Here is a 287,222-nt window from a genome sequence, read left to right as displayed (position 1 = left end):
ATTCTAAATACTGATTCTTGGGCTGTATCCCCAGAAAAGTATCCAGGATATCAAAGGTTGGATGCAGGAATCTGTGTCTAAAGCACTGTGTGTCAGTTCATTCCACACCCGGAACTGAATTCTCAGGAAGAGTCAAGATGCAAAGGATATTTGGAAGCATAAACTTTAAATGCATTTTATCAGGAAAATAAGTAAGAAGATCTCTAAGGGATTATGAAGCCACATTTGGGGACCCACTGATTTTGTTTGACCTCTGCTTTTTTTTTTTTCGGATGAGGATAGAGAGGGAGAGTGAGTTGCCTAAAGCTGCATACCCACACACCCACTCAGAGTCACAGGCCAGTGCCCCAGGATTTCTTTCTTCTTTCTTTTTTTGAGATGGAGTCTCACTCTATCACCCAGGTTGGGGTAGAGTGGCGCCATCTGAGCTCTCCGCATCTCTGCTTCCCCAGTTCAAGTGATTCTTGTTCCTCAGCCACCTGGGTAGCTGGGATTACAAGCGCCCGCTACCACCCCTGCCTAATTTTTGTATTTTTAGTAGAGACAGGGTTTCATCATGTTGGCCAGGCTGGTCTCAAACTCCTGACCTCAGGTGATCTGCCCACTTCAGCCTTCAAAAGTGTTGGGATTACAGGCATGAGTCACCGTGCCTGGCCACCCCAGGAATATTTGATAGCATCAACATCAAATCATTCCTGCCTGCCCTCATGCAGGGACTTCTCACTTAGAAAGTTCTACAGACCCAACGGGCAGGACAGGAAGATAGAGAAGAAAACACCATCTTTAATCAACCCACCTGCACAGAAACCAGGAGAGCACTCCCCTCCTTGCAAGGTCCCAGTGAAAACAGAACCTGGTCCCCTTGCAAAAACCATCTTATAAAAACAAAAGGCTTCAAAGCACCAGTGGCTGCACCCGTTGAGTAGAAAGGGGCCTGGGAGAGTGGGGTTGAGAGAAGTGGGGGCTGGAGGCAGGGCTGGCCCAGTGAACGGCAGCAGCTTAGCCTGAGGGAGCTGCTCCCCTCTTGAGCTGTACCCAGGAGCTAGGAGCTCCATGCCTGTGGGGGCCAGAGGAACTCCTGGGGCTGGCTGCTTGCAGTTGGGATGGTGGGGTGGGGTTGTCAGCCTTGCTCAGGATATTTTGGCCATAGAGAGTAGGGAATGATAGATTGGAGGGTAGTGGGCGAGGAGCGAAGTGGTCACCAGACAGGCTCAGGTGTGCAAACCATACGCGCCATCTGGGTGTCCCCCCAGTTCCTCCATGCCTCCTGCCCTCCTTTCTAACCCAGGGCCACACCTCTTTCACAGATGAAATGCTGAGGCCTGATCCTCTCATCTATGGACACACCAGGCAGTGTGTGGGATGCAGGGTTCTCAGGAGTGTCTGTGGAGGGAGGTGGGGAAAGTGTTCTCGCCTCTACTTGCCCCCAAGGAAGGGTGAGGGTGCTGGCAATCCTGACTCCCCCACTACTCACACCCCCATCTGCCCCTTCAGAACTCCTTGTGGGCTTGTTAGAGGAGGCTTCTGGCCATTGAATTGGTTGTACACGCTGGTGATCTGTAAACACTGGAGTCTGGGCAGCGCTGACCAGCACTGCTCCCCTCTGGAACCACAAGCCTTCCAACTGGTGAGGTGGATGGAGCCATCAGGGGTGAGTGGAGTTGTGGAGGGGATGGGGATACAGTAGAACCAGCCTCAGGGACCTGGAAGGGGGCAGGGTGACTGAGTTGGGGCCCCACTTTCCTGGAGGAGAGAGCTTGAAAGATTTGCCAAGGGTGGACAGAGGCTGAGCGTAGGAAGGCTTCTCTGTGGGTGGGGCTGAATTTAGGGCTCTGTCCATCCGGTTCCCAATAAGAGAACGAATGGGTATATTGCTTTAAGAGAGGCATTGGCAAGTGGTGGCGGTGGTGTGTGAATATGGTGGAGACCACATGGGTCCAAGCTGGAGGGGGGCTTGAAATTGAACTCAGAGAGCAGACGTGGGTTTTACAGTCAGAAACTGCAGAAAGTACACTGTGTTCAAGGCCCACTTCCACCAAAAATCTAGCTGTGTGGCCTCAAGCAAATTGCATCTCTGGGCCTCAGTTTTAATGTACTGCAAAATGGGGATTTTAATCCCAGTCTAGCTCAGGGAATTGAGTTAAATGAGAAGTCTAAAAGAGTCCATTTGCTAAGGGATTAATTACTTGAGGAGGGGAAACCGAGGCCCAGAGAGGGCAAGGGCTTAGCCAGACATCACAGTCAGTGTTGGACCTACGATTAGAACCCAGGACTCCCGCTCCTAGTTCAGAGTAGCTTTCCCCAGAGCTGGTGAGTGAGTGTGGTGGGATGGGATGGGTGTGATGTCCTGCTGTTTTTGGACAGGGGGGCAGGATGCTGGGTGAAGGGTGAAAGAGAGGCTGGAGAAGAGAGGAAGGCCCCAGCTCACGCCAAGGCTGAGATTAAAAACAAATAAACAAACAAACAAAAAACCCGCGGTGCCCCTCCCCCGCCCCGCCCCACTCCTCCGAAGTCCGGGCTGCGAAGAGCCAAGGCCAAGTCCAAGTCCAAGTCCAAATCCCCGTCTCTGGCTGCAGACCCGGGGGCGGGCGCAGGCTGCAGTGAGCGCGCGGGCCACCAGGGGGCGCGCCTGCGTCTTGGCCTGAGCTCAAGGCAGCTGCGGTCAGTCCAGGGGCCCAAGGCGAGGCGCCGAGGTGGGCGCGGGGCAGAGGCTACCCCGACCTGCGGGAAACAAAGGCAGGTTAGGGACAGTGGACCTCAAAAGTATGGGGTCGGAGAGACCCGGTTGCCCTGCCCACTCCTCCGTCCCCTCCTTTTCGCAACCCCGACGCCCGGGCCTCCCCAAGCCAGCAGGGCGCCGTGACCCACGTGTACAGAGGCTGCAGCTGTAAATGCGACGTCTTCTGGGGCGCCTGGTATCCGTAGGAGTCAAAGCCGCCGATGAAGTCAACTGCGGAAGAGGGGCGGCGCGTGTTAGAGTTCAGTGGCGGGGTGAGGAGAGGGAGACTGGGTCCTGAAGGGGGGGAATCTGAGGGCAGGACCCCCACCCGAGGAAGCGGAGCCAGAGAAGCCGTGAGGAGGGGAGGAGCGAGGGTCAGACCCCGTGCAGGGCCTGGGGCGGGGCTTCGGCTGGACCCTGAGGGATGGGCGTCTGGGGGTCTGGAGGCCGCGGGGCCGGGCCAGCGGAGGGTCAGGCCCCAATCCTTAAGGCTTGGGCCTGGGAGGCCGGGCGGTCCTATGGGAGAGAAGGCTCTTGGGGGCGGGGCTAGAGCCTCTAAAGGGGACAAGACCTCTGATGAGGTCCACGTGGAGCGAGATTGGGGAAAGGCGGTGCTGGGGCCAGGGACTGGGCACCTGGACGTGTGGACCACAACCCGGAACGGGCTGGTATTCAGAGCCTTCCACACCAGCCGCCTCTTCCCCTTGGAAGGGGCCAGTGACTTGGGCTTCCTCCCGCCACGGCCCGTCACAGGCCTCTGTCCAGGGTGCTGAAGATGCGGGGCAAGATTCCCCTCTTCCCTAGGGGCGCCTTACTCACAACTGTCCTCCTCCTCCAGGAACACTTTGCTCACGTAGCAGGCGAACACGAAGCCGAACAGCTGGGAGTGGAGGTGACACGTCAGGGAGGGAAGGAGGAGTGGGAACCTCTTCCTCCACCCCCTGCAGGGCCCTGTACGCCCTGACTGGCAAGGGAGGAGGCATGCCAGGATGAAGGCAAACCCGTAACAACTTCCAGTTAAATGTTTTCACCTTTAAGTCAAACATACATGGTTTAACTCTTCTGAAAGTGTGACTTGAGGCAAATAATCATTTTACCTCTTTGAGCCTCAGTTTTCCCAGTTGGACTTACGATGTGTTAAGAAGAAAGAGGATTATGAGACTTTGTGGGTACAAAGTGCCTAGGACAGGGCTGGCCCTTCTAGAAACAGGAACTACTCCTATCTTGGAGTTTCTCTTTTTCTTTCTTTCTTTCTTCTTTCTCTTTCTTTCTTTCTTTCTTTCTTTCTTTCTTTCTTTCTTTCTTTCTTTCTTTCTTTCTTTCTTTCTTTCTTTTTCTTTTCTTTTTCTTTCTTTCTCTTTCTTTTTGTTTCTTCCTTCCCTCCCTCCCTCCCTCCCTCCCTCCCTTCCTCCCTTCCTTCCTTCCTTCCTGCCTTCCTTCCTTCCTTCCTTCCTTCCTTCCTTCTTTCAGACAGGGTCTCACTCTATCACCCAGGTTGGAGTGCAGTGATGCAATCATGGGTCACTTCAGCTTCAACCTCCTGGGCTCAAGCCATCCTCCTGCCTCAGCCTCTCAAGCAGCTGGCTTTGTAGGCATGAGGCACCATGCCCAGTGGGGTCACTTTTTTATTCTCACAACTCTGAGGCTGGTATTGTCATTCCTTTTTGTGAATAAGGAAACAAGCTCCGAGAAGGCAGATGACTTGTCCAAAGTCACGCAGTGGGTATATTGAGCATTGAAACCCAGGATTGATTCATAGTCTGATGCCTCATCCTATTCACTAAACCTGTTCACTCCCTGCATAGGCACTGGGGCAGGGGTGAGGGAAGGTGGTACAGGATATGGAAACAGATGCAGACAAAAGGACAGACAGGTGGAAAACCTAGGTTTATCCCCCCCCCCCCTTTTTTTTTTAAGGAGTTTTGCTCTTGTTGCCCAGGCTGGAGTGCAATGGTGCAATCTTGGCTCACCGCAACCTCCACCTCCCGGGTTCAAGCGATTCTCCTGCCTCAGCCTCCCGAGTAAGTGGGATTACAGGCATGTGCCACCACACCTGGCTAATTTTGTATTTTTAGTAGAGACGGGGTTTCTCCATGTTGGTCAGGCTGGTCTCGAACTCCTGACCTTAGGTGATCCACCCACCTCGGCCTCCCAAAGTGCTGGGATTGCAGGTGTGAGCCACCGTGCCCGACCCATCATCCCCGCTTAACTAGAGCTAAAGAAAGGGATCGGGAAGTGTGTGTAGGTGGGGGACAGAAGGACTCACTGCCAGGAAGATCTGCAGGGCGCTGCTGAGGGCTTCAATGTAGGGATAGTCAAGCAGGCAGCCAGTGACAGAGATGACATGGTGGTCCTCCAGAGCCAGGCGGGAGTTCAGAACAGGCGTCACCAGGCAGCCTGGTCCATTCTCCATCCACCAGGAGCGGTGCAGGGATGTGTTGAAGGTCATGATGAAGTCCCGGTCCTGGGGGCAAAAGGGGCCTGGGATACTGAGTGTGAGGGAGAGGGAGGGGGGAGCTACTCCCCCAGCCCAGGGAGACTTCATATTGATCGGTGAAGGGATTCAGGGAGTCTGCACCTGCAAGTCCATATTTGGCCAACAGGTGGCACTTAATGACCACACAGGCCTCACTCTTTTCTCATTGAGATGGGAAGGGGTTTGTGTGGACTCACAGGGGCCTCAGAATTTTCAGAGCTGGAAGGAACATTAACAATTTCCCAGCCACTGGTGAAATCCTCAGTACAGGCCCCTTCACAGCCCATTCAGTCTCTCCACTGCTCCCGCTGTGTGCGACCCTGGGCGAACCTCTCCTTTGGGGCCTTGGTCTCCGCATTTGTTAAATGGAGAAGGGCTGGCCTAGATGGGAAGTTCTTACCCAGGGTGTGCACCCAGGTGCCCATCCATGCAGTCACTCATTCAGCAGGTAAATACTCACTGCCTGCCGACCAGGGGCCAAGCACTCAGATGTGCGATCTTATTTTATCCCCTCAGCAACCACATGAAGTTGCAGTTGCTTTATGTCCACTTACTAGATGAGGAAACTGGGGCTCAGACAGGATTGGCCCCTTGCCCAGGGTAATATAGCTAGAAGCTTTCAGAGCTGGGATTTGAACCTAGCAGGGTCAAACTACAAAGCCAATGCTCTTAAATTCACATATTTTGTCTCCTTTATATCTAAAAATAGAAGTCGTGTCTCTCTGGGCTTGCTCTTATTCAAGCGAAACAGTCCTACTTTCTTCAGCAGTTCTTCGTGTGACATGGTCTGCTCAATCTTCCCTGAACAAACTCTAGTCTCTTTCCCTTCTGAAAAATATTGATCAGAATTAGAGCCAAATCTTTGTGATCTAAGCAGTACAAAGCACATGGCATTTTCACCTCCCTTGCTCTGAATACTCTACCTCTATTAGTGGGGCCTAAGAGTAGCTTTCTGGGCTACCACATACTGTTGGTTTTTACTGAGCTTGTGATCAACTGGGACCCCTGGCTCATCTTCACATGGGCTTATCTGCTCCATCATTGTGTTTGAGGTAGCCAGAAATGGATTGTGTAGGTGGAAAATGGGGCACACAGATTATTTGGGCGTGTAAGGAGAGGGAGGCTTCTTCAAGACATGATGCTCTGGTCCTATAACACAATACCCTTGGGGCAGGGGATGGGAATGGTCAGGTTCTGCCCTATGGCACTGCCAGGCCTGAGGCTTACCTGGGACAGCTGTCCAACCTCCAAGTAGAAGCAGATGATAAACGCATTCCAGCCAACCCAGAGCACCAGCCAGGCTGCATACTGGGGAAAGCAGAGGTGGGATCAGGGTGGGGCCTGGAGAGTGGGGGATGGGGAGTGTCAATGGAGACAGAGCTCAGGGATGAGGAGATCTGGGCAGGGGAAATTATGAGAATACCTCACTCAGAGAGCACAGTGTAGCCTACAAATCATTTACACACCCATCAGGCCTTACAACAGCCCTGCATGGTTAGCACTGCCCTCTCGTTAGAGAAAACTAATTTAATGCTGAAAGGAAGTTTAAGCTTTCCAAGATCACACAGCTAGGAAGAGGTAGGGCTGCCACTCAAATCCAAGTTCTCTGCTAGCTAATCCCATCCACTCTGCTAACAACATCCTCTAGACCAGCTGTCTCTAGAATACTGGAATCATTCAAGGATGTTTGTAAAAAATGCAGATTCTGGGGTCCTACCTCTAGACCTACTGATTCCGAATTTCTATGGATGCTGTTTAAAAGCTGTTTAAGCAATCCCTAGGGGATTGTAACTCGGATGACCCTTTCAGAAACAGGTTCCAGATGGTAAGCCACTAGGGGGCGAGGACTTTGCCTGCCTGGCTCACCACTGCAATGCCAATGCCTAGCACAGAATAGCTGGATGAACCCATTAAGACTATAGGAAATGGGCCAGGTGCAGTGGTTCATACCTGTAATCCCAGCACTTTGGGAGGCTGAGGTGGGCAGATCACTTGAGCCCAGGAGTTCAAGACCAGCCTGGGCAACATGGAGAAAACCCATCTCTTAAAAAAAAAAAAAAGAGGCCAGGCACAGTGGCTCATGCTTGTAATCCCAGCACTTTGGAAGCCCGAGGTAGGCAGGTCATCTGAGTTCGGGAGTCTGAGACCAGCCTGACCAACATGGAGAAACCCTGTCTCTACTAAAAATACAAAATTAGCCAGGCGTGGTGGCGCATGCCTGTAGTCCCAACTACTCAGGAGGCTGAGGCAGGAGAATCGCTTGAACCTGGGAGGTGGAGGTTGTGGTGAGCCGAGATCACACCACTGGACTCCAGCCTGGGCAACAAGAGTGAAACTCCATCTCAAAAAAAAAAAAAGTCTTAATTATTATTATTTTTAGACAAAATCTCAGTCTGTCACCCAGGCTGGAGGGCAGTGGATGCTGGGACCTTTAGACCAAAAGAGACAGGAGGTTATCCTGCAGCCTTTTTCCTGAGTATGAGTGTGACATCTTCTCACATGGCTGTGGCTGGAGTCTGGGTATAAGGGAACCAGGGGAGGTGGAGGCAGGATCATGGATGGGGCCTGGAGAAAGGCTGGGGTGAGCAGACCACAATGAGGCCCCAAGCATAGAAAGGGTGTCCAGCCTGGGCCCTGGATGCCCTCACTCTGTCACTTTCCTCCCTCCCCTCCTTGCTCTGTAAATTGTACCTGAACAACACAGGTCAATGTGCCCCACTCCAGCAATCTTTCCATCTGTCTGGAGGGAGAGGGCTGGGATGGGAGGGACTGGGAGCAGCACTGCTAGGGCAACACCGAGACCCCTGGGCCCCTCAGTTCTCCCACATCCCGAATGTGGCCACCTCTGGGGAGAACAGCATTCCACCCACGGCAGTGAGCTGGAAAGGAGGTTAGGGTCGATTTGAGAGCTGGATGCTGCTACCCAGGTCCTGTGCCTGCAATTCTAGTGGCTGGCAGCTGGCAGACAGTGTCGTTGACAGTGGTGCCTGGGGCTTCCCTGAGAACTGGAGAGAAGTGTTCTCTTATGTCAGATGAGAGAGAGCCTTGTTAGTGTCCTGTTCACCTGGCTTCTGGGAGCTGAGCCTGTGGAGGTGGGGAAAGAAGTCCTCGAATGAGTGTGCGTGGGCTCTGGAGGCAGCATGACATTGCATGTCATTGTGATTGTAGGTGTCAAGCATGTATGTAGCAAATCTAGTGAAAAGCCTTTTCGCTCAAGAGAGCCATGTGAAGAGGTCACTGAGGAACAGCAGGCGATAGGGGTGAATCTAGCTGAAAGCAGGAGTTTGACAGCGACCATGAGGGACCAGGACTTGGGAAGAGGCTGTCAGGGAGGAGGAGAGAGACCCAGACTCCTGAGACTGGAGCGCAGGGAGGCACTGACCTCAAAGCCACACTAGCTGCTCCAGACCACATCCTTGATGTACACTGGGCAGGACAGACAAATGCCAAGCCTTCCTGAAACTTCCTGAGAAACTAAATAAGATGAAACCTACCCCTCCTGTGTCCCTGTGCCCGTCCCTCGGCTTACTGAGGCCGTGTGGTGCCGTGGCAGGAGCCTTCACTGTAGATGTGATGTTCTAATCCTGCCTTGCTTTCATTAGCTGTGTGACCTTAGGAAGACTCGCAACCTTTCTGAGCTTCAGTTTCCTCATCTGGAAAATGGAGCTGGTAAGGTCTGCCTCACAGGGCTACTGCAGACATGAGATGAAGCACGTGAAATTTAGCAGCGTGCCTGACACATGCCAGGCACTCACTACATGATCCATTTTGTTTATATTTGGATTATTTCCCTAAAAAATTCTTCAGGAAAAAAAAAAAAACCCTGTCTCCTCTGAGCAAAGAAGCACTGGGCTGTGCACATTCACCCCATCTTGCTTTGGGTGGAGCCAAGACCAGTGCCCCAGTGTTGGGAGGCAGTTCTGGTTTTGAGGAGCAGGGAGGGGTGGAGTGGGCAGGGGTGAGGAGAGGAGTTGGCTTGGGAAGGGGCAAGGTGAGCCGTACCAGGATGAGGTACCGGGATCGGTACTGCACGGTGCCAAAGATGCCCAGGATGACTGCCATGATGTGCAGGAAGTTGGCTAGGATGGGAGCCCACTGGTAGCCCAGGAAGTCAAAGATCTGCCGCTCCAGCGCAGCCACCTGTGGAAGAGACAGGCTGAGGCCACTGTCATCCCCTGAAAGGGAAGGACAGGGATTCCTGCTTGACCTTGGGGAGCAGGTGGCACCAGTTACCATGGTGATGAGGCGTAAGTCTCAGAACCATCCAGTCCTTCACTACCAAAGCGATGCTGGGGGTCCTTAAGCCTGGTCATTACTTTGGGATGGGCTGAAAGGTGATAGGAGCCAGGACGCAGAACACCTTCCTCCCCACCAAGAGGCCCTTCCCTCTAGCAGCTCAAGCTCCTGCATCTATTCCGTGTGGGGAAGACAGTGGGGTCAGAATCCAGACTGTCACTCCAAGCCTTGGAGGGCAGGGAAGTCCTGGAGCCACAGTTACCTCTTCCAAGGATCCCTATCTGGAGCTTGCCCTGGCCCATGACATCCATGGGCTACAGAGAAGAGAATGCTTTCCACTCCCCTTCCCTGAGGGAGTTGGAATAGATTGCAAAATTGGCCTCAAATCCTCCTCTTCCTGTTTCCATGCTCTTCCGTAGTGCCCTTCTACACTAATGCTGTGCTTGGCCACGCGACTCGCTTTGCCTAAAGGGACTTTGTCAAACATGATGCAAACGTGTTTGAAAGAGGCTTGAAAAATGCATGCATCCAGTCTGGGCATCATGGTGAAACCCCGTTTCGACAAAAAATACAAACCATTGCCAGGTGTGGTGGTGCGTGCCTGTAGTCCCAGCTACTCGGGAGGCTTAGGTGAGAGAATTGCTTGAGCCCAGAAGGCAGAGGTTGCAGTGAGCCAAGATCATGTCACTGCACTCCAGCCTGGGCGACAGAGTGAGACCCTGTCTCAAAAAAAAAAAAAAAAAAAAAAAAAAAAAAAAAAAAAGGGTGTGCTTTGGAGCTTGCCCACTTGCTTCACTTGTAACAAGACCACCTTGTGAACAAGCCCCAGCTGACCTGCTGGAGGATGAGAGGCCGCGAGGAGGAGAGCGAAGGCACCCCAGCTGACAGCCCATCAGCCATCAGCCATGTGAGCAAGGCCATGCTAGATCACCCTGGATCACTAGCTGACCAGAGACACATAGCCCAGACCAGAAGAATCTCCCAGCTGACCCACAGAATCATGAACTAAATAAAATGGTCGTTTATTTTTTATTTCTAAATATTTATTATCATTATTTTTAAACAGAGTCTTGCTCTGTCACCCAGGCTGCAGTGCAGTGGGGCTATCTCAGTTCACTGCAACCTCCGCCTCATGGGTTCAAGCAATTCTCCTGCCTCAGCCTCCTGAGTATCTGGGACCACAGGCACCTGCCCCCATACTCAGCTAATTTTTGTATTTTTAGTAGAGGCAGAGTTTCACCATGTTGGCCAGGCTGGTCTCGAGCTCCTGACCTCAAATGATCCACCCACCTCAGCCTCCTAAAGTGCTGGGATTATAGGCGTCAGCCACCAGGCCCAGCCAAATTTTGCTTTAAAGAACCACCTCCTACCATTCTGTCCACATGGCTTGAGTGGGGCTGACTCATTTCTAGTTTCTGGGGTGGGCAGGTGAGCCAAGTCTAGCCAAATAATCAAAGACAATGATAAATTTAGGGATAGGCGCTCACCTTGTGCTCTGCCCCTGAGAATCACCCTGAATATTTGCTAGAACAATCGGGAAGAGCTGCTCTCCTGCCAGGATACCTGAATGGGTGTGGTGTGAGCTTGGAGCTGTTGGTGGCTGCCTTGGCCACCTCAGGTGGATGGCCTGCCTGAGGACAAAGCCATAGCTAAGGTACAGAGAGAGTGTGTGTGGGAGGAAGACTGAACACACACAAGGGAATGTCCTGTGCCATCTTTCAGGCCTCTGAATACAGCCATGCCTAAAGCTAGTTCTCCCTCCTTGTCCTGCCGATTTTTGTCATTTGCAACGAAGAGTCCTAACTACAACAGAAGAGGAGAGAAGAGGGTCTGGCTGGGGAGGGGGAGGGAAGATTCAGATAAAGTGAGAAGATATAAGAAGCCTTTTTCCAGGCAGGGAGGCAGGAGGAGGTGAAGCTGATGCTACCACACAGATGGCAAGGCTTGGGCAGAGACCAAGGAAGCTGCAGGCTTGGGCAAGGTGGTGAGGGAAGCCTGGTGGTGCCAGGCCCAACCTTGGCATTTACCCACCTGGCACCAGCCTGCCTCTTGATGGTGACTCCCCTCCCAGGGATCTGCAGATTGTAAAGCTCATCTCTCACTGGATGCTCCTTGGCAGAATGGCAGAGCTGGAATCATTATTTCATTTTGAGGAAAGGGAAGATGAGGTTCAGAGAGGGGAAGTGACTTGTCCAAGGTCACACAGCAGGTTGGTGGCAGAATAGGCCTTTCTCAGCCACCTGTCCTATCTTGGCACCACCTTTCCCATCTTGGCATGGGTAAGGGAGTCAAGAAGTGTAAATTGTGGTGGGAAGTCTGCCTCTGACTCCTGGGTGACTTTGGGCAGCCCACTTTCCCCGCTGGGTTTGGGGCTCCTCTTCCATGCATGGAAGTCACTGGACTAGGTAATCTCCAAGGGCCCTTCCAGCCTTGACTTCCATCATCTGCTGGCCTTGGGGGAGAAACTCCCCAAGCTTGTTCAGGGGCCTCTGTCACGGTCATGGTCTCTGTCTGCTGCTCCTATGCCACTCTTCCTCCAGTCCACTCTTCCTCTTTCCACCCTGACTCTGCCTGGCCTTGGGAGCCTTGGTGGTCTGGGGTCCAGCTCGATGTTCTTGACTCAGCTGTTACCTGGCCCTAAGGGAGAACATCTCTGTCAGAGGACGGAGGAGGAGGCTGCGACAGAGTTATCCAGGCTCACGGTGCAGCTGAGGCACCCTGCCAAATACGTCCACCTAAGGCTGGGCGCAGTGACTCACGCCTGTAATCCCAGCACTTTGGGAGGCCAAGGTGGGTGGATCACTTGAGGTCAGGAGTTTGAGGCCAGCCTGGCCAACATGGTGAAACTCCATCTCTACTGAAAATACGAAAGTTAGCTGGGTGTGGAGGTTAGGGGAGGAGAATTGCTTGAACCTGGGAGGCAGAGGCTGCAGTGAGTTGAGTTTGCGCCACTGTACTCCAGCCTGGGTGACAGAGTGAGACTCTGTCTCAAAAAGAAGGAAAAAAAAAAAAGTCCACCTAAAATATGATATCATCTCCACCCAAACTGGCACCTACTCAAAACCCCTCTGTTCTCTGTGACCTTATTGATAGAAAACAGAGAAGGATAGTTTGTTTTGTTTGTTTGTTTTGTTTTTTAAAGCAGTAGCAGATTTGTAGTCACTTAAACTCAGATTCAAATTCCGGCTCTGCTGTGTGACTTAGAGCCAGTCACTTTCCCTCTCTGAATCTATTTCTTCAACTATAAATAGAGAAGATAATCCCTCTCTTGAGAAGTTGTTGTGGGGATATAGAGATATTGCATAAACTAACAGACAATTAGACTTAATACATAGCAGCTAATTAATAGAAGGCTTAACAGTCTAAGCTTCTTAGTTTGGCACTGAGGGCCCACTAGGATCTGGCTCAATCCTGTATTTCCCATCAGCTCCTGCCCCCAAGAGGCTGTAACAACAGTTGAAGTCCTACCTTCATTTGTCTTTGCCTTATTTTTTATTTTACATTTTATTTTGAGAAAGAGTCTTGCACTTTTGCCCAGGTTGGGGTGCAATGTGGTGATTACAGCCCACTGCAACCTCAATTTCCTGGGCTCAAGGCATCCTCCTGCCTCAGCCTCCTTAGTAGCTGGGACTACAGGCAGGTGCCACTGCATCTGGGTAATTTTAAAATATTTTGTAGAGATTGGGTCTCACCATGTTGCCTGGGGTAGTCTTGAACTCCTGGCCTCAAGTGATCTTCCTGCCTTGGCCTCCCAAAATGCTGGGATTACAGACATAAGCCACTGCTCCAGGCCTCCCTTTGCCTTTATCCAAGTCCTCCTTAGTTTTCACAGTGTAGCTCAGTTCCCTCTTTTGGTAGGAAGGCCTCCCTGACTGGCCCACAGGGACTGCTCTCTTCACTTGACATGGAGTGGAGGCTGTTCTTCCCACTCTCAGCATGGCTCTGGCCTTCCTTCATCCTCATGCCCAGCAACCATTCACTCATTTATCTACAACCAGCCAGACCCATTTATCCATCCATCCGACATCTGACATGCCCTCACCCAGCTAGGGTTCATCACTTATTTATTCACAGAACGTTTAGTCTATGTCAGGCTTTGTGCTAACTCCCGGATGTAGGAGTGAAGAAGTTATGGTCCCTGCCCCTTTGAAACTCAGGACCCACTTAGTAGAGGAGGGAGACAGGAAATCAGTACAAACCGGGGAGTCAGGGCTATGACCCAGGCCTGAAAAAGGCCATCTCTTCCTCCAATGGTGAGTGCAGATTTAATTAAACAAATCTTTTTTTTTTTTTTGAGATGGAATCTCGCTTTGTCGCCCAGGCTGGAGTGCAGTAGCATGATATCAGCTCACTGCAAGCTCCGCTTCCTGGGTTCACACCATTCTCCTGCCTCAGCCTCCCAAGTAGCTGGGACTACAGGCGCATCCCACCATACCTAGTTTATTTTATTTTATTTTATTTTTTTGATGCGGAGTCTCGCCCTGTCACCCAGGCTGGAGTGCAGTGGCTCGATCTGGGCTCACTGCAAGCTCCACCGCCTGGGTTCAGGCCATTCTCCTGCCTCAGCCTCCCCAGTAGCTGGGACTACAGGCGCCCGCCACCACGCCCGGCTAATATTTTGTATTTTTAGTACAGGCAGGGTTTCACTGTGTTAGTCAGGATGGTCTCTATCTCCTGACCTCGTGATTCGCCCGCCTCGGCCTTCCAAAGTGCTGGAATTACAGGCGTGAGCCACCGCGCCCGGCCCCAGTTGATTTTTGTATTTTTTGTAGAGAACAGGATCTCGCCCTGTTGCCCAGCCTAGTCTCGTACTCTTCTGGGCTCATGTGATCCACCCACCTTGGCCTCCCAAAGTGCTGGGATTACAGGCATGAGCCACCATGCCTGGCCTAAATATATATTTTTAAAAATTTAGATGTAGCCTGGGTATAGTCACTCACACCTATAATCTCAACACTTTGGGAGGTCAAGGCCAGAGGATGGCTTGAGGCCAGGAGTTCTGGACCAGCCTTGGCAACATAGTGAGATCCCATCTCTATTAAAAAAAAAAAAAAAAAAAAATTAGATTCAGTGTCTTATAAACAATCTTAAAGTTATTATTTTTTATTAGAAAACCAAGTCAAGGCCGGCGCGGTGGCTCACACTTGTAATACTAGCACTTTGGGAGGCCAAGGTGGGTGGATTACAAGGTCAGGAGTTCGAGACCAGCCTGGCCAACACGGTGAAACTCTGCCTCTACTAAAAATACAAAAATTAGCTGGGTATGGGGGCAGGTGCCTGTAGTCCCAGCTACTCAGGAGGCTGAAGCAGAAGAATTACTTGAACCTGGGAGGTGGAGGTTGCAGTGAGCCGAGATCGCACCCTTGCACTCCAGCCCAGGTGACAGTGCGAAATTCGGTCCCCCCCCCAAAAAAAATAATAAAAAATAAAAAAAAGAAAAGAGAAAGAAAACCAAGTCAAATATTCCAGAACTTCTGCTTGTGTAGCAGTTACATGCAGCTAATTAACAAATAATAATAGGAACAAAATAAGAGGAACACCTTTCCCACCTGGTTGCATCAGCTCTGAAACACTAATCTGAGGGCTGCAGTGATTGTAAATCATAACTGGCTTTGCTGTGTCTTTGTTACTTAGAAGGGAGGAACTGTGCAGACGCAACAGCAATCTACTCCTTTGCAAAAATTGCAAATGCATGTGCGCTGGGGGGAAAATTGACTTTGGAGAGATTTTTACCTGGTCAGCTGCAAGCCAAGCCAAGGTAGCTTCTTGAATCCCTCTCCTAAGTGAGCTGGGGTGAACGTTCCTGGGGGCAGCGGATACAGACTTCTCCCTGATCTCCTGCCAGGGGGAGGCTGGCCACCACCCCACTCAGTTACTGTTTCTAAAATACAAATCTCATCCCAGCCACACAGAAAGAGCCCCCTGACTGCAGTCCCAGAGTGACAGATGAGAACGTGTCACCCAGGCCTCACATCCCTGTCTTCCCCTGCCAGTGCTCACAGAGGAAGCCCCACGTTCCTGCCCATCAGTCCCCTCTGCCTTTGATCTCTGTTCTCCCCTGACCCAGCTCTCTTTTTCTTTTCTTTCCCTTCCCTTCCCTTTTTCTTTCCTTCATTCTTTCTTTTCTCTTTCTTTCTTTTTCTCTTTCTTTCTTCCCTTCCTTCCCTCCCTCCCTACTTCCCTCCCTCCCTCCTTCCTTCCTTCCTTCCTTTTTTTTTTTCATGGAGTTTCGCTCGTCACCCAGGGTGGAGTGCAATGGCGCAATCTCGGCTCACTGCAACCCCCACCTCCTGGGTTCAAGCGATTCTCCTGCCTCAGCCTCCCAAGTAGCTGGGATTACAAGTGCATGCCACCATGCTCTGCTAATTCTTGTACTTTTAGTAGAGGCGGGGTTTCTCCACATTGGTCAGGCTGGTCTCAAACTCCCGACCTCAGGTGATCTGCCCGCCTCGGCCTCCCAAAGTGCTGGGATTATAGGCCTGAGCCCCTGCACCTGGCCTGCTTTCTTTTCTTTCTTTTTTCTTTTCCTTTCTTTTCTTTTCTTTTCTTTTCCTTTCCTTTCTTTTCTTTTTTCCTTTCCTTTCCTTTCCTTTTCCTTCCTTTTCTCTCTCTCTCTCTCTTTTTTTTTTGAGTCAGAGTCCCATTCTGTCACCCAGGCTGGGGTGCAGTGGCGCAATCTCAGCTCACCACAACCCCTGCCTCCCAGGTTCAAGCGATTCTCCTGCCTCAGCCTCCCAAGTAGTTGGGATTCCAAGCCCCTGCCACCATGCCTGGCTAACTCTTGTATTTTTAGTAGAGATGGGGTTTCACCATGTTAGTCAAGGCTTGTCTCGAACTCCTGACCTCATGAGCTGCCCACCTCAGCCTCCCAAAGTGCTGGGATTACAGGTGTGAGCCACCGCACTGCCTAGCTCTCTTCTTTTCTTTCTCTCTCTCTCTATTCCTTCCTTCCTCCTTTTTTGAGTCTCTGTCGCCCAGGCTGGAGTGCAGTGGTGCGATCTAGGCCAACTTGCAACCTCCGCCTCCTGGGTTCAAGCTATTCTCCTGCTTCAGCCTTTCCAGTAGCTGCAATTACAGGCACCCACCACCACGCCCGGCTTAATTTTTTGTATTTTTTAGTAGAGACGGGGTTTCGCCATGTTGGCTAGGCTGGTCTTGAACTCCTGACCTCAGGTAATCCACCTGCCTCAGCCTCCCAAAGTGCTGGGATTACAGACATGAGCCACTGCACCTGGCTTTTCTTTCCTTCCACCTTGCCTTGCCCTGCCCTGCCCTGCCACGGCACCCAGCCCAGCCACCTGCACTCTGGATCCAGCTCCTCTTGTCTTCTCAGGAGCCCACACCATCCACAGTCCCTTCTCTCTTGTAAACATAGCTTCTCCCTCTCCCCAGATCCTTCTCACTGGCTCTTAAACAAGCTCAAAGCCTCTCATTAAAAAAAAATAGTGTCTGGGTATAATAGCTCACACCTATAATCCCAGCACTTTGGGAGGCCCAAGGGGGTAGACTACTTGAGCTCAGGAGTTTGAGACCAGCCTGGGCAACATGGCAAAAGCCCCACCTGTATTAAAAAAATACAAAAAAACAGCCGGGCATGGTGGTGCACATCTGTGGTCCCAGCTACTTGAGAGGCTGAGGTGGGAGGATCGCTTGAGCCCAGCAGGCTGAGGCTAGAGTGAGCTGTGATAGCCCACCTGTCTCAAAAAAGAAAAAAAGAAAAAAGCTCCTTACCACGTTCCAGCTGACATCAGCCTTATCTATCTCAACACTCTCACATCCAAAACTACCTAAAAGGTCTCCACGGCCTTCCCTGCCACTCAATCTGCCACAGTGACTTTCTGCTTGGCCACTGAAAGAGGTCTTACTGAGGTCACTGGTGACCTCCTTGTTATTAAATTCAGCAGATAAGGCGGGGTGCCTGTAATCCCAGCACTTTGGAAAGCCAAGGTGGGTGGATCACTTGAGGTCAGGAGTTTGAGACCAGCCTGGCCAACATGGTGAAACCCTGTCTCTACTAAAAATACAACAATTAGCCAGGCTTGGTGGTGGGAGCCTGTAATCCCAGCTACTCAGGAGGCTGAGGCAGGAGAATCACTTGAACCCGGGAGGTGGAGGTAGCAGTGAGCCAAGATCGCACCCTTGCACTCCAGCCTGGATGACAGAGTGAGACTCTGTCTCAAAAATTAAAAATAAATAAATAAATAAATAAATAAAAAATTCAGCACATGAAAATAAATAAATAATAAATTCAGCAGATGAATTTCAGTCCTCATCTTACCTGACCTCAGTTGCCCTCTCTCCTGCCAGCAGCACTCTTCTCTGGCTTTTGCCCCATGGCACTGTCCCAGAGGCAGGATGACCTAGTGGTTAGGTGCAAAGCCTAGGTCAGAATCCTGGTGCTCTGGTTATTATACAACTCTTGGCATGGCACTAACCAACCTCTGCCTGTTTTTTGGTCAACAAAATGGGTATGATTTACAGTATCTTCCGCATAGGGCTGCGAGAAAAGTCAGTATTATTTAAAATTATATTTTTCGCAAAACTCCCTACCTCCCTCCTTCCTTAATTTTTTCCACAGTGCTTATGATTGGATTTTTACTTTTTTTTTTTTTTTTTTTTTTTTGAGACAGTCTCACTCTGCCACCCAAGCTGGAGTACAGTGGCACAATCTCAGCTCACTACAAGCTCCACCTCCCGGGTTCATGCTATTCTCCTGCCTCAGCTTCCTGAGTAGTTGGGACTACAGGTGCCCACCACCACACCCAGCTAATTTTTTGTATTTTTAGTAGAGATGGGGTTTCATCATGTTAGCCAGGATGGTCTCGATCTCCTGACCTCGTGATCTGCCCGCCTCGGCCTCCCAAAGTGCTGGGATTACAGGTGTGAGCCACCGTGCCTGGCCTTTTTTTTTTTTTCTTTCTGAGATGGAGTCTAGCTTTGTCGCCCAGGCTGGAGTGCAGTGACGCGACCTCGGCTCACTGCAACCTCTGCCTCCCGGGTTCAAGCGATTTTCCTGCCTCAGTCTCCGGAGTAGCTGGGATTACAGGTGCCTGCCACCAAGCCTGGCTAATTTTTATATTTTTAGTAGACATGGGGTTTCACTATGTTGGCCAAGCTGGTCTTGACCTCCTGACCTCAAATGATCTGCCCACCTTGGCCTCCCAAAGTGGTGGGATTACAGGTGTGAGCCACTGTGCCCCGGTGGTTTTTTACTTTCTATTTTTATTTTTTTGAGATGGGATTCTCGCTTCATCACCCAGCTGGAGTGCAGTGGTATGATCACGGCTCACTGCAGCCTTGAACTCCTTGGCTCAAGCGATCCTCCCACCTCAGCCCCCTGAGTAGCTAGGACTGCAAGCACGCGCCATCACGCTGGCCTGTGCTTATCGTTGGCAAACACACTATTTATATACTATTTAGTTATGGTCCGTCTCCTGCAGTGGATGGCAAGCTCTGTGAAGGCAGGAATTTCTGCTTGTGTGCTTTACTGCCACATTTTCAGTGGTGAGAGCAGTGCTTGGCACACTCCAGGTGCTAAAACCAAATTCTCCACCTTCCTCGGCTACTACCCCGTTCTAGAGCAGCCAAGCCCCTAACTATTAGAGTGCCCCAGGGCTATATCCCAGGCCTTCTTCATGCCACACTTACCCAGGAAATGCACGCCCACCCAAGCTCCGGTGACCACCTGCTTGCATGCAGCCCCCAGCTGCATTCTAACCAGTGACTCAGTGAACAGCTCACTGTGAACTCCACATGCCCAAACCTGGTCCATGTCCAGTGTTTTGGGCTCCACGAGGTGTCCAGCTGCTTGAGCTAGGAACCTAAACTTTAGGTTTCAGTCTCCCTCATGCTCCCCATTTGTTCCACGTCCCCCACCCCCCCTCCCCGCAGCCTGTCCTCAAGCCCTGGATCTCGGATCTTCCAAATCTCTCACATCTGGCCACTTTTTTCCATCCACTTTCTCTCACCTGGCCATGCCAACCCCCCTGCCCTCCAGCTTACTTCAAACCTAACTGGCCCCTCTGCTCTCCAGAGTGGGGCCTCCCCGAGGCTCCCTGCTGCCCCTCCCCCTGCCCTTCGCTCCCCACCCCCACCCCTAATTATTTATTTATCAGGTAGCTGCCAGCCGAAGGGGGATGCTGTTGCCATGGGAACCTTCAGCCCCGAGTCAGGGCTGCCTCTGTTCTCAGTAGGATGCTCTTGTCTGTCTAGACGCCAACCCCAGGAGCCCACATGAGGTTGGGGGTGAGGGATAAGGGCTGAATAATGCAGATGGGCCCACCCTAGCCCCAGGAAGCTGGCTGGGAGAGAAGGTAGGGTAGGGCCCAGGCTCAGGGCCACTGAACCCATCAGAAGTCTCTCGTGCCCAACCCTTGCCAGCCAATTCTGCAAGTCAACTACTTTCCTGGCCAAAATTCCAGCCATGTCACCACAGGCCTGAGACACAGAAGTCAGCCTGTCTGGGGAAAGATGAGGGATGGGCCCTTGAAGTTTCTAGAGAAAACTTTGTTCCAGTCTGGTTCTGTCTCTCTCACTGACTTCAGTCCACTGAGGGACGAGCTCTCCATTTAAGGACATGGAGGCCTGAGTTCCAGCCCTAGTTCTCATCCACTCACTGTGTGACCTTGGGCAAGTTATCCCCCTCTCTGAGCCTCAGTTTTCTCATTAGTGAAATGTCCTGAGGATTCAGACAGGGCCCATAAAGCTCGCAGCCAGCCGGGTGTCTGGCACACAGTTGGTGCTGAGTATATGGCAACAGCTTTTGTTGCATCCCCAACCTCAGGCCCCCCTTTTCCCAGTGGATTTCTGAGGCAGCTGACAAAATTAAACTCGACTCAACCCCTCATCCATGAAATGAGGGAGTGGGACGAAAGTCGCAGACAACAGAGCTGGAAGGACCCCTGAGATCTGCTGGCCCAACCCCCTAATTAAGGAGGTTAGCAAACCGACAGCAGAGGGGGCAGGGATGTGCCTGAGGGGAGGGGCTCCTCTCTCTCCCGGAGCTCTGCCCCCACCTCCCCATCTCCGGGGGTCCATCTGGGGACACTGCCATCTGAGCACGAGTTGAAATGAGATTCAACTCAACATAAGATTAAAAGGAACAGTCACAGAGACCAAGTGGTTTTTGACCCTGCCAAAGAAGATGGGCCCAGTAGGGACTCAATTCATTGAGCAAATATTTCTTGAGCACCTACTATGTGCTGGGCCCTAGGCATATGGCAGTGAACAAGACGGTGTGGATCCTGCCTCAGAGAGCTCATCTGGAGAGAGAAACCACCGTCCTCTGGGAGCTGATGAACTGATGATGGGGGCTTCTCTGACAGGTTCCCTTCCACTGTGCCTAGGGACCTGTGAAGATGCCTCCCTCATCCCCCAACACACGCACACACATGCACGCACACGCATGCATACACACGCGCACACATGCACGCGCACACACGCGCACAGACGCACACGCACGCACACACACCCCTCTCTTCTCTTTCTTCCAGGGCTTTTGCAGCCTTTCTGCCTCTCTATCCCAGCCCGGATCCCACTGGGAAATGGCCAAGGCCATCACTGTTAGGTGAAAAAAGCAAGCTGCAGAGCAACATGATTCCATTTGTGTAAACACCTCCCCCAAAAGGCACCAAACACGTGGGACTGTAAAGGCAGGACCAAGAGCCAAGGAGAGACCCAATAAACAGTTATGAGACGTTATTTCTAGGGAGTGGGGAGATGGGGAGACTTTGAATCTTAACTATATGCACTTCTATAGTAGTTCTGGAATTTCTTACAACAGAGTTGGACCAGAAGTCTCCTTCTCTCTCTCTCTTTTTTGTTGTTGAGACAGGGTTTCGCTGTTGTTCATGCTGGAGTGCAGTGGCAAGATCAGGGCCCACTGTAGCCTCAGCCTCCTGGGCTCAAGTGATCTTCCCGCCTCAGCCTCCTGAGTAGTTGGGACTATAGGCATCCGCCACCCACACTTAGCTATTTTTAAAATTTTTTTGTAGAGACAAGGGTCTCACTATATTGCCCAGGATGGTCTCGAAATCCTGAGTTCAAGTGATCCTCCCCTGCCTTGGCCTCTCAAGATGTTGGGATTACAGGTGTGAGCCACTGCGCCCCGCCACATTTATTTATCTCCTATTTGATCTAGACAGTATTCTGAGTACATAACATGTATTCGTCTTTTCTTTTTTTGACAGAGTCTCGCTCTGTCGCCCAGGCTAGAGTGCAGTGGTGCGATCTCAGCTCACTGCAACCTTCGCCTCCCTGGTTCAAGCAATTCTCTGCCTCAGCCTCCCAAGTAGCTGGGATTACAGGTGCCCGCCACCACTCCCGGCTAATTTTTGTATTTTTAGTAGAGACAGGGTTTTGCCATCTTGGCCAGGCCGGTCGCGGTGGCTCACGCCTGTAATCCCAGCAATTTGGAAGGCTGATGCAGGTGGATCACGAAGTCAGGAGTTCGAGTGCCTCTTGCGTGCTAAATCCTGAGAACACAATGGTGAATGCAGTGCACTCAGTTCCTGTCCTCCTGGGGATGACAGTCCTGCCCTTTCCCTCCTCAGAGCAGACACCAGCCACATCTGTCCCATTAGGAAACAAAACAAACCGAATCTCCCAGAATATCAGCAACCTCTCTCAAGGGGTCTACCTTAGGATACTTTATGGAACATTCACTGTCTATAAACCTCATGCTCATGTCACACCTTTTAATCCTACCCCTTTTTATAAATGAGGAAACAGAGGCCCAGAGCAGTGGAAGGCTTGCCTAAGGGGACGCAAAAGAGCTGACTCCAACCAGTCTGGGTCTAAGCCCTTCCTCTTTTCTACCACTTCTTACCATGGTGCTCTTTGAGATTTGGCTGCCCAGCCTGTTTGCACGTCCCAGCATTTGGGAATCTCACCCCTTATGGCGCTGCTGGAGGTGCCTTCCACCCTGGAGGGGTAATCTTCCTCCTCCTCGGGACAGGTCCTGGACCCCCAATCCCCTGACTGCCATCTGCCTGTCTGCACGCCCTCCTGCTGCGACCCAGCCCTCTACCTCCGCTGGGCCTGGGGAGCCAGGGAGCATCTGCTCACCTTCTGCATCATTAGCCCTCAGAGACAGCTTGGAGCTGCTAGGGAGGCCCAGTATGCGACTGATTGGGCCAGCCCTGGTCTTGTCAGGAGGCAGCAGCAGGGGCCTGGCCTCTGTCTCCATGGTAACCCCATCCCCTCATCTCAGTGACCGCTGACCCATCCCCACCCCTTCCCCAGCTGAGGGGCTCTCTACAAGCCCCTTCTGGGCAGATCCAACCCAGTATACCTCTGAGCTGGCAGTTCCATTAGAACAAAGTGCCTGGCAGTGGCCTAATTAGCATATATCTACATTAATTTGCATAAATCTGGGGCCAAGCGGCCCAGGGTGCTACCAAGGGGAAGTCTTAAAAAAAAAGTCAGGCCAGGGACCAGGCAGGGTGGCTCACACCTGTAATCCCAGCACTTTGGGAGGCCGAGGCGGGCAGATCACGAGGTCAGGAGATCGAGACCATCCTGGCTAACACAGTGAAACCCTGTCTCTACTAAAAATACAAAAAATTAGCCAGGTGTGGTGGTGGGCACCTGTAGTCCCAGCTACTTGGGAGGCTGAGGCAGGAGGATGGTGTGAACCCGGGAGGCGGAGCTTGCAGTGAGCCGAGATTGTGGCACTGCACTCCAGCCCAGGCAACAGAGCGAGACTCCGTCAAAAAAAAAAAAAGAAAAAAAAAATCAGGCTGGGCACAATGGCTCACCCCTGTAATCCCAGCACTTTGGGAGGCCAAGGTGGGTGGATCACGAGGTCAAGAGATGGAGACCATCCTGGCCAACATGGTAAAACCCCGTCTCTACTAAAAATATAAAAATTAGCTGGGCGTGGTGGTGTGTGCCTGTAGTCGCAGCTACGTAGGAGGCTAAGGCAAGAGAATCACTTGAACCTGGGAGGCGGAGGTTGCAGTGAGCCAAGATCACACCACTGCACTCTAGCCTGGCGACAGAGCAAGATTCCGTCTAAAAAAAAAAAAAGAAAAAAGAAAAAAGGCTGGGGACGGTGGCTCATACCTGTAATCCCCGCACTTTGGGAAGCCAAGGTGGGCGGACTCCTGAGGTCAGGAGTTCAAGACCAGCCTGGCCAACATGGTGAAACCCCATCTCTACAAAAAATACAAAAATTAGCCAGGCGTGGTGGCACTTGCCTGTAATCCCAGCTACTTGGGAGGCTGAGGCAGGAGAATCGATTGTACCTGGAAGGCAGAGGTTGCAGTGAGCCGAGATTGCCCTACTGCACTCCAGCCCGGTGACAGAGTGAGATTCCATCTCAAGAAAGTAAAAAATAAAATAAAATAAATAAAAAATAATGAAAACACTGTGGCTGTCCCTCAGAAGGGGTCACAGTCAATGATGGTGCCTCTACACGATGGAACACAATGCAGCCATTACGATGGAGTGTGGGAAGAGGGCCAAGCTGCCACGTGTGAAACGGAGCTGCAGAGCCACTTGAGTAGAACAACTCTGTTTTTGTGCATAACAACAAAACAAAGAATCATCAAATTGTTAATTTGTTAACTCTAGGGAATGGGATTATGGGGGTCTTTGAGATTCACCCAGATATATTTCTGCAAGGTTTTTACATCGAGGAGTAATTTTTTTTTTTTTTTTCAGACGGAGTCTCACTCTGTCGCCCAGGCTGGAGCACAGTGGCGCGATCTCAGCTCACCGCAACCTCTACCTCCCGGGTTCAAGCAATTCTCCTGCCTCAGCCTCCAGAGTAGCTGGGATTACAGGCACCCACCACCACGCCCGGCTAATTTTTGTGTTTTTAGTAGAGATGGGGTTTCACTCTGCTGGCTAGGCTAGTCTTGAATTTCTGACCTCAGGTGATCACCCCGCCTCGGCCCCCCAAAGTGCTGGGATTACAGGCGTGAGCCACTGCGCCCGGCCAAGGAGTAATATTTTTATAAGAAAACAAAGACATTCAAAGACAAAACTGATGGGGACAAATGAGCATGTCCTCACGAGTCTGCCTGAGACTGTGGGTGACCCTGAGCTGTGGGTGACCAACCATCCCAGTGTTCCTGAGACCATGGGGTTTCTCAGAGCACAGCACTTTCAGGGACAAGTTCTAAAAGTCCGGGGCAAACTGGGACAAGCTGGCCACATAATATGGAGAGGGTATGGACAGCTTGGAGGCCTGGGGTGGCTCTAGATGAATGAAATGAGGGGTAGCAGGGTAGGGAAGAGACGAGGCTGGACCTTGGACCCTGGGCTTTATTCTGTTGGTTCCTTGGAGGCAGGGAAGGTCTGAGCATAGAGACATGGAAGCTGGGTGCTCTGGGTGCAGTGCTGTCTGGCTACAGGAGGAGGATGGACTGGAAGTGGGAGACCAGGTGGAGATGCTGAAGCCTTTCTTGGCAAGCTGAGGACAGGGCCCGGAATCCTCCATGCCTGAGGCCCCACTCTCCCAGGACTCCCATCTTCTTGTCAATTCTTACTCTATTTCTGCCCATGTTCCCACGTCTGAACTACTGAGGCATCCCCAGTCCCATCTCCCAGATGCCAGGACACCTGCAGACTCTGGAGTGGGCAGCCAAGGCCTGGAAAGAAGGTGCCCTCCAAAGAGGAGCACTTAAGACAGGGGTGAAGGGAAAGACAATCCAGGCAGGGCAAGCTCAGCAAAAACAAGGCTCTCCCAGGAGATGCCGGCTGCAGATAAATGAACATTTGGATAAATAAAATGGTGATTAATCAGATTCCCCGACTAAGTACAATGAACAACACCACATAATTAAGCCAAAAACTCATGGCAGAAAGCACCTTAATGAAGCGGGCACTTAGGTAGAGAGAATTAATTAAGGCAGTGTTCGGAATTTCAGGAGTGGCTAGAGGGATGGAAGTGATGGGGGGAAGGCCAGGATGAAAACAAGCAGGAGGTAACATCCGCCCAGCACGGGACTGAGGCTGCTGGAGAGCCCGGTAATGATCAGCTCAGGCTCTGGGCTCAGGTAGGCCTGGAAGTGAGTCCCAGCTCTCACAAGTTGTAGGATCTGGGAAAGTCACCTCCCGGTGCCTCAGTTTCCTCAACTGTAAAATAGGAACAATAATAATATCTACCTCCTGGATTTGTGGGAGGATTCAATGAGGTAATGTGAATGAATGACTTTGCATGTAAGTGCTCAATGAATTATCATGGATTGGACAAGCAATTTTTTTTTTTTTTTTTTTGAGACGGAGTCTCACCCGGGCTGGGGTACAATGGCTTGATCTCGACTCACTGCAACCTCTGTCTCCCGGGTTCATGCGATTCTCCTGCCCCAGCCTCCCAAGTTGCGGGGATTACAGGCACCCGCCACCACACCCAGCTAATTTTTTGTTTGTTTGTTTTTTGAGACGGAGTCTGGCTGTGTTGCCTAGGCTGGAGTGCAGAGTCACAATCTCGGCTCCTCAGCCTCACCTGGCCTAAACTGGAGAGTTTAAAATGCTTGTCCGGGCCAGGTGTGGTGGCTCATGCCTTTAATCCTAGCACTTTGGGAGGCCAAGGCGGGTGGATCACCTGAGGTCAGGAGTTCGAGATCAGCCTGACCAATATGATTAAACCCTATCTCTACTAAAAATACAAAAATTAGCTGGGCGTGGTGGTCTGCGCCTGTAATCCCAGCTACTTGGGAGGCTGAGGCAGGAGAATCACTTGAACCCGGGATGGGGAGGTTGCAGTGAGCCGAGATCGTGCCACTGCACTCCAGCCTGGGCAATGAGAGCAAAACTCCGTCTCAAAAATAAATAAATAAATAAAAAATAAATAAACTCTGGTTTAAATGAGAAATAAACATTTTCAAAAAGGAGCCAATAAAGTCCTATCTTCTTCATAGAGAAGTTAGAGAATCGAGTAAATCACAACCATGAAAGCAAGTTATATAGTAGTATGTGGTTTTTATTTTTATTTCATTTTTAAAATTTTTATTTATTTTATGTATTTAGTTTTTTGAGACAGGGTCTCACTGTGTAGCCCAAGCTGGAGTGCAGTGGCGTGATCTCGGCTCACTGCAACCTCTGCCTCCTGGGCTCAAGCGATCCTCCCGCCTCAGCCTCCTGAGGAGCTAGGACCACAGGTGCACACCACTACACCTGGCTAATTTTTTGTATTTTTGGTGGAGACGGGGTTTCACCATGTTTCTCAGGTTGGTCTCAAAGTCTTGTGCTCAAGTGATTTGCCCATCTGAGCCTTCCAAAGTGCAGGGATTATGGGCTTGAGCCACTGCGCCTGGCCTATTGTTATTTTTCTGACACAGGGTCTCACTCTGTTGCTCAGGCTGGAGTGCAGTGGCCTGATCTCCCCTCACTGCAGCCCCAGCCTCTGAGCCTCACGAGATCCTCCTACCTCAGCCTCCTGGGTAGCTGGGACTACAGGCATGCACCGCCACGCTCAGCTAATTTTCGTATTTTTGTAGAGATGGGGTTTCGCCATGTTGGCCAGGCTGATCTTGAACTCCTGATCTCAAGAGATCCGCCCACCTCAGACTCCCAGAGTGCTGGGATTACAGGTGTGAGCCACTGCACCCAGCTGTATATGCTTTTTTTTTTTTTTTTTTTTTTTTTTTGTGAGACGGAGTCTTGCTCAGTCGCCCAGGCTGGAGTGCAGTGGCCGGATCTCAGCTCACTGCAAGCTCCGCCTCCCAGGTTTATGCCATTCTCCTGCCTCAGCCTCCCGAGTAGCTGGGACTACAGGCGCCTGCCACCACGCCCGGCTAGTTTTTTGTATTTTTTAGTAGAGACGGGGTTTCACCGTGTTAGGCAGGATGGTCTCGATCTCCTGACCTCGTGATCCACCCGTCTCGGCCTCCCAAAGTGCTGGGATTATAGGCTTGAGCCACCGCGCCCGGCCTGTATATGCTTTCTAAACTGTAAAGTGCTGTGCCCACATGTGCCATTATTAGGATAATTTTTAAATACTTGGTTTCATACCAAGGTCAGATTCTTGCTGCTTGTTCCCCAAGAAGCTGTACACCGTAGAGGTTAAAAGTGTGTGGCCTAGGAGCCAAACTATCTGGGTTTGAATCCTATCTTTAACACTTACTAACTGTGTGACCTTCAGTAAGTCACTTAACCTCTCTGTTCTTTAATTTCAAATACCGGCTCTGTCATGTACTAGCCATCTGTAAAATGGGGATGATGACAACAGTACTTATTTCAAGCGGATGTTCTGAGGCTTAAGTAGGGAATATGTGTCAAATGTTCAGAACACTGCCTGGTTCATAGCCGTAGAAGTGTTAGCTACCACGATTGTTCCCTGTACTGCAGACTGTGCGCCTGGGTTGCTCACACAGAGGACTCATGTACTAAAGGAGAAGGGATCACAGTTGTCCTAATGTGCAAGTCGCTTTGAGGTCAGGTGGTATTTTCCCCCACTCATCCCCAAGCAGCTCAGCAGCTGCCTGACCCCCCTGCCCCACTCTTGTTCTCCTTTGCCCATGAAGCATTCATGGGCACTGACCCTGGGTGCAAAGAGGAACAGCCCCTGCCCTGGCTGCGAGCTGTGCCAAGTCTATGGTGACACAGATAAACTTCAAGTGCCAAATTACACAAGCCCAAGGAAGAGGGCAAGGACTGAAAATGAAGCTTCCCCCCTTCTGCGGACATGCACTGAGCCCGCCCTGTACACGCTGCTTGATGTCCACATCATGTGCTCCTCTCAACCCTTGGGGAATTGTCATTTTACACACATGGATACTGAGGCCCAGAGAGGTGAAGTAACAGATCCCAGGTTACACAGTCAGGAAGCGGTAGAGGAAGGAACACAGATCTGCAGGCTCTAGAGCCCGTGTGCCACCACCCCAGGTTTCCCCACTAGGTCTCCTGGTCCAGATGGCCACTGGGCCCCCAAAGCATCACCGCTGTGGCCTGATGCCCTGCACTACTGGAACTGGAAACCCTCCCAATGGATCCGCTCATGCCACCGAGGATGGCTGAGATGTGTTCTGTTCAAACCCCACTCCATCATTTACTAGCCGTGTGACCTCTGGCAAGTGTTTAAATCTCCCTAAGCCCGTTTCCTCATCTATAAAAAGGAAAAGAATAAAACCTCAGAGTCACTGTGACATTAAAGGACGCAAAGCATAATGCCTGGTACAGAAGCAGCACCCAACCAATGCCATTCTTTTGTCTCCTCTGAGTCCAATTCTTTCTTCCACCCCCCACTTACGGAAACTTGTGTTCTGAAGGAGCTCTGCCTCTGCTGCAGCTTTCTCGTTCCCGGCTTCCTTTCGTGAAGGTTTCTTTCATTCTTTCCAGAAACCTTTCTTCCTTGCTAATAAGAGAAAATGCAGAAGTCCTACCCACAGGCCTTTGCTATCCTATCAAGCAGGGAAGCCCACCTGCCTTCACAGCACCCCTTGGGGGTGGGTATCCCAGACACAAAGACACCAAAGTTCACAGGACCCTGCAATTAATCCAAGGTCTGTGTGGCCCCAACACAGTGGCGGGAGGGGGGCGGGGGCTGGAAACCTCTGATGTAAGTGCACAGTTTGCTAGGCCACAAGGCTCCCTCAAAATGCTCCCTTGAAGCTGCCCCCACCTTTGAGAGCGGTCAGCCCTTGTCTACAGCAGAGGCGTTACACAAACCTCCTGACCTTCAGGAACTCTGGCTCTTCCTGTTCCGTGCCACACTCTGGGGTGGGTATATAACATGCTGTTGGACTCTGCCAGTTATGATACTGAGGCCTTGGGCAAATCACACTTGATGTTCCAGGGCCTCAGTTTCCTCACCTGTAAAATGGGTAATATAACTCCCATCCTTCTCACCTCCCGGGGGTGGGAGTGGATCCAGTGGGGTAACTGACATCTTGGGAGCCATCAAGCTCTCCCCTCACAGGGAAGATGCCCTCTGTGGCTTTAACAGGAAGACCATCCCACTGGGCCAAGACTGGGCCAAGAAAAGCAGCCCAGGCCTGGAGCAGTGGCTCACACCTGTAATTCCAGCACTTTGGGAGGCCGAGGCAGGTGGATCACCTGAAGTCAGGAGATCGTGACAAGCCTGACCAACATGGTGAAACCCGGTCTCTACTAACAACACAAAAATTAGCTGGGTGTTGTGGTGGGCACCTGTAGTCCCAGCTACTTGGGAGGCTGAGGCACGAGAATCGCTTGAACCTGGGAGACGGAGGTTGCAGTGAGCCGAGATCGTGCCTTTGCATTCCAGCCTGGGTAACAAGAGCGAAACTCCGTCTCCAGCAAAACAAAACAAAACAAAACAAAAAAACAACCAGCATCCCAGCAGAGTGCAGCCTCCAGCCCTCTCCCAGTTGAGAACCCCAACAGCAGAGTCCACCTCCAGGGAGCCTCCCGCAAAAAGGGAGTCTCCTGGAACTCTGTTTTATCCTAAAAGAATATGTATAGCCAGCCATGATGGCTCACGCCTGTAATCCCAATATTTTAGGAAGCTGATGCAGCACGGCTTGAGCCCAGGAGTTTGAGACCAGCCTGGGCAATACAGTGAGACCCCTTTCTCTACAAAAAATTTTTAAAAAGTAGCCAGACATAGTGGTGTGTGCCTGTAGTCCCAGCTACTCTGGAGGCTGAGGTGGGAAGACCACTTGAGCCTAAGAGGTCAAGGCTGCAGTGAGCTGTGATCACATCACTCCCCTCCAGTCTAGGTGACAGAGTGAGACCCTGTCTCTTAAAAGAAAAAAAAAAACAAAGTTAGCCAGGTGTGGTGGCGCTCCCAGCTACTCAGGAGGCTGAGGTGGGAGGATCCCTTGAGCCCAGGAGGTCGAGGCTGCAGTGAGATACTGTTGGGCCACGCATGACCCCATCTTATTAAAAAACAAACAAAAAAAAAGAGATAAGAATGAAGAGGACTCACAATGGCTGATCCAGCATCATCCAGCATTCTACTCTGAAATAGAGCCTCCTTCTTAGTTCTTGCCCACCAAATTCAGGGTAGAATGATGCTTTGCAAAAAAGCATTATGTCTTAGTAATATATCTCTTAGGGCTTAGCGCCCTCCTTCTCCCAAGCCAGCAGGTACAAGAACTGCAACCTGAGAAGCCAGCCATACCCACAGGCCACACAGATATTAGGTTTGGTGCAAAAGTAATTGTGGTTTTTGCCATTTCTTTTTTTTTTTTGAGATGGAGTCTCACTTTGTCGCCCAGGTTGAAGTGCAGTGGCACCATGTTAGCTCACTGCAACCTCCATCTCCTGGGTTCAGGCAATTCTCCTGCCTCAGCCTCCCGAGCAGCTGGGATTATAGGTGCCCACCACCATGCCCAGCTAATTTTTATATTTTTAGTAGAGACGGGATTTCGCCATGTTGGCCAGGCTGGTCTCGACTCCTGATCTCAGGGGATCCACCCGCCTTGGCCTCCCAAAGTGCTGGGATTACAGGCGTCAGCCCCCACTCCCGGCTTGCCATTACTTCCAATGGCAGAAAACGCAATTGCTTTTGCACCAAACCTAACAGTAGGTCACTCAACACAGCTGAGCCTGTTTCCTCATCTGAAATGGAGATCATTTCTAATAGAACCCACGTCTGTGTGTCAGGCCAGGGAAAGGTTGACAGGGTTGAGTAAGGAGAAAGGGTCCAACCTTGAAGTTAGGGACATGGACATTTAGAATCCTGAAGGAAGGGCCTGGGGAGGCTGGGCTCCATCAGCTGTTGTGAGTGCTCTTCATTCTCATGTGATTTGTTCAACCAATAAGTATTTATCGGATGTCAGTCATAACACTAGACAGTGGAGACAAAGCAGTGGACAAAGGCAAAAGCAGACATAGCCCCTGTCTTGACAGAAACAATAAAATAGAAAGAGAAGGGAACTTCCTCAACTTGGTGCAGGGCATCTACAGAAAAGCCACAGCTGACATCATACATAATGGTAAAAGACTGAGAGCTTTCCCCTAAGATCAGGAACAAGACAAGGGTGTCCGCTCTCATCACTTCTATTCAACACTGTGCTGGAGGTTCTAGCCAGGACAATTAGGCAAGAAAAAGTAATCAAAGGCATCCACATTGGAAAAGAAGAAGTAAAACTATTTGCTAATTGCAGATGATATGATCTTATATGTAGAATAACCTAAAGAATCCCCAAAAAACTACTAGAGCTACTAATTTAGATCAGCAAGGCTGCAGAGTCCAAGATCAACATACAAAAATCACTTGAACTTCTACACATTAGCAATGAACAATCTAAATATAAAATCAACAAAACAATTTCATTTACAATAACATCAAAAGGAAGAAAATGTTTAGCATAATTTTTTTTTTTTTTTTTTTGAGACAGAGTCTCGCTGTGTCTCCCAGGCTGGAGTGCAATGGCGCGATCTTGGCTCACTGCAAGCTCCGCCTCCCGGGTTCACGCCATTCTCCTGCCTCAGTCTCCCGAGTAGCCGGGACTACAGGCGCCTGCCACCACGCCCAGCTAATTTTTTGCATAGAGACAGGGTTTCACCGTGTTAGCCAGGATGGTCTCGATCTCCTGACCTCGTGATCCACCCGCCTTGGCCTCCCAAAGTGCTAGGATTACAGGCGTGAGCCACCACTCCCAGCCAACGTAAATTTAACCAAGGAAGTGCAAGATCTGTACGCTGAAAACAAAACATTATTGAAGAAATTAAAGAAGACCCAAATTTATGGATTGGGAGCCTTGATATTGTTAAAATGGTAACACTCCCCAAACTGGTCTACAGATTCAATGCACTCTATCAAAATTCCAAACTACCATTTTTTTTTTTTCCCAGGAATGTGTAAGTTGGCCTTAAAATTCATATGGAAATATGTGGAATCTTGGCTGGGCATGGGTTCATGCCTGTAATCCCAGCACTTTGGGAGGCTGAGGGGGGGCGGATTGCTTGAGGTCAGGAGTTCGAGACCAGCCTCGCTAACATGGTGAAATCTCACCTCTATGAAAAATACAAAACATTAGCCAGGCGTGGTGATGCATGTCTGTAGTCTTAGCTACTCAGGAGGCTGAGGTAGGAGAATCGCTTGAACTGAGGAGGCGGAGGTTGCAGTGAGCCGAGATTGAGCCACTGCACTCAAGTCTGGGCAACAGAGCGAGACTCTGTCTCAAAAAAAAAAAAGAAAAAAAAATATGGAGTTCAAATAACAAAATAATCTTGAAAAAGAACAAAGTTTGAGGACTCACACTTCCTGATTTCAAAACTTACAATGACAAAGTTACAGTTATCAAAACAGTGTGGTACTAGCATAAGGACAGACATATAGATAAATAGAACAGACTAGTCCCAAACCAAATCCATATACCTATTGTCAATTGATTTTCAACAAGGATGCCAAGACCATTCAATGGAGAAAGCATAGTTTTTTCAACAAAGGGTGCTGGGACAACTGGATACTCACATGCAAAATAATAAAAGTGCACTCCTTCCTCGCACCATATAAAAAATTAACTGAAAATGGGTCAAAAACCTAAATGTAAGAGCTAAAACTATAAGATCCTTGGGAGGAACCATAGGTATAAATCTGTATTACTTTGAATTAGGTAACAGTTTCTTTTTTCTTTTTTTTTTTTTTGAGACAAGGTCTCATTCTGTCATCCAGGCTGGAGTGCAGTGCCACAATCCCGGCTCACTGCAACCTCCACCTTCTAGGCTCAAGCGATCCTCCCACCTCAGCCTGTAGAGTGGCTGGGACCACAGGCACGCACCACCAAACCTGGCTACTTTTTGGATTTTTGGTAGAGACGGGGTCTCGCCATGTTGCCTACGCTGGTCTTGAGCTCCTGAGCTCAAGCAATCTGCCCACCTCGGCCTCCCAAAGCTTTGGAATTACAGACGTGAGTCACTGCACGCAGCCATAAAAATAAAAAGCTTGGCCGGGTGCGGTGGCTCATGCCTGTAGTCCCAGCACTTTCAGAGGCTGAGGCGGGCAGATCACGAGTCAGGAGATCAAGACCATCCTGGCTACGGTGAAACCTCGTCTCTACTAAAAATATAAAAAATGAGCGGGGCGTGGTGGCGGGCGCCTGTAGTCCCAGCTACTCGGGAGGCTGAGGCAGGAGAATGGCATGAAGTCGGGAAGTGGAGCTCGCGGTGAGCCGAGATTGCACCACTGCACTCCAGCCTGGGTGACAGAGAGAGACTCTGTCTCAAAAAATAAATAAATACACAAAATAAAAAGCTTTCTTTCTCTTTTCTTTTCTTTTTTTTGAAAAACATTAGTATATCAAAGGGTACTATCAAGAAAGTGAAAATTTGTACAGATAAAGTTGTTGAGGTTAAAAAAAAAAAGTGAGAAGTCAACCCCTACAATGTGAGACAGTGTTTGCAAATCATACACCTAACAAGTGTCCAAAATCCAGGATATATAAAGAACTTTTGCAATTCACCAGTAAATAGAGAAATAACCCAACTAAAAATGGAAAAAGGATTTGAATAGAATTTCTCCAAAGAAGGTATACAAGTGGCTAAAAAGCACATAAAAATATGCTCAAAATAGTCATTTGGGAAATGCAAATCAAAAGCGTGACATACTTCACACCCACTAGGGTGGCTCTAATAAAAAGGCAGATAACAACAAGTGTTGATGATGATGCAGAGAAACTGGAACTCTCATGCATTGCTGGTGAAAATGTAAAATGGTGCGACTGCTGTGGAGAATGGGCTAGTTCTTCAAACGGTTGGACACAGAGTTATGCAGCCCTGCATTTCTACTCCTAGGTATATACACCTGAGAAGTGAAAACAAAGTTAACACAAAGCTTGTACGCAAATGCTCATAGCAGCATTATTCATGGCAGCCAAAAAGTGGAACAACCCAATGTCCATCATCTGATGAATGGATAAAAAATTGCAACACAAGTTGGGTGCAGTGGCTCACACCTGTAATCCCAGCACTTTGGGAGGGTGAGGTGGGAGGACCCTTTGAGCCCGGGAATTTAAAACCAGCCTGGGCAATACAGGGAGATACTGTCTCTACAAAAAATTTAAAAATTAGCTGGGTGTGGTGGTGCCCACCTGTAGTCCCAGCTACTTGGGAGGCTGAGGCATGGGGATTGCTTGAGCCCAGGAGATTGAGGCTGCAGTGAGCAGTGATCACGCCACTGCACTCCAGCCTGGACCACAGAGTGACCCCTGTCTCAAAACAAAACAAAACAAAACAAAATAAATAAAATAAATTAATAAACCAAAATAAAAATTTAAGAAGTATTATATCCATACAATGGAATATTATTAAGCCATAAGAAGGAATGAAGTATTGATACCTGGTACAACACGGATGGCCCTTGAAAACATTATGCTAGGCGAAGGATACCAGTCACAAAGGATCACCTATTGTATGATTCCACTTATACAAAATGTCCAGAATAGGCAAATCCAGAAAGATAGAAAGTGGATTAGTGGTTGCCAGTGGCTAGTGGCAAGGGGGAATGGGGGTGACTGATAATGGGTTTCGGGGTCTCTTTTTAGGGTGATGAAAATATTCAGGAATCAGAGAGTGGTGATGGCTGCACAACTTTATGAATACACTGAAAGCCACTGAATTGTATACTTTAAAATGGCACAATTTTATGGTATGTGAATTATATCTCAATAAAATTTTAAAAAAAGAAAAAACCAGAAGCAGATCTTGGCCTCATAGAGCTTAGATTCAGTATATGTGTGCATGTGTATGTGTGCATGTGCATGCGTGTGTGTGCTCGTTTGTGCATGAGTGTGTGCGTGCACACCTGTGCAGTGCAAAATCCCTGTTGCGCTCACTGCTCTGAAGGAAGGGCGCCAAGGACGAGAGCTATGATGAGAGTGGTCAAGGAAGACTTCCGCGAGGAAGTGACCTGAAGGAAGAAATAATAGGATAAGGAGGAAAGGGAGGGACAATCAGGCAGAGGTGAGCCTGTGCAAAGGTCCTGTGGAGGGAGGGAGGTGGGCATAATAGGAGGGGCTGGAAAGGATCCAGGTGGCTAGAGTTGGGGGAATGAGAGGGAGCGACACCAAAGGGAAGGGCTGGAGGGGCCGTTGTGCCTGTAGCCTGAACAGAGAAAGCAGCCTGGGGCTGGGGAGGGGACACTAAGCCCCCCGGGTGCCCCCTAGGGTCAAACAACATGCTGGGGGCGTTAAGCACCTATGGTGGGGAGTCAGGGAACCTGTCAGCATCTGGAGGGAGCCGGGAGGTCATTTGCCCTGGCTGAGGCCACTTTTCATGTAATCTCATGGGAGGAGAAAAAAAAAATCCAATTCCCTGACTTATTTAGTGGCAGCTCCTTGTACTGATTCTCCCAGGAAGGAAATTCTGATGAAAGCCAGTCTCACTGCTATGGCAACAGCAACCACTTCTGACTTCTCCTTCCGACTAAAAGCCAGGTGGGGAAGCCTGCCTAGCAACAGCAGTGGGTGTCAGGAGTCCCTCGGGCAAAGTTGCAGAGCAGTCCCCTGCCAACCCAGGGCTTCAGGATCCCCCTTACCTACTTTCTGTCCCAGTCTTGGCTCGGATCCCAGCTTCCCACTTCTCTTTCCAGTGGAGAGTCACAGCAGGCACCAACATCTGGACAGCGCTTCACCGCTCAGATTGTGATTTATGCTGCCCGTGATGTGGGACTGTTATCCCCATCTGACCACCCGGGACGCTGAGGCTCAGACAGGTGGAGGGGGTCTGCCAGGCTGGTGTCCTTCTCTGGTGCCGCACTACTCATCCCTATGCTGAGGCTCTGCTTATCAGCACAGGCCTCCTGCTCTGATTCCTGCAGCATGAAGGAATAAATGACACCTCCTTCACCCGTCCCCTCAGTCCCTTTCCTGGTAATCCATCATATATGAGGGATGGGGGTGTCTGGCCCAACTGAAGGCCCTGGGAGGGATCACCTGGGGCCTCTTAGCGCTGGAGCAGTAAGAAGGAATCACGGCGGAGGCCATGAGTGGTGCCTCTCTGACAGGTTACCCCCAGTGACTGGGTTAGAAGGGTTTCCCTTCAGAATACCTGGCTCTGACCTGTAATACAAGCATTAATAACAATGGCTAAGATGTGCACATGGACTCTGGGCCAGCACTTTTTGTGCCCCCTGTCATTCAGCTCTCACAACTACAAATGAGGGATGGGCCACCGTCCCCTTGTTCTATGAAGGGGACACGATCTCAGAGCTGGAGATGGGGCGCAGCTGCAGTAAACCCAGGTGGTCTGGTCCCAGAGCCTGAGCTCTTAAGCAGATACCTGCAGGCCCCACTGCAGCTTTGGGAGGAGACTTTCTCCCCCTCTATCTCGCAGGCAGGCTGGGAAGATTAAAGAGGAGGGCAGAGGAGAACGGGGGAATGGAATGGAACAATTATTTCCTGGCCCTGGGCCAGAGGCGGCTGGTTGGACCTGCTGGAGGAAGCGGTTGCTCTCTGCACGTGGGAGCAGGAGTGGAGGGAGGAGGGCAAGGAAGGCCTGGTTCTCACGGCCCAGTCTGAATGTGCATATGCCAAGCGCTGCTCTTCACAAGTGGCATTTCCTTTCATCCCCAGAATGATACTGCAAGGGAATCACAGCTAATGCTTACCCTATGTCAAGCGTCTCTCCAAGCTTAGAACGCTTTGATTCATTTAATCTTCAAAGAAACACGCCAGGTAGAGCCTAAGGTCAAGCCCGCTTTGCATATGAAAGCACTGAAGCACACCAAAAAGTAACTTGCCCAAGGTCACCCGGCAGATTAAGATTTGGACCAGGTCCCCTGGCTCATGCTCATGAGTTTAACAGACTGGCTGCCCTGCCAGGAGAGCTGGAGGACTTTTCTTCCAGAGGACAGGCGAGGCCATCATCAGTGGGGTTTGATCTCCTGGGAACGCCTGTGGCATTGACTTTTATTTATTTATTGAGATGGCTGGAGTCCAGTGGCACGATCTCGGCTCACTGCAACCTCCACCTCCCGGGTTCAAGTGATTCTCCTCCCTCAGAGTCCCGAGTAGCTGGGATTACAGGTGCCTGCCACCACATCTAGCGAATTTTTGTTTTCTCTCTCTTTTTTTTCTTTTTTTTGAGATGGAGTGTATCTGTGTTGCCCAGGCTGGAGTGCAATGGTGCAATCTTGACTCACTGCAACCTCTGCCTCCTGGGTTCAAGCAATTCTCCTGCCTCAGCCTCCTGAGTAGCTGGGACTACAGGCACGTGCCACCACGCCTGGGTAATTTATGTATTTTTAGTAGAGACAGGGTTTTACCATGCTGACAGGCTGGTCTCGAACTCCTGGCCTCAAGTGATCTGCCCACTTCGGCCTCCCAGAGTTCTGGGATTACAGGCAAGAGCCACTTCACCGTGGCACTGACTTTTTTTTTTTTTTTAGAGACAGGGTCTTTGTTGCCCAGGTTGGAGTGTGGCAGCACAGTCACAGCTTACTGTAGCCTCCAACTCCTGGACTCAAGTGATCCTCTCGCTTCAGCCTCCCAAGTAGCTAGGGCTACAAGTGTGTGCCAACACATCCAGCTAATTTTTGTATTTTTTGTAGAGATGGGGGTCTCACTATGTTGCCCAAACTAGTCTCAAACTCCTGGCCTCAAGAGACCCTCCTACCCTTGGCCTCCCAAAATGCTGAAATTACAGGTGTGAGCCACCATGTAATCTTGCATTATGATTTATTCAGTGGCACCTCCTAGACTGATGGGCACCCTCGCCACTGCTCCCCACCAACCCCCACCCGGAAACATCGAGACCACGGGGAAGGGCTCTGGCAGCAGACTCTTGCCCAGAACTGGGCAGAGAGTAGCTGACTGCTTCCACCCACTGGGGGATCTTATTCTTGTTCTGGGTATTTTTGTCTGGAATTACACACCCAGTCTCCATCCCTCCCAGAAGTGGCATCAGCCCGCTTCCTGGAACAGCACACGAAGGGCCTCAATGCCAGGCTCCCTGTCTTCTCCTGGGGCAGTAAGGAAAGGAGACAGGAGTTGGACCTAACAGGCTCCACTGTGTCTCTGGGGTTCTGTGTGCCCATCTGTATAAACAAAGGGCTGCAGGAATGTTCTCTGGGGACCCCCTTGGCTCCTGGATTCCAGGATTCTGTGCCTGGCAGGACTCCATTCAGCAAACAATCATGATTTATGCTTCATAGACACACCTGTCCTCTAAGCACCTAATAATGATTCGTATTGGCCATAATTACAGCAGCTACCATTTCCTTCCTTCCTTCCTTCCTAGCAGCTACCATTTCCTTCCTTCCTTCCTTCCTTCCTTCCTTCCTTCCTTCCTTCCTTCCTTCCTTCCTTCTTTCCTTCCTTCCTTCCTTTTCTTCCTGATGGAGTCTCGCTCTGTCACCTAGGCTAGAGTGCAGTGGCACAATCTTGGCTCACTGCAGCCTCCGCCTCCCAGGTTCAAGCAATTCTGCCTCAGTCTCCCGGGTAGCTGGGACTACAGGTGCACACTGTCAGGCCTGGCTAATTTTTGTATTTTTAGTACAGATGAGGTTTCACCATGTTGGCCAGGATGGTCTCGATCTCCTGACCTCGTGATCCTCCCGCCTCAGCCTTCCAAAATGCTGGGATTACTGGCGTGAGCCACTGCACCTGGCCGCAGCTACCATTTTCTAAGCCTTAACTAAGTGCCAGGTGCTGTGCTGAGTGCATTTCATGGATTCTCTCACTGAATTTGCTGGGTGGCTCTAAGAGGCAGGTACACTCATCTCTGCTTCACTGATGAAGAAACTTGAAACTGAGCTCAGAGAGGCTGGGCAACTTGCCTCTGTTCACACTTTTAGGAAGTAACAGATGCAGGATTTCCACCCCCTCAGCTTCCTCTTCTGCAAAATGGGAGGAAATTGTACCATCACCTCGTGCTGCTGGGAGAGTGAGAGTTGATCAGGTGCATCAAGCATTTGGCCATAGCAGGCCTTGATAAACTGTGCCCCTGTACTCTCCTTCCCGTGCCCCCACTTCCTGTCCTATTTGTACCTGATACCAACCAGCCCAGTCTGTCATAATCGACAACCACAGTGTGATTCCCAGGCTGGGCCCCAGACAGCCTCTCAGTTCGGTGGATGATCCCTGTCTCTGGTGGCCTGTCTTGAGGATGACAGCTAGTGGCAGCCTGGGGACGGCAGTGCACTCAGATGACTCGTGAGGCTGCTGACCAGCAGACAGGCAGTGACAGGCTGAGCAGCTGGCGTCACCCGAGGCTGATGAGACACCCAGGGGAGCCCTGGCCTGCATTCCACCCTCAAGTCCAGACCCTTCTCTAACATTTGGGGGCCTTGTGGACCAGGGCAGGAGCACCAATGCGGGTCGACACCTCACATGCCTAAATATCTAAGTTACAAACCAAACTAACAAACTCCTAAATATACGTTCTGTCTTCTAATAGACTTAATGGTCTGCAAGGCCAGGCTGTGAATTTCAATTCCTCTGATTTCTTGGAGTTCTGAGCCAGAAGGCAGTAGCATGTTTCAGCACATGGGAAAGCCAGCCCCAGCTAGCATTCCCGTTTCTGGCTGGGGTCTCATACACAGGTCTGGATCCTAGGACACATGCGTAAGCTACGTCCACACCCGCCCCTCCTTCCAAGCAGCTGGCCCTGTCTATGGGTGGAGATACACACACTGGCAGCACAGGCTGTCCTCTGGAGAAACCCCGGCAGGCCCTGACAGGGGGTTGGGGCTGACTGGATGGGGGACTCTGGGTCCTGAGGATCTGGGGTGGAGCCTAGGGTGGGAGCGCAGGCATAGGTTTCCAGTGAGCGTGTCCCCCTGATCTTGTGGACTCCCTGCCCTGGGGCAAGGGGCGTGGCCAGAGGAGGGCCACAGAAGGCCCTCTAATGCCTCCAGCACCACCCAGGTCCCCAGTAGTGGGGCTGTGGTGTCTGTTGTGAGCAAACTCGTAAATCATCACTGGAGACACATTCCCACAGGAGGGTCTCAGGCCACACAGGTGCCTGGACTCCAGGGGTAGCCCAGTGGTTTAGAGAGCTTGGGATCAGGAAATTCAGGTTCAAGTCCTAGCTCTGCTATGTGCTGGCTGTGACTGTGGCCCAGCAAATTCCCCTCTTGGGTCCCATTTGCTCATCTGTAAAACAGGGATGACAGTTTCTGCCTAGCAGGGTTGTAGGAAGGAGCAAATGAGTGCAGTAAGATCTGTGAAATGTTCGTACCTTGCTTGCACAGGCAACTCCACCCTGGCCACTGCTGCTAAACCCGCTCCAGAACACTCAGATTTTTTTTTTTTTTTTTTTGAGATGGAGTTTTGCTCTTGTTGCTGGAATACAGTGGTGCAATTTTGGCTCACTGCAACCTCTGCCTCCTGGGTTCAAGCAATTCTCATGCCTCAGCCTCCTGAGTAGCTGGGATTACAGACATGTGCCACCACACCCGGCTAATTTTGTATTTTTTTTTTTTAGTAGAGACGGGGTTTCTCCATGTTGGTCAGGCTAGTCTCAAACTCCTGACCTCAGGTGATCTGCCCACCTCAGGCTCCCAACATGCTGGGATTACAGGCGTGAGGCATCGCACCTGGTAACATTCAGATCTTTTACGATCTTCTTTTCCTGTATAACGCTCACCATCTGTGTCCCGACATGATCACTGATAGCATCTGAGTCCACATGGGCAGGGACATTGCCTCCCATACTACTGTATCCCTAGCACCTCCCTAGCGCAGAATAAGCACACAGTGGCCGGGCGTGGTGGCTCGCGCCTGTAATCCTAGCACTTTGGGAAGCCGAGGCTGATGGACCACCTGAGGTCAGGAGTTTGAGACCAACCTGGCCAACACGGCAAAACCCTGTCTCCACTAAAAATATAAAAATTAGCCAGGGGTGGTGGCATGCACCTATAATCCAAGCTACTTGGGAGGCTGAGGCAGGAGAGTCACTTGAACCTGGGAGACAGAGGTTGCAGTTAGCCAAGATAGTGCCACTGCACTCCAGCCTTGTGACAGAGTGAGACTCCGTCTCCAAAAAAAAAAAAAGGCATCCAGTGAATATCTGACTGCCTGGATAAACTATGAAACTTTGTGATTTGTGATTATTCACCTGGGCCTTCCATCTGCTCTTGGGGTTCATTCAAGCATCACACATTCACTGTGGGCCACACTCCATGTCCACACTCAATGGACACTTCCAGGCCTCAAGGAGCTCCCAGTCTAGGGAGAGGGATTTGATGTGGAAATAGAGCAGAATTACAACAGCGTAGTACCTGCTGTGATGGAGGCAGGGGGCAAGGTGTCAGGGCCCAGAGGAAGAAGTCAGTGTGGTGAGGATGCGGGAGTACAGAGATGCTCCGAGGAGGAAATGATGGTTTAGCAGGCCTAGGAGATAAAGAAGGAAAGAGCCTCCAGAGAGGCAGGCACAGCAAATGGCAAAGACTCTGAGGTGTGAAACAACCCAGGGTGTTTAGGTCCATGTGATCTGAGTTTAGGGACACGGAAGTGGTGAGTTTTGGTTAGCAGGCAAGCCTGGGCAGGCTTTCAGTGTCTCTCTGGTCTAGATTAATAATTCTTATTGTGTGGTCCCTGGACTAGCAGCATCAGCATCACGTTGGAACTTGTTAGAGATGCACATTCTTGGCCCCCATCCCAGACCTCCAAATCAGAAACTCTGGGGGTGAAGCCTGGAACTCCATATATATATATATATATATATATATATATATATATATATACACGTATTTTGGGACGGAGTCTCGCTCTGTCGCCAGGCTGGAGTGCAGTGGTGCAGTCTTGGCTCACTGCAACATCCGACTCCTGGATTCAAGCGATTCTCCTGCCTCAGCCTCCCAAGTAGCTGGGACTACAGGCATGCGCCACCAAGCCCAGCTAATTTTTGTATTTTTAGTAGAGACAGGGTTTCACCATGTTGGCCAAGATGGTTTCAATCTCTTGACCTCATGATCCACCCACCTCGGCCTCCCAAAGTGCTGGGATTATAGGCATGAGCCACCACTCCCGGCCTAGAAATCCATATTTCAACAAACCCTCCAAGTGCTTCTGATGTCCGCTAAAGTTTGAGAAACACAGCTTTAGACTTTATCCTGAAGGCAGTGAGGGCCCAGGGTAGGCTTTAAACAGAGGCAAGGCAGTATCAGAACTGCTCGTTTTTTTGTTTTTGAGACAGAGTCTCTCTCTGTCACCCAGACTGGAGTGCAGTGGTGCGATCTTGGCTCACTGCAACTTTTACCTCCCGGGTTCAAGCGATCCTCCTGCCTCAGGCCCCTGAGAAGCTGGAATTACAGGCACCCACCACCACGCCTGGCTAATTTTTGTATTTTTAGTAGAGATAGGGTTTCGCCATATTGGCCAGGCTAGTCTTGAACTCCTGACTTTAGGTGATCCACCCGCCTCAGCCTCCCAAAGTGTTGGGATTACAGGCGTCAGCCACTGTGCCTGGCAGAACTGCACTTTATTAAGATCGCTTGCACAGGCTGGGTCCAGGGCAGTCTGGTGAGGGGCTGGTAAAAACCCACATCCGAAAGCTGGCCTGACATGGAGCCTCCCTCCAGCTGGACAGAGCTGCTGCGGTTGCAGAACAATGTATCTTCACACGTGAAAGGGAAGTGGCTACTGGGAAGTCAAGGACCCCTGCTGGGCACAGGGCCTGTTGCCAGGGTGACCACCTGTCACTCAGATAAAGGGGGCACAGTCCTACAGAGGTTCAAGTTGGGGAGCTGGTTGTCATGGCAACCCCCCCTCAGGTAGGGAGAGAAGGAAGTCTGGATGTCCCCAGGTACCTCACCCCCATTCCCTGGAGGGACCACCATTGATCCAACCCTTAAGTTCCTTCCTGACCCCATCTAGCCCATCCTCCCCTCCTCTGTCCATTTGGGCCCCAGGAGGCAGTTTCTTCCCCTTCCCATCATGAAGCTACACCCTCCTTGTCACAGCCTAAGGGCTGGGGGGGGCTGTCTCCTTGGCTACAGCCCAGGCTTCTGCATCCATGGGGACCTTCACTCAAGAGGCCAGAGACTGTCATCTGCCAGACCTTCACTTTCCTTTGCCAAGGCAGGGTATGGACCCATCTGGGGGTGGTAACCCGTCACCAGTGGTGGGGCTCTCCCATTCTTTCTTCAGCTGGTGCAGGGTGAGAGGAAGAGGAAGAGGAAGAGGAGGACTCAGTGCATCCCCTTCAACCAGGAGATGGATGCAGAGGACCATATTAAACAGCTTTTCAAGGCTCCCCAATAAGGAAGCTCAGAACAACTGAGGCCCAAACTGAAGCTCAGGAGAGGGGCAAGGAGGAGAGAGCAAACTGCACCCTCAAACCTGGTAGAGTGCAAAGTTCAAGGAGTCTGGAATCCAAAAGGCCTGGGTTACAGTCCTGAACCAATACTGTGTGATGTTGGGCAGGTTCTGTCACTCCCTGAGCCTCAGTTTCCTCATCTGTACATGGGAGGTAGTATCCATATAATAGTGTCTACCTCTTAGGGTTACTGCAGGACCAACTGAGGAAATGCATCTGAAGTGAGACGCATAGTGCCTGGCACCTCCCTGTGTCTTGTCCTCCTTTCCTCAGGGAGGGAGGAACACCTGCTCTCAGGCGGCTACTTCTTGATGCTGGGACACTTGCTGGGGAAAAGCAGTGGCTGTGGAATCAGAAATGCTCCATAAACAGCCAGGCACGGTGGCTAACGCCTGTAATCCCAGCACTTTGGGAGGCCAAGGCGGACGGATCACCTGAGGTCAGGAGTTCAAGACCTGCCTGGCCAACATGGCAAAATCCCATCTCTACTAAAATACAAAAATTAGCTGGGCATGGTGACGGGTGCTTCTAATCCCAACTGCTCGGGAGGCTGAGGTTGCCATGAACTGAGATTGCTCCACTACACTCAAGCCTGGGAGACAGAGCAAGACTCCATTTCAAAAAAAAGAAATGCTCCATAAATATTTGACTGCTGGTACTTTTTTTTTTTGAGACGGAGTCTCCCTCTGTTGCCCAGGCTGGATGGAGTGCAGTGGTGCGATCTCAGCTCACTGCAAGCTCCACCTCCTGGGTTCACGCCATTCTCCTGCCTCAGCCTCCCGAGTCGCTGGGACTACAGGCGCCTGCCATCACGCCTGGCTAATTTTTCGTATTTTTAGTAGAGACGGGGTTTCACCATGTTAGCCAGGATGGTCTCGATCTCCTGACCTCGTGATCCGCCTGCCTCGGCCTCCCACAGTGCTGGGATTACAGGCATGAGCCACCGTGCGCGGCCGACTGCTGGTACTGTTATTATTACTATTAATCACCTGGCAATGAACGGAACCCTGCCTGGTAAATTGCTTCCTCCAGGTAATTTGCATTTCCCATTGTCCTTGTAGTCTTAATTCACTACAATCTGCTGAACGAATGTTTTCTAGAAAGCAAGAGCCATGTTGTACTTTTTAGTTTTCCTGCAATGCCTGTCCCAGTCCCTGGCAGGGAGCACCCAAGAATCTCAGCAAGGAAGGGACTTGGAGATCATCTACTCTAACTCAGTATGTAAGACAGACAGCTCTTCTCCCTAGCCTTATCAATTGCTTGAATGCCTCCAGGGATGAGGCATCTCCCTGTAGAGCGGTTTCCAGTGTCCAGGACTCTGGGGAGGCTGAGCTCCACAGGGTAAGTAGGAGCTGAATGGGCAGCTACAGAGGTTGGGGACTTCCCCCGATGCCCCAGCAGCCTCCCTTCCCTCCCTCTGAGAGCCGATGATAGGAGTGGTTCTAATTATGCTCTAATTGCTTTCTTCCAGGCAGTTTCTCTGTAGCCAAGGAGTTCAGAGTTCATGAATAAATGAAGAGGGAGGAAGCGGGAAGGGATGTTTATTGATCCACAAATCTCTACGTGCCAGTGTCCACCCCCACAAATGCTGGGGCATGCAGCAGTGTGCAGTTTCAAACACAGATGCTCCTTGACTTGCGACGGGGCCACGTCCCAATCAACCCATCCTAAATCGAAAATGCATTCCACACTCCAATAAACCCATTGTACATCAAAAAACTATGTTGAACCACTGTAAGTTGGGGACCAGCTAGCTGTACATACAAACACAGAAACATACCACAGCCCCCAAAGGTCCCTCTCCAACAGACTGGTGGGGGATAAAAGGAAGTTAACAAGAAGTTTCCTAATAGATGAAGCAACTTGAGGCTCATGAAGCATAAGTGCCCTGCCCAGGGCCTCGGAGCCAGTGAGTGGCAGAGAAGGCACCTGGATCCAGAGCCCTTGCTCTTCCCCACCTGGTGTCCCACCAGCATGGAGGTGACAGTCACCCAAATGTGGATTCCTCCTGCCTCTTCCCTAGTGCCTCCTCTCTTGGAGGGTGGCCAGCTTTTCTTGGAGTATGAGGCATTTGGATGGAGGGGCAACCTGAGGGGGGCAGTGCCCACCTGATAAGGGTAGAGTTGAGAGTGGGATCCGAAGCCAGCAGACACTGCACGTAGAGATGTGTGGATCAAATACCCTTGACTTAGACTGTGGTCTTGAGCAAGCCATAGCCCATTTCTTTTTTTTTTTGGAGACGGAGTCTCACTTCGTTGCCAGGTTGGAGTGCAGTGGTGTGATCTCGGCTCACTGCAACCTCCGCCTCCTGGCTTCAAGCGATCCTCCTGCCTCAGTCTCCCGAGTAGCTGGGACTACAGGCACCTGCCACCACGCCTGGCTAATTTTTGTATTTTTAGTACAGACGGGGTTTCACCATGTTGGCCAGGATGATCTTGATCTTCTGACCTGGTGATCTGCCTGCCTCAGCCTCCCAAAGTGTTGGGATTACGGGCGTGAACCACCGCGCCCAGCCTTTTTTTTTTTCTAAGACAGAATCTTACTCTGTTGCCCAGGCTGGAGTGCAGTGCTGCAATCTCGGCTCACTGCAACCTCTGCCTCCTGGGTTCAAGTGATTCTCATGTCTCACCCACCCAAGTAGCTACAGATACCCATCAACATGCCTGGCTAATTTCTGTATTTTCAGTAGAGATGGGGTTTGCACTCTTGGCCAGGCTGGTCTTGAACTCCTGGCCTCAAGTGATCCACCCACCTTGGCCTCCCAAAATGTTGAGATTACAGGTGTGAGCCACCATGGTCCATTTTTGGGCTTCAGTTTCCCCAGCTACATAGTGTGAAGGTGGAGGTGATGTGTGAGAGCCCCTTCTCAGAAAACCTAGAATTTCAGATGTCCAGTGGGGGACTCATCCAGCTAGACAGAGTCTTGGGCTATGCCCCTCTCAGGTGGCCACTGCCCCCCTCAGATGATCCCTCCATTCAAATACCTCACTCCTCCAGGAGAAGCTGGCTGGAGGCGCTAGGGAAGAGGCGGGAGAAATTCACATTTGGGTGACTGCCACCTCCATGCTGGTGGGACACCGGGTGGGGAAGAGCAAGGGCTCTGGACTCAGGTGCCTGCTCTGCCACTTACCTCACTCAACTTATGCATCTTGAGCCTCAAGTTGCTTCATCTGTTAAATGGGAATGACCGATTATATTATAAAGTTTCATCCAGGGAATATAAGAGGTTTAGCTGACTGCCTGGCACATAGTGTTTGATAAGTGGTAGTTGTTACTGCTAACATTGCCAACAACCCTGCAAGGAACAGGCTGTTGCCTTCATTACAGATGAAGAAACCAAGGTATAGAGAGGTCAAGCAACTTGTGCAGCATCCCAAGTTAAGCGCCAGGATTTGAACCCACTGTCTGATCCATCTGCGTTCCCAGGGGCTGGCACATAGTAGGTATCCCTAAATAATGTGCTGAATCATCAAAAAGCTTATCCACCATGATCAAGTGGGCTTCATCCCTGGGATGCAAGGCTGGTTCAACATACGCAAATCAATAAACGTAATCCAGCATATAAACAGAACCAAAGACAAAAACCACATGATTATCTCAATAGATGCAGAAAAGGCCTTTGACAAAATTCAACAGCCCTTCATGCTAAAAACGCTCAATAAAATCGGTATTGATGGAACGTATTTCAAAATAATAAGAGCTATTTATGACAAACCCACAGCCAATATCATACTGAATGGGCAAAAACTGGAAAAATTCCCTTTAAAAACTGGCACAAGACAGGGATACCCTCTCTCACTACTCTTATTCAACATAGTGTTGGAAGTTCTGGCTAGGGCAATCAGGCAAGAGAAAGAAATAAAGGGGATTCAGTTAGGAAAAGAAAAAGTCAAATTGTCCCTGTTTGCAGATGACATGATTGTATATTTAGAAAACCCCATTGTCTCAGCCCAAAATCTCCTTAAGCTGATGATAAACTTCACCAAAGTCTCAGGATACAAAGTAAATGTGCAAAAATCACAAGCATTCTTATACACCAGTAACAGACAAACAGAGAGCCAAATCATGAATGAACTTCCATTCACAATTGCTTCAAAGAGAATGAAATACCTAGGAATCCAACTTACAAGGGATGTAAAGGACCTCTTCAAGGAGAACTACAAACCACTGCTCAGTGAAATAAAAGAGGACACAAACAAATGGAAGAACATACCATGCTCATGGATAGGAAGAATCAATATCATGAAAATGGCCATACTGCCCAAGGTAATTTATAGATTCAATGCCATCCCCATCAAGCTACCAATGAGTTTCTTCACAGAATTGGAAAAAACTGCTTTAAAGTTCATATGGAACCAAAAAAGAGCCCGCATTGCCAAGACAATCTTAAGTCAAAAGAACAAAGCTGGAGGCATCACGCTACCTGACTTCAAACTATACTACAAGGCCACAGTAACCAAAACAGCATGGTACTGGTACTAAAACAGAGATATAGACCAATGGAACAGAACAGAGGCCTCAGAAATAATACCACAAATCTACAGCCATCTGATCTTTGACAAACCTGAGAAAAACGAGAAATGAGGAAAGGATTCCCTATTTAATAAATGGTGCTGGGAAAATTGGCTAGCCATAAGTAGAAAGCTGAAACTGGATCCTTTCCTTACTCCTTATACAAAAATTAATTCAAGATGGATTAGAGACTTAAATGTTAGACCTAATACCATAAAAACCCTACAAGAAAACCTAGGTAATACCATTCAGGACATAGGCATGGGCAAGGACTTCATGTCTAAAACACCAAAAGCAACGGTAACAAAAGCCAAAATTGACAAATGGGATCTAATTAAACTAAAGAGCTTCTGCACAGCAAAAGAAACTACCATCGGAGTGAACAGGCAACCTACAGAATGGGAGAAAATTTTTGCAATCTACTCATCTGACAAAGGGCTAATATCCAGAACCTACAAAGAACTCAAACAAATTTACAAGAAAAAAACAAACAACCCCATCAAAAAGTGGGCAAAGGATATGAACAGACATTTCTCAAAAGAAGACACTCATACAGCCAACAGACACATGAAAAAATGCTCATCATCACTGGCCATCAGAGAAATGCAAATCAAAACCACAATGAGATACCATCTCACACCAGTTAGAATGGCAATCATTAAAAAGTCAGGAAACAACAGGTGCTGGAGAGGGTGTGGAGAAATAGGAACACTTTTACACTGTTGGCGGGATTGTAAACTAGTTCAACCATTATGGAAAACAGTATGGCGATTCCTCAAGGATCTAGAACTAGAAGTACCAGAAGACCCAGCCATCCCATTACTGGGTATATACCCAAAGGATTATAAATCATGCTGCTATAAAGACACATGCACACGTATGTTTATTGCAGCACTATTCACAATAGCAAAGACTTGGAATCAACCCTAATGTCCATCAGTGATAGACTGGATTAAGCAAATGTGGCACATATACACCATGGAATACTATGCAGCCATAAAAAAGGACGAGTTTGTGTCCTTTGTAGGGACATGGATGCAGCTGGAAACCATCATTCTCAGCAAACTATTGCAAGAACAGAAAACCAAATACCGCATGTTCTCACTCATAGGTGGGAACTGAACAATGAGATCACTTGGACTCGAGAAGAGGAACATCACACACTGGGGCCTATCATGGGGAGGGGGGAGTGGGGAGGGATTGCATTGGGAGTTATACCTGATGTAAATGACGACTTGATGGGTGCTGACGAGTTGATGGGTGCAGCACACCAACATGGCACAAGTATACATATGTAACAAACCTGCATGTTATGCACATGTACCCTAGAACTTAAAGTATAATAATAAAAAAAATAAAATAAATAAAAAAATAAAACATACCATTACTTGAAAAAAAAAATAATAATGTGCTGAATTACAGAGAAATGGAGCAAAAAAAAAAAAAAAAAATCGTGTAAAACCAGGCCCTGCTTCTAGTGACCAAGGTGGGGGTGAACTGATAGAGGAAGAACTAGACCAAAATTTCCTTCAAGATCAAAGTGAAGTGCCGGGTCTGAGGGACCCTGGGACCCTTGACTCCTTGGTGGCTGGGGCCAGGCTGGATGGGGATATCCGGGCTCCATGGCATATGCTTGTTGAAGAAAATCTTTTTTTTTGAGATATGGTCTTGCTCTGTTGCCCAGGCTGGAGTGCAGTGGTGCAATCTCAACTCACTGCAACCACCGCCTCGCGGGTTCAAGTGATTCCTGTGCCTCAGCCTCCCAAATAGCTGGGATTACAGGTGCACACCACCACACCCAGCTAATTTTTGTATTTTTAGTAGAGATGGGATTTCATCATGTTGGCCAGGCTGTCCTCAAACTCCTGGCCTCAAGTGATCTGCCCACCCTGGCCTCCCAAATTGCTAGGATTACAGGTGTGAACCATGGTGCCCAGCCAAAGGAAATCTTTTTACCCCTTTATGAGTTCCACTAAGAAGCCAAAGGTAGGAACCCTGGCTGTCAGCATCGACCAGACTCTGCTCTGCTGCTGCCTCATTGCGTGACTTTGGCCAAGTGACTTCAGTTCTTTGAGCCTCAGAGTCCTCATCTAGGAAACAGAAATGAGTGTGACAAAGTTCCACCTCTAGGGCTGTTGTGAGGATGACCTCAGGTGGCACGTGTGAAGCCATGTGGCACTGGGGTTAAGGGCGAGACCTGGGTTTGTATCCCAGCTCTGCACTGCTGGATGTGACTGCTCTCCACCTCAGATTCTGCTTCGGTGAAATAGAGGTAGTAGCTGTGCCCACCCCACAGGGTGTCTTGAGGATGAATGAGCCACTCCAAGTAAAGCAGTTACAGCAGAATGAGGTGGGTCATAAGTGCTCAGTAAATCTTCTCTATTAGACTATGCCATGTGCAGAGACCCTGCAGTCCATTTTATATATGGGGAAGCAGAGCCCCCAAGAGGGCCAAGGACTTGTCCAAGGTCACAGAGCCAGTTCACAGCAGAGCCAGGCCTATCTACAAACCTGGTGTAGGCAGTACCCCCTGCCCAGACCTTTGATTCCATGATAGTGTGAGATGTGTGAATGGATAAGCATAAGACCTTTCATGGCCCCGGGCCATCCTGCTCATGGCTTGAGGACTCTGGGGGTGAGAAGTGGCTGATGCTTTCCTCCCCTGTCTTCCCTGGTGGCTCCAAGACTGGCCTGAATCAGCGGGGTGTGTCAGAGACCAGGGAGGGCTGCCCCCCACCTTCCTGCCCCCCGGCCAGCCCCTCCACTCCAGTGCTGGTTGTTAGAAGCCTCAGAAACAATCCAAAGGCCCAGGACCAGAACACCATTTGTCAGCTTTGCATGGTGGTGGCGGGCTTGTCTCCATGGCAACAGTGCAGTGTGAAGGCATCCTGGCATCATTAGGGAGCGCGCTGAGTAGTATAAACAGAGGCTGCAGTAGATTACACGCCTATTATGAGCAGTCTCGGGCTCTGAGCACTGGTAATTATGCCTAATTGTGCATTTAATTGTGTAATTGAAAACCCACATCTCTGGTTCAGGTTGGGGCTGCAGAACATGCCCACCTCCCCCCAAAAAACAGGCTTAGGAACCAATCCTTACCTTGAAAATCTCAGAATTTTTGCCCTTCTAGGGCAAGGGGTGGCCAGGGCAGGCCAAGGGATAAAATGCCTATAGATTTCCATTTCCCCTACTGCCTGTACCAGGAGCTTACCAGGCCCTGTGATTAGAGGTAGGGGGTGGGAAGGAGTATGCTAAGGAGAGGGGACATGGTAAGCTCACAGAAATATTCATAATTATAGATATCATTGTGTGCTGTTAGCACTGTCCTCTCAGGACCTAGAACCAGCATCGAGTGGTTCCAAGGGATCTGGGTCATCACTAGATCCATTACATGTCCAAGCTGTCATCCAACCTACACATAAATTCTTTCCCTCCCTCCCTCCCTCCCTTCCTTCCTTCCTTCCTTCCTTTCTTCCTTCCAGACAGGTCTTGCTCACTTGCCCAGGTTGGAGTGCAGCGGTATGATCTCGGCTCACTGCACACTTGACCTCCTGGGCTCAAGTGATCGTCCTACCACAGCCACCTCGTAGCTAGGGCCACAGGCAAGCAGCACCATGCTCAGCTAATTAAAAAAAAAAAAAATTATTGTAGAGATGGGATCTTACTATGTTGCCCAGGCTGGTCTTGAACTCCTGGCCTGAAGTCATCCTTCGGTCTCAGCCTCCCAAAGTGCTGGGATTATAGGTGTGAACCACCACGCCTGGCCACACATAAATTCTACTGCCTGGGACAGGAAACTCACCACCTGGTTATCAGCCCCCACCCTTGCAGAGCCTCTGGAGAGTCTGAAAGCTGCTAACAGAGTTCAGTCCTCTCCTCTCATTTCCCACTTCATAGGCTGTGATAAATGAGGCCCAGAGAAGGCCAGGCCCAACTCACAGTTGCACAGCAGTGAGTACCAGAACCCAGGGATTCTGTCTTGCAGTTGAGGGCATCTTTCATACCCTAAGGTGACTCAGCACCTAGAATCATGCCTGGCAGTTTGTGTGTGCTTGATAAATATTTGCTGGACTCAACTCCAGGTAGTTAGCTGGAGGCAGTTCTCACTCTCTAACCCAAGAGTATCAGTCTTTCTGTAGTTCAAGAAGCTCACCTGCAGTGAGCTGGAGGTGAGTGATGGGCCGCAAGCCTGCCAGCTCTGCATCTCTGTAGTCTGAGACTTGTTCTTACAACCAAAATATGCTACATGGGCATTTGGGGTGGGAGCAGTGCAGACATCCAGACAGACAGACAGAAGAAAGATGAGGTCACCAGAATCCTTGACAACCTGACACCCAGGTGTAAAGTTTTAAGCAAGCCATCAGAGGCAGACGTCTCCTCCTGCCCCCAGGCCCTGATACCCCTCTCCTCCTGCCCCAGGCCCTGATACCCCGTCAGTCACCACCCTCCTGCAACAAGGTGGGCCAGGCAGCACCTCTGACCTCCACCTGCGAAGAGAGGGAGCTCACTGCTGACTCAGAGCTGGAAGGGTCCTTTAAGATGATGAGTCCAACCTTTTCCCCATACAGAGCGGGAGAGAGGCCCAGAGAGGCCACACCTTCGTCTTGGAATCCTTCTTAGTGAGTGGCAGCCTGTGCCCACGGCTCTCCCTACATTATCTCAGGTTGTCCTCTTTACAGTCCTGTGAGGGGGGTGCTATTATGATGCCCATTTTACAGAAGAGAAGTCCACAGTCCAGCAATGCCAAGACCACACAGATGGAGAAGAACCACGGCTCCAGCTTGAGCCTTTCACTCGTTGAGAAAGGGGAGTCATCTCATTTCCTACCCCACAGTACTCAGATTTGCAGAACCTGCAGCCTCATTTCCTGGGTATTCAAGAGTGTGCCCTCTTTGTGAGCTCCCACTCTGCACATTTTATTTCAAAGGAGCTTCCCAACAACTCTCTGAAGCAGATGATTATTATCCTGATTTAGAGAAGTGCAAGTGGAAGCTCAGACAGGTTAGGTGTCTTCCTGCCCAAGGTCATCCAGCTACAAAGAGGCAAAGCTGGAACTCACATCCCAGCCTGACCCCAAAGCCCGGGTTCTTCCCAGTTCCCAGTCCACCTCCTTGTCTCTGGATTTGTCAGCTGCTTTGAGAGGGGCCAGGAGGCCAATGTAAATCAGGAAAACCTGCAGCCACACTTAACAGCTCTTCTGAAACCTTAGTGCTCATTCAGCACCTCTGGGGGAAGTTTGCTTTGCTATCTGAAGCTCTCCCTTGTCTCGGAATCAGTCAACATCCCTCTCCAGGCCAGGGCAGGGAAAGGCAGACAAAGCACTGGGACATGGCTTCCTGGGCCTAAAGCCAGCTCCACCCCCATGGCCTGGATCTAGTGTTTAATTTTTAATTTTTGTGGGTATATAGTAGGTATATATATTTATGGGGCATATGAGATATTTTGATACAGGCATCCACTGTGCAATAGTCACATCAGGGTAAATCAAGCGTTTATCCTTTCTTTGTGTTACAAATAATCCAATCATACTCTTTGGGTTATTTTTATTTTTATTTATTTATTTATTTATTTATTATTATTATTTTTTATTTTTTTTTTTTTTTGAGACGGAGTCTCGCTCTGTCGCCCAGGCTGGAGTGCAGTGGCCGGATCTCAGCTCACTGCAAGCTCCGCCTCCTGGGTTTACGCCATTCTCCTGCCTCAGCCTCCCGAGTAGCTGGGACTACAGGCGCCCGCCACCTCGCCCGGCTAGTTTTTTTTTGTATTTTTTAGTAGAGATGGGGTTTCACCGTGTTAGCCAGGGTGGTCTCGATCTCCTGACCTTGTGATCCACCCGTCTCAGCCTCCCAAAGTGCTGGGATTACAGGCTTGAGCCACCGCGCCCGGCCTTATTTATTTATTATTATTATTTTTTTTGAGACAGAGTTTTGTTCTTGTTGCCCAGGCTGGAGTATAGTGGCACGATCTCGGCTCACTGCCACCTCCGCCTCCTGGGTTCCAATGATTCTCCTGTCTCAGCCTCTTGAGTAGCTGGGATTACAGGTGCCCGCCACCATGCCCAGCTAATTTTTTGTATTTTTAGTAGAGATGGGGTTTCACCATGTTGGCCAGGCTGGTCTCAAACCCCTGACCTCAAGTGATCCACCCACCTCGGCCTCCCAGAGTGCTGGGATTACAGGTGTGAGCCACTGCGCCCGTCCAGTTATTTTTAAATGTACAATAAATTTCATTGACTGTAGTCACACTGTTGTGCTATCAAATACTAGATTTATTCATCCTATCTAACTATGTTTTTAGACAACCTCCCCACTCCCCCACTACTTTTCCCAGCCTCTGGTAATCCTTATTCTACTTTTTTCCTTTTTTTTTAAGATTTTTTTTTTTATTTAAATAGAGGTAGGGTCTTGCCATGTTACCCACGCTGATCTCCAACCCCTGAGCTCAAGCAATCCACCCACCTTGGCCTCCCAAAATGCTGGGATTATAGGCATGACCCACCGTGCCAGCCTCCTCATTCTACTCTCTACTTCCATGAGTTCAATTGTTTTAACGTTCAGCTCGCACAAATAAGTAAGAATATCTGAAGTTTGTCTCTCTGTGCCTGGCTGGAACTAGCTTATTTTTTTTTATTATTATTTTTATTACTTTTTTTGAGACGGGTCTCACTGTGTTGCCCAGGCTATAGTGCAGTGGTACAATCATGGCTCACTGCAGCCTCAACTTCTGGGGCAAAAGCAATCCTCCCCTCTGCTTCGGTAGCTGGGATGGCAGGTGCACGCTACCATGCCCAGCTCATTTTTTACTTTTTTTTTTTTTTCTTTTTTTGCCAGGCTGGAGTGCCATGGCATGATCTCAGCTCACCACAACCTCTGCCTCCTGGGTTCAAGCAATTCTCCTGCTTCAGCCTCCTGAGTAGCTGGGATTACAGGTATGAGCTACCATCCATGCCTGGCTAGTTTTGTATTTTTAGTGTGACAGGGTTTCACCATGTGGGTCAGGCTGGTCTCGAACTCCCGACCTCAGGTGATCCACCCTCCTCAGCCTCCCGGAGTGCTGGGATTACAGGTGTGAGCCACCGCACCCAGCCATGCATCACAGCTCTTTTAAGTCCGGCACAGAGCTTGGGGATGGGTAGAATGGGGAGAGGGGGCATCTGTGTAAGCAGTTAGATCTGGCATCTGGTAACAAGCCCTGTGGCTGAGGAAAGGTTTGGATTTCTCCACCTGCTTCCACTCCAGCATCCCACAATACTAGCAGGGGGCAATGGGGCATGCAGGAAGAAGCTGTGGAGTCCCAGATCTGAGTCTGAATACTCATTCTGTACCTACCATTTATGCGGCCACGGATAAGCCACACAGTAGCAAGAGACATATATAAAATGCCTAGTACAATGCCTGGCTCATAACAGACACCAAACAAAAAGAAATTCTCATCATTTTAATTTCCCACTCAGCCCCGTATTTTCCATATAAAGAAGAGCTGGAGTGTTTGCGGGAGTGACCCTGCTCACGAAATCCTCTAATACAGGCAGAGATGGGGCTGATGTGACTTGTCCAAGTCTCAAGGCAAATAATAGCTAGCCCTGGAGAGCACTTTCCTAGGCCAGGGACCGTACTTGGTTATCCTGGCAACAGCTTGCAAATTCCCCAAACTGCCATAGGCTCATGGGGTAGAAGCTGTTGTTCGGACTACTTTGTAAGTAAGAAGGCAGAGGCTCAGAGAGGGTGCGAGACTTCCTGGGAGTCACAAAGCAAGGCCTGATCCCAGATGTAGTGCTCCTAGCCCCTGTGCCAGATCTCAGAGAAGCTGCCAATTACGGGTTGCTTATTTAAAAAACATCCACTCACCTACCCTTACAAAGGAGCAGAACCAGGCCCATCCCCAGGTCCCCTGGAGGCCCTCTTCTCCATTCTACCTTGCTCCGCCCATCTTATAAGGGCCTTGAGGGCAGTCTGGCCTCATTGTGTTCATTCACAAAAGGGAGTTGATCACCCCTGCCAACTCTGTACAAAGGGGTTTGAGGAACAGAAGGGGCCAGTGGCCTGCATAATTTCATGCTCCTGACTCTGATACCTGGCCCAAGGACCTCAGGCACCCAAAGCAGAGCCAGACCCTCCCAAGGAAGCCATGAGCTTGCAGCTGCAGCTGCTCCAGAGCGCAGGCCCCTGGTGGAGCCCATCTCCCTCTGGTCTTCGCCATCACTATTGCTAATAACTACATCAATCAGGTTGACCATGTTTCACACCATTACTCGCAGCTCAGCTGGAAGCTACATCCCGCTCCCCGCCCCCACCTTCCAGAAAGCAAAGAGCTTTCTAGAAGGGAAAAGAATGAAACCAACATTTTTCTGAGTACCTACTATGTGTCTGGCACCCAGCCAAGGAAGCCCCTTCTACACCTCTGTGAGGTAGGGACGACTCTTCCTCTTTTACAAAGGAAGAAACTGCAGCCAGAGGAGTGAATGCATGTGTCCAAGGTCACACAGAGCTGGCACAGAAGCAACCATGGCAGTGATCTATTATTGGGTACTCACTGGCTCACAGTGCAGGCACTACGCATGAGCTTACTGAAATATGATCATTTTCATCTTCAGATGAGGAAACTGAGGCTTGGACCTGTCTGGTCCAAGTGTCTGCACTGGTTAAACGTGAGCAGCAGAGTAGCACGGGACTGAGAGGATGGCTCTCTGTTCAGGCAGAAGAGTCCTCATATCTTGGTTCTGTCACTGACTAGCTTAGTGAGCTTGGGCAAATGTCACACCCCTTCGAACCTCAATTTCCTCACCTGAAAAACGGGATAATAAACACATCTATCGCACTGTGTGGAACTGCAATAAGAAGGATGAAAACAGTAAAAGAGCTAACGTTTATTGACCGTTTAACATGTCCCAGGCACTTCGCCAAGCACTTTACATATGTATGCTCATTTGGTTAAACGAGGTAATGCATATAAAGTGCTTAGCACAGGACTCCTGACATGGGAACGATAATGATGATGATGAAGAAATTGATGGTGATTCCCTGGGCAAATCTCACTAGTTCATCCCCTTCCAGGAAGAACAGAGTGGCCTGTAAGGTTTCAGGAAGGAGGTGAACTAGGAAGAGCTGGGTTTGGACAGGAGAGAGAAAAGGCACAAGATTAAAAATTAAAGGGTGAATATGTTAATAATGTTGTCAAGGTGATACACCAAAAATAATTCTGGAAAGCAAGGGACCCAAGATGTACAGAAAGGAACCAGACCAAGATGCAACAAAGCTGCCATGCCAAAGCCGGGTGTGGTGACATGCATTGTAGTCCCAGCTATCTGAGAGGCTGAGGTGGGAGGATCACTTAAGCTGAGGAATTTGAGGCTGCAGCTATTTGAGAGGCTGAGGTGGGAGGATCACTTAAGCTCAGGAATTTGAGGCTGCAGTGGGTTATGATTGCCACTGCACTCCAGCCTGGGCAACACAGCGAGACTCCTATCTCTAAAAAATAAAAAAATAATAAACAAAACATGACAATCCAGGCATCACCCTGAGTTCCTGACAAGTAGAGCTGGCAGGATCCCAGCGAGCCAGACCAATAATTCCTCCCATTTTACAGATGGATAAACCAAAGCCTAGAGTGGGGAAGAGACTTGCACAAAACCGCAGGATGTCAGAAGCAGAGCCGGGCTTGAATCCAGGTCTTTTGCCTCTCAGCTCAGTGTCCAACTACCTGCTACTTCCCACAAAGGATAGTCCACAAAGGACAGTGCAGGGGGCCACCTGGATACGTTTGGGCTACAATACCACAGACACATCCCATGATACGAATCATTAAGATAATAACAATAAGCTACAGTTTAATGAGTACTCACTCTGTACCTGGCACAGTACTAAATTCATTACGTAGATTGAATCCTCACAACAACCCTAAGGATTAGGAATTGTTTTATATTCTCTCTTTTTAACAGATGACAAAACTATGGCTCAGAAAGGGTAAGTAACTTGCCCAAAATTGCACAGCCAGGAAGTGACAGAACCAGGTCTAAAAGCCAGGTCTGTCCTGTCAAACTACAGAGCCTTAACTACTATCCTACACTTACCCATCTGAAAGGCAGAGTCCCTACCTGCTCCAAATCACATCTATCCCAACTGAGGAAGAGTGTTTCAGATTGGCCTGATTCATTGTAACGATTAAACTCCATTTGAAAAAGAAAAATGACACAGTTCCTCGAAAGTTTTCAGCTGAAAGATATTTAACAGCCTCTATGTTTTCCTCAGTCCCTCCGATGAGAAAACCAAGATTCCCTTCTCCCCTCAGGCTGGTGAATTCCAACTTCCTGGGGTACATTATGGAAGCTGTCAGGCAGTTAGGGGCTCCTGGGGGTTAGTGACAACCGGAGGGCCCACTCTGCAATCAGCCCAGATAGTGCAACAGAGCTAAGAGAGCAATTTTCAAGTCCCTCCCGCAAATGATCTTGTGCAACCTTCACAAGCTGCCCAACGCCACCCAGCCGGGACATGGGAGAACCGGAATTCCACCCAGGTCTCATCTAACTCAAGCCTCTAGTGCTGGTGAGATCCTCTAAGTGGAAGAGTGGGGTTAGCTTAGCAAGGGAGAACCACGGAGGAAGGGAAGTGGGAGGGAGAGACTGTCTACCACCTTCATTTCTCTCTAGAGCCATGAGCTCCTCCCATGGGGCCCCAGACTTACCAGGGCCAGACTACTTATTTTATAATTAAGAAGGCAACAGAGGACCTGGCCAACTGCCTAGATTCAAAGCCTGGATCCTGGCTGGATGTGGTGGCTCATGCCTATGATCCCAGCACTTGAGAGGCTGAGGTGGGAGGATGGCTTACCCACAGGAGTTCGAGACCAGCCTGGGCAACAGAGGGAGACCTGTCTCTAAAAAACAAAAAAATTAGCTAGGCATGGTGGTATGCGCCTGTAGTCCCAGGTACTCGGGAGGCTGAGGTGGGAGGATTGTTTGAGACTGGGAGGTCGAGGCTGTAGTGAGCTATCATTGCACTCTGGCCTGGATGACAGAGCGAGCCCATGTCTTGAACAAAAACAAAAACAAAACCCCCAAAACAAAGCCTGGATCCTAGTTCCTGTAAATTCTGGACAAGTTACTTCATAGGGCTGTTATGATTAAATGAGTTAATACATGGAAAAGTGCTTCCAAGAGTACCTGACACTTAGTCAAGGGCTCTCCAAAGCTAACCATTGTTACCATCGCTAACAGAGAATGAGCACGGGACAAACTGTTAACAGGTTCACCTTTGGGGAGGGGTCTGGTTACAGAGAGAAGAAAACTTTTTTTTTTGAGACACAGTTTCACTCTGTTGTCCGGGCTGGAGTGCAGTGGCGTGATCTCATCTCACTGTAACCTCCGCCTCCCGGGTTCAAGTGATTCTTGTGTCTCAGCCTCTCAAGTAGCTGGCATTACAGATGCATGCCACCATACCCGACTAATTTTTGTATTTTTAGCAGAGATGGGGTTTCGTCATGTTGGCCAGGCTGGTCTCAAACTCCTGACCTCAGGTGATCTGCCCACCTCACCCTCCCAAAGTGCTGGGGTTACAGGCATGAGCCACGGTGCCTGGCCTAGAAAACTTACTTTTATCTTCTGTTCTGTTTATGTATTTATTTATTTATGTTTACAATATATGTATATTACTTTTCTAATTTAAAAAACCCTAGTTTAAAATTTAAAAATTAACAGACACAGAAGAATCCTCTGAGAGGTTTAAACATTTCTTGGCATTTCATGTTCCTCAAAGTAGATAAAGAAAGACAATCTCTGCCCTTCTGGAGTTTCCATTCCACCTGATCTTAATTAATCCCCTCTGCAATCCTCAGGGATAAACATTTTACAGATAGGAAGACTGAGGCCCGCCAGTGTGGGGAAGTCACTTGTCCAGTCTCCCACAGCTGGGAGCAGGGCTACAATCTCCAGAGCTAGGGCTGTTTCTACCACTGCCCAGGCCAGGTCTGTAGATGGCATGTTTGAAGCTGGTGTCCCCAGGAGGAGAGAAGCAAGACGAATGAGGAGGTCTGCATGTCTAGGCTCAAAGCTTCACTCTACATCATCATTGGCTCCTGTGGTGGGGAGGGTGTGATGGATGCAGGCAAGAGTGGAAACCCAGAACAAGGAGTCCGGCATGAAGGGGGGCTCAGGCTGCTGGATGCTCACTCTCAGACCTGGGTTCGGCGATGGAGGTCCCCATGCACCTCTGCCTAGAGAAGAAGCACAGCTTCAACCTCCCTAGTTGTTCAACCTCAGCTCTAGGGTAGGTGGGAGACCCCTGCCTCTCCTTAACCACCCTCCCAAATTCCCCTGCCAGGGCCTGATTTGAAGGGCAAGGCTGTTTCTTCTAGTCTGCTACAGTCACTGCTCCCTGAGACAAGAACCCAAGTTCCCTATGCTGGGGCTAGGCACAGTATCCTCCGATACTGTGGTCCTCCCTGGAGCACCCAAGTGCCCCCACCCCCCGATGCTGTCCCCGGCAGAGGAGTTGCTCTGGTGGGTGGAACTGATGACTGATGGAACCTCCATGGCCACAGTGGCCAGACCAAAGCAGGAAGTGTGGTCCAGGCTGGGTCAGGCTGGCCCAGGATCTGACAGCTCCTGGTGACCCTCTCCAGGGAGGTGGCTCTCCATTCCCAGGACCGCCCGGTCAGGAAGGTGAAGGGAGGCAGAAACAGCACAAAGGATTGGAGAGTTCTTGGAGTCTAAGATCCCAGAACACAGATGAACATGGACCAGAAATGGTCAGCTATCTAGAGACACACCAAAGAGAAGCCCAGAGAGACACACGCGAGCAGAGACTTTGTGAGAAACGCTCACATAGGGTTGATGATCAGAGGCAGAGACCCAGAGGAAGGGAGAGACCCCTGCAAACGAGGGATCTAGAGGGAAACACACAGCAGGACTTCAACGGATCCACAGACCAGCCTCAGACACACCCCCAGTCCCAGCGAGCCACAGTCCCACAGTGCATCCCCCAACAGGAGGCCACTTGTACAGTGCGGGCGGGCCGGGGACTCGCGCACAGGACGCACTTAGGGACCCAAGGAGAGCCGGGCACAGCAGCGAGAAGCGCACACAAAGAGACAGCCCGGCCAGCGGGAGCAGGCTCCACCCGACCGCTCCGAGACTCCAGACCACCCCCCGCCCGGGCACACGCACCAGACACACACACACAGAGAGACACGCAACCCCACCCGCACGCCCTGGGACCGCGCCCCGCCGCGCCCCACCCTGCCCCGACTGCCTGGGCGCGCGGCGCTTACCAGCTGCAGGCAGCAGAAGGCGACCAGCGTGCAGCGCCCGCTGCACTTGCCCATGGCTCCGGGGGCTGCGCGGGCCGCCCGCCGCGGCGCCCCTCTTGCTCCGCGGCCGCCGCCTGCTCGCGCCGCGCGGGCTCCGCGTCCTCCCAGCTGGGCGCGCCGGGCGGCGGGGCCGGGCGCCTAGGGCCGGGCCCGGGAGTGTCGGGTCCCCAGGGCTGGGGCCGGTCGCCCGAGCTCCGAGTCCATGGTCCGTCCGCCCGCGCGCTGGCTCCGCCGAGCCGCGCCTCCTTTGTCTGGCGGGCAGTCTGTCAGGCGCGCCTCCTGCCCCGGGGCGGCTGGCGGGGAGCGCGGAGAAAGGAGAGCGGGCCCCGAGCGCGGCGCAGCGCAGAGCAGCACTGCCCAGCTGGGGCAGCCGCCCGGGCTCTCGTCGGCCGCGGCTTCCCTGCCCCACCACGTGGCTCCGCCGCCGCCACGGACTGGGAGGGGGTGGGGGTGGTGGGGGACGGCACTGGAGGGGTGGGGCGGGGCAGCCGCGGGAGGGGAGGGGAGGGGAGAGGGATAGGGAGGTGGAGGGTTGGAGAGGCAGGGAGTGAAGTGGAAGAGTGCGTGCGGGCTTAGGGGAGGAAAGTCCTGAGTCAAATCCAGAGGTTGCTGCTCACTCGCTGTGTGACCTTGGGCAAATCACGTCACCTCTCTGGACCTGTTTTCTCATGAACAAAGTAGGATAGGAATAATTATGCCTCCTTAGTGTAGATATGAGGAGGAAATGCAGTCCTGTGAATGAAGCGCTTAGCCCTGTGCCTGGCCTGCTGGCTTGGAGCACTTTTCTGTCCACCCTGTCTCTAGGGCTCCAGGGTTCCAACTTGGACTTCCAGTTCTATTTCCGTTCCCAGATCTGCTCCTCACCCCTGCCTCTCCCCTGAGTGCCTGGCCACATTTTCCACCTTCCCTCTTTCCTTCTACTGGCATTTATTGAGCCCTGACTGCATACACACTCCTGGGGGCCCTGCGAGCCAGAGATGAGACCTGCACCACTGTTCCAGATCCCGTAGAGCTTCACTGCCTAGGGAACAGATAAGCTCCCAAGAGCACGCCAGTGATGGCACAGATCTGCCCAGGAGGAGGTAGGGAGCCCCTACCCTGGGCTGCAGTAAGGAGAGAGTCAGAAGTTTCCCAGCAGAATATTGCCTTCTCCAAGCCACCCCCAAAAGCCATCGAACTGGACACATCTCAAATCCACATAATCATTCCTGTCCCACTCCTAACTTCCTATATTCACCTTGGCAATTAGCATCACCCAAGTGGAATTTCCTAGGTCATCCTCCAGGCTTCCCTACAATTTCATCTGATCTGTCATTACATTCTATAAACTGTACTTTCCAACTAACATTTATGAAATACCCACTATGTGCCAGGTTCTCCGCTGGGGTAAGGGAACAAAACCCAACAAAATTTCTGCCCTCATTGAGCACACAGTTTAGTGAGGGATTGTCATTAAAACAAGGAAATATACAAATAAGTACACAAAGTTCTGATGAATACTCTAAAGAATGTGAAAGAAGAGACGGGCACGGTGGCTCACACCTGTAATTTCAGCACTTTGGGAGGCCGAATCAGCTCACTGCAACCTCTACCTGAATGGAGATCGGCCTCCCAAAAGTGAGTGGATCACCTGAAGTCAGGAGTTCGAGACCAGCCTGGCCAACGTGGTAAAACTCCGTCTCTACTAGAATACAAAAATTATCCAGGCACCTGTAATCCCAGCTACTCAGGAGGTTGAGGCAGGAGAATCGCTTGAACCTGGGAGGCGGAGGTTGCAGTGAGCCAAGACCTTGCTATTGCACTCTAGCCTGGGCAACAAAAGCGAAACTCTCTAAAAAAATAATAAATACATAAATAAATAAAATACTAAGGGAGAAAAGAGAGAACGAGAGAGGCATAATTTAGGTTTGGGGACCAGGAAACATCTCTTTGAGGAAATGACACTGATACTGACAGGACAATAGGAAGGAAGGCGAGGCAGGGGCGTGGAGAGTGTTCTGGTGGGAGAAACAGAAGGTTCTTATTCTTTCCCTTCCTCTCCACTCTCACCAGTCCTCTTGATTCAAGAGACAGGAAGTATGGTAAGATGTAGGTTAGGACCCATGGTTTTGGACCCAAATGGCCTGGGTCCCAGTTCCAGTTGTCACTTGTTTGCTGCTCACATAGTAAGCATGCAAATAAGTGTGTCACTGTTTTCTTCCAGGACTGGCTATATAGTTTGGGGGGCCCAGTGCAAAATGAAGATGCAGGACTTCTTGTTTAAAAATTAAGAATTTCGGCCAGACGCAGTGGCTCATGCCTGTAATCCCAGCACTTTGGGAGGCTGAGACAGGCGGATCACAAGGTCAGGTGTTTGAGACCAGCCTGACCAACATGGAAAAACCCTGTCTCTATTAAACATACAAAAAAAAAATTAGCCAGGCCTGGTGGCATATGCCTGTAATTGCCAGTTACTCGGGAGGCTGAAGTGGGAGATATGCTTGAACCCAGGAGGCAGAGGCTGCGGTAAGCAGAGATTGCGCCACTGCACTCCAGCCTGGGCAACAAGGGCAAAACTTCATCTAAATAAATACATAAATAAAAAAGAATTTCAAGATGGCAACACAGCAGAGCATGAAATCAAGAACATGCAGGGCGCCAGGTGCTGTGGCTTACCCTATAATCTCAGGACTTTGGGAGGCCGAGGTGGGCAGATCACTTAATGTCAGGAGTTCAAGATCAACCAAGCCAACATGGCAAAACCCCATCTCTACTAAAAATACAAAAATTAGGCCAGGCGCGGTGGTTTACACCTGTAATTCCAGCACTTTGGGAGGCCAAGCGGGCAGATCATGAGGTCAAGAGATCGAGATCATCCTGTCCAACATGGTGAAACCTCGTCTGTACTAAAATACAAAAAATTAGCCAGGCGTGGTGGTGCATGCCAGTAATCCCAACTATTGGGGAGGTTGAGGCAGGGGAATCACTTGAACCCAGGACACGGAGATTGCAGTGAGCTGAGATCACCCCATTGCACTCAAGCCTGGTGACAGAGTGAGACTCCATCTCAAAAAATAAAAATTAGGCAGGGCACGGTGGCTCAAGCCTGTAATTCCAGCATTTTGGGAGGCCGAGACAGGCGGATCACAAGGTCAGGAGATCGAGACCATCCTGGCTAATAAGGTGAAACCCCGTCTCTACTAAAAAATACAAAAAACTAGCCAGGCGAGGTGGCGAGCGCCTGTAGTCCCAGCTACACGGGAGGCTGAGGCAGGAGAATGGCGTGAACCCAGGAGGCGGAGCTTGCAGTGAGCTGAGATCTGGCGACTGTATTCCTGCCTGGGCAACAGAGCGAGACTCCGTCTCAAAAAAATAAATAAAATAAAACAAAAAATAAAAAATAAAAATTAAAAAAAATACAAAAATTAGCTGGGCATGGTGGCATGCACCTGCAATCCCAGCTACTCAGGAGGTTGAGGCATGAGAATTGCTTGAACCCAGGAGGTGGAGGTTGCAGTGAGCTGACATTGTGCCACTACACTCCAGCCTGGGTGACAGAGTGAAACTTTCAAAAAAACAAAGAACAAAAAACAAAACAGGCAGGGTCCTGTATGACTGCAGAGGTAGCATGCCCATGAAGCCAGTGTGTCTTTTCCCTGGACTTTAAGATGGGTCTCTTTGGCCGGGTGTGGTGGCTCACACCTGCAATCCCTGCACTTTGGGAGGCTGAGTCGGGTGTATCACCTGAGGTCAGGAGTTTGAGACCAGCCTGGTCAACATGATGAAACCCTGTCTCTACCAAAAATACAAAAAATTAGCTGGATGTGGTGGCAGGCACCTGTAGTCCCAGCAACTCAGGAGACTGAGGCAGAAGAAATCACTTGAACACAGGAGGTGGAGGTTGCACTGAGCCAAGATCACGCCACTGCATTCCAGCTTGGGTGACAACAGCAAAACTCTGCTTCAAAAAAAAAAAAAAAAAAAAAAAGATGGGTCTCTTCACAGGTCTCCCTCTTCCACCCATTCTGCAGGATACCACTTTGTATTTTAAAAGACACAGGATATTCCCACAGTTGAATATACTATGTGTGCTGAGGTTTTCACTTGCATCAGTAAGCTAAGATAACGGTGGGAACTTTCTTTTTCTTTTTTTGAGACAGGGTCTCGCTCTGTCGCCCAGGTTGGAGTGCAATGGCTGGATCACAACTCAGTGCAGCCTTGACTTCCCAGGCTCATTTGATCTTCCCATCTCAGCCTCACGAGAAGCTGGGACTACAGGCGTGTACCACCATGCCTGGCTCATTTTTGTATTTTTTGTAGAGACAGGGTTTCACCATGTTGCCCAGGCTGGTCTCAAACTCCTGGGCTCAAGCGATCCCCCTGCCTTGGCCTCCCAAAGTGCTGGGATTACAGGTGTGAGCCACAGTGCCCGGCAGAACAGCAGGAAATTTTCTCAGCCATGCCTGGCAAATAACAGCTGTGTCCAACCAGGTTCCGTGACTAGACAGGCTTCCAGGAGTCTGTGAAGTCCCTGAAATAATATGCAAAGCATCATGTGAGCAGCTGTGTCTTTTTCTGGGGAGAGGCACAGCTTTCGTCAGGTTCTCCAAAGAGTCCATTTCCCACAAAAGAATAGAACCACCTCCACAAAGGCTCAGTCCAGATGTAATGTTCTCTACCAGATCCTCTGCTGGGCCTCTTCCAGATATAATCTCTGCCACTTGCCTCTGTGAGGCTAACAATGCAACGGGAGGCCGAAGCGGGCGGATCACAAGGTCAGGAGATCAAGACCATCCTGGCTAACACGGTGAAACCCCATCTCTACTGAAAATACAAAAAATTAGCCTGGCGTGGTGGCGGGCACCTGTAGTTCCAGCTACTCGGGAGGCTGAGGCAGGAGAATGGCGTGACCCTGGGAGGTGGAGCTTGCAGTGAGCCAAGATCGCGCCACTGTACTCCAGCCTGGGCGACATAGGGAGACTCCGTCTGAAAACAAAACAAAACAAAACAAAAAAACCTCAATAACAAAAAACAATAATAGCTACCATTTATTGAGTGCTTACTCTGAGCCAAGTTTCTACATACATTATCTCATTTAATCCCTATAGTACCAATGGATTCCACTGGGGGCTCTGACCACCCTTGTTGGCTCTTGACTATATCATGTCATGCCTGTAACCCTCTATTCCAAGGCCTCGTTGACTCACTCATAAGTCTGTCCTATGGGACAGGGGATGGCCTGTCTGAACTCAGTAGAACTAACCTCTGCCCCTGGCTCATTCCTGCAAGTGCTGCCCTGATAAATTCACGCACACAGGATGCCCTCTCATACTTCTACTCTTAAACAACTACATCATAAATTATCTCTACATCCTACAGGGCTAGGATCAGGGCAGGAATCAGCAAATGTGCAGCGAATGACTGATGGCACACCCAGCACTCGTGTCATTCCTGCTTCAGTGTCCAGCATATCTTGTGCCCTCTTTACCACCTGGAAGTCAAGGTTCTACGGAGGAAGGCAGCCTAACTGTAGGAACAGAAACATCTTTGGCAAGAAGTTGGAGGGGCTAGGAGCTGGGGATGACATCAATATTCACCTTGAAGGATGTCTAACCCTTGGGCCAAGGAAATGCTGTGGGGATAATGAAGCAGGATTTGGAAATAAAGGGGAGAGATGAGTCAGAATATACCCTCACTTTCTGAGCGAGAAGACAGAGGCATGGTCAGTCCCGAGAGAAGCATGGTAGGTTCTGCTGAGGTGATAAGATTTCTAGGGGGTTAAGAAGTTTCTCCCCTGCCCTAAACCAAGCCTTGTCAGTGTTTCAGTCTTCCACCATTAGTCTCTCTGTGGGTTAAAACACTAAAGGCTTCTGAGAAAGTTCACTTATAAGATAGCTGAGTTGTTAAACCTAATAATTTCCCCTGCTTTCAAGTTAGAGGACTGAACATGCTCACTAATTACAGCCTCTGGGATGTTTTCTGACATCAGCCAAATTCTTCACATCAACTGGGTGGCCAGCAATCCAGTTCAATTCTGACTTGGTTGGTGTAGACCCCACAGGTTAAGGACTTAGTTCTTCAAGACTGCTCCTACTTCAGATGCCAGTCACAAGTCTCGGGCCACCCACCTATACTGCTGATAAACTGGGTATAAATTGGGGGTCCCCACGATCTCCTTCTCAGTTCTAATAGTTTGCTAGAATGGCTCACAGGATTCAGGAAGGCATTTTATTTACGTTTGTGGTTTTATTATAAAGGATTCTAATGAGCAGCCAGATGAAGAAGTACACAGGGTGAGGTCCAGAAGAGTCCCAAGTGCAGGAGTTTCTGTCCCTGCAGAGTCCGTGAGCGCCACCCTCCTGGCCTGTGGTTGCATTCACCAACCCAGGAGCTCTCTGAATCTCACTGTTCAAGAGTTTTCATATAGCTCAATCTTCACCACCACCCCCCATTCCCAGAGGTCACTCGGTAGGACTGAAATTTCCAACCTTCTCATCACTTGGTCTTTCTGGTGACTAGTCCCTGGTGACTAGTCCCATCCCTAGATCTAGTGGCTCTCCCTAAGTCATCTCATTAGGGTAAACTCAAGTGTGATAGAAAGGGACTTATGAATAACAAAAAACACTCCTATTGCTCAGGGAATTCCCAGAGTTTTAGGAATTCTGTGCCAAGATCCGGGGACAAAGACCAAATATGTTTTTGTATTATACCTCTGTAGCCAACACTTATCAAGAACTATGTGCCAGGCCATGCCTGTAATCTCAACATTTTGGGAGGCTGAGGTGGGAGGACTGCTTGAGCCCAGGAGTTCGAGATCAGCCTGGGCAATGTAGCAAGACCCTATCTCTACAAAAAAATCATTTAAAAAATTAGTCAGATGTGGTGGTGCATGCTTGTAGTTCAGCTACTTGGGAGGCTAAGGTGGGAGGATCACTTGAACCCAGGGGTTTGAGGCTGCAGTGAGCCATGACTGTGGCACTATACTCCAGCCTGGGTGACAGAGCAAGACACTGCCTTAAAAAACCCCAAAAAACAAAAACGATGTGCCAGGCACAATTTCCATGTATTAACTCATTAAATCTCACTACAATCCTTTGAGGGAGGTGGTATTATCATCATCTCCATTTTCTAGACAAGGAAACTGAGGTTAGATCACTTGCCCAGGGTCATATAACAAGGAAATTATATAATAGGATTTGATCCCAGGCAGAACTACTTTGCCTATACCATTCCTTATGTTTTCAAACTTTTTTAACAGTAGACCCTTTTCTTTAAAAGAAAGCATACATTTCTAAAACAGAAAAAGTAGAACTTGCCTGATTGTATAGGGAAAGAGGACTAGCAACCTGTTCTCTCAATGTGCCCTCGCCTCCAGTGAAGGCCTCCAAAATCAGCTCCTCAGTCCAAGGTCTCTAATGAACAAAGAGAAAACCCATTGGCCTAGATGATCTTCAAGGTGCCTTTTTTTGAAGAGGGGAGAGAGAAAGAAAGGGAGAACCTGAAGGGCAGAGATGCTGAGTGAGTGCTTTACAGTTACATAGCACCTTAGGGGCAGAGCTGGATTTCAACACTTCTGGGTCACTTAAGTTTGGTTACTGTGCCAGGTATTGTGTTAGGAGCTTCGGAAGCAAAGATGAATAGCACAGGTGTGCCCAAGAAAACCCTGGGAAGAAAACCTGAGGTTAGTACAGTGGCCAACAGTGTGGCATTGCCCACCGATCACTGTCTTAAACTCAGCAGCTTCACCAGTTGTTTTTCCTCTCTGGCCCCTACTAGCATCTGAGTTTGTGACTCTTAGGCCTGTTGGAGAGGCAAAACATATAAACAGAGTTATAAGCAATACATAGATTGTAATAGTGTCTATGAGGTACATAAACAGAATAGTGGAAGAAATGATTAACTTTGCTTGGGATTAGGCAGTAATGAAAAATTTCAGAGAAAAGATGATGCCTGAAATATAGGTTGACAAACAGGAAAAGATGTGCAGACACACAAGTGTCTAACTTCTTCGTCGTCTTCTCCTCCTCCTCCTCCTTCTTCTTCTTCTTTCTTCTTCTTTTTTTTTTTTTTAATAGATACAGGGTCTTACCATGTTGCCCAGGCTGGTCTCAGAACTCTTGGGGTCAAGCCATCCATCTGCATCGGCCTCGCAAAGTGCTGGGATTACTGATGTGAGCCACCTTGCATGGCAGAAGTGTCTAACTTCTGCCCATACTTTTTCAGGAACTATGACCCCTCTTTTCTTCAACTTCTGCCCACACTTTTTACTTCTTCTTGCCTCCTTACTGCCATTACTGTAAGTTACTTTCTATTATCTTCCAAATCTCACCTCCAGAGCAAATACTAAAAGGAGAAACAGGCCAGGCGTGGAGGTTCACGCCTGTAATCCCAGCACTTTGGGAGGCCTAGGCAGGTGGATCACAAGGTCAAGAGTTTGAGACCAGCCTGTCCAATATGGTGAAACCCCATCTCTACTAAAAAATATAAAAATTAGCTGGGCGTGGTCGTGCATGCCTGTAATCCCAGCTACTCGGGAGGCTACACAGCAGGAGAATCACTTGAACCCAGGAGGTGGAGTTGTGGTGAGCCAAGATAGCACCAGCCTGGGTGACAGAGTGAGACTCTGCCTCAAAAAAAAAAAAAAAAAAAAAAAAAAGGAGAAACAAAATATCTAATCAAAAAGCATGGTCAAGATAAAGGGAAGAGGTTAGGGGTTAGGACAGGGTGTACATGAATGGGCAGCATCTAGGGATCTAGGGCAGGAAATCCTAAACAGTTCTGAAGGCAGTAAAGCTTGTAGAAAATTTACTCTTTTTTTTGTTTGTTTGTTTTTTTGAGATGGAGTTTTGCTCGTCGCCCAGGCTGGAGTGCCATGGTGTGATCTCGGCTCACCGCAACCTCCACCTCCCGGGTTCAAGCGATTCTCCTGCCTCAGCCTCCCGAGTAACTGGGATTACAGGCATCAGCCACCACTCCAAGCTAATTTTTGTATATATATATTTTGAGATGGAGTCTCGCATGTTGCCCAGGCTGGAGTACAGTGGAGCAATCTCGGCTCACCGCAACCTCCACCTCCCGGGTTCAAGCGATTCTCCTGCCTCAGCCTCAGCCTCAGCCTCCCAAATAGCTGGGACTACAGGTGAGCGCCCAGCTAATTCTTTGGAGTTTTAGTAGAGATGGGGTTTCACCATGTTGTCCAGGCTGGTCTTGAACTCTTGACCTTGTGATCCGCCCGCCTAGGCCTCCCAAAGTGCTGGGATTACAGACGTGAGCCACTGCACCCGGCCTAATTTTTGTATTTTTAGTAGAGGCAGAGTTTCTCCATGTTGGTCAGGCTGGTCTCGAACTCCTGACCTCAGGTGATCCACCCACCTCGGCCTCCCAAAGTGCTGGGATTACAGGCATGAGCTACCGTGCCCAGTGAAAATTTACTCTTCTTGTCTGGGCTGTGGGGTCCAGTCTTTAGCATAGAATCTCTTGACAGCCAAGATAAATCTCCCTTTCCACCAGCCTTTGGAAACCATGTGGGTTTTCAGTACAAGTCTGCCCTCAGGCCAGTTGAGCTGGGGACAAGGAGAGATGGCTAGAGGCCTTCTCTCTGATTGGCCCCTTACTGTGTTGAGTCATTATGCTGCACTGGGGTTGTCTAGGGACCAACTAGGATAGGAAGACAGATGGAGTCAGCTCAAGCCTGGCCCCTCTAGCACATCCCAAATGCCCTGATGAAATTCTCAACTCCCTGCTGCTCCCTACTCCTTGTCATTTTCCATAGGGCCTCATCCTGTCTCTTCTCAGCCAACAGTTCTTAGGATCCTAAGATTACCATCTTTGTGTCTGAGGAAAATTGTCATCTTAAAATCACAGAACAGTAGAGCTGGAGGGACTTTTTTTTTTTTTTTTTTTTTTTTTTTTTTTTTTTTTTTTTTGAGACAGGGTCTCACTCTGTTGCCCAGGCTGGAGTGCAGTGTGCAGTGGCGTGATCTCGGCTCACTGCAACCTCTGCCTCCTGGGTTCGAGCGATTCTTGTGCTTCAGCCCCCCGAGTGGCTAGGATTACAGGCATGTACCACCACACCCGGCTGATTTTTTTTGAATTTTTAGTGGAGATGGGGTTTTGTCATGTTGGCCAGGCTGGTCACGAACTTCTGGCTTCAAGTGATCTGCCTGCCTCAATCTCCCAGAGTGCTGGAATTACATGCATGAGCCACCGTGCCTGGCTAAACTGGAAGGACTTCTAAATGGAGCAGTTTCCAAATGTTAGTGTACAGACCACCTGCATCTGAATCAGGGCTCCACACCAGCCCACCTCAAACAAAATCTGTGGAGGTGGGACCTGCTTATGGGTGTTTTTAATATACTCCCCAGGGATTCTGATGAGTCACTCTAATCCTCTGAATCGATCTGACAGGAATTCCTGTCTAATGGTCACCCAGCTTCTGCTTGCATACCTCCAGACATCAGGAACTCCCTACCATTATGGGAACAGCTCTGATGGTTGCTCCTTCTTTTTTTTGGTTGTTATTTTTGAGACAATCTCATTCTGTCACCCAGCCTGGAGTGCAGTGGCCCGATCTTGGCTCACTGCAACCTCTGCCTCCTGAGTTTAAGCGATTTTCCTGCCTCAGCCTCTTGAGTAGCTGGGATTACAGGCATGTGCCACCATGCCCGGCTAATTTTTGTATTTTTAGTAGAGATGGGGTTTTACCATGTTGGTCAGGCTGGTCTTGAACTCCTGACCTCAGGTGATCCGCCTGCCTAGGCCTCCCAAAGTGTTGGGATTACAGGCGTGAGCCACCATTCCTGGCCTCTTGCTCTTTCTTTGTTCAGTATAAGTCTGCCTTCTTATGATTCACTTTGTCTTGGCTCTGCACTTTGAGGCATCCCAGAATAAGTGTTTCCTCTCTTTTCTAAGGCAGCTTTTGCTGTTTAAGGCAGTGATCTTACCTGTCTTCTTCCCTAGTTCCTACAACTGTTCCCCACAATGACTTCCTAAGAGCGCACCCAGAACCAAAGGCATCCTCAGGTGTGGTTGACTTCTTGTGCAGAATACCAAGAAGCCTCTGGTGGCTCCCTTTTGATAGGACGAAGGCAAAGCTGCCAACTTGGCTTTCCAGGCCTTTCGTAATTTGGCTCCATCACTGTCCAAGGCTCCTACTCATCTGTTACTCCCCCAACATGCTGTCACCACATACGCTTTTTTTTGAACACACCAGATTTGTAAATCTGTGGTGTTGTCCATGTTTATTCCACTATCTAGATGGCCCCTACCCACACTCCCAGCTCCCTCCCTTCTCCAGTTTCTGATCCTCCTTTACGATTCACCTAGGCTGGACGCAGTGGCTCATACCTGTAATCCCAGCACCTTGGGAGGCTGAGGTGGGAGGATCATTTGAGGTCAGGAGTTCGAGATCAGCCCAGGCAACATGGCAAAACTCTGTTTTTACTAAAAATACAAAAATTACCTGGGTGTGGTGATGCACACCTGTAGTCCCAGCTACTCAGGAGGCTGAGGCGGGAGGATTGCTCCTAACTCCTCCCTATGCATTGCCTCCTTTGCAGGTATGCCTTTGACCACATGTATTAGATTGTATTTGAATTGATAACTGGTCTAAAACAAGTACGTGAGAAGACACAAAGCATAGGGTAAATGTAGATAGTAAATCTTCCTGAGTATCCGTTTTAGTTGGTGTTAAGTCATTTAAAATATTTATTGGCTGGGCATGGTGGCTCATGCCTGTAATGCCAGCACTTTGGGAGGCTGGGGTGGGTGGATTGCTTGAGCCCCGGGGTTTGAGGCCAACCTGGGCAACATCCGGAGACCCTGTTACTACAAAAAATAAATTAAAAATTGGCCAGGTGTCATGGCATGTGCCTGTAGTCCTAGCTGCTCGGGAGGCTGAGGTGGGAGGATCACTTGAGCCCAAGATGTAGAGGCTGCAGTGAGCCACGATCCCACTACTGCACTACAGCCTGGGCAACACAGCAAGACTGTCTCAGAAAAATAAAATTATCAACATAAAACAAGCACAACAATATTATGAAGCAACATACAAAACCACATACATTTTAAATTTTATTTATATTTTGAGACAGAGTCTTACTCTCTCCCCCACCAGAGTGCAGTGGCATGATCTTGGCTCACGGCAACGTCTGCCTTCCAGGTGCAAGTGATTCTCCTGCCTCAGCCTCCCGAGTAGCTGGGATTACAGGTGCACGCCATCACGCCTGTCTAATTTTTGTATTTTTAGTAGAGACGGGGTTTCACCATGTTGGCCAGGCTGGTCACGAACTCCTGACCTCAAATGATCCACCTGCCTTGGCCTCCCAAAGTGCTAGGATTACAGGCGTGAGCCACCACACCCAGCCCACAAAAAAAAAAGAAAAGAAAATAATTATGGAGGACCTTTAAATAGTCAATTTCACTGGGAAAAAGGATAAGACTGTTCTAGATTGAGACACTAGAAAGAATAGCCAAAATATAAAACTTGATTATCCTTGATTGAAAAATAGCTAAAAGACATTTTTGGTGCTGGTATGATCATTAGATGGTATTAGGAAATTGTTTTTAATCTTCTGAGGTATGGTAATGGAGAACATTCCTAGGAGATGATTACTGGAATATATATATATAAAATATATAATATATATTAATTTAAGAATATTTGGGAGTAAAGAATTATGATGTTTGAGCTCAGTGTGGTGGTGTTCACCTGTAGCCTCAGGTACTAAGGAGGTTGAGACGGGAGACTTGCTTGATCTCAAGAGGTCAAGTCCAGTCTGGGCAACAAAGCAAGACCCCATCTTTAAAAAAACAAAAATTAGGGTCGGGCACGGTGGCTTACACCTGTAATCCCAGCACTTTGGGAGGCTGAGGTGGGCGGATCACGATATCGGAAGATCAAGACTGTTCTGGCCAACATGGTGAAACTCCATCTCTACTAAAATACAAAAAATTAGCTGGGCATGGTGGCACATGCCTGTAGTCCCATCTACTTGGGAGGCTGAGGCAGGGAAATCGCTTGAACCTGGGAGGCGGAGGTTGCAATGAGCCAAGATTGTGCCACTGCACTCCAGCCTGGCGACAGAGAAAGACTCTGTCTCAAAGAAAAAAAATAAATAAATAAAATAAATAAAAAAGAAAAGAAAATAATTATGGAGGACGTCTGCATCTTACTTTCAATGGCCAGTGAAAGTCAAATATGTATGTGTGTATGTACATGTGTGTGACAGTGCAAAGATTTTGAATTATTGAATCTAGATGGCATACAGATGTTCAGTACATTAATCTTTCAATTTTTATGTTTGAAAAAAAATTTTTTTTGAGACGGAGTCTCGCTCTGTCACCCAGGCTGGAGTGCAGTGGCCGGATCTCAGCTCACTGCAAGCTCCACCTCCTGGGTTCATGCCATTCTCCTGCCTCAGCCTCCCGAGTAGCTGGGACTATAGGCGCCTGCCACCACGCCCGGCTAATTTTTGTATTTTTAGGGAGACAGGGTTTCACTGTGGTCTCGATCTCCTGACCTCGTGATCCGCCCGCCTCAGTCTCCCAAAGTGCTGGGATTACAGGCGTGAGTCACCAAGCCTGGCCTGTATTTGAAAAATTTTAAAGTAAAAAGTTGGAGGATCACAGATTCAAGGTAAAATTTATTAAAAAACATTTTTTTTTTTTGAGACAGGGTCTCGTTCTGTCATCCAGGCTGGAGTGCAGTAGCGCAAAACATGGGTCACTGCAATCTCAACCTCCTGGGCTCAAGTGATTCTCCCACCTCAGCTCCCAAGCACCTGGGGCTACAGGTGCATGCCACCACATTCAGCTAATTTAAAAAAAAATTTTTTTGTAGAGATAGGTGGCGGGGGGGCGGTCTCGCTTTGTTGCCCAGGCTGGTCTTGAACTCCTGGGCTCACGAGATCCTCCCACGTTGGCCTTGCAAAGTAGTAGGATTACAGGTGTGAGCCACCAGGCCTGGCCAAGGACAATTTTTTTTTTTTTTTTTGACAGAGTTTCACTTTTGTTGCCCAGGCTGGAATGCAATGGCACGATCTCGGTTCACCGCAACCTTTGCCTCCCAGTTCAAGCAATTCTCCTGCCTCAGCCTCTCAAGTAGCTGGGATTACAGGCATCTGCCACCATGCCTGGCTAATTTTGTATTTTTAGTTAAGATGGGGTTTCTCCATGTTGGTCAGGGTGGTCTCAAACTCCCGACCTCAGGTGATCTGCCCACCTCAGCTTCCTAAAGTGCTGGGATTATAGGCGTGAGCCACCATGCCCGGCCAAGGACAACTATTAGTAAGTAAACAGGGCAAGGCTCTGGCACTCCACTAGGAAAGATTAAAACTTTCCGAGCCTGTAGAACAGTGGTTCTCAAACTTGCACCAGAATCAACCCAGATGGCTTGCTAAAACACAGACTACTGAACACTTTACTCCCCCAAAATTTCTTGAAGGAGAAGTTAACTTGGCTTTATGCTGCCCTCCTGACTCTAGTTCTAGCCATGGCCAGCACCAGTGTTCTCAGCCTTGACTGCACACTGGAATCACCTAAGGAAGCTTTAAAACTTGATTCTGATTTATTTATTTAAATTTTTTTTTTTGAGACGGAGTCTCACTCTGTTGGCCAGGCTGGAGTGCAGTGGCGTGATCTCGGCTCACTGCAAGCTCCACTCCTGGGTTCACACCATTCTCCTGCCTCAGCCTCCCCAGTAGCTGGGATTACAGGCATCAGCCACCACACTCTGATAATTTTTTTGCATTTTTAGTAGAGACAGGGTTTCACCGTGTTAGCCAGGATGGTCTTGATCTCCTGACCTTGTGATCCGCCCACCTCGGCCTCCCAAAGTGCTGGGATTACAGGCGTGAGAAACTGTGCCCGGCCAGAGATTCTGATTTAATTGGCAGGCCTTGGTGGGGCACTAGAAACTGTACTTCCAAGAAGTTCTCAAGTTGCGGATGCTGTTGGTCCAGGAATCCCACTTTGAGAATCACTGCTCTAGAGCAGGATTTCTCAAAAGTATCACTCATGACATTCTAAAGTGGTTAATTCTTTGAGCATCTCTGGTCTCTACCCATTATATGTCTGTAGCACCCCTCTAGATAGCTCCAGACATTGTCAAATTGTTCCCTGGGAGGCAAAATTGCCTAAAGTTGAGCAGCACTGCTCTAGAAGATCTAAGTTAAAAAATAATGCAAGAATCTAGGTGGATTGCAGTGTCAATTGAACAAAATAAGTTGAAGCCTAGAAGAAAGAGTTTGGGACAACCCAGGGCTTAATGCAGAGGATGGGAATCCATGCAGGCTTCTTTCAGAGAAGCATCACTATGTATCTGGGGTTCAGAGACAACTGATCAAAGGGCAGGCTAAGAGCTCAGACCTGGCATCAATTGGTTCCACAGGAATAGGGCTGTCCATTTTAAGTCAGGTCCCTCCCTCTGTCCTGGGACATCAGCTGTCCAGCCCCAAAGACTCTAGGAAAAAGCAATCCTGTCCTAACCCAAATGGCCTGACAACCTTTCTTTAAGGCTCAATTGCCTACAGCTCCAAATTGCTCAGAGCTCTTTTACCTCAGTTTCCCATTCTTCCACTTTGAGATGTTAATAAGCGGCAGATTAGTCTATTAGTAAGAAGCAAATACTCTAGTTTTATTGTGAAGAAGCAACTCTGATAAGCCTTTAGACCTGTTCTTTCTAGCTACTAACTAGATCCAATCCCTGAAAAAGATTGTTCTTGTCTTTGAAACCAGCAACTCTGCCTATTATCTATTTACTTGAAATAGAAGACAACGTCTGGAGGCTTGGATCTGCTTCCCTACAGGATTCATCCTTGCATAACTTCACTAGGCCCATGAAGGTCTCCAGGGATTAGCTTCTATAACCTGAAAAGGGATCGACCATCCCTGAACAACCAGGGGAAGTAGGTGAGGGAAGACAGGACCAATTTTTGTTTTGATGGGCTGGCTTGTAAATAAACTGTTTAAGGGGTTAGGACTGAATGGGATTAGGGCTACTGACTAGGAGAAAAAGTAATTATATCAGGGAGGCCAAAAAAAAAGGAAAAATAACCCGAAAACCCACCTCCCTGAAAATTCAACCCACAAAACTCAGCCACGCAGCAAAAAAGAAATTTGGCTCTTTAAGTGCCAACAGGATTAAGTGCTAGAGATTATAGAAGTCATAAAGGGAAATTAACTGAAAACCAGAGATGCCATTACTCAATCGGGAGCAATCTATCTCTCCCAAAGTGAGAATACAATCTGCACCCTCTGGGGATCTTTTATACTCAAATCTTTATTCCCCAGGCTGGGGCTTCTATTTTCTTCAAATTCTAAATGGTGCTGCTATTTCCTGCTAATGGCTTCTACCCAGTCTCTTGAGGAAGGCACCTGGGAGGGGACTGAAGGTGAGGTTAGAGGAAAGCCCTTGCAGTCTCCAGGGTCTTGGCTCTTCCCAATCACTGCCAACTTCTCAAGGGATTGGTAGGCTTTTAAAAGGGCAGTGTCCAGGTCGAAGCCCTGTTTTATTCCAACCCAAGAAAAGATGAGGGTGGGTGGAAGGGACTGGACCAGTTTTCAAGTACAGGTTGAATATCCCTTATCCAAAATACTTGAGACCAGAAGTGTTACAGATTTTGGATTTTATTACTTTTTTTGAGACAGGATCTTACTCTCACCCAGGCTGGAGTGCAATGGCAGGATCTTGGGTCACTGCAGCCTCCACCCACTGGGCTCAAACGATCTTCCCACCTCAGCCTCCCAGGTAGCTGAGACTATAGATGCATGCCACCACGCCTGGCTAACTTTTGTATTTTTTTTTAAAGACAGGGTTTTGCCATGTTGTCCAGGCTGATCTCAAGCAATCCTGGGCTCAAGGAATCTTCTCACTTTGGCATCCCAAAGTGCTAGGATTATAGGCATGACCCAATTTCTGAATACCTGCATATATATAATGAGGTATCTTGGGACCCAAGTCTAAATACAAAATCCTTTTGTTGTATATACACCTTATACACATAGCCTGATAATTTTGTAAAATATTTTAAATAGTTTGTGCATGAAACAGTTATTATTATTATCACTTTTTGGAGATGGGGTCTCACTCTGTCACCCATGCTGGAGTGTTTTGGCATGGACATAGCTCACTGCAGCCTTGACCCCCTGGGGTCAAGCGATTCTCACCCCAATCTTCCAAGTAGCTGGGACCACAGGTATGCACCACCACACCCGGATAACTTTTAAATTATTTGTAGAGATGAGGTCTTGCTATATTGCCCAGGCTGGTCTTGAACTCCTGGGCTCAAGTGAACCTCCCATCTCAGCCTTCCAAAGTGTTGGGATTACAGGTGTGAGCCAGTGTCCAGCTGGAATAAACTTTTGACTGCGACCTGTCAAATCAGACCAGAGATTAAGTGTGGGATATTCCACTTGTGGCATCATATAGGCCCTCAAAGTTTAAATTTTGGAGCATTTAGGATTTTGGATTAGGAATGCTGATATAGTTTGGATAGCTGTTCCCTCCAAATCTCATGCTGAAATTTGATGCCCAATGTTGGCGGCAGGGCCTAGGTGGAGGTATTTGGGTCAAGGGGGTGTATTCCTCATGAATGGCTTGGTGCCCTCTTTGTGGTAGAGTTTTCATGGGCTATAAACAGATGGTATGCTAGTGCCACCCTTCTTGTTCAACCTGCAGAACTGTGAGCTCAATAAACTTATCTTTATAAGTTACTCAGCCTCAGGTGTTTCCTTGTAGCAATGCAAAATGGACCAAGACAGATGTTCTACCTGTATGTGGACCTGGTGCTTAAAAGGGATTATTAGGGAGTGTTTGGTGATACTGCTGGAGGTGTGAAAATCAGCTTGCATACTATCTTTGTCCAAATCTCTCCTGGTTAAAGGTGTAACCATATATATATATAGCTCAGACCAGAAATCTGAAAGTCACTATTCCCTTTGGAGATTCTACCATACTATGTATATTAAAGGCTCTAAACAGTCCTGCAGTAAATAAACTGGCTTCACTTTATTTAACCTGGTCTTGAGCATGGGATTTTTACGCACCAAAATATCTAACAAACTATCTGAAAAACAGTGTTCTGTGCAATGCACTTTAGGAAACCTCAACCTATGGATCACATACATGAAGTACAAGCCTTCTAGGATTTGGCTTTTAATTCTGTAACTTTACTGTTTGCTGCTCCCCAACTCTAACCATTCTCAAGTTCTTTTTGGTTTATAAAATGTGCCACACCTTCAAGCTTGTGCCTGTTTTTTCCTGAAACGCACATGTTCTTTGTCCATCTGGCAAGCCCTACTCATCCTCCAAGTCCCAATCTAAGCATAATCACATAATCTGTGAAACTTCCTAAATGCTCCAAGGCAAAATAAGTTGTTTCCTCCTGTGTTTCCAGTGTACTTCATTCAAACTTTATTCACTGTATTAAAAGTAATTGGTTTGAAAGCTTTACCATCCTGCTGGTTCCTTCATTAATGAGTTGTATAAATCTTTGGCATGTGCTCACTTAAAAGAGTAAGTGATGGTTTTTTCTGAGATAGTTTTTTCTACTGGTGTGTGCACTTCTCAAGATGGTAAGGACAGTACCTTATCTATCTCTGTCTTCAGCAACAATGATCATGCCTGCCATATAACAGGGGTTGTTTGTTGAATGATGATGCCCCAAACCCAGGGCAGACAGCCTCTCTCTAACTTAAGATAAATAGATGATTCAGGTTTGTGAGCCAAAAGTATAAAACCAAACAGGCTCAGAACAGGTTAGAACTGTGAAGATCTCTTTGTTCTGAGATAAGAGATTCAGAAAAAACACACTCTACTCCCCAGTGCCAGATGAGACTCACTAGTGTCTATCTGTGTGCTGGGTGTAGTCACCCAGTGATCCAGGGAGATGGTAACCTTAGTGGTAGAAGGCAAGTAACAGAATTTCTTAGCATCTTGTCTGTTTATGCAAAGCCAGAAAAGTAAACAGAATCATAAAGGTGTCTCAGATAATGTCATGGTTAAGTTGCACTCAAACATTCTCATATTCCATTTGAGTTGAGTTTGATGCAGAATTCTGACCAATGTCATTTCTACCAGCTGAGACTGCCCCAAATCTGCCCACTTTCAAGAGCCTGAGTATAGAGAATGCTGCTCAGAAAAGTTCATTTGGCAGGAGGCAGAGTAAACACAGGCTCTGCTCATTAAAGATCAGGCGCAAGTACACAAAACCAAGTTCTTTTTTTTTTTTTTTGAGACAAAGTCTTGCTCTGTCACCCAGGCTGGAGTGCAATGGCACAATCTCGGCTCACTGCAACCTCCGCCTCCCAGGTTCAAGAGATTCTCTTGCCTCAGCTTCCCGAGTAGCTGCGATTACAGATATGCGTCACCACACCTGGCTAATTGTTGTATTTTTAATAGAGATCAGGTTTCACCATGTTAGCCAGGCTGGTCTAAAACTCTCGACCTCAGGTGATTGACCCGCCTTGGCCTCCCCAAGTGTTGGGATTACAGGCGTGAGCCACCGTGTCTGGCAAAACCAGGTTCTTTTGGAACTTATTTATCACATCTTGGCTGCTCTGCTTCTAGTAGGAAAAAAGTACTGTTACTGATAAATAATTATTCTCTGTCATTTTCATGGAAGTGAGTAAACCCAGAAACACAGAAAAGGTGGCGGGGGGGGGAACAAGTGAACAGCTTCTTGGAAGTTTAAATGAACTGTATTCCGTGGCCACATCAAGCTCTACTCTGATTTATCGCAATCAAGCCTCAAAAAAAAAAAAAAAAAAAGACAACAATAATTCCAATCCACATGGCTCTTGTATAAAGGCATCTATTTGGCTTTTAATACAAAAGGACTTAGAGAAATACAGAAAGAAAATATCATACAAGCCAGTCTCACAAAAAAAAAAAAAAAAAAAATCCCAACCAACACATTTGTCACATTGGGCCTGCATTAGAAAACAGGAAAAAAGAAAAAGAAAAAAAATAAAACAGTCCCTGAAATCTGGCAGGTGGTTTTTAGAGGCCACGGGGAGCTTGGGGAGCTTGCCTTAGTCATCCCGGTGAAATCGGACAGAAGTGGTTTTTGGAATATGGCCACCGCCTCCTGTTTCTTGCTAGCAATGGTCATCTGAAGGGAGGGTGCTAGCCTGGGCATCCAACATTTGATGTCAGTTATGCAGTCTGAGGTCTCAAAGACAAGCGGCCTTGGAGTCTTCCATTCCATATCTTCACTGAATCTCTCCCATATACAGTCTCTTGTCACTCGATGCTGAGATAACTGAGGTAAAAAGAACAGAGAAGATACCTAGAAATAATGAAGGCTCAAGGAGACTTGGTACTCAAGGGCTCTTGTGTCAAGAGCCAATTTTGGTATAAAAGAGCAGTTGGACTTAGCTTAAATTCCCCTCCTAAACACTATTCACAGGAAATTGTAGCCTGGTTTTTCAATCCAAGTCCTCTAATATCATGAGGATGACTGTACTATGGGAAATACATTATCAGACACTAAATACTGATGTCTCTTGTCAGTCAAACCCCAAGAAAAAGACTTTCCCAATCATTGTAGAAAAGAGGAATCTATGGCTGTGCCAGTCATTTTGTAAATGTGCTTCTGCTTGTTATACTTAGTCCTGGAGAAAGTTACAATTTCTCCTTTAATTCAAGTCTTAAATTATTTGGTTTAGCCAGCCACAAAATTTTAAGCTGAAATGTATATCCAAATTTTTTTTTTTTTTTTTTTTTGAGATGGAGTCTCGCTCTGTCGCCCAGGCTGGAGTGCAGTGGCCGGATCTCGGCTCACTGCAAGCGCCGCCTCCCGGCTTCATGCCATTCTCCTGCCTCAGCCTCCCAAGTAGCTGGGACTACAGGTGCCCGCCACCTCGCCCGGCTAGTTTTTTGTATTTTTTAGTAGAGACGGGGTTTCACTGTGTTAACTAGGATGGTCTCGATCTCCTGACCTCGTGATCCACCCGTCTCGGCCTCTCAAAGTGCTGGGATTACAGGCTTGAGCCACTGCGCCCGGCCTATATCCAAATATTAAGAAGAATCATTCTTGGTTGGGCATGGTGGCTCACACCTGTAATCCCAGCACTTTGGGAGGCCGAGGCAGGCGGATCACCAGAGGTCAGGAGTTTGAGACCAGCCTGGCCAACATGGTGAAACCTTGTCTCTACTAAAAATACAAAAATTAGGCAGGTGTGATGGTGGGTGCCTGTAGTCCCAGCTACTTGGGAGGCTAAGGCAGGAGAATCGCTTGAACCTGGGAAGGCGGAGGTTGCAGTGAGCCGAGATCTTGCCACTGCATTCTAGCCTGGGCGACAAGAGTGAGACTCTGTCTTAAAAAAAAAGAAAAAAAAAGTATCGTTCTTTTATCCAAATACATCATTGAAACAGACTTGATGGAAGTAAATTTAAAAAAAAAAAAATTAGACTTACCAACTTCCTTTTGAAATCAAGAAGAAAATAGAGCATTGCTCTTACCCTTATCACTTATGATGTGGTGAGACTGTCATTGATACCCACATAAAGACTGTTTGCAGCTGGGCACAGTGGCTCATGCCTGTAATCCCAGCACTTTGGGAGGCTGAGGTGGGTGGATTACTTGAGGTCAGGAGTTCGTGACCAGCCTGACCAATATGGTGAAACCCTGTCTCTACTAAAAATACCAAAAAAAAAAAAAAAAAAGACAAAAAAAAACCAAATTAGCTGGGCATGGTGGTGGGTGCCTGTAATGCCAGCTACTTGGGAGGCTGAGGCAGGAGAACTGCTTGAACCCAGGAGGCAGAGGTTGCGGTGAGCTGAGATTGCACCATTGCTCCAACCTGGGCGAAACAGCGAGACTCTGTCTCAAAAAAAACACAAAAGAACAAAAAAAAAACCACACAAAACACCAAAGGCTGTTTGCGTGGAAATTCGCATAAAACAGATACCCACTTTTGCCTCTGTATTCCCAGGATCCCTACGGGGAGATTTCCAGTTTCCCTTTCCCCCTTGTTGGGAAAGACTTACTGATGGGCTCGTCAGGGTGGAAAGCAACTTCATTGATGGAGCCAGCATGGCCGGGCAGCTTATATAATATTCTCCTGCTTGTGGTATCCCACACATACACAAACCTGTAAGGTATCATGAAAAGCAAGGGTAAGGCCTCCTAGAGCTGGGAGTAAGGCAGAGGCATGCTTTTTAAAGGAAATGGAAGCAACAATTATTTACTTACCTTACATTTACTGAACCGTGTGCTGGCTTTTAGAAACTAGGAATACAGAGTTTGAATAAGACATGAACTCAGCTCTTGAGCAATGGGGTGGAGAAATAAGAATAACTAAAAATATAAGCATTACTGGCATGTTTGAATACAAGCTTCTGAAATGGGAAACACCACAGGGAAGAAAAGAAAGGTTTTCCTGCAGACATCACACAAAAACCTTTTTCAGAGTGTCTAGTATAATTAGGCTACAGTTAACTTCATACTCATCCAGGAAGTCTAAAAGGTAACACAACTCATGGCAGGGTGGGAGCCTAGGCTGCAGATCCGGGTGAACTTTTTCGTACTGTATTCAAACAGAGCTCCGAGAAAGGACAGGAAGTGTCTGGTATATAAAATATTTATACTATTTGCTAACCTAATACTCACTTGAGTCAAATTTTTCATTGAATTATCAGGCAGAAGGAATACTGAATTCTAGAATGGGAAGGGGCCAACAGAAATCAGCTTGTCTAGGTTGGGTATGGTGGCTCATGCCTATAATCCCAGCACTTTGGGAGGCTGAGGTGGGTGGATTGTCTGAGGTCAGGAGTTTCAGACCAGCCTGGCCAACAAGGTGAAACCCAGTTTCTACTAAAAATACAAAAAATTAGCCAGGTGTGGTAGCGTGTGCCTGTAATCCCAACTACTCGGGAGGCTGAAGTAGGAGAATTGCTTGAACCTGGGAGGCAGAGGTTGTAGTGAGCCAAGACCGTGGCACTCTCCTCCAGCCTGGGTAACAGAGTAAGACTCCGTCTCAAAAAAAAAAAAAAAGGAGAAAAAAGATATCAGCTTTTCTAAACTCCCTATTTTAGAGATAAGAAAACTGGGGCACAGTGACGTTTCCAAGGCAATACAGTTCATCAATGGCAAAACTAAAATTAGAACTCTTAAAAAAAAAAAAAAAAGTTTATTAGAGAATGTTCTTAGGAAGACAAAATTTTTATTTGTCATTAAAAAAAATTATGAGGCTGGGCATGGTGGCTCACGTCTGTAATCCTAGCACTTTGGGGGGCCAAGGCTGATAGACTGCTTGAACTCAGGTGCTTGAGACCAGCTTAGACAACATGGTAAAACCCCGTCTCTACAAAAAAATTAGCCAGGTGTGGTGGTGCATGCCTGTGGTCCCAGCTACTCGGGAGGCCAAAGTGGGAGGACTGATTGAGTCCAGCAGGTAGAGGCTGCAGTGAGCTGAGATGGCACTATTGCACTCCAGCCTGGGTGACAGAGTGAGATCCTGTCTCATGTTTTTTTCATGCTGTATAATAAAGGTAATATAAGAGGCTATAGAGTTTTAAACTTCTTTCTAATGAAATACTCTGAATACTACAGAAAACTACCGAAATACCAAAATAACACAATGTAATTTCTGCAATGCTAGAATAAAAAAATTTTTACATTTCTCTTCAAAAGTGATGAATAGTAACAGAAGATGTCATAAAAACGTGATTTTTTTCCTATTCATTTGGTAGTATTACAGCCAGTATTTTTATCATCACAGGCCATAATTTTCACTTTATCCACTTTAATAAGTTCTATCACCTTTTGTAATTCAATATCATTGAATATAAAAGTCTACATATTATCACAGAATCTTTTTGTTTTTCTAAATTAATGTTTTATTTTTATTTTTATTTTTTTTTGTAGAGACAGTGTCTTCCTATGTTGTCGAGGCTGGTGTTGAACTCCTCGCCTCAAGCGATCCTCCCGCCTTCACCTCCCAAAGTGCTGGGATGACAGGCATGAGCCACCATGCATGGCATATGGCAGAATCTGTATGTATTTAGAGAGCCACTGAAATCAACTCTGTTCCTAACCCTCTGAGCCAAAATGATGCGTTTATAGCCTTATCAAACTGAAGTAAAACTTGAAGGGCAAGTTGAGTGAACTGCTGAGATTGTATGAGCTCATCTAGGCTCTCCTGAAGACTGTTTCCCAAAGTAGTACTTCTGTATAACTGATATGACATGGCTTAGGAAGAAGAAATTGTTTTTCTTATTCAAGCTTGCCTTGATGTCTTGTGCTGAAGGCTTCCTGCCATGGAGCAGACAGAAGTGACCAGGAGCCCAGCAGGGGGTTCCTATATTCCTGACCACCTCTTCAGCAGCCACAGAAACTACAGAGCTGAACCCAAGACTCTGGAGCTCTTAATATACTCCCGTATTTTACTTTCACTTAACCATCTATAAAATATACTGGCTAAAAATAAAGGGTCTATTATCTTAATCTGATGAAGTAAAATTCATCTGTTGGTAAATATAAAGGGCTGGTGGTTTTGAAGCAGGTATTTAAAATTATTTACATATTTTGTTTTGTGCAATCAACAACTCACCAGTACTTGATCATAAAAATGGTACATTCACCAGTACTGGATTATAAAATGCCTAGTTCTAATCCAACATTACACTTTTGGTCTAAAATGCAAATAAACAAGAGCTTCTTAATTATACTATTTAGCTGTCATCAGCTAGGCTCCATAGAAACTAAGCTCTGAGCAAGATGGAGGAGAAGCAGGAACTCCATCAGTCTAGACTCTTTGGCTCTGATACTCATACCCTTCCTACTGTCTTTTTTCCTGTCACACACAAAAAGGTGGTCCTCATTAATTCAATTATTGGCAGCGTGGCACAGTAAAAGAGTATGAGCTCTGGAGTCAGAAAGACTGGGGTTCAAGTCTCAGTGCAGCGATTTACTAGCTAAGTAAGCTTAGCTCAGAGAAGTTAAATAATTGCAGATCATTTAACTTCTCTAAGCTTCTTAGTTATAATGATGGAGAAAATATTGATCTCATAATTTTGTTGAGAAAAATAATGAGGTAATATACACAAAGTGCCTGGCACACATAATTAATTATAGCTATTGTTATTACAAGTATACTCATCATCAAAACAGAATCTCATGAAGTCAATGGGCTGAATAAATCACTCTTGGCCAAGAGACTGGCCAGCCTTCCTGTAGTCTACAGGACTATATATAGTTACAAGTTTGAATAAGAGGAGGTGATCTGTAAGTTATTAGTTAGTAGAAAGGAGAGATTTGCCAAATTCAGGCCAAGCTGAAAAGCAGTTTTCTGAAGATACATTTCCCAGGCACATAAAAGACAGAATCTCAGATCTCCAAGGGTTTACACTTCAAGGCCTCACTCTTGATGGCTGCCAATTAGATGCTAAACTTAGAGGGGTTCCTTGCCCTCTCCTTACTCTGGCATGGCAACATTTGGCAGGAACTAGGAGCCTTATGTAACAGAGCTGCTTGTTGACTTGGGGCTAATTGGCGAGGTGGCCTGTCAAATCTGGCCAACACCCAGCAGGTAGAAAGGGTAGGCTTTCCTCAGACCACGCTTCCACATGTGAAGTTTTTTTTTTTTTTTTTTAAAAAGAGATGGTGTCTTGCTCTGTTGCCCAGGCTGGAGAGCAGTGGTATGATTGCAGCTCACTATATCCTCAAACTACTGGGCTCAAGGGATCCTTCTGCCTCAGCCTACTAAGTATCTGGGACTACAGGTGCACACTACTATGTCTGGCTAATTTTTAAGATTTTTTTTTATAGAGACAGGATCCTGCCATCTTGCCCAGGCTCGTCTTGAACTCTTGGGTTCAAGCCATCCTTCCACCTTGGCCTCTCAGAGTGTTGGGATTAAAGGTGTGCATCATCGACCACATGTAAAGTTTAAAAGTACAGTGGAGAGGGAAAGAGGAAAAAGAGGATACTGCAATTCAGAAAGGGCCAATGCCAGAAATAAACTGCTCATCAGAGAAAAAAAAAGTATGTATATATAATTTAAAAATTTAATTACAGCCGGGTGCGGTGGTTCACGCCTATAATCCCAGCACTTTGGGAGGCTGAGGCAGGCGGATCACGAGGTCAGGAGATCGAGATCATCCTGGTTAACCCAGTGAAACCCCGCCTCTACTAAAAATACAAAAAATTAGCTGGGCGTGGTGGCGGGTGCCTGTAGTCCCAGCTACTCGGAAGGATGAGGCAGGAGAATGGCGTGAACCCGGGAGGCAGAGCTTGCAGTGAGTGGAGATTGCACCACTGTACTCTAGTCTGGGCGACAGAGCAAGACTATGTCTCAAAAACAAAAAAATTTAATTACAAAAGAAAGATACACTCTTTCTCCTGAAAATTATGTAAAAATATTAGGATAGTTCTTACTATATCAGAATATGAGACACCTTAGTCTGTTTCTTAAAGTCTTCTCTAGTAACTTGACAACTTAAAATTCTTTAGCTTTCCCCCTCTAGGCAGCTCTCTAAACCACTTGCAATCAAATAATCAATGTGATACTTTCACCTGGACTCTTTCTTTTTCCTCTAGAAAATACCTGAATACTTGTCCATTTTTCTTGGCATTAAACTTGTCAGGAGAAAAAAAAAAAGCAGACTCTGGAATTTAAATATGTTCAGTATGATTCATTAATAGAAAGGTATGGGACAGACCACAGTGCAGCTTCTGTGTGGCAGTGTTAGGGCCCCAAATAGAGGAAAATCCTAGAATATGCTGAAAGCCCTGGCTAGCCCAAGAAAGACTTCCTATTTATAGGATGGTGCTTGTTTCAGTAGGGTTGGAAGAGAAACTCTAAAGGGGAGGATAGGATTAAGCTAAAAAGGGTCAAGACACTGCCCAATGGGAGCTAAACACAGGATTTGCTGTCAGAGGGTCTTATCATTCTTTACCAGGCCTCATTTGCAGCCCATCAGACTTGACACCTGGACATCCCTGTTCAACCTCTGATTCTCCCCCAAACACGGGTTACCACAGACATGCCAAATACAACAGCATCTGACAGAAAAATTCTCTCCCTTCTGTTTCTCATTCAGCACATAATGCCTGAGCCAGTTTAGATTCATATTTCATAGAGCTTTAGCTGATTAATTCAGCATGGGGTGGAAAATACCTAGTCCGCATTTTGTTACACCCTGCACCTAGCAATCATTGCACTTCCCACTAACCCAGACACCACTCTGAATCATCTCCAACACAGACAGGCATTACCAATAGCTGAGCTGCTATGCAGGGTAAAACTGGACTGCCATTCTTCAGCTAGGAATTCATTCACGTAATATAAACGAATTGCTTAAGCACTGACAAAAAAAACCTCAAGCACTGACAACAGTGCCATGGGTTCACAGAAATGACTAAGATTCATTCCCTAATCTCTATGAGAAAGTAACTCAGTGAGGGTACCTCACTTTGTCTGTCTGATTGTAAGATGTAATAAATGCTAATAAAGGTTAGATGTATGAAATGGGATTACAGCACAAAGAACAATTAGTTATGTCCAAGAGGTAATAGAGAGAGGGCGCCAGGGACAGTTTACGGATGTAACATAGAGGAGGTTCCTAGAGAGATATAGGAGTTTGCAAAATGAAGAGGGAATGTGAGAGAGAACCTGGAGGCGAGAACACAAAAGGACGTTAGAATATGAAAATTCCATGTGAGCAGCATTGTGATGGTGGGCGAGGTGGGTACTTAATATGTATTCAAATGAACTGAAGCATGGAAGAAGGAGGTGGTGAGGGAGACTAGAGACAGATTATGAGACTGAAATTTATTTTGATGGCAAAGGGAACCCAACAGAATCAAACAAATCGTTGATCCTGTAGGTCTAAAATGTCTCCAAAGTGGGCAGAAATTATGTTTGTCCAACACGGTTTTGAAACCCTTCATACTGCACAGAGTTTCATCTTCAAGTACAGTCATAACTCTATGTCTGCTCTAGCTCCATATCCACGCTTTATGTATCAAACACAAGAAGACATCCTGCATAGCTACATCATTCTTTTTTTTTTTGGAGATGGAGTCTCGCTCTTGCTGCCAGGGCTGGAGTAGTGCAATGGCGCGATCTCGGCTCACCACAACCTCTGCCTCCCGGGTTCAAGTGATTCTCCTGCCTGAGCCTCCCAAGTAGCTGGGATTACAGGCATGTGCCACCACGCCCAGGTAATTTTGTATTTTTAGTAGAGATGGGGTTTCTCCATGTTGGTCAGGCTGGTCTTGAACTCCTAACCTCAGGAGATCCGCCCGCCTCGGCCTCCCAAAGTGCTGGAATTGCAGGCACGAGCCACCACATCTGGCCAGCTACATCATTCTTTACTTTGCACCCAGTAATCCTTACCTGTCGGCTGAGCCAGCTGCTATTTTGCTTCCATCAGGTGACCAAGAACATCTCAGAAGGTTCTATAATAAATAAGAATCCACTGAATTGTAATATACCAAACTCCTCTTTGCAAGGCTGCAGAATCACTGAGAGGCTTTACATTTCCTAAGTAGAGTTTTAATTATTCTTCTCAGGAAGATGGTCAGTAATTATCTTATATTCTATGCCCAAAACAGCATACTTTGTTATTTTACACCATATAAAAACTGTAGAAAATGCTTAACTTACAGTTAATTAGATTGAACCTGACAACAAAATTTTGTTCTACTTATAAATGGAGGTTCCCTTTGCTCCATTTATCTTGATACTCATTATTCTTTTTTTTTTCCCTAACTATCTTTAAGAAAAATACACACAAACCCAACAAATAATAAATTTTGGTTTTTTTTTTTTTTTTTTTTGAGACAGAGTCTTGCTCTGTTGTCCAAGCTGGAGTACAGTGGCACAATCATAGCTCACTGTAGTTTTGACCTCCTGGGCCCAAGTGATCCTCCCATTTCAGCCTCCCAAGCAGCTGAGACTGCAGGCACACGCCACCACAACCAGATTTTTTATATTTTGTAGAGACAGGGTCTCACTATGTCGCCCTGACTGGTCTCTAACTCCTGACCTCCCACCTTGACTTCACAAAGTGCTGGGATTATAGCTGTGAGCCACCGTGCCAGGTCTAAAAAATAAAATTTGATTTATACAGTGAAACTGAATCTCAATGAGCTCTAAAAAAAAAAAAAAAATTAATCTCTATTAACAAATTCTCTCAGGGGAAAAGCTTCTTTCAATACAGCTGACCTTGAAATTTGAGGGTTTGAAAAAAATTTTCTCTCTCAGAACTTGGGCCGTAGTAGTTACTGAGGGGAGAGATGTATTCTTAGGATTCTAAAACACGTGGTCACAGGATGGGGGGGCAGGTAGGGAGACCATCCGGGTAACAGCTATGGGAGCTTGGGTTCCATATGGAAAACTGATTTACGAGGGTAAAATTTACAAGTAATTAAAAGGCCAGGAGTGTCCTGTTGAGGGTGGTGTCAAGTCAGATGCCCTCAGTTTGAGGGCTGGCTCCATTCCTTTTGGGCTATGTGACTGGCTTCTCCCCAGTCACTATTATTTCTATTAGCTTTATTTTTGGCAACAAGTTTTGATTAAGAGCAGTGTTATAGGAATGAAGTCCATTCTTAGCAGAGCTACTGCTATCCTTAGTACCACCTTAAATGTTTCTCTGAAGTAAATGAACAGTAAAACTCCTCTGCCAAGCAGAACTCACCTTTTCAAAGTTGTGCACATTTCCTTGAAATATCTTTACACACCTCTCTTTGGGGGCAAATGGCCGGACATCCCAGACACGAACTGCAAAACAAATCCAAATAAACAAACCAACCAAAATAACTACCAGTCAGAGGCCTCGTGGGCACCCAGCTGAAATTAGTATCATGTCAATCAATGACAGATGCTGTTTCCTGGACAGGCGAAGTCCAACACGACACACTGCTACCTGTTAAGGCTCTTCTCTTTTTCAAGCAGGAAAATACATCTAAATTCTAATAACTGGGGCTAGCTGAGGAGGCAGGAAGGAAAAATGTCACACTCAATGTTGGTAATTTACAACAGAATGCAGTTGGGTGTGATACTAATTTCAAAAAGATACTTTGCAAGATTTCTCTGCCAGCTTAGAGTCACATCCAGCAAAGCTTCAATGTGACAAACTAAATACCATGAACTACTGTGACAATGAACTTAATAAAAACCAACCTTACATTGCCCTTTCCTAATTTCCCTCATATAGGCACCTGAGAGTCTAAAACTGAACAAGGTCAGATATATATATAAAATATATAAAAGGTTAAATAAATCAAAAGAGCACTGTACCATACCAAAAATCAGAAAAAGTAAACATTGATTCTAATTCTAGCTCTGTTGCATATTTGGGTGATGTCAGGTAAACAGTGAGATTGTTTGTGTCTTGGTTTTCCTGTTCTGTAAAATGAAGAGAAAATTATCTGTCTTCTTTTTTAAATAATACTATTGACTGACTGATTGAGATGGAGTTTCGCTCTTCTTGCTCAGCCTGGAGTACAGTGGCGCAATCTTGGCTCACTGTAACCTCCACCTCCTGGATTCAAGTGATTCTCCTGCCTCAGCCTCCCAAGTAGCTGGGATTACAGGCGCCCACCACCACACCTGGCTAATTTTTGTATTTTTAGTAGAGACGGGGTTTCACTACGTTGGCCAGGCTGGTCTCGAACTCCTGACCTCAGGTGATCTCCCCCGCCCAGCCAATAACACTAATTTAAAGAAAATTTGTAGGCAACAAACAAAAATAAAGAATTTATAATTTTATTACGCAGCCATAAGAAATTATTCTATTATTTTTTCCTTATTTTAATATCAATTTAGGAAACCTCATTGTTCCTCATTATAAATAATGCTAGAATTAGCCAGGCATGGTACTTGGGAGGCTTGCTTGGGCCTAGGAGTTTGAGACCAGCCTGGGCAACACAGCAAGATCCTGTCTTATAAAAAAAATTAAGGGAAAAAAAAATTTTTAATGCTAGATTATATGTGTATAAACATCTATTGTAAGCAGTAGCTATAGCCGTTGTAACTGACACTATACCTGTAGTGGAATTTCAGTGATGTCATTTTATTTGAGTATGAAAAAAGTATTATCAATCCTTAGAGTCAGACAGGCATAAAAAGGCAAAGCTATGAATGAACGTTTGTTATTAAGAATACAGTCAAAAGATAAAGATTTCCATTCATTCAACAAATATTTATTAAGTAGCCAATGAATGTCAGGTATTGTTTTTGTTACAAAATATCAGGGAATACATTTTAGTTCCTGACAAGTCTATAAATTTGTATACCAGGGCCATTTCCAAGTCTATAAATTTGTATACCAGGGCCATTTCCAAACTCCCTCAACATTAAGCATATAATCCAGCAAGTCACCTTACTTTTTTTCTATAGTAACCCATCCTCCCACCCTACAACTCAAAAACAAGTAAAGAGAAAGAGCAAGAGTGTGTTTGTGTAAATCCAGAATGTTTTAATGAAGACTTCTTCCCACACCAATGCTTTCAGAGTGGGGAGGGAAGACAGACTGTCAGGAAAGAGCAAAAGAGATCATCCAAGCTTGGTGCTCTCTGAAAACGCACAAGAACTGCCTTGAATAGATCTCTAGATTCACGTCTTTTTCATTAAACTCATCACCTAGAGTTTCTAATATTCTGTTGGATACACAGAATACCAGAGCTGAGATGGGTCTTAAAGGTTAAGTCCAGTCCTCTTATCAATGTTAAAAACTGATGCCCAGAGAGAAGAAATGCTGTGTGCAAAGTCGTTCAGGGACAAGACAGAGATCTGAGACTACAGTCCTAGATTCTTAACTATCTCACCTAAAGCTTTCACCATTACAACACATTCTAATCGTCTGATGGAATCTGTGAGCAATCTTTGACTTTCCTTGGATCCTGGGAGAGATTTCCTCTACAAAGTTACCTGTATTGTCCATTGCATTGGACAAAAGATAAGAGCCTTCAGAACTTAAACTCAGGCCAGTCACTGAATCTGCATGGCCTCTCATGGTGTAGGTTAGCTTGTTCTGGCGCAGGTCCCAGACCTGCAAAAACAAAAAGGTGCCCCCAGAAATCAAATTAATAAAAGCAGAGAAAGAGAATGACAAGAGACAAGAGTCAATTGCCCAGAGACATTGATATTACTCTACTATAAAACACAGGATTTCTGTCAAAGAGAAAAACACCCTTTTTTTTTTTTGAGTCAGGTCTCACTCTGTTGCCCAGTGCAGTAGCATTATCATGGCTCACTGTAGCCTTGACTTCCCAGGCTCAGGTGATTCTCCCATCTAAGCCTCCCCAGTAGCTGGGACTACAGGAGCATGCTACTATACCCAGCTAATTTTTTTTGAAGAGACAGGGTTTCACCATGTTGCCCAGGCTAGTCTTGAACTCCCAGGCTCAAGCGATCCTCCCACCTCGTCCTCTCAGTGTTTGGATTACAGACATGAGCCACTATGCCTGGCTAACCTCTGTCTTTCTAAAAAGGTAGTTAAGGTTACCATGTCTGACTCGATAAATATAAATGAATGCATATCAAATGTTAAGATGAAGTATTAAACAACAAAAAAAATAGAATTCAGAAAGGTTATTTTCAAATCATAGCAAAATAAAGAAAAACTACTATAGAAAAAAACTAAAGAGTGCTTAAAATGCTTAAACTATGATTCTTAGCCATTACAAATTATTATAAATACATAAAACGAGTAAGTTTATCATTTAAAAAGGCATTATGATTACATGTTTAATTTGTGTTAACAATATGAAAAATATAGATACTTAAAATTTTTCATTTAATGTAACAATATGTGACAATAAATGTATATATATGTACAAGTATGGGTTATGTACATGAACACACACTATGGATAAGCACATTTATTAAAAGAAAAATAAATAACAGATTCATTATTGCTTGTATAGGAAAGGTAAGACACAGAAAATAACCTAAATGTCAAGCAGGAAAAACAGGTGGTTTACTAAATTATGTCTCATAAGCACGTTGCAAAACTGAATTCTCATATAGGAGACAGCATGACAGAGTAGAAAGAGTGGTGACTTAGGGTAGGAATAAACTGGTCCTTGCCACTTAAGAGTTATGTATCATTGGGTCACTAACTCTTTCTGGGCCTGTTTCCTGGTCTGTAAGATTAGCTACTTCTTAAGGCTGTTGTAAGGATTATAAGAATGCTTGCATATGCCTGGCACATGGCAGGTCCTCAATAATGTGTAGCTATTATTAAGCAGTTCCTAAAAATAACTCAGAAGACCAAATGTAAAAATATTTACATAATAAGCTGTTAAGCAAAAAAGGAAAATACAAAACAGTATTTATCCTTACACAGACATACATTATTTTCAAGCTAACAGAAATAGTCTGGAAAGTCACATGGCAAAAAGAACAGTAATTTTGTTACGGTCACTGGTATTACATAAAATACAAATTTTCCCCCAATTTTATTTCATATTGCAATGTAGTTTTTTTCTAAGTAAATAAAACTTTTGCTGTTCCTTAAATCAAGACACTTTTCCTTATCTAGAAATGAGTTAGGTGTTACATAGCAGAGCAATACATAGGGCAGACAACTCCACTTTCTCCATCAGTAACTCACTATGTGTGGAGCCCAACACAATTTCCATACGATCTTTTATATATCAAGATGTTTGCTGCTTCAGTAATCAGGAAAGCCTGAAATGTCTGACATTTTGTTCAAGCTGTTGTTCCTTCTCTTCTGAGAAGGCACTGTTGAAATCTAGCTTTGTAACAACTAGGAGAGAATGCACTTTGCCAACCCCTCACAGAACCTGTGTGTTATTTCCAAACTTCCTCTTTGAGGCCTGTACACCTTGTTTGTGCAGGGCCAAAAAGTATCCAGGATTTGCCACAAAAAAAAATCTACAGCAGGGGTGGCTCACTCCTGTAATCCCAGCACTTTGGGAGGCCAAGGTGGGTGGATCACCTGAGGTCATGAGTTCAAGACCAGCCTGGCCATGGTGAAACCCCTTCTCTACTAAAAATACAAAAAATTAGCCGGGCATTGTGGTGCACACCTGTAATCCCAGCTACTTGGGAGGATGAGGCAGAAGAATCACTTGAACCGGGAGGCGGAGGCTGCAGTGACCTGAGATTGCACAACTGCACTCCAGCCTGGGCAACAAGAACAAAGCTCTGTCTCAAAAAAAAAAAAAAAAAAAATCTACGGCAAGAATTTAAGCAAAACATTTTGCAAGTATCCTAATCAGCTGTTCAATGAAAATCTGTGCATCTGATTAGTGGCAGGTACTGCTGGAGATTACAAAAAAAGACATGGCCCCTGCTCTCAAGGAGTGTTCAGTATAACAAGGAAAACTTAAGACGTTTAAGCAAGTAACGAGAGGCCTATGCAAGGTACAGTTGCAAAGTGGGCAGAGGGGTTAACCCTGGTGGAACAGAGATGAGAGTGAGAAAGGGAAGCTTTCACAGAAAATGAAGTGCCTGAGCAGGGTCTGAAAGTTTTTTTTTTTTTAAACTTAGACAAAGTGGAAGGGTATTTACTAGGAGAAGATAATTTGTGGAAGTAGAGGGGCATGAAAAAAACTGCTGGATTGTAGGAAATTAGGCACCCAGAGGCAGCAGATGATGAGGTAGACAAGCAGAGGCCAGCTCATGAAAGGTTTTGAATGCCTGGCTTGCACTTTATTTCCTTCACTGGGGAGTCACAGAAGGGTTCAAAATAGAAAAATGAGTCATTCAGATGTATATCCTGGAAAGATCCTTCTGGCCCACTGATTGATTGAGACCGAATCTCCCTCTGTCGCCAGGTTGGAATGCAGCGGTGCAATCTTGGCTCACTGCAACCTCTGCCTCCTGGGTTCAAATGATTCTCCTGCCTCAGCCTCCCGAGTAGCTGGAACTACAGGTGCGCACTGCCACACCCAGCTAATTTTTGTGTTTTCAGGAGAGACGGGTTTCACCATGTTGGCCATGGCCAGGATGGTCTCGATCTACTGACCTTGTGATCCGTCCACCTCAGCCTCCCAAAGTGCTGGGATTACAGGCGTGAGTCACTGCGCCTGGCCTGGCCCATATATTTAATAACTGAAGGGATGAAACCTCATAAAGTGCAGGGATTACAAACATGAGCCACTATGCCTGGCCTAATCTATCCTTTTAACCATTACATTAAAAAAAAAAAAATTATAAACTGAACTCCCATCCTAACTAGAGCTCAGGGTTATAAGAAATGCCAGATTGCCAGCCAGACCATCAGGCTCTCAAGTGACACATTTTCTTCTTTCTTCATTTTCCTCTGACTCCCCAATCCTATCACCAGGTAGGAAGTTCCAAGAGATTGGTGGGAACAGTCTATCTGCTCATAAATATACACAGAATTTGTTCACCTCAGATTTTAAAAAGGGTTTCCATTCCTTATGTGTTTCTCTTTCTTAGAACAGGCAGTGCTACCTAAGATAGACTGAGAAACAAACAAAAACCAGGCTCTCTGAGGAGCATCTCCTAATGTAGTGAGGCAGTGTGGTCATTTGTCGTGCTAGGGCTTAAGACCGGTAAGCCTCTAGGTGCTTAAAAGGTACTTGTTAATCGACTACAGGTAACAAGACAGAGTGGTAAGACTATTAGCCCTATAGAGATAGAGCTCTGGTCCTGTCTCTACCACTGACTGAGTGATGACTATTTGATCTTGGCCAGATCACTTAATCTCTTAGGGACTCACTTCAGTCACCTATAAAGTGAGGGATGGAGGTGATGTCTAAGGTTCTTCTCAGGTTTGATATTTCCTGAGTCCTTCTGATTGAAAAGGAGCCTCTCTTTTGCACGTTTAAAGAAATGTATGAGGTCTTTAGGACAACTAAGAATCTTCCTGAGTTTGAGAGAGCAATTACTCTCCCCTCTGCATGTAACAAAAGGGTTTTTTTTGTTTGTTTGTTTGTTTTTAAATCAGGATAGAGTCTCACTCTGTCGTCCAGGCTGGAGTGCAGTGGTGCTATCTTGGCTAGCTGCAACCTCCCCCTCCCAGGTTCAAGCGATTCTCGTGCCTCAGGTTCCCGAGTAGCTGGGACTACAGGCACGTGCCACCACGCCCGGCTAATTTTTGTATTTTTAGTAGAGACAGGGTTTTGCCATGTTGGCCAGGCTGGTCTGCAACTCCTGGCCTCAAGTGATCTGCCCGCTTTGGCCTCCCAAAGTGCTGGGATTACAGGCATGACCCACCGTGCCTGGCCATCGGCAGGGTATTTTTAATAGGGAGAAGACTACCTTCTAACTAAATTCTAACACACACACAACTCTCTCCAGTCCATCTCTGTTATACAAGAGCAAAAATAAAGAAATAATTCTAGCAACTTGGTTTCAAATATTGTACTAACTGCTGCTGCCCGAAAACAATATGGCAGCCTGTATCCCAAATATGAAACATCCTTATACTTGTTAAAACACATTAATTTTTCACCTGGAAATCTATTCTAAGAAAACAAATACAGAAAAACTTTCACGCACAAATATGTCCATAGCAGCATAATCTGTGATAGTGATTCACATGACACAGCCTAAATGTCCAATGACATGGTTGTCACTAAATTATTTAATACTGTAATAATAAAAATAAAAATGATGATGATAATGGCAACTGACATATACTGAACACACTATGTCCCTGCCATGGTGCTAGGAATATCATATCCTTACTTCATTTAATTAATGTAACAATTATATGAGGTGAGCTGACAATTCCCACTCAGAGATAAGTAATGGAGATGATGAGGTTAAAACAACTTTAAGATCACAAAGCTAGCAATTAAGTGGCAAATCAAAAAATGATCCCAAGTTCGCTTAAGCACAGGAATTCAAGGTTACAGTGAGCTATGATTCTACCACCACATTGCAGCCTGGGCAACATGAGTGAGACCTCAAAATAAAACAAAAAAATGGAAAGGAAAATGATTCTAACTACAATTCCAAGAAAATAAGAATGATTTGATAGACAGCAACTAGAGGCGGGCTTAGTTTAGGAAATACTTTCTAGAAGAGATATCTATGCTGTGATCTGAAGGTAAGAGAGCAAGTCACAGCAATGCATCAAAGATAGGGGTGGGGAATTCCTTACAAAGGATCAGCTATGTGATAATAAGTGAAAAGAGATCATGGTTGGGCACAGTGGCTCATGCCTGTAATCCCAACACTTTGGGAGGCCAAGGAGGGAGGACTGTTTGAGGCCAGGAGTTCGAGACCAGCCTGGGCAATGTGTTGAGATCCCATTTCTAAAAAAACAAAAAAGAAAACAAACCAAGCTGGCCAGGCATGGTGGCTCATGCCTGTAATCTCAGCACTTTGGGAGGCCGAGGCAGGCGGATCACCTGGGGTCAGGAGTTCTAGAACAGGCTGGTCAACATGGTGAAACCACGTCTCTACTAAAAATACAAAATATTAGCTGGATGTGGTGGCGGGTGCCTGTAATTCCACCTACTCGGGAGGCTGAGGCAGGAGAATTACTTGAGTCCAGGAGGTGGAGGTTGCAGTGAGCTATCGTGCCATTGCACTCCAGCCTGGGCAACAAGAGTGAAACTCTGTCTCAAAAAAAAAAAAAAAAAAAAAAAATTTAGCTGGGCATAGTGGCATGCACATTTAGTCCCAGCTACTTGGGAGGCTGAGGTGAGAGAATTGCTTGAGCCCAGAAGGTCATGGCAGCAGTGAGCCATGACTGCACCACTGCACTCCAGCCGTGGCAGAGCAAGACTCTCTCTCGGGGGAAAAAAAAAAAAAGCATTATCTAAAGAGTGAACATCATGATGTTTACACACAAAACATTGTGTTACAGAAAAGACTTGAAGGAAGTACACTGTGAAATAGTAACAGTGACTGAATTTGGATGATGGCACTAGTGACTTATCTATTTTTACAATTTTTCTTTTTACATTTTCTGCACTTTAATATACAAAGTATTACTTTTATTACTAAATCTATTATACTTGTAATTAATTTTTAATAATGTTATTCCCAATAAAGTTGATTTGTTAAACATATATTTGAATGCAATTTTTGTATCTCCATAAAACATTTAAGGTAAATAAGAAGACAAATTAGGAAAAGTCTATAATGATTTTTTGTTTAGAAAAGAGAATACAGGCCAGGCGCGGTGGCTCACGCCTGTAAGCCCAGCACTTTGGGAGGCTGAGGTGGATGGATCACGAGGTTAGGAGATGGAGACCATCCTGGCTAAAACTGTGAAACCCCGTCTTCACTAAAAAATACAAAAAAATTAGCCAGGTGTGATGGCGCAGCTTGTGGTCCCAGCTACTCGGGAGGCCGAGGCAGGAGAATGGCGTAAACCCGGGAGGCAGAGTTTGCAGTGAGCCGAGATCGTCCCACTGCACTCCAGCCTGGGTGACAGAGTGAGACTCCGCCTCAAAAAAAAAAAAAAAAAAAAAAAGAGAATACAATATATGCAGTACACAAACAAGGGGACTCTCAGTGCTAGGTGCACTTCTAATTTAAAAATTTTCCCAAAAATGAAGCATTGGCAGAAAAATTTGAATGTTTGTGGACAGATTAAATGCTTTTTAGCTTTTTAAAAAATTTTTATTTTTTGAGACAGGGTCTCTCTCTGTCGCCCAGGCTGCAGTGCAGTGGTGCAATCTTGGCTCATCACAACCCCTGCCTCCCTGGTTCAAGCCAGTCTCGTCCCTCAGCCTCTTGAGTAGCTGGGATTACAGGCGTATGCCACCATGCCTGGCTAATGTTTGTATTTTTAGTAGAGACGGGGTGTCGCCATGTTAGCCAGGCTGGTCTAGAACTCCTGACCTTAAGTGATCCGCCTGCCTTGGCCTCTCAAAATGTTGGGATTACAGGCGTGAGCCAGCACGCCCAGCAAACACTTTTTAGTTTACTATCACCAACTGAGTACCAAACAATTTTCATCACCCCAAGAATTTCCTAACTATTCTCCTTTGTGTCAAACCTCTTCATCCCTAACACTTGCTGATTACTGATCTCTTCTTTGACCTGTAATTTTTTTTGAGAATATCATACAAGAAATCCTATATATATATAACCTTTTGAGGCTAGCTTCTTTTATTTAAGCTGCGATAATTTGTGCTATATAGCACTATTGTCTTCAGAAGGTCCAGGAACAGTCCAGATAAAGAGTCCAAAGTATGCCATACTATTGGTAGCAGGAAGACTTTACTAGCACAAGAGTATTATTGTTAGGTTAGTGTATCAATCAAATTTGGTACTCTGTTGGTGATAGTGAATCTATGCAAACATTAAAATTCTTATAACTGTACACCAAAAATGTTTATTTCACTGTATGTAAATTTACATATCTTGAAAAGTATAGAAGTTATCATAGCTTGATGACACTAACCTATTTTCATGTGCACAAGAAGCCTTCTTCTAGTGATTCTGATGCCAATGAGCTCCCATCTCCATTCTGGGAAATATTGTGCATAGCTACTAAAGTTGATCTAAGTTTCCATGTTCTGATTCTTTATTCTCCAAATATTTATATGATGGAAAAGGGATGGGAAGTTCAATTTTGGAAAACCTAAATTCTTAGGTACCTGAGACATTCAAGTGGGGGATACTGAACAGCTAGTTGTACACAGGGACCTGAAGCTTAAGATCTGGGGTGGGAAAACTGTCATCGGCAGAGGGATGGAGTCATGGAAGTAGACGAGATTTGTCTTGGGGAATGTACACAGTGAGAAAAGCAAAGGGCCCTTGGCGAATAATGATGTTTCAAGACTCCACAGACAGAGTGCTCATAATGATATGTAGAGAAGGAGAAGGACCTACCAGATGGATAGGACAGTTTGTTGTCACAGAACTCAGGGAAGAGAGAAGACCAGGTCTATGGTACAGAGCGATTATGTTAAAAAACAAACACACACACACACAAACAAAAAAACCCAGACTATTAGGAATGAAGAATGAATGGTATGTGAGGAACTGAAGACAGTGAGTGCAGAAACATCTCCAGGGGATTCCTCTAAGTATTAAGAGTATAACTCTAGAAAGAAACTCTGGAATTTGAACTGAGGTTCCATCACTTACTAGCTGTGTAACCTGGGGTTAAGCTGTTGTGCCTCTTTTAGCTTAGTTTCCTCATCTGTACAATTGCATCAGTAGGATTTATTTCATGAGGTTGTAAGGTCAAAGTCTTTAAGATCCGTGAGGAGGCCAATAGTGAAGCTTAAATGAATTAATGATGTAAAGCTCTGAGAACAACAACTGGCAGAAAGTAAGCACTATGTGTTAGATGATGGTGATAGCAATATTATCACCACCACCATCATCATCCTTTTTAAGAAGTTTTGGGCCAGGCAGGGTGGCTCACGCCTGTAATCCCAGCATTTCGGGAAGCTGAGATGGGTGGATCACCTGAGGTCAGGAGTTCCAGACCAGCCTGACCAACACGGAGAAACCCTGTCTCTACCAAAAATACAAAATTAGCCAGGCATGGTGGCGCATGCCTGTAATCCCAACTACAGGAGGCTAAGGCAGGATAATCACTTGAACCCAGGAGGCGGAGGATGCGGTAAGCCGAGATCGTGCCATCGCACTTCAGCCTGGGCAACAAGAGTGAAACTCTATCTTAAATAAATAAATAAAATAGTTTGGTTGTGAAGGGAAAGATTCACAGGGCAATATGAGGAGGGGATGTGGGATCAAAGGAAGAATTTTTTTTTTTTTGCCACCCAGAAGACACCTAAGCATGATGAAATACTCATAAGAAAGTAGAAAAGTAGAAAAGAAAGGCCAGATGCAATAGCTCATGCCTGTAATCCCAGCACTTTGGGAAGCCGAGGCAGGTAGATCACGAGGTCAGGAGATCGAGACGATCCTGGCTAACTTGGTGAAACCACGTCTCTACTAAAAATACAAAAAATTAGCCAGGCGTGGTAGCACATGCCTGTAGTCCCAGCTACTCAGGAGGCTGAGGCAAGAGAACTGCTTGAACCCAGGAGGCGGAAGTTGCAGTGAGCTGAGATTACACCACTGCATTCAAGCCTGGGTGACAAGAGTGAGACTCCATCTCAAAAAAAAGAAAAGTAGAAAAGAAGAGGTTGAAAGAAGGGACGAATTATTGAAACCCTCACATTTAAAGGACTACCTTTAGGCCGGGAGCAGTGGCTCACACCTGTAATTCCAGCACTTTGGGAGGCTGAGGCAGGTGGATCACGAGGTCAGGAGTTCAAGATAAGCCTGGCCAACATGGTAAAACCCTGTCTCTACTAAAAATACAAAAATTAGCTGGACATGGTGGCACGTGCCTGTAATCCCAGCTACTCAGGAGGCTGAGGAAGGAGAATTGCTTGAACTGGGACACAGGAGGCAGAGGTTGCAGCGAACTGAGATAGCCCCACTGCACTCCAGCCTGGCCTACAGACTCAAAAAAAAAAAAAAAAAAATACAAACAACTATCTTTATTTTTGGAGATGGAGTCTTGCTCCGTGGCCAGGCTGGAGTGCAGTGGCGTGATCTCTGCTCACTGCAACCTCCGACTCCCAGGTTCAAGTAATTCTCCTGCCTCAGCCTCCCGAGTAGCTGGGATTACAGGCACACACCACCACACTTGGCTAATTTTTGTATTTTTAGTAGAGACGGGGTTTCACCATGTTGACCAGGATGGTCTTGGTCTCCTGACCCTGTGATCCTCCTGCCTCAGCCTCCCAAAGTGTTGGGATTACAGGCGTGAGCCACCGCACCTGGCCAAAACTAAGGATATTTCATCCAAAGTAACAGCAAAGGAAATAACGAGGGATGGAAATACAGTACAACTTCTAGGAAAGGACAACACAGAAAGTTGAGTATTTATCTGACAGTTACTATTCTCACTATAAAGCAGAAGGTAAGGTCAAAGTTGTTAAGATCCCCAAGGAAGCCAATAAGAAAGGAAGACAGAAGCCGTGCAGGACCGAAATAACACATTTCCTGGCACTTGTTATGTCCAGGAATTCTGCTAAGTGCTCTAATCAATCAGGCTCATTTAATCCCCACAATGGTATGTGGTAGATGCCACTGTTTTTGTTATCACTACCCCCTCAGCATTCACACAAGAAAAAGAGGCTTAAAGAAGGTGCTTGAAGTCACAAAACTAGAAAATGGTGAAACTGGGATTAGAACTCAAGTCAATACTTGAAAGTTTGAGCTACACTGTACTGCCATATGGTCTACTGCCTCTTTAATATCATTACCTTCTCTCATTCTTAGAGAAACTTAGAAAACTCCCTTTCCATAGTGTCAAAAAGAAAAACACAGTGAGAGATGAGGATACAGAATCACAAACTGATTCACTGCTCCCATTAAACTAAGATGGTTAAAAAAAGATTCTGAATGTCTTTAAAAGGAAATGCACTCTTTATTTTTTTATTTTTTTACTTTTATTTTATTTGATTTTATTGTTTTGAGACGGAGTCTCGCTTTGTCGCCCAGGCTGGAGTGCAGTGGCGCAATCTCAGCTCACTGCAAGCTCCGCCTCCCGGGTTCCCGCCATTCTCCTGCCTCAGCCTCCCGAGTAGCTGGGACTACAGGCGCCCGCCACCACGCCCGGCTAATTTTTTGTATTTTTAGTAGAGACGGGGTTTCACTGGGTTAGCCAGGATGGTCTCGATCTCCTGACCTCGTGATCCGCCCATCTCGGCCTCCCAAAGTGCTGGGATTACAGGCTTGAGCCACCGCGCCCGGCCAACACTCTTTATTTTTTACATAGTCCCTCTACAGAGACTTCACACTTCACATTAAGTGCCTGGTCCCTGACAGCATTTATAAGATCTGCAATGCAACCTTTAATTTAGGAAGTCAATGAAGACAGGAGAAAAAGAAAATAAGTTCCAAATTACTATTTTCCTTTCAGTTGGTACTAAGTGCAAAGCTACCACAATTTCAGAAGTTTGAAAAAATTTGTTTCTAAGTGCAGATGGGTGAAATGGAAATATATCATAAACATCAAACATACCTTGATATCATTGTCTATTCCACCAGAAATAATCTGATCACTTGTGTCATTGAAGGTCACAGCTAACACCTGGTACGTGTTCTGAAATGTCTGGATGGCTGCTTTCTTCCGGATGTCCCAAAGCTGAAGCAAAGGACAACAGGGTCTATCATTAATATCATTCTAAGAAGTAACTGCACAGTACAAATATCCCTAAGTACAAGGACTTTGTGAACATGAACACATCTATAATTGGGATCTCATTTCACTAACTCCTGGATATTCTAATAACACACATGGTAAGCAGTGTCCTCAATTTTGCCAAGACATTTGAAGGCTGGTGAAACAAAACTTCAGTTATATTTTCAGACTTCTTTGTTAAAGTGAATAAACAGAGTTAAATCAACATACTCTTAGAATGGAATTCCACTAATTACTTGGTTCATATATTTTTTAGGACAACAAGGATATCAGACAATTTTTTCAAACTGTAGATACTAATTCATTAGTGGGCTGCAACCCACATTTAAAAAAATAGAGAGCGGGTACGTCAGTGAAAATAGTATAATAAACAATGACAAAAGCTTGTCCTTCCACAAAACAACAAATGAACCAGCAAAAACCTGCCAGAATCAACTGTTGGAACTCTCCTAACTAATCAAAAGTTTATAGTAACCAGGCAAACCCTTAATGAGGAAAAAGGAAACAAAAAACCCCTAAGTCCCAGTAAAAGAGCTTTGTAGTGTTTTAACTTGTGCTGGCTCTGTCTCCCGCCCAGCAACAGCTTTGAAGATAACCCATATTCCCAGTATGGTTTCCTAGTACTGAGGAAGCAAAGGGGGGCCTATTTCTTATTGTCAAAGAATAAACAATAAAAATTGTTTATTTTTACCTGTCTGGTGGCTCCCTGAAGGATAAGCTCAAAGGACTTACATTTATTTTGTCTAACTTGGAACTTTCCTTGAAAACATTTAAAGGAAAGGATATTATTAGCCTCTGGTGCCTGGGGGCAAGGAAAAACAGTTGGGGCAAAAATACAAACCAAAAACCTTGGGAGGAAGGGCTGGGGAAGGAGACAATTTGGGGAGTAAGAGCTTTGAAAAGCACCGACATATTCCTGGCTCTCTATCTTTATCTATCTATCTATCTATCTATCTATCTATCTATCTATCTACCTACCTACCTACCTATCTAATCTATCCTATCTAACTACAGAGTATCTATCTATCTATCTATCTATCTATCTATCTATCTATCTATCTATCTATCTATCTATCTATCTATCTATCTATCTAATCTATCCTATCTAACTACAGAGTATCTATCTATCTATCTATCTATCTATCTATCTATCTATCTATCTATCTATCTATCTATCTAATCTATCCTATCTAACTACAGAGTATCTATCTATCTATCTATCTATCTATCTATCTATCTATCTATCTATCTATCTATCTATCTATCTATCTATCTACAGAGTCTCCCTCTGTCGCCCAGGCCGGAGTGCAGTGGTGCGAGAGTGCAGTGGTGCGATCTCGGCTCACTGCAACCTCCACCTCACGGGCTCAAGCAATTCTCCTGTCTCAGCCTCCCGAATAGGTGGGATTACAGGCGCGTGCCACTATACCCAGCTAATTTTTGTATTTTTAGTAGAGACAGGGTTTCGCCACGTTGACCAGGCTGGTCTCACACTCCTGGCCTCAAGTAATCTGTCTGCCTCGCCCTCCCAAAGTGCTAAGATTATAGGCATGAGCCACCATGCCTGGCCCATCCCTGGCAATCTAGACCACTTGCATGTCCACGGTTGGGCACATACTTAGAAAAGATCTGAGAAGGCCATAAGCTCTCTGGTTGACCTTCAGGCTCTGCACAAGCAGGAAGTGAAAGCTAAGGAGAGATGTAAACTGCACAGCAAGGAGTTGAAGGCAGGCTCCAACATACCAAAAGACAATCTGCAAAGACTGGGAGAGCTTTTGTTCTTGTTGTTGTAGGTAATTTAGGAAACTTCTGTCATTTACTAGCTGACCACTAAGCTAACAAAAAAAGAATTCAGTGGTAACACAGGACAAAGAATACAAACTTTACAAAATTAGTTCAAAAATTCACTGAACAGGCCAGGTGTGACAGCTCACACCTGTAATCCCAGCATTTTGGGAGGCCGAGGTGGATGGATCACTTGAGGTCAGGAGTTCAAGACCAGCATGGCCAACATGATAAAACCCTATTTCTACTAAAAATACAAAAATTAGCTGGTCATGGTGGTGTGCCCCTGTAATCCCAGTTACTCAGGAAGCTGAGGCACAAGAATCACTTGAACCCAGAGAGTGGAGGCTGCAGTGAGCTGAGATCACACCACTGCACTCAGAGCTACAGAGCGAGACTTTGTCTCAAAAACCAACCAACCAACCAACCAACCAACCAACCAACCAACCAACCACCCTCACCCTGCCCCAACCCACAGAAAGTCACTAAACAAACAACTACAACAAGCAGCTCTGGGGACCTAATTTCCAGAGTTGCCATGCTATAATACTTAAATACCTAGTTTTCAAAAAATATAAGGCATGCAAAGCAGCAAGTAACTATGGTCCACATAGAAGGAAAAAGTAGTCTTCTCAACAAATTGTGCTAAGACAACTGGCTAACCAAAGAATGGTTATGCCAAAGAATGAAGGTAAGCCCCTGCCTAACATAATACACAAAAATTAATTCAACATGGATCAAGGACCTAAATGTAAGAGCTAAAACTGTAAAATTCTTAGAGGGCCAGGTGTGGTGGCTCATGCCTGTAACCCCAGCACTTTCGGAGGCCAAGACAGGAGGATGGCTTTAGCCCAGGAGTTAGTGACCAGCCTGAGCAACATGGTGATTCCTCGTCTCTACACAATAAAAACAAAAAGTTGCGTGTGGTTGTATATGCCTGTAGTCACAGCTACTTGGGAGGCTGAGATGGGAGGATCACTTGGGCCAGGGAGGTTGAGGCTGCAGTGAGCCGTGATTGCGGCTCTGTACTCCAGCTTGGGTAAGACTGGCGGGATCTTGGCTCACTGAAACCTCTGCTTCCGTGTTCCAGCAATTCTCCTGCTTCAGCCTCCTGGGTAGCTGGGATTACAGGTATGCGCCACCACGCCCAGCTAATTTTTGTATTTTTAGTAGAGACGGGTTTCACCATGTCGGCCAGGCTGGTCTCAAACTCCTGACCTCAGGTGATATGCCTGACCCGGCCTCCCAAAGTGGTGGGATTACAGGCGTGAGCCACTGCACCCGGCCAAGACCCCATCTTTTAAACAAACAAACCCTTATAGCTCTACATTTTTAAGGCGTGGATAACACAGAGAGGGCTCAGAGATGTTTCAATAAATGAATGACACACTTCTGAAGATGAACCACAAATAAATGTTTTAAGAGTATGGGTCATTTCATTCAGCAGAAAGAGACTTTGGGGTGACTGTTCCAAGTTTTAAAGGGCTGGCACCAAAAACAAGGGAATCAGCCATGGAACCTTAGTGAAGGTCACAGGCTTAAATTCAATCCTGTAGTCAACAAGGACAGTCTTGAGTAGGATCTGTGCCAAGATGCCTCTTCCTCCCAATTTTCATGGTTTAGGATGGAAAGTAGTTTCTTCTTTGTTCACGTAAATATGAACTAAAAATCAGTTCATTACTCAGATAAATGGTCCAAAAACAATGCTTTACTCCTGTCCTACATGCCCAACATCTCCCCCTCCCCCAACTCCTGTGGTCCAAGTCCAAACTTCTTAACTCAGAATTCAGGGCCTTAATAATTTAGATCCTATATATTTTATAAACTGTACTATAATCTTTGTCTCAATAGATCTTTCACTCAAGTCAAGTCTATCTTAGTCTTTCTCCTAAAAGTCATGGTAGTCAGTTTGTCTAAAATAATTTAGAATTTTACTTCCAGATAACTAGCACTTTTAATATTTTACTTTGAAACAATCATAAATTTATAGAAAACTTGGGAGTAAAGAAAGCACTTTTTTTGGTTTAAATCATTTGAGAGTAAGTTGCTTACCCAATGCCTTATCACCTTTTTTTTTTTTTTTTTGGAGATGGAGTCTCGCTCTGTTGCCCAGGCTGGAGAGCAGTGGCGTGATCTCCAATCACTGCAACCTCCACCTCCCGGGTTCAAGCAGTTCTCCTGCCTCAGCCTCCCAAGTAGCTGGTATTACAGGCATCTGACACCACGCCCGGCTTTTTTGTATTTTTAGTAGAGACAGGGTTTCATCATGTTGGCCAGGCTGGTTTCGAACTCCTGACCTCAAGTGATCCACCTGCCTAGGCCTCCCAAAGTGCTAGGATTACAGGCATGAGCCACTGCGCCTGGCCCCTTATCACTCCTAAATAGTGTTTGTCCTACAAAGATGTTCTCCTACATCATCTCAACATAACCATCAAAATCAAAAAATACAGATACACTATCACCATTTTATCCTCAAATCCCACTCAAGTTTTATCCCAGATATCCCAAATGTCTTATTGCACAAGGATTCAGTCTGGAATCATGTGTTAAATTTAGACTCCAGCCTGGAAGACTCTCTCAAACTTTTCTTGAGTTTTATGAACTCAACACTTCTGAAAGTTACAGGATAGTTATCATCCCCGATTTAGGTTTATCTTGTTTCCTCTTGATTAGACTTAAGTTATACATCTTTGGTAGGAATATCACAGAAATGATGCTGTATCTTTGTTGTATCCTAGCAAATGGCTCATGATTTTGACTTGCCCCATTACTAATTAGGTCGATTTGATAATTTAGTTAGAATGTTCTTTTGACAAGATAAGCCTTGACAAGCACAGGGCTTATCTTGTACTTTCACTGCCTCGGGGCTGAAATAGAAGCCCTGGTTCCTTTTAGTGGAAAATAGTTTTTAAAGGCCAAGACCTGTGCAATAAGGGGTGCTCATGCTATTGGGGTCTTGTTGCTCCTAAACCTTTTCAGTGGACAGTCAGGCAATATATATTTAGGTACACACACACCTACACACTCACACATTTATGTCTATTTTTTTCTATATGTATCTGTTTCTATATTGAATGCTGTGAGTTCATACTTATACCTCACACAAGATTCAGTTTAGTCTTCTCTTTCGTACTGGTAACTCCATTCTTGGACAGAGAAATCAGCCTCCCATTAAACTCAATATATTCACTTATTTGATTACGCTTCCTGCATGCAACCAATTTCTCATATTCTCTTCCACCCTTCTCCTGCATAATTATCCTCCTTTCCCTACTTGAATTGTGATTCCAATTCTTGGTTGAACCCATGTGGGACCCTTCTTTACCCAACTTGGGTCATTCCTCTGTGTGAACACCCTCATCACTCTGCTACGGTTCCTTTCCAGTCTGCACTTCTCCAGGCATGCTGTCGTCATCTTGCTCAGTCTCAGACACCCTACACCAAATCGTTTCTACCCTGTGTGGATGCCCTCAATTCAGGCTTTGACATCCACACTCTCCCTGTACTGCCTGATGTACTGACGACCCTTTCACCCAGTTAGGGCACTGACTCTCCATGTTGGGCTGCTGTCCCTCCCTCACCCTCAAATTCTCCACACTGGTTACCTACCCTGTGTTGTATGGATGCCTTCCTCACTCTCTGACTACTCCCTACAATGTACTGCCCTGCCCTGTGTGGATGCTCTCCTTACCACACTTGTGCTCTGACACTCCACTCTGAGCTACCTTGGCCAATCTCTAACCAGAGCACCTTCCCTGCTTTGGCCTACATAACTGGCTTTAGGACTGAACTGCTCATGAAAGGGAAATTTATATATATATATATGAGTACATACACACATACACGCAGTATTTCACTTAATTTTATTAGAAGAATGCGCTTGATAAGAAGTTTGAAAACAATCTGTATGAATAATGCCCAGACTGCTACTTTTAGACTAAAAATGCAAGTGCTGTTGGAAACCTTTGCTTTCTGTTAAGCACTCTGACATGTAAAAAGCAACATGACTTTTCTTTCTCTTAAACTGAAGTTATTCAATTCCTGTATTTGCAACCTAGTAACAAAAAAGACAGTAACACAAAGCATTCCAACTTCACAAGTAACTGAAAAGTACATTGCAAAAAGCTGTTAAATGATGTCTTAAATATACTGACATTAAAAATAGGAGCTGCCTAAAAAGCAGTCATCTTTAGGTGATGTGACATATTGCTCATTAAAAAAAGTATTAACTTGAGTAACACGGTAAAAATAACTATTCCAAATCATGTTTAATTAAGGCAGAAGAGAAGCAAAAAACCAAAAGAAGGAAGACAGGAAGGACATACACTCTTTTTCTACTCCCTAAATAGTTCCTAGATGTTTATTATAGCAGGCCCTCAATAATAATGTTAACAAAATTCACTCGGGCATTTCCACCTCTTACTATCTTCTGAAATGACAATTAGCAAATCAGCTACTGTTAAGACTCTCCAACTACAGTGACATCTAGGTAAGAGCTCTGGTTTAGAAACCAATCTTAAACCACAGACTCTCCTCCCATGCAACCATCAAGGGGCCCAAGTGATTAGGTATAAGAAAATCACTCAGTATAAAAACATGTTGGCCAAGTGTCGTAGCTCACACCTGTAATCCCAGCACTTTGGGAGGCTGGGGAGAGGGTGGGGCAGCGGATCACAAGGTGAGGAGTTCGAGACCAGCCTGGCCAATATGGTGAACCCATCCCTACTAAAAATACAAAAATTAGCCGGGCGTGGTGTGGTGCCTGTAGTTCCAGCTACTAGGGAGGCTGAGGAAGGGGAACTGCTTGAACCCGGGAAGCAGAAGTTGCAGTGAGCTGAGATCGCGCCACTGTATTGGTCGACAGAGCAAGACTCCATCTCCAAAGAAAAAAAAAGCAATTTGGCTGGGTGTGGTGGCTTACACCTGTAATCTCAGCACTTTGGGAGACCTAGGCAGGTGATTGCTCTGACTCAGGAGTTCGAGATCAGCCTGGGCAATATGGTGAAACCCTATCTCTACTGAAAATACAAAAATTAGGCAGGTATGGTGGTGCACACCTGTAATCCCAGCTACTCAAGAGGCTGAGGCTGGGGAATCACTTGAACCTGGGAGGTAGACGCTACAGTGAGCCAAGATTGTGCCACTGTACTCCAGCCTGGGCGACAGAGTGAGACCCTGTCTCAAAGAAAAAAAAAAAGCAAATTCATTAATTCATTTAAAAAGCAATAAGAAGTATGGGGCTGTAGCCTCCCAGATGTACTCTTTTGAAGTCCCTCACTGTTTAATAATTAAAATGTCAACCAGAGTCCAAAATTCGTGTCAAAGAAATAATCAAATGGTTGGTACTATGATGTACTGTGTCCTTGTGTGCCTCTGAGATAAGTTATTATTTCTAGGTCTCAATTTCCTTATTTATAAAATGAGGATGCTCAATGAGATCAGTGGCTCCCAGAATGTCAGACTGGCTACACTGAATCACTTAAAGGACACATTAAAATATCTGATTCCCGGCCGGGCGCGGTGGCTCAAGCCTGTAATCCCAGCACTTTGGGAGGCCGAGATGGGCGGATCACGAGGTCAGGAGATCGAGACCATCCTGGCTAACACGGTGAAACCCCGTCTCTACTAAAAATACAAAAAAAACTAGCCGGGCGAGGTGGCGGGCGCCTGTAGTCCCAGCTACTCCGGAGGCTGAGGCAGGAGAATGGCGTAAACCCGGGAGGCGGAGCTTGCAGTGAGCTGAGATCCGGCCACTACAGTCCAGCCCGGGCTACAGAGCAAGACTCCGTCTCAAAAAAAAAAAAAAAAAAAAAATCTGATTCCCATTGCAGATCCACTGAACTAGATTCTTTGGGTATTTTTAACAGGTTCTTCAGGTGATGACCATACAAAGATAGGCTGGAAACCATCTGACTAAATGATGCTTAAGTTCCCATCTTGTGCTATACTAAAACCATTCACTGAAATTTTTATATATTGTCTGTAATCTCACAACAGCTTTTTTTTTTTTTTTTTTTTTTTGCTGCCTCCCTGTTGGTGGGGATACTCACAACAGCCTTGAAAAGACACGCATATTACTGTCGCTGTTCTTTTTTTTTTGAGACGGAGTCTCGCTCTGTCGCTCAGGCTGGAATGCAGTGGTGCAATCTCGGCTCACTGCAAGTTCTGCCTCCTGGGTTCACACCATTCTTCTGCCTCAGTCTCCCGAGTAGCTGGGACTACAGGCGCCCGCCATCGCGCCTGGCTTATTTTTTGTATTTTTAGTAGAGACGGGGTTTCACCATGTTAGCCAGGATGGTCTCGACCTCCTGACCTCATGATTCGCCTGTCTCGGCCTCCTGAAGTGCTGGGATTACAGGTGTGAGACACCGCGCCAGGCCTATTTCGAGTAACAATTTATTCTATGGGTCTATTATTATTCTGTAGGGTAATTAAAACACGTATTAAATGTTTTATTTTAAATGGGGAAAAATTTCAAGTATCTGTTATGGGAAACGACTGCTAAAATTAAGTTTTGTAGAGGAAGGTAGAGTATAAGTGGAAAGGCAAGATAAGGTTCACACTACATCACCTCATCACCTCAGAAACTGGAACAGAGAGACAATACCCACCTTAACTGTGCCATCGTCACTGCCAGTGCAGACAAGTTGAGGGCCTCTCCTGGCTGGATAACAGGAATTCACAAAGGAGGTATGTCCCTTTAGCCTTTTAACCCTCTCGCCTGTTTCACTATCCCACACAGCCACAGTTTTATCTGTGGATGCTGAGAAGAGCATACTACAAAGTAAGAGAAAGAACAAAAAAGAAGTGAAGATAAACAGTAACAATCTATCTTTCCTACTTGCCAAAAGGTGCCAAATTTTTCAAGATTTGCCAGTTTGCCCATGATGCTGAAATGCCTCACCCTACCAAAATCCTATTTGTGCTTCAGGTCCAGATATAAGATCTGACCCTGTGAAGTTAAAAAAGGGGGACCCTTCTTTGAGTCCCCATGACATACAGCTAATGTAGCAGTTCGCTCTGTCTTTTCCACTTTTGTGATAGGTAACATTTTAAACACAAGACACCCTCTCACTTGGAAATGTTTAATAACTCCCTGGTGCTGCAGAGATCAGAGAGACTGTGGTACTCTGGACCCGACAGCTGAGTTACTCCAATCTTCTCTCTTTACCAAACTTTTTCTTTTGTCTCTGAGGACAATTTCTTTCTTTCTTTTTTTTTTTTTTATTTTGAGATGAGATCTTGCTCTGTCACCCAGGCTGGAATCATGGCTCACTGCAGCCTCGACCTCCTGGGCTCAAGTGATCCTCCCAACTCAGCCTCCTGAGTAGCTGGGACCACAGGTCGGTGCCACTATGCCCAGCTAATTTTAAAAAATCATTTGTAGAGGCAAGGTCTCACTATGTTGCCCAGGCTGCTCTTCAACTGGGCTCAAGCAATCTTCCTGTCTCAGCCTCCTACAGTGATAGGGTTACAGGTGTAAGCAACCACGCCCAGCCTCTGAGGATGATTTCTAAGTTATAACTGATCTTGTAATGCTTTCTTTTTTCATTTTTTTTGAGATGGAGTCTCTCTGTGTTGCCCAGGCTGGTTTTGAACTCTTGGGCTCCAGGAATCCTCCTGCCTTAGGATCCCAAATAGCTGGGATTATAAGCACATGCCACTGGGCCCAGCTTTCTAATGCTTTATTTAAAATGTATACAATGCTATGGAGCACCCTAAGATTTTAGAGGTCAGAAATGTAAAACAATGAATGTTTACCAGACTATCTAACAATGGAATTAAATCTGCATAGCCAGATTTCCATATTATCTATATTATAAAATAATATAGTCATTAAAATAATGTTTATGACATCAGATGTTGGCTGAGCAATGTTAAGAGAAAAAAGCAGCAAATAAGATTGCACACATAGTTCTGGCCGGGTGCGGTGGCTCATGCCTGTAATCCCAGCACTTTGGGAGGCCGAGGCAGGCAGATGACAAGGTCAGGAGATCGAGACCGTCCTGGCTAACACAGTGAAACCCCATCTCTACTAAAAATACAAAAAAATTAGCCAGTTGTGGTGGCAGGCACCTGTAATCCCAGCTACTCAGGAAGCTGAGGCAGGAGAATGGTGTGAACCCAGGAGACGGAGTTTGCAATGAGCCAAGATTGCGCCACTGCACTCCAGCCTGGGCAACAGAGCGAGACTCTGTCTCAGATTAAAAAAAAAAAAAAAATTAAGTGATTATCTTTGGAGTGGCAGAAATATAGACTATTTTTTCATCTTTCTGCTTTTTTTGGTTTCTCAAAAGAAATGATTTTTATAATAAAAATAGCTGATTTCAGGCCAGGCATGGTGGTTAATGCTTATAATCACAGCATTTCTGGCAGACTGAGGCAGGTGGACTGCTTGAGCTCAGGAGTAATATAGCAAGAATGATTTTTAAAAATTATCTGGGCATGGAGGCATGGGCTTGTGGCCCCAGCTATTTGGGAGGCTGAAGTGGGAGGATCCCTCGAGCAGGAGGTTGAGGCTGCAGTGAGCTATGTTTGTGTCACTGCACTCCAGCCTACATACAAAAATCACATTCACTTTATGTCTTAAAAAGAGAAAACAAATATGTCTGGGTTGTTGAAATGACAGATATAACATCTTTATATTCGCATACACAGACAATAAACACCTCACTTGGGGTGACAGTGATAAATCAGATACTAAAGTAGCTACCCAAAATTAGTACTTTTTGATGGCAGGGTCTCCTGAGAAAAGATGAAAGGTGAAAGGACACCAAGAAGAATTAGTATGAGAAGCTGTCATTCCATTATGCAGAATACTCACCTGCCATCTGTGTTGTAATGCAATTCCATCACTGCTCCACTGTGTCCTTTCAGTGTGGCATAGTTATCACAGTCACCATAGACATTCCACAACACTGTTAGGGAGACGGGGGTTCTGTGAGCATTACCAGGCAAAGGGTACTTATAAATTTATCAAAACAACAGATCTCAGGCTGGGCATGGTGGCTTACGCTTGTAATCCCAGCACTTTGGGAGACCAAGGCGGGTGGATCACTTGAGGTCAGGAGTTCGAGACCAGGGAAACCCCGTCTCTACTAAAAATACAAAAATTAGCCAGGTGTGGTGGCAGACGCCTATAATCCCAGCTCTCGGGATGCTGAGGCAGGAGAATCACTTGAACCTGGGAGACGGAGGATACAGTGAGCTGAGATTGCATCACCGCACTCCAACCTGGGTGACAGAGTGAGACTCTGTTTCTAAAAAACCAACCGACCAACCAAACAAAAAAAAACTATGTAGTTTGTCTGATGAAATTAAGCATATCAATAATTCGTATATGTTCTGCAAAGATCCCTAAGCCACCCGGACGTTTGGCCACCAGTAAGCTTAAGGATCACAGAGCCAGAACATCCAAATCAAAATGGGTAGTGAAGATGGGTATCATCCACTTGCCACCGAGGCAAAGAGTTAACAGAAAAGAGCCAAAGAACTCATTTCATCTCATAATCTGGCAAGACAGTAGCTAACAGAAGCATCTAATTTTTTTTTGCCTTTTGGCTTCCTTTGCTAGAGTATAAATAAAATGACTTTTTCTAAATGGGTATGAGAAATTCTACTTATTTCTCAAAAACGGAAATCTGGTCGTAGATCCTAATGATGTACGTAGATTATTTAAGGGAGTTACCACTTTAGGATTCCTTCTTTTCCATATGCTAGCTAGGATTCTGGGTGTGAATTAAGAGGACCTTATACCTTTGGGAAAATAAAAGTTATTTCTCTCTTCATTACTGCCATTAACCTGTTATGTCTAGATTGCTAAGTGTCTTGGTAAATTAGCTGGAGATTTGCCTCTATGAGGAAGATATTCTCAAACCAGAACTCGCTTTCAAACTAGTAAAATAATGGCTTATGTATTTACCCCATGGACTCCAAGTTCTACACCCAAGATCATTCAGCATGTTCATGCCCCAATTTTAGCATATTAGCCATGCGGCCTGTTATGTTGCCAACATAGAGTGATACCTTCTGTGGCACTCAAGATTAAAAAAAAAATATCACTCTCTGGCAGGAACAATTATTCCAGATTCAAAAACTATGCCTCACATATCAGTCGGTCAAATCCTGCAGATGCTAAGGTGGATCCGTTGGGGTGGAACTTGCAGCAGTATACTTCCCCTTCATGTCCAGAGAGCAGCATGATTGGGGCTTGAAGGGAGGAACACCTTGGAGGTCCCTAAACAAAAGAGAAGCACAAGGTAACTACTGCATACAGGCAAAGGAGACTACAAAATTAGGGGGTGGGGAGTGGAGGGAAAAGACCAGGAAAACAATGATTAGGTGGGTTTCATCTGACTCAGAGAATGGCTCCTCTTCTCACATGAATGCCTCTAACTTGATACTCCCTGAAACTTTCCATCATCTACCTGTTATAATGACTCTCTTGTTCACTCTCTCGGCTCTTGTTGTATGACTAACTATTTTTTGGAGATAGGGTCTCATTCTGTCACCTAGGCTGGACTGCATTGGTGTGATCATGGTTCACTGCAGCTTCAAACTCCTTGGCTCAAGTGATCCTCCTGCCTCAGCCTCCTGAGGAGCCAGGACTACAGGCATGCACTAGCATAATGTGCTAATTTTTTTAGTTTTTGTGGAGATGAGGTCTTGCTACATTGCCCAGGCTGGTCTCAAACTCCTGGCCTCCCTCCTTGGCCTCCCAAAGCACTAAGATTATAGGAATGAGCCACCACATTTGGCCGGGCTCATTTAATGAATGACAGAACTGACTTTCCCAACAACCCTGCATGGTATGGAGTACTGGGTGAAATAGTTTTGTTTTATTTTTTGTGTGTGTGTTTTGAGACACAGTCTTGCTCTGTCACCCAGATTGGCATGCAGTGGCGTGATCTCGGCTCACTGCAACCTCTGCTTTCTGGGTTCAAGGGATCTGGTGCCTCAGCCTCCCGAGCAGCCAAGATTACAGGCATGCACAACCATGCCCGGCTAATTTTTGCATTTTTAGTAGAGATGGGGTTTCACCATGTTGGCCAGGCTGGTCTCAAACTCCCAGCCTCAAGTGATCTGACTGCCTTGGCCTCCCAGAGTGCTGGGATTACAGGCATGAGCCACTGCGCACGGCCTATTTTTATTTCTTATTTTTTTCATAGCAAAGGGATCCTCAGCACGGGTGAAGTGGTTTTGATTATGGTCTTGGACACTAAGATGACACTTGGGCAATTCATCTAAACATGGGCTGATATGCTCACTTGTCAAATGGGAGAAGTATACTACCCATAATCCCCAAATCTCTTCAGCACCTTCCAGCACATTCTTACTTATTTATTTATTGGGAAGGAGTCTTGCTCTGTTGCCCAGGCTGGAGTACAATGGCATGATCTCATCTCATCGCAAACTCCGCCTCCTGGGTTCAGGCGATTCTCCTGCATCAGCCTCCCGAGTGGCTGGGATTACAGGTGCCCACCACCAAGCCCCGCCACATTAATTTAGTTTTAAAAAATGTTAGGTGCAGGCTGGGCACGGTGGCTCACACCTGTAATCCCAGCACTTGGGGAGGCTGAGGTGGGCAGATCACTTGAGGTCAAGAGTTTGAGACCAGCCTGACCAACATGGTGAAACCCCACCTGTACTTAAAAAAAACACAAAAACTAGCCAGGCGTGGTGGTGGGCGCCTGTAATTCCAGCCACTCGGGAGGCTGAGGCAGGAGAATCACTTGAACCCGGGAGGTGGAGGTTGTAATGCGCTGAGATCGCACCATTCCACTCCAGCCTGGGTGACAAGAGCAAAATCCCATCTTAAAAATAAAAAGTTATGTGCTAGGCACGGGGCAAACAGCTATGAACAAAATAAACAATGGAGCTTGCTGTTCCAGTGGGAAAGGGGGAAGGGAGGAGAGAAGGTGAGAGAAAACAAGCAAAATATATACTTGGTGTCATGTGCTATAGAAAAAAGAAGGGATGGGCAAGGTGGCTCATGCCTGTAATCTCAGCACTTTGGGAGGCCAAGGTGTGCAGATTGCTTGAGCTCAGGAGTAAAATCCTGTCTCTACACAAAAATACAATACAATTAGGTGTGGTGGTATGTGTCTGTGGTCCCAGCTATTCAGGAGGCTGAGGCAGAAGGATTACTTGATCCCTGGTGGCGGAGGATGCAGCGAGCCAGTGGTCAACACAGAGAGATTCTGTCTCAAAAGAAAAAACAGAGAGAGAGAGAGAGAGAGAGAGAGAGAGAGAGAGAGAGAGAGAGAAGCAATGTAGGTTCCACAGTATGTGGTACTGCAATTTAAAATAGGGTGGTCAGGAAAACTCTCACTGAAAAAATTACATTTGGGCAAATATTCGCAGGAGCTGAATAATAAACCAGGTGAACATTTGGGAAGAGCAATCCCACAGGGAGGACAGCAAATGCAAAGGTCCTGAGGCAGAGGTTTGGAAGAGAGTGTAACTGAAGCCAGGTGAGCAATGAGAAATTGGTCAGAGAGGTAAAGGGAAAGAGGACAAATAATTATAAGAATTTTGGTTTTTACTCTGGATGAAGTAGAAAGCCACCAGAAAGTTTTCTGCAGAGTGTAATGTGATCCGTTGTTTAGAAGGATTCCTTTGGTTATTGGCTTGGTAACAGGTGCTGCTACAAAGGCAGAAAGTGGAAGACCAGTTAGGGTCCCACTACAAAAATGCCAGATGAGATAATAACGGCTTAGGCCACGAGGCAGTGATGGAGATGGTAGAAGTAGCAATTCTAGATCTATTTTGAGAACGGTGCCAGCAGGATTTATTGAGGAGATGAGAGGACACTCGTATTTCCTCGTCTGAGCCTAAACAGGGCATTAGAAGTGTGATCACTATTTCTATCCTACAAAAAATATAGTTAGGAGCATGGTTTCTCAGTTCAACATCTGTTTCTATCACGTGCTTGATAAGTCTGTTTTTCCATCTGCAAAATGGGTTAATAACGTTCCTAACAGGCTGCTACCAAGATCAATGGAAATTTCATATACGAAACACCTTAGTACAAGAGTCAATGAATGTTAGCTGCTATTCAGTTGTTAATAATACTAGCGCAGGGAAATAAAGGGAAAAGCAACTTGCCCAAAGTCCCCAAACGAGCCAACACCAATCATTTCCCTTTTTTCCTCCCTCCCTCATTCATTCATTCTACAAACTCTTCGGAATTTCTGTTCTATGCTAGATCCACGTTAGAGTCAGGATGCTTAAGCCCGGGTCCGGGTTGTGAGCCCAAGGTTCTCAACTCTAATTCTAACGCTACCTCACAGGGCAGTCGAGAGGCTGAAAACCAGCGCCAAACGGGGGAACAAGTACAGAGCATCCGCAGGCTATGAGGCGCTTTTACAGTGTTGGTGTGCTTTAACTCTAGGTAGAAACTCTCGTTCTGCCCCCTGCAATGCGGGAAAGGGTCGGTGCCGGGTCACCAGATACAGCGCTCTGAGGGGAGGAAGATGAGCTGAGGGCCAAAGGCCGCCTGTTTCTTCACTTACCGCTTGCAGCAAAGCTCCCGGCGTCGCCTGCTGCTGCCCGGCTCCTGGGCCCGACCCCGCTCCCAGCAGCAACTCATGCCGCTGCCGCTTGACTGGAACCAGCGGCAACTCCGGGCCCTTACGCTTCTGTTGTTCTATCATGGCGGCAACCGGTCTCTTCAGTGCCGCCACTAACCGCGCTGCGCCCCTCAGGCGCCACGCAATTGGCTCCAGCTTAGTCCTTCCTCCACAACTTCCAGCTTGGAAGAACCAATCGGTTTTCAATATACCCATTTGCACCGCCCTCGGATAGTCTCTTGTTATTGGGCATATCTTTCTGACGTCATGAGAGTGCGATTCCAGGATTGGTGGACGGAGCTGGCGACCTCCCTAGGCGCGCTGGGTCTTGTGGGTGGAAACGCGCTGGCTGACTGGGGTCGGCGTTTAGTTCAGCGCCGGGACTCGGGGACCTGGAGCTGACGCCTAGTACGTATGAGGAAGAGCTGGGTGGGTGGCAGCCTGAGTCTGAAGGCGACGCCTCGGTTGTGCAGTCTGAAGCTGCCCTTTTCAGCTGAGGGTGCTGATAGCAAGGGGTGGGAGGCGGGCCGCGAGTCCCCAGCTGTGATAAGTAGTAGCATGGGCTCTCTTTCCGGGCGGGAGCGGAGCCTTGGGGGCCTCTGGCGGCAAGACCCAGCCCCTGCGGCTCCCTTCTTCAAGAGCGCCCGTCGTGGCCAATCCTGTGCCGGGCATTCCCAGGGAGAAAGGCCTGTGTCCCAACTTCCTCTGGTGCCCCGTTTGGCCAAGGAGGCTGACTTGTTTCTGCCACTGATTTTGCAGTTTTTGATTAGGGCCTAGTCTCTGTCCCCCTGAGAGAGACAGTGATGAGGGAAATGTCCGACTCCTTCTCCAGAGCACAGTCTTGTTGAGAAATTTGAGACTCATGCTCATGAACGTGGTCATTGCGTCAGTCGTCCAGCTGATATTTAGCAGCGCGTTGGGGGTACGTGGTGAACCAGACACGGTCCCTACTCTCAGGGCGTTTAAGTCTGGTGGGGAAAACGTTAAACAGTGACCTCACTAATACATGGAAATGCCTCCTAGTGCTGTTTGATGCTATGAGAAATAAGCAGGAAGGTTTTTCACAGGAAAAGATGCCTGCTCTGGTAGCTGCAGGAAGAATTGTAATTAATTAAGTGAAGAGGTAAAGGCAGAACCTTCCGTAGAGAACTACTTGTTCAGAGCCCTGAGGCACTTGGAGGAAAAATGACTAAAAGCACAAAGAGCCAGTGTGACTGATACAAAGAGAATGAAGGGGAGTATGGTACAAGATGAAGCTGTACGTGATAGCGGTCAGACCTTGCAGGAATTTGTAGCTTTTATTTTAAAACGGATGAGATACCACTGAGCCGTCTTCCCCCGGTGGGGTGTGGTGGAGGAGGGGGCTTGATCTCTCAGGCTCAGTGGTGTGAACAGATTGGGGCTGGGGAAGCCCTAGTCGATACATGTGGACCACTTAGGATATACAGTAATCCTGGTCAGAGATGTCAGTGAGGACTGAGATATGGGTGGAACTGCAGAGAATTGGACAGATTCTAGAGGTATGTAGGAGGTAAAATGGGCGGAACTTGGTGAAGGGTTGATTTTAGTGAGTGAAGACAGGAATCAAAGGTAACTCATAGGTTTCTGGCTTATGTAGTTGAATAGATGGTGGTATCATTCAGTCACTATCACGGAATCCCCCAAGCTGGATAGGGAACACTAGAAGACGACTAGAGACCAGGTTTTTTGTTTTTTTTGTGTGTTTTTTTTTTTTTTGCGGGGGCAGGTTCTTGCTCTGTCGCCCAGGCTGGAGTGCGGTGGCACAATCTCCACTCACTGCAACCTCCACCTCCCAGGTTCAAGCAATTCTGCCTTAGCCTCCCCAGTAGCTGGGATTACAGTCGCTACCCGCTGTGCCTGGCCAATTTTTGTATTTTTATTGGAGATGGGGTTCCACCGTATTGGCCAGGCTGGTCTCCAACTCCTGGCCTCAAGTATCCACATGCCTCGGCCTCCCAAAATTCTGGGATTACAGGCTTGAGCCACTGCTCCCAGCTGAGACCAGTTTTGACTCATTGATTGATTGTGTGGGGTCATTCATGACATCCAGGAGGCAGTTTGAAACACAGCTTTGTGCTCAGAAGAGAGATTTGTGTTGGCAATATAAAATTGGGGATAATTTGTATATACGTGAATTGAGCCATAGGTGTGGATAAGGTCACCTAAGTCAGAACCTTGACTAGTTCCGACATTTAATGGTGAAGAACAGGTGGATCAACCTACAGGAGATACAGAAGGAAGGAAGGAAGACTGGAGGAATGTTTCAGAAGCAAAAGAATGATTTGTGATAGAAACTTCTAGAATTTAAATAACATGAAGATTGAAAAATATATTTTGGCTTTTATCATCATGGAGGTCATGGTAATGTTAGCAAGAGTTATTTTGTTGGTGTGATTGGGCAAAAAGTCAGATATGAGGCAAGGATTTGGACAAGAAAATGTAGGTAGTGAACCTACACAGTATTTTTCATAGATATGATTGTAAAGAGGAGGAGAGGATGCGCTAACCGATGGGGATAAGGATTATCCAGGATCCAATTGAGGATACAATTGTGAGAAATTTGAGAATATTGTAGAAGATTTGAAAGTCATTGTGGAGTGTGAGAGAATGAGGTTACTAGAGAAATGTAGGATGCAAGGAAAAAAAAATTAAAAACTTTTTTCCAGCATATTCAGTGGTTTAGTGCATACATGGAGAAAACCTGTCTGGGTATGGCAAGGACATCGCTTGCTCAAGACACATTCTAACCTCTAATATGTCTTCTCTTACTGAAAAATCTGGAAAACTAAAAACCATTTTCTAGACTCCTTTGCATCTAAGGTGAAAATTGAATTTGGAACTGAGTTAAATGTGGAGAGAAGGAGGGTATGAGTCATCCAGTTTTGCTGCCAGTCATGGCAGTAAGTTCTCCAGTCAATAGCTCCCTGGTTGGGTGACTTGCTGCAGTAATAGCCATAACTTTCTTGGATTGTGGCAAAGGTGGTGTTATTTTGTGGGTTAGGTGTTGTTCCTGGAAGTTCTGCCAAAGTCTTTTATTGCAGTACATCCCTTTCTGCTTAAATGGGTTCTGTTGTCTGCAACTGTCCCTGACCAGGTTAGAGGTACTGCCAGACAGTTAACTATAAAGACAGAGTTAAAGGGAGTTTAGGGTGTTGTTGGAATGATGGGCTATGGAATCTAAGCTGGTCTGGAAGAAAACTGAAGAAAAAGGGGAGGGCTGATAGATTGGAAGAAAATAGAGGCCAATAAATCAGGTTCTAATGAGGTCAAAGAACAGTATTCTCTGCTAGAGGATTTCTGTTTATCCTAAAAGGCTTACTCAGTTATCTGTTTAACTTCCCTATTTCCCCCAGACCCTCTTTCTCTTCCTAGCTACTACTTTTGTTTGTTTGTTTTGAGACAGGGTCTCACTCTGTTGTCCAGGCTGATTGCAGTGGCGTGATTATGGCTCACTGTAGCCTTGACCTCCCAGGCTCCAGTGATCCTCCCACCTCAGCCTCTCCAGTAGGTGGGACTACAGGTATGCACCACCATGCCTGGCTAATTGTGGTATTTTTTGTAGAGATAAGGTCTTGCCATGTTGTCCAGGCCAGTCTCAAACTCCTGGCCTCAAGCGATCTTGCCGCCTTGGTCTCCCAATAGTGCTATGATTATAGGCATAAGCCACCATGCCTGGCCGCCGAGCTTCTGCTTTAGCACTTACCACATTGCAGTATAATTGGTCACCATTATCCCTATCAGACTAAGGTCTTTGAGAACAGGGACGGTGTTGAAAAGGGTGGTTTAGGCCGGGTGCGGTGGCTCACTTCTGTAATCCCAGAACTTTGGGAGGCCGAGGCAGGTGGATCACCTGAGGTCAGAAGTTTAAGACATCCTGACCAACATGGTGAAACCCTGTCTCTACTAAAAATACAAAAATTAGCTGAGCATGGTGGTGTGTGCCTATAATCCCAGCTACTTGGGAGGCTGAAGCAGGAGAATTGCTTGAACCTGGGAGGAGGTTGCAGTGAGCTAAGATCATGCCATTGCACTCCAGCCTGGGTGACAAGAGTGAAACTCCGTCTCAAAAAAAAAAAAAAAAAAGAAAAGGGTGGTTTAGTGGCAAGTGTGTGTGGCTCTTGGAATGGCCTAAGATTTGTCTCTTTCTTGCTATGTGGTTTTGGACAAGTTATTTCCTTCCTGTAAAGTAGGATTACTTGCTTTGTAGAGGAGTTTTAAGGATTGAAAGCAGGTTTATAAAGTATCTTATATATAAATAGCAATCAGTAGCATACTGAATTCATCAATTAACAATTTAAATGGGGTAAAATTAAATACTTCACTATTTCAGTAGACAATTTCCATATCTTACACTGTGCTAGGCACTGGAGATTTGGGGAGGAAGGATATGGTGTGCAAGACAAGGGCATGCTTACAAGAATTCCACATTCTACAAAGGGAGGAAAAAAAGTCCCCAAAAATGATTTGAATCCCATCTCCATCATTCATATTTTGCAATCTTGAACAAGTTTACTTAGCTTCTCTTGTGTCCTCATTTTTAAAATGGCAATGATAATTGCCTATTTTATGGGATAGTCAAGAAGAGAATTATTGAATGTCATGAAGATAAAATTTTAAAAAGAAAATTAAGAGAAGTAAAGCTCTTAGATTAATACATGGCAGATATGACGCACTCAAATATTAGCTATTATAAGGCTTTGAAGAGATCTTAGGAATAATTGACTGAAAGAGTGGTGTTGGGTGGTAGAATAAGTGCTGATCCTGGGGTCTTGTACCAATGTTGCTAACTGTGAGCAGCCTTTGTCACATCACTTGGCTTCATTTTCAGTTGCATAAGAGTAATAGATTTAATTATTTCCATAATTCCTTTAAGCTTTTACATTTTCTGAGTTCATCTTTTGTGTATTTCCTAGCATTTTACTATTCCTCTTTCCTGCTTTTGGCTATTTTCTCAACAGGTCCATAACTGGAATTTGAAAGGAAGAAGCATCTATCTTACATGGTCACTCTAGAGTTTGGTGGGAGGGAGAAAACTTGGACCACCAGTTTGACATTTGGAAGTGTCCCAGCCGGGCGCGGTGGCTCACACCTGTAATCCTAACACTTTGGGAGGCTGAGGCTAGCGGATCACTTGAGGTCAGGAGTTTGAGACCAGCCTGGCCAACATGGTGAAACCCCGTCTCTACGAAAAGTACTCAAATTAGCCGGGCATGGTGTTGCATGCCTGTAGTCCCTGCTATTCGGGAGGCAGGGGTGAGAGAATCACTTGAACCCGGGAGGCGGAGGTTGCAGTGAGTCGAGATTGCACCACTGCACTCCAGCCTGGGCAACAGAGCAAGACTCTGTCTTAAAAAAATAAAAATAAAAAAGAAAGTGTTCCATCTGTTGATCTGTCCAACATATTAAATGGGACCTAGCTCCTCCTTCTATATCCTTTAGACCATAAAGTGTTCCCCCCTCTTTCTCTACCTGTGCTTGGCATATAGTAAGGCTCATTTCATTCATTTAGAAAAACTGAGTACTTGTAGTATATCAGGAACACAAAATCAAATAAGAAATGGTCCTTGGTTTCGTGTTTGAATGAATGGATCCGGACCTTGCTCATCCTAGCCTCTTCCATGAATGATATCCACATTCATTCCTCTAATGTTGGGACCTAGTTAGTGTTAGAGCTATACTCTACAAAATTTAGATTTAGACTGAGTATTAGCCCATTTTCACACTGCTCTAAAGAACTCCCTGAGACTGGGTAATTATAAAGGAAATTTATAATTTATAATTTATAATTTCGACTCACTGCAACCTCCACCTCCCATGTTCAAGCGGTTCTCCTGCCTCAGCCTCCTGAGTGGCTGGGATTACAGGTGCCCACCACAATGCCCGACTAATTTTTGTATTTTTAATAGAGATGGGGTTTTATCGTGTTGCCCAGGCTGTTCTTGAGCTCCTGGGCTCTAGTGATCTACCCGCCTTGGCCTCCCAAAGTGTACTGGTATTAACAGGTGTGAGCCACCATGCCTGACTTAATGTTATATACTCTTTTTTTTTTTTTTTCGAAACGGAGTCTCGCTCTGTCGCCCAGGCTGGAGTGCAGTGGTGCCATCTCAGCTCACTGCAAGCTCCGCCTCCTGGGTTCATGCCATTCTCCTGCCTCAGCCTCCCGAGTAGCTGGGATTACAGGCGCCTGTCACAACGCCCGGCTAATTTTTTGTATTTTTAGTAGAGACAAGGTTTCACTATGTTAGTCAGGATGGTCTCGATCTCCTGACCTCGTGATCCACCCGCCTTGGCCTCCCAAAGTGCTAGGATTACAGGCGTGATCCACCGTGCCCAGCTGTATACTCTTTTTAAAAAGTAGCAGAACTCTTTTTTTTTCCAAGTGAAATCTTACACAGCATTTTAATGTGTAAACTGGATCAAAGCAGAATACATCGTTACAGCAGGCAACCTTCCAGTAATTCTCACTCACTCCCCCTTTCACTGTCGCCCACCAAAAGGCTGGGATATTAACTGTGAATCAGTAATAATAGGCCTTTGCCTAATTACTGAGGAGAAGCTTCTACCCAACTGCTCTGAGTGGGACTTCCCCCAGCTCTAGTTTCTTTAGGAGTTCTACTCCCCCAGCCTTTGGTATGGAGGCTCACCTCTGGTTGGTTGACTTAGAGGCAGCCTCATTGGTCTCGGACCTTGTGGTTACCTAGATACTTCAGAGTTGACTTTTTTTTTTTTTAAATCTTTTTGAGACAGGGTTTCATTTTGTCGTCTAGGCTGGAGTACAGTGGTATGATCACTGCTCAGTGCACCCTCCATCTCTTGGGCTCAAGTGATCCTCCTGCCTCAGCCTCCTGAGTAGCTGGGACTATAGGCACGTGCCACCATGCCGAGCTAATTTATTTTATTTTTTGTATTTTTAGTAGAGATGGGGTTTCACCGTGTTGTCCAGGCTGGTCTTGAACTCATGACCTCAAGTGATCCACCCACTTTGGCCTTCCAAAGTGCTGGAATACAGGCGTGAGCCACCATGCCCTGCCATAATTTTTTTTTTTTTTTTAATATTTGTGTAGATGGGGTGTAGCTATGTTGACCAGGCTAGCCTCGAACTTCTGGGCTCAAGCATTCCTTCCACCTTGGCCTTCCAAAGTGCTGGGATTATAGGCGTGAGTTACTGTGCCTAGCCTGGAAGTTGACTTTTTTAGAATAAATTTAGATTAACTAAGGAGCCTCTGGGTAACCACGGTAGAACTCTAGGTTTCTACAGAATTTGAAAAAAAGTTTTATATTCCATGTTTAAAAAATGACAACCATTTACTTTCCTGAAATTGTAAACCTGTTATAGTTATACCCCCTTGTTCATGGGGGATACATTCTAAGACCCCCATTGGATCCCTGAAATTGTGGCCACTGCTGAACCCAGTTGCTATCAATTGGAAGACGTTTCTGTTTGTATTTTCTACCCACAAATTTAATGCCTCTCCATCTTAACTAAGCATTTATCATACACTGTGGCTGTAACTTTAGCAGTCTGAGGTGTAACAGCAAAACTAACACGAATGTGTTTTTCTTCCTCACAATTTCAGACATTGAGGATTCATTGTTACTATAGATCTTAGCAACCTTAGCATACAATTTTTTTCTCCTTGAGAACTTTCACTTTTTCACTTAAAGGAAGCACTTTACAGCTTCTCTTTGGCATACCGAAATTGCCAGCATTACTACTCTGCTTTGTGGCCATTATTAAGTAAAGAAAGGATTCTTTGAACACAAGCAGAGATACTTCAACAGTCAGTCTGATAACCAAGATGGCTACTATGTGACTAATGGGCACTTAATATACACTAAGTGACTAGTGTATGCAGCATGGATACGCTGGACAAAGGGGATGATTCATATCCCAGATGGAACAGAGTGGGATGGCACAAGATTTCATCACACTAATAAGAACAACATAATAGTATTAAACTTATGAATTGTTTATTTCTGGAATTTTTCATTTGGTGTTTTTGGAGCGTGGTAGACTGTGAGTAACGGCAACTGTGGAAAGTACAGCTGTGGATGGGGGGGGGTACTGTACTGTTATATTTCAGGCTTTCTCTCAAAAATGCATGCCAGTTTTTATGAGATAAGGTCTCACTGTGTTGCCCAGGCTGGATTGCATTGGCATAATCGTACCTCACTGCAGCCTTGATCTCCTTGGCTCAAGTGATCCTCTTGCTTCAGCTTCCAAAGTAGCTGGGATTTTAGGCTGATGTCACCACACCTGGCTGATTTTTTTCTTTTTTTTCTTTTTGGAGACGGAGTCTCACTTTGTCGCCAGGCCAGACTGTAGTGGCACGATCTTGGCTCATTGCAGTCTCTGCCTCCTGGGTTCAAGCAATTCTCCTGCCTCAGCTTCCCAAGTACCTGAGACTACAGGTGCGTGCCACTACACCCAGCTAATTTTTGTATTTTTAGTAGAGACGGGGTTTCACCATGTTGGCCAGGATGGTCTTGATCTCTTGACCTTGTGATCCGCCCGCCTTGGCCTCCCAAAGTACTGGGATTACAGGCGTGAGCCACCCTGCCTGGCTGATTTTTTCTTTTTTAAAGTGGAGATAAAATCTCGCCATGTTGTCCAGGCTGGTCTTGAACTCCTGGCCTCAAGTGATCCTCCTGCCTTAGCCTCCCAAAGTGCTGGGATTACAGTCCTGAGCCACTGCACCTGGCCCCAGTTTGCTTCTTGAAGAATTGCACGGGGTTTCTTAGGCCACCGTCCTACAGGAGGTGCAAATCTGGGAGCACTAAACCTAGCTTTTTATATGCTGATCACAGCAGAAGTCTGTAAGCAACAATGTAAATTCATTTCTGCTTTTGACCTTTTTTTTTTTTTTTTTGAGACGGAATCTTGCTCTGTTGCCTAGGCTGGAGTGCAGTGGCCCAATCTTGGCTCACTGCAGCGTCTGCCTCCCCGGTTCAAGCGATTCTCCTGCCTCAGCCTCCAGCGTAGCTGGGATTACAGGTGCCCGCCATCATGCCTGGCTAATTTTTATTCTTTTTTTTTTTTTTGAGATGGAGTCTCACTGTGTCACCAGGCTGGAGTGCAGTGGCGCAATCTCGGCTCACTGCAACGTCTGCCACCCAGGTTCAAGCAATTCCCCTGCCTCAGCCTCCCAGGTAGCTGGGACCACAGGTGTGCACCACCATACCTGGCTCATTTTTTGTGTTTTAGTAGAGATGGGGTTTCACCATGTTGGCCAGGCTGGTCTCGAACTCCTGACCTCAGATGATCCACTTGCCTTGGCCTCCCAAAGTGCTGGGATTACAGGCGTGAGCCACTGCATCTGGCCTATGACCTTTGTGTGCAGAGGAACAGATGATAGATTAAGATGTTTGAAGTTAATTTAGATGTTTCAGCTGCTGGTGCCCCTGTGGATTCTGTATGTTTCAAGTATTGGAGGGATAATAAAAGTCTCCTAATAGAACCTGATAGATTAATAACTCCTATTCTAGCATGTGAGATAAGGGATACTGGACAGAGGGAAGGGACAGGCTAGAGATGAGACTGTATTGCTATGAAATGGAAGAGGCAGGATTTAACCAGAATGTAAAACTTGGAATTAACCTGTTTATGAGCTATTTCTCAAGAACTGACGAATCTGCCTGTATTATCTCTGTGTACTTTAGTAAAGTAATAAAAAGACACTTTGGCTGACCTAAGCAGAAAAGGGCAAGTTTATTATAAGGATGTAAGATTGTCTTATGGAACTTGAGGACAAGGGTGTTCCTGAGCTATGGGATAATACTAGAACAAGGGTTTGGATGTCCTGACAGGATTTTCTTTCATTTCTGTTTCAAGTGAAGCTGTCTACTTAATGGATGGTCATTGTCAATCAGGAATACTTACCAAAAGCAGGACATCAAGTCATCCTCTGAAAGTGAAAGGAAGCAGTGAGGGTTGAGGAGAGAAGAAAGTATTTACCTGTGAAAACACAAGAAAAATAATTTCAGGTTTTACTGGTGTCAGGTGTAATTGGGAGGAAAGAGAACTGAGGATAGTACCATTAGATTTATCTTGGCAGTGATTTATCCAACAGAGTAAAGAGGCATGTTTAAGAGCTGCTAGATTGCTGGTTTCCTCTCTGTTTAAAATCAGGAGACTGAGCAAGATTATCTCTAAGGTAAGTATCCAAAGCTGTAAGTTTTGCTACTTAGGCAGCATCAGCGTCACCTAGTAGCTGGTTGAAAATGCATTATCTCAGGTAACACCTCAGACTGACTGAACTGCGATCTGCATTTTCACATAATTTAGATATAGTTAAATAAATTTGGTACATCCAACAATGGATTATTAGGTAGGTGTTAACAAAAAGTTGTGGATGTATATGAATTGCTATAAGAAAATGTTAATGATTTCATGATTCCATTAAAAAACCACTTCTACATATAAAAAAAAACTAAGAATATAAATCAAATTGAATTACAGATGATTTAATTTTCTTTCATTTTCTTTATTATTAATGTATTAGCTGAATTTTTTTTATTATCTGAACTTTTACAGTGTGTATGTGTGTTTTAATTTTATCAAGAAAAAAAATGTAAGACCTTTTCTCTTTGAAGTCATTTCAGATTTAACACCTAGCATAGTAGGTAAGAGAATGGACTCTGGTGTCAGCCAGTTTGACTCCCCATTTCCTGGCTTTTTGACATGCTTAGTAATTTGACTTTTGGAGCCTTTGTTCTCTCATCTGTATAATATAATAGTAACATAACCTACATTTTAAGAGTTTTGAGAATTTTTTTTGTTTTGTTTTGTTTTGTTTTTGAGATGGGGTTCACTCTATTCCCCGGGCTGGAGTGCCGTGGTGTGATCTCAGCTCACTGCAGCCTCTGCCTCCCCAGTTTAAGTGATTCTCCTGTTTCAGCCTCCCAAGTAGCTGGGACTACAGGCACCCACCACCATGCCTGGCTAATTTTTGTATTTTTAGTAGAGATGGGATTTCGCCATGTTGGCCAGGCTGGTCTGGAACTGCTGACCTCAGGGGATCCTCCCACCTCAGCTCCCACAGTGCTGGGATTACAGATGTGAGCCACCATACCCAGCCTGAGTTTTGAGAATTAAATGAGATTGCTTGTCTAGTGCTTAGCACAGTGCCTGGACATAGTAAGTGCTCCATTAATGTTTTTATTTCTGTTATTCCATTTTTTTGAGATCTGGTCAAACATACTTACCTTCTTTTCCCACCCTCCCCCAAAATTCTTCCCCTGGCAAAAAAATAGCAAAAATAGCAATTTAAAAAACCAAACACAACAAAATTAGTAGCCTAATAGCCTTGGGTAACTAATAAATTGTTAAGAAATAGGATCAAGGTTTCCAAAATTCCCCACAATTAGAATAAACAAAAGAGATTTGGATAAAAGTGTATGGTATTAAACCTAGTGGTATTATTCTGTAGAGAATAGCTGTGGATTATGTGCATATTCATTTCTTTAACGCAGATATCTAATTGGTGTCTAATTTCTTTATGACAGGACACTTGTGTTAGCTTTAATAGAAGAGAAATGGAGGAGCCATAGAATATTAAGGATGAATTCGGGAAGGCCTGAGACCATGGAAAACTTGCCTGCTCTCTACACTATTTTCCAAGGAGAGGTATATTCTTTTGTGCTTTGAAAACTCTCCATTTATGTTAAGAATAGATTGAGGGTGACAACTGGGTTTGATGTTCCTGTCCACTTAAGTCTATCTTGAGCGTTACAGCTTAAATGGGAAGGGCCAACGGAACGTGTGGCAATCACATGTGCCTTCTCTAAGCTCCAGATATTTAAGTGTGTAGTTGACATCGTCAGTGGAATACCAGCATGTCTAATTTATGTTTTAAAATTAATTTATTTTTTCACCGCTGTGGTTTGAATGTGTACCCTAAAAAGCATGTTTCAGAAACTTAATCTCCAGTGCATCAACGTTGGGAGGTAGGGCCTAGTAGGAGGTATTTAGGTCATGAGGGCTCCACCTCCTGAATGGATTAATGCCAATTATTGAAAGACTTGAGGCTGTGAGTTTGATCTCTTTCTCTCCTTTTTTTTTTTTTTGAGATGGAGTCTCGCTCTGTCGCCCAGGCTGGAGTGCAGTGGCCGGATGTCAGCTCACTGCAAGCTCCGCCTCCTGGGTTCACGCCATTCTCCTGCCTCAGCCTCACGAGTAGCTGGGACTACAGGTGCCCGCCACCTTGCCTGGCTAGTTTTTTGTATTTTTTAGTAGAGACGGGGTTTCACCGTGTTAGCCAGGATGGTCTCGATCTCCTGACCTCGTGATCCACCCTTCTCGGCCTCCCAAAGTGCTGGGATTTCTTTCTCTCCTTACCCTCTTACCTTCCACCATAGGATGACACAACAAGAAGATTCTTGCCAGATGCTGGCACCTTGCTCTTGGACTTTCCAACCTTCAGAACTATGAGCCAAATAAATTTCAGTTCTTTATAAATTATCAAGTCCCTGGTATTCTGTTAAAGTAACACAGAACATACCAAGACACTCAACAAATTGTTTCTCTTCTAGACGTTTTCACTTCAACAAATAGAACCACTATCCTGCAGGTTCCCAGACTACACATCTGGCCATCATCCTTGAGCTCTCTTCTTGATTTGATTTTGATTTTCCCTCCCACTCTAGTCTGTTTGCAAGTCCTAATTATATCTGTAGTCTGTGTACTTCTTTATCCCCTTGGCACCCTATTAGTTAAAACTCTCCATCTTTTGCCTCGTCTTTACTAGGATCCCTGCTTCATTGTAGCTCCTCTCCAATCTATTCTTCACATTGCAGCTAGCATAAGATTTTTTTTTTTTTCAATTCTTTTTAAAAAATTGAGATGGGGCCGGGCACGGTGGCTCACGCCTGTAATCCCAGCACTTTGGGAGGCCGAGGTGGGAGGATCACGAGGTCAGGAGATCGAGACCATCCTGGCTAACATGGTGAAACCCCGTCTCTACTAAATATACAAAAAAATTAGCCGAGCGAGGTGGTGGGCGCCTGTAGTCCCAGCTACTCGGGAGGCTGAGGCAGGAGAATGGCGTGAACCTGGGAGGCGGAGCTTGCCGTGAGCCGAGATTGCGCCCCTGCACTCCAGCCTGGGCGACACAGTGAGACTCTGTCTCAAAAAAGAAAAAATTGAGATGGGGTCTCACTATGTTGCCCAGGCTGGTCTCAAATTCCTGGGCTTAAGTGATACTCCCACTTCAGCCTCCCAAAGTCCTGGGGTTATACGCATGAGCCACTGTGCTTGGCCTAGAATAAGATTTTTAAAGTAGGTTGGACATTTTTCTTTCTCACAGCCCTTCAGAAGCTTCTCATTACAATTGAATACAGACATGGACCTTCCACAGCTTACCACTGCGTGCTCTCAGAATGTTGTCTGTGCTACCCTGCTCATAGTCAAGGCACACTGGCCTCCTTAATAGCTTTGAACAGTCTCAGTTCTTGCTGTCTCTTTAGGATTTTTGCACATGCGGTTTTTTGTTTTTTTGTTTTTTTTAGTCTGTGCTGCTGTAACAAAATACCTGAGATTGGGTAATTTATAAAGAACAGAAATTTATTTCTCACGGTTCTGGAGGCTGGGAAATCTAAGATCAAGTTCTCAGCAGATTTGGTGTCTGATGAAGACTACTCTCTGTTTCCAAAATGGCATCTTTCTGCTGCATCCTCTGGAGGAAAGAAATGCTGCGTCCTCACATGACGGAAGGGACAGAAGGAGTGAACTCACCCTTTTGAGCCCTTTTATGAGGCATTCATCCATTCATGAGGGCAGAGCCTAAAGGCCCCACCTCTTGATACCATTGAATTTGGGGATTAGGCTTCAAAGTGAATATTGGAGAAATACCAAAGTTCATGTTGAACTTTAGTCCCCAACGTGAGGGTATTAAGAGGTGGTATTAAGAAGTATTAATCACTTGGGAAGTGGTTAAGTCATGAAGGCTCTGCCCTTGTAAATGTGATTAATGCCCTTATGGAAGAGGCTACAGAGAGTTGCCTGGCCCCTCCATTCCTTCTACTGTGGGAAGACACAGCATTTATCACCTCCAAAGGACACAGGGATATAAGGTGCCATCTTGGAAGCAGACAGTGAGCCCTTATCAAACACAGAGTCTGCTGGCACCTTGATCTTAAACTTCCCAGCCTCCAGAACTGTGAGAAATAAATTTCTATGGTATTTTGTTATAGCAGCACAAACAGACTAAGACATTCTTCCTTTTAACTACCCACTTTTCCATCATCTTGTATTCATCCTTTAGGTCTCAGCCCTAATATTGTCTCCTCAGAAATTTTTTTACTCATCGTCAATAAATAGGTTCACACTGTATTTAATTATATACTTGTTTAATGTCTATCTTCCTCACAAGACGCTAAGCTCCATGAGGGCAGAGTTCTGTCTGTTTTGTTGTATATCTCAATCTTAGGTGGATGGGTAGAAAATGCTAAGTGTTTGATACATCTTTGATGACTGAATGAATTATCAACCTTTGGTAGAGAAGGCATTATATTTGTTTCAAGAGCAGAGGCTTTGAAACCAGACAAAATCAGGATTCTAGTCCCAGCTCTTTTGCTTACTATGTGAGCCTTTAAGGTGTCACTTAATGTCTTTGAGCCTCAGTTTTCTTGTTTGTTAAATGGAGATTCCATTTATTCACAGTAATTCTCTTCCATAGAATTACTGTGATGGTTAAATAAGCTATCATCTATAAAAATACAATGCCTGAGACATAGTAGGAATTAATTAATGTTGGCTCCCTCCTCTTGAAGTGAAAGTAAAGCCAAAAAATTGTTTTCAGTGTCTTGTAAGAGCATGTAGTTTTTTTTTTTTTTTGAGAGGGAGTTTTGCTCTTGTTGCCCAGGTTGGAGTGCAATGGTGCAATCTTGGCTCACTGCAACTGCTCACTGCAGCCTCTGCCTCCCGGGTTCAAGCAGTTCTCCTGCCTCAGCCTCCTAAGTAGCTGGGATTACAGGCGCCCGCCACCACACCCAGCTAAATTTTGTACTTTTAGTAGAGATAGGGTTTCACCATGTTGGCCAGGCTAGTCTCCTGAGCTCAGGTGATCCACCCGCCTCGGCCTCCCAAAGTGCTGGGATTACAGATGTGAGCCACTGGGCCTCTTTTTTTTTTTTTTTTTTTTTTTTTTTTTTTTTTTTTTTTAAGACAAGGTCTCACTTTGTTGCCCAGACTGAACTGCAGTGGTGTGATTTGGCTCACTGCAACCTCCACCTCCTGGGTTTTAAGTGATCCTCCCACTCAGCCCCTGAGGTAGCTGGGACTACAGGTACACACCACCACACCTGGCTAATTTTTCTGTAGAGACAAGGTCTCACTATGTTGTCCAGGCTGGTCTTAAACTCCTGAGCTCAAGCGATCTGCCCGCCTCAGCCTCCCAAAGTGCTGGGATCAGGCATAAGCCATCACAACTGGCCTGAGCCGGTAGTATTTTAATGGTATCATTTGTGCTTGATATTCATAGTTGGCATTCAGACTTGCTTTGTATGGTTGACAGAAGTTTTACTTCCTAATAATGTGAGGTCTTGGAGGATAGACTTTGTGACTGTCAGTCAGTTATAGATAATTGTGGCTCTTGACTTCTGTTAAGTTGATCCCAACTTGTAATATAATAGTCAAGATACAAAGGATAATACCATTTTAACAAATAGCAAACAACTCTGCTCTTTAAAGCCTCTGTCCTTTTTCTTTATGGCTCATGGTATCCTCAGAGGTTAGTAAGGTACCAGAGCTCAGAAGAAGGAAGTGTAGCACTGGAGGTGAAACTGATTTTTCTGATCATGAAGCCCTCACTCATCAGGTGCTGCACAAAAGAAGGGGAAGAACACTCTGCTTTCCACAGAATAACTCAGATTTCTAAAGTGGATCCTAACATACAGCTGGCCCTTCCTTCCTCCCCTCCCCTCCCCTCCCTTCCCTACCTTTCTTCCTTCCTTTCCTCTCCTCCCTCCCTTCCTTTTTTTTTTTGATAGAGTCTCGCTCTGTCGCCCAGTGCAATGGCGTGATGCAATCTTGGCTCACTGCAACCTCCACCTCCCGGGTTCAAGTGATTCTCCTGCATCAGCCTCCAGAGTAGCTGGGACTACAGGCATCAGCCACCACGCCCAGCTAATTTTTTGTATTGTAGAGTTTTGCCATGTTGGCCAGGCTGATTTCAAACTCCTGACCTCAGGTGATCCGCCCACCTCAGCCTTCCAAAGTGCTGGGATTACAGGCGTGAGCCACTGTGCCCGACCACTTACAGCTTTTTCTTATATGAGATGGAGCTTGAATTAGTGTAGGTTTTGTATATTACTATCAAGGATGGATGGTCTTTAGGAATGTTCAGAGAGAACTTTATAGTTCTAACTTACTATTTCAGTAGCATATTTTGAAAAGGGATGGTTTAGAAGTGACTTGGAGTTAGGGAAAGAGAAATATGATAAATTGGAACGAAGAAACTTTTCAGAATATTCATCCAATGAACATTTAATGAGTATCCAATATTTACAAAGAAGAGGAGTTACCTTAAAATTGAAAAAAAAAATGTGTAAGCCTAATCTATGCTAGCACTTTCACACATTCTGTGTTATTGAATCTCCCTAAAGAAATTGTTAACTCTGATAGATCAAGAGACTCTTCTCAGAAGTTAAGTAATCGTCCATTGATTAATAAATGGCAAAGCTAGGATTCTAAATCAGATCCTCTTTCCAAGTTTACTTTCTGCTAAACTGCAGCTGGGGTTGTCCAATTTTACATAAATGTACGGAGGAACCAAAAAGACCCATAAGAGAATTCTTTTTTTTTTTTTTTGAGACGAGTCTCGCTCAGTCGCCCAGGCTGGAGTGCAGTGGTGCGATCTCAGCTCCCTGCAAGCTCCGCCTCCCGGGTTCACGCCATTCTCCTGCCTCAGCCTCTCAAGTAGCTGGGACTACAGGCGCCCGCCGCCATGTCCAGCTAATTTTTTGCATTTTTTAGTAGAGACGGGGTTTCACCGTGTTAGCCAGGATGGTCTCAATCTCCTGACCTCGTGATCCGCCCACCTCGGCCTCTCAAAGTGCTGAAATTACAGGCGCATGCCACCACATCTAGCTAATTTTTGTATTTTTAGTAGAGATGGGTTTTCACCATGTTGACCAGGCTGGTCTCGAACTCCTGACCTCAAGTGATCCATCTGCCTTGGCCTCCCAGAGTGCTGGGATTATAGGCATGAGGCACCGCACCCAATCAAGAGAATTATTTTGACTGAATTGAGTTATAGGAGGAATATAGATAAATTTGGTGGTTCTACGGTCATTTGTTTGTACACTTCTGTTACAGCATTTATCCTAGTCTGTCTTGTATTTTTATTACTTGTATGTGTCTCTCACCACTACTATATTGTGAGTTACTGTAGAGCAGAGGCCATGATTGTCTCATATGTCTTGGTAACTACTTCAAATTCATTTAAAATGACTGGGCATCCCTTTTTTAAAGTTGTCTTTATTTCACAGTACCTGACGTGGTGTCTTGTACATAGTAGGTAAGTGCTTAAAGTGGAGCCCAAGCCTCATAGGACTAGTTGTCTTTGAAGAAGGTGGTGTTTCAGCCCATGTCCCAGCACTTCTCTTGGTGAACTCAGCAGGGATTTGGGACCTAGTAATTAAGTAGCTGAGAAGCCAATATTCATCCTCTCATTCTCTGAGAAGCATGTTGGTAGCAGAGTGCATTATATTAATACATGGTAGGGGGTACAAGCATAACAGTGAGACTTGGGATTTGGCTTAGGCTTCCCATAGCCAAAGAAATGCTGAGGGGAGATTCATGTTGGTAGGGTCGAAGTAGCATTGGACTACAAGTAAAAAAAAAAAAGTCTGTGTTGTACTTGACTGTGCTACTATTTAACTTAGTGACTTTTGACAAGTAACTTATGCCCCTGAGCCTCAAATTCTTCATTTAGATTATGGTGATAACAAGTTTCAGGGCCTTTTGCCACCTATAATCTGAAGATGGGAAATTTATTTTACCCAAGCTCTGATGAGTTCAGTTGAGAGAGTTGTTGAATTTTTTCCCCTGAGCTATTTGACTAATTATTGTTGGGACACCAGGCAGACTGCATGATCATCTATGGCAGGTGTGACTGCACTCTAGGAGAGACAGTGATGAAAACACCTGACGCTAGAAATCTGAAACAATGCCTAAACAGTTGAGTGCATCCATTCTGGAGCATATTAACCTTTCCTTTTGGGAGAGGCCAAATTAAGGTCTGTTACATTACCTCTAAAGACCGTAATGTGACACTGGAGCTTCAGGATTGAAAAGTGAGATTGTCTTAATTTACAGCAACGAGGGGATTTTGGCTCTAACTTCCAGATTTGTTTATTTATTTATTCACTTATTTATTTATTGACAGAGTCTTGCTCTGTCACCCAGGCTGAAGTGCAGTCGCATGATCTTGGCTCACTGCAACCGTGACCTCCTGGGTTCAAACAATTCTTGTGCCTCAACTACCCAAGTAGCTGGGATTACAGGCATGTGCCACCATGCCCAGCTAAATTTTGTATTTTTAGTAGAGATGGGGTTTTGCCATGTTGGCCAGGCTGGTCTTGAACTCCTTGCATCAAGTGATCCACCTGCCTCAGCCTCTCACAGTGCTGGGATTATAGGTGTGAGCCACTGTGCCTGACCCAGATGCTACTTTTAAGTTTGTTGGATGATTATGCTCTTTAATAATGTTGTTACACAGTATGAGACTTTTCAGTCCGCTTTCTAGAACTGTGGAACAAAAACCAAAATGCCTTCAGTTGGTCCAGAAAGAAGGGATTTGCTTTTATTTCAATTAAAAATTGGGAGACTTATCTTTATTATGTGGCCCTCTCTTACAAAGAACAAATTGCTTTGTAAACTCAGGTAAGCACTTTGTATCTCTGATCTCTACATTCCTCATTTGAAACATGGTAGAACTGGACCAGCTAATCTCTAAAGTCATTTCATTGGCTCTACCTTGCCTTGATTTTAAGTGTCTGTGTGATTGTACTGTTTCTTTGGGACTCTCTGGTTCTTAACCCAGCATAGCATGTTCATCAGTATAAAACATGAGTTTAGAACTTTTGGTTTGTAACCCATTCTTCATGTTGTGTCTTGGAGAGTTAATTCAAGTGCTCAGTCCCAATGTCTCCATTAAAAAATGAGAATGAAAGTTTTTATCTATTTCCATCCTAACATTGAAGTGGGTAATGATGATATTTGGTGAAGTATAAGGCACTGTACTAGGTAGTCAAGGGACCGAGGTTCTAGGTTCTATTCCTAACTTTTTTTTTTTTTTTTTTTTTTTTGAGACGAAGTATTGTTCTTGTTGCCCAGGCTGGAGTACAGTGGCGCCATCTTGGCTCACTGCAACCTCTGCTTCCCAGGTTCAAGTGATTCTTCTGCCTCAGCCTCCCAAGTAGCTGGGATTACAGACACCCACCAACTGACCCAGCTAATTTTTGTATTTTTTTAGTAAAGACGGGGTTTCACCATGTTGGCCAGGCTGGTCTCGAACTCCTGACCTCAGGTGATCCACCTGCCTCACCCTTTCAAAGTGCTACGATTACAGGCATGAGCCACCACGCCTGGCCTCCCTAACTCTTAAGTAGTTGTGTGCCTTCCTACCAGTCACTAATCTTTTTGTGCTTCAGTGTCTTAGACTGTAAATTATTGAAAAGCTACACGAATGTCCATTATGTGCCATATACCTATGTCAATCACTTTATGTACATCATTTGTTATCTGCAGCAGCAAAGTGAGAACAAATGGGAACTTAGGCCCTGAAAGGCAAGTCGTGTGCAAGATCCCACAGGTAGGAAATGGCAGAGCTAGGATTAGAAGCCACATCTTTCACTCCAAAGCCTGTTCACTTTCTTTACCTATACTGTTATTTTTTCTTTTATTTTTTTAAATGCTTTTTTGGAGATGGGGTCTTGCTATGTTATCCAGGCTGGACTCAACTGGGCTCAGGCCACCCTCCAGCCTCAGCCCCTGGAGTAGCTGGGACTATAGGCACATGGCATAGCACCCAGATACACCTATACTATTCCACTTCATTTGCAGCATAAGATCTACTGTATATGCTTTCTAGGATTGTTGCTAGGAACAGATTGGATATCGGATACCACATTGCTTTTGGCCATTAGAATTTTATAGTTAGAACCCGTGAGCAACTCTAGTGTATTTAAGATTCCGGATTCAAATCTCAGCTCTGCTACTTATTTAGCTTTGGATCTCCGATAAGTTACTTAATCTCTTCATACATCTTTTTGTCATCTATTGAATGGGAATAATAGTACCAACTCCATACAGTGACATGAGGACCATGCAAAGCATTTTTAATATTATTTTGCATATAGTGAGTATTCAGTATATATTAGTAAATAGCAGTGTAGTTGGGATTGTTTTATTTACTCCCCTTGTTTTAGTTATGGTGAAGCTGAAACAGTGCTCAAGATGAAGCAGCTAATTAAAGCCACTGAAAAGAATAAAGTTTATATATGTAAGATTATATTGAATATTTTACAAATAAACATTTAGTGTTAAATTCAGTATATAGTGACAACATTACCCTCAATCCACAGGTTGGGGGGATGGGGTAGGCTACAGAGGGAAGAGAGAGCTAGAGCTTGGGTTAATGATTTATCTGGCAAGGGTTCTGGGCCTTTCATCACGAGCATTTATTGGTTGCCTGTTACATCGACCCATCAAGCCTCTAACTTCTTCATCTTAGACAACTCTGCAGAAGACTGGGGGGACAACTCTTTCTCTCTGATTAGATCAGGTTCTGTCAGATGTGTATGTATTGACTTTTTATCTAGTTGTCTTGATGAAACCCAAGACTCAGACTTGGAGTTAAATGTAACAGATTGTATGCTGTGGTTTGATTTGAAGTTCAGGTATGAGGGGAGGAATGCCCTGCATGATCCATCCCAAATTTATTAAAGTTCTCTGTATTGGGTTTGGAGGCCTCAGTCCTAGCTAATATAAAACGTAACTTTATTACCTGGTTTTTTGCTTTTTGTTCCTTTTGTTCATGAAACTCCTTTGGTAATATCAATATGTTCCCTTTGTTCATGAAACTCCGTTGTTGATTTTACTGGGTATAGGATTTGAGTATTCCTCAGTATCATCACACCATGTGACAACACTCTAATCTCACCAGTGTTTTTAATGTGTACACACATACCTGTCAGTCTAAATTTCAAAAAAACCCAGAAAGAATGTTTGACAGAGCATCATTTTTAGGCAGTTTTATAGCATACAGAGGCAGTCAATATGAAGTACAAATTTGGGGAGACTAGGTTAAATGCTACAAAAGAAAGATTCTTATTTATGTGACATTGATTTTTTCCCCCATCTTTATAGGTTGCTATGGTGACAGACTATGGGGCCTTTATCAAAATCCCAGGCTGTCGGAAGCAAGGTAGGAGCCTATAACTTGAAATTCAGCCCTCTGATTCTACTCTCTGCTAACACCCCACCACCTCCTAATTATAAGCTGTACATTTTTCAGACAGTAGTTTTTCATTCATTTGTTTTCTTTTTAATATAGATATGAATACAAGATGACAGTTCATTTTTAGCGAGCAGAAGAATGGTGGTCTCTGACTCAGGAGGAAGGCTGAGGTATAGCTAATTGGGTTTACTTCTGAAACCAGCTCCTCTTTAGACCTCACCTGTGACCCTAGGCAAATCACTTGACTTCTTTTTTTTTTTTTTTTTTTTTTTTTTTTTTTGAGACGGAGTCTCGCTCTGTCGCCCAGGCTGGAGTGCAGTGGCCGGATCTCAGCTCACTGCAAGCTCCGCCTCCCGGGTTTATGCCGTTCTCCTGCCTCAGCCTCCCTAGTAGCTGGGACTACAGGCGCCCGCCACCTTGCCCGGCTAGTTTTTTGTATTTTTTAGTAGAGACGGGGTTTCACCAGGTTAGCCAGGATGCTCTCAATCTCCTGACCTCGTGATCCACCCATCTCGGCCTCCCAAAGTGCTGGGATTACAGGCTTGAGCCACCGTGCCCGGCCCACTTGACTTCTTTAGACACAGGATTTGCGGGAGGGCAAGCTACCGCTGTCTGAGGCTGACAGTGTGAGTTTTCTAGTAGATAGCGCATGAAATGAGAATAGTATTGTAAGTGATACAAGCATATATATATATATATAATGTTTTAAGTTTTTTTCATAAAGAGGCATCTGTTGAACATTTTTTGAGAATCCTGTTATAAGTCTATAATCTTATTTATTTACCAAAACTATGTTAAGCATAAAAGGCAGGTTCCACAGACTGGTTGTCTGCCCAGAGTGGGCTAGGTAGTGGCATAGCCAAGACTAGAACCCAGTCCTTCTGATTCCTAGCCCCTGGATCTTTCTACTATATCACACTGCTGGTGGATCCAAAGATTCTACTTGCTAACTTCTTATGCTAAAATAAGTTAAGATTTAATTAAAGATTTTAATTTTTTTAAAAGCCATTAAGAGTACTAGAAGAAAATCTAGAAGAATATTTCACTACATAAAAATTAAAAATTTAATTGCAAAAATCATTGTAAGCAGAGTTAAGTTGGGAAAAAGAATTTGTAGTACATATGATAAAGAACTAATACAAAGGGGGTATTAGGAAAAGGTGCCAAGGATGTGAAAAAACAACTCACAGGAGAAAAGAATATTACTTGGTACTATAGTAAAAGATACTCATTCTCAGTATGATTAAAAAGTAACTTAGACTAGTAGATTCATATAATGCGATATTACTCAATAATACAAAGGAATGAGAATAAAATATTCATACATGCAACAACCTGAATCAATCTCCAGAAATTATACTGAGTGAAAAAAGCTAATCTCAAAAGGTTATACACTTTATGATTCCATTTATATAGCATTCTTATGTTTTACTTGAGATATGATTCACATACCACACATTTCACCTGCTTAAAGTGTACAATTCAGTGGTTTTTTGGTATATTCAGAGTTTTGTGACCATCACCACGATCTACTTTGAGAACATTGTTGTCACCATAAAAAGAAACCCTGTACCCATTAGCCATCACTCCAGATTCTCTGTATGCCCCCAGCTTTAGGCAACCATTATTCTATTTTATCTCTATATTTGCTTATTTTGTACATTTGTTATAAATGGAATAATGCAGTATATAGTCTTTCGTGACTGACTTCTTTTACTTAGCGTGTTTTCAAGGTTCATCTGTTTTATAATATGTACTTCATTCTTTTTTATTGCCATTACAAATTAATTTGTTGCAATTCCATCAGTTGATGGATATTTGGGTTGTTTCCACTTCTTTAGTATTATGAATAATGTTGCTATAAATATTTGTGTACAACTTTTTGTGTGGATATTTGCTTTCATTGGGTATATTCCTAGGAGTAGAAATACTGGGTCATATGGTAACTCTGTGTTCAACTTTTTGAGAAACTGCCAAACTGTTTTTCCAAAGTGAGCACGCCATTTTACATTCCTACCAGCAATGTATGAGAGTTCTGCTTTCTTTACATCTTTGTTAACACTTGTTATTATCTTTTTGGGTATGGCCATCCTAATGGATGTGCAGGGACATCTCATTGTGGTTTGAATTTCCCTAATGGCTAATGATGTTAAGTCTCTTTTCTTGGGTTTATTGGCCATTTGTATATCTTTTCTGGGAAAATGTCTATTCAAATCTGATACATTTTGACTGTGTCCCCACCCAAATCTCATCTTGAATTGTAGTTCCCGTAATCCCCATGTGTTGTGGGAGGGACCAGGTGGAGAGAATTGAATCATGGGGGTGGTTTGCCCCATCCTGTTCGCATCATAGTGACATAAGATCTGATGGTTTTATAAGGGGTTTCCCTTTTTATAAGGGAAACCCCTTATAAAACCATCATTCGCTGGGCACTTATTCTCCTTCCTGCTGCCCTGTGAAGAAGGACGTGTTTGCTTCCCCTTTCCCCGTGGTCATTAAGTTTCTTGAGACTTCCCTAGCCATGCTGAACTGTGAGTCAGTTAAATCTCTTTCCTTGATAAATTACCCAGTCTCGTATGTCTTTATTAGCAGTGTAAGAACAGACTAATACAAAATCCTTTTCTCTTTTTGAGACAGAGTCTCGCTCTATTGCCCAGGCTAGAGTGTAATGGTGCAGTCTTGGCTCACTGCAACCTCTGCCTCCTGAGTTCAAGTGATTTTCATGCCTCAGCTTCCTGAGTAGCTGGGATTACAAGCATGTGCCACCACTCCCCGCTACATTTTAGTAGAGACAGGGTTTTGCCATGTTGGCCAGACTGGTCTTGAACTCCTGTCCTCCGGTGATCTGCTCTCCTCAGCCTCCCAGAGTGCTGGGATTAAAGGTGTGAGCCACCACACCTGCCTGGTTATTTTTGTTTTTATTGTTGAGTTAGGTGTTTCTCATATATTCTGGATACTAGTCCCATATCAAATATATGATTTGCAAAGATTTTTATGTAACATACTTGAAATGACAAAATTAAGTGGAGAACAAATTATTTAATGGTTGACAAGGATTAAGGAGGGGAAGGAAGTAGCAATAGGACGGATCCTTGTGGTGAGGGACCTGTTCTGTATCTTAACTGTGGCAGTGTATACATGAATCTGCACATGTGGTAAAATTACGTGGAACTAAGTACATACACATACACAAACACAAATGAGTGCAGGTAAAACTGGGGAAATCTGAACAAGAGCCAGTCGATTTTATCTGAGATGTTTTTTCCTACACCAACCAATTCTCCGGTTCTCTGATTCTCTAACATCAACTGGATGTCCAACAATTCAATTCAATTCTGACACTAATTACCTGGGAGTTAGTGTCAGATTCCACATGGTTAAGGCCTCAGTCCCACATGACTGTCCTCACTTCAGATGCCAACCCCAATATTGGATCCTCAGATTACCTACACTTTTGTCTCGCTTGGCTACAATTTTTGGGATTCCCAGCACTTTGCCCCAAAGTTAGTAATTTGCTAGAGTGACTCACAGAACTAAAAAAAAAGCTATAGTTACTATTAGTTTATTTTAAAGGATAAAAATGAACAGTCAGATGAGGAAGTACACAGGGTGAGACCCAAAGCGTTCCGAGTACAAAGCTTTTGTCCCCATGGAGTTGGGGTGTGTCACCCTCTTGGTGACATGTGGTAACTCTGTGACCCCACAGGGATGTATTCACCAACTCTCCAAACTCCATTGCTTAGGGGTTTATATGGAGGATCTGTTACATAGACATGGTTGATTAAATTATTGGCCTTCAGTGATAGCTCAGTCTCCAGCCCCTCTCCCCTTCCCAGAAGTCAGAGGGTAGGGCTGAAATTTCTTTTTTTCTTTTGAGAGGAAATCTAGCTCTGTTGCCCAGGCTGGAATGCAGTGGTGCGATACTGGCTCACCACAATGTCTGCCTCCTGGGTTCCAGCGTTTCTCCTGCCTCAGCCTCCCAAGTAGCTGGGATAACCCTATCTAATCACATCCTTGATTTCTCTGTTTCTGAAGCTATCTAGGGACCCACCAATAGTCACCTCATTAAGGGACTTAATGAATAACAAAAGACACTTCTATCACTCAGAGTAGTCCAAGGGTTTTAGGAACTCTGCCAGGAACTAGGGACAAAGATCGTATATGTATTTCTTATACCACAGTATCAATGCCAGCATCTTGGTTGTGATAGTGTACTATAGTTTTCCAAAATGTCACCATTAGAGAAAACTGGATAAAGTGTACATAAAACCTCTGTATTATTTCTTTTTTTTTTTTTTTTTGAGACGGAGTCTTGCTCTGTTGCCCAGGCTGCAGTGTGCAGTGGCACAATCTCGGCTCACTGCAAGCCCCACCTCCCGGGTTCACGCCATTCTCCTGCCTCAGCCTCCCTAGTAACTGGGACTACAGGCACCTACCACCACGCCCGGCTAATTTTTTGTATTTTTAGTAGAGACGGGGTTTCACCATGTTAGCCAGGATGGTCTCAATCTTCTGACCTCGTGATCCACCTGCCTCGGTCTCCCAAAGTCAGCTGGGATTACATGCCTGAGCCACTGAGCCCGGCCTCACCTCTGTATTATTTCTTTTGAGTGCAGGTGAATGTACAATTATCTCAAAAAATTTTTTTCACATAGGGCAGCAAAGTTATCAAATGCTTTTTAAAAATTATTTAAAACACTCCTAAAATCTTTGAGATTAACAAATATTTTAAAAGATTGCTGTTAATACCCAGTGTTAGACATGGGCACTTTTACTCACTATCAGGAGCATAATTTCACAGACTTTGGCAATGCCTATTAACATTTTTTTTTTTTTTTTTGAGACGAAGTATCGCTCTGTCGCCCAGGCTGGAGTGCAGTGGCCCGATCTCGGCTCACTACAAGCTCCGCCTCCCGGGTTCACGCCCTTTTCCTGCCTCAGCCTCCCGAGTAGCTGGGACTACAGGCGCCCGCCACCTCGCCCGGCTAGTTTTTTGTATTTTTTTAGTAGAGACGGGGTTTCACCATGTTAGCCAGGATGTTCTCGATCTCCTGACCTCGTGATCCGCCCGTCTCAGCCTCCCAAAGTGCTGGGATTACAGGCTTGAGCCACCGCGCCTGGCTGCCTATTAACATTTTTAGTGTGCTTATTACCCTTTAATCCAGAAATTCTTTAGAGAATTTAGTGTAAGTGGAGAATTACATAAATTATGTGCTTCTGTTTTGTAGACTATGCAGATGATTAAAAGAATGACTATTTCTAAGACACCCTTATGCTTCATCTTACCAGAAAGATGCTATGGAAGGTTTTCACACAATTCCATCACACTGCATAACAGTTGTAAAACATCATTGATTATAAGAAGCACTCCAATTTCAGAGATATTAAAGTGAGAGGAAAAGAAAGTGCCTCTTAGAATCAATGAAACAGAATAGATGTCAGTTTACTGACATGAGCCGGGAGTGGTGGCATGCACCTGTAATCCCAGCTACTTGGGAGGCTGAAGCAGTAAGATCACTTGAGGCCAAGAGTTCAAGGCCAGACTGGGCAACACAGCAAGACCTCATTGATGGCAGTGGAGGCCTGTCTAGAGCAGCTGCTTCAAAAATGCCAGCCATAGTGGGGGCCGTGCAGCCAGGGCTGCATGTTCCATGGAGCTGGCAGGAACCAGGAACAGCGGGATCCCTGCCGCCTTATGAGTTAGTGGAGTGGGAGTCCACCCTCACGGGTGCATCTGCAATCACTCAGCCCTAGCTGCAGACCCAGGCATCCCTGCGCTCTTGGAGGTCTGGGAAGACCCCTTTCCCCCACAGGCTCAGAAGTGCCTGCTCCCACTGCCTGACCTCTTCCAGTTCCTGGCTCCTGCTCTGATTTTGGAGCAAAGTTGAAGCCTAGCGTGGGCACTATTGCAGCCTGGCTGGGTTTGCGCGCCTTGGGGTGGTGCTGACATGCCAGCTTCCTACCACCTCGACCCCCTCCAGACTTTGGGTGCCAGTGAGCACAAGAGGGAGGCCAAAGGAGTGCTGAGGGTGACTCATCATGGGCCTGCAGGTGCCCCTGGCAGACAGGCTCCTGGGTGGAAAGGGGCAAGTCTCTTTCTGTGAAGCCCCACCTTCAAGCCAGGGATGGCCTGAAGCATAGGGGCCAGGCTCTCAGTTCCAGGTGGAGTCTGTGGCCCAGAGTGAGAACTTAAGGTGCTTTTTCTGGGCCTGCCCATGGACCAGTCAGCATACACTTCTGAAGACTGTAAAAACCCTGGACTTAGCCAGACTTGGGCAGACACTGGGAGGAACTGCCTGTGGAAATGGGTTACCCACACTGGGTCTCCTCTCTGTCGAGGGCTGCAGATGTTGGGATGACCTGCCTGCAGATAAGAGCTGCCCATTCTGGGTCTCCTCTCTGCTGAGAGCTGCACTCAACAGGTTGACCTGCCTGTGGAAAGGAGCTACCTACTTTGGGTCTCCTGAGAGCTGTACTATCACTTAATAAAGCAACTCTTTGCCTTGCTCACCCTCCAGTTGTCTGCATACCTCATTCTTCCTGGATGCAAGACAAGAACTTGGGACTCGCTGAATGGCGGGACTGAAAGAGCTATAACAGACCCAAGGGCTCCCTGAGCCAGAGCTGTGACACCCTCTTTGGGGCTTTGCGGTTCCTGGCATCTCCACACTTCTGGACACCACCATGTTCCCCATAGTCCACAGTGGAAGCCGCTTGTGGTATGCCTGGTCCAGCCACAGCCTCACATGGAGCTGGTGCCTGTGCCAGCATCTGGAGCTGCCTGCCCAGCCACAGCAGCCAGTGTGCCTGGCTGTGCACAGTGGCTGGACCCCATGCTCACTCACTCATGCACCCCTTGCCACTCCGAGCCTGGCTCGCCCTTGGCAGGAGTGGGATCTGGGACAGTAGCATGAACAGAGTGCAGCCCGCTAGACCAAGTGGATGGAACAGGCCTAGTGGCCCCAAGCAAAACTGAGTGCAGCCTGCTGGGCCAAGTGGGCCGAACGAGCCCGGCAGGCCCAAGCAAAACTCGGGCAAAGGTGCTGCTGGCCACAGCAGCTTCTGGCTGGAAAAATGACACCTGAAGAATCTTGTGACACTATCTTTACAAAAAAGTTAGCTGGGTGTGGCAGCAGGAGGATCACTTGGGCCCAGAAGTTAGAGGCTGCAGTGAGCTATGATTGTGCCACTGCACCCAAGCCCTGGGTAACAGAGTGAGACCCTGTCCCTTTAAAAAAAAAAAAAAAAAAATTACATGGAATGAAGTCCAAGATAATAAAATTTGAAAACGTGTTCCAGAAGACTTTGTATAGCATCTCCCTTCCCTACCCTTTTAAAGCAAGTGTACATATACCTTTATATATCTTTTTTTCTTTATATATTTTAAATTATTGCCTATGTTTAGAAGAAAGGCAGGAGGAATATTTAATAGATTAACACTGGTCACCTCTGGGGAGTTGGTTTTGCTAAGGAAGGGATGTACATGGAAGAAGGACTTTGAGTTTTGGAATTTTTTTTTTAAAGTGTTTTCTATTAAAATCCAAGAGGTGATCTTTGGATAATAAATCCTTGCTTCTAACCTTGTAGACTACTCTTCTGCAAATTGCATCTTTGCTTTAGAAATGGTTTACCAGCAGTTTTCAAGCTGGCAGTCAGCAGTCTGTAATTAAGTTTCTCGTTTTATGTTGGTTCAGATTGAATGACATTGAACTCTTCCTCACCCCATAGGACATTCACCTCTTTCTGTCTGAGCACAGGTTTTCTTGTTAATATACTTACCATAGCTGCCAGTGCCTGAAAGTCCCATTCTAACTTGGCCGTATGTGACACTTTGGGGACTGTGTGGAATTAAAGGCCTGTGACCTTCCAGCAGTCAATCTTTAACTCACTTTATCCATACCCTGTCAGGTGATGCCTCTGATTGTGACTGACAGCTTACAAGTGAATCTGTCAGTCTGACAGCTGGGCTGAGACAAGCCTCAGAGGGAAAGCTCAGGGAGCCAAACAATTAGGTGGAAACTGTGAGTTTTAATCCTGAGATCTATAGGTTTATTGTATAACTTGAGCAATTGACTTCCTTACAGTGTATCTTAGTTTCTTTGCCCATAAAGAGGGAAGATCATTAAGTCTCAGCCTGAAAGGACTGAGTTAGAAAATAACTCTGGTCTGATCAGATCTTAACATCTTTGGCTCAGGTAGGTAGATTCTAATTTGAGCTAGTTTCCCAGATGTCCTGTTCTCAGAATTCTTCAGCCACCACTGAGTTGAAGAGCCCTTCCTAATATTCAAACCTAAGCTAGATTTTCTTTCCCCTCTCATTCCAATATGACTTTCTGTGATGATGAAAATATTCTTTATGTTCTCTGATTTGTTTTCTGACACCAACCAACTCCCCAATTCTCTGGACACCAACTGGGTATCCAACGACTCAGTTCAATTCTGACATTATTTATCTGGAGCTTGTGTTAGATCTCTCAAATTAAAGGGACTCAGTCCCACAAAATTGCCCCTCTTCAGATGCCAGCTGCAAGTCCTGGGCCACTTGTACTTCTGACCAATCAGCTGTAAACAGGGGTTCCATGACCACCTCCTTAGGTTTGAGACTTTGCCAGAATGGCTTACAGAAGTCAGGAAAACACTTTACAGTAGTCCCCCTTCATCTGTGCCTTTACTTTCCACGGTTTCAGTTACCCTAGGTCAACTGAGGTTTGAAAATATTGAAGAGAGAATTCTAGAAACAATTCATAAGCTTTAAGTTGCAGTTGCAGTGTGATGAAATCTTGCGCTGTCCTGCCCCATTCCATCTGGTACATGAATCGTCCCTTTGTTCATCCACACTGTGTTATGCTACCTGCCCATTAGTCACTTAGTAGCTTTCTCAGTGATCAGATCAACTGTCTGCTATTGCAGTGCTTGTGTTCCAGGTAACCCTTATTTTACTTAATGGCCCCAAAGTGTAATAGTGACGCTGGCAATTTTGATATGCCTGAGAGAAGCCATAAAGTGCTTCCTTTAAGTCAAAAAGTAAAAGTTCTCCACTTAATAAGGAAAAAACGGGGACCCCTAGAGGGGAAACTGAGGGAAAGGGGAGTACAACAGTTGAAAAATTTAACTTTGAGTACTATGCTCAGTACTTCTGTAATGTGATGATTCATATCCCAAACCTCAGCATCATGTAGTATACACAGATAACAAACTTGAATATGTACCCCTGGAATCTAAAATTAAGGAAAGAAAACGTAATCCTATCCTGTGGTTGCTAAGATCTATCCTAAGAATGAATCTTCTATGTGTGAAATTGGGAAGAAGGAAAAATTCATACTAGTTTTGCTGTCGAATTTCTAACTGCAGAAGTTACAGCAACAGTGTGTGATAACTGTTATTACATTATGCTGTTATTATTATTGTTAATCTATTTCTGTGCTTAATTTATAAATTAAACTTCACAGCCAGGCATGGTGGCTCACACATGTAATTTCAGCACTTTGGGAGGCAAGGTGGGCAGATCGCTTGAGCTCAGGAGTTCAAGACCAGCCTGGGTAACATGGTGAAACCCCATCTCTACAAAAATACAAAAATGTACTGGTCATGGTGGTGTGTGCCTATAGTCCAGGCGACTTGAGGGGATAGGATTGTTTGAGCCTGGGAGGCAGAGGTTACAGTGAGCCAAGATCATGCCACTACACTCCAACCTGGGTGACAGAACAAACCCTGTCTCAAGAAAAAGAAAAAAAAAATTAAACTTTATCTTAGTTGTGTATGTATAGGAAAACCATAGTATATATAGGATTCGATACTATTCTTTGCCAGTTTATTATAAAGGATACAACTTAGGAACAGCCAAATAATTGAAGAGATACATAGGGCAGGGTATGGCTGGAGTGGAGTGGGGTCAGGTAAGGTGTGGTGGGGAGCTTTCATGCTCTCTGGTATGCCACCCTCCCAGCACTAGGATGTGTTTACCAACCCAGAAACTCTACAAATCTCATGTATGGGAGTTTTTATAGAACTCAGTCTCTAGCTCCCAACCCTCCTCTTCCTAGAAGTAAAACATTGGTGGGTGGGACTGAAAATTCCAGTCCTCTAAGCCAGCGTGGTGGTGAGCACCTATAGTTCCAGCTGCTCGGGAGACTGAGACAGGGGGAAAGTTGAGCCCTCCAGGAGTTTGAGTCTAGCCTGGGCAACATAGCAAGATCCTGTCTCAAAACAGAAAAAGAAAGTTCCAGCCGTCTAATCACTTGGTCTTTCTGGTGACTAGTCCATCCTGAGGCTATCTAGGGATCCCACTCTGTCACCTCATTTACGTAAACGCAGGTGTAATCAAAGGGGCTTATTATGAATAACAGAATACACTCCTATCACTTAGTAAATCCCAGGAGTTTTAGAAGTTCTTTGCCAGGAAGGGGGACAAATGTATTTTTGTATTATACTACATCTGTGCTGATAAATGACTTTTTCATTTTATTTATTTCAACTAATTGAAGTTGAAAGTTAAAACAGCTACATGACTAGTGACTATCTTATTAGGCAGTGCAACCCTATACAATTATAAAGTTCTTTTTTTTTTTCCTACTATCTTCTACCCTCCAGCACTAAACTGTGAAATTTTGAGAATAGAAATTTTTCAACATTATACTTTCAGAGTTTCTTGCTTATGATAGACGTTCAAATATATTTAGCAGTGGATTCAGTTTAGCAAATAATTATTGAGTTCTATTTTCTGATTAGCTTTTTTGGTGGGAACACAGAGGTAAGAGAAACATAATCCCTTGCTGCCCTCAGATTGCTTACAGTCTAGTGATGTAAATGAATTAGAGTGGCGTGTAATAAAAATGAGTGTTGTTGCACTTAGTCCATGGAATTGTGGAATGGTTAGGCTGTTTGGATGAGTCAGGGGATAGTACAATACCTGAGGTATAGTGGGTGGGTGTTCAGTAAATCTCACTGAATGAATGAATGAATGAATTATAGCCTCAGCTCTACCATTAACTGGCTTCTTGGCAAGTCACCTAGTCTTTGAGCCTTAATTTCCTTATCTCTGAAATGGGAATGATGTGCATATTTTAGGGTCTTGAGTTTTTCAACTGGGAGAACCATGTTTCATTAACCCTTGGATATATATTTGCCTATAATATAGTAAGCGTTTAGTAAATGTTTTAGTGACTCCTTAATCCCAACAAGATAAAGGATGTTAAAACACTTTCACTAATGTGCTTATATTATTGTCATATACCATTGATTGGGAGATGAATTGACTTGAAAAATGTGGAGAGGGAATTAAGATTCCCCAAAGGTAACAATGACCTTTTGTTTTGACATTGTTCTGGCTGTAGCTGTCCTCTAATGATTTGAGATTTTCACTTCTTTCCTTTATTGCCAGTGGAAGTTGTGAAAGAAATTAATGTTGAACCTAACGCAGTTGGGGCAGCAGTTTTAAGGGGACTATAATGGGCTCTCTCTGTTACTCTCATATGGTGATTGAGGAGCTAGCCCTTTCCAAGTTGTCAGGTTTGGGTTTTTTTCTGTTTTTACCAGTAGGCATTCAGATGGGACTCATTGTCTTTAAGTGTCATGTTGGGTTTATTGAACTTGATGATGGACTTGATATGCCTCTTGGGCATTTATTTATGGCTTGATGTGAGAAATCCAAGCACAGATTGCTCTGAAGAGCTCCCTTTGGTGTGGCGTGGCAAGCAAAGCATTTTTGTTTGTTTCTGTTTGATTTTGGAGCATATGCTGGCATAGAATTAGATGTGCTTTCCTCTATTTGTAGGTAAGTTCATCTTTCTCCTTTTTTTAATTGAAAGGACAATACAGATTAATAATAAAGAAAAAATGGGGAAAATATTGGTATGATGTAGGAGACCTGATAAACTCATATTTGAATTGCAGTTCTGTTATCAGCCTTGTGATCCTGGATAATTTATATGATTTCTAGACTATTTTTTCCTATGAACCTTTGTCAAAGAGGATTAAATGAATGGATAGATGTAGTATATATAGTGAGGTACTCGGCACAAAGGGAAGGGGCCTCAAATATTTTATATGGTGTCCTCTACCACATACACATCATCTGACTTTTGGTGGTGTGTCCATGTTAACAATGAAGTCTCTCCCAAGAATTCAGACTGCTTTCTGAGAATGAATCTAGTCATGAATCCCCCCATACAGAGTATAGTTTCAGCCATAGATAGAAATAAACCAGGTAATTGCCTATAAAACTGACTGAAGAGATGGAAGCACTCAAGACTTAAGACAATCTGGGTGTAATTCCAGGGAAAAGGGATTGGAACGAAATTGTAATTTAGGAGACTGAAATCTAGTTGATTGTATCATAATATTCTTTTTTTTTTTTTTCCTCGTTCTGTCGCCCTGGCTGGGGTGCAATTGCACGATCTCAGCCCACTGCAATCTCCGTCTCCTGGGTTCAAGTGATTCTCGTGCCTCAGCCTCCTGAGTAGCTGGGACTACAGACAAGTGCCACCAACACCTGGCTAATTTTTGTATTTTTTTAGTAGAGACGGGGTTTCACCATGTTGGTCAGACTGGTCTTGAACTCCTGACTTTAAGTGATTCACCCACCTCAACCTCCCAAAGTGCTGGGATTACAGGTGTGAGCCACCGTGCCCGTTCTGTATCATAATATTCTACTGAGGGAGAGATTATAGGAATAAGCAGGGGGTTGTCAGCTTAAAATGTAGTAAACATAGTAAAAGAAAGACTGAGTGCTTGAAGTTGGCAGAGTTTATCTTGCCTTACTGAGGGCAGAAATGAATCTGATGATATGAACTGTACAGATGGATTTTTTTTTTTTTCTTTGAGACGGAGTCTCGCTCTGTCACCAGGCTGGAGTGCAATGGCTCGATCTCGGCTCACTGCAACCTCTGCCTCCCGGGTTCAGGCAATTCTCCTGCCTCAGCCTCCCAAATAGCTGGGACTACAGGTGCACGCCACCATGCCCAGCTAATTTTTGTATTCTTAGTAGAGATGGGGTTTCACCATGTTGGGCAGGATGGTCTCGATCTCTTGACCTCGTGATCTGCCTGCCTCAGCCTCCCAAAGTGCTGGGATTACAAGCGTGAGCCACGACGCCCAGCTGAGATGGATATATATATATATATTTTTTGTTTTGTTTTGTTTTTTGTTTTTTTTTTTTTTTGAGGAAGTGAGAGTCCACTAAACCTTCATGGACAAAAAAAGTATCTCAAGATAGTTGTCTCCCTTTTGTTCTGATTCCATGTGGAAGCGATTTCTGATCACTAATGTAATTGTTCAGGTATTTAATACTGAAGGCAGCAGCTGGTTTACCTAGATGAGAACTGAGAACCTTCCAGGTATAAGGAAACTATATCTTGTATTGTAAATTAATAAGCTGGTATGTGTCTCTCTCTGAACCAGTTACTAAACTGACAATCTGGTTAGTGTATTTTAGTATATAAGCATCTGCATACCTAAAGACTCCTGCACTTATATCTACAGTTCATACCCTTCCCCTGAGCTACAGACTTGGATATGCAACTGCCTACCTGACATTTGCATTCAAGATCGAGGGCGAGGGCTAGACCATGTCTTTTGTTTAATTCTGTATAAAGCTGTATAAGCTAAGGCCTTTTGGTAATAAGCCGTTAATGTCTCATGTTTAATAATCCTGTACCCTGTTGTAACTATTTTTATGTTTCCTTTTGGTCTATGTCCATATGAGACATAGTTTCACATTATTTCATAGTGTATATATTATTTAATTATAATTTTTATGATCAGAAATAATGCATGCTCATCATAGAAAAATAGAGGGAAAAAAATACAACAGAAAATGATCATTATGTGCTATTACTACCGTATGGAGATAGGCACTGTTAACATTTTGGTGTATTTCTCTTTTTTTTTTTTTTGAGATGGAATCTTGCTTTGTCACCCACGCTGGAGTGTAGTAGCACGATCCTGGGTTCAGGTTATTCTCCTGCCTTAGCCTCCTAAGTAGCTGAGACTACAGGTGCCTGCCACCACACCTGGCTAATTTTTGTATTTTTAGTAGAGATGGGGTTTCACCATGTTGCCCATGCTGGTCACTCCTGACCTCAAGTGATCTGCCCGGCTCAGCCTCCGAAAGTGCTGGGATCACAAGCATGAGCCACCATGCCTGGCTAACATTTTGGTGTATTTCTGTGTATTTACATATGTGTACACAATTTAATATGTTGAGATTAAGATTATACTGTATATTTAAAATTTGTAGTTTTTTGCACGTAATGGACCTTAAACATTTCCCCATTAAAAAAATATTTTCTATAAACATTTAATAGCTTTATTCTGTCATTCAGATGTACCACATAATCGTTTTAAGTTGTTTCCAGTTTTTCACTGTTAGTGCTTCTAGACTTGTCATGTTTATCCAGGAGATAGCTACCAGTACCAAAAATAAAATAAGTAAAATAAAATAAAAAATAAAATAATAAAGTAGAATAAAACATAAAATGCCGGGCGCAGTGGCTGGATCATGAGATCAGGAATACAAGACCAGCCTGACCAACATAGTGAAACCCCATCTCTACTAAAAATACAAAAAATTAACCAGGTGTGGTTATCCCAGCTACTCGGGAGGCTGTAATCCCAGGTACTCAGGAGGCAGAGGCAGGAGAATCACTTGAACCCGGGGGGTGGAGGTTGCAGTAAGCAGAGATTGCGCCGTTGCACTCCAGCCTGGGCGACAGAGTGAGACTCCATCTCAAAAAGATAAATAATAAAATAAAATACATATGTATGTGTGTATGTGTGTGTATATATATAGTTTACTCTCACTAACTTACATGTACTCTGAACACCCATAAAAATTCAGTTGTAGCATAAAACACATTTATAGCATAAAAGAGCAAAATATTTCAAATTAACTTGCTTAAACTACTTAAAGACAAAGTTCATTTGAAATATTTTGTCATTTTTTCACTGGTTATGTGAAAAACCACATAACATACATACACATACATACACACTTTGGAATCAAGTGAGAGAAGGACAAGTTTTGATGCCATTATTTCTGTGTGGTACTCCAGTAAATAGACTTTCTGTTTTAGGGAAGAAGGATAGTGTTCCCTCAAGTATATTAGGTTCAACATTAATTTGCTTCATAACTTTCATCAGCAATAGAGGAAAAAGATGAATTTTAACCAGTAGAGGACCGTTGCAGCCCAAAACAAGTCGAGGTGAAGGGTTTCCCCTTTATGGGATCTGAATTTCCTCTTCAAACTTTTTAGGCTAGTCGGCTCATTACATCGTAGGGGAAAAAAAGTAAAAACCCCATTTGCATGAATTTCACCCAATTTGGAGATTATGTATTGATCTAAAATTAAAAACATAATGTATATAAAACGTTTTAGAGGCCCCAGAATTGTTTAGATAGGTAGGCTATCAACCTCCAGAATCAGCTTATGTAGGTATGAGAGATGTAGTGATGATGGATAGAGAAAGTAGTGGCTCCCAGGAGGAGCTCTAAACAGAAAGGGCAGGTACTTTGAGTTGCAGGCATGTGCAGGCATCCATGTGCATCTCCGTCTTTCTTTCTCTCTCCTGTCTCTCTCTCTCTCTCTCTCTCTCTCTCTCTCTCTGTGTGTGTGTGTGTGTGTGTGTGTGTGTGAAAGAGAGAGTGGGAGAATGAGAATGGAGGTGGGTAAATTTCCCAAGGAACTTTAGGGAGGGCAGTTATTTCAGACAGGATGACTGATTTGTATTCATTCAGAGTAATTATTTATGTTAATTTTCTCCAGAATTGAAGTAATCCTCTTTATTATTTATTATCAAAAATAAATGAAAAGATTAACTTATAATACTATAACCATTGTTAGCATTTCAAGCCATTTCTTTCTAATTTTTAAAATGTTTTTAAAGCATTTGTAATCATACTGTATAATTCTGCATTATACTTTTGTTATTTAGCATGGGAAAATGCTAGATATCTACAGTACTTGATACATAATAGGCACTCAATAAATATTTACTAAAGAAGGGATTATTGACTTGTTTAAATATCTTTTGAATGGACCATCAAGCGACTATACCATAATTGACCTAATTGTTACCTTTTTGTTGGAAATTAGGTTGTTTCTAAATTTTCCTGTCTTAAAAATACTTTGCATATTTTGATGTAGATCACTTTTCCTGAAGCATATAGTTTTTCCTATGTATAAAGTTATTTTCTTAGGACAGGTTCCCAGAAGCAATTAGGGGTCAAATAAAGTATTAGAACTCTTGGTTGCAAGGGGCAGAAACTTAATTGGGAAACATTTTGGCCAATCTTGTCAGAGACTTCCAGGATAAATCTCAGTTAGGTTTCTCAATTATGTTTCTGCCCCTTGCATCTCTTTCCTTTATTACTGAGACTTCAGCCTTTGCTGTATTGGTTGCTCAGTTTACACTCCCAGGGCTTTGTTTCTTGTTTACCAGTGCTCTTCTTTGCTTTTCTCTGGCAGACTCTTGCCATCTGGTGGTAAAGATTGGCATTGGCAATTTTTTGTAGTTTATAATGCTGATTTGTATATGTAAAATGTAATAAGCAAGGTGGTTCTCCCAAGCAAAGGATTTTAGACAGACAGGAAAAGGATATCTGCTATAAGTGTTTTATTAAATGTTTTTAAATTATTATTTGATTTGATTTATTTTTGAGACAGAGTCTCGCCCTGTCACCTAGGCTGGAGTGCAATGGCATCATCACAGCTTACTGTAGCCTTGACTTCCTGGGCTCAAGCCATCCTCCCACCTCAGCCTCCTGAGTATCTAGAACTACAAGCATGCACCACCACATCCTATTAATTTTTCTGTAATTTTTGTAGAGATGGGGTCTCACTATATTGCCCAGCCTAGTCTTGAATACCTGGGCTCAAGCAATCCTCCCAAAGTGCTGGGATTACAGGCCTGAGCTTCCATGCCCAGCAATTATTTGATTTTAAATTATTTTTATTAAATGTGTAATAGTTTATGAGTATTTTATCATTCTTGATAGCCATTGATAGTGACTTCCAAAAGTTTATTCTAGCCTTAGTAATAGTTCTAATTTTACTATCCTTTCAGCACATTGAATATTATTTTCTAAATATTTTGCTAATTTAATGGATTAAAAATAGTAGCATGCTTATATTTCCTTTTTTAACTTAATGTCTATCATAATTATTTTTTGTAATTAATTTAAATGGCTGTTTACTCTTTTATTCAACAGATTTACCATGTTTGCCATGCTATTTTCCACTTATTATTCATTAGGGTTTTTTTATGGTTCTTATATATTTTTTAACCTCTGTAGGTAATAATACTGCAAGGTAGGTAGGTAGGTAGGTAGGTATGTATGTATGTATTTATTTGTGAGACGGGGGTCTTGCTCTGTCACCCAGGCTGGAGTGCAGTGGCGCAATCTCAGCTCACTGCAACCTCTGCCTCCTGGGCTCAAGCAGTCCTCCCACCTCAGCCTCTTGAGTAGCTGGGATCACAGGTTCGCACCACCACGCCCAGGTAATTTTTGTATTTTGGGTAAAAATGGGGCTTTACCATGTTGCCCAGGCTAGACTGCAAGTTATTTCAGCTCTGTCAATTTTTTGGCTCTTTTGAGTTTTTCCTTTGGAGAAAAATTCTATTGATGATATTCTTGCATCAAAGATGTAAACATCTTTATCTTTTTACTTTCAAATAATTTTACCAGCTTACATTTCTATCAGTATTGTGTAACTACAGTTATTTTATCACATCTTTACTAATATGGAGCATTAAAATTTTTTAATTTTTTGTTTAATTTTAAAATAAGATTTATAATATTTAAAAAATAGAGATAGGGTCTCGTTATGTTGACCAGGCTGGTCTCAAACTCTTTACCTCAAGGTATTCTCCCATCTTGGCCTCACAAAGTGTTGGGATTACAGGCATGAGCCACTGCGCCCAGCCTATTTTATTTACTTATTTTTTTGAGCCAAAGTCTTGCTCTGTCACCTGGGCTGGAGTGCAGTGGCGCAGTTGCAGCTCACTGCAGTTTCAACCTCCTGGGCTCATGCGATCCTCCCATCTCAGCCTCCTGAGTAGCTGGAGCTACAGGCATGTGCCACCATACCCAGCCAGGTTTTTTTTTTTTTTTTTTTTTTTTTGTATTTTTTGTAGAGACTGGGTTTTGCCATGTTGCCCAGGCTGGTCTTGAACTCCTGAGCTCAGGCAATCTGCCTGTCTCAGCCTCCCAAAGTGCTGTGATTACAGGCATGAGCCACTGTGCCCAGCCACTTTGAGCATTATCTTAAGAATGTTTGTTGGTTGATTGGGTTTTATAAAAAGCAGTCTCAATTTGCAGTTTTAAGTTTCACACTTTTCTGTGAAAAATTTCATTTTCCACTTGCATTCCCCAACTCTTACCTCTTATCTAGTTTAGAGTATAAATACCAGATGTGCCCTCTGCTTTATGTTATTTCTTCTTCTTGTGCCCAGGTCTGGTCCATCGAACTCACATGTCATCCTGTCGGGTGGATAAGCCCTCTGAGATAGTAGATGTCGGAGATAAAGTGTGGGTGAAGCTTATTGGCCGAGAGGTAAAGTTCTGTGCGGCTCCCATGTGGTTAGAAAGGTTTAGGAAGAGCTGGGATTTTTGTATTTTATGATAGTGAGTGTGTAAATTTTGTTAATTGTGGCTGATAATCTTATATTTAAATCCTGCCACTAGAATCTATTTGGAATTCAAACCTTCTGGCAGACTGTCCTGCAAACTCAGAAGGAATGATATGAGCTATAAAAGTGTGGTGCAATAAGTGCATGTTTGTAAAACTTCCCTCCCTGAAGTTTACCCAGAGGGTGGGCAGGAGGAGAAAAAAAAGAACCAAAAAGAGAGAAGGAAACTTGATCTATGGGACAAGTGTTTATCACAAACTTCAAAGAATACCTGCCAGATACACTTCAATTTGGGACAAAACAAAAAGAACGCAGATAGTTTACAGTCATTTTCCCTAATATCTGGCATCATTCAATGTGCAGAAAGTGAAAAAAATCTGAAGGACCCTGTTACTTACTTGAGGGTATGAGCGCTGTGGGTGTGGGCAGACCACAGGAGAAGTAAGAGTATACACTGAGTCCTGTTCTTCTACCAGAGCAAGGCATGGGAGATAGGCATGAAAGAGCTATTATTCAATAATAATTAAGTGCTTAATATGTGCTAGGTTTGGGAGATATAAGAGCAAACCAGACATAAATGATCCCAGCTATTATGGAGCTTATATAGAATATAAGTAGAAGACACAATTTTTCTTTCTTTTTTGAGACAGGGTCTCTCTTTGTCACCCAGGCTGGAGTACAGTGGCGCCATCATGGCTCACTGCAACCTCAGCCTCCTGGGCTCAACTGATCCTCCCACCTCAGCCTCCTGAGTATCTGGGACTACAGGCACACACCACTAAACCTGGCTTTTTTTTTTTTTTTTTTTTTTTTTTTTCCAAATTTTTTTTTCAAGACGGGATCTCACTGTGTTACTACCCAGGCTGGTTCAAACTCCTGGGCTTAAGTGATCCTCCTGCCTTTGCCTCCCAAAGTGCTGGAATTGCAGGCATGAATTTCCATGCCTGGCCCAGACAAATATACATAAAATAATTGTAAGTTATATTAAGTGCTATATTGGGTTCAAACACTATTGGAGGAAGATTTACTAGTTGTCAGGAAAGGACTCTTTGAGGAGATAGTATATGAGCTGAGACCTTAAAGAAAAGGTACTAGTCATGGAAGACTTGGGATAGGAACATTTCAGGCAGAGAGAATAACTGATGCAAAGACCCTGAAGTGAAGAAATGCTTCATTTGCTGTGGGAAGCAAAAGAAGACCAATGTGACAAATGTCTTCATGCTTAAAGAAGCTCTAGACCAAGTCCAGAAGAAGATCTAGTCTCCTGAAATGTTCAAAAACCTATTCTGGACGTAGGGATCTCTGAACAAATCACTATGCTGAACTTACCTGGAGGAAAAGCTTTTATTTTCTGCCTGGTTACTTCCACGGGCCTTGGATTTTTTGAGCTACCATTTTTGTCTTTCCCCAGAGGGAGAGGAATGAGATTAAGACTGTTTCCTAAAATAATTCTGCCATAGGGTCTACCTGTTATGCTTATTTGTATCCGCAATGTTCCTCGCACAGTACCTGGTCCATTAAAGAAGCTCAATATTATGATGATGAAAACATTGACTCTTAATTTTAGACTGGCCATCTAAATGATGTATCTGAAGTTTTTGGTGACTTTTTTGGTCTCTTTCAGATGAAAAATGATAGGATAAAAGTATCCCTCTCCATGAAAGTTGTCAACCAAGGGACTGGGAAAGACCTTGATCCCAACAATGTTATCATTGAGTAAGTAAAAGGTTTGGAAAGGTGAAAATTCTTCTGCCTCCCAAAGCATAAAATGCTTTAGTAAATCAGACTGAATTGGTAACTCTACCATTTATGGACTTTGTGATATTGATGAGTTACATAACCTTTGCAATCTTTGGGTTTTAGAAATGTAAAATGAAGTTAGACCAGGCACAGTGGCTCACGCCTGTCATCCCAACACTTTGGGAAGCTGAGGCAGGTGGATCACCTGAGAGGTCAGGAGTTTGAGACCAGCCTGGCCAACATGGCAAAACCCCGTCTCTACTAAAAATACAAAATTAGAAATTTGCTGGGTGTGGTAGTGCGCACCTCTAGTCCCAGCTACTTGGGAGACTGAGGCATGCATGAGAATCTCTTGAACCCGGGAGGCAGAGGTTGCAGTGAGCTGAGATCGTGCCACTGCACTCCAGCCTGGGTGACAGAGCGAGACTCGGTCTCAAAAAATAAAATAAAGTAATAAAATAAAAATAAAATAGTTAACACCTTGCTGCATAGCGTTCTAAGATGAAATGCTAACATACCAAACTCCTGGCATTGGAGTGCTCCATTAATGGTTTTGTTTCCTTTCCCTTAATCTCTTTCTGTTTCTGCCGTTTAACAAGTTAGCTAATAAGCATTCATGAAGAACTATTCTTTACCTGTCTCCCAGTGATTTCTGCATTGGGGTTACGTGGGTCTCTTCCACATAGAGACCATGTGTAAGGGTAGAGTAATCCAGGAGCAACTCCAGCAAGGTTTAGACTCCCATATCTTGGGATACACTGTGCTCTGAAAACATCTTACTTTCATTGGCTCTTCTTACCTTTTATTTAGGAATGGGAAATTATCTACGTAGGATAACATCTGGCAATACAAGGAATTTTCTGTCTGTCTCAAGTCTTTCGTGAATTTCTTTTCTTTTCTTTTTTTTTTTTTTTGTTTGAGACGGGGTCGCCCAGGTTGGAATGCGGTGCCGTGATCACAGCTCACTGCAGCCTTGACCTCCCGAGCCTAAGCTATCCTCCCACCTCAGCCTACTGAGTAGCTGGGACTACAGGCACGTGCCACCACACCTAATTTTTATTTTGTAGAGACAGGGTCTCCCTATGTTGCCCAGGTTGTTCTTGGACACCTAGATTCAAACGATCCTCCCACCTTGGTCTCCAAAGTGCTGGGATTACAAGTGTGAGCCACAATGCCCAGGCTTCTTTCTTAAATTTCTCGTTGGAGGTTCTTGGATCACTAAAGTCCCTTAGAGGGGGATCTTGGAGGTGTTTTTTTTTTTTTTTTTTGAGACGAGTTTTACTCTTATTGCCTAGGTTGGAGTGCAATGGCACAATCTCAGCTCACTGCAACCTCCGCCTCCCAGATTCAAGTGATTCACCTACCTCAGCTTCCATAGTAGCTGGGATTACAGACATGTGCAACCACGCCTGGCTAATTTTGTATTTTTAGTAGAGACAGGGTTTCTCCACATTGGTCAGACTGGTCTTGAACTCCTCACCTTAGGTGATCTGCCCGTCTCAGCCTCCAAAGTGCTGGGATTACAGGCGGGAGCCACCACCACCGTTGGAGGGTTTATTAACTGTTTTTAGTGTTTTAGAAAGCCATCCAAAATTGTGTGTGTATCCTCAGGTTAACCATGCTGTTATTTTGTTGCTTTTGATGATAAAATATCACATTGTTTGTCTTATGTTAATTAGGTACTCTCAATGGCAATTATGTCATTGATGAATTTAAAAGACAAGAAAAATGATAGAATGCTATTTGAGTGGGATCTTATTGGTGAAAAGTTTGGAAAGTCTTATGTTTACAGTTCTGAGCAAAATCACTTTGAATTTGAAGGAATCTTATCTGGAAGTAAGGGAAATGATATTGAATATATATGGCAGTGCCAGGCATTTTATGTACATTCTTGTGTACATAACAACCTGCAAAGTGGACATTATCTCCATTTTACCTTGTATTCCTACTTTATAGCTTGGTGCTTGGTGATAAGTAACTTACCTGTGGTTGCATAGCAAATTATCAGGGACTCTCTGACCTTAAAGCTAATGCCCTTTTCACCACATAATGCTTCTCACTCTTGCGTGTGACAGAACTTTTCATATTTCTGTAGGTTGCTAAATACTAACATGTTTGTAAGGCTGATTACTGACACAACACTGTCAGTAATAGTAGAAATCTTTTATAACTCAGAGTGCAGAAGTGTTTAAATCTGGCTGTGGTTCAAGTTAGTGTTTGGAAAAGAAAAAAGAAAAAATTCTGATGATTGCATTGTAATAAATTGCTTCTGCTCGAAAGAATCCGATGCTATACGGACTCATTAAAGAGTAGTGAAATTTCCCAAAGCCACCCTTACAATGATAAAATATAGAACATGTAAGATAAAAGAGCTAACCCTGTTTCTCAGAAAAAGAGTAGGGAAGGGAAAGGGCTCCCTAGTTTTGGGCTGTCTCTGTGTAAAACTATTTTTAGTAACAATCAAGTGGCTGAAATAGTAACTTTTGTTGTAAATTATGTCTATAGCTGCATCCAGGAAAGAAGCATGGCATAATGGAATGATTAGAGGATTTAGAGCTAGACTTGAATCAGAAAGAGTACTAGTTCTGCTCCAAACTAGTATGTGACTTGGAGCAGATTAGTCTCTCTGAATCTTAGCTTCTTTACTATAAAAAGGAGATAGTAACATATATCTCAGGAATGCTTGAGTGATTTAAGTAAAATCTTATTTGTAAGGAGCCAGCTTCATGTCTAGTCTATGGTAGACATTTATGTAGCTACTTGTAGTTATTTTAAATGCCGCTTTGTTTTTTCCTCTAATATCTGAGATTATAGCACCTTTTCTTTTTTCCTCATACTATGGTGTGCAGAACTACACCTTTGCTTTTGAAAGAATGTGTAAGACCCACAAAAACAGAGACCATGACTTGTCTGCCGTCATGCCTGATGTATAGCATTCGTAGTATTCATTTAGTTTTTTTGAGATGGAGCTTGCCCTGTCACCCAGGCTGGAACATAGTGGTACAGTCTTGGCTCACTGGAACCTCTACCTCCTGGGTTCAAGCAATTCTCATGCCTCAGCCTCCAGAGTAGCTGGGATTACAGGCATTGACCACCATGCCTGGCTAATTTTTGTATTTTTAGTAGAGACGGGGTTTCACCATGTTGACCAGGCAGTTGTCAAACTCCTGACCTCAAGCCTCGGCCTCCCAAAGTTCCGGGATTACAGGCATGAGCCACTGCTGCCTGGCCCTAGTTAGTACTTTCATTTACTCATTTATTCAACAAATATAAGGCAACATGTAATAAATACTAAAAGAGTAGTTTAAAGCAGTGGTCCCCAACCTTTTTGTCACCAAGGACTAGTTTTGTAGAAGACAATTTTTCCATGGATTGGGGGCTGGAATGGTTTTGGGATGAAACTGTTCCACCTTAGATCATCAGGCATTAAATTCTCATAGGGAGTTCACAACCTGGATCCCTCACGTGTGCAGGTCACAATAGGGTTTGCAATCCTATGAGAATCTAATGCTGCCGCTGAGCTGATAGGAGGCGGAGCTCGGGTGGTAATGCTCCTTCACCTGCTGCTCATCTCCTGCTGTGCAGCTTGGTTCCTAACAGGCTGTGGACAAATAGCAGTCTATGGCCTGGGGATTAGGGACTCCCTGTTTAAAGAAAGGGTTCTAGGAATTCACTTGAAGAGGAATAGTTTACTTCAGGCCTTCATGGTCAGAGAATAGGTGGTATTTGAGCTAGGTTTTGAAGAACAGATAAGATCTTGTCAGACAGCAGGGGAAGGAATTGTATTTCAGGCGAAAGAAATGGTTTGAGGAAAGGAATGAGGCAGGAAAGCACATAGTACATTTGGGAACCTTGTTTAAGGAAAGAAGAGGATATGGTCAAGTACTAGAATGGAAGACTTGAAAGATAAGTTAGGGTCACATTGTGGAGAGCCATGAATATCAGTTAAAGAATATGAATTTTTATTTATTTATTTTTTGAGATGGACTCTCGCTCTGTCACCCAGGCTGGAGTGCAGTGGCATGATCTCTGCTCACTGCAACCTCCACCTCCCAGGTTCAAGCAATTCTCCTGCCTCAGTCTCCTGAGTAGCTGGGATTACAGGCACCCACCACCGCGCCCAGCTAATTTTTGTATTTTTAGTAGAGATGGGGTTTCACCATGTTGGCCAGGCTGGTCTTGAACTCCTGGCCTTAAGTGATCCGACTGCCTTGGCCTCCCAAAGTGCTGGGATTACAGACATGAGCCAAAGCACCCAGCCCATGAATTTTTTAAAAAAAGCCTTTGAACAGGAGAGGCTTGTGGTCAGATTAATTAATCTCCCCAGGAATCCCATTGTCTGGCCTTGCCCTATTATGCTCAGTATTCTCATCCTGTCTTCAGCCACACACAGTTTGTTAGCCACCTTTCATTTTTCATAAAAATCTAACTCTTATAGTCATCCCCTCAGGTCCCAAAGTGTTAATGAAATAATCTAATAAGTGACTCTGTAAATGGAAAGGGGCTAAAAGCAGTTTCCAATTAGGCATAGCCCGCAAAGTATAGTCTTTTTCTTTTTTATTATGATCAAGATCAGAATTGAGAGTAGTATAGAATTTTTATTTTTATTTTTATTTTTCAGACAGGGTCTTTCTTTCCCAGGATGGAGTATAATGATCATAGCTCACTGCAACCTCAAATTCCTGGGCTCAAGTGATCCTCCTCCCTCAGCCTCCCAAGTAGCTAAGACTATAGGTCTGTGCCACCATGCCCTACTAATTTTTTTTTTTTTTTTTTTTTTTTTTTTTTTTTTTTTTTTTTTTTTGAGACAGAGTTTCACTCTTGTTGCCCAGGCTGGAGGTGGTGGCACGATCTCGGCTCACTGCAACCTCCAGCTCCCGGGTTCAAGCAATTCTCCTGCCTCAGCCTCCCGAGTAGCTGGGATTACAGGCATGTACCACCATGCCCGGCTAATTTTTGTATTTTTAGTAGAGACAGGGTTTCTCCGTGTTGGTCAGGTTGGTCTTGAACTCCTGACTTCAGGTGATCTGCATGTCTTGGCCTCCCAAAGTGCTGGGATTACAGACGTGAGCCACCACGCCTGGCCTAATTTTTAAATTTTTTGTAGAGATGACATCTTGCTGTGTTGCCCAGGCTGATCTTGAACTCCTGGTCTCAAGTGATACTCCCACCTTGGCCTTCCAAATTGCTGAGAGATTATAGGTGTGAGCCACAACTCCCGACCCATAGGGTAGTCTTTAGAAAAAGCACATATGATTTAACTATGTTAAAATTATTCATTTGTATATCTCCCTCCATTGCCAGAGTATTAGTTCATTCCAGACAAGAATCATGTTTTGTTCTTTTTGGTGTACATACTTACTACTATCACTAGTATTAGCACTGGCACTATCCACTTACTAGCTGTACTGAAAAAATGAGATTAATCTAAGAATCTGTGCTGGGATGGATTGGAGGAAGAAAATTGGAGGCAGGGAGTTATTACTCTGGATGGAACATGATGGGAGCCTAACTAAACTAGAATGATGGCAATGAGGACAAAAAGAGACGTGGGTGAGTGGCACATTTGTTGAATTGAGTGTTAAGTGGGAAGTATGATTTGGTTTGTAGTGTGTTAGAAGCCACAGAGTACTGGAATTGATTGTAATGGGGGTTGCTTAAGCTGCAACTCACAGCCACTTGAAACTCATCTCTACAAATAAAGATACGTGAAAGCGAAAACCACATTTGTGAGTTGCTTGAGTTATGTTCTCAAGTTTCTGCCTTGGTTTTTGTTACTCAAGCTTCATAATGGTTTTTGTTGTTGTTGTTTGTTTGCTTGTTTTTGGAGACAGGGTCTCTTGCTCTGTCACCCAGGCTGGAGTACAGTGGTGCAATCCGCTCACTGCAACCTCGATCTGCAGGCTCAAGTGATCCTCCTGCCTCAACCTCTTGGGTTGCTGGGGCTACAAACACAAGCCACCATGCCTGGCTAATTTTTTTTTTTTTTTTAAGTGAAAGGAATCTGTACTGTTAGAAATTAGAATAGTGATTACCCTTGGGGGAGGCAGGTGACTAGAAAGGAGCATAAGATGGGCTTCTGAGATGCTGGCAATGTTCTGGGGTTTTTTTGTTTTTTGTTTTTTTTTGAGACAGAGTCTCGCTCTGTTGCCCAGGCTGGAGTGCAGTGGTGTGATCTCGGCTCACTACTAGCTCTGCTTCCTGGGTTCATGCCATTCTCCTGCCTCAGCTTCCCAAGTAGCTGGGACTAAAGGCAGTTATGTGAAATAGCCCTAAATTAACAATTATAAATGAGACTAACCCTCATCTCACTAATGCACAGAGGGTGAAAATATATAATTACTCACTATGCTAAACACCCTACAACCTTTACCAGGTCACTCATAGCTTTAAAAGACCTTCAAAGGCTTTCTAGAAAAGACCTTCTACCGGCTACCTCACCTGGCTAATTTTTTGTCTTTTTAGTAGAGACAGGGTTTCACCGTGTTAGCCAGTAGGGTCTCAATCTCCTGACCTCGTGATCCACCCACCTCGGCCTTGCAAAGTGCTGGGATTACAGGCGTGGCCTCCGTGCCCGGCCTTAATGTTCTGTTTTTTTATCTGAGTACTGGGTACTTTGGTATGTTCAAATTGTGAAAAATCAAGTGAGCTGTATATTTATGATAAACATTTTTCTATATATATATATATATATAAGTTTGTTCTCACACTGCTATAAAGAACTACCTGAGACTGGGTAATTTATAAAGAAAAGAGGTTTAATTGACTTATAGTTCCACTGGCTGTATAGGAGGCATGGCTGGGGAGGCCTCAGGAAACTTACAATCATGGCAGAAGGGTGAAGGGGAAGCAAGTATATCTTCATATGGCAGCAGGAGAGAAAGAGAGAGCAAGGGGGAAAGTGCTACACACTTTTTTTTTTTTTTTTTTTTTTTTTTTTAGTGCTACACACTTTTAAACCATCAGATCTCGTGAGAACTCCCTCACTATCACATGGGGGAAATCCGACCCCATTATCCAATCACCTCCCACAAGTCCCTCCCCTAACATTGGAAATTACAATTTAACATGAGATTTTTGTGTGTGGGGGAACACAGAGCCAAACCATATCAACACATATATTATGTTTTGGTAAGAAGTTTAAATAATTTTTAAAAGGCTATGAGAAAGGCAACAAAGAGATTAATTCTGTTTGGGGGTCTCAGAGGAAAAGACTTGATAGAAGGAGAGCTAGTAACAACTGAGCTGTGAAATGTCTAGGTATAGTGAAGTGGTGAGGTGGGAGTCAAGTGGGGAAACAGCGTTTCAGAGAGAGAGAGAACTGCTTGAGCAAAAGCGCTGAACCATATGGAGAAGAGAAAATAGACTTCTTTGGCCAGAGCATATTGTGTAAGTAAAGATAAGGCTGGAAAAGTAGTTTAGAGACAGACTCCAAAAGGCCTTGAATGCCAAGGTAAAGAATTTGTAGCTGATTTTCTAGAAAGCCTTTGAAGGTCTTTTAAAGCTATGAGTGACCTGGTAAAGGTTGTAGGGTGTTTAGCATAGTGAGTAATTATATATTTTCACCCTCTGTGCATTAGTGAGATGAGGGTTAGTCTCATTTATAATTGTTAATTTAGGGCTATTTCACATAACTGCATTTACTGCCTGCCTTGTTCTGCCAAAAACTTTCTTTCTTTCTCCACTTTCCCTGCCAAAAACAAAAAACCAACATACAACCTACCTTGTAGTGTCTCTGGCCATATCTCTTAAGGAGGCCAGCAGTCAGTATCTTTTTCATTATAGGCAAGAAGAGAGGCGGAGGCGATCCTTCCAGGATTACACTGGGCAGAAGATCACCCTTGAGGCTGTCTTGAACACTACCTGCAAGAAGTGTGGCTGTAAAGGTAGGGTGAAGCCTCTGCCTTTTCCACGTTTCTCTCCTTGTGGATGGACCCTTTTCTGGAAGAAGGAGGCAGCTCATTGTGAGTTTAGTTCATCCCGTTTTTTAGCCAAGTGATGGCCTTTGCTGTTATTTCCATCAGACTCACATCAGAGTTCATGGGGTGATGCATTTCCTGTTTTCTTTTCTGAGCGCTGGCCCTATCAGATGCTATACCACTACCACCACTCCTCCCATCCCACCCACAGCTTATGCCTTGTCTGGGCAAGACCCCCATGAACTATGCCAGGAGGGGTAAGAGTGTTGGATTATGAGTAACATTCTAATTTTATCTCCAAGGATGATGATTCTGTAAAAATTAAGCAACTTGGAAATATATAACTTAAAGAACCACGTCAGACTTTTATCTTTTTATCTCTTTAATGTCAGAGTTCTGAATACAATACCCTTTTACAGAATATTGAATAGGGAATACAGGATACTCACTTCTTTTTAGCTCTGTTTCCTCAGGTTTCCTCTACTCTTACTCAAATATTAAAAGGTCTTCTAGCCTGATTTCCCTAGTTGGAGCTATAATGAGAGAGATTGCCAGCTTCTCATTTTCAGGGTGACCTCAGTTGTCACCCCTTCTCCCTAGACTTCCATGTATCCTGCTGTGTTGATTTTTCTACAATAACTGGTTGCAGATTTGTGCCCTGGTTGAAGTTGTGGGGTTTTAAACCCCTGCTTATCATTAGCGTAGGGGGAGAAGGAAAAAATAAAATTGAGAGAAAGAATACCTCCTCAGGAAAACTGTGGGAACATTCCACGTATTTGGAAAACTCTGCTATATTTCCCTTCCAGGTGCCACCCAGCTGCTGGACCCAGAGGTACAGAGTACTTTACACATAGCTTTTCTTTTCTTTCTTTCTTTTCGTTTTTTTTTTTAAAGATAGGGTGACCCAGGCTAAAGTGTAGTGGTATGATCATGGCTCACTGCATCTTTGACCTCCTGGGCTCAAGCAGTCCTATCTCAGCCTCCTGAGTAGCTGGGACCACAGGTGTATACCACCATGTCCAGCTAATTTTTAAAAAATTTTTTGTAGAGACAGGGTTTCCCTGTGTTGCCCAGGCTTATCTCCCTGGGCTCCAATGATCCTCCTGTCTCAGCCTGCCAAAGTACTGAGATTACAGGCATAAGCCACTGTGCCCAGCCCACACATAGCTTTTTGATTATCTCATACAATTCCTCTGTGCCCCTAAGACAGGATCTACCACAAACTCAGACACAACTAGCAGTGTAGAGCATAGTGTCTGTTAAAGGGCCCCTCAATACCACTATAAGCTCAGGGAAGGTGAGGGTCCTTTAACCTTAACCATATCCAACAGGCATTACATAAAGAAGAGAAGAATAATGAGAGGTGGAATTCGTCCCAGTTAGTAAAGGTCAGGTCAAAGGTAGTTGGTTTTGGTGCAACAGAAAGCACAGGGCAGGGAGGCATGAGACCCAAGGTAAGTTTGAACTCTGCTTCTGTCTATGGGACCTTGAGCTACTTCTCAACTCTGGGCTTTCATCTTCCACAAAATGTAGGATGGATTTGATGATCTCTAAGGTGCTTGCCAGACCTGACAGTCTGTAAATGTTCAGTGCCCGTAGGTGACTGCCTATTTCTCTGTGTGTTAGCTTAGATGTGAGTGCCCACTTGCTGCCAGCTACCTACAAGCTATCTTCCTTTAGGGCTTGGCCTGCCACTCAGCTCCCTCTGCTAAGCATCCTGCTCTCTGGAGCAGTCTTTGATTGTCAGGAATATGTTCCAAAATAGATCTTAGAAAATCAATAAGCCCCATTGCCAATGGAGGGCAGTACAAACCTGCATCCTCTGCCATTTGAATGCCAAAGTAAGGCCTTTCAGAGTCTGTCTCTAAACTACTTTTCCAGCCTTATCTTTACTTACACAATATGCTCTGGCCAAAGAAGTCTATTTTCTCTTCTCCATATGGTTCAGTGCTTTTGCTCAAGCAGTACAAACCATATCCCCTGCCATTTTGAGAACAGTACCAGTGTTCCCCACAGCCCTAAGAACAGCTGCTAGTGTGACTGTGGTTGAGTGAGCAGTGCCATGTTGAGGTAGTGGAAAGTCTACTCTGAATCAAACAGCTGCTTTGAATGAACCCAACAATATTTCCTGAGCCAGCTAGCGCATTTCAGGAGCCTTGGGGGAAGATTCACTTGCTGAGAGGAGAGACTACTTACTTCTTCTATACCTTTTCTACTTCTCTGCTGCAGGCCACTTTGCAAAAGATTGTTTCATGCAACCAGGTGGGACCAAATACTCTCTGATACCTGATGAGGAAGAGGAAAAGGAAGAGGCAAAGTCAGCAGAATTTGAGAAGCCTGACCCCACAAGGAATCCTTCTAGAAAAAGGAAGAAGGTGAATTCTACTTTGCTTTTATTTTATCTTGTCTTTTTCAGGTTTTAAGAGGAAAATCTGAAAAGCCTCATGTAGCAGTACACACCTCTAGTCCCAGCTACTTGGGAGGATAAGGTGGGAGGATTGCTGGAGGCCAGAAGTTTAAGGCTGCAGTGAGCTATGATTATGCCTGTAAATAGCCACTGCGTTCCACTCTGAGCAGCATAGTGAGACCTAATCTCTAAGAATAATTTTTTTTAATTAAAAAAAAATGAAAAATGAAAATGTGCTTTTTGCAGAAATTTTAGAAATACTGAAAAACATGATGAAGCAAACCAAGATCTTCTTTAATCTTTCCACCCAAAGAAACTCTTATAGCATTTTGTGGTATATTCTAATCTTTTTTCTTTTTTTGAGACAGGGTATCTTGCAGTGGCACGATCTTGGCTCACTGTAACCTCTGCCTCCCAGGTTCAAGTGATTTTCATGCCTCAGCCACCTGAGTAGCTGGACTACAGGCATGCGCCACCATGCCCGGCTAATTTTTGTATTTTTAGTAGAGATGAGAGTTTTGCCTTGTGGGCCAGGCTGATCTCAAACTCCTGGCCTCAAGTGACCCACCCGCCTTGGCCTCTGAAAGTGCTGGGATTACAGGCATGAGCCACGACACCCATCCACTTTTTTCTAGGTAATAATAAATGCAGATATATATAGCTACACATACATGTAAATACAAAATTGTGGTCATACTAGGTATAGTTTATACCTTTTTTTCATTTCACTTATCAAAAGAATTTCCTAGTATCCTTAAGTATTCAAAAACTTGATTTAAGAGCAACATAATATTCTACCCTATGGCTGTGTGATGATATTTTAAATTATTTTCCTATTACTGGATATTTTTTATTACTTCCAACCTAAAGTTTTGGCCACATCTCTTATTGTTTTCTTGGATAAATTCCTAAGTAAGATTACTGAGTTAGGGCTTTAAGGCTCTTGATACATTTTATCAGATTGCCTTCCCAGAAGATACTTATCTGTCCCCAGCAGTGTATCACAGCACCTGTCTCACTGAATTCCATCTCCTATATCTATTACTTTTGGCAGACCAATTCATAAAACAGATACTATTGTGTCCAGAAAGAAACAGTGCATTTGTAACATGCTACACAGGAAATAAAAACTATTCTGTAGGTTGATCAGGAAATATTTCTTCTATCACGCAGGATTTTTCTAACTATGGCCAGTATATTGACTTGTTTCGTTTTTAAACCTTTGGCAAACTTTTGTTGAGGGGTCATTTTGTACCAGGCATTGTAACTCTAGGAATACAAAAACTGTGATGAGGTTCTTGCCCTCAGTGGTTATTATCTATAGATTAAGTATTATCTTAATTTTCTGGGTGAGGAAAAGGTCTCATTATACCATTACAAGAATTAGCCAAGTGCATGAATAATAATTTCCCAATCTATATATTCTCTTTCTGGGTGACCCTCTCCTTACTGAGACTTTAGCTACGTTACTGACTTCCACATCCTTAACTAGGATGCCATGGGTACCTCAAACTTTGGCTGGAGTCAGTCAAATCCAGACTTGAGGCTCTTCTGTGCTATTTACTAGCTATTAATTTGGGCCTTTATTTTTGATTTTTTTTTCTTTTTTGAGATGGAGTGTCACTCTGTCTCCCAGGTTGGAGTGCAGTGGTGTGATCTCAGCTCACTGCAGCTTCCGCCTCCCAGGTTCCAGCAATTCTCCTGCCTCAGCCTCCTGAGTAGCTGGGACTACAGGCGCAAGCCACTGTGCCTGGCTAATTTTTGTATTTTTTTTAGTAGAGACAGGGTTTCACCATGTTGGCCAGGCTGGTCTCAAAATCCTGACCTCAAGTGATCCGCCTGCCTTGACTTCCCAAGGTGTTGAGATTACAGGCATGAGCCACCGTGCCCAGCAAACCCGTTTTTTCATTTTCAAAGTGGGATTGTTGTGATCTTTGATGACAATGTTCTTGCAGAGGGATGCCCGGCTCCCAAAAATAGATATAAAGCACTGACAAGTAAGTACCTAATTAGCGTTGGCTGTTGTGACAGCCCTAATTATCTTTTTTAGTCCTCCTTCCTAATACACACACACACTACCACCATCACCACTACCACCAAAACCCTTGTTTCTATCTTTCTATCATATATTACCTATTAATGGCAGAAATACTCTTCCAGTCTCCCAAAAAAGAAACCAATATCATTTATTTTCTTCTCCTTTTCCATCCCACATCTAGTCAGTCACCAAGTCCTGGCAGTGGTGCCTTTTTAGTACATATCTCAAAATTCTTTATCCCATTCACATTCCCAGTGCTGCTGTACAGTTTATCCCCTCACTTCTCTTACATTCAGACTATTGAATGCTGTAGCCTAGGGAGTTTAAAAAAATACATATTTGTATTTTTTTTACAAATACATATTTGTGTTTGTAAATATTTATTTAAAATATGTATTTTAGAACATTTTAAATATTCTAAATATTTTAAAATATGTATTTAAAATACATATTTGTATTTTACCTCTACCTCTTAGGTACCATGTTTACAGGGCCTAGGTCTGGGCTTTTTTTTTTTTTTTTTGAAGCACCTATTTTGGCTGGGCATGGTGGCTCATGCCTGTAATCCCAGCTGAGGCTGGAGGATAGCCCGAGTCCAGGAGTTTGAGACCAACCTAGGCAACATAGGGAGACCATGTCTCTATAAAACATAGAGAAAATTAGCTGGGCATGGTGGGGCATGGCCTGTGGTCTCAGCTACTCAGGAGGCTGAGAGGGGAGGATCGCTTGGACCCAGGGGATAAGGCAGCAGTGAGCTGTGATTATGCCACTGTACTCTGCCTGGGCAATAGAGCGAGACTCTGCCTCAAAACAACAACAACAAAACCACCTACTTTATGTCACTGCCCACCTCCATTCATTGTTGATTTCTCACCTTATGCTTTACCCCTGAATGTTGGAGTGTTCCAAGGTAATCTCATCCTATCCTATGGTTTTAAATATCATCCCTATACTCATAACCCCCAAATTAAGTGCTTATATCTGTATTTTATCCAAATCTGCATTGCTATTCTTGACTTTTTCTCTGGAACTCCAAATTTAGTTAATAGACTGCCTACTTGATGTCTACATCTGGTTGTCTAGTTAGCATTAAGCTTAACACACCCGCAAAACTTAGTTTTCCTAGCCAAAGCTGCTCTTTCCACATTTGGCCCTGTCTCAGTGATTGGAACTCATTGACCCATTTGATAAGCCAAAATCTGCAGCCTTTTTGTATAGAGTTTTTTGTTTGTTTTTGTGGTAAAATATATACAACATAAAATTTGCCATTATAGAAGTGTACTGTTCATTGGCATTAAATACATTCATATTCTTGTACAGCCATCACTGTCTTTCATCTCAAGACCTCTCTATACTCATTAAACAGTAATGCCCCCCATTCACCCCTCCTCCCTGCACCTGCAACCACTGTTCTACTTTCTGTCTCGGAACCATATGGTATTTGTCTTTTTGTGACTGGAATATTTTACTTAGCGTAATGTCCTTAAAGTTCATTTGCGTCGTAGCGTATGTCAGAATTTTCTTCCTTTTTAAGCCCAAATAATATTCTGCTCTGTGTATTTATTTTTTGAAGCAGGATCTTGTGCTGTTGCCCAGGCTGGAGTGCAGTGGCACAATCATGTCTCACTGCAGCCTCAACTTCCTGGGCTCAAGTGATCCAGGAGTGTGCCACCACACCCAGCTAATTTAGTTTTTGTAGAGATGGGGTCTTGCTGTATTGCTCAAGCTGATCTTCAACTCCTGGCCTCAAGCAGTCTTCCCACCTTGGCCTCCCAAAGTGCGAGGATTACAGGCATGAGCCACCACATCTGGCCACATTTTATGTATATACCACGTTTTGCTTATCCATTTATTTGTGGTGAACACTTGGGCTGCTTCCATATTCTGGCTATTGTAAATAATGCTGCTGTGAACATGGATATATAAATATCTCTGAGACCCGACTCTTCTTTCTTTTTGGTATATACCCAGTAGTAGAATTACTGGATCATATATTCTGTTTTTAATATTTTGAGGAACCCCTCTATTTCCCATTGTACATTCCCATCAATAATGCACAAGGGTTCCAGTGTCTCTACATCCTTGCCAACACTTATTTTCTGGGTTTCGTGTTTTGGAGAGTAGCCATCCTAATGCGTGTAAAGTGACATCTCATTATCGTTTTTATTTGCATTTCCCTAATGATTAGTGATATTGAATATCTTTTCATGTGCTTATTGGCCATATGTTTATTTTCTTTGGAAAAATGGCTATTTAAGTTCTTTGCCTATTTTGCATGAGGTTGTTTATTTTGTTGTTGTTGATATGTAGGAATTTTTATATGTTCTGGATATCAATCCCATCAAAGATATGTGGTTTGCAAATATTTTCTCCTAATCTGTGGATTGTCTTTTTACTCAGTTGATAGTGTCCCTTTTTACCCCATCAAATTTAGATTTTTTAAAATAGTGGTAAAGAACATATAACATTTACCATCTTAACTATTTTTAAGTGTGCGGTTCAGTAATGTTGAGTATATTCATGATAGTATTCATTGCACAAAAAAAATTTAATCTTGGTTAAGTTAAACTTACCTTTTTTCCCTCTTTGCTGATGCTTTTAGTGTCATATTCAAGAATTCATTGCCAAATCCAATGTCATGAAGCTTTTCCCTTGTATTTTTTCTAAGAGTTTTGTAGCTTTAGCTCTTATGTTTAGGCCTTTGATCCATTTTGAGTTTATTTTTGTATGTATGTACAGAAACACTTTGCACGTAGATCTCTAGTTTTTAAAGCATCATAGGTTGAAAAGACTGTCCTTTTCCCCACTGAATGTTCTTGGCACCCTGTTGAAAATCATTTAACCAAATAAGTGAGGATTTCTTCTATCACTAGTCTATATGTCTGTCTTTATGTCAGTACCACACTGTTTTGATTACTGTAGCTTTTTAGTACACTTTGAAGTTGGGAATTGTGGATCCTCCAGCTTTGTTCTTTTTCAAGATTGTTTAGGCTACTTGGGGTCCTTTGAAAGATTTCATATGAATTTTAAGATAGATTTTTATATTTTTGCAAATTTTGATAGTGATTGCATTTAATCTGTAGATTGCTTTGGATAGTATGGACATTTCAACTGTACTAAATCTTCCAATCCATGAAAATTGGATATCTTTCTGTTGATTTGTATCTTCTTTAATTTCAGCAACATTTTGTAATTTTCTGTATACATGTCTTTCATCTCCTTGGTTAAGTTTCTTCCTAAGCATTTTATTCTTTTTGATGCTACTGCGTGAATTGTTTTCTTAATTTTTTTTCTGATTGCTCCTTGTTACTGTAAGAAACAACTGATTTTAGCATGTTGGTTTTGTATTCTGCAACTTTGCTAAATTCATTTATTCGTTCTAACAGGATTTTTTTGTGGAATCTTTAGGGTTTTCTACATAGAAGATCATGTCATCTGTAAACGGAGACAATTTTCTTGCAGATTTAGTTTTTTTTTTTTCTTTTGAGGCAGAGTCTTGCTGTATCACCCAGGCTGGAGTACAGTCACATGATCGTGGCTCACTGCTGCCTTGATGTCCTAGGCTCAAGCCAGATCTAGATTTTTTTTTTTTTTTTTTTTTTTTTTTTTTTTGAGGCGGAGTCTCGCTCTGTCACCCAGGTTGGAGTGCAGTGGTGGGATCTTGGCTCACTGCAAGCTCTGCCTCCTGGATTCACACCATTCTCCTGCCTCAGCCTCCCACGTAGCTGGGACTACAGGCACCCACCACCACACCCGGCTAATTTTTTGTATTTTTAGTAGAGACCGGGTTTCACCGTGTTAGCCAGGATGGTCTCAATCTCCTGACCTTGTGATCCGCCTACCTCAGCCTCCCAAAGTGCTAAGATTACAGATGTGAGCCACCGCGCCCAGCCCAGATCTAGATTTTTAACTGTGATTCTATTTGTATGTTCTAAGCATTATTCTTTCTCTTTTAACCTTTTAGAGGTTCCAAGCATTATTCTTTCTCTTTTAACCTTTTAGAGGTAAATGGTACTTGTTACATTCCTAAAGTGGTTATATGGATATCTCACTTCTGTGGGTCTTTGGTTGAGTTCTTTTTGCTGAATATATTGAGTACAATTTTTTATTCCTTTGTTTCTAAAGCTGCTTTGAAATATGTATTTCAGTTCACCAAGCCAATTATTGAGGATCTGCTAGGTATGAGGCTCTTTACGACCTGCTTAGTCAATCTACTACCCAGCCCTCCATTGCCTTTCACTTAGTAGAGGAATTGTCTGATGAACGATGACAGTAATAATCATTATACATTATTATTTTGTAAAAGTATCTTTGGCTGGGCACGGTGGCTCATGCCTGTAATCCCAGCACTTTGGGAGGCCAAGGTGATGGATCACTTGAGGTCAGGAGTTTGAGACCAGCCTGACCAACATGGCAAAACCCCGTCTCTACTAAAAATACAGAAATTAGCTAGGCGTGGTGGCGAGGGTCTGTAATCCTAGCTACTTGGGAGGCTGAAGCAGGAGAATTGCTTGAACCCAGGAGGCGGAGGTTGCAGTGAGCCGGGATTGCGCCACTGTACTCCAGCCTGGGCGACAGAGTGAGACTCCATCTCAAAAAAAAAAGTATCTTTGTGTATATGAACTTCTAACTCATGAGTCCTCTTTGTTTAAAAAGTTTCCTAGGGAGTTTAGAAGGGTATAATTTTCCTCTTGATGCCCCCTATTTCTACCAAGATAGCATCTAGCATCATTGTCCTTTCACCTCATTGTTAATCCTGTCATTATCTTTTATGCCTCATATTTGTTTAGTACTTATAGTTTATAAAATACCTTCCTTTTTTGTTTCTTTTTATCATTATACAATCCTATGAGATAGCCAGAACAGGTATTATTGTTGGCCATGTTGGCCACCATTTTACACATGAGTAAAATGGAGCTTCAGAGAAATTGACGTAACTCACCGGAAGTCACACAAATATAAGAGATAATGCTGTAAAAAGAACCATGTCTTCAGATTACTAACAATATTCTTTTCTGTGTATCACACTTCAGCCATTTATTTAACTCTTCAATTATTCATTTACTGAACAAATATGTATTATCTGCTTCATAGGTATCTAGCATTATGTTAGGTACTTGACATATCAGGATTCATCAGGTCAGTTTTTGGTGCATTTTTGTTTGTTCCCAGCTACCGTTAGCAGCCATGTGATGTTATCTATTGATTTGTTTCTGTTCACAACTGTAAATCAAGATTCCAGCCCTCCTGACTGTTTCCTTTTACCTTCTAAATATTGGATTCCAGTAGGAGGTTGGTTTTCCCTACCAGTAAAATCTTCTGCCTGAGATAGCTTTTTTGGTGTGTAAGTGGCAGATTTGTACACTTGTTTCAGGGCTAGTCAGCTCTGGGAGCCAAATACGGAACTGAGTAGATTTGTGAAGGAACATGCCTTTAGCAGTCCATGATTCTGAGTTGGACAGTGGAGAGGAGGAATGCCTGGCATGTGGAAGAGCATATATAATAGTAACTCGTGAAGTTCAGTTAATGCATTTCTAACAGTCAAAAAAGTAACTCATGAAATAAAAATCATATAGTACCTACACTCAAGCAGCTAATCAATCACATAAGGAGAAAGATAAGCAGCCAAGTTATGTGTGGTGGTAAAGGATAGAAACACATTCCAAGGAGGTTATTTGATCTTATGGACATCCAAGGACAGGAAATGCAGTGTAGTCAGGCCACCTAGGACTAGACCTGGAAAGTCTTATTAGGTTCTCATCTCTGTTTCTTCACAAGTCTGTTTCATTGCCTCACTTTTTGTAGTCTGGTGGAAGACAATGCAAAGCCTCTAAGACAGAAAATGGTAGACCTGTTGAGGAACCACCAGAAATAGCCGAGGATAAGGAAAGGATGTCACCTTTTACAAATAATGCCTGGTACTTAATAGGAGTACATGCACTAACTACCTGTGAATAGATAGACTTCATAATCTGTGCTCTCTGTCATTCCTTGGGTGTCTTCACTCAGTGAGACCTGCCCTCAGATTGCAGAGTCAATTAGGTATTGACTCCTGCTGCTGGCAGTGAGCGATAGTGAAGGGAGCAGGGGCAGGAGTAAGAATAGCACATCTTCCTAACCTTGAGCCTTCCCACCTGTTTTCATTAAAACGTACATGTATTGAATGCCTTTTCCCACAAGTCCAGGATGCATTGGTTTAGTTGTGTGCATCTGGCATCATGAACAATTTTTGTCCCAGGGACTGAATGTTATAAGTAATTTTTCTTGGGCATAATTAGAATAAAAGGAAACTGTGTGTTGCAATTGGAAATGGGCTATGAAGTGGTTGGTAAAATAGAAATGGAGATTTTGTAGTAAATCCCTGGATAATCTTCCGATGAACTTGTGGTCTGTGCTTTACTGGCATCTTTCATTAATCATATGCCATCGTAGGTCTTTCTGAATCAGTGTTATGTTATGAGGAAGTATATGCCTTGGGGACCAAGCTGCCCACTGATTATAGTAAACTTTAGATATATTTGATTCAGAATATAATTTTCTTTTGATTTTACTATATGGTTTTCTGCTGTATCATATATAGAAGAACAAGAAATAGGAATGTCATTCTTTGGCTGCAGTGTTTTCTCTGTCCTGCTGTCCAGAGAACTTCTTCTGGTGCCTATACAGAGAAAGGTTGCCAGTCCTGAGCCCACTCAGGGACACGTTCTCTGCCTATTCAGATAGAGCAGAGAGTGTTGCCCAGTGTTGCCTACTTAGAAGCCTTCAGTGGTTCCCTTTCTTCTATGGCATAAAGTCTAAGTTCCTTTAAGACTCTTCACAGTCTGCCCAGCTTCCTAGCATTGTTTCCCACCAGTTTCTTCCCACACACTATACTCCAGCTTCATTCATTAATAGAGCTTCTACTGTGTGCTAAGCTCTGTTCTGGCCACTGCAGGTAAAGTACTGAGCAAAACAGGTAAAATCCCTATCTTCATGGCACTTAGATTCTAATGGATGGAGTCGACTGATACAGATAATAAACTGGTAAGCAAATACAAAATAGTAAAAATAATGTATCAAGTAGTGATAAGTGCTATAGAGAAAAATTAATTTGATTATGGGAGATAGGGAGTCCTAGAATGAGGATGTGGGGAGCAGGTGACTTTCATTTTCGATAGGATGGTAAGGCCAGGCCTTTCTTTCTTTTTTTTTTTCTTTTTTCCTTTGAGATGGAGTTTTGCTCTCGTTGCCCAGGCTGGAGTGCAATAATGGTGCGATCTCGGCTCACCGCAACCTCTGCCTCCTGGATTCAAGTGATTCTCCTGCCTCAGCCTCCCGAGTAGCTGGGATTACAGGCATGCGCCACTGTGCCCAGCTAATTTTGTATTTTTAGTAGAGACAGGGTTTCTCCATGTTGTTCAGGCTGGTCTTGAACTCCCGACTTCAGGTGATCCGCCTGCCTCGGCCTCCCAAAGTGCTGGGATTACAGGCGTGAGCCACTGTGCCCGGCCTAGGCCAGGTCTTTCTCATGAAGTGTTGTTTGAGTGGATATCAGAAGGAAGTGAGGACACAGGCTATTCAGGTAAGTAGAGAGAGAGCATTTCAGCAAATGTAACAACTGATGTTGGGAAAGAGTATGGCATGATTAAGGAACATTAAGGATGCCAGTGTGGCTACAGTGTAATGAATGAAAAGAGAGTGGTAGGAGAGGAAGTTAGATCAGAAGGAACCCAGGTCATTGGGGTCTTATAGGTGATTGGGAGGATTTCATCTTTCACTTGAGTGAGATGGATATTATTAGAGGTTTCGAGCAGAGGAATGACATGATCTGACTTCTTTTTAAGAGAATTATTCTGGCTGCTATGTGGAAACTTAGATGGTCAGAAAGCAAGAGTAGAAGCAGTGAGTTGATAATAATCCAGGTGAGAGATGATGGTGACTTGGACTAGAATGACAGTGGTAAAAATGATCAGAAAGGAGTTGAAGTGTGTATATATTTTGAAGATACAAGAGCGAGTGAGGATGGCATCAAAATTTTTGGGCTGAGTAACTGGAAGATTTGAGTTAAGAGAAGAAATGCAGGAGAAGTAAGTGTCGGAGTAGGGAGCAGTCAGGAGTTTAGTTGAGTTGCTATCTACACAGATGGAAAGAAAGCTGGGAGAGTCTAGGTTTGGGAGGGGGTGGGGCATAGAAATTGAGATGCCTATCAGATATTCAAGTAGACCGTAGAGTAGACAATGGATATATAGTTTGGAGTTCAAGGGAGAGGCCCAGGTAAGATATATAAATTTGGGAGTCATCTACATATAGATGGTATTTATGGTCATGAGATCACCTGCAGAGTAAATATAGGGAAGAGAAGGGATTAAAGGACCGAGCCCCAGAGTGCTCAACACTTAGAGGTTATTGAGATGAGGATGAACTAGCAAAGAACTAGCAAAGAAGACTGGAAAGGAATAGCCAAGGAAGTTTGTAGAAAAGTAAGAGAATGTGGTAGAAATAACATGAGGAATGTGTTCTAGGTAAGATGGTCTATATCCATCTTGACTGACCAAGTAAATAAGACCCAATAATTGACCACTAGATTTAGCCACGTGGAGGTTATTGATCATTTTGTTTGTTTGTTTGTTTTTGTAGAGACAGGGTCTCACTATGTTTTCCAGGCTGGTCTCAAACTCCTGGACTCAGGAGATCCACGTGCCTTTAGAAAATTAAGTACTGGCTGGGTGTGATGGCTCATGCCTGTAATCCCAGCACTTTGGGAGGCTGAGGCAGTGGATCACTGAGGTCAGGAGTTTGAGACAAGCCTGGCTAACATGGTGAAACCCCAACTGTATTTGAAAAAAAAAAATACAAAACTTAGCTGGGTGTGGTGGCATGCGCCTATAGTCCGAGCTACTTGGGACGACAAGTGATTCAAGGAGAATTGCCTGAACCCAGGAGCCAGATGCTGCAGTGAGCCGAGATCACACTACTGCACTCCAGCTTGAGTGACAAAGCAAGACTCCATCCTAAAAATAAGTAAATAAATAAAATAGAAAATTAAGTACTCAGTAAATGTTCGCTGCTATATTCTTTTTTTAGTTTTTGCTTTTATTTTTGTTTTTCTCTCACACTGAGCTGCTGCTATCCTGTTTTAGAAATATAGTGAAAATGGGTAGATTAGCTGCCCTAGCAAGGGATATATGCTTTTCCTAGAGAGCAGTCTTTGAGATGTTTGAGCAGTGGCTTCTTCCCAGTGACCCTCTTGACCTGCACCATGGGCTCATACCCCTATGCCATTTAAAAATTTTTTTATTTTTAATTTTCTATTTCCATCTGATACTTGAATCCATGTCATTTTTTTTTTACCCATTGTCTTCTGTTTCCCTTCTCACTTGAATGAAGTTGAGAGAGCAGAAGCTTGGTTCATCTTCTGGCTCTGTCTTCCACCACCCCAACTCCCAACTTTGCTTTTGAACTATAACTTTTTGGGTTTTTTTTTTTTTTTTTGAGACGGAGTTTCAATCTTGTTGCCCAGGCTGGAGTGCAATGGCACAATCTCAGCTCACCCCAACCTCTGCCTCCTGGGTTCAAGCGATTCTCGTGCCTCAGCCTCCCGAGTAGCTGGGATTACAGGCATGCGCCACCACGCCCGGCTAATTTTGTTTGTGTGTGTGTGTGTGTGTGTTTTGTTTTTTGTTTTGAGACAGAGTTTTGCTCTTCTTGCCCAGGCTGGAGTGCAGTGGCGTGATCTCGGCTCACTGCAGCCTCCGCCTCCGAGGCTCAAGCGATTCTCCTGCCTCAGCCTCCCGAGTAGCTGGAATTACAGGCATGCGCCACCACACCCAGCTAATTTTGTATTTTTAGTAGAGACAGGGTTTCTCTATATTGGTCAGGCTGGTCTCGACCTCCTGACCTCAGGTGATCCGCCCACCTTGGCCTCCCAAAGTGGTGGGATTACAGGCATGAGCCACGGCAACTAGCCGAATTATAATTTCGGATGTGATTGTTCTTTTGTTCTGTAGCTCAAGGCTAGACACACAGGGAGAATGACACCATTTGCTGGAGGATTGGATTGTCTTTGTTCAGGCTGCAAACCAGCTTTTGCATCAAAGTTGAGGTCTAGAGAAGGCCATCTCCTTGAGCCCTTCGTGCTAGCTAGAGTACATGTTCCAGCAAGCCAGGACTCTGTAGTGATTTGTTTTTATCTTCCCTCCTCCTGAGCCTTCCTCGTTGAGAAAGAACAAAGTGGAAATAGTGCCAAACTCTTGTGTTAGAAAGTATGGTGGTTTTGCTGCTTTAACCTTGGTCGACTCACTTTACATTTCTGAGTTGCAGTTTTTCCATCTGTAAAATGAGAATAATAACTCATGAATTTTGACTCTACAGACTATTAGTGTAAGATAAGGATGCAAAAAGCTTGATAAACTAAAGCACTGTTTAGGTGTAAGGCAGTATTATTACTCTCCTCACTTCTTTATCCAGACTGGACCAGGCTTGCAGGGAACTGGTGCCAGACTCTGTATTTTCATTTTTACTTTCCCAGTATCTTCCCCTATGTAAGGGGCAGAACCCAGTGAGGCTCCTGACCCCATAATATCCAAGACCATGGACTTCCATGGTCTTGCCATCCAGGGAGGTTCAGCAACATAGCTAAACTTGATTTGCCAACTCTCAGCTCCCCCCAGCCATGGTTGGTTATAGCTTGGTAATGTGGGTCTGAGAAGCTTTGTTCCCTTCTCTCTACTCCATTGGAGATGCCAAGGAAGAATTGTTATTTCATCTCCTCTTAAAACGTTGACTTATCTCCTGTAGATGCTTGGCCAGGCTGTCAGAACATCCTGGGAGTTAATGAGAGAAGAATACATATAGCTCCCACTAAGTGACTATAATGTGTCAGGCACTATAGTTAGTGCTTATCATGTTTAAACGTGATAGCATCCTTTGAAATAGGTACTTACTATTTCCAGTTTACTGAAAAGAAAACTGAGGTTCAAAAAAGTTAAATCTCTTGTTCTAGGTCACATAGTGAGTTAAGTTGCAGAGCTAGAATTTGAACTTAATTCTATCTTATTCCAAAATTTGTTGTTCTAATGACCATACCATGAGGCCTCCTGTTGCTATACAGAAAGAGGGGCCATGTACTACATAGGAAAACTCAGATTTCCATTCATATGATCTACATGAAGATCCCAACTGTACCTATGCGATCTGGGACAAGTGGCTTTCAACTTTTCCAAGCCTTAGATACTATCTCATTAACTTGTCACCATAGGTGGTTTGTTTTTTTTTTTTTTTTTTTTTTTTTGCTTGTTTTTTTTTTTTTTTTTTTTTGGCAGGGGGTTATTTATTTATTTGAGGTAGGGTCTTGCTCAGTTGCCCAAGCTGGAGTGCAGTGGTGGGATTATGGCTCACTGCAACTTCCAGCTCTCGGGCTCAAGCGATCCTTCCACCTCAGCTTCCTGAGTAGCTGGGACTACAGGCTTGCGGGACCACACCCGGCCAATTTTTGTATTTTTAGTAGAGACAGGGTTTCACCATGTTGGCCAGGATCGTCTCAATCTCCTGACCTCATGATCCACCTGCCTTGGCCTCCCAAAGTGCTGGGATTACAGGCATGAGCCACTGCGCCTGACCAGTAGATGTTATTCTTATCTCCAGTTTACATTTGAAGGGAACAGGCCTCAGTGAGTTGAGATGACTTGCCCACGGATGCAGAATAGTAAATGGCAGAGCCAGAACTCAGGTCCAGGTCTGTCTGACATCTGCTTCAGTGTTCTTTCCACCATTTTTCACAGCCAGCTCCTAAGACCTGGTGTATCATTCAGCTAGATTTATAGCTCTGAGTGTGCTGGTTGGAAGCTGGCATCCTTTTCTGCTCTTTCTCCTCCCATACTTTCTCCCTCTTCTTAGAAACCTTACAAAGGCAATATAGGTATTTGAAATTCAAAGAAGAGATTTATGCTGTGCTTAAAATCTGCTCATGCTGCCCCATTAGACACCTGGGAATCTGCCTCTCGTCTTTTGTATGGGTTTGTACTGTTACTTTGGTAGCATGGTGTGGTGGGTATAGTTTTGGGAAAGTTCTTTCTCAGCTCTTTTCTTTATGAATATAATCTTGCGAGGTGGCTGTAAAGTTAGAGATGATGAATATTCAAGGGTAGAAAGTACAGGCTTATTATTTGATGGCAGTTATTTCCCCTGGCACCAGGATCTAATAGAAACCAGAATAGGAGTCAGGAGTTCTAAATCTTTTACTCCTATTCTTTGACCTTGGATATGTGAGTCACTGTTTCTAGATAGACTGGCTAGTCTTTAGGGACCCCTTTCAGCTTTAATATCCTGCACTTTAAAAAATAAAAGTAATAAGATGCTTGTTTTAAAAAAAATCAAATTTGACAGAAGTATTTGAAGGAAAAAGTGAAAGACCCATATCCTTTCCCCCATTCAATTCATTCCCAATGTGTAACTCTTATTACCAGTTTGATGTATCCTTTTCAGTGTTCTCTGTGTACACTAAATATACACAAGTATGTGTAACATACACACTTTATATCATATGCATGTATATATAAATACACATGTATGTGTTACACACACTGGAACCTACAATACATATTATGTCTTGGTTCTTTTACTTAACATGTTTTAGCTATTTTTTTCTTGTTGGTACTTAAAGATTTACTTTATTGTTTTCAATGTCTTATACTTTATTAAGTGTTGGCTGGGCGTGGTATCTCACACCTGTAATCCCAGCACTTTGGGAGGCCAAGGTGGGCAGATTGCTTGAGTTTAGGAGTTTGAGGCCAGCCTGGGCAACATGGAGAAACCCCATCTCCATAAAAATTAGCAGGGTGTGGTGATGCACACCTGTGGTCCCTCCCAGCTACTTGGGAGGCTGAGGTGGGAGGATTGCTTGAGCCCAAGAGATTGAGGTTGCAGTGAGCTGTGATTGTGCCACTGCACTGCACTCCAGCCTGGGCAACAGAGCGAGACTGTCTAAAAGAAAATCAAGTGGTCCCCTATTGATTATGTGCTATAATTTTTCCTTTTTTAGAGATGAGATCTCACTATGTTAGCCAGGTTGATCTTGAACTCCTGGCCTCAGGCATTCCTCCCACCTCGGCCTCCCAAAGTGCTAGGATTGCAGGTGTGAGCCATTGCACCTGACCAATTATGTGCTATGATTGTTTAAAGCAAATATACACTACAATGTTGATTTTTAAAATTTTCTTTTCAGGAGAAGAAGAAAAAGAAACATAGAGATAGGAAGTCATCTGACTCTGACAGCTCAGACTCTGAGAGTGATACAGGCAAGAGGGCAAGGCACACATCAAAAGACAGCAAGGCAGCAAAGAAGAAGAAAAAGAAGAAGAAGCACAAGAAGAAGCACAAGGAGTGAGAGCAGAAAGAGTGTAGGGGGTGGTTGAGAGTAAGGAACCAGGAGCTTTGTTCCTTGAGACTCCTGGAAAGACTCAATAGTGAGAATATAGCCTCCCACCCCCTTAACTTTGCTTCCATGGGAGATGGCTTTCCCCTTCCATGGGAGATGCAACAGGCAGGTTTGGGAGTTAGAGGTCAAAAGCAGCTGCCTGAATGAGTTGTTGTTTCCTTGTCACTCCTGGTCCCTTTGCAAGTGAACCCTGCAGCTCACCCATTCATTTGCCCAACTTCTTCATTCAGCAGGAGGTCCTATTACCCTCTCCAGCTGCCACTGCCAGAGCTGGATTCCTGTAAAGGAGTCCAGGCTAGAGCCACAGAGACTGTTGTGGAGGTGAGTTCGACTGTAGTTAGAGAAGAGTGATTGGACCCTTCCTATTGGTATGTCCTGGGCCGATTGGTGGGTGATCTCTCCTGCATCCAACATGGGAGCAGAGAGAGACTGGCAGCAGGAGGGGGAACATGGTGAGAAGTGGTGCTCACTTTTCCCATTCCTCCTAACATAGTTCTATGCTAGAAGTGGCATCCAGCGGCCACAGCTAGAAAAGTCTGCAGTGTGACTTAACTTGTGTATTGCATTCCAGCAGATGACTGAACCAGACAGCGAAGCCAAGATCATTGTTCTACTTTGTATTTACTACTGTGTGAATCAGTTGATTCTACTTCAGGTCCTTGCTTAAATTCCTGTCACTAAATGGAAATGTGTTTGGTTTTAAGCTTACCGAAAGTTATTTTTCCTATAATCCTTCTTCCTGGGTAACTTACAGACTTAAAGTCACTGAGCCTGCATTAGCTGACAAAAACATTTAATATGTTACCTTAGACCTTGGAGAGATGCCCAGCAGAGGTACAGAGCCAAAGGCACTAGCCTTCTTGGGAGATCACTTATAAGCCCTCCCTTTTGTAATGATCAGATGCCCTCTTCCCTCAGAGTTGATTAGAGAAGCAGTAAGAATTTGTAGTCATGAGTACTAGCCTGGTGCAGAGGTCAGCATTCCTCTTGGCCAGTGGTCATTTTCTCCCACCACCATGGTACAAGCCTGGGTTCTGTGCCCTGAAACTGAATTCTGGAAAGGGAGAGACTACAGCGTTTCACAGAGAACAGCCAGACCCAGGAGCTTTCAGTGTAGGATGGGCCTGAAGTGACAGTTCAGTAGCCAAACCTGGGGAAGCCCCATCACTGACTGAACTAGGTCATTTGACCATGTTGGGGGGGGGGGGCACTATAAAGGCAAAGTGTAGGTACAGCTGTTTTATTATTGAATGTGTAAGGTGATCAGCTGATTAACAGGCTCCAAGATTGTCCATTGCAGTCTCCCATCCAGTGCTTCTTCCTGAGTAACCTTCAGGCAGTTATTTCTGCCCACTATCTGACACACAGGATAAACCAAGACTCTCAGAGTTAAGTTACCAAAGGCAAAAAGGCAACCAGGTGGTCTTGGCTCTGCTTTATTGACCTCAGAGCACCCTGTGAGTGCAGTTAAAAAAAAACACACACACACACGTACACAATGGGAACTGGATCCCGGCCAGTGGCACCTGACCTCAGAAGAATTCGTGGATTTGTACAAAATGCACAGGAAGAAATGAGGCAATGTGGTGCTGAGTCGAGGGGTAGCCGATTGGCAGAGTAGTAGTCAGCAACAGTGCAGTCAGGTCATGCCTCTTTCTCATAAGTGCGAGTGCAAACTGCAGTGCCGTGGGTGAGTGTCTGGAAGGAAAGACAGAGTGAGATGGGGGGTGGAGCCAGGAAGGCCATTGCCAGCATTCTACCCTCCCTTCCTCCTGATAATTGTCACTTGAGTACCTACTATGTGCCCATTGTACGTGTGTGTGTGTGTGTGTGTATAAATTTTTTTTCTGATAATGTACAGCAAATCCTTAAGACAGGCATTGTAATTGTTATTTTAGAGACTTGGAAAACACGAGCCTTTAGAGAGGAAGTAATTTGGTCAAGATCCTGAGTGTTTCTCCTTTCCTTATACCATTTGGCTTCCTTCATCCTTAGTGTCTAAGATGGTGCCTGGCTTATAGTCGACAAATAGGAAAAATATCCAGAGACTCAGGAAAGGACCGTATTTGGCTACCAACTCCAATCCTTCCCTAACTTAGAGTAGTGCCAGGGCCAGAGCCCTGTACCTCCCACTGTCCTGTCTGGCATCATAGAGCCAGACCCATGGCCTCACCATAGTTCAGTTGCCCCCTGAGAATTTGGTCCTGCGTATCACATCCCCACCAAAACTAGGCACCTCATTCCAAACTTCAAGGGGACCCCTGTCCCACGTGAGTGCAAGAATGCAGTTAAGAGGTTATGCTGACCCAAGAAGGTGTGCAGTGAAGATGCCTAGGTGAAAAACCTGAGGCCCTGCAGTTAGGCAGAATCTACAGTTGGCTGTTCTCCCTGGGTCTGGGGGGAATTCAGTCAAGGCTTGAACAGATCTGCCAGCCTGGCTGTGGTACTTCCTACCCAGGCAGTAGTGAAGTAGTTGCAGTAGGCCAGACATAGAAAGCATGAAAATGGGGTAGGACTAGAATGGGGAAGAAAGGACTGTACTGTCATTCAGTTTCCCCACCAGTCACGAGCCTGTCCCTGCAAGTGACAATGCAGTCCTAGGGAGGAGAGGAAAGGGAATGCTGAGATAGGCAATGGGAGTCCCTCCTAGAGGGCCTGGGATCAGATTTGGCCCTGTTTTCTACTTCTTCCTGAGGCGAGTCAAGGTAGAAACACAGGAAGAGCAAACAAAGGACATGGAGCACGTGCTGTGTTCCTCAATCAGTGATGCTTTGTGCTGTGCATACACTGTCTCTTACAGGCTTCCAGCAGCCCTACAAGGTTGGTATTATACCCATTTTACAGTTGCACTTGGAGAAGGTGATTTGCCCACAGTCATGTGGCCTATAAGGTAAGATTTGAGTCCCAGCCTGTGTGAGTCCAAAACCACTACACAGAAAATTCCCACCTTACACCACCCTGACCCTGCAACCACTCTCTTGTCCCAGCTTCTATGGCTCTCAGGGGAGGACTTGGCTTTTTAGAACAGGCTTGGCTGAAAGAGCAGTAGTAATAATCAATCAGATATGGCTCCAAAGTTGCCCATCTTACCAGGATGAGTTTTCCATCAATTAGCTCCCGCACAAGTGTCGTCTCTTGCCCGTCCCATTTCTGCAGGTGAATGAGTTTCCCTCCATCCAGTGTCACAATGGACTGTGGAAAGAGAGTATAGGCCTGAGCTGTGATCTTAGTCAGGATTGAGGGGCAGGGTGCGATCTGGATACTGGGGCCCCAGAGGACACAGCCTTTGACCCAAACTAGTGATGGTGTGAGGACGAGAGCTCAGGCAATCCACCTCCCAGCTAACCCCACAGGACATCTAGTTCACCTCCAGCCTCTGCTCCACTACTGCCTTGCTAGGGAAGAGGCCTTCAGATACTAGGCAAGGAGGGAGAGGCAGGAAGTATGGTGGAGCCAGAGAGCCTGGCTCTGAGAAGCACCACAAGCCTTCAAGATAGACAGTTATCTGTACTCTAGGTGATGCCCGCAGCCTGGTCCCCTCAGATACAGGTGGGATTTACTAGTCTACCCCTGGGAAAGACTGACTGAGGAGGAGGAATAGTCCTGAGAATCTTTCTCCAGCCTTGTGGTTAGTCTATATGATGTCTAAAAGACCCTTAGCAATAGGAAGTATTGGATAATTAGACTTCCTGGCCTGTATTCCTACACCTTTTCTTGGTCCATATCATGTGACCTCTTTAGCTGACAAGAGGGCAGCAACCACACAGTCCTGTGACTGGATGCCCTTGAAGTGTTCCTCAGCTCTGGGTGCTGCCATACATACATCAGCTGGTTCTCATTTGGCAGCTCTTCCAGGTCTCTCTTTCCTAGGAGTTTGGGGGCCACAAGGCCAGGCTAAGGGATCCTGATGAGCAAGGTGGTTGAGTAGGAGAATCTGAGAAGGTTCTGTGTATTGTTTGGGTGATAAGGAGTATGGGGCCTGTCTCTTAGTGTGCTCTTCTTTATCCTTACCTTACTGCTTGTTCTCATTCCCCTAGTTTTTTTTTTTTTTTTTTTGCCTACTCAGAGTAGATATTTTTGCCCTAGGCATTCCAGAGGGCTATTGTGTTTAATTGGGGTTCTTGTCCCTTGAGAAAGTAGGCAAGTCCAAGGAGGCAGGGGCATGTGGTGGGGCAGCCACCTTTATCCCAAGTAGACTGCCATCTTTGGGCACCATCCCCAGCTCTGCTGCCAGCCACCTGTGTGATCCTGTGCTTTCTGGGGACAGCTATGAGGAAGAGGAAATAGCTGATGGGGCTGAATGATAGTGTCATGATAGAACACTGCTATAGGGACACCCTATAGAGGTCAAAGCCCCTAAGTTCTCTCACTCCCATGCCTGGCCTGGAAGGCTGAGGCAAGCTGCCAAGACAGTCACTGCAGGGTGACAGAACCCTGGGAGAGGGGGCTAAGGTTTGGTGGAAAGACACTGCAAACACATTCATGACAAGGTGAATGCGCTATCACGGAACATAGCTCTTCCTGCCTGTCCACTGGCAACATCGGAAATAGTTTGTCAGGGTCATTGGCCATGTCTGAGAATTAGAAGTTGAAGCAGCATCTGAGTAGGTGGCTTCTTGTTCCTGGCTGCCTTTTTTGCTGCTGGAGGCCACAATGACCTCACTCAGTGGAGGGCCCTGACTTCTGGGCATCATTCCTAAAGCACTTCAGGTCACAGCCATGGCCACATAACTCCGCCATCTATGGAAGGGGAAAGAAACCTAGAGCTACTGCATACCTTGCACAGGGTCACCCAGCTGGAGCTGAAGTAGATACTGAGGTCAGAAGAATATCCTGGCTCTGTACTGCCCATTCTGAGGCAGACAATAGATGAATCCCAAGAAGGGAGGGAAGAAAACAAGAGGACAGAACTGACATGTATTTAGCAGCAGTGGCATTCCAGCACTACACAGGCTTTATGAACCTTGTTTCATTTAAATTCCCCATGATAGTCTGCCCCTCAGGGTACAATACCAGGGAGCCAAGACTACCAGCCTATTCTCTTTTAGAGTCTCAGCACTCTTCATTCCCAACCCCTGTTTCCCTGACTTACCTTGACCTTCCTGTCATCTGCTGTTGTCTCATCAAACTCCACCCCCAGCTTGAAGTTGATCTCTGTGTTCTTGAAGGTGCTGTGTGTTTTTAGGGTGAGAATGTCCCCATTCTTTTCGATGATTGTGGTAGGCTTGGTCATGTTGGCCACCTGCCTGGTAGCAAAACCCACTCCTGAGGGTTGGGGGAAGATTATGAGTACATGAGCTTGGGTAGAGAAGCAATGTACAAGAAACTCAATGCATAACTCTCAGGCCTGGGTATGGGGAAGTGGAGGACTGTATCTTTCAAAGCCTTTGCATGGGAATTTTAAAATTCAGTCTTGCCCTTCGTTCTGTTTGGTGAACACAAATTACTGATCCCATTAGACAGATGAGATACTTAAGGAACAGCGGTGCCATAGCAAGTCAGTGGCAGAGCTGGGATTGGAATAAGTTACTATTGGGCTGAGCGTGGTGGCTCATGCCTGTAATCACAACACTTTGGGAAGCCAAGGCAGGTGAATCACATGAGGCCAGGAGTTCAAGACCAGTCTGGCCAATATGGTGAAACCCCGTCTACTGAAAATGCAAAAAATTAGCCAGATGTGGTGGTATGTGCCTGTAATTCCAGCTACTCAGGAGGTTGAGGCTGAGAATTGCTTGAACCTAGGAGGTGGAGGTTGCAGTGAGTCGAGATTGTGCCACTGCACTCCAGCCTGGCCGACAGAGTGAGACTCCATCTCAAAAAAAAAAAAAAAAAAAAAGTACTATGAACTTTTCGTGTAGTAAGAACTGTACATGTTATCTCATTTAGTTCTTCCTGTTCCTCTGAAGACTGTTTCCATGTTACAGATGCAAAAAGAGAGGTAAAGCCCAGGGTCACAAATCTGATATTGAAGCCCAGAATTGTCTGACTCCAGAGCTTGCTTAAGTGCTCAGCTATACTACCTCCCAAGGCTAGAGCATAAGGCTGAGGAAAGAAGAGAAACGTAGACTTTCCCTTCCAAAGCCTTAGGCATAAGAGCTTTCCAACTTTGGAAGTTTTTATCCTGAAACTAAGAAGCGTTAGTGCTCTTGTCCCTTATATATGGCAACCCATCATTTTCAAAGCCTGTTATCTATGATCTAGGAGTTAGGTACAAAGGAAGTATTTGTACTATTGTACAGATTGAGGAGGAGCCTAAAGCGGTAGCAACAATGAGTTAGACTCAAACCCGTCTCCTGACTCCCTGTCTAAGGCTCTACGGAGACTCTCTTCCTGACCCAAGCATGGCTTCCTTGGGTACTGGGCAAAGTCCTAAGTGCCCTGCAAGCAAGTAAAGAACAAAGAACTAATCATGACTGCCCCCTCTCCCCACAGCAGTTTACGCTGAGCTGTCCTCCAAGGCAGAGGTGAGGCAGAAGGCAGCCCAGTGTAGTGAAGTGGTGTGTGTAAAGTCTCCAAATGTACCTGGCTACATAGTGCTTGCTGGAAGCTAGGTACTCTGCACATGCCCTACATGGGTTTTACTTAATGCTTGTAACAGCCCAGAAGCGTAGATTATCCCCAATTTACAATGAAGAGAGTGAAGTGTCTTGTCTAAATTCAAACAGAATAAACTGACATAGATTTGAATCTAGGCTCCAAAACTGTTGACTGTTTTCACTGGGCGACTCTGCCCAGCACATACTCAATCCAGGCCACCAGTTGTGCCTGTGGTCACTGGTACTACACAGGACCTCTGCCCCTTGAGAGCCCTAGGTCTATAGCAGGAGGGGCAGGGGCTGCCTCTGCCATTATGCTATCAGCCCACTTTTGCTTGGCCAATGAGGAACTTGGCCTTGCCCCTTGGTATCAGGATGAGTCAGGCCAATCACACTCCCCTGCACAGAGCAGGACCTTGTCACGGCACTGGGGGCTCTGTTCACTTAGGACCTACCCAGAGGTATGGAGTGTTTGAAAAGGAAACCACTGCGGTATGAGTGAGGGTCTGAACCAAGAGAAACTAAGAATATTGAGCTGACAGAATTTAGGAGACTCAGGGAGATCTGTGTTCTACTTAGAAATGAAGCCAGCACTATTTACTGAGAGCTGAGGAGGGTATTTTCCCAGGCTTTCCATTCCTACAATAAGAATGCAGGCTGCCTTAACATAAGCTTCTGAAAGGTAACAGGACTTCAGGGAGACCAGCCTGCCTACCCAACTTGGGGCAGAATAAGGGAACAAGAATGGTAAAGTTGTTGCAGCTCAGTTCAAGGACTCAGCTCTGGCCCAGCATTGGAAGGAGGAACTAAATCTGGTCATTCAAACTTCCCAGTAGCTGCTGGGCTGTGTTCGTGGGGGTTGGGGGGTGGTCCTCTAAGAATGACTGCCTACCTGGAATTACTGGGCATAGCGCCCAGGATAGGGTAGGGGCTGTTGAGAGCTTTGACCTCTCCATCTAAGCCCAAAGCAGTAGAAGAAGGGCTGAGGTCAATAATTAGCTAAGCAGTTCCTATTTTTCCCACTCCCAGGGCCTGTAGGGTAGTGGGAAGAGCTCTGAGTTACAGATCTAGAAACCTTAGGTTTTCGTATTGGCTCTGCTGTGGAATTGTTACACATTTCTACTCTCCTGGTTTCAGTTTCCCTGCTGAACTAGATAGTATGGGAATCTCCAAATTCCTCACCTGTATGATTCTTTGAATCCTTATTCTTCTCCATCCCAACACCACAGCAGTTTTCCACATCCTCCTAAACCAGTAACCCTCCCTCCCAGGTCTTGACCTTGCTCTGGGACCCTCTACTGCACATCAGAAGTCCAATGGCTTTCTCTGCCTACCCCTTGCACAGGTGGGTGAGCTTTGGGTTGCAGGAAAGGCCCAGCTGATGATGGACCTCTTGCCCCACCCTACCCCAAGGCTCACAGACAGTGATTAAGGCCTGGTTACATAGACTGCAGGACAAGGTCAGACTGGCTGGTGAGAAAAGAGGGCATTCTCCTGCAAGAATTCTTTCCCCTAATCCAACATGGAGAGATGGGGATAGCTGCTTACTGCAGGTTCCTGTCTTATGTCCTTCTCATATCTGATTCACTGATCCACGGTTTTTTCCCCACTAATCTTTTTCCTCCTAGGTATTTCCTACTTGTTTAAGGTCATAGTACACTCCCTAGCTGCCCCATTCCCTTTCTGGGTTCAGTCTCCTCCAATTTCTAAACTACCCATGCCCGTGTTCTTTTTCTCCCCTGGCTAGACTCCCCTTCCTGTGATCAGTGTTCTTTTTCCAAACCCTCCTCCTTCCTCCAATTCATATATCCCTCTTCCTGAAAAGAGCCTCCCACACAGCTGCCTCCTTCCTCCACCTCCCTACCGTGGTCTCTAACCAGATTTGGACCACCAAAGCCCCCTCCCTACAGGCCCTATCTGCCCTAGCCCAGGCTGCCATCTCCGCGCTCCCCTATTCCCCAGTCTTAACCAGGAGGGATGCAGCAGGAGTGCTGCATGGGGCTAGGCACGCTACCAGCCCAAGCCAGCACCCTGAGCCCCGCGGCTTGCTCACCGATTGACTTCATGTAGTCATCGAAATTCTTGCTGTCCACTAGCTTCCAGGTGCCCAGGAAAGCGTCCACCATAGTGATGCTGGGCTAGGCTGAGAAAAGCTACAAGAGAGCAGGCGTGCAAGGGCTCCGACGGCGGCTCCCTGGCCGGGCTGCCGCTTTAAATAGCCCTCGCATCACATGAGGAGACGTGGCCCACGCCCCCAGCTCCCGAAATAGGAAGCCCCAGGCTAGGGCTCACCCAGGAGGGGCTGGTCCGCCCATCCCCCAACCCACCGAGGTGGGTGGGGACCAGCCAGTGGCGCCCTGCTTGCCTGCGTCAGCGCCAGTGCCTGGCCCCCGAGTCCCTACCCTAGTCTGGCAGGACCTTCTCCCTTTCCTGGCCTCTAGGCACTCTGGAATCTGAGAAGGCAGTAGCCGGCACCAGCCCGAGAGCTAGGGCGCATGGCATGGATATCTTCCGTCCCCCAGTCCCTCTTTGAGCTTGGGTTCAGAGCAGAGATGAGACTAGAAAAGGAAAACGCCCTTGGGCTGGTGCCCATGCCGGGAAAAGCTCTGGTTGACTTCTGGCACAGGCATCTCTCCTCGTTTTACAAGTGAGGAGCCCGAGGCTGAGAGGGGAACTGACAAGGTCTCAAGAAATAGGAGGGGGTGAATGGAGCTCAGATTGCAAGCTTGGTCTAGCGGGCTTCAGAGCTCGCGCTCTCCCTTCACTCTCACTGCCCGGTGGCGGAGACAGTCACCAGGGGCTCGGTCTGCGGCTGAGCTGACCTTGTCCTCCGCCTGTTTTGAGCAAAAGCCTGACCCTTCGCGCCCCGCCCGCCTCACACGTGCTTGCCCCTCCCTGCGGAATGTCTCCTACTAGCCCTCCTCCCTCCCCACCCTACCCCACACCACCATCCAACTCCCCACCCGCCCCTGCAAGTGCTCCGGGCTTTTCCGGTTTCTCCTCACAGCTCCGAGCTTTGGCGCAGGTCGTTCCCAGTTCCCCTCCTTCAGAAATTCTGCCAATTCGGTCAGCTCTTCAGGGCCCACGGCTGCCTTCCCCACCTGCCGCCCTTTCTTTGACCTGTGCACACTAGCAAGCCGCCTGCACTTTTGGGTAATTTGCTGCCTCCTTTTGAGAGCCTGCTGTGCGTGGTTTGTCACTGTATAGTTTACTAAGCACTTTCAGTAAAAATAAGACCTGCCTTGTATTGCTCTTTATTGCATGCTGAGGGCTCTAGGTGTATTATTTCATTGAACTTTTTATTTTATTATTATTTTTTAGAGACAAGGTCTCTCGCTGTGTCTCCCAGGCTGGAGTGCTGTGACACCATCATAGGTCACTGCAGCCTCAAACTCCTGGGCTCAAGGGATCCTCCCACCTTAGCCTCCCCAGTAGCTGGGACTATAGGCACACGCCACCACACCTGGCCTCATTGAACTTTTAAAGCAAAATCCATGATGTAGGTGTTACTGTGTTATTTTCTCTTTTTAAAAAGATGAACATGTTGAAACTCTGAGGAGTTCACTCATTAATTCACCAGTTAATAAAGCACCTACTTTGTGTCAGGCCCTGCTTTGGAGAGAGACAACAGGGCACAAGACACACACCTCTGGGCAGCCAGACACAAAACTAGTGTGGTGGTTCTAAAGGGAATCCCGTCGTGTCCTGACCTGGGGGCCCAATGTAGGCTTCTCAGAGGAAGTGAGGAATAAATGAGTTTCTGAGGGATGGCAGGAGGCTCTGCACATTAAGGAGTAGTGCCGAACTGAATTTCAGCCAGCAGCAGCCTGTCCAGGGTGGGCCTGCAGAAGCCAACACAGGAGCCCTGAAACCTGCCACGTGTGTATAGTATGGCAGGCCCTCCTTCCTGGGACTCTGTTTCTCCATGTGCAAACCCTGCCTCCCTTCCCTGGACTGTTCTGGGAACAAGGCCAGGGAGGAAGAGCCCTCTCCCCACCCTAAGATCTTGATTCCTTTGGACAGTCCGGTTGCCAGAATACTCAGAGGCTTATTTCTGCCAAAGCTATAGGGACAGGCCTCAGGGCTGGGCATGGAACCTTGGTGATCTCACTGTTGGAACAGGTGCCAGGAGAGGAGGAGGGGGAAAAGATGATTTCTGACTCAAGGTCACAGCCTTCACACACAGGGCCTCCTCTCAAGGACTGTGTGGCCAGGGACCAGAACTGTCTCTTTACGTGGCCCTTATAATGCAGTGATGGAGAGCTGGGGCTGGGCTAATGACTGCTGGCAGATCTGCGTTCTGATCTGAAATTTGTTGGGTACTAGCTGTGTGGCCTTGGGCAATTCACTTAAGCCACTCTGAGTCTCCAATTCTTTTTTTCTTTTTCTTTTTTTTTTTTTTTTTAGAAGGAGTCTCATCACCCAGGCTTAAGTGCAATGACCTGTTTCGGCTCACTGCAACCTCCACCTCCTGGGTTCAAGTAATTCTCCTGCCTCAGCCTGCCGAGTAGCTGGGATTACAGGCAACTGCCACCACACCTGGATAATATTTGTATTTTTAGTAGAGACAGGGTTTCACCATGTTGGCCAGGCTGGTCTTAAACTCCTGACCTCAGGTGATCTGCCTGCCTCGGCCTCCTAAAGTTCTGGAATTACAGGTGTGCGCTACCACGCCGGCTTCAGTTTCATCTTTAAAATGAAGGGATTTTTTTTGGAGACGGAGTCTTGCACTCTGTTGCCCAGGCTGGAGTGCAATGGCATTATCTCAGCTCACTGCAACCTCTGCCTCCCGGGTTCAAGTGATTCTTCTGCCTCAGCCTCCCAAGTAGCTGGGACTACAGGCGCGGGCCACCACGCCTGGCTAATTTTTGTATTATTAGTAAAGATGGGGTTTCACCATATTGACCAGGCTGGCCTTGAACTCCTGACCTCAAGTGATCCGCCTGCCTTGGCCTCCCAAAGTGCTGGGATTACAGGCATGAGCCACTGCGCCCGGCCTATTTATTTATTTGGAGAGAGTCTCACTCTGTCACTCAGGCTGGAGTGCAATGGCATGATCTCAGCTCATGGCAGCCTTGACCTCCCAGACTCAAGGGATCCTCCCACCTCAGCCTCCTGAGTAGTTAGGACTACAGGCACATGGCTCCACACCTGGCTACTTTTTTGTGTGGTTTTTTGGTAGAGACAGGCTTTTGCCATGTTGCCCAGGCTGGTCTTGGACTCCTGGCCTCAAGCAATCTGCTTGCCTTGGCTTCCAAAGTGCTGAGACTACAGGTGTGAGCCACGACACCTGGCCCAAGATAATACATTTAAATGCTGAACATGGTTGACTTACTAAAGTTCACTGCTGCTGCTCCTCTTGCTGCTATTCTGTCTCCAGGGATGGTGCAGACACCTAAGACGTAGTCTGAGCTCTGCCACTACCTGCTGAGTTACTTACCCAAGGCAGATTGCTTTGCTTCTTTAATCCTCAGTTTTCTTATTTCTGGGACAGGATTGGAAACTGCTGCAACTGTGAAAAAGGGGCTATAGATGTTTTTCAGGATGGGTTGGGGTGGGAGGCACTGCCAGAAAATCCATTTGCTCCCTCTCTTGGGCCTGTCCAAATTGAGCAGCATGGGGCTTTGAGGAGCTCTACCAGACAAGTCTCAGACCAACTACCCTCACTGCCCTTCCCCCACCTCACCTCCGTGCTCAGACCTGGGTCACCCAAGTTAACCCATAAGCCACACCCCATCTCCTTTCCTCCTGGTTTACATCCTCCCTTCTAAGTATGTACAGTTCTCTCCTCATCCCTCTGAGTTACCTGCATCCTCTTCCTCTGTTATGCTGACTACATTTGGGGGAGAATGTGAGCCCTGTCCCTTTTTGTGCTCCTCTGTCTTGCCCTCGGCAGATTCAGATGTGGATATAACATCTGGCAGGCAGCAAGACCAGTGCCTGCCAAAAGCAGCATCTCCCCAGCCCTCATCCTATGGTGAGGTCACTGTTCTTTGTTTCCATGGCAACCACAGGCTGGGAAGATGGAGAAGAGGAGAGATGAGTAACCAGAAGCCAGCCAATGAGATGAGCTGCAGCACCGGATGATCCATGGGGCCATGGGGAGCGGGCACAAGGGAGGCCTGCTCAGCATGTTCAGCTGTTTCCTGGACCCTCCCTGCCATCTGGATGCCTCCACTAGAGAATGTGCTACTGGCACCAGGAAAGAGCTAGAGGCTGAAGAAGCTGAGCTAGAAGCTTTGCTGACCCAAGCACATGGCCCTCCTTTTTTGCCTCTTCAGGGTCTAAGTCTATGGATGCTGACTACCCCCGCCCCATCCCACCCCTAATATCTGCAACTGGGAACTTTTCCCATTTGCTGGTAATGATGGTAGGGCTCTTTCTGCCTCTGCCTCTGCCTGCCATGGGACCAGCAAGTCTTAGACATCCCTTCTTTTTATGCCCTTGATCCATGTGTCTTTGTTTACCAGAAAGGGGTCCCAATCCAGACCCCAAGAGAGTTCCTGCATCTCACACAAGAAAGAATTTGGGGCAAATCCACAGAATAAAGTAAAAGCAAGTTTATTAGAGAAGCAAAGAAATGTCTGTTTAGTAAACATTATTAACCTGTTCCCTTAACTGTAAACATTTTGTGACTAAGAATGTTTCACCATGTGGGAATGCATCCCAACCAGGTCTCAGCTTCGTTTTACCCAGCCTCTATTCAATATGGAGTCACTCTGGTTAGAATGCCTCTGACATAGGCCAAACATGGTGGCTCACGCCTGTAATCGCAGCACTTTGGGAGGCCGAGGTGGGCGGATCACGAGGTCAGGAGATTGAGACCATCCTGGCTAACATGGTGAAACCCCGTCTCTCCTAAAAAAAAAAAAAAAAAGCCGGGTGTGGTGGTGGGCGCCTGTAGTTCCAGCTACTCGGGAGGCTGAGGCAGGAGAATGGCATGAACCCAGGAGGCGGAGCTTTTAGTGAGCCGAGATAGCGCCACTGCACTCCATCCTGGGCGGCAGAGCAAGACTCCATCTCAAAAAAAAAAAAAAAAAAAAAAAGGAAGAATGCCTCTGACATCTTCAGATTCAATGTCTTTGGAAAGAGCCCTGATTCTAAATTCCAGGGCTACACTTACTAGCTAGAGACCTAGAACAAGCTCCCTTTCCCCCTTCTGAGTCTCGTTTTCTCCCAAATAGAGGAAGGCCATCAACTTCTCAGCGTTGTCAGGAGGATTAAAAGATAACAAATGGAAAGCCTACCATGCACTAATATTGAAGGAATGGTAACTCCTTTCTCCTTTCCTCCTTCCAGTTCTTTTCCCCAGGATATTTGAGTAAGCCAAGGCCCTTTGAGACCCTGAATCAGTAGTATAGGATTCAAGTATATGGCCAACTCCCCCTCATTGAGGTCACAGAGTGGCCTTCAGATCTTGGACATGAGTTTCCTCATATTTCCCTTTCTCTCTCTTTAAATATTCATTCATTCTACCAATCTTAACTGAGCACCTCCTATGGCCAGGCACTGTGCTGGGCTCAGTGGGGATCCAGGGTGAACAGGAGAGCGCCCTGCTGTCACTTAGCTCACAGTGCAGGGGGGCTGGAGCCACAGTGGGTGGAGTGGAGTGTTCCTTCTGCCACTAGGAAATCTGCTTCCTTGTTCCCCAAGAGTTCTAGATACTGTGGGCTGGAGAGAACAAATGATGGCAGAGGTTTACTCAACACCAATTTGCTTCTAAGAAACTGCTGCCTGTGGCAGAATGCTCTCTGAAATGAGAACAATGACCCTCCCTGCCCTGGGGGAGAGGGGGGTACCTCAGTGGGGAGGGGCAATCTGTCTTCTCAGAAACCAGCCTCTCCCTGTTGCTGACAGAAGACGAGACTCTATAGCTGGTCTCATCTATTTCCTTGGTCTAATTTGTTACTGAAAACCTTTTTAAGAAAAGTTCCTGGCGGAGACTAAGGTATAGTATATTGACACGATGGGGCGCATTCAGGTTGCTGTGGCTGTAGACAGGTACAGTATATTGAATGAATGAACAAATGAGTGAGTGAAGGAGAGAATCTACCCCTCTAGCTTTAGCGGCTCTGGAGTGAGACTTGGGTTCCAATCTTGCCATATGTATACAACAGCTGTGTGACCTTGGGCAAGTCGTGATCTCACTGGGTCTCAGTTTCTGAATCTGCAAAGAGCATTATCACTATCCTCACCTAGCCAGCCTCCCAAGGACTCTGCGAAGCTAGGGAAAGACAAATTGAGGAATGCAGCACAAAGGATGTTTCTCCAACTCCTGGCCTCAAGTGATCCTCCTGCCTCAGCCTCTCCAGTAGCTGGGACAGGTGTACCTGGTTTATGTTTTCTCTCTTCCAGCCTCCTTCCTTGGCTGCCTGTGGTCCTTGGCACCAGACCCACTTTCTTTGACATGACCCCATAGCCAAAACCCATAGCCAAAACCCACAGCCTCACAGCCCACACACTCTAGCCCCTACCTGCCTCTCCCAGCTTTCCACACACACTGCAGCCACTCTGACCTTTTTGTACCTTGAGGGGGCACCATGTTTCTCTCTTTATGTTTGCCAACAGTGCTCTTCCTCACCCCTACAGTCTTTTCATTAACTCCTTTTTTCTTTCTTTTTCAAAAAATCTTTTAAGAATATATATGTATTTTTTTTAGACAGTCTCGCTCTGTCACCCAGTCTGGAGTTCTATGGTGCAATCTCGGCTCATTGCAACCTGCGCCTCCCAGGTTCAAGCAATGCTCATGCCTCAGTCCCCTGAGTAGCTGGGATTACAGGCACCTGCCACCACACCCAACTAATTTTTGTATTTTTAGTAGAGTTGGGGTTTCACCATGTTAACCAGTGTGGTCTCCAACTCCTGACCTCAAGTGATCCACCTGCCTCAGCCTCCCAAAGTGCTAGGTTTACAGGCATGAACCACCACGCCCGGTCAACTCCTACTCATTTTTCAGCTTTCAGCGTAACTATCCTGCTTCTGGGTAGCCCCATCTTCCCTGACCTTTCCTATCCTGCTTTGATGTTTGTTTCAGAGTCTGTCTTTGCGATTACACCGGAGGCCCTTAAAGGGCTGAGACCCAGTCTGTGTTGCTCCCTGCTGTGCACAGGACCTGGTATGTATTTGTGGAGTGGACAAACAGTCTCTCTGGAGAAAAGAAAGTCACTTGTTCTTGCAGTGTTCTCTGTTTTGAAATTCTGACACCATCACCATCTCCTTCTCTACTACTCTCAACTTTCCTCCTGCCAAAGTATCCTGTTTTGTGTCCTCTTTCTCACTCCATCCCTGAGGGCTAGTAGCCTGGGACATTTCCTGTGTGTGGTGGGGTCCCAAGTACTCCCAAGTGAGAATTGTGCTTTGGAAAGCATGAGTGTTGTCTGGATCTCAACAGCAGCTTTTTTGCAGGCACAGGGCTAGGGCTATTCCCAGAGAGTCATTAAACCAGGCCCCATACCTGGGGCTGACCCTGGCTCCCTCCTCAAACTTCAGTTTCCTTTTCTCTCAAATGAAAAAAGGTTGCCTCTGCAAAAATCTAAATAGCCTCTAATATTGGATTAGGTAAAGTATAATTAGAAAGGTAAACCTTAGGCTTATAAAATGGCACCTCACATCACCATGAGGTCTCAAGCATGCTTATGTGCCATGTGGCCTGGCCTCCATCTCCTCTTCTGGCACCAAACAGATGGACCAGTAGTCATGCCTCATAGTGCATTCTATTCAGGAACAGCTTACCCAAGATTGTGGAAGGATTCAAGCAGCTCCTGGAGGCCTGATGAGCCTGGCTGGTGTGGACAGATGACCACTGTTGTCCCTGGGTGAGGAGAGCTGGCAAGCCATGGCAGAGTGGCTGGCAGAGAGTGTATCTTGGCCTCAGGAGTCTGAGGCCAGATGTGTTCCAGGAAGCAAGTACAAAGCCAACACTGTCAGCCTGCCTTGGGCTGAGATCTTGGGAGTTATCCGGGTTGGTTGATGGGGCAGCAACCCAGGACTCTGTAGTAAACAAAGACACCGGACAGGAAAAGGAAGGAGCCCATTTGCAGGAAGGACTGGGTGGGCTGGGGGTGACCAGGACTGGAGCCCAGGGTGAAAGATTTCTCCTTGTAAAGGTTGGCAGTGGGAGGACCATGAGGTTAGAGAGATAGGATCAGAGTCAAGAAGAGATAAAGTCAGATGAAGAAGGCTGTCCTTCTTAGCATGGGATCACCCTGTGCAGAAGTAAAAATAGTCCAGGTCACGCCTGTAATCCTAGCATTTTGGGAGGCCAAGGGGGGTAGGTCAGTTGAGGTCAGGAGTTCAAGACCAGTCTGGCTAACATGGTGAAACCCTGACTCTACTAAAAATACAAAAAAATTAGCCAGCCGTGGTGGCGGGCACCTGTAATCCCAGCTACTCGGGAGGCTGAGGCAGGAGAATCACTTGAACCCGAGAGGCGGAGGTTGCAGTGAGCCAAGATCATGCCACTATACTCCAGCCTAGGCGACAGAGCAAGACTCTGTCTCAAAAAAAAAAAAAAAAAAAAAGCCCAGACAGCACCAGGAGTCATAGGCTGGTATATGTCTGGCTACCGATTCTTCTCCCACCACGGGTGAGCCAGTTTATGATCTGTTAGAGGAAATGGGGAGGAGGTTTAAAGACCACCAAGGAAAATTGGGAGACATGACACCTGAGTGAACTTGGGCAAGTCAGTCTCTCTGTGCCTGTTTCCTCCTCTGTGTGATGAGGATAGTAATGTCTAACCTTTCAAGAGAATAAACGAGATTGTGGGTGTAGAGAAGCTTTGTGTGCTATGAGCATGGTGCAGAAAATTGTGGCTAACATTGGTGCATCACTCCCTGAGCACTACACCGGACTTAGCAGCTTTTTGTCTTTCAACTCGCGTCACCCTGACGATAAAACCTAGTGAGGCAGGTACTATTCTCATCCCTGATGTACAGGTGACAGCCAGGATTTAGACTCAGGTAGACTGACTCTAGAGCTCATGGCTTAACCATTATTCTACACTGGCTCTCCCTGTGATAGTGTTCACCCTGCCTTCTCTGTGACCTTGGGCCAGTCTCTTTTCTTCAGTGTTCCCAACTCTATGTTATGAGGTTGGGCCAGATGATCTATTTAATCCCTCAAGCTTTGGCAGTTGCTGGTTCAGGAAAGGAACTTCCAAGTAGGGGAGAGGGTGAGGTGGGACCAGAGCAGAGAGAGGATAAACTTTTCCAGTGTCTCTGCCTTTTCATCAGTGAGTAGGCTGGCAGGCTCCCCTTTGCCCTATAAGTGGGGCCAAGGGAGCAGGTGATGCTCAGCCCCAGCCTGGAATATTCACTGGTCCCTGAGGATCACTGAGGTCTGACCACCAGGTCCGCCTGCCAATAGTCAGGCAAGGCCCATCTCCTTCTGCTAACAGACTCCAGAGGACTCTTCTTCAGTCTTCAGTCTGTACCCGCCCATTCTGGGCCCCTGTCCCCTCACCCAGGATCAGTTTATCTGGGCACCAGGCCTGATCTGGGGCCCAGGGATGGGACTATTTATAGATGTCCTCTGTCTCCTTGGCCTGGGTCTCTAGCCAGATTGGGCCATTCACACACATTTTCTCTCTCTGTCAGTCACTCATTGAACTTGACTGTCACTAGTCTGATGCCTGGCCTCATGCTGAGTATGGAGGATAACCAACAGATGACCTAGACTTGGTCCCTGCCCATGGGAGAGATGGACTTTTCTACAGACTGTGACAATACAGAAAGGCTATTACTATCACATAGGGCTGTCTCTATACCATGGAATACCAGAGGAGGGAGCCCCCCACTCTGCCAGGAAAGTCAGGAAAGGCTTCATACAGGAGGCACTCTTTGGACTGGGTCTTGAAGGATAGGCACATAGGCGTCCACTACATGTGGGGAGGGGAATTGGGAAGGCAGAGGAGAAGGATTCATTGAGAGAGGATGAGATTTTCCTGATGATTGCCCTGGGGTGACGGCATAAGATAAAAATAGCAAGTGATGAGAATGGAAAGATAATGTAGGTCACACAGGAGAAGATCTTGCTCATCATCAGGAGTCTGGCCTTCCTCCTGAAAGCAGTTGAGAGTAATGGAGGGTTTCGGGCAGGGGACCTTCATGATCTGATTTGTATTATGGGAAGAGTTCCCTGTCTGCTGTGTGGAGGCTGCATGGAAGATTTCAGTTAGGAGGCTGTGGCAGCTATCCAGACTGCATGGTCCGGCAGGGCTCATCCATGCCCACACTGCAACTAGAGAGAGGGGGAAAGGGAAGAGGATACACTCCTAATTAAAGGCATGGCCTGGCCACTGCACACATCTCTTCTCTCTCGGCTACATCTAGATGCAAGTGAGACTAGGAAATATAGTGATTATTCTGGACTGCTTTTTACTCTAGAAAAGGGAGAGAGTAGATATCAGGGTACTGGAGGTCTCTGATACAGTGGTTAAAAGTTTCTGAGCCGGGCGTGGTGACTCACACCTGTAATCCCAGCAATTTGGGAGGCCGAGGCAGGTGGATCACTTGAGATTAGGAGTTCGAGACCAGCCTGGCCAATGTGGCGAAACCCCGTCTCTACTAAAAATACAAAAATTAGCTGGGCATGGTGGTGCATGCCTGTAATCCCAGCTACTTGGGAGGCTAAGGCAGGAGAATCACTTGAACCCAGAGGGCAGAGGCTACACAGTGAGCCAAGATCGTGCCACTGCACTCTGGTCTGGGTGACAGAGCAAGACTCTGTCTCAAAAAAAAAAAAAAAAAAAAAAAGTCTCTGAAATCAGATTTCTGAGTTTAAGTCCTGCCTTAACCACTTACCATCTGTTCAGGCAGATTACTCGCCCTCTCTCGTGCCTCAGTTGCCTCTCCTCTGAGGGTACAGTGAGCTAACACACAGCAAGTGCTTACACAGATCCTGGCACATAGTGAGGCCCAGAGCTGGTTTCTGTTTCTAAGAGAAGTGGGGGCTCTGGGAACAGGTGTTGGCTGACTCCCCAGGAATCACTGAGGCATCCACAGTGGGGCAGATGTCTGGCTAGGGCATCCAGGACTATGAGCTGTGCCCTTTAGCCCAATTCTCTCAATCCCCATGGCTTAGCTGAGGCAGAGGATGCTGGGAGCAGGGTATGGGGGTCCTGGGAAAAGAAAGGAAGGTGGATTTTAGAGATAATTCAAGGATAGATGGCCCAAGAAATGATGTCTCTGGATCTAGGGGCTTCAGATGCAGCCCAGCCTGGAGCCCCTTTCCCTCACAGGACAACAGATCTCCCAGGGCCATGGTGGGGCAAGGAAGGGGAGGTGGGGTGGCTAGTCAAGGTCACTTGGAAGAGAAGGGAAGGGGAGATTGGGTGACTAGTCAAGGTTGCCTTGACTAGTGACTCCAGACTTGGCTGCTGTGTGATCTCAGGCCTCCAACCACTACTGACCTTCTCTGGGCTTTGATCTTTCCATCTGGAGGCTGGGATTACTTCTCCTTGCCTTCCTGCAAAATGAGTGTGAAGATTAGATGTCAGTCATAGAATCAGGTTGCTCCCTGCAGGGCTGAGTGCCTTGGAGGGATGTGTCAGTAGCAGATGACAGTGCACCCCTTCCCCAGAAGGAGAAGCATTGCAGCTCAGTCCAGCTGAGCCATGACTGACTGTCCTGCCTTCTTCCTCATTTGAGCTATGCTCTTTTCCCCAGGCTACTGGTTGTAAAATAGGGTGGGATAAGAGAGTAATGTGGGAGGGAAAGGATGGGTGGAAGGAAACAAGAGGGAGGAGGATAGCGACATCAGGAGAAAGGCAGAATGGTAAGATTGAGGGCTCATGGCTAAGGAAAATGAAAACTTAGAGTGAAAGGGGAGGTGTCTAGAATTAGCTTTGTGGGAACCCACTCTCCCCATATTCAGGCACAGATGGGGAGCTTGCTGAGGGTAGGTACTGTGCCTTCTTCATCTCTCTGTCCTCTTCTCAGGGCAGGCCACAGTATAAGCCTCCACCGAAAACTGGTCTGCTGTCAGAGTTTGTTGACTGAACCCCAGACTTGGTCCCTCACTGAGCCTTCATGAAGCCTCCCCACCCAGGCCCTTCTTACAGGAGGATCTGAAAGGCAGCCTTGAGAAGAAGGAGGGGCAGCTGGGAGACAGGAGTGTGGGTCCCATTAGGGCTCCCTCAGTGCCTTGCTGTGCTACCTGGGACAAACCACTTATCCTCTAAAGCTCTTTCCCCGTCTGAGTAACGTGAGTTCATGGCTGTGGTTTGAGAGCTATTTTTACTCCATTAAACCCTATCTTCAAACAAATTCTTAGGCCAGGTGTGGTGGCTCATGCCTGTATTTCCAACACTTTGGAAGGCTGAGGTGGGAGGATCGCTTGAGCCCAGGAATTTGAGACCTGCCTGGGCAACAAAGTGAGACCCTCATCTCTACAAAAAAAAAAAGTTAAATAATTAGCTGAGCATGGTGGCACGTGCCTGTAGTTGTAGCTACTTGGGAGGCTGAGCGGGAGGATCACTTGAGCCCAGGTCGAGGTTGCAGTGAACCATGATCATGCCACTGCACTCTAGCCTGGGCAGCAGAGTGAGACTCTGTCTCAAAAAACCACAAATTCTGGCCGGGCACAGGGCTCACATCTGTAATCCCAGCACTTTGGGAGGCCAAGGCGGGCGGATCATGAGGTCAGGAGACTGAGACCATCCTGGCTAACACAATGAAACCCCGTCTCTACTAAAAAAATACAAAAAAATTTGCCAGACAAGGTGGCGGGCGCCTGTAGTCCCAGCTATTCGGAAGTCTGAGGCAGGAGAATGGTGTGAACCGAAGAGGCGGAGCTTGCAGTGAGCCAAGATCGTGCCACTGCGCTTCAGCCTGGGCGACAGAGCAAGACTCCATCTAAAAAAAAAAACAAAAAACCCAAATTCTTAGGTGGAAGTCCAGGAAATAAAAGGGATCTTCACTGGTGGAAGCCAGGAAGGGTGCTGGAACCCACTTATATGGTCCTGGAGGGTCTGGGGAGGCCAATTTAAAGAACGGAAGCCCTGCTCTCTGGGCCTCAAGCAGGTTTGGCTATCCCACCCCTGCTGTCCCGTCCCCACTACCTCCACATGTCCTTTCTGCAGCCTGGGTGGGAATGGGGGTCCAGTCAACTTGCAAAGAGCAAGCAGTGCCCCTCTTGAGGTTTTCTTTCAATCCCTGGGAAATAGCACCACTCACCCCGGCCCCACCCCACACAGACACAGTGGTCTCGCCCTGGATCCCTTGGGATGGGGGAGGGGCCCAGAGAGAGCCCTCAGATTCCAGAGCCTCTGGATGCTTAGCAGGGATTGAGGTCTTTAGTAGGGGGTTGGGAAAAGAAGAAATGCATTTTTGGGGAGCCATGAGATTGGAGCCAGGAGGCTCCTGGATAAATGATCTAGAGTAGCCACTGCATCTCTCTGGATCTCAGTTTCTCCATTCGGATCTCAGTCTCTCCATCAGTACAGTGAGGGATGAATGCCCTTTCTCATTTGTGACTGGTACAATGATAGGAGTGGGGAGGGGGGCAGAGATTGTGTTGTGGGTGCTGAGTTTCCCGAGAGACAGCATCTTGCTTATAGTTCAGAGCCAGTGATGGTGGCCGCAGCAGCCAAGCCTTGGAGGGAGGGTTGGTAGGAAGACTTGGCTGAACCTGGGCCCTGCCACTAAGTTACTGCATGTGGTCCCCTTCCGGGGCCACATTTTCTCCATCTGTCTAATGGGACTAAATGCTCCCAGACCCAGGAGTCGGTGACTGCACCTGGCATCAGAGACTGGGGCAGAGGCCTGCAGCTGGCCCAGGGTGAGGGTCACAGTCCTGTTGTGCAGAGCCAGGAGTGGTTGTCAAAGATAGTGTAGAAAACCAAAAGTCAGGTGGGAGTACTGAAGGAACCTCTAATTTTTTTGGTTTATAGATGGGGAAACAGGCTGGATGTGGGAAGACCAGTTGTCCAGGGTCCCAGAATGGGTTGGGGATACAGACGGGATGAAAACTGGGACTGCTGACCATCTATTCCAGCTTCTCCTCACAGGAAGCTCTAATAGAAGGTATAGGGAGTAGCTTTGTCTGGGGAGCAGGGAGATGGCCCTTCCACGTCCCTGCAAGGTGTGGAAACAGATAACACAATGGGAGCTAAGCCAGCTTGTATTCCCTTTCTTTTTTTCTCTCTGCTTGTCCTGCGCTCTGCTCAGGATTTGTTAATCTCAGAAGTCTCCAGTTAACCATTCCATCTCTTCCACACAGGATAGGGGTGCAGTCGGACAGGAGCAGCAGATAAGGGGGTTGGAATTCCGCAGTAACAAAGAGGTCCAGCTGTAGGGGCATGAGATTAGGTTAGGGTGTGCAGGGAGGAACTGAGCACAGAGCTTTCCCCTGTGTCTGGAGCGGCGGGGGTGAGGTAAGGTTTCTCTAATGATTTCGGGAACCCCTTCAGAGACCATGGTTTTCTGGTTCCCAAGTCCAGAAGAGACATCTCAGACATGCACACCCCCAGACACATCCACACAGACGACCTCACCTACACCCCCAGACACATCCACACAGACGACCTCACCCACACCCCCAGACACATCCACACAGACGACTTCACCTACACCCCCAGACACATCCACACAGACAACCTCACCCACACCCTAGACACATCCACACAGACGACCTCACCTACACCCCCAGACACATCCACACAGACGACCTCACCTACACCCCCAGGCACATCCACACAGACGACCTCACCTACACCCCCAGACACATCCACACAGACAACCTCACCCACACCCTAGACACACCCACACAGACGACCTCACCCACACCCCCAGAGACATCCACACAGACGACCTCACCATCCACACCCCCAGACACATCCACACAGACAACCTCACCCACACCCCCAGACACATCCACACAGACGACCTCACGCACACCCCCAGACACATCCACACAGACGACCTCACCCACACCCCCAGACACATCCACACAGATGACCTCTCCCACACCCTAGACACATCCACACAGACGACCTCACCCACACCCTAGACACATCCACACAGACGACCTCACCCACACCCTAGACACATCCACTGAGACGACCTCACCCACACCCCTAGACACATCCACACAGACGACCTCTCCCACACCCCCAGAGACATCCACACAGACGACCTCACCCACACCCCCAGACACATCCACACAGACGACCTCACCCACACCCCCAGAGACATCCACACAGACGACCTCACCGACCACACCCCCAGACACATCCACACAGATGACCTCACCATCCACACCCCCAGACACATCCACACAGACGACCTCTCCTACACCCCCAGAAACATCCACACAGACGACCTCACCCACACCCCCAGACACATCCACACAGACGACCTCACCCACACCCCCAGACACATCCACACAGACGACCTCACCCACACCCCCAGACACATCCACACAGACGACCTCACCTACACCCCTAGACACATCCACACAGACGACCTCACCCACATCCACAGACACATCCACACAGACGACCTCTCCATCCACACCCCCAGACACATCCACACAGACGACCTCACCCACACCCTAGACACATCCACACAGACAACCTCTCCATCCACACCCCCAGACACATCCACACAGACGACCTCTCCCACACCCCCAGGCACATCCACACAGACGACCTCACCTACACCCCCAGAGACATCCACACAGACGACCTCACCCACACCCTAGACACATCCACACAGACGACCTCACCCACACCCCCAGACACATCCACACAGACAACCTCACCCACACCCTAGACACATCCACACAGACGACCTCACCTACACCCCCAGACACATCCACACAGACGACCTCACCCACACCCTAGACACATCCACACAGACGACCTCACCTACACCCCCAGACACATCCACACAGACGACCTCACCTACACCCCCAGGCACATCCACACAGACGACCTCACCTACACCCCCAGACACATCCACACAGACAACCTCACCCACACCCTAGACACATCCACACAGACGACCTCACCTACACCCCCAGACACATCCACACAGACGACCTCACCCACACCCTAGACACATCCACACAGACAACCGCACCCACACCCTAGACACATCCACTGAGACGACCTCACCCACACCCCTAGACACATCCACACAGACGACCTCTCCCACACCCCCAGAGACATCCACACAGACGACCTCACCATCCACACCCCCAGACACATCCACACAGACAACCTCACCCACACCCCCAGACACATCCACACAGACGACCTCACCCACACCCTAGACACATCCACACAGATGACTGCACCATCCACACCCCCAGATACATCCACACAGACGACCTCACCCACACCCCCAGGCACATCCACACAGACAACCTCTCCATCCACACCCCCAGACACATCCACACAGACGACCTCACCCACACCCCCAGAAACATCCACACAGACAACCTCTCCATACACACCCCCAGACACATCCACACAGACGACCTCACCCACACCCTAGACACATCCACACAGATGACTGCACCATCCACACCCCCAGATACATCCACACAGACGACGTCAGCCACACCCTAGACATATCCACACAGAGGACATCACCCACACCCCCAGAAACATCCACACGGACGACCTCTCCATCCACACCCCCAGACACATCCACACAGACGACCTCTCCCACACCCCCAGGCACATCCACACAGACGACCTCTCCCACACCCCCAGAAACATCCACACAGACGACCTCACCCACACCCCCAGGCACATCCACACAGACAACCTCTCCATCCACACCCCCAGACACATCCACACAGACGACCTCACCCACACCCTAGACACATCCACACAGACGACCTCACCCACACCCCCAGAAACATCCACACAGACAACCTCTCCATCCACACCCCCAGACACATCCACACAGACAACCTCACCCACACCCTAGACACATCCACACAGATGACTGCACCATCCACACCCCCAGACACATCCACACAGACAACCTCACCTACACCCCTAGACACATCCACACAGATGACCTCACCCACATCCCCAGACACATCCACACAGACGACCTCTCCATCCACACCCCCAGACACATCCACACAGACGACCTCACCCACACCCTAGACACATCCACACAGACAACCTCTCCATCCACACCCCCAGACACATCCACACAGACGACCTCTCCCACACCCCCAGGCACATCCACACAGACGACCTCACCTACACCCCCAGACACATCCACACAGACAACCTCTCCATCCACACCCCCAGACACATCCACACAGACCACCTCACCCACACCCTAGACACATCCACACAGACGACTGCACCATCCACACCCCCAGATACATCCACACAGACGACCTCACCCACACCCCCAGGCACATCCACACAGACAACCTCTCCATCCACACCCCCAGACACATCCACACAGACGACCTCTCCCACACCCCCAGGCACATCCACACAGACGACCTCTCCCACACCCCCAGAAACATCCACACAGACGACCTCACCCACACCCTAGACACATCCACACAGACGACCTCACCCACACCCCCAGAAACATCCACACAGACGAGCTCTCCATCCACACCCCCAGACATATCCACACAGACGACCTCACCCACACCCCCAGAAACATCCACACAGACAACCTCTCCATCCACACCCCCGGACACATCCACACAGACGACCTCACCCACACCCCCAGGCACATCCACACAGACAACCTCTCCATCCACACCCCCAGACACATCCACACAGACGACCTCACCCACACCCTAGACACATCCACACAGACGACCTCACCCACACCCCCAGAAACATCCACACAGACGAGCTCTCCATCCACACCCCCAGACATATCCACACAGACGACCTCACCCACACCCCCAGAAACATCCACACAGACAACCTCTCCATCCACACCCCTGGACACATCCACACAGACGACCTCACCCACACCCCCAGGCACATCCACACAGACAACCTCTCCATCCACACCCCCAGACACATCCACACAGACGACCTCACCCATACCCTAGACACATCCACACAGACGACCTCTCCCACACCCCCAGAAACATCCACACAGACGACCTCTCCCACACCCCCAGAAACATCCACACAGACGACCTCACCCACACCCCCAGACACATCCACACAGACGACCTCTCCCACACCCCCAGGCACATCCACACAGACGACCTCTCCCACACCCCCAGAAACATCCACACAGACGACCTCTCCCACACCCCCAGAAACATCCACACAGACAACCTCTCCATCCACACCCCCGGACACATCCACACAGACGACCTCTCCCACACCCCCAGACACATCCACACAGACAACCTCTCCCACACCCCCAGACACATCCACACAGACGACCTCACCCACACCCTAGACACATCCACACAGACGACCTCACCCACACCCCCAGAAACATCCACACAGACAACCTCTCCATCCACACCCCCAGACACATCCACACAGACGACCTCTCCCACACCCCCAGGCACATCCACACAGACGACCTCACCCACACCCTAGACACATCCACACACATGACTGCACCATCCACACCCCCAGATACATCCACACAGACGACCTCACCCATACCCCCAGGCACATCCACACAGACAACCTCTCCATCCACACCCCCAGACACATCCACACAGACGACCTCTCCCACACCCCCAGGCACATCCACACAGACGACCTCACCCACACCCCCAGAAACATCCACACAGACAACCTCTCCATCCACACCCCCAGACACATCCACACAGACGACCTCTCCCACACCCCCAGGCACATCCACACAGACGACCTCACCTACACCCCCAGACACATCCACACAGACAACCTCTCCATCCACACCCCCAGACACATCCACACAGACCACCTCACCCACACCCTAGACACATCCACACAGACAACTGCACCATCCACACCCCCAGATACATCCACACAGATGACCTCACCCACACCCCCAGGCACATCCACACAGACAACCTCTCCATCCACACCCCCAGACACATCCACACAGACGACCTCACCCACACCCTAGACACATCCACACAGACGACCTCACCCACACCCCCAGAAACATCCACACAGACAACCTCTCCATCCACACCCCCAGACACATCCACACAGACGACCTCTCCCACACCCCCAGGCACATCCACACAGACGACCTCACCCACACCCCCAGAAACATCCACACAGACGACCTCTCCACACCCCCAGACACATCCACACAGACCACCTCTCCCACACCCCCAGGCACATCCACACAGACGACCTCACCTACACCCCCAGACACATCCACACAGACAACCTCTCCATCCACACCCCCAGACACATCCACACAGACCACCTCACCCACACCCTAGACACATCCACACAGACAACTGCACCATCCACACCCCCAGATACATCCACACAGATGACCTCACCCACACCCCCAGGCACATCCACAGACAACCTCTCCATCCACACCCCCAGACACATCCACACAGACGACCTCACCCACACCCTAGACACATCCACACAGACGACCTCACCCACACCCCCAGAAACATCCACACAGACAACCTCTCCATCCACACCCCCAGACACATCCACACAGACGACCTCTCCCACACCCCCAGGCACATCCACACAGACGACCTCACCTACACCCCCAGACACATCCACACAGACAACCTCTCCATCCACATCCCCAGACACATCCACACAGACCACCTCACCCACACCCTAGACACATCCACACAGACAACTGCACCATCCACACCCCCAGATACATCCACACAGACGACCTCACCCACACCCCCAGGCACATCCACACAGACAACCTCTCCATCCACACCCCCAGACACATCCACACAGACGACCTCTCCCACACCCCCAGGCACATCCACACAGACGACCTCACCCACACCCCCAGAAACATCCACACAGACAACCTCTCCATCCACACCCTAGACACATCCACACAGACGACCTCACCCACACCCCCAGAAACATCCACACAGACAACCTCTCCATCCACACCCCCGGACACATCCACACAGACGACCTCACCCACACCCCCAGGCACATCCACACAGACAACCTCTCCATCCACACCCCCAGACACATCCACACAGACAACCTCACCCACACCCTAGACACATCCACACAGACGACCTCACCCACACCCCCAGAAACATCCACACAGACAACCTCTCCATCCACACCCCCAGACATATCCACACAGACGACCGCTCCCACACCCCCAGGCACATCCACACAGACGACCTCACCCACACCCCCAGACACATCCACACAGACAACCTCTCCATCCACACCCCCAGACACATCCACACAGACGACCTCTCCCACACCCCCAGGCACATCCACACAGACGACCTCTCCCACACCCCCAGAAACATCCACACAGACGACCTCACCCACACCCCCAGACACATCCACACAGACAACCTCTCCATCCACACCCTCAGACACATCCACACAGACGACCTCACCCACACCCTGGACACATCCACACAGATGACTGCACCATCCACACCCCCAGATACATCCACACAGACGACCTCACCCACACCCCCAGGCACATCCACACAGACAACCTCGCCATCCACACCCCCAGACACATCCACACAGACGACCTCACCCACACCCCCAGACACATCCACACAGACGACCTCACCCACACCCCCAGACACATCCACACAGACAACCTCTCCATCCACACCCCCAGACACATCCACACAGACGACCTCACCCACACCCTAGACACATCCACACAGACGACCTCACCCACACCCCCAGGCACATCCACACAGACCTCCAGACACCTCCAGACACCATCCACACCCCCAGACACATCCACACGGACGACCTCACCCACATACCCTCACCACATACCTGGCATTAGAGACTGGGGCAGAGGCCTGCAGCTGGCCCAGGGTGGACCATCCACACACAGCCCCTACCCAGAACTGGCTACAAAATTGGCAGGATCCAGTGCAAAGTGAAAATGTGAGCTCCTGTTCAACAGTTTTTTTTTTTTTTTTTTTTTTTGAGACGGACTCTCCCTGGCTGTCGCCCAGGCTGGAGTGCAGTTGCCGGATCTCAGCTCACTGCAAGCTCCGCCTCCCAGGTTTGTGCCATTCTCCTGCCTCAGCCTCCCGAGTAGCTGGGACTACAGGCGCCCGCCACCTCGCCCGGCTAGTTTTTTGTATTTTTTAGTAGAGACGGGGTTTCACTGTGTTAGCCAGAATGGTCTCGATCTCCTGACCTCATGATCCGCCCGTCTCGGCCTCCCAAAGTGCTGGGATTACAGGCTTGAGCCACCGCGCCCGGCTCCTGTTCAACAATTATTAAGAATTTCAAGATAAGGCCAGGGGCGGTGGCCCACACCTGTAATCCCAGCACTTTGGGAAGCCAAGGTGGGTGGATCACTTGAGGTCAGGAGTTCGAAACCAGCCCGGCCAACATGGTGAAACCCCGTCTCTACTAAAAATACACAAATTAGCCGGGCATAGCGCTGAGCCTGTAATCCCAGCTAGTCGGGAGGCTGAGGCAGGAGAATTGCTTGAACCTGGGAGGTGGAGCTTGCAGTGAACTGAGATCACGCCACTGCACTCCAGCCTGGGCTACAGAGCGAGACTCCATCTCAATAAAAAAAAAATTTCAAGATGATGACAGCAGATTATTAAACCAAGAGCAGGGCCATTCTGAGGGCTCTGTTTGACCACACAGGTTGGTTTCACACCAATGATGCTAGCTCTGCTCCTAACACATTCCAACCATTCCCCTGGAGACTCACAGTCCCACAGACACCATCCTGCTAGAGAGACACACTCACCCAGGGACAAATATTCACACCCCTAGACCCATCACCACTGAGGGCACACCCACCTCTCCACCCCAGACACACACATTCACATCAGCCCCAGTACCACGGAGCCTCACCTAGAGCCAGAGTTCCTCCCAGCTGCATGGGTCCAGGCATCCCACCAGGGCACAGGGCTGTTTCACTCGCCCCTCCCTCAGGCTGCCGGGGTCTTCTCCACTCTCCTGCTCCAAACAGTCCCTCCCCCAAATGCACATTAGCCTACCTGCTGGGCTGGCCATGGTGGATAGAGGAGAGGGCAATGTCAGCTCTTCCACCCACCCAGTCAGCCTGCAGGGACCCAGCTGAGGATGATACCAATAATAATACCTGGCCGGGTGTGTGCAGGGACCCAGCTGAGGATAAGATGCCGATAATAATACCTGGCCGGGTGTGTGCAGGGACCCAGCTGAGGATAAGATGCCGATAATAATACCTGACTGGGCGCAGTGGCTCACACCTGTAATCCCAACACTTTGGGAGGCTGAGGTGGGTGGATTACCCGAGGTCGGGAGTTTGAGACCAGCCTGACCAATATGGTGAAACCCCATCTCTACTAAAAATACAAAAATTAGCCAGGCGTGGTGGTGGGTGCCTGTAATCCCAGCTACTGAGGAGGCTGAGGCAGGAGAATTGCTTGAACTTGGGAGGCAGGGAGGTTGCAGTGAGCCAAAATCACGCCATTGCACTGCAGCCTGGGCAATGAGTGAAACTCTGTCTCAAAACAAACAAATAACAACAACAAAAAAACACCTAACACTTGTTGAACATTTACCATGTGCCAGGCACTGTTCCAACACTTTATAAATACTAACTCATTTAATCCCACAACCCTGTGAAGTAGGTAATTTTTATTTTTATTTTTTTGAGACAGAGTTTTGCTCTTGTTGCCCAGGCTGGAGTGCAGTGGCATGATCTCGGTTCACTACAACCTCCGTCTCTCAGGTTCAAGCGATTCTCCTGCCTCAGCCTCCAGAGTAGCTGGAATTACAGGTGCCTGCCACCATGCCTGGCTAATTTTTTGTACTTTTAGTAGAGACAGGGTTTCATTATGTTGGCCAGGCTGGTCTCGAACTCCTGACCTCAGGCGATCCACCCTCCTTGGCTTCCCAAAGTGCTGGGATTACAGGTGTGAACCATCGCGCCCGGCCCTGAAGTAGGTAATATTTTTTTATCCCCATTTTATAGGTAAGGAAGCTGAGGCACAGAAAATTTAAGTAACTTGAGCAAGATCACAGCTAGTAGGAGAGGAAGCTGGGATTTTAACCTGCTACAGACAGCATGCTCTGTCAGTTGTTGATGTGACTGTACTGGGCATGTCAGGCACTGTAAACCCAGTGGTTCCAGGGTCTGCCCCTGAGGAGCTCAGGTCCTCTGTGAAATGATGAAAAAAGATGATTATGATGCAGCGTCTTTTTGACTGGGGTCCATGGTCAGTCCCAGGAGTCCCCAGGATGGTCACTTGGCTGGAGGAACAGAGATGATTTTCTTTCACTACAGTCACAATATTTGGAAGATGTCTGCATGAGAGACATAGTCTTTTTTACTTTTTTACAGACAAAATCGTCAAATATGTAATAAAGGCATTTCCACTGATAGCGTACACCATCAGATAATGGACAGTCCACATGGCGGCTGGTTACCCAACCTAGACAGAAGGCTTTCTCAGTGATGGGAATGCAAGGAAACCTGCTCTGCCAGTGTGTTCTGGGCATACAGCAGGCCTCATTTATGACTTAGTTCAATATTACAAACCTTCGGGAGCCCCACCCTCCTTCTCTGAGAGTTGCTGCTCCCCACTAGGTGTGGCCCCTGAGGCCATGTTTGTATGTTTTGACTCCTGCCCCTCCAGCTTCCGGGAGGGGATACCCCAAAATGAAGGCCTCAGAAGCAACTGAGACCGACTGATCCAGGAATGCCTACCTGATCCAAGCAGGCCAATCAGGTCCTTTGTCTGGGGCTTGGGAATCTGCGTTCCACTGGCTGGGACTGGCCCCTGAACTGAGAACAGGTAATCTTGGGAACTGTAAAGCAGCCACCTTCACATTCACTGCTGTTTGCACAGAAGAAAAGAAGCAGAAAGCTGTCCACAGGGGTGGAGAAGAATGAGGCAGTGAAGAGGGGGAAAGTGCTGAGCTCCAGAAGCCATCCAGCTCCACTGAGGGCCACAATTGCTCCCCCAGTCCTTATGATAACGCCTGCTTTTTCTTTCCATTAGCCTGAGACAGTTTCTGTTACTTCTAGTTAAAGGGCCTTATTTAAGGCACTTGAATTAGAAACCATCGAAGAGAAGGGAGTGCCACAAATCTCCTGAATGTGTTGGTTTTATTGTCATTTTTTAATATGACAGACTCCAAAGCCGTGGAGCTACCTGTGTCCTGGAGTGTCCCCAGTAGAAGCTTGAGGTCGTTTGTGTCTCTGTACATCCCCTAGTGGAGTGGAGATGGCTTCCCTGATAAGAAATGTGCTTTGAAAGGACTTTATTAAACTTGGATTTGCCCAGTGGTTTGCTGGACAATAAATACTTGACAACTGGTTTCTCAAAAATCCAAATGTATAGGTTATATATGGACATATATTTATTATAACTTTTACTGATATTAAAGCTGTGTAGGCCAGGCGCAGTGGCTCATGCCTGTAATCCTAGCACTTTGGGAGGCCAAGGTGGGCAGATGGCTTGAGGTCAGGAGTTCGAGACCAGCCTGGCCAACATGGTAAAACCCAGTCTCTACTGAAAAAAACAAAAATTAGTTGGGCATTATGGCACACACCTGTAATCCCAGCTACTCAGGAGGCTGAGGCAGGAGAATCTCTTGAACCTGGGAGATGGAGGTTGCAACGAGCTGAGATCGGGCCACTGCACTACAGCCTGGGTGATAGAGTGAGACTCTGTCTCAAAAAAATAAATAAAGGCTGTGTAGTACAACCTAACTTACAAATGACACAATATGCAAACTCCTTTTTTCTTTTTTTTTGACACAGGGTCTCACCCTGTTACCCAGGCTGGAATGCAGTAGGGCGATCATGGCTCACTGCAGCCTTGAACTACTGGGCTCAAGTGATCACCCTGCCTGAGCCTCTTGAGTGCTGGGACTGTAGGCTCGTACCATGACACCCAGATCATTTAAACAGTTTTTGTTTGTTTGTTTGTTTGTTTTGTTTTGTTTTAGACAAGGTCTTGCTATGTTGCCCAGGCTGTCCTCAAACTCCTAACCCCAAGCAAACCTCTCCCATGGGTCTCCCAAAGCACTAGCATTATAGATGGGACGCACCATGCTGGTCCATACACAAACACTTGATAGTAAATTCCATACAGCCAATTGATTCTTGCAGAATGCTTTCGTTAATTTTTGCTGAACTCGTATCTGTAGCCAACCTATGGTTGCAATTCATCCAGAATTTGAAATTGAATTGCATACCAATCTGCTAATTATTTTCCTAATAAATTTATTGTCATTAAATGTGCTACAGGATCTACTGTTATAATATTTTTCTTTTCCTTTTTTTTTTTTTGAGAGGAGTCTCGCTCTGTCGCCCAGGCTGGAATGCAATGGCTTTATCTCGGCTCACTGCAATCTCCGCCTCCTGGGTTGAAGTGATTCTCATGCCTCAGCCTCCCAAGTAGCTGGGATTATAGGCGTGCATCACCACACCTGGCTAATTTTTTTGTATTTTTAGTAGAGATAGGGTTTCACCATCTTGACCAGGCTGCTCTCAAACTCCTGAACTCAAGTGATCCACCCGCCTCGTCCTCCCAAAATGTTGGGATTACAGGCGTGAGCCACTGCGCCCAACCTACTGTTATAATATTTTTCACCCTTCTATAAATATATTCATTAAACAGAAACTTCTTTCAGCTTTAGCACCAGACTTGACAAACTATTAAGTTTAATTTGCACTTTTAACATTTTGTCTATCACTTTCTTTAGTCTTGCAAGTCAGCAAAACAACAAATCAGTTCCTTATTTGTACCTATCAGGACTCAGACAACAATACTCCAAAATGAAGGCCTCAGAAGCAAAAGTTTTTCTTTGACCTTCTCCTGTCCTCTTGTCTTTCTGTCCCATTCTCCCTCAAGGCTAGCCATAGAAACTAGAATCCCTTTTCCCCAAGACAGTTCATGGAAAACAAAACCCTTTTCCCCCAAAGCCAGCCATAAAACCTAAAAACATTACTCTGGATTTTCCTCCACCTTTCTGTGTGAAAAGAAGTTATCTTACCTACCTTGACTGTAGCTCGTAAGATCCTTATTCCAGAGTGGATCCTGCCCCATATTCAAAAGGAAGGAATGAACACTTAGAGAGGCCAGGAAGAATCTAGGCAGAAGTCCTTGCTGGGCTTCCTCACTCAGTCTATTAGCATTTGATCATAGCCTTTTCATCCAGTCATATTTCTACATGGCTGTCTAGACTTTGTTGAACCTAAGCATAAAAACAAACAATTTTCTGTTTTTCTTCAGGTCTTCATGCTGCAGGCTCCCATGTACATGTCAATAATTACTTTTGTATGCCTTGTCTCCAATTTTCTGCCTTTTGTGAGCTGATTTTTCCATGAACCTTCAGAGGGCAAAGGGGAAAATTTCCCCTGGCCCCCATATACTGTTTACCAATTTCTGTGTTGTAAATACCCCCACTTGGCTGATTCAGGCTGCTGTGGTGATGTCATGGAGCCAAAAGTTAGGAAGAGATGTGCAGAAACACATCATTATGTCATAGTTCCACTATACAGATAACGACAGATGTAGGGCTGGGCGCAGGGGCTCATGCCTGTAATCCCAGCACCTTAGGAGGCTGAGGCGGGTAGATCACTTGAGATCAGGAGTTCGAGACCAGCCTGGCCAACATGGTGACACCCCTTCTCTACTAAAAATACAAAAATTAACCCAGTGTGGTGATGTGCACCTGTAATCCCAGCTACTCGGGAAGCTGAGGTAGGAGAATTGCTTGAACCTGGGAGGCAGAGGTTGCAGTGAGTTGAGATGGTGCCACCGCACTCCAGCCTGTATAATAGCAAGACTCTGTCTCAAAAATAAATAAATAAAAATGAAAAAAAAAAAAAGATGTAGGTAACCTCAAGAGAATAGATGATAGTGAAATATAGTAAAATAATTAGGAAGTGATGATTTTTAATATCTTTGTTTTAATATAATTCATTTAATTGTAAATGTATGCAATTTAATTTAAAAATTTTTATTATGATACATATTTTTTGGGGACAGGGTCTCACTCTGTCATCCAGGCTGGAGTGCAGTGGCATGATCACAGCTCACTGCATCCTTGACCTCCTGGGCTCAAGCAATCCTCCCACTTCAGCCTCCTGAGTAGCTGAGAATATAGGCATGCACCACCACACCCTGTTAATGTTTAAAATTTTTTGTAGAGACAGGGTCTCACTATGTTGCCCAACCTGGTATTATGATTTTTTAATAGAGTGGAAGTCTTGCTATTTTGCCCAGGCTGGTCTGGAACTCCTGATCTCAAGTGATCCTCCTCTCACCTCAGCCTCCCAAAGTGCTGGGATTACTGGTATGAGCCGCTGTACCCAGTATACAATTTAATTTTAACAATGACTGTTCAACAGCCCACTTGCAAAATGCCTGAAACTTTAGCAATTTGTTCTTGCTAGCTGGTGTGAACGGCTCTTATACACTGATGGACTTGTCCCCAGCCAAAGGCATCCCATGGGGCATTGTCAACAGCAGAGGCCCCATGATATAATATTTATAATTATAAATATTAATAATTTTTGACCCAGTCAGAATCATCTCCCAGACCTCAAGAAACTCTTCTTGGGGTCCCTTGCACCTCCTCTTATCCCCTAAACACATTGTTCCCATTTGGACTACTGAATGTCAGAGCCAGAAGGGTCCTGAGGCCATTTGGTGCCTTCAACTTGTGAACATGGGGAAACCAAGGCCCAGGGTAGGGCAGGGACTTGCTTAAGCTCACTAACAAGCTCACTCACTTGGTTGAAAATCAAGTCTTATGGCTACCAGGTCAGGACTCATCCTATTAACTCCTTTCTTAGGGATAGGGAAGCCGGCCCAGAGAGAGGAAGGTGAGTGCAAATTCACACAGCAAACAAGCGTCAGAGCCAGAGCCTGAGGATTCTCCTTGCCCGCCCAGATCTCCTCAGAACCTTCACCTTCCTCTTGGGCCCTGGAAATGAGGCATGTGCGCGCCTCCTGCGTGCACCCAGGGCCTGGCGTGAAGACGGAAGGGGCGATTCCTGCGGGTCTTCTTCTCGGAGCTGAGGTTGGCACGCACCAGTTTGTCCACCGGGGGGCACTACGGAGCTGAGCTGGGAGAGAGCGCGGGCTCCCGGAGTCTCCCAGCCCTGATTCATCCGCACTTGAGATGGGAAAACAGGTGTCCCGAGAGGAGAGGAACTAGCCAGAGGTCACCCTGAGAACTAGAAACAGAGCTGGCACTTGACGCAGACCTCCTGACACCGGTCATGTGCACTCTTCCGGCGTCTGAGCGCGTCCCTCCCCCACCTCTGGGGGCCGTGCTCCTCCTCCTTTTCCTGTCAACTAGTGTCAGCGAAGGCCCCCCTGGGCCAGGCTGTGCAGAGCCACAGCTCTGTCTGGCATGGCATTGCACTTCCACTGGACAGTGGCCGGTGCTGAGCAACACATGCTTAATTCCCTCTCTGTCCAGGGCCGCTCCTCGTCCCAACTTCTTCTTCCTCTTCTTCCTTTTTTTTTTTGTAAGACGGAGTCTCGCTGTCTTACAAAAAAAGTCTCGCTGTCTTACCCAGGCTGGAGTGCAGTGGCGCAACCTTGGCTCACCGCAACCTCTGCCTCCGGGGTTCAAGCCATTCTCCTGCCTCAGCCTCTCGAGAGTACGTGGGATTACAGGGTCCCGCCACCACGCCCAGCTAATTTTTGTATTTTTAGTAGAGACAGGGTTTCACGATGTTGGCCAGGCTGGTCTTGAACTCCTGACCTCAAGTGATCCGCCTGTCTCGGCCTTTCAAAGTGCTGGGATTACAGGCGTGAGCCACCGTGCCTGCCCGGCCTTCTGTCACCCCATATCAGCGTCTTTGCCATTTACCAAACATCGTCACACATCTGATTACCCTCTTTTTCTGCGTAGAGAGGAAGGGTGGTGCGGCCTGGAGTTGAACCTGAGCTTCAGTCTTGGACCAGCTACTCAAACTCACCTGGTTACACAATCACTTTGTGCCTCGGTTTCCTTATTTTAAAGCAGAGATCATAGTTCTTATTTCACAGGGTTGTTGAGAGGATTAAAAAAGGTAGCACAGCAAGTCCTTGGGAACTTTTCTTTTTGAGACAGGGCCTTGCTCTGTATCCCAGGCTGAAGTGCAGTACCGCGATCGTGGCTCACTACAGCCTCCACTTCCTGGCCTCAAGCAGTCCTCCTGCCTCAGCCTCCAAGTAGCTGGGACCACATGCGGCTCCATAATGGCTAATTTTTTCTTGTTTTATAGAGGCAGGGTTTTACTTTGTTACCCAGGCTGGTCTCCAACTCCTGGGCTCAAGCGATCCTCCCATCTCATCCTCCCAAAGTGCTGGGATTACAGGTGTAAGCCTACTCGCCTGGCCCTTGGGAACTTTTTATCATGATTGAAACCTGCACAAGCATCGTAGGAGAGAGATGGAACTGCCTTCACCTTACACTGGCAGAACTGAGGCTCTGAGAGGCGCTCAGTGAGGAGTCATACAGGAACTTTTTATTTGAGCGCCAGGTGTGATTGACTTAGGGGTATAAGAAGTAGAACTTTCTTTCTTTTCAATCCAGAGCTGTGTCTAAGCTGGGATGGGAGATAAATTTATGTGCAGCTAAGGCTTGGTATGTCCATATGTGTTCTCAGGCATGTTTTCTAAATGGTTCACCTTGCAACACCCATTGTCCTTTTTGCTCTGAGTGGCTCTTCTGGGGCTGACATCTCTCTCTCTCTGCTTCTTCTGGGCATCACAAGAAAGGCAAGAATTGTTCTGCGGAGTTGGGTTCACAGTGCAGCTCGGGGTCATTTGGTCACTGGGCTCTGGCCACCATCTGCAGAGCCAGAGGTGTGTCTGCAGTTACCATTCACTCCATCTTTCCTCCCCTTCCAGCCTGGGAAGCCTCTTGTTTGCCTAACAGACAATCTGCTTGAATTGGGCGAGGGAGAGTAGCAAAAGGGAAAATACCGAGAGAGAAACAAATGAATCAATGATTTAGATACCGATTTCTGTTTTTCTTTTCTTTTTTTTTTTTTTTTTTCCAACACTGGCCTTCACTCTTCTTCCTCTCTCAGTTCCCGGGCTTGGAGATATGGTGGGATTTCTCCGGTCTAATCTGCCCTCGGTCTTCCGCGTGTAGCCTCCCCGAAGTCGGAGCTAGGCAGACAGTCCCGAAACCGAGAGGGCGGCAGGCCACGTGACCGCAGGTGTCACGTGCGGTGGCCATTTTGTGAAGCAGGAAACGGTGGCTTGAATATAGATACCTATTTCTGGAGTGCCTTTTATGTAGCACTGTTTTAGGCCCTGGGGTTATAGCTCTGTGCAGGCTGACACAGTCTCTTCTCCCAAAGTGACCTCCAGGGGGCAGACAGTGATTGTCATAGTGCTTAATATGCATGGAGCCCGACTATGTGCCAGGCCCTGTGTCATCTCATTTACTACTTCCAACAGCATAATGATATAAATGCTGCTGTTATCGTCATTATATAGGTGAGGAAACAGAGGCACAGGGAGGCTCTGTAACTTGCCCAAGCTAGTAGCTAATAGAGGTAGGATTCCAACTCAGTCTGAAAATTAAGCAAGGCTGTGGGGTGCAGAAGGGTTGACTTCTTCACGGAGGAATTGGTCTTCTAGCTGAGACCTGCCTAATGAGAAGCAGCCGTGCCTAGATCTGGGGGATGAGTGTTGCAAGCAGTAAGAAACAGCAAGTGCAAAGGCTGAGACAAGAATGAACTTGATGTGGTCAAGAGATGGAAAGGAAGCCTCTATGGCTAGGAGGGCAGGAATGAAGAGGAGAGAGTGGAAGGAGGTGAGGGGAAGGGTGGATGGACCCAGGTTGGTAATCTAAAACCCCTTAAGGGGTTTGCAGCCATTGGGCTTCTTCCCTTGCTTGGGGAAGGCCAAACCCTATGCCCATAAACCCCAAGGGGTCATTATCTTTCTATCTCCATGGGTGGCTAGGGCACCCATTGAGGGGCTGCTTCTAATCTCCCACTGGTCTCACTGGTCCTGGGACCCTGATGACCATCCACTTTCTGGAATGTTGGGGAGGACACCAAGGAAGGGCCTAGGGCCCAGTGAAACCCTTTAAACTAAATGCGGGGTGGGCGGGAGGCGCTGACCCCAAGTCAGAGGCCAGGTAGTGCAAAGGCACTTTAATTGGGGTCATTAAGATCACCAAGCTTTGATGCCCCAACCCTGAGTCAAGCCGTCCCGTTGACCCCCCTTAACTTCCTGGCCTGACTGCTTACTACCCCCAGTGACAGGAGAAGTCCCTTTGAGGGCACTAATTAGAACTTCCTCTTCTAGATTCTAGGGCTTTCTCCCTGACCAGGGTCAGGGAAACAGCTCCTTTCAGAGATCAGTCATGCCCCCACCCCTCCCACTTCCTCCAGATTCTGGTGGTTCCACTGAGGCTGGTACAACCACAATCCCAGGGCCTCCTAGCCCTGCCCACAGTGAATTCTTGGCCATGGGTGCCGTTCCTTCTACTTGGAATGCCTTTTTGACTTTTGTTTACATTGGCAATTCCACCTACCTTACTCTTCAAGGAATAACAGACTCCTCCCTTTAATTCATGCCATCATTCTTTCTTTGTTTTCATTCATTCATTCATTTCATTCATAAAATTTAGGCATTCATTTGGTTCATGCCAGGCACTGGGGATACAAGAGGGGGTGGGACTGACCCTGAGGTCAAGGGGTGTCTCATCCTCTGTGAGAAGCACAAGGTAAACCAGCAGGACCTGCTACATAATTGGCAGGTCCCAGTGCAGATGAAAATGCAGAACCCCTTGTCCAAAATTTAATATGAATTTCAAAAGAGTGATAGCAGAGCATCAAACCAGTCCAGGGGCCCTTCTTAACCGTAGGGTTCCTCTGCAGAGGTCATATACCCACGAAGCTGGCCCCAAAAGCAAGTGATTTCATGAGGGATGCGTGGTGGAGGTGAGCCTGAAAGTCATCAGAGAGGAGGTGATGTTTATAACTGCCAGAGCCAGGAGGAGAGAAGTCACATGGCTGTTTCTGGAAACTGAGTTGTCCAAACAAAAGGGCCAGAAGCAGCTGGAGTCAGACTGTGTGGGACTCTGTGGACCAGTTAGGGAGCTGGGTCTTTATTCCCAGGCAGTGGGGAAGCTCTAAAAGTGTTAACCAAGAGCATGATTAGATTTTTTTAAAATTTGATTGATTGATTGATTGATTGATTGATTGAGACTGAGTCTCCCTCTGTTGCCCAGACTGGAGTGGAGTGGCGCGATTTAGGCTCACTGCAACCTCTGCCTCCCAGGTTCAAGCAATTCTCCTGCCTCAGCCTCCCGAGTAGCTGGGACTACAGGTGTACGCTACCATGCCCGGCTAATTTTTGTATTTTTAGTAGAGACAGGGTTTCACCATGTTGGCCAGGCTGGTCTCGAACCCCTGACCTCAAGTGATCCACCCTCCTCAGCCTCCCAGAGTGCTGGGATTACAGATGTGAGCCACTGTGCCTGGCCAGATTTTTTTTTTTAAAGATCATTCTGGCACCAGATATGAATTACAAATAATAAGCATATGAAAAATACAAATAATATATATGAATAATAAAACAAATAAAATACAATGGAAAGAAGTTCAACTTCATTAGCAATTAAAAAAATTAAAGAATAATGTGGCAAGAAGAAAAACATAAGAACAATGTAGGCAAGGCCAGGTGCGGTGGCTCACACCTGTAATCCCAGCACTCTGGGAGGCCAAGGTGGGTGGATCACTTGAGGTCACGGATTCGAGACCAGCTTGATCAATATGGTGAAACCCTATCTCTACTAAAAATATAAAACTTAGCTGGGCATGGTGGTGTGTGCCTGTAATCCCAGCTACTCGGGAGGCTGAGGCAGGAGAATCAATTGAACTTGGGAGGCAGAGGTTGCAGTGAGCTGAGATCATGCCACTGCACTCCAGCCTGGGCAACAAGAGTGAGACTTCGTCTCAAAAGAAAAAAAAAATGTAGGCAAAATGGTGAAAAGAAAACTTTCCCACCAGCAGTGGGTGTATCAACTAGTGCAAATTTCTGGTGGCGATTTGTTTGGAAAACCTCAAAAATATGCACCCTAAGATGTTTTGGGAAGGATACTTAAGAAACTGGTGCCTGTGGTTGTTTCTGGGGAGGGGACCTGAGGGCAGGGGAAGAAATAAACTTTACTTTTCTCTGTACACCCTTTGAAATTTTGTGCAACGTGTTTACATTTTCAATGTGTATCCCTCAACCAAATCGTTCCATCTCTATGCATTTTTCTTAAGGAAAAAAAATAACAGGTGCACAAATCTGTACAAGGCTGGTTATCACAGTGTCGTTTATAATATCAAAACATTACAAATGACTTTAATCCACATGCTTCAGGCTGGCACCCTTGCCCTCAGAGGTACTGAGTCGTGTGTTAGGGTGCTCTAAGCAATATGGTAGACTCAAAGGGAGTTGGTTTTACTTGATGGTGACTAATTTAGAACAAAAACTTTGTATTAAAACCAATATAGCCGGTTACACCACTAGAATGACCAAAATAAAAAAGACAGATGATAGCAAGTATAGCTAAGGATGTGGAGAAATTGAAGCCCTCTTACATTGCTGGTAAGAATGTAAAATGGTGTGGTCACTTTGGAGAACAGTTTGGCAGTTCCTCAAAAAGTTAAACATTGAACTACTATATGACCCAGTAATTAAACTCCAAGATATATACCCAAGAGAAATGAAAACAGATGTTCATATAAAAACTTGCATATGAATGTTCATAGCAGCATTATTCCTAAGAGTCAAAAAGTGGAAGCAACCTAAATGTCTAACAATTGATGAGTAGATAAAGTATAGTTTGCATTTGTACAATGAAGTCTTGTTTGGCAAGTAAAAAGAATGGGGCACTGATACAGTGATACCTGCTGCAACATGGATGAGCCTTGAAAACATTATGTTAAGTGAAGGAAGATGGTCATAAAAGAAATGGCTAGAATAGACAAATCCATAGAGACAGGAAGTAGATGAGTGGTTGCTGGGACCTAGGAGGAGTGTGAATGAGGGGTGACTGCTAAACGAGCATGGGGTTTCCTTCTGGGGTGATGAAAATGTTCTGGAATTAGTGGTGGCGATTGCACAACCTTGTGAATGTACTAAAAACCACTGAATGGTTTCTTAACATAGGTGGATTTTATGCTATGTGAAATATATTTCAATAAAGCTGTTTTTTTAATGGATATGATATGGCATAGAATTAGGGTGACAAATTGTTCTAGTTTGCCCAGTACTAAAAGTTTTCCCAGGGGCCGGGCATGATGGCTCATGCGTGTAATCCCAGCACTTTGGGAGGCCGAGGTGGCTGGATCACCTGAGGTCAGGAGTTCAAGACCAGCATGGCGAAACCCCGTCTCTACTAAAAATACAAAATTAGCCGGGCATGGTGGTGAATGCCTGCAGTCCCAGTTACTTGGGAGGCTGAGGCAGGAGGATCACCTGAACCTGGGAGGCAGAGGCCAACATGGTGAAACCCTGTCTGTACTAAAAATACAAAATTAGCTGGGCATGGTGGTGCATGCCTGCACTCCCAGCTACTTGGGAGGCTGAGGCAGGAGAATCACCTGAACTCATGAGGCAGAGGTTGCAGTGAGCTGAGATAGCGCTGTTGCACTCCAGCCTGGGCAACAAGAACGAAACTTGATTTCAAAAAAAAGGTTTTTCCAGGACATGAGACTTTCAGTACCCAAACAAGAAAGGTCCCAGGCAAAGCAGGATGAGTTGGCCACCCCACATAGAATGCAGACTTTACATTCATATTAATAACATAAAGGCCAGGCGCGGTGGCTCAAGCCTGTAATCCCAGCACTTTGGGAGGCCAAGACGGGCGGATCACGAGGTCAGGAGATCAAGACCATCCTGGCTAACACAGTGAAACCCCATCTCTACTAGAAAATACAAAAAACTAGTGGGGCAAGGTGGCGGGCGCCTGTGGTCCCAGCTACTCGGGAGGCTGAGGCAGGAGAATGGCGTAAACCCAGGAGGCAGAGCTTGCAGTGAGCTGAGATCCGGCCACTGCACTCCAGCCTGGGCGACAGAGCGAGACTCCATCTCAAAAAAAAAAAAAAAAAATAATAATAATAATAATAACATATAAGACTTAAAAGGGATTTCCTGCTTGCACTTCACTAGTGCTATTGCAGAGGGAACGTTTAAGGAGCACTGACCTCAATGTCCAACCATAGGAAGTAGTTTCGTTGGTTCATTCATTCATTCATTCCCCATTATAGTGCAAGCTCTATGAAAGCAAGGACTTTTGTCTGTTTGTTTCACTGCTGTCCTCCCGGGGCCTAGAATTGTGCCTGGCACATCAGATATTCTGTAGATGTTTGTGGAGGGGGACTGTGTTCTGGAAGTGAGCAGTACATTGTTCTTAACTGCCCCATCCTGAGTGTTCCCAGAAGTCTGGCTAAGAAGGTGGCTTCTGGGTGGAGGACATCCACTGACAGCGAGTACGGAGCCATCTCAGTGCTGTTAAGAAAATATTTTAATGGCAAGGAAAAATGCTCATGATGGAATGTTATGTGAAAAAGACAGGACATGAAATTATGTAGGTAGTGTGAATCCAGATTATTTAACAGTGTTTAAGTGGCCAGGCGCGGTGGCTCACATCTGTAATCCCAGCATGTTGGGAGGCCGAGGTGGGTGGATCACTTGAGGTCAGGAGTTCAACACCAGCCTGGCCAACATGGTGAAACCCCCGTCTCTACTAAAAATACAAAAAGTAGCTTGGGTTGGTGGTGCATACCTGTAATCCCCACTACTTGGGAGGCTGAGGCGTGAGAATCGCTTGAACCCTGGGAGGCGGAGGTTGCAGTGAGCCTAGATCGTCTCACTGTACTCTGGCCTGGGTGACAGAGCAAGATTCTGTCTCAAAAAAAATTTTTAATTGATTTTTATTTAAAAAGCATTTAAGCATTAGAATAGACGAGAATGGGACATATCAAAGTATGTCGAGGGTGGGAATCCATTGGTGAATTCTTTTGAATTTTTAAATTCTTTTCTTTTTTTTTTGAGATGTAGTCTCGCTTTGTTGCCCAGGCTGGAGTGCAATGGCGTGATCTCAGCTCACTGCAACTTCCACCTCCTGGGTTCATACGGTTCTCCCACCTCAGCTTCCCAAGGAGCTGGGATAATAGGTGTGCACCACCATGTCCAGCTAATTTTTTCATTTTTAGTAGAGGCAGGATTTCACCATGTTGGCCAGGCTGGTCTGGAACTCCTGACCTCAAGTGATTCACCCACCTCAGCCTCCCAAAGTGCTGGAATTACAGGCGTGAACCACCACACCTGGCCTAAAATTCATTTTTTATTCAGCCTCTGCGATGCCCTGCCAGATGCAATTCTGGGAGTTGAGATCCTGTGGTGAACCAGGCAGACAAGATCCCTGCTATCGTGGAACAGGTAGGATTTTATAACTGGAGGGAATGAAACCCAGAGTAAAGGAGCAAAGTTACTTTTTAAAAAGACTGATGAAATTCTGGATGTGCTAAAGAACCAGCTGGAAGCTTGTAGTTAGGGGGCTGTTCCAGCAGTACGGCAGACTGGGGTGTGGGGGTGAGGGCTTGTTTAGGAAGAAGCAGGAAGCCAGAGAATGTGTCTCAACGCACACCCATTGTGTGTGCTCTGGTAAGTCCCTTCTTCTGTCTTGGCCTCAGTTTCTCCATCTGTTAACTGAGAGAAGGCACTAGATGTGTGTGTTTATTTCTTTATTACTCAAATCAGAGAACTTTAAAAAATTTAATTGACAAATACAAATTTATACATTTATGGTGTGCAATACAATGTTTTGAAATATGTATATATTGGCCAGGCACGGCAGTGCATGCCTGTAATCGCAGCACTTTGTGAGGCTGAGGGGGGCAGATCACGTGAGCCCAGGAGTTCGAGACCAGCCTGGGCAACATGATGCGACCCCCTCTCTACAAAGATTACAAAGATTATCTGGGTGTGGTGGTGCACACCTGTAGTCCCAGCTACTCGGGAGGCTGAGGTGGGAGGATGGCTTGAGCCCAGGAGGCGGAGGTTGAAGTTAGCTGGGATCACACCACTGCATTCTAGCCTGGGTGACAGAGTAAGACCCTGTCAAAAAATAAAAAAATAAAAATAAATAAATATGTATACATTGTGAAATGGCTAATTGGGCTAAGTTGCATTACCTCACATACTAATTTTTTTGCAAAGAGAACAGTTAAAATTTACTTAGTGATTTTGAAGTATATAATACATTGTTAATAACTATAGTGACTGTGTTGTACAATAAATCTCTTGAATTTATTCCTCCTGTCTAACTGAAATTTTGTATCCATTGACCGACATCTCCTCAATCCCTTCTCCTGGGCCTGGCCCCAGCCCCTGTTAACCACTGTTGTGCTCTCTGCTTCTATGAGTCCAACTTCTTAAATTTCACATAAGTGAGATCATGCAGTATTAATCTCTCTGTGACTGGCTTACTTCACTTTACATAATGTTCTCCAGGTTCATCTATGTTGTCGCAAATGACAGGATGTCCTTCTTTTTAAAGGCTGTATAGCATTCTATTGTGTGTATATCACAATTTTTTGTTGTTGTTGTTTGTTTGAGACAGAGTTTTGCTCTTGTTCCCCAGGCTGAAGCGCAGTGGTGCGGTCTTGACTCACTGCAATCTCCACTTCCCAGGTTCAAGCAGTCCTTCTCTCTCAGCCTCCCAAGTAGCGGGGATTACAGACATCTGCCACCATGCTTGGCTAATTTTTGTGTTTTTAGTAGAGACAGGGTTTCACCCTCTTGGACATGCTGGTCTCGAACTCCTGACCTGAGGTGATCCACCCACCTCGGCCTCCCAGAGTGCTGGGATTACAGGCGTGATGTGATGCCACCATGTCTGGCATCACAATTTCTTTATCCATTCATCCCGTGATGGACAGTTAGGCTGTTTCCATATCTTGGCTATTGTGGATAATACTGCAGTGAACATGGGAGTGCAGATACTTCTTTGACTTACCGATTTCATTTATTTTGGATATAAAACCAAAAGTGGGATTGCTGGATCATGTGGTAGTTCTATTTTTAGTTTTTTTAGGAACTTTCATACTATTTTCCATAATGGTTGTACCAGTTCACAGTCCCACCAGAAGTGTACAAGTGTTTTCTTTTCTCTACATCCTCACCAACACTTGTCTTTCTTTTTAAACATTTTTTTTAAAAATTACTTTTTATGAGGCTGGGTGTGGTGTTTTCATACCTGTAATCCCAGCGTTTTGGGAGGCTGAGGCAGGTGGATCACCTCAGGTCAGGAGTTCAAGACCAGCCTGGCCAACATGGTGAAACCCCATCTCTACTAAAAATACAAAAATTGGCTGGGCATGATGATGGGTGCCTGTAATCCCAGCTACTCGGGAAGCTGAGGCAGAAGAGTTGCTTGAACCTCAGAGATGGAGGTTGCAGTGAGCCAAGATCGTGCCACTGCACTCCAGCCTGGGTGACAGGAGTGAAACTCCGTCTCAAAACAAAACAAAAAAATATATATATGTTTTGTAGAGATAGAGGCCTCGCCATGTTGTCCAGGCTGGTCTTGAACTCCTGGGCTCAAGCAGTCCTCCTGCCTCAGCCTCCCAATGTGCTAGGGTTACAGGCATGAGCCACTACACCCAGCGAACACTTGTCTTTCATCTTTTCTTTTCTTTTTCTTTTTCTTTTTTTTTTTGAGATGGAGTTTCACTCTTGTTGCCCAGGCTGGAGTGCAATGGCGAGACCTCAACTCACTGCAACCTCTACCTCCTGGGTTCAAGCAATTCTCCTGCCTCAGCCTCCAGAGTACCTGGGATTACAGGCATGAGCCACCGCGCCTGGCCCATCTTGCTTTTTTTAAAAAATAACTCTCCATTCTGCTGTCTTCCCAGTCCCTGCAACTACCACTGTACTTTCTGTCTCTACAAATTAGAGTACTCTGGGTACCTTGTATAAGTGAAATCATACAGTTTTTGTCCTTTTGTGTCTGGCTTATTTGCTTAGCATAACATCCTCAAAGTTCAGCCATGTTGCAGCATATGTCAGAATTGCCTGTCTTTTTAAGGCCGAATAGTATAGTATTGTACCTATATACATGAGATGGTTTTAGAGCTTTCTTCAGCTTTGAGGTTGTAGGAGTCTCAATGCCAGGTCTCCGTTGTTCCTCAGGGTGGACTGCTGCCTGTAGGGCAAGTGGAGGTCCTGGCTTCAGACAGACTTTCCTTCCTGCTTATGTCACCAGAACCTTCCCTGAGTCCAGTGGTCCTGGGAGACCCTGGGGAGGGATCCTAGGAATGAAAGGCTTTGGCTAAACGCCTGCTGCCTTCTCTCTGAGGCTTCAGCAGCTGGGTCAGGGTTGAGTGCTGAGCAAGGGACGCGGGGAATTAATGATGGCCTGCCAGGGGCTTGGTTGTCCAGATGAAACGGGCCTTGCTCTGAGGCCTGGCCTAATTACAGGGAGCCCTGTGCTTGCCCTCCCCAGGGCCCAGGCCTGGCCTTGCAGCAGCCCCTGCATGCCCAGCTGTTCTGGAGCAGCTGCAGAGGTAGGTAGAGCTGAGGAATTTGGGATAGTAGCTGCCAAAATACACTGGCTTTGGGGTCTGGCACAAGAGATACAACTCATGGTGAAGTCGGCGAGTTCACGCTGGTTCTCATCTGAGGGCTAACTAGTAGTAACAGTCACTGTTGCTTCAAGTTTTAATATGTTCACCGCATACCAAGCACTGGGCATGAATTATCTCAGTTAATTGTCACACAGCTGTAGGAGGTTGGTATCGTTGCCTCCATTTTACAGATGAGCAAGCTGAGGCTTGGAGAGCCTTGCCTAGGTCTATGCAGTTGGTAAATAGCCCAACTGGAATTGGGCCCTGGTTATGTGCTGAAGGCTGGTTTCTTGTCCACTGCTTCTGTGATTTGGTGGGACATTCTTTGGCCAGCTTCTTAGTGGAGAGTGGGTGAGGGGCCAAGATCCACCTGCCTTCCCCATGTGGGCCAGGAGAGCTCCTCTTATAGCTACTTAGGGATTCTTCTTCAAAACATTATTTGAAAGCCACTGTTAGTAGTTCAACCTATTTATTTTAATTTATGTATCTTTTTTTTGTGTGTGAGATAGGGTCTCACTCTGTTGCCCAGGCTGGAGTGCAGTGGTGCAATCTTGGCGCACTGCAACCTCTACTCCCCAGGCTCAAGCGATGCTCCCACTTCAGCCTCCTGAGTAGCCAAGACCACAGGTGTGCACCACCATGCCTGACTATTTCTTTGTGGTTTTAATAGAGATGGGAGTCTTGCCATGTTGCCCAGTCTGGTCTCGAACTCCTGAGCTCAAGTGATCTGCCTACCTAGGCCTCCCAAAGTGCTGGGATTTCAGGTGTGAGACACTGCTCCCGGCCTCAACCCATTTATTTACAGATGGAGAAACTGAGGCCTAGAGAGGGGCAGGGGGCTATCTAGGGTCACTCTAACAGGGTTGGTGGCTGAGCCAGGACCTACCTCTCAGCCACCTGCTGTTTTTGGTGCCCATCTGTCTTCCTGGATTTTGTATGTGACCTCCTCAGGCAGGAGGGCACTCTGGGACCTCCCCTGCTGGGTCTGCTGGGCCTGGAGCCCATGCTGTAGGACCCCTGTAGGCCTTGGCTGGTGGACAAATGACTGAAGGAGGGAGATGCAGAGATGGCAGGGAGTAGGGGCAGAGATTAGGACCCAGGCTGGATCTCAGGCTGGCTCTGGGCTGACTTGCTGTGTGGCCTGAGTGGCTGCATTATCTCCAGGCCTCCATTTCTCCATCTGTCCAATGATGGGGTATTGACCGCTTGGGCCCACAGGCACTGAGCAGGGGAGGAAGAATGGTCTCGACAGGAGATATAGATGTATGGGGAGGAAGAAAGGAGTCACTGGGCCCAGGAGGGCTATGGACATCCTGCCTTTGCCCCATCCTACTCCAGGAAACAACCTCCCACACTCTCACTGCTGGCCGGGGGACGCCGCTTGGCCTGAGCGTGTCCAAGCCTCAGATGACAGAGTTCCTGGTCCCCTATGCTGCCCTGGGGCTAGTGGCTGCCCTTCTTCAGTCCTAAGACATCCTCCTCACCTCAGAGTGGTGCTGGCCCCAGTGGGGCTTGGAGGAGGCTGAGCTCTCTGTGTGGGCACTCACATGGGTGTCAGTCTGACCCACCCACGTGTGCTCACATCCCTGACACGTGCACATACATGCAAACCCATACACACATGCTACATAGCAGGAGCTCACAGACGGAAAGAGCCAGGCCACTTCCTTTTTTTTTTTTTTGAGATGGAGTTTCGCTCTTGTTGCCCAGGCTAAAGTGCAATAGTCCGATCTCAGCTCACTGCAACCTCCATCTCCTGGGTTCAAGCTATTCTCCTGCCTCAGCCTCCCGAGTAGCTGGCATTACAGGCATGCGCCACCATGCCTGGCTAATTTTGTATTTTTTAGTAGAGGTGGGGTTTCTCCATGTTGGTCAGGCTGGTCTTGAACTCCCAACTTCAGGTGATCTGCCCGCCTTGGCCTCCCAAAGTGCTGGGATTACAGGCATGAGCCACCACGCCTGGCCGAGCCAGACCACTTCTGTTTTTTAAGTCTCCTGGTAATTTAAAAATGAAGAAATGCCTAAATAGGATGTTCACAATGTGGTATGTTTTTATTTAGCAAATTAATGTTTTTTAACATACACATACACCCACACACATCCAATGCAATGCAATTGGCACTCACAAGATCATCACAAGAATTATAAAAAATGTGATTTCAGGCCGGGCGCAGTGGCTCACGCCTGTAATCCCAGCACTTTGGGAGGCCGAGGCGGGCGGATCACAAGGTCAGGAGATCGAGACCATGGTGAAACCCCGTCTCTACTAAAAAAATAGAAAAAAATTAGCCGGGCGCAGTGGCGGGCGCCTGTAGTCCCAGCTACTGGGGAGGCTGAGGTAGGAGAATGGCGTGAACCCGGGAGGCGGAGCTTGCAGTGAGCCGAGATTGCGCCACTGCACTCCAGCCTGGGCGACAGAGCGAGACTCCGTCTCAAAAAAAAAAAAAAAAAAAAAAAAAAAAATGTGATTTCACATTGCTGTGTGGTCCAGTGATTAGATGTAAGTTTCAAATGGCATGAAGAGCATTCTGTTTTTCCCATCTCATCCATGATTCTCCGGGGCTAGACATCCAGCCCACTTTGGGTGCACCTTATATTATGAAAAGTGTCAAGCCTCCAGAAGGGTTGAAAGAATGGTACAGTGAGCACCCATACACTCAGCACCTGGGGGCTACAATGAACATTTTGCAGTATCTGCTTTATCACATATCCATTCCCCTGTCCAACCCTCTATCCATCTTTCTGCACAGCCAGCCCTCTGCCTATCCATCTACCTAGCCATCCATCCCTCTCTCCCTTCTTTCATTCCATCTCATTTTTGGATGCATTTTTGAGGCTTCTGAATGTGAGACCTGGGCCAAATGGCCCTCTCTTCTCTCCTTTGCAGTAATAGGCCTTGCCACACACATAGGCATACCCCTACCTCTACATGTAAACCCTACATGTGTACACACCACATATGACTTACCCATGTCCCCACATTTATACATGTACATTCCATGCACATATCCACATAACCACACACGCTCACCTGTGCACATATACCTAAACACCCCCACTCCCCAACACACACACAGCCCACATGTGCTTTCACAGAAGACCCTGGACATCTGTAAGGAAAGCGTCTGGAGACCTTTGGGAATCCTCAGACCTGTGGCTCTCGTGGAGCTGGTGCCAGGCCCTGGCTCTCTCCTCCACACATTTCTGGCAAGTGCCAGAGGCTCCCTTGAGCTACCTACCTCAGATGTCCTACCTTTTCCACTCTTACCCATCTTCTCTCTCAACCCCTAGTAGCTTCCCACGAAGGAAACGGATTCCTTCCAGAGTGTTACTGCGCATGGGAAGCAAATCCCACAGACCATCCACTCCACACAGGCTGGGACTGTGTCTGCCCTATTCACACTGCATTCCCAGCTCCTGGCCCACTGTGGCCCTCTCTAAGTGTTGATTGGAAAAAAGTCACCAGAGCAGCACAGAGGCACATACACTGGGCAGCCACAGGGGTACTCCCACCCCACATAGTTACATCCATGCATGCAGAACACCCTGTGTGTGTGTGCATGCTCAAGTTTGCATCACTGTGTGCCTGCACGTGTGTGAACACACATTGTGTCTGCCTGTCTCCATACTTTCCAGATAGAGTCCCTGCCAGGACCTGGGTCCTTTCACAAGATCACCTAAGACCACTGGGGGCTCATCTGCTGGCATGTGAGATCCAGATGTGGCCCCATGACAGCTCAGGGCTCCTGGCTTGGCCCTGAACATCTGGGCAGCAGGGGTTTAGAGCACCAGCTTTGGAATTCCATTCTCCTGAGAAAACCTGGGTTCCACCCTGGCTCGGCACATGATCACTGTGCATGTTCCCCATATGATTTATGTACAAGTTACCTAACTGCTTGGAGCATCAATTTCCTTATTGGCTAAATGGGGGCAATAGTTCCTACCTTAAATGCATCTTAAAGGAGATAATCCCAGCAGAGTGCCTGGCATGTTGTAAGTTCTTAAAAATGCATGCTGTGAATATGATTATTGTTACTTTAGCCTTTGCTCCGAAATCCCATGCACACTTTGTGAGGAAGGACAGCCTTGGCTGGGGGGTGTTTATGGGGAGAGCTGAGTGGATGGTGCCTACGTGAATACCTCTCCCCAGATGCTCCCCCAATCCCAAGCTCTCATTATCCTATATGCATATTCATAAGGGATGGCCTCAGCCCTGCTCTGTAAATGGGTCAGAAGCAGGAAATAGAGGCCAGTACAGACAGTGAAGCCCAAGGGATAGGAGGCCTCAAAGCCGGCACACATCTGAGTCCTCATGGATGGGAGGATGGTAAGAGGGGATGGGGTGAGAATGAATTGGGGGCACTGGGGCCGGGGCAGGAGTTCGTTCCTATGTTGCAGACTTAAAAACTCAGGCCCAGTGAGATCAGATTAGGGAACCTTGGGATGGGTGGTCTAAGAAGTCAGAGCCTGCTTCCTTTGGGAACTGGAGTTGAGCATCTGTCTGGGCTGGGTGATGGGCACAGGGCAATGGACCAAATGACCCCTACGTGTTTATTTCAGGGGACATGGTTTACATGGCATTAGGTAGAGAAGCTGAATCCTGAATTCCAGCCCTTCGGTGAGGCTCCGAGTGGTTGGGTGATTTGTCAGTATCACATAGCTGCTGACTGTGACCGTGCTTTTGGGGGTGCAAGAGACAGAGCTATTCTGGCCCCATGCAGGAGGTTCAAAGCTGGGAGTAAAGGTTGATGCGCTGGCCAGGACACCAAGAAATGAAGCTCTTTATCTATGTCCTCATTTCATCTCCTCCGTAGTCCCCTGAGATAGCTGGGGCAAAAAAAAACCGTATCTTTATTTTCCAGATGAGAAGCATGAGGCTGAGAGAGGAGGAGTCACCGGGACCCAGCCACACAGTGAGTTATGCCCTCCATGCCGAGCATGTGAGAGCCCAGCTGGCCTTGGTCTTGGGCAGGCGGGAGGCCAGGACAGTGGCAGCACATTACCTTGCTCTGGAAAATTTTAGCCTGAAGCCAGAGTGGCCGTCCCTTTACACATACAGTCATCTTAATCCCTCGTTCCTTGCATATAACTGCTTATTTCTGAGAATGGTTTCTCAGATGCTCACACTTGTTCGATGAGGTTAAACAGAACAACCCTCCCTATTTCAGGGAAAGGGATGGATGGACACCCCTTGTGGGGTGAAGTGCCCCCCAAGGATGGCATAAGGCATGGTCATCTGTGGCAGAACAAGAATCCCAGGGGTCATTCCTCTTGGTCTTGGGTGCTTTCTACTGTTCTAGGTCATGGATAGGGAGGGGTTGTGGGATGAAAAATTCAGCTCTTGGAGCAGAAATGTCCAAGGGAGCTGACCCTGGGATGGGAGTATGTGAGGAGGGCTCACTTGAGACTGCTTGGTGGCATTTCAGTCTAAAGGATTTCTGTGCAGAAGATGACTGTGTAGGGCTGTTTTTGGATTAGACTGTCAGTCACAGCAGAAGGAGGAAAGTGGACTTAAGGTAAAAGGTCAGACATTCATCCAGCAAGCGTTCATTGCCAGGCCCTGTACTGTGCTCTGGGTAGGAGAGGCGATGGCTAGATAGCAGACCGTTGTTGGGTGGCTCACAGTCTCCTAAAGGCCTTCGGTTAGGGAAGCACTGAAATATTACCGGACAGAAAAATAGGAAGACTAGATATTGTCACCTCTACTTTTGCAAGGGAAGCAGTAGGACATCAGGGTGAAAGCCAGGCCAGGTGGCCTTCCAGCTCTGCTGCTTCTGAGCCGTGTGGCCTTCAGCAACAGTGACAACCACCACTGTGATCACAGTCAACGTTTATTCAATGCTTGGTTTACATTTAGCATGTCACTACTTCTTTGTTCCTCGGTTTCCTCATCTGTAAACTGGAGTGGGTGGGGAATTAATCAACTTCTCAGGGCTGTTGTGGGGCTCAAATGGTACCATGGGGAAAGTTGAGCATGTGGTCAGGTTGTTTGTGAGGCCATAAGGGAGGTCCATATTGTTTGGAAGCTTGGGGGAATCAGGAGAATGTACATTCCTAATAGAGCCAGGTAGTGGGTTGGGGGGGTGATGGTGGTGGGTCTCTTCACTGAGAGGTATGGCATGTGAGCAAGCTTCAAAGGGGAGAAAGAGGGATAAGGAGAAGGATCTTCAAGAGGAGGGCATCTGCCAGGTGCAGTGCCTCACATCTGTAGTACCAGCAATTTGGGAGGGCAAGGCAGGAGGATTGCTTAAGCCCAGGAGTTTGAGACCAGCCTGGGCAATGTAAGGAGACCTCACCTCTCCAAAAAATTTTTTTAAAAATTAGCTGGTCGTGGTAGTACACACTGCTGGTCCCAGCTACTTGGGAGGCTGAGGTGGGAGGATCACTTGGGTCCAGGAGGTTGAAGCTGCAGTGAGCCATGATTGGGCCACTGTGTTCCAGTCTGGGTGACAGAGTGAGACCCTGTCTCAAAAAAAAAAAAAAAAAAAAAAGAGGAGGGCATTGTGTGGGCAAAAGTGCGGAGGAGGGAAAGTGTAGGGTGTGTTTGTGGAACAGTCCTGGTGCAATTAATGGCTAAGCCTGGCGTCCAGTGAATCACCCAAGGATGCAGTCAACCAGCTCTTTGGCCCTGGGGCCAGCTTTGAGGCACAGAGACTTCTTTTACTAACACTGTCTTGTCCAGAGGTGGCTGAGGACAGGGCTAAGGGTGAAGGGAGAGTAATTACAGAGCCCTACTTCTGGGTCTCTCACACCTACCCCTGGAGAGTCATCTGCCAGGAATGTGGCCGCCCCTCCCGGCCTTCTGACCTCCTTAGCTAGGGACCAGAGTTTGGGCATCCCTAGGGAGTGATAAGCCACCAAGCAGGGGTGGCTGTAGGGAGTGTATAGCTCCCGGCAGGCTGTTGGGAGTCAGTGGAGTTTGAAGAGCAGATGGAGAGAAGGGAGGATGGGTTTAGAGTGAGAGGCTGGGGTCTTAGAAGAAGCGGTAGGTGGGCATGGTGGCATGCACCTGTAGTCCCAGCTACTCAGGAGCCTGAGGCAGGAGGATCACTTGAGCCCAGGTGCTATGATTGCACCACTGCACTCCAGCCTGGGTGACACAGCAAGACCCTGTCACTTAAAAAAGAAGAAGAAAACAGTGACGATGGGGGCTTACATTTGTCAAGCACCTACCATGTGTTGTAACCATCCTATGAGGTATGTATCCTCACTTTACAGACCGGGAAACTGAGGCTCAGAGAGGTGCAGTGACTTGCCGAAGTTTCTTTTTCCAGTCATTCAGCATTCAACCTCAGCACATATTTATTGAGCAGAGGCTCTGCACCAAGCACTGAGGAGTCAGCGGTGACCACCTCTTGGCTTCTGTCCCCAAGGGTGACAGTGGCCCGAGGTCATACGGGCTCAAACCGAGGTCGCTTTGCGAATGCTCGCTTTGGAGCAGGATGCGAGCTCGGGCCAGGGTTGGGTCAGGTTGCGCGGCTCGCGTGGCCGCGGGAATCCCCGACCGCCCCCTTTGTCTAGGGTTCCTCCTCCCGGGCACCTGCCCCAGGTGAGTCTGGGGAGGCCCCGAGCGCCTCCGGAAAGGGTCGAGCGGCTTCGGTAGCTGGGGCGGGGCCGGGGCGGGGCCGGGACCGAGGAGGGGCCTGGCCCGGCACCCGGATCCCGAGGTCCGCGCCCTGCGCCTAGCGCCGGGTGCCCGGAGCCTGGAGCCGCCGCCATGGGGGCCTGCCTGGGAGCCTGCTCCCTGCTCAGCTGCGTGAGTCCCAACCCCGGCGCCCGCCCGCGCGCGCCGCCCGTTCCTGCTGCGGGCCCTCACTTTCTTCTGTTCTGCTTCGAGTAGTTTCTTCTTTTTCCTTCCTGCAAACTTGTCTTTCTGGGCCGGTGCCCCGCCTGCTCGCCCTCCGGACCCTCACTTGGCACCCCGATCCCGCTGCCCGCGTCCCCCTGCTCAGTCCCGACCGGCAGGCGCCGGGCAGCTGCGGTCCCGGCTCGGGTTTCCGCGGGCAGGAGGGGAGTGCCCTCGGCGGGCGCCCTCCTGGGACCTGGAGAGATTGAGTCTGGAGCCCGGGGTCTGGGCAGCTCTGTGGGCCCTCGTCGCCCCACTTGGGACGGTCCTCGGGGTGGCCTCTGTCCCCGTCCCCGACCCCCTGGTTCTGTGTGTGGGTCGGCCGGGCCCCGTCCCTCCTGGCGAGTGCCCTGCCCTGCCCCTCTGGCCGCCTGCCAGTCATTCTGTTCCTGTCGCTCGGGCTCCGCCTGTCCTTTCGTATTTGTCTGGTTCGTGTCTCTGTCCGTCGTTCCTCCGACTGTCTTTGTCCGTCTACTGTCTTCTGTCCGTCTGTCCGTCCGTCCCTCAGTCTCTGCGGTCCCGTCCGCCGTCCTCAGTCTGGCTCGCGCTGCCTCCCAGGCACCTCCCCAGCTCGCCGCGGACCCTCTGGGCCCCAGCGCGGAGACTGGGATGGGAGGGGAGGGAGCCCCGGACTTTCTTGGCTGCCCTCGAGTGAGGAGGGTGCAGGTCGTCACGGACCACCGGGCAGAACTCTGGGTTGGGACAGCAGGAATCGAGGGAGGTTCAGGTGTGCGCGGGGAGTGCCCGGTCGCGGGTTCGGGACCTGGGGGGAGGCCAGCCTCTGTTCTGTGGCTGCAGCCACAGAGGGGAGGGGCTCCGGCAAGACCCCGGCTGGGAGGCCCGTTCTCCCCTCCCTTTCCCCGGCCCCCTCCTTCCCTCTTCCCCTCATTAAATCTGAGGTTCATTCAGGCAGCCCGCTCCCCCTCTGGCCCCACACAAAGAGGCCCTGAGAGGGAGAAGGGGCTCCAGCGGCCGCTGAATCTCGGGACTCGCTTTCCTTTGTCCCTGACGGGTGTGTGTGTGTGTGTGTGTGTGTGTGTGTGTGTGAGAGAGAGAGAGAGAGAGAGAGAGAGGAGGGGATGTAGGGGAGAGCTGGGGGTCTAGAGATTTACTTCACAGCCATTTTCTGAGAATGAGATCAGCATAGACAGGACAGAGAGGCAAGAGAGCCTCTTGCCTCACTAGGCCTCCATTTTTCGTGTGTGTGTTTGTGTGCGTGTGCGTGTGCGGGAGGAGGAATCAAGCTGGTGCCTGAAATCCCTCCCAGCCCAAAGAATTCAAGGTTTGGGCCAGGTCTCTGCCCACAAAGGTTTGCTTCCTGGTGAGGGAGGCAGAGCTTCCACAGTGGACCTGATTTCCATCTGTTGCTCCCAGCAGGCTGTTGGGAGTCAGTGGAGTTTGAAGAACAGATGGAGAGAAAGGAGGATGGGTTTAGAGTGAGAGGCTGGGGTCTTAGAAGAAGCAGTAGGTGGGCATGGTGGCATGCACCCTGTAGTCCCAGCTACTCAGGAGCCTGAGGCAGGAGGATCACTTGAGCCCAGGAGATGGAGGATGCAGTGAGCTGTGATTGCACCTGGTGAGGCACAGGCCCTGCTGGGCTGGGCTGGCGGTGGAGATGTTGAGGGGCAGCCTGCCAGCCCTGTGTGCCTTGGTCACCCCATCTGGCAGTTGACAGTAACAGGACCTTTCTCACAATGCTGTTAGGAGATGAGGCACAGCTCCTGGCACATCATAAGTGCTCCCTGTGGGAATTATTGCTAACATCAAGGAAAGGTGGGTGGAGAATTCCATTTGGAGACAATGCAAAGCCAAGTGCTGGTCTCTGAGTCACAGCATTCTACAATGCTGAGAGCAGATAGGCTGGCTCAAACCGTCCGTTTACAGATGAGAAGGCTGCGGCCCAGAGAAGTTAGCTGACTTGCCGAAGGTTGCACAGGGAAAGGATGGAGAACTGCATAGTTAGGGTCAACATCTGATTCCTGGTCCAGGCTTCTGCCCACACCTTCCCTCCCTTCCCCACATCCTGGCTGCCTGAGGCATAGGGTTGGTCCAGGGAAGAATTGGGAGGTAACTTAGTGAGTAATATCAGCAAGGGACCTGGCCCTCCCTTCAGTGCCATCCCCTTGGGGTTCTGGCCTCCGTCATTTACTGAGGTTCTGGCTTCTGACATTTACTGAGCCGGGTACTGTTCCAAGCCCCTCACCATGCCATCTCATTGGCTCTCCCCACCTCCTCCACCCTATGAAATCGTTAGCCCATTTTACAGATAACTATCCCAACACTCGTGGCATGGAGCTGTCCAGCAGTGGCCTAGGCCCCACACTGCAGTGAGCAGTATGTGTGTGTGTGTGTGTGTGTGTGTGTGTGTATATATCCTTCCATTTAATCCTCACAACAACCCCACTGGGGCAGTTAATATTGTTCCCGTTTCACAGATGAGGAAACTCGCTCAGAGAGTGAAGGTGACTTCTTCACAGCCACACAGCATTAAGTGGCGCAGTTGGGCACTACTGGACACCAGTACCATCCTGTTGCAGTGAAGACTCGCTGCACAGGAGTGAAGTTCTATGTGGCATTTCTGGGCAACTTTAGGAGGGACTTTTTTTGCATGCATGGGTCAGTGGGGAAGACTTTTGTACCCTCCCAGGTGTGACTCATCTTCTGATTGTGCTTCTCAGCATTGGAACTGGGCTGAAGGTGACCTGGGCTGAAGGTGGGTCCTGCTTTGGATGGGGAGGTAAGATGGGTCCACAGGGGATGGGGCCAACAGGCAAGTCAGCACATGATGACTTGGCCAGTCTGCAAAGAGGGTCTTGTACATCCTAGGGAGTGTGAAAGGCCTTTGGGTCAGACCACTGGACTCGGATTCTAGCTTTGCCTCTTCACATCTCTGTGACTGTGGGCAGGCACTTTGCCCATCCGCTTGTCTGTAAAGTGGAGAGAACAATGCTGTCTGCCCCTTAGCCTGTTGTGAGGATTAAATGGGACTGAGGTTAGTACAGCTGCATAGTTAGCACCAAGCTGGTGTGCAGTGGCCAGTCCATAAACACCCCGCAGTGGTACATGACTCAAGACCACATGCAAGGAAGTGCTGAAGCCAGTGAGACCCAGGGCTGCCTAACTGTAGAGCCTGGGCTCTGAGCCACTGTCCTCTCCTGCCCCAGGAGATCATTTTATAGACGAGGAAACTAAGTCCCATGGAGGGGAGGAGAGACTTGCTTGAGGTCAGACTACAAGTTGTGGCAGAGCCAGCATTAGGACCTGCATTCTTGGCACTGCATGGGCGAAGTAAGTGTACCTTGGGACATTTCCGGCTGACCTCTTCTCTGCTGTGTTTTGACTAGCCCTGGGGCGGCCCAGCCAGTTATGGAGTTGTTCATGAAAGCGGCAAGGTGCATGCTTGCTGGGGCCAGTTTTGCATTTTTTAAATTGTGACGAAATATATGTTTAAAAATTTACTCTTTTAACCTTTTATTTTAGTCTTCAAGGAGTTTGTGTTATTTTATTTTATTTTACTATTTTTTTGAGATGAAGTCTTGCTCTGTTGTCCAGACTGGAGTGCAGTGGCACCATTCCAGCTCACTGCAATCTCTGCCTCCAGGTTCAAGTGATTCTCCTGCCTCAGCCTCCTGAGTAGCTGGGATTACAGGCATGCACCACCATGCCCATCTAATTTTTGTGTTTTTAATAGAGATGGGGTTTCACCATGTTGGCCAGGCTGGTCTCGAACTCCTGACCTCAAGTTATCCACCAGCCTTGGCCTCCCAAAGTACTGGGATTACAGGCATGAGCCACCACACCCGGCTGGTAATTTATTTTAGAAGACACGTATATTAAAATGGAGATCTAATAAATACAACCGTAATAAAAATAAATCCCGAATGAATGGCATTGTCAGAAGGAGTAGTGCCAGCACACAGTAGGCACACAGTAACTCCAGGACATTTTCTTACTGTCATCCCTCATCTGGATTACTGACAACAGCCCCTGACTCTCTTCCCTTCCCCCAAAGGTACCACACACCACCCCTTCGCCTGTCTTTTTGTGGTCAAAGTGAGATTTCTACAATGCAAATTTGCTGCCATTCCTCTTCTTTCGCAATCATTCCCCGTTGCTTTCAGGGTGAAGTCCAGACTCCCTGGCATGGCATACAGGGACATTGGCCACCACTTCCATGACCTCTGCAGGTTTTCTCACCCTTTCAGCTGCCCTGAAAATACAGTGTCCCTGTAGCTCTGCACGTGTCATTCTCTTTGCTGGGAATACCCTTTCCCCTCTTCCTGCTCTTCTTTGAAAACTCCCTGCCCCCTCCCTTAAAAAAAATTGAGGTAAAAGATGCATAACGTAAAAGGTACCATTTTAACAATTTTTAAGTGTAGCGTTAAGTACACTGACACTGTTTTCCAACCATCAGCACCATCCTTCTACAGAACGTTTTCATATTGCCAGACTGAAACTCCCACTAAACAGTAACTCTGCAGCCCCTCGTAACCACCAATTCACTCACACTTTTCTCTATGAGTTTGGCTACTCTCTCCATCTAAGTGGAGTCATACAATATTTGTTCTTTGATGTCTGGCTTATTTCACTTAGCATAATGCCCTGAGGGTTTATCCATGTTATAGCATGTGTCAAAATTTCATTCCTTTTTTTTTTTTTTCTTTGGAGACGGAGTCCTGCTCTGTCACCCAGGCTGGAGTGCAGTAGTGTAATCTTGGCTCACTGCAACTTCCACCTCTCGGGTTCAGGCAATTCTCTTGCCTCAGCCTCCCGAGTAGCTGGGACTACAGGCATGCACCACCATGCCTGGCTAATTTTTTTGTATTTTTAGTAGAGATAGGGTTTCACCATGTTGGCCAGGCTGCTCTCAAACTCCTGACCTCAGGTGATGCACTTGCCTTGGCCTCCCGAAGTGCTGGGATTACAGGCGTGAGCCTCCACGGCCAGCCTCATTCTTTTTTAAGAACAAATAATATTCCATTGTATGGGTATGGATATACCACATTTTGTTTATCCATTCATCTCATCCACCAATGGACATTTAGCTTGTTTTCACCTTGTGGCTACTGTGAATAATTCTGCTATGAACATGGGTGTGTAAATATGTGAGTCCCTGCTTCATTTCTTTTGGATATATATCTAGAAGTGGAGGTCCACTTTGTTTTATATTTTATTTTTTATTTTATTTTTTGAGACAAGTTCTTGCTCTGTTACCCAGGCTGGAGTGCAATGGCGTGATTCAGCTCACTGCAACTTCTGCCTCCTGGGTTCAAGCAAGTCTCCTGCCTCAACCTCCTGAGTAGCTGGGATTACAAGTGCCTGTCACCATGCCTGGCTAATTTTTGTGTTTTTAGTAGAGATAAGGTTTGCGGGATGGTCTCAAACTTCTGACCTCAAGTAATCTGCCCACGTTGGCTTTTCAAAGTGCTGGGATTACAGGCATGAACCACCATGCCCAGACGGCCAGTTTGTTTTAAATAGAAAAATTCAAAACTGTCATCCAGCCCTCAGCTGCCTCCTCTCCCCACCCAGCACCCCATGAGTGGTTCTAAGAACTTCTGTCCCTGACTCTAAGGACAACCAGGAGACAATGTGAATGACTCAGTGTCAGACTGTTCACATAATGCCAAACCACTCACGGCCCCAGAGCTACCTGCCTTGCCTTGGGAGGTAGTGAGCTCCTTGTCATTGGCAGTGTGCAAGCAGCAGAGCATGGCCAGATGCTTTCTGTGTGGTTCTTCATTGGAAAAAGAATGGATTCGTTGAATGCCAAGGAACCTTGCAGCTGTAAGACTCTAAGGCCCGGGGCTTCTTAAATTCTGAGTTCTTCGTTCTGAGAACCTGGGCCGGTGCTAAGATTCAGCCACTGTAAGTGTTCTGGGACTTTTCCGTTGCTGCCCTTGAGCGCATCTGCAGGAAGAGGGGAGTGGTTGGAATCGTCGTGTGGGAACAGTTTTCCAGTCTGCCTTCCTTTCACGCTGCATCACAAGCATTATTCCATGTTGCTCTGTAGCCAGGGACTTCAGCTTTCTGGCTCTGTAGCGTTCCATGGAGTGAAAGGGCCACAGCTGTCCCCAGGTGTTAGACATTTAGGTTATTTGTAGTTTCTTGAGACTCTAATAGGCTCACAAAACCTAAAACTTATTTAAGTTTTTTCTTTATATAAAATCTTTATATTTGTAAATTTAACTTAATTGAAATATTATTTATATACAAGTATTATTTATATACAATTAATTATATACAATTTATATACATTTAATGTACCTACATATTTGCCCCATTCAGCAGAGAAGTCCGTTTTATGGAGTACCGTGGTGTATTGATGGGTGTTTTGTTATTTTCAATTTTCCCCTAATGGCCAGGCATGGTAGCTCATGCCTATAATCCCAGCACTTTGGAAGGCCAAGGTGGGAGGATCCCTTGAGCCCAGGAGTTCGAGACCAGCCTGGTCAACATGAGAAAACCCTGTCTCTACCAAAAAATACAAAAATTAGCCGGGTGTGGTGGTGCATGCCTGTGGTCCCAGCTGCTTGGGAGGCTGAGGTCGGAGGATATATATCCAGAAGTGGAGGGCCACTTTGGAGCCCAGGAGGTTGAGGCTTCAGTGAGCTGAGATCACACCACTGCACTCCAGCCTGGGTGACAGAGCCAGACCCTTTCTTGAAACAAAAACCAAGAAACCAAAAACAAAAATTAGCTGGGCATGGTGGCTGGTGCCCATGGTCTCAGCTACTTGGGAGGCTGAGGTGGGAGGATTGCTTGAGCCCCAGAGGTGGAGGTTGCAGTGAACTGAGATGGCACCACTACACTTTAGTCTGGGTGACAGAACGAGACCCTGCCTCAAAAACAATTTTTTTCCCCTATTATTTTCCTATTATGATCAGTGCCACAATGAATTTCCGTGTGTTTGTGTATATGTGCACACATCTACCCTTACTCCCATGGTCTGGCATTTCTGTAGGAAGAGATTTAAATATATATAAAATGACATTTTGGTCAAATGGAAGAGGGTCTTGTAGGAACCATTCCGGGGTGGAGTGAATGCACCAAGGTGGATGAACATTTCCAAGGATGCTCTGGAAGCAGTGTGTGTTTTTCTCTTTGACCTGGTCTCTCTGACTGCTGATCAGGCCCTTGGAAATCCTGAGGTTTCAGGCATCAGGAACACCTGGAGGTTTGATCTTTAAGAACCAGAGCGAACTGAAAGGCCAAGCGCTCTGAAAGCGGAACAGCTTTCTTGTGTCTTAGATGTCTCAAATTGAAATTAAATGGTAACAAGCCGGAGTCAGGACCTGACGGGGCACCCGGGTACCTGGCTCCTGAGATCAGTACCCACTGGCCTCCCTTGGTTTTCTGGTTTTGGGGTTTTTTTGTGTGTGTGTGTTGCTTTTTTGTTTTTTCATCACTGGAATGTATTTAAATTAAATGAGATGACCATCAGTGAATTAGCAAGCTGGGAACCAGCGTAGTCCTATGGGCAGAGCCTGGCCCTTGGTGCACACAGATCTGAATTTACATCCCAGCTCCTCAGCCTACTTGCTGTGTGACCTTGGTCATGCCACCTATCTGTCTCAGTTTTCTCATTTGAAAACGGGAAGTTACCACAAAATTCATAGCATCAGTGAAGCTTAATGTAGATAAAGTGCTTATCAGAGAGCCTGAGACTGAGTAACCCTCTGTAAATGGCAGCTGTCACTAATACTACTTGAATCTCAGTGCTGTTATCAACTTGCTGTGTGTCCTCTGGTAAGTCTCTTAGCCCCTCTGGTCTCAATTTCCACATCTATAAAATAGGACTAATAACCCGCTCTATCTGATAACCAGAATGTTCTTTATAGCAGGGGTCCCCAACTCCTGGGCCATGGACCAGTATCTATCCATGGCCTGTTAAGAACTGGGCCACACAGCAGGAAGTGAACAGCAGGTGAACAAGCATTATTGCCTGAGCTCTGCCTCCTGTCAGATCAGTGGCAGCTTTAGATTCTTATAGGAGTGCGAACCCTATTGTGAACTGTGCATTCTTGGGATCTAAATTGTGTGCTCCTTATGAGAATCTAATGCCTGATGATCAGAGGTGGAATAATATCATCCCAAAACCATATTTGCCCCCTGCCAGCCATCTGTGGAAAAGTGTCTTCCCTGAAACTGGTTCCTGGTGCCAGAAAGGTTTGGGACCACTGCTTTATGGCTATACAACGTTTTTCAGGCATTTCTTATCCTCTCACCCACCAAAACAGCCACGGATAGGAGGCAGGTCTTGGGGTGGCAGCTGCAAGATGTAACCAGAAGTTGCTGGACAGGTAGACTGTTTTGATTTAGACCATGAGGAATAGTTTCTTTTCCAAAGCATTTTGTTTAGCATCTGTGTGAGCGAGAGATAGGCTAGGAGCATTTCTAGTCTGGGGGAGAGTAGGAGGGGAGGCAGATACCTCCCAGCAGGGCATGCTGTGTGCCTTGTGACCAGTCCAGAAAGAAGGGCGGAGGTCTGTGAGGAGCAAGGGGCCCCTGCCAGCCTGCTCTCTTCAAAGCTCATCTTTCAATTCCTGACCCTTGGCTCCAGCCCCTCAAGTGGGTGCCCACTGCTCTTAGGATGAAAACCAGGGTCCTGTTCCTGACTGCTGGTGCCTATGTGGTCTGGCCTTGCCAGCCTGTCTAACCTCATACTCACCGCTGACTGTCTGCACACCAAGCTTTGGCCACAAGGGCCTTCTTTCTATTCCTCAAATGCCCAGCCCCTACCCACCCCAAAGCCACCTACCTGAAACTTTCTTTCCTCCCTTTGGTCTGGCAGTGTCTCCTCATCCCTCTGCTCTCAGATTATTATTTTATTTAAAAATATTTCTTTCTAAAAGGCCAGGTGCAGTGGCTCACGCCTGTAATCCTAGCACTTTGGGAGGCTGAGTGGGCAGATTGCTTGAGCCCAGGAGTTTGAGACCAGTCTGGGCAACGTGGTGAAACTCCATCTCTACAAAAAATACAAAAATTAACCAGGCATGGTGGTGTGTGCTTGTAGTCCCAGTTACTCAGGAAGCTGAGGTGGGAGGATGGCTTCAGCCCAGGGGGCAAATGTTGTAGTGAGCTGAGATTGTGCCACTGCACTCCGGCCTGGGTGATGGGCAAGACCCTGTCTCAAACAACAGCAACAACAAAACAAAAGCAAACAAGAAAAACCTTCTTTTTAAAATATCCGATCTCGCTATGCTGCCCAGGCATTCTCCAGCTCCTGGGCTCAAGCGATCCTCCTGCCTTGGCCTCCCAAAATGCTGGGATTACAGGTGTGAGCCACCGCGCCTGGCCTGCTCTCAGCTTACAAGTCACTTCTTCAAGGAGGGCTTCCCTGACAAGCCACCCTCAATCAAACCTAGGCCGCGTTAGCACTCTTCTGGCAGTGGGCACACGTCCTTCTTAGCACTTGTCACGATGTGAGTCATGATTTGTTTAGTGTTTTTCCTGCTTGTGTAGGCTCCAGGAGGGCGGGGCCTGTGTCTCTTGCTCTCTAGGCTCTTAAATCCCTGAGTGAGGAGTAGGGGCTGTTTGGGTGAAGATAAAGTTTATCAGAGGTATCTGGATGTGGGGCTTGTTTCCTCAAAGGCTGGGCTGTGGACTGGGCTCCCAGGAGGGAGAGTCTCCTTTTCAGGTGTGGCATAGTGTGGCATTACCAACCACTGAATGATTTCAGCCAGCCCAGGGGAAGGGCTGACCGCAACTGGGGCAAAGGACCCTGGAGAGCGAAAGGGTTAGACCGCCACCTGCTGTCTGGTGCTGGTACAGCCTCAGAGCCGAAAATCATTCCATTCATCCAACTGATGTTTATTATGCACTTGCTGTTTTCTGAGGTCTTAACATGTGACTGGTACCATGCTAAACACTTCATATTCCTTCAACAGATAGCCTGTAAGCTCCTGCTGTGTGACAGGCACTGTTCCAATTTCTAGGAATATTACAATGAACAAAACACAAAAGTTCCTGCCCTGCTGGAAAGCGGAGGCTGACAAAACATAAAGCCTCGAGAACAGCAGGAAGTCCCGGGCGGGGGGGAAATTAAGTGGGGAAGGGGAAAGGGAGCCCATGGGGGCTACAATATGGAATTTCCATTTCATTCTCACAACTGCTTTTTGAGGAGTACATACCACTATGTTACGGAAGAGGACACTGAGGTACAGAGAGGTTGAGTGACTTGTATGAGGTCACAAAAGTAATCAGTGATGGCTGGCTTTGTGATTCTTTTTTTTTTTTTTAAACCACTCTCCCGCCATAAGAAACAGTGTGACCTGCTGGCTCTCTCTCTCAAGCCACAGTATCACTTGAGATAGACCCAGGTTTGAGTCTGGGTTCTGTGGTTACTGGCTGTGTAGCCCTATATGACCCAGCCTCCCTCTTGGACCTGAAGTTCAATGGGCTGGTGTCTGGGGAACAGTGTGCACCTGCCTAGCGCAGCACAGATCCGCTGACCTCTGGGCAGGTGGTGGGAGGTGTGCGCTTGGGCAGTGAAGAGGAGAGGGGAGAGTGACAGTGCTGTCTTGCAGGCGTCCTGCCTCTGCGGCTCTGCCCCCTGCATCCTGTGCAGCTGCTGCCCTGCCAGTCGCAACTCCACCGTGAGCCGCCTCATCTTCACGTTCTTCCTCTTCCTGGGGGTGCTGGTGTCCATCATTATGCTGAGCCCAGGCGTGGAGAGTCAGCTCTACAAGGTGAGTGCCCCAGGGGTGGCAGGGCGGCCTCCAGTGAGGGGCCTCAGTGGCTCCAGGATAGAGGGTCCAGGCTTGGGGTCACAGCTCATCCAGAAGAGGAGGCAGGGTGTTTGGGTGCACTGATGATCTGAGGTTGGAAATGAGGGGAGGAGGGCTTGAGCCTCTTGTGGGGATTCTTCTTTCTCTTAGGCCACAGTCTCCTTGGAAAGTCTTACTAATCATTACTGGCCCCCTGGACACTGGCCTAGTAGATGCTTTTCTCCTGCTTAGTGCTCAAGCCCAGGTTGGGGCTCCTAACTCTTCCCTTCATCTCAGTGTTTTACAGCCAAGCACAGACCCAGGGGGACCTGGGCATCACCATGCATGCCTTATACACATTTTAGTTTATATAAAGATGAGACTCCCTGAGGAGTTTATAGAAATGCAGGTTCTCAGACCCCACCTTGAGGCTCTATTCCATGGGAGAGGGACCTCAGAATCTCTGTTTTCCCAAGCATCTCAGGTGGTTCTGATATAGGTGGTGGGTGGAGAACACTTTGGGAACCCCTGCTTGATTGATTGATTGATTGATTGATTGAGATAGAGTCTTGGTCTATCACCCAGGCTGGAGTGCGTTGGCGCAATCTCGCTGGAAGCTCCGCCTCCTGGGTTGACGCCATTCTCCTGCCTCAGCCTCCTAAGTAGCTGGGACTACAGGCGCCTGCCACCAAGCCCGGCTAATTTTTTTTTTTTTTTTTTTTTTTAATTTTTGGTAGAGACGGGCTTTCACCATGTGAGCCAGGATGGTCTCGATTTCCTGACCTCATGATCTGCCCACCTCGGCTTCCCAAAGTGCTGGGATTACAGGCGTGAGCCACCACGCCCGGCGGGAACCCCTGCTTTAGACAGCGCAATAGTTACTGAGGCTATGGGAAATAAACATTAACAATGTAATTGAGGAGCTGCCTCCCAGGGCTTCAGCCCCAGAGAGGGCTAGGAATGGAGGTGGAGGCAGTGGAGACAGAGGTAGGGGGCTCCCCTCCCTACCTGGCCCAGCCCCTGCTGGGAGAGCCTCTTTCCTGGCCAGCCTTGGGAGATCAGGGCTTTGGTTTATAAAGGGAGCTGCCAGGGTTCTGTGTGGGGTGGGGCCTTGACGCTGCTCTGTCTGTCTCCACAGCTGCCCTGGGTGTGTGAGGAGGGGGCTGGGATCCCCACCGTCCTGCAGGGCCACATCGACTGTGGCTCCCTGCTTGGCTACCGCGCTGTCTACCGCATGTGCTTCGCCACGGCGGCCTTCTTCTTCTTTTTCACCCTGGTCATGCTCTGCGTGAGCAGCAGCCGGGACCCCCGGGCTGCCATCCAGAATGGGTGAGAGAGGGGTCCCTGCCTGCACCCTGGGACCTTCCCCCAGTGCCTTGCCTGCTCCTCTGCCTGTTCAGGGATCTGCAGACCCCACCCTTAGAGTCAGGAGCCACAGCATGCAGAACAACTCTGAGTTATATCCATTTCTCAGATGAAGAGTAAGGCTCAGAAAGCGTGGCAGCAAGCCTCAGGCCCTGCAGCACTTCAGTGACACAGCTGGGGCTGGACCTGGGTGACCACCCTCACCGCTGCTTGGTCCTTCCTCCTGCACGGCCAGGAGAGACTTCCTGTGCCCATCAGACCATCAGAGAGCCTATCCTCACCCCTCCCAGCACCTGCTCTTTGTGGGAGGGGGCTCTGGGGCCAGGCCCGGTCTGGCTTCCAGTTTCCCTGCCTGCACTCAGCTTCCTTGTCCATCCCCCACCCTTTCCATAGGTTCTGGTTCTTTAAGTTCCTGATCCTGGTGGGCCTCACCGTGGGTGCCTTCTACATCCCTGACGGCTCCTTCTCCCACAGTAGGCGGGCTTGGCAGGGGGCATGGGGGGCTCTGGGGAGGGAGGCAGGGCAGCAGGTTGGAGGAATGTGGTGGGACTGCTCTTTGCTGGGACACACGGACCCCAGGCTGCTGGCTGGGTCCTTACTCCCCACCCGTGAGACAGCACTGTGGTGCCTGGCCACACGGCCTTTGTGCAACCCAGGGGTAGGGGGAGCTGCCTTGCCGTAACCCATATCCTGCCCTCTGTGCATAGCTAGGGGCTCCCTGAGGGCAGGGACTCTGTTCTTCTCAGTGTCCCCAATGCAGGGTGTAGCAGAAACACTTGTTGAATGAGTAGATGTGAGAGAGGGACTCTCCTCGCCTCACTCGCCTCTCCCCACCCAGTCTGGTTCTACTTTGGCGTCGTGGGCTCCTTCCTCTTCATCCTCATCCAGCTGGTGCTGCTCATCGACTTTGCACACTCCTGGAACCAGCGGTGGCTGGGCAAGGCCGAGGAGTGCGATTCCCGTGCCTGGTACGCAGGTCAGTGCTGCCACCCTGCCTCTGTACGGGGACTCGAGCCTGGACAGGGCTGGGGCTGCCTGAGAAATTGAGGGTCTCTGAAGCTAGATAAAACTGGGGGGCATCCCCAGCAGCCACTGCCTTAGGGCAAGATTCTAATTGTCTCAGGCAGATGGGGGAAGCCAGCTGATCCCGGGTGACTTCTGGGGGATCCGAGGAGAGCTGACCTGGAGAGGCCTTGGAGGGGTCTTGTTTGGGGGTTCCTGCAGGGTGGGCCATGCACAGCCAGCAGCGTGTGAAGCCCTTTTGGTAGTGCCCAGGCTGAACTTCAAGTGACACCTGGTCCCTGAAACCCCAGTAGCAGGGTGAGTCCCTGGTTCTCTTTCAGTTCTAAACACAACGAGGAGAAAGGCTCACCTGGGTGCTGTTTGGTTTCCACATCTCCCTAAACTGACCGTTCTCTCTTGGACAGGGAGGGCGGGTCAACAGCAGACCGCCCTGTACCTGCTTCAGTTTTTGCAAGACTGTTTTGAGTTCATTGTATTTATTGTCACAGTTCCCTTATTACAAGGTAGCAGGTGAACCATGTTAGCTCAGGGTGGGGCAATGACTCACAAAGGTGTTGGTGAAAGGCAGTGACGTCATTCTTCAGATGGGGAAACCGAGAGCTGGAGAGGGGGAGAGCTGCCAACAAGGCCCCTTGAAGGAGTGGGAGTCCTTATTCCTCCTGCCCCACCCCACGCCTACCCTCTCACTACCCCTCTGGCCCAGGCCTCCTCTTCTTCACTCTCCTCTTCTACTTGCTGTCAATTGCGGCCGTGGTGCTGATGTTCATCTACTACACTGAGCCCAGCGGCTGCCATGAGGGCAAGGTCTTCATCAGTCTCAACCTCACCTTCTGTGTCTGCGTGTCCATTGCTGCTGTCCTGCCCAAGGTCCAGGTGAGCCTGCCTGTCCCTCCCCGGCTTGAGGCCCAGCCCCTTGGTGGGTGGGACTTCTTGTAGGAACCTGGGTCCTGGGGCTAGGGCTGTCATCACAGAGGCTCGGCTTGAGTGTGTGGGCTCCCAGGTCAGCCTCCCCAGGTTACAGTCAGGCTCTCATGGCTTCATGCTGGGTGTCTTTAGGAGGTGCCCTAACTTCTCTCTGCCTCTCAAATATAAAATGGAGATAATAAGACCTACTGTTGGAGTTATTCTCAGGATTGAGATCCTATTTGTAAACACTCCATGCCTGGCCTGTAGATTTCCCTCAGACATTAGCTATTATTGTAGTTATTATTGTTGTCATTTTTGTTTTTATGCAAATCAGTAGAACATTATGGGGAGTCCCTGGGTGATGATTCCTAGACACCTCTAGAAGTAGTGTAGGAAGGTGCAATTTCACATTTCCAATCCAAGACCCTCTGGAATAATGGGCAGGAGCTCCCAGAGGAACTGCGTGTTCTTCAGAAAGTACTGCTGGAGCCCCTTGTGAGTCCAGTGGTGCTTTGTGGTTTGAGATCTCAGCACACCAGCAGCTTCAGGGGGCTTAGGTAGTCTTCGAGGGTCTTTAGCAGAAAGGCTGGGAACCTCCCTTCTGGTCAGAGTCTCATTTCCCAGTAAGAAAAGTTGAAGCCCAGAGAAGGTAATGTCTGTGTCCCAGGTCACACAGCAATTAGTATTTATGCAGCAAATACCTCTCGAGCACTTCTGTGTACCAGGCCCTCTTCTAGATGTTGGAGATATGGCTGTGAGGAAGGGAGGAAGCAATAATGATGATAGCCAGTAGTTAGTGGCCTCGGACTTGTTATTTGATCCTCACGCCATCCTCATCCTCACTTTACAGGTGAGGAAACGAAGGCTTAGAGAAGAGGCCTAGCCAAGGTCACATGGGGAACTGGGATTCGAACCCAGGCGGACTGGCTCCAAGAGTGCTCTGGTTTTCTTTTTTCTTTTTCTTTTCTTTTTCTTTTTTTTTTTTGGAGACAGGGTCTGGCTCTGTTGCCCAGGCTGGAGTGCAGTGGTGTAATCTTGGCCCACTGCAACCTCTGCCTCCCAGGTTCAAGCGATTCTCATGCTTCAGCCTCCCAAGTAACCAGTGATCTGCCCACCTCAGCCTCCCAAAGTGCTGGGATTACAGGCATGAGCCACCACACCCGGCCTAAAATTTTTTTTGTTTTTGGTTTTTTGAGACAGAATCTTGCCTGTCACTTAGGCTGGAGTTCAGTGGTGTGATCTTGGCTCACTGCAACCAACCTCCGCCTCCCAGGTTCAAGTGATTCTCATGCCTCAGCCTCCCGAGTAACTTGGATTACAGGTGCCCACCACCACACCCAGCTAATTTTTGTATTTTTAGTATACAGGGTCTTGCCATGTTGGCCAGGCTGGTCTTGAACTTCTGAACTTCTGGTTTCAAACAATCTGCCCACCTCAGCCTCCCAAAGCGCTGGGATTACAGGCATGAGCCGCCATGGCCAGCCGCCTGTGCTCTTAATCACAGAGTTTAGGTCCATGTTTTTAAGTGCGTGTGTGGTGAGGAGTGGGGAAGGACAGGCAACAGTGGACTAGGCCCAATGAGGTGATTTTGGGTAATATGTGTGATGTGGAACATGAGAGAGGGTGTGGGCTGAAAGGTAGGTAGCTGGCAGGTACGGGGCTGCTGTAGTCAGGGTTCCTAGGGCTCCATGGGAGTCCTGTCTGAATACTGAAGAGAGGCTGCCTGTGCAGAGATGCTGGGAAGGAATATGTCAGAGGGAGGGCACAGCGAGGGCAAAAGCCCTGCAGTGGGAGAGGCTGGGCAGGCTCTCCAGACAGAGAGCAGGGAGGAGCCGGGCAGTGAGCCAGGCAGAGATGAAGGAATTCAGAGTGTGATGAGATGGGTTTTCAGCAGGGGAGGAGGGCAGGTAATCTGAGGGGTGTTAAGAGAAAGAAGAATTAGGACTCAGCCTTTGGTTAGTGAGGTGGGTGGTAGGTGGCCTGGCTGGTGTTTTCCCTAAGTGGGGTGTGGTGGGGTATCCTAGGTGGGTGGGAGCTTCTGAGGTCCCTTGGCTGGTGTGAGTGGGCTGGGTGGGGTGGGGTGTCTGTGGTCCGGCAGGGATCTTATCAGTGAACGACTCTTGCCAGGACGCCCAGCCCAACTCGGGTCTGCTGCAGGCCTCAGTCATCACCCTCTATACCATGTTTGTCACCTGGTCAGCCCTATCCAGTGTCCCTGGTGAGTATGGGCCCAGGCTCAAGGAGGCCTGGCCTCGTTCCTGGGTCAACATCGGCCTGCTGTGGGGCTGGGGACCCTCACAAGTGACAGGGACATCCCTGCTCCAGCCCATTCTGAGACTCAGTCCTCCCATGAGATGGGAGGGCCGGTCTGTTCCTGAGTTGTCTCTCTGCCCTTGTGACTGCTGAGCTCTCTGTTGCTGGGAGTGGGGTGGTTGGCTGTGCATCTGTCTGTCTATTGGGGTGGCTCTCTAGCCATCCTCAGGGCCACTTGGCTACCTAGGCCTGGCCTGCATGGGCTGAGGGTGATTGTGCTCCCATCCCCAGAACAGAAATGCAACCCCCACTTGCCAACCCAGCTGGGCAATGAGACGGTCATGGCAGGCCCCGAGGGCTATGAGACCCAGTGGTGGGATGCCCCGAGCATTGTGGGCCTCATCATCTTCCTCCTGTGCACCCTCTTCATCAGGTATGGCCGGGTCTGGATTCTGGGAAGGATCATGATTGGGGGCCCTGAGCCAGAGTGAGGGGAGGATGTGGGAGCCAGGATACCAAGCTGGAAGGTGCTCTTCGAATTCAATGTGTCCCACTCTTGCATTGTGCGGGAGGAGAAACTGAGTCCCTCAGAGGGCACGGCATGAATGGGCAACAGAGGTGGGCGTGACCTTGCCTCCTGGCTCATGGCCCTTTCCTGCATACTGGGCCATTTCAGTTGGGTACAGACAGCTGTGGGGTCAGGGAAGGAGCATGGACTGGGGTCGGTGGGTCCAGGGACTGTTTCTCACCTGCTGTGTGGCTTGGGGTAAGTGGCTTAACCTTTCTGAGCTCCTGTTTCCTCCTCAGTAAGAAGAGGATGACAACCTCCACTGTAGTGGATGTGGCTGTGACCCCACACGCTCCCCTGAGACAAGGCAGCTCATGCTGAAGGTCACATAGCAGCTCTTTTCAAAGGGCTAAACATCTTAGTAGGTGTTTATCCGTGTGGACTCTGCAGCCAGACTGCCTGCATTTGAGCCTGGTGTTGCCACTTACTGGCTGTGTGATCCTGGGCAAGTCATTTAACCTCTCTAGCCTCAATTTCCTTGTCTGTAAAATAGAGATAAAAATAGTACCTCCCTCATTGGACTGTTGAAGGGCTATAGATGAATCAGTATGTGTAAAACACATATAAAGGGGCCAGGTGGGGTGGCTCACACCTGTAATCCCAGCACTTTGGGAGGCCAAAGTGGGAGGATCTCTTGGGCCCAGGAGATTGAGACCAGCCTGGGCAACATAGTGAGACCCTGTCTTTTTTTAAAAAATTAACAAAACAAAACAAAAACACTTAGAAAGGAACTTGGCAAGTAGTAAGTTATTTGTAAGCCAAACACTTTGCCAGGCTGAAGCAGGAGGATTGCTTGGGCCCAGGAGTTTAAGGCCAGCCTAGGCAACATAGTGTCTCTAGAAAAAAAAAAGTTTTGTAATTAGTCAGGCATGGTGGTGTGCACCTTGTAGTTCCAGTGACTGAAGAGGCTGAGGTGGGAGGATTGCTTGAGCCTAGGAGTTTGCCAGATTAAGTGTTGCGTATTATTGTGATTATTTGCATAATATTGTAAACATTTGTGTATTAGTATGAACATAATATTGTGAACATTTGCACAACTAGGTAGCTGTGGGTGGCTGTTCTTATGAGTCACTAGATCATAAGATTAGGTTTAATTCTTGTTTACACTGCATCTGGCAGACCCTGAGTTTGCTTCCCTGTGACCCTGCATTTCTCCAGGCGCCACTTTCCATCTGCCCTTAACTCTAGAGGGAATCTTGGCTCTGCTCCCCTGATCTTCCCCCATCCATCCATCCCAGTTCCAACAGCACCCCTGCCTCCAGGCCCCTGGGCTAGATCATTTTAAGACTCTTTCACATTTTGTTCTGTTTTGGCCTTTTTCAAAACATTTTCTCTAAGTCAGTTCTGTACAGTTCATAAACATGTGTCTTCTTTGTCACATTTGATTCCTTTACAAGCTGGAAAGGCTTGAATTACCTCTGTGTCCTCTCCTTTCCCTTTCCCTCCCCTTCCCTCCCCTCCCCACTCCTCCCCCTTTTCTTTTTTGAGACAGGGTCTTCCTGTCACCCAGGCTGGAGTGCAATGGCACGATCACAGCTCACTGTCGCCTCAAACTCCTGGGCTCAAGTGATCCTCCCACCTTAGCCTCCTGAGTCTCTGAGACTACAGGTGCATACCACCATGCCTGGCTACTTAAAAAACTTTTTTTTTTTTTTCTTTTGTAGAGACACTATGTTGCCCAGGATGGCCTTTAACTCCTGGCCCAAGCAATCCTCCTACCTCAGCCTACCAAAGTATTTGGATTACAGGAGTGGACCACTCCTGGCCTGATTACCTTGATTTTACAGATAGGGAAACTGAGACCCAGGGAGGAGGCCATGAGCACACGGTGGCCAGTGGCTGAGGAGCTTGGAAATCTTTCCCTGCCCCTGGTTCTTTGTCCCTTCCCCTCCCTGACCTGGCACAGCTGTTTTTCCTGCCGTTTCCATACCCACAGCTCCCTGGCACATGCACTGCTGAGAGCCCAGGGGCACAGGTCTGTTCTTAGCATGGTTCTTACAGCACAGGCAGCAAAGAAGCATATGTAGCCCATGAGGGCCAGGACCACCCAATCTGGGCTCCCATGCATGAGATATCGTATGGTATTTGGTAGATAGGGTGGATAGGGTGGATAGGGTGGATAGGGTGGAAAGGGTGGATAGGGTGGTTAGGTTGGATAGGGTGGATAGGGTGGAAAGGGTGGATAGGGTGGTTAGGTTGGATAAGGTGGATAGGGTAGGTAGGGTGTGTAGGGTAGGCAGGGTGGAGAGGGTGGATAGGGTGGGTAGGGTGTGTAGGGTAGGTAGGGTAGGTAGGGTGGATAGGGTGGGTAGGGTGTGTAGGGTAGGCAGGGTGGAGAGGGTGGATAGGGTGGGTAGGGTGTGTAGGGTAGGTAGGGTAGGTAGGGTGGATAGGGTGGGTAGGGTGTGTAGGGTAGGTAGGGTGGAGAGGGTAGATAGGGTATATAGGGTAGGTAGGGTAGGTAGGGTGGATAGGGTGGGTAGGGTGTGTAGAGTAGGTAGGGTGGAGAGGGTGGATAGGGTGGGTAGGGTGTGTAGGGTAAGTAGGGTGGTTAGGGTGGGTAGGGTGGGTAGGGTGGGTAGGGTAGGTAGGGTGGTTAGGATGGATAGGGTGGGTACAGTGGGTAGGGACGCACTGATGCACAGCCAGGGGTGATTTCTCAATTTGCTGGTGTGGTGGGACTAGAATCCTGCTCTCCTTCTTTTCACTTTTTTTTGGAAATGCGAGTTGGTCTTTCAAAAATTTTTATGTCTCAAGCTATGAAATTCTGTTAAACACATCAAGGCTTCTCACAGAAAGCATGACATACAATCATTACTGCTGTTCTTTTTTTAGTGTAAGCACGAAGGGAAGGGAGGCCATTGGTAAAACCACCTGACACTAATAAAATGGAAACTTAAAATTAATGGCAAACGAGTGTGATTAATTATTAACATTCTTAATGGATGTAGTACCTGGTATGGTGCTTTGTAGTATTAGGTACTTGATACGTGTTTATGGAAATGGCAAAGGCACAATCCTAACAATAGTGACTGTTGATTGAATTTATATTCTGTGCCAAACACTATGCTAGAGACCTTACGTCATCATTCCATCTAGTCCCCCCAGCAGCCGTCTAGAGGAGGTACGATTATCCCTTATTTTACAGACAAGGAATCAGGCTCAGAGAGGTTAATTGTTTTGCTCAAGGTCACACAGAAAATGGGAGTGGGGGTAGGGGTAGAGTTGAGAGGCAAAGCAGTTTGTTAACTCCCGGGCCCAGTAACTGGGTCGCTGGCCTCTGAGGCTCTGGGACCACTTGTGTCCAGTGTTATGACCAACGCCAGGGCTATCTATTTGCCCACCTTCCTCCCTCCCCTGCAGTCTGCGCTCCTCAGACCACCGGCAGGTGAACAGCCTGATGCAGACCGAGGAGGGCCCACCTATGCTAGAGGCCACACAGCAGCAGCAGCAGCAGGTGGCGGCCTGTGAGGGCCGGGCCTTTGACAACGAGCAGGACGGCGTCACCTACAGCTACTCCTTCTTCCACTTCTGCCTGGTACTGGCCTCACTGCACATCATGATGACGCTCACCAACTGGTACAAGTGCGTAGCCCGGTGGGGCATGGACAGAGCCCAGGGGTGCGGGGTGCAGGTCCACACATCTCTCCTCACTGGGTTTTCCTGATGTCTGCTTAAGGCTTGGGGGTGGGGGTGTGTATTGAGGACCCTCCATAGAGCCTGCCCCTTCCCTGCTCCAGTTTCCCCACAAGTGCCTTCATCTGCTCAGCTCCCGCACCTTCACTAGGAGGCTGAACCGGGGAAGGCACAGCAGCTGGGGCTGGGCCTGTGCAGGGCAGGTGGGGTTTACAAATCAGGGGTCATGGGGTCAGATTTGGGCTTCATGGTTGGAGGGTTAGGATGAGGATGTGGAGTTCAGAACCAAAGTTACAAGGTCAAGGATAGAAGTCATGAGGTCTAGGGCTGGGATTGTGGTCAATTAGTGTCACAAATTTGGTCATTTGGTTAAAGTTAAAATTGATAGTAGGAGGCCATAAAGCCAGGATTGAAGTGGCAAGGTCAAGGACCTAAATGACAGTAATAAGGTCAGGAGCTACTCCTAAGTTACAGGATCAAAGGTCAGAATCAAGGGTAGCGGTCAGGACTAAGGTCAGGAGCTCCCGGGTCTGAAGTTCAGAGGCTAGGATTGAGGTCCCAGAATTAGGATCACAAGGTTGGAGACCAGGAGGCAGGTCACGATCTCACGGACTAACACTGGACTCAAGATGGGAGTCGAGGTCAGGAGCTCTGTCCACGGTCACAAGGCCAGGTGTTAAAAATGTCAGAGATGGATTGGAGTTACAGGGGAAGAGCCAGAGTTGAAGTCCGGGGTCACAACTGGGTCGTAAGGCCGGGGGCCAAGACGGAAGTCACCAGACTGGGCACCGGGCTCATGGGGAAGATGGTGTGTTCCAGGCCGGGCGAGACCCGGAAGATGATCAGCACGTGGACCGCCGTGTGGGTGAAGATCTGTGCCAGCTGGGCGGGGCTGCTCCTCTACCTGTGGACCCTGGTAGCCCCACTCCTCCTGCGCAACCGCGACTTCAGTTGAGGCAGCCTCACAGCCTGCCACCTGGTGCTTCCTGCCACCTGGTGCCTCTCGGCTCAGTGACAGCCAACCTGCCCCCTCCCCGCACCAATCAGCCAGGCTGAGCCCCCACTCCTGCCCCAGCTCCAGGACCTGCCTCTGAGCCAGGCCCTCTAGTCTTAGTGCCTTCAGGGTCCAAGGAGCCCCATCCCCCTGCCACACCCACGCAGTGGAGCTGCCTCTTCCTTCCCCTCCCCCCAGTTGCCCATACTCAGTGTCTCAGGATGAAAGGGCTCCCTTGTCCTCAGGCTCCATGGGAGCTGGGCTGCTGGAGACAGCCGCTCAGAGCCGCTGGAGGGCAGAGAGCTCCCACCACAGTGAGGCATCCGGCACTGAGGCCATGGTGTTCCTGGTCACATCCCCCAGGGGACCCTGCCCCCTTCCTGGACTTCGTGCCTTACGGTGTCTCTAAGACTTTGTCTAATAAACAAGCCAGTGCGTGTACCATGTTCTGCGCCCCTCACCCTCAGCATGGAGCCCCACTGCATGGGGGCCGGTGTGGGGTTTGGGAATGGAATGTTAGGGCAGAGGAGGCTGGGACATCAGGGCCAGACTAGGAGGAGCCTCAAAGGCGGACAGAATGACCTGGGCTCTGTCTTCTGGGTCATGGAGCACCTGAGGGGAGGGGGCCAATGAGGAAGGAGGGGCAAATCAGGGTTTTGGGAAAGGGGTGTGTCTGGTGGTCAGAAAAGGAGACCCTGGAGGCAGTGGGGCCAGCAGGAGGCTGCCCAACCATCTGATCATCCGAGGAAGAGCAGTGAGAGCGAGTCACGGGGCGTGGAGGGGGCGATGACAGGGCCAGAAGGTGGTCTTTAGGGCCCCTCTCACCAGGGCCTGCCTCAAGGTCCTGCCCACCTCTGACCTGCCTGGAATCATTACCACCTTTGGTACCTGCCCTGATGAGTCCAACCCCAGGCCTTGGGGTGCTGTGGGGAGGAGCATGTGCTCTTGAGTCAGCCAGGCTGGCCCCAATCCCTCTGTACCACAGAAGCCGTGGGGCTGCTGTCCAGCTCCAGATGGGTCCTTCTCTTCCCTGGGCCCTAGTTCCTCATTCATTGGGAACGATGCCACCCACTCCTAGGCTGTTGTGAGGATCAGAGGAAGCAGCCCATGCAAACTGCCCGGCACAACGGGTTCTTGAGAAATAACATCAGCCCCCATCTCGCAAGGGCAGAAAGATGTGAGGGCGACTGACAGGCTCCTGGCTAGGGCCCGAAGGCCTGGTCTTGTTATGATGATGGACTGCAGGCCATTCATCTCTTCCATTTGTGGGGATAAAAAATAGGTATGAAGGTCCTGGGGATGGGTGCTGGGGACACAGCCTGCCTCTAAGGCTCTCCTGGGTTCTGGGGTGAGTGCACTGGTGGGGCTGCACAGGGACCTGTGGGGTCACTGAGGAGGCAGGACAGGCATCTGGACGATGTGTAGGAGTCAGCTGGGCCAAGAGGAGCCACAGCGCTGAGGGCAGGGGAACAACACAGGAGCTGAGGGTGTGGGGTTCAAGGACCAGGGAGAAGCCAAGGTGGCCAGGGCGCAGAGATGGGTGGGGTGGGGAGGTTAGTATGAGCTTGGAGACATGGGCCAGGCCAAATCACACAGGCCCTTGAGAGTCATGGTGGGGAGACCAGACATAATCCTGCCGGTAGTGGGGAGCCATGGCGGGTTTTAGAGCATGGGAGAAGTGGTGAAGCTGTGGGCTGACCATGGAAAGGTCCTACATGATTTGGAGCACAGCAGGGGCATGTCATTTTAAGATTGCCGTTTTAGAAAGGTTTCCCTGGATGAGATGGAGGGGAGTGCAGCAGCTGGAGGCAGGTGCCAGGGCTCAGGGCAGAGGGAGTTGGGACCTGCTGGGGCAGGGGCCGAGAGGGCTTCTGTCGCTGCTGGAATGGATCTTGCAGATGTTCTTGTCCCTGATGCCTTTCAGCTAACAGAGACCCCTCTCTTCAGAGCAGCCTGAACCTCCTTCCCCCAATCACAGATTTTGCTTCGTTTCTTATTTCACTCTTGGGAGAAAAAGCCCACATTGTGCTCTTGATAAACTTTTCTTTGCATTTGTACAAGTGGGCATTTTTTTTTTTTTTTTTTTTTTTGAGACTGAGTCTCACTCTGTCACCAAGGCCCGAGTGTGGTGGCACGATCTCAGTTCACTGCAACCTCTGCCTCCCAGGTTCCAGTGATTCTCCTGCCTCAGCCTCCTGGGCAGCTGGGATTACAGGCACACACCTCCACGCCCAGCTATATATATTTGTAGTTTTAGTAGAGACGGGTTCATCATATTGGCCAGACTGGTCTTGAACTCTTGACCTCAGGTGAGCCACCTGTCTCAGCCTCCCAAAGTGCTAGGATTACAGACGTGAGCCACCACGCCTGGCTTAAGTGGGCAATTTTGTCCAGCTTTTGTAGCCCTGTTGCTTGCTCTATAGGTTTTAAATTATTCATTCAACAAAGGTACTGAGCATGAGTTCTTTGCTGGGCTGGGCTGGAGTGGGACTGGCTGGGAAGGGGCGGGGGCCAGGCTGAGGAGCCTGGCTAGGGAGCTGCAGGTCCCCAGTGTGGAGGTCACCACCTTTGGGAAGTCACCTCTAATCCCCCAGGTAGGGCTTACCACTGTGTCTCCTCAGCCCCTGTTCTTCCCTCCAGGCATTGGCTATGCTCATGAACCTGCTGGTCGATGTCAGGCCTGACCAGCTGCCCAACTAGGACCCAGGATGTCCACCTAGCCTGTCTGCTGGGTGCCCCCTTGTCTCCTGCTGCCCAGCATCGTGGTTTCCACATACCCTCCTGTCTTCCCTTCTCCTCCGTAACCCTCATCTTTCCTCCACCTCCTGTTCTCCATCACCTTCTCTTTCTCAGTCACCTCCTCTTCTCCATCATCCTCTCTGTCACTTCTCTTTCCTCTTACTCTCCTTTGTCACCTCCCCTCCTTTGTCAGTAGGTGGGAGAGGCCCATAGGATTCCGCTCTTTTTGTCTGCCAGCCCCTGACACATTGGGCTTCACTGCTGGACTGGTAATGGGGAAGACACTGCCCTCAGCCCTGAGGGCCCATGCTCTGCCCCTGGACACTGTGCTGCAGTCCCCAGGCCTGGGCGGCTATCACTGCAGAAATACCAGTGGCAGCCGCAGCTCTGCCTGTCCTGGAGCATCTTTGGACCCAGGCTGTGGAATGAGTATCTGGGCAGAGTGAGTGCAAAGCTTATAGGTCATTTCAGGAACAGAGGCAGTGTGCTGCGTGCGAGGAACTTGCCATTCCCAATCCCTGTGCCCTTTCCTGCCTCCATCACCAAGGCTGGAAAAGCCAGGTGGTCACTTTGCAACTTCCCTCAGAGTTAGGAGCCTTCAGGCTAATTAGATCTAAGTGGAAATGTTCATGGACATTTCCAGGAGTTTTTGCTTTCCTGTTACACAGCACTGCTTCTTCCTTCTCCTCTTTGGACACAACCACAGTGCCTGGGGCTGCAGCAGCTGTCTTGAGACAATGAGGCAACAAGTCTGAGGATGAGAAACCAACCTGGAGAAGATGGTGTTCAGAAAAATAGGAAGTTGGCCGGCCGCGGTGGCTCATGCCTATAACCCCAATCCTCCTGGGGCAGAGGCAGGAGGATCACTTGAGTTCAGGAGTTCAAGACCAGCCTGGACAACTGTGAGGTCCCATCTCTACAAAAAATAAAAAATTTGGGCTGGGCACGGTGGCTCATGCCTGTAATCCTAGCACTTTGGGAGGCCAAGGCAGGAGGATCACGAGGTCAGGAGTTTGAAACCAGCCTGACCAACATGGTGAAACCCCATCTCTACTAAAAGTACAAAAATTAGCTGGGTGTGGTTGTGTGCATCTGTAATGCCAGCTACTCAGGAGGCTGAGGTAGGAGAATCTACCTCAGGAGGCGGAGGTTGTAGTGATCTGAGATTGCGCTGCTGCACTCTAACCTGGCAACAGAGCGAGACTCCGTCTCAAAGAAAAAAAAAAACCACACACACACACACACACACAAACACAAACAAAACACTTGTAATCCCAGCACTTTGGGAGGCCAAGGTGGGTGGATCACGAGGTCAGGAGATCGAGACCATCCTAGCTAAAACTGTGAAACCCCGTCTCTACTAAAAATACAAAAAATTAGCTGGGTATGGTGGCAGGCACCTGTAGTCCCAGTTTCTTGGGAGGCTGAGGCAGGAGAATGGCGTGAACCCAGGAGGTGGAGCTTGCAGTGAGCCAAGATGGCACCATTACACTCCAGCCTGGGCAACAGAGCCAGACCCTGTCTCAAAAAAAAAAAAAAAAAAAAAAAAAAAAAAAGGAAAAGAAAAAAAAGAAGAGTCTGGGTCTTTGATGCATCTTTAAGTCGCTACATCAACTCTGCTATCCTTGACTCCAGATGCCTGTTTTGTGAGGAGGAAAACAAACCCCAATACATGTAAGCCCCTGTTAGTTGAGTATTACTTTCCTTGCGACTGAATATATTGCTAACTGATATGACTTGTGAGATGGTCATTAATTTTAGTGAAAATAAAAATAACAAACAGGAGAAACCTGTCTCCATTACTTAGGGACATTGGCTGTCAATAGTGTACTGTGTGTGCACAACCTCCCCATATTAATGTGTATATTTATAAACATATGTGTATTATATATGTTTGTATAATATACATATGTGTTTACCAGTAGGATCAATTATGACAAGATAGTTTTTTGAAGGTTTGGGGCCTCCTTCCCCCTTTTGGGGGAAATTTGTGGGGGCACAGCAAGCAGGAGATAGTTACCTGCAAAATATAACTCCTCTCCTAACTCTGGTTTCCAAAAACCTGGGTTCATGGAGGAGCTCCTGGGTAGTGAGGGACGGGGCAGTGATGGAGGCAGCACAGGGGCTTCCTGGAGGGAGAGGAGAGAGTGAGTCGCGGCTGGAGACCTCGAGAGAGAAAAGCATAGTCTCCAGCCCAGATCTGCAGTCTGCCCTGGTGGGCTGGGACGGTGGGTATTTTGGCAGTAACCAGTGTGCATTGGTGTCAGATGATGCTAGGTTCTTTCCGCTCTGCCCACTGACTTACTGCTACAGGTGACCCCAGGACTTTTGCTCTGTCCTGGTGAGGGACGTGTGCGTGTCAGAGAGAATGATGAATGGGCTGAGGCTGAATTTCCCACCAGCATGGTGGGATGGAAAATTTGGATAGAAAGTTGATGCAAAGCAAATGGGTCAGGTGCAGTGGCTCACGCCAGTAATGCCAGCACTTTGGGAGGCAGGGGCAGGAGGATCACTTGAGCCCAGGACCTTGAGACCAGTCTGGGCAACATAGTGAGACTTCATCTCTATCAAACACAAAAAAATCAGCCAAGTGTAGTGGCATGCACCTGTAGTCCCAGCTACTTGGGAGGCTGAGGTGGGAGGGTCCTTTGAGCCCAGGAGGTCGAAGCTGCAGTGGGCTGAGATTGTGCCACTGCACTCTAGCCTGGGCGTCACAGTGAGACTCCGTTTCCAAAACAAGGGAGAGAAAATGTTGATATAAAGCAAATGATTGATGCTGTTTCTTGCACACCTGTGAATTGAGTGTCATATCCACTTTATTTATTTATTTTTAATTGAATTTTATTTTTAGACAGGATCTCACTCTGTTGCCCAGGCTGGAGTGCAGTGGTGAGATCTCCACTCACTGCAGTCTCTGCCTCCCAGGTTCAAACGATTCCTATGCCTCAGCCTCCCGAGTAGCTGGGACTACAGGTGCGCGCCATCACGCCTGGCTAACTCTTGTATTATTATTATTTTTCTTTGGTAGAGACCGGGTTTCACCATGTTAGTCAGGCTGGTCTCAAACTGCTGACCTCAAGTCATCCGTCCACATCAGCCTCCCAAAGTGCTGGGATTACAGGCATGAGCCACTGCACCAGACCTCAAATCCACTCTAAAATAATTTTAGATATAATGCAAGGTTATGGTTTGTTTGTTTGTTTTTACTTTTTCTTTTTGAGACGGAGTCTCACTCTTGTTGCCTAGGCTGGAGTGCAATGGTGCAATCTTGGCTCACTGCAACCTCTGCCTCCCGGGTTCAAGCGATTCTTATGCTTCAGCCTCCTGAGTAGCTGGGATTTCAGGCATGCGCCACCACACTCAGCTAATATTTTTGTATTTTTAGTAGAGACAGGGTTTCACCATGTTGGCCAGGCTGATATCAAACTCCTGACCTCAAGTGATCTGCCTGCCTCGGCCTCCCAGAGTGCTGGGGTTACAGGCGGGAGCCACCGCGCCTGGCTGCAAGTTTATGGTTTTTAAATAAAGCTCCATTTAAACAGTATAGGAGTATGAATAGTATTTATCTACTTGACTTTTTTCAAGCAGCAGCATAGGATTCTATGGAATGAATATTTCATCGTTTATGTAACCAATCCTCAATTGATGGGCACCTAAGTTGCCTTCAGTGTTTTGTTGTTTTGTTTTGTTATTGCTACCATCTGCGGCCGTGATGATTCTGGAAGCTTGCCAGACTCCAGGAAGAACATGGGCTTCAGAACCAAGATCCTCCAGGTTCTCATCTCTCAGCTTTGCCCCTCAGCTGCCAGGGACTCTCTGGACCTCAGTTTCCCCATCTGCAGAATGGAGATCATAGTAGCATCCACCCCATGGCATGCTGCCTGGGTTAGTAGGAGCACATCTGTAAAGGGCCTAGCACCATGCTGGGGAGAGTGGGGGCCAAAGAAGATATAGCCCCTTCCTTTCCCCGGCTATCAGTCCTCAGGTACTAAGAGAGAAGGCTAGGCTGACAGATGAGGTCACCTTAGTCTTCCCTCTCCCTCTAGGGACACCTGCCTTTTGCCCCTCTGGAGGTGGCTGTGAATGGCAGGTGGCAGGATGTGGGGGGAAAATGATAACAGGAGTCAATGTTTATGGAACTGTTCCACGTGCCCCCCTTTGGAGCAAGGAGCTTTAATCCCTATAGCAAACCTGCTGGTGTACAGAGCAAGGAATTCGAAAGAGAAGAGGGAGATGGAGACTCTGACCCCTAGTCTAATTAACCCACTCCGTATTCTCTGCATAGCCTTTTTTCTTTCTTGTTTTGAGATAGAATCTTCCTGTCACCCAGGCTGGAGTGCAGTGGTGGTATCATAGCTCATTGCAGCCTCAACTTCCCAGGCTCAAGCGATTCTATTGCCTTGGTCTCCTGAGTAGCTAGGACTACAGGCACACACCACCATGCCTGGCTAATTTTTCTTTTTATTTTTAGGAGAGATGAGGTCTCACTATGTTGCCCAGGTCTGCATGGCCTTTGTTACTGGGTGTAATTATGTACCTAATTATATTCTCTGACTCCTCATATGGTCAAGGATGGTGAGAATCTATCTTTGTTGTTTATAGTTTCCCAGTGCCTAGAACAGAGCCTGATAAAGAGAAGGTATTCAGCAAGCGCCGGGTTTGTTGATTGATCGGCTGACCATCTGAATGAACATCAGTTGATTCTGTAGCAGCCATGGGAAAGCCTGGGGGCAGAAGTGGTGAGTTTATAAAGGAGTTGGGAGAGGAGGAGCCCTGGGCTGGGTCACCAGACCTGAGCTCTGTTTACTGAGGTGTGCAGGGTCAAAGCACAATTCTGAGAAATGACTGTGAAGCTGAGACTTGCAGAAATGGTGAGAGCCCGGAGAGGCACAGAGAATGGGGAGAGTGCATGCAGGAACAGCACCTGCAGAGGCTCTGCAGGGAGAGCACAGGGCCGGTGTGAAGTGTAGGGGCTGGAGCTCTGTGGTTTGGGGTGAAGCTGCAGAAGGGAGAAGGGCAGGGCTATGTGGTTCAGAGGTCGCAGGCTGGGCCCCAAAGGCGTGTCTGGTTTGGCCCTCGCCGTGTATGAAAAAACAAGAACAGGCAGGGCGTGGTGGCTCATGCCTGTAATCCCAACACTTGTGGAGGCCAAGGTGAGAGGATTGTTTGAGGCCAGGAGCTTGAGACCAGCCTGGGCAACATAGCAAAACTCCATATCTACCAAAAAATACCGAAATTAGCTGGACATGGAGGCGTGTGCCTGTAGTCCCAGCTACTTGAAAGGCTGAGGTGGGAGGATCGCTTGAGCCCAGGAGTTCAAGGCCGCAGTGTGCTATGATTGTGCCACTGCACTCCAGCCTGGACAACAGGCTATGCTTCTGGAAAAAAAAAAAAAATCAAACAAGAACTCAACACAGACTGTGATACTTAGCCACGGAGCGCCTTCTCCATCTGCCCCACTTACCACTGCTCCTCCTCTGCGTTCACCTGGTGCTTCATCCTTTAAGGGACCTGTCTGGCGCATGAAGACATTTGTGTTTGCAAGCTCTGATGCAGGGCCAAGTACTGTGATCAGGCTGTTGAGAGTGATGAAGATGTTGTCATGGGGTCACCAAAGAGGCCTGATACCACCCTGCTCTGAAAAGCCTCAGCCTTTCTCCATTTGACTTCCCAAGAGGTCCCAGACTGGTGACATCTTAGCCTGTGAGCATAGAACGGCCCTTGGGAGACAGCAGTACTGTATGGTGGTCAGATCCTGTGTGTGGAGTCAGTCTGGCTCCTCCCCTTACCTCACCTCTTTGAGCCCCAGCTTCCTTATTTGTAAAAGGGATGATGAGCTCCTACCCACAGGGTTGCTGGAGAGATGTAGAGACAAACTGCACTTAAAGCACTCCGTGCAGGGTTTGGATGCATCTTCTTTGACTATGAGCTGTTCTGGAAAACCCGATCACTTTCTCATTTGTTTAACATGCCAGGGTGTGAGGGTTTGGCCAACTATAGCTGAGATGGAACACAGTCCACAAGATCACCCTCACTTCTTCTTCTCCTCTTTTTTTTTTTTTTTTAGCTAGAGATGAAGTTCTGCCATGTTGCCTAGGCTGGTCCCCAACTCTTGGGCTCAAGCAATCCACTTCCCTTGGCCTCCCCAAATGCTAGGATTATGGGCATAAGCCACTGTGCCCAGGCAACCACCCTCACTTCTTTTTTTTTTTTTTTTTGAGACAGTCTTCCCCTGTCACCCAGGTTGGAGTTCAATGGCGTGATCTCAGCTCACTGTAACCTCTGCCTTCCGGTTCCAAGCGATTCTCCTGCCTCAGCCTCCCGAGTAGCTGGGCTTACAGGCGTCCACCACCACACCCAGCTAATTTTTTGTATCTTTAGTAGAAACGGGGTTTCACCATGTTGGCCAGGCCCACCCTCACTTCTGACATCAATTGCAAGTCCAGGAATTTCCAAAACCATCCTTAAATTTTGTTATTCACTAGGACTCACAGAATCCACTGAAAGTTATTGGGCTCAGGGTTATGGTCTATTACAGGGAAAGGATAAAGATTAAGATCAGTTAAGGGAAGCTGTGAATAGAGCAGAGTTTAGGGAAGTATCAGATGTGGAGTTCCCACTGTCCTCTCTCTCTGAAGCCAGGATGCGTTACTTCCCAGCATCCACCTATGACGATGTGCATGGAGTATTGTCAACCATGGAGGCTAGCCTGAGCTCTGGAGTTCAGAGTTTTTATTGGGCCTCCATTACACAGGCAGCATTGATTGATTGCCCATGTGGTTGATTTCAGTCTCCAGGTCAACTGAGATAGTGTGACCCAGAGCTCCCCGCCTAAATCATGTGGTTGGTCTTCCAACCCTACATCCAAGTGTTGCTATCTGGCTAGCCTAAGACCCCCAGACAAATAGAGATTACTTACCAAGGACAAAGGCCAGACCTCTTTTTGGCAAGCTTAAAGTCTTTACTGTACACAAGGTCAGCCTGGAAGAGGGACTTGACTTGTGGCCCTTGGAAGATCCCAGAGGAGCCACCTGGCCTCTACCCTCTCTAACAGCCTGAAAAGTCTGGGGCTGGCAGGTTAAGGGCATAAGGTAAACGGTTCATACTTACTGAGCACTTGTTATGTGCCAGACAGTGGCTCCACCATTTCCATGCATCATATCAACTAACTCTCTCACCCACTCCCTGAAGTAGACATATTCATGCTTCTATTTCATGTATGAGAAAACTAAGGCAAGGAGAAGTGTCATCCAAGGCACACAGTCAATAAGGTGCTGAGCCTTGGATTTGGACACAAGTCAAGGTGACACCTAAGTCCACACTCTCTGCTCTGCTACCTTCTATATTCTAAAAGCATGGGTTTGGACTCAAATATATTGGGTTTGTTGACCAAAATTAAGGCTGTTGAGGCAAAAGTAATTTGATAAAAGTTTGTCAGAAACCAAATGTGAGGATTGACCTGGAAGACACACCAACACAATTAGGCGTCTTCCCAAGTCTGTAACAAGTGGGATTGCTTTTATAAGAAAGTTTAGGAGAAGGGGCAGGGGGCTCCTCATTTCAGATTTTTCCTTTCTCGTTGGAGGGCACGATACAGAGGTTACAATCATTGACCACAGGTTATATCACACAGATGAAAATGCTCTACATGTAGGCAGTAAACTTCATGATTCAGACACAAATCAGTGTCCTTTTCCATGTCAGTAGGTTACATATTAATCAGCACATCAACAGTTGGAGGAAGTCACGTAAGATTTGAGGGACTTGTGATAAGATTCTTTATTCAGGGATAGGATATTGCCATGAATCACAAGACCTTTCCCTGGAGGTAGATTGGGAAGCCTGCCAAATGTGACCTGTAGGTTATCAGGTTCAAATTCTAGGCTTAGCTGCATCTGGGTTGGGTGGCCTCAGCCAGGTCAGGGATCCTCTGAGCCTCAGTTTCCTCTTTGATAGCAGTCAAGATGCTCTCTCAGGGGCCCTTGCCTCCTTGTTGGCCTCCTGACTCTGTTGATTGTTTACCTAATGCCCCCACAAGCCTAGGGATTGCTCAAGTTGGGGGGAGGAATCATAACTGATGTATTCTGTCACCTTCCACTCCCGAGGGCCTGGCAGAGAGCAGACTTCTGTAAATGTTTGCTGTTGTTGAAGTACATTGGAACACGCCCCTGAACCACCAGGATCCAGAAACTGCTTAGCAGTCAGAGGGCGGTGGAGGCCCGGAACTTTTGGGTGTCCTCAGGGCTGGGTGCCCAAAGTGGGAGGACCCCCCAGGTAAAACCTAAGACCCTCGTCGCACCTCAAGTAGAAAACATGGACCCTAATCCTGGAGACCTGGCTGGGGTTTAAGTCAGTGCCACTGACTTGCAGTGTGGCCCTGGGCAAGAGGTAGAACTCTTCTGGCCTGGCTTTTTTCATTAGTAAAATAAGGGGTAGTTTTAGGCGATTGGACAGCTAACATCTGTTTCCTGTCTTGGCCCAATGACCCTTAGGAGCTCTGGTCCAGGTCCTCACAGAAGAGTCTGTGGCGGTCTCTTTGAGAATGCCTCTTTCCCTCTGGTCTCAATGGCCTATTACTGGCCCAAGTGTCCTCCCATCACACACACACACACACACACACACACGGATTCACAAACACATGCATGCATGCACATATGCACACACGTGCACATTGCATATGTACACACACGGACATGAGCATACTTGCACACAGCAATGCATTCAACAGACTGACATTCAATATCCATTCACCCCACTTTTCTGTGCCTTTGTCCCATGCTGCAGGGGGTTCTGAGTTAGAGCCAGGGTTCCCCTCACATAACAAAATTAACCATTTTAAAGATACAATTCAGTGGTATTGAATACATTCACAATGTTAAGCAACCACAGCCTCTATCCAGTTCCAAAACATTCTCATCACCGCAGAAGGAAACCTCATACCCATGAAGCAATCACTCCCCATTCCTCCTCCCCTCAGTTTTTGCAACCACTAATCTGCTTCCTGTTTCTGTGGGTTTGCCTATTCTGGATATTTTATATGAATGGAATCATACACTCTGTGACCTTTTGTGTCTGGCTTCTTGCACTTAGCATAATGTTTTTAAGGTTCATCCATATTGCCCGCCCTTCCTTCCTTCCTTCCTTCCTTCCTTCCTTCCTTCCTTCCTTCCTTCCTTCCTCCCTTCCCTCCCTCCTTCCTTCCTTCCCTCCCTCCCTCCCTCCCTTCTTTCCTTCCTTTCTTCCTCCTTCCTTCCTTCCTTCCTTCCTCCTTCCTTCCTTCCTTCCTTCCTTCCTCCTTCCTTCCTTTCTTTTTCCTTCCTTCCTTCCTGCCTTCCTTCCTTCCTTCTCTCTCTCTCTCTCTTTCTTTCTTTCTTTTTAGAGACAGAGTCTCGCTCTGTTGCCCAGGCTGGAGTGCAATGGCGTGATCTCAGCTCACTGCAAGCTCTGCCTCCCGGGTTCACGCCATTCTCCCGCCTCAGCTTCCTGAGTAGCTGGGATTATAGGCGCCTGCCACCACACCAGGCTAATTTTTTTTTTTTTGTATTTTTAGTAGAGACAGGGTTTCACCGTGTTAGCCAGGATGGCCTCGATCTCCTGACCTCGTGACCTGCCCTCCTCAGCCTCCCAAAGCACTGGGATTACAGGCGTGAGCCACTGCGCCTAGCCTACTTCATTCCTTTCTATGGCTGCATAATATTCCATCGTATGAATATTCACATTTTGTTTGTCCACTCATCATCCATTGATAAATTATTGGGTTGTTTCACTTTTTAACTGTTATGAAAAATGCTGCTGTACACATGCATGCACAGGTTTTTATTTGAACATCTGTTTTCATATCTCTTGGGTATATACCTAGGAGTGGCATTTAAAATTGTGTTTGTGAATGTGTGGATGTCTCACATGGAAATCAGGCTACACTATGCCACTGGCTGCTCAAAGAGGTGCAAGGGAGGACACTGTGACCTCCTTCACCCTGACTCTCCCCTGAGCAGAAAACCAGAATATCCACTAGGCAAGTCTCTTCCTGAATTGGACCACAACAACAAAATCTTAACTTGGCTTGTGCCTAGGACAGATCAGCTTGAGCCATGCCCCCATCTTACTATACTTACAAGGCTTTTCTGTTCAGATCACCTAGGCACATCTGAATAAGATGCCTCCCCCACTGAGAGTCTTAGAACTTTCAGTAACCAAGGCAGGACAACTCATCTACTCCCTAGTAAGATCTGAACCCTAAAGTGCATTAGTAACCACCGGCGAGTAATGGGACTTTGGATAAATCTCTCAAACAAAGGAGACTCAGTTTCCTGACCGTAAAATGCAATGATAGTGTCTTTTTCATTCCTTCATCCTTCCTTCATTCATTCATTCATCCACTAGCTGTGTGTCACACACCTATTCTACAGCAGGCCTTGTTTACACAAGGGTCAGCAGCAGATGTCACGCCTGCCATTGTGGGACTGAGATCTGGTGGAGCAGATGGTGGAGGAGATGCTTTTTACATTTAGAGATATGATGGAGTTTGTGTGGACCCAGTAGCCACACAAATGTGTACGTTGTAAATGCGCCAAGGGCCATGATAGAAAGACAGCCAATGTCACGCACTTTGTAAGGGGTGAGCTGGGGTCCAAAGCAGGGGTATAGAAGTATTTTGTGATTTTAATTTGCATCTCCTTCATGACCACTGACGTTGGACACTGTTTCATATGCTTATTGGGCTACTGAATATTCTTTTTTGCTGTGTGTAAAGTGCCTATTTAAGTCTTTAGCCCATTTTTAAATTGGGAGGTTTTCTCCCTGCTGATTTGTAGCAGATACGTGGGAAGTGAGTCCTTGATGGATATATATTTTGCAAATATCTTCTCCTAGTCTCTGTCTTATCTTTTCACCCTCTTAATGTTGTCTTCTGATGAACAGTGATTCTTAATTTCAATGAATTCTAATTTTTAAATCTTTTATTTTTAAAATTATTTATTTATTTATTATTTTTTGAGATGGAGTTTCGCTCTTGTTGCCCAGGCTGGAGAGCAACGGCGCGATCTTGGCTCACTGAAACTTCTGCCTCCCAGGTTCAAGCAGTTCTCCAGCCTCAGCCTCCTGAGTAGCTGGGATTAGAGGCGTGTGCCACCACACCCAGCTGATTTTTATATTTTTAGTAGAGACAGGGTTTCGCCACGTTGGCCAGGCTGATTTTGAACTCCTGACCACAGGTGATCTGCCCGCCTCAGCCTCCCAAAGTGCTGGGATTACAGGTGTGAGCCACCACACCCAGCCTAAATCTTTTATGATGCTTATTTTGCCCTTATTAAGAAAATTTTGCCTTCCTCCAAGGTCGGATATTATTTGTTTTAATCTTCTGGAATCTTTATTGTTTTGCTTTTTACATTTAGAGATATGATTATGATCTATCTCATTACTTCTTGTTATAGTGTGAAGTAGAAATCAAAGTTCATATTTTTCCATATCGACCCAGCGTTACTTATTGAAAAGACAATCCCTTCCCTCCCACAGGAGAACTGTCATCAATCAAGTGATTGTGTATGTATTATTGTGTCTGGGCTCTCTGTTCTGGTTATTGGAGGGTTTTAAACAAGCCTCAGACTTTCCTTCAGAAATGCTCACTCTGGATGCATTGTGGACAGTGGATTGGTGGTGGAGTGGATCCAGGTGAATATGTAGGAGAATACTGGCAGTCCAAGAGGAGATAGTGGTGGCCTGGATGAGGGTAGTGGTGGTGAAGGGAGAGGATGGAGGTGAAATCAACAGGGCTTGGTGATGGATTGGAAATGAGTGGAGGTAAGCTGGTGAAAGGGTGTCAACAGTTTATCAATAGTGTGGCTTTGAAAGGTAAAATAGTGGTGTCGTACAACATGATCCACATTAGCTGGTTTAAGTAGAAAGGAGTTTATTAGGGTGTTAAATGATTAAACACATATTTTGGCTCATGGCTTTGTGTATCATTTAGGATGCTTTGAAGTATAGCCAACAGAAAACACAATTCAAACTGGTTTAAAAAATAAAGACTTCACCAAAGGCTGAAGAAACAGACTTTGAGTTGAAGTTTCAGGAACAACTCCCAGGACTAGGCCATCAAGATAACGGCTGTAATCAGAAAGTCACTGGCTCCAGAATGCATCACAGCTACCACCAGGGAGCCGCCATTATCAGGAGGCTGCCACTGATGTGCCACACTGTCACCGTGCCTGCCACAGTCCTTGGCAGCAGAATAAATGGGTGTTCATGTCTTATTCTTTATGTCCACTAAGCTAGGAAAACCACATCTTTACCAACTGTATGGCAGAAAAACCAGATGTCTCCACAACTGTGTAGTTAGCAGAAATGGCAAAAGCAACAGGAAGATGGCCTTCACCTTCCTTCCATTTTCTACATCTTGTGTAACTGAATCTGATTGGCTGAATCTTAATTGCCAGAGTCCTGGCTGCTAGGGACCCTGGCATAGCATGCTGGAAGGAGGTTCTGACTCAATATATCCATCACATCACATCACACCACACAAAGTATGGTGACACTATGTTCTTTTCTGTCTTTCTTACTGGATGGAGTGGGTTCCAGGAGGGCAGAGTTCTATTATATTAACTTTTTTTTTTTTTTTTTTTTTTTAAGACAGTCTCGCTCTGTCACCCAGGCTAGAGTGCAGTGGCACGATCTTGGCTCACTACAACTTCCACTTTCCAGATTCAAGCAATTCTGCCTCAGCCTCTCGAGTAGCTGGGACTACAGGCATGTACCACCACGCCTGGCTAATTTTTGTATTTTTAGTAGAGACAGAGTTTCACCATGTTGGCCAGGCTGGTCTCAAACTCTTGACCTCAAGTGATCTACCCACCTTGGCCTCCCAAAGTGCTGAGATTACAGGCATGAGCTACTGCATCTGGCCTCTATTAACCTTTGAGTTTGTCTAATGACTTGGTATAGTGTAGGTGCTGAGTAAATGTTTGTTGTATGGATTGATTAAACATGTGTTTTGGCTCATGACCTTGTGTATCATTTAGGACGCTTTGAAGTATAGCCAACAGAAATCCCAATTCAAACTGCTTTAAAAAATAAAGACAATTTATGGATTCATATAACTAAGAAGGTCAGAGGTAGGTCTGGCATCAGATGCGACTTGATTAAGCTGTTTGACAGTGTCACCAAGAGCCTGATTTCTTGTCATCTCCCTGTTCTGACATCTCTGATGTTGGCTTTATTTTTCTTCTTCTTAATTTCAAATTCGGAACTTTATGACTAAATCTATAGACTTATAACAAACACCACATACCACATATGATTCTACATAATAATCAATACCACTATTTGAGTAACTTCTAAGTTTCAGACACTGTGATAATCTCTTTATGTGACATGTCTCATTAAATCCTCACATAATTCTGTTAAGTAGGTACTATACAATTTTCTCTTTTATAGGCAAGGGAACTGAGGCTTTAAAGAATATTCATGATTACAAAACGCCAGTGTTTTATCAGGCTTCAGATCCTCCTTACAGAGGAAGCTACCCAAGAGAGCTAATGTGTCTGTTATACATGTTCATTCATTCACTCATTCATTTTTTTGACAAGTATTTCTTTTTTTTTTTTTTTTTTTTTTTTTTTAGTTTTTTATTTCCATAGGATTTTGGGGAGCAGGTGGTATTTGGTTACATGAGCAAGTTCTTTAGTGGTGATTTGTGAGATTTTGGTGCACCCATAACCTGGGCAGTATATGCTGAATCTAATTTGTAGTCTTTTATCCCTCACCCACTTCCAACAGTCTCCCACTGAGTCCCCAAAGTCCTTGTGTCATTCTTCCATCTTTGCATCCTCATAGCTTAGCTCCCACTTATGAGTGAGAACACACTATGTTTGGTTTTCCATTCCTGAGTTACTTCACTTAGAATAATAGTCTCCAATCCCATCCAGGTTGCTGTGAATGCCATTAATTCATTCCTATATGGCTGAGTAGTATTCCATCATATATATATATACCACAGTTTCTTTATCCACTCATGGATTGGTGGGCATTTGGGTAGGTTCCACATTTTTGCAATTGTGCTGCTATAAACATGCATGTGCAAGTTATCTTTTTCATATAATGACTTATTTTCCTCTGGGTAGATACCCAGTTGTGGGATTGCTGGACCAAATGGTAGTTCTACTTTTAGTTCTTTAAGAAAGCTCCACACTGTTTTCTATAATGGTTGTACTAGTTTCCATTATCATCAACAATGTAGAAGTGCTTACTTTTCACTGCATCTGCACCAACACCTATTATTTTTTTACTATGGCCATTCTTGCAGAAGTAAGGTGGTATTGCATTGTGGTTTTGATTTGCATTTCCCTGACCATTAGTGTTGTTGAGCATTTTTTCATATGTTTGTTGGGTATTTGTATATCTTCTTTTGAGAATTGTCTATTCATGTCCTTAGCCCACTTTTTGATGGGATTGTTTGTTTTTTTTCTTGCTAATTTGTTTGAGTTTGTTGTAGATTCTGAGTGTTAGTCCTTTGTCAGATGTATAGATTGTAAAGATTTTCTCTCACTCTGTGGGTTGTCTGTTTACTTTGTTGGCTCTTCCTCTTGCTGTGCTAAAGCTCTTTAGTTCAATTAAGTCCAACCTATTTTCATTGTTTTTATAGCATTTGCTTTTGGGTTTGTGGTCATTAAACCCTTGCCTAAGCCAATGTCTACAGAGATTTTTCTGATGTTATCTTCTAGAATTTTCATAATTTCAGGTTTTAGATTTAACTCCTTGATCCATCTTGAGTTGATTTTTGTATAAGGTGAGAGATAAGGATCCAGTTTCATTCTCCTACATGTGGCTTGCCAATTATCCCAGCATCGTTTGTTGAATAGAGAGTCCTTTCCTCACTTTTTGATTTTGTTTGCTTTGTTGAAGATCAGTTGACTGTAAGCATTTGGGTTTATTTCTGGGTTCTCTATTTTGTTCTATTGTCTAAGTGCCTATTTTTATACCAGTACCATGCTGTTTTAGTGACAATGGCCTTATAGAATAGTTTAAAATCAGGTAATGTGATGCCTCCAGATTTGTTCTTTTTGTTTAGTCTTGCTCTGGCTATAAATGAATTTTGGTTCCACGTGAATTAAAAAATTTTTTTTTCTAGTTCTGTGAAGAATGATGGTGGTATTTTGATGAAAATTACATTGAATTTGTAGATGGTTTTTGGCAGTATGGTCATTTTCACAATATTGATTATGCCCGTCCATGAACATGGAATGTATTTCCATTTGTTTGTGTCATCTATGATTTCTTCCAGTAGTGTTTTGTAGTTTTCCTTGTAGAGGTCTTTCACCTCCTTGGTTAGGTATATTCCTGAGTGTTTTTTCAGCTGTTGTAAAAGGGGTTGAGTTATTGATTTCATTCTCAGCTTAGATGCTGTTGGTGTATAAGAGAGCTACTGATTTGTGTACATTAATTTTGTAACCTGAATCTTTGCTGAATTCATTTATCTAGGAGCTTTTTGGAGGAGTCTTTAGGGTTTTCTAGGTATATAATCATATCATCAGGAAACAGGCACAGTTTGACTTCCTCTTTACCAATTTGGATGCCCTTTATTTCTTTCTCTTGTCTGATTGCTCTGGCTAGCACTTCCAGTACCATGTTAAATAGAAAAGTGCTGAGAGTGGGCATTTTGTCTTGTTCGAGTTCTCAGAACGAATGCTTTAAACTTTTCCCAATTCCATATTATGTCGGCCGTGGGTTTGTCATAGATGGCTTTTATTACATTGAGGTATGGCTCTTGTATGCTGATTTTGCTGAGGGTTTTAATCATAAAGCGATACTGGATTTTGTTAAATGCTTTTTCTGCATTTATTGAGATGATCATGTGATTTTTGTTTTAAATTTTGTTTATGTGGTGTATCATATTTATTGACTTGCGTATTTTAAACCATCCCTGCATCTGTGGTATGAAACCTACTTGATCATGGTGGATTATCTTTTTGATATGTTATTGGATTCAGTTAGCTAGTATTTCATTAAGGATTTATGCATCTATGTTCATCAGGGATATTGGTCTGTAGTTTTCTTTTTTGGTTATGTCCTTCCCTGGTTTTAGTATTAGGGTGATACTGGCTTCATAGAATGATTTAAGTAGGATTCCCTCATTATCTTGTGGAATAGTGTCAATAAGATTGGTACCAATTCTTCTTTGAAAGTCTGGTAGAATTCATCTGTGAATCTGTCTGATCCTAGACTTTTTTTTTGTAGGTAACTTTTTATTACTATTTCAATCCTGTTGCTTTTTATTGTCTGTTCAGGTAGTGTTAGAAACAAATGCTTGTTCCTCAGTGACACAAAGAAATAGCACTTGAACATAAATTTAATTTTCTCAGCAAGGCAATTTTTACTTCTATAGAAGGGTGTGACTCGCAGATGGAGTAATGGTGAAAGCATGCCTGAACAAGGTAAGGGAAGCGGTTCTTATTCCTGATGCAGGTAGCCCCTGCTGTTGTGTCATTCCACTATTGGCTAGGATTGGACCGCACAGTCTAAGCTAATTCCAATGGGCTATTTTAAAGAGAGCAAGGGTAGGAGCCAGAGTGGCGGGGTGAGTAGTTTGGCCGGAAGGGCGGTTACAGAACAGGTGACTCAGGATGATTCAGGTCAGAGCAGGTGACCAGCGGAACAGATGTGAACTACTGATTAGAACTGGCAGGAAAGTTGTTTACTGAAACTAGGGGCAAGAGGGGCAAGAGGGGCAAGAGAACCGGGAAGTTAGATTTTAAAATGGAGAACAAAGAATAAGAGAGCTGAACATACAGACATACTGATTCTTTGAAAAGAAAACTTGGAGTTCACTACCTTTAACAAGGGTATCTAGTTCTTCCTGATTTAAGCTAGGAGGGTTGTATCTTTCCAGGAATTTATCCATCTCCACTAGGTTTTCTAGTTTATGTGTGTAAAGGTGTTCATAGCAGCCTTGAATGATTTTTATATTTCTGTGGTGTCAGTTGTAATACCTCCTGTTTTATTTCTAATTGAGCTTATTTGGATTTTTCTCTTCTTTTCTTGGTTAATCGTGCTAGTGGTCTATCAATTTGATTTATCTTTTCAAAGAACCAGCTTCTTGTTTCATTTATCTTCTGTATTTTGTTGTTGTTATTTGCATTTCATTTAGTTCTGCTCTGATCTTGGTTATTTCCTTTCTTCTGCTGGATTTGGGTTTGGTTTGTTCTTGTTTCTCTAGTTCCTTGAGGTGTGACCTTAGATTGTCTATTTGTGTTCTTTCAGGCATTTTGATTTAGGCATTTAGGGCTTTGAACTTTTCTCATAGCACTGCTGTATTAGTTTGTTTTGATGCTGCTGATAAAAACATACCTGAAACTGGGAACCAAAAGAGGTTTAATTGGACTTACACAGTTCCACATGGCTGGGGAGGCCTCAGAATCATGGGGGGGGGTGGTGGTGGCAAAAGGCACTTCTTACATGGTGATGGCAAGAGAAAAAATGAGGAAGAAGCAAAAGTGATAAACCCATCAGATCTCATGAGACTTATTCACTATCACAAGAATAGCATGGGAAAGACCGGCCCCCACGATTTGATTACCTCCTCCTGGGTCCCTCCCAAAACACATGAGAATTCTGGGAGATGCAATTCAAGTTGAGATTTGGGTAGAGTCACAGGCAAACCATATCATTCTGCCTCTGGCCCCTCCAAATCTCATGTCCTCACATTTCAAAACCGATCATGCCTTCCCAACAGTCCCCCAAAGCCTTAGCTCATTTCAGCATTAACCCAAAAGTCCATGGTCCAAAGTCTCATCTGAGACAAGGCAAGTCCCTTCTGCCTATGAGCCTGTAAAATAAAAAACAAGCTAGTCATTTCCTAGACACAATGTGGGTATAGGTATCGGGTAAATACAACTGTTCCAAATGGGAAAATTTGGCCAAAACAAAGAGGTTACAGGGCCCATGCAAGTCTGAAATCCAGTGGGCCAAATTTTAAAGCTCCAAAATGATCGCCTTTGACTTCAGGTCTCACATCTAGGTCATACTGATGCAAAAGGTGGGTTCCCATGGTCTTGGGCAGCTCCACCCCTGTGACTTTGTAGGTTACAGCCTCCCTCCCAGCTGCTTTCAAGGGCTGGCATTGAGTGTCTGCAGCTTTTCCAGGTGCATGGTGCAAGCTGTTGGTAGATGTACCATTCTGGGGTCTGGAGGGCAGACAGCTCCACTAGGCAGTGTCTCAGTAGGAACTCTGCATGGGGGCTCCGACCTCACATTTCCCTCTGGCACTACCCTAGTAGAGGTTCTCTGTGAGGGCTCTGCCCCTGCCGCAAACTTTTGCCTGGGCATCCAGGCGTTTCCATACATCTTCTGAAATCTAGGCAGAGGTTCTCAAATCTCAATTCTTGACTTCTGTGTACCCACAGGCTCAACAAGCTGCCAAGACTTGGGGCTTCCACCCTCTGAAGTCACAGCTTGAGCTATACATTGGCCCCTTTCAGCCATGGCTGGAGTGGGTAGGACACAAGGCACCAAGTCCCTATGCTTCACACTGCATGGGGACCCTGGGCCTGGCTCATGAAACCACTTTTTCTTCCTGGGCTTCTGGGCCTGTGATGGGAGGGGCCATCTCTGACATGGCCTGGAGACATTTTCCCCATGGTCTTAGGGATTAACATTATGCTCCTTGTTACGTATGCAAATTTCTGCAGCTGACTTGAATTTCTCCCCAGAAAATGGGTTTTTCTTTTCTACTGCATAGTCTGCAAATTTTCCAAACTTCTATGCTCTGCTTCCCTTATAAAACTGAATGCCTTTACCAGTACCCAAGTCACCTCTTGAATGCTTTGCTGCTTCTAAGTTTCTCCTGCCAGATACCCTAAATCATCTTTCTCAAGTTCAAAGTTCCACAAATCTCTAAGACAGGGGCAAAATACCACCGGTCTTTTCGCTAAAACGTAGTAAAGTCACATTAACTCCAGTTCCCAACAAGTTTTTCATCTAAGACCATCTCAGCCTGGATTTTATTGTCCATATTGCTATCAGCATTTTGGGCAAAGTCATTCAACAAATCTCTAGGAAATTCCAAAGTTTCCCACATTTTCCTGTTTTCTGAGCTCTCAAAACTGTTCCAGTCTCTGCCTGTTACCCAGTTCCAAAGTTGCTTCCACATTTTCAGATATCTTTTCAACAATGCCCACTCTACTGGTACCAATTTACTGTGTAAGTTCATTTTCATGCTGCTGATAAAGACACACCTGAGCCAGGTGTGGTGGCTTACACCTGTAATCTCAGCACTTTGGGAGACCAAGGCAGGTGGATCATGAGATCAGGAGTTCGAGACCAGCCTGGCCAACATGGTGAAACCCTGTCTCTACTAAAAATTCAAAAAATTAGCTAGGCATGGCAGCATGCACCTGTAATCCCAGCTACTCGGGAGGCTGAGGCAGGAGAATCACTTGAACCCAGGAGGCAGAAGTTGCAGTGAGCTGAGAACATGCCATTGCATTCCAGCC

The 287,222-nt window shown here is 46.7% G+C and overlaps 5 protein-coding genes and 1 pseudogene across 11 annotated transcripts; 2 read left to right on the top strand and 4 right to left on the bottom strand.

Moving 5' to 3' along the window:
• Window positions 1-219: 219 nt before the first annotated feature.
• NKAIN1 (sodium/potassium transporting ATPase interacting 1) lies at window positions 220-61,803 on the bottom strand. Of its 2 annotated transcripts, XM_007979668.3 has the most exons (7): window positions 61,344-61,803; window positions 9,198-9,335; window positions 6,423-6,503; window positions 4,986-5,183; window positions 3,539-3,599; window positions 2,869-2,950; window positions 220-2,721 (listed from the first exon to the last, which is right to left on the bottom strand). In XM_007979668.3, exons 1-7 carry the CDS (start codon window positions 61,395-61,397, stop codon window positions 2,712-2,714), a joined length of 624 nt encoding a protein of 207 aa, XP_007977859.1. In that variant the 5' UTR covers window positions 61,398-61,803; the 3' UTR covers window positions 220-2,711. The 2 variants fall into 2 exon arrangements, with proteins under 2 accessions (XP_007977859.1, XP_007977860.1); XM_007979669.3 differs by lacking the exon at window positions 6,423-6,503.
• Window positions 61,804-81,156: 19,353 nt separating this feature from the next.
• On the bottom strand, window positions 81,157-119,944 carry SNRNP40 (small nuclear ribonucleoprotein U5 subunit 40). The gene is made up of 10 exons (XM_007979667.3): window positions 119,751-119,944; window positions 116,344-116,473; window positions 115,061-115,154; window positions 112,848-113,013; window positions 104,272-104,394; window positions 93,243-93,363; window positions 91,009-91,091; window positions 89,706-89,767; window positions 83,353-83,456; window positions 81,157-81,622 (listed from the first exon to the last, which is right to left on the bottom strand). The coding sequence occupies exons 1-10, from the start codon at window positions 119,889-119,891 to the stop codon at window positions 81,573-81,575; spliced, it is 1,074 nt and encodes a 357-aa protein (XP_007977858.2). The 5' UTR covers window positions 119,892-119,944; the 3' UTR covers window positions 81,157-81,572.
• Window positions 84,930-85,655, bottom strand: LOC103225226 (transcription initiation factor IIA subunit 2-like; annotated as a pseudogene).
• Window positions 119,945-120,106: 162 nt separating the features above from the next.
• On the top strand, window positions 120,107-188,137 carry ZCCHC17 (zinc finger CCHC-type containing 17). Of its 2 annotated transcripts, XM_007979664.3 has the most exons (8): window positions 120,107-120,215; window positions 131,334-131,454; window positions 141,199-141,256; window positions 159,740-159,840; window positions 161,541-161,632; window positions 169,442-169,542; window positions 171,805-171,950; window positions 187,222-188,137. In XM_007979664.3, exons 2-8 carry the CDS (start codon window positions 131,389-131,391, stop codon window positions 187,381-187,383), a joined length of 726 nt encoding a protein of 241 aa, XP_007977855.1. In that variant the 5' UTR covers window positions 120,107-120,215; window positions 131,334-131,388; the 3' UTR covers window positions 187,384-188,137. The 2 variants fall into 2 exon arrangements, with proteins under 2 accessions (XP_007977855.1, XP_007977856.1); XM_007979665.3 differs by lacking the exons at window positions 120,107-120,215; window positions 141,199-141,256 and having other exon boundaries at window positions 131,348-131,454.
• Window positions 188,138-188,854: 717 nt separating this feature from the next.
• FABP3 (fatty acid binding protein 3) lies at window positions 188,855-196,184 on the bottom strand. The gene is made up of 4 exons (XM_007979663.3): window positions 196,024-196,184; window positions 192,527-192,699; window positions 190,525-190,626; window positions 188,855-189,132 (listed from the first exon to the last, which is right to left on the bottom strand). Exons 1-4 carry the CDS (start codon window positions 196,094-196,096, stop codon window positions 189,079-189,081), a joined length of 402 nt encoding a protein of 133 aa, XP_007977854.1. The 5' UTR covers window positions 196,097-196,184; the 3' UTR covers window positions 188,855-189,078.
• Window positions 196,185-243,149: 46,965 nt separating this feature from the next.
• Window positions 243,150-265,445, top strand: SERINC2 (serine incorporator 2). 5 transcript variants are annotated; one of them, XM_007979659.3, is made up of 10 exons: window positions 243,150-243,248; window positions 254,075-254,236; window positions 255,393-255,583; window positions 256,013-256,092; window positions 256,458-256,595; window positions 257,346-257,515; window positions 259,676-259,766; window positions 260,093-260,234; window positions 263,733-263,954; window positions 264,825-265,445. In XM_007979659.3, exons 2-10 carry the CDS (start codon window positions 254,201-254,203, stop codon window positions 264,958-264,960), a joined length of 1,206 nt encoding a protein of 401 aa, XP_007977850.2. In that variant the 5' UTR covers window positions 243,150-243,248; window positions 254,075-254,200; the 3' UTR covers window positions 264,961-265,445. The 5 variants fall into 5 exon arrangements, with proteins under 5 accessions (XP_007977850.2, XP_007977851.1, XP_072863677.1 ...); XM_007979660.3 differs by lacking the exon at window positions 243,150-243,248 and adding an exon at window positions 243,327-243,455; XM_073007576.1 differs by lacking the exon at window positions 243,150-243,248 and adding an exon at window positions 243,790-244,205.
• Window positions 265,446-287,222: the final 21,777 nt, after the last annotated feature.

Source organism: Chlorocebus sabaeus, chromosome 20 (genome assembly GCF_047675955.1).
Source record: "Chlorocebus sabaeus isolate Y175 chromosome 20, mChlSab1.0.hap1, whole genome shotgun sequence".
Taxonomy (NCBI): domain Eukaryota; kingdom Metazoa; phylum Chordata; class Mammalia; order Primates; family Cercopithecidae; genus Chlorocebus; species Chlorocebus sabaeus.
This window is presented reverse-complemented; position numbering and strand designations above follow the sequence as displayed.

What these genes read in the sequence shown, in the direction of transcription:
- NKAIN1 (XM_007979668.3), bottom strand. Translation starts at nt 61,397, where the DNA reads ATGGGCAAGTGCAGCGGGCGCTGCACGCTGGTCGCCTTCTGCTGCCTG. An exon ending in CCCTGCAGATCTTCCTGGCA is followed by an intron (nt 3,600 to 4,985) that starts GTGAGTCCTTCT and finishes CTCCACTCCCAG; the next exon opens with CTGTTCGGCTTCGTGTTCGC. An exon ending in CCTGGAGGAGGAGGACAGTT is followed by an intron (nt 2,951 to 3,538) that starts GTGAGTAAGGCG and finishes CCTCTTCCGCAG; the next exon opens with TTGACTTCATCGGCGGCTTT.
- SNRNP40 (XM_007979667.3), bottom strand. Translation starts at nt 119,891, where the DNA reads ATGATAGAACAACAGAAGCGTAAGGGCCCGGAGTTGCCGCTGGTTCCA. An exon ending in AGGATTTGACCGACTGATAT is followed by an intron (nt 115,155 to 116,343) that starts GTGAGGCATAGT and finishes TCTCCCTAACAG; the next exon opens with TGTTGTGGAATGTCTATGGT. An exon ending in GAATAGACAATGATATCAAG is followed by an intron (nt 93,364 to 104,271) that starts GTATGTTTGATG and finishes TTGTTTTTGCAG; the next exon opens with GTCTGGGACCTGCGCCAGAA.
- ZCCHC17 (XM_007979664.3), top strand. Translation starts at nt 131,389, where the DNA reads ATGAATTCGGGAAGGCCTGAGACCATGGAAAACTTGCCTGCTCTCTAC. An exon ending in TGAAGCTTATTGGCCGAGAG is followed by an intron (nt 159,841 to 161,540) that starts GTAAAGTTCTGT and finishes GGTCTCTTTCAG; the next exon opens with ATGAAAAATGATAGGATAAA. An exon ending in CCCAACAATGTTATCATTGA is followed by an intron (nt 161,633 to 169,441) that starts GTAAGTAAAAGG and finishes TTTTCATTATAG; the next exon opens with GCAAGAAGAGAGGCGGAGGC.
- FABP3 (XM_007979663.3), bottom strand. Translation starts at nt 196,096, where the DNA reads ATGGTGGACGCTTTCCTGGGCACCTGGAAGCTAGTGGACAGCAAGAAT. An exon ending in TGACTACATGAAGTCAATCG is followed by an intron (nt 192,700 to 196,023) that starts GTGAGCAAGCCG and finishes CCCAACCCTCAG; the next exon opens with GAGTGGGTTTTGCTACCAGG. An exon ending in TTGATGGAAAACTCATCCTG is followed by an intron (nt 189,133 to 190,524) that starts GTAAGATGGGCA and finishes CTTTCCTTCCAG; the next exon opens with ACACTCACCCACGGCACTGC.
- SERINC2 (XM_073007576.1), top strand. Translation starts at nt 244,155, where the DNA reads ATGGGAGGGGAGGGAGCCCCGGACTTTCTTGGCTGCCCTCGAGTGAGG. An exon ending in CGGGCTGCCATCCAGAATGG is followed by an intron (nt 255,584 to 256,012) that starts GTGAGAGAGGGG and finishes CCCTTTCCATAG; the next exon opens with GTTCTGGTTCTTTAAGTTCC. An exon ending in CTGTGCACCCTCTTCATCAG is followed by an intron (nt 260,235 to 263,732) that starts GTATGGCCGGGT and finishes CCTCCCCTGCAG; the next exon opens with TCTGCGCTCCTCAGACCACC.